This window comes from Onychostoma macrolepis, chromosome 08 (genome assembly GCF_012432095.1).
Source record: "Onychostoma macrolepis isolate SWU-2019 chromosome 08, ASM1243209v1, whole genome shotgun sequence".
Taxonomy (NCBI): domain Eukaryota; kingdom Metazoa; phylum Chordata; class Actinopteri; order Cypriniformes; family Cyprinidae; genus Onychostoma; species Onychostoma macrolepis.
This window is the reverse complement of record NC_081162.1, coordinates 17842965-18099411: the sequence shown is the minus strand read 5'-3', so window position 1 is coordinate 18099411 and position 256447 is coordinate 17842965. Positions and strand designations below refer to the sequence as shown.

General features: G+C 36.8%; 12 protein-coding genes and 1 pseudogene across 21 annotated transcripts in view; 4 read left to right on the top strand and 9 right to left on the bottom strand.

The window, feature by feature from the left end:
* The first annotated feature begins 2972 nt into the window (after positions 1-2972).
* mfsd12b (major facilitator superfamily domain containing 12b) lies at positions 2973-14407 on the top strand. Its single transcript, XM_058784549.1, has 10 exons — positions 2973-3816; positions 4959-5169; positions 5721-5841; positions 6220-6390; positions 8954-9046; positions 9568-9660; positions 9739-9909; positions 10822-10916; positions 11206-11330; positions 11989-14407. The coding sequence occupies exons 1-10, from the start codon at positions 3549-3551 to the stop codon at positions 12066-12068; spliced, it is 1428 nt and encodes a 475-aa protein (XP_058640532.1). The 5' UTR covers positions 2973-3548; the 3' UTR covers positions 12069-14407.
* A 26628-nt stretch (positions 14408-41035) lies between these two features.
* On the top strand, positions 41036-151501 carry nfic (nuclear factor I/C). Its single transcript, XM_058784548.1, is given in 12 exon segments — positions 41036-41157; positions 66618-67149; positions 114902-114973; positions 116263-116337; positions 118314-118437; positions 122057-122181; positions 127972-128082; positions 130122-130306; positions 134124-134193; positions 134196-134282; positions 135786-135871; positions 142121-151501. Coding segments are annotated over 12 exon segments (1566 nt in total). The 5' UTR covers positions 41036-41079; the 3' UTR covers positions 142142-151501.
* Positions 151502-155809: 4308 nt separating this feature from the next.
* Positions 155810-159826, bottom strand: smim24 (small integral membrane protein 24). The gene is made up of 3 exons (XM_058783750.1): positions 159672-159826; positions 159374-159509; positions 155810-157681 (listed from the first exon to the last, which is right to left on the bottom strand). The coding sequence occupies exons 1-3, from the start codon at positions 159736-159738 to the stop codon at positions 157594-157596; spliced, it is 291 nt and encodes a 96-aa protein (XP_058639733.1). The 5' UTR covers positions 159739-159826; the 3' UTR covers positions 155810-157593.
* A 6371-nt stretch (positions 159827-166197) lies between these two features.
* dohh (deoxyhypusine hydroxylase/monooxygenase) lies at positions 166198-169324 on the bottom strand. Of its 2 annotated transcripts, none has more exons than XM_058783749.1 (5): positions 169189-169324; positions 167692-168035; positions 167519-167595; positions 167146-167395; positions 166198-166693 (listed from the first exon to the last, which is right to left on the bottom strand). In XM_058783749.1, the coding sequence occupies exons 2-5, from the start codon at positions 167963-167965 to the stop codon at positions 166380-166382; spliced, it is 915 nt and encodes a 304-aa protein (XP_058639732.1). In that variant the 5' UTR covers positions 167966-168035; positions 169189-169324; the 3' UTR covers positions 166198-166379. The 2 variants fall into 2 exon arrangements, with proteins under 2 accessions (XP_058639732.1, XP_058639731.1); XM_058783748.1 differs by lacking the exon at positions 169189-169324 and adding an exon at positions 168443-168571.
* A 148-nt stretch (positions 169325-169472) lies between these two features.
* Positions 169473-171554, bottom strand: LOC131545844 (putative nuclease HARBI1). The gene is made up of 2 exons (XM_058785033.1): positions 171195-171554; positions 169473-170923 (listed from the first exon to the last, which is right to left on the bottom strand). The coding sequence occupies exons 1-2, from the start codon at positions 171378-171380 to the stop codon at positions 169736-169738; spliced, it is 1374 nt and encodes a 457-aa protein (XP_058641016.1). The 5' UTR covers positions 171381-171554; the 3' UTR covers positions 169473-169735.
* A 633-nt stretch (positions 171555-172187) lies between these two features.
* Positions 172188-177254, top strand: fzr1a (fizzy/cell division cycle 20 related 1a). Its single transcript, XM_058785438.1, has 14 exons — positions 172188-172380; positions 173084-173200; positions 173323-173454; positions 173569-173632; positions 173802-173932; positions 174026-174105; positions 174185-174368; positions 174468-174533; positions 174610-174712; positions 175514-175698; positions 175809-176042; positions 176163-176267; positions 176359-176451; positions 176546-177254. Exons 2-14 carry the CDS (start codon positions 173132-173134, stop codon positions 176585-176587), a joined length of 1488 nt encoding a protein of 495 aa, XP_058641421.1. The 5' UTR covers positions 172188-172380; positions 173084-173131; the 3' UTR covers positions 176588-177254.
* A 180-nt stretch (positions 177255-177434) lies between these two features.
* Positions 177435-186008, bottom strand: haus5 (HAUS augmin-like complex, subunit 5). Of its 2 annotated transcripts, none has more exons than XM_058785436.1 (19): positions 185771-186008; positions 185634-185696; positions 185504-185536; positions 185024-185048; positions 184807-184939; positions 184439-184598; positions 184178-184253; positions 183791-183876; positions 183646-183700; positions 183409-183536; positions 183223-183304; positions 183007-183140; positions 180889-181051; positions 180715-180795; positions 180391-180536; positions 180052-180151; positions 178827-178965; positions 178571-178703; positions 177435-178328 (listed from the first exon to the last, which is right to left on the bottom strand). In XM_058785436.1, the coding sequence occupies exons 1-19, from the start codon at positions 185860-185862 to the stop codon at positions 178226-178228; spliced, it is 1932 nt and encodes a 643-aa protein (XP_058641419.1). In that variant the 5' UTR covers positions 185863-186008; the 3' UTR covers positions 177435-178225. The 2 variants fall into 2 exon arrangements, with proteins under 2 accessions (XP_058641419.1, XP_058641420.1); XM_058785437.1 differs by having other exon boundaries at positions 180052-180148; positions 185771-186006.
* Positions 186009-194464: 8456 nt separating this feature from the next.
* LOC131546287 (uncharacterized) lies at positions 194465-207363 on the top strand. 3 transcript variants are annotated; one of them, XM_058785776.1, is made up of 15 exons: positions 194465-194600; positions 194720-194841; positions 195085-195173; positions 195250-195374; positions 195794-195882; positions 196328-196440; positions 199437-199475; positions 199643-199680; positions 200833-200922; positions 201125-201202; positions 201329-201453; positions 201680-201738; positions 203492-203641; positions 203907-203935; positions 204172-207363. In XM_058785776.1, exons 2-15 carry the CDS (start codon positions 194720-194722, stop codon positions 204274-204276), a joined length of 1251 nt encoding a protein of 416 aa, XP_058641759.1. In that variant the 5' UTR covers positions 194465-194600; the 3' UTR covers positions 204277-207363. The 3 variants fall into 3 exon arrangements, with proteins under 3 accessions (XP_058641759.1, XP_058641758.1, XP_058641760.1); XM_058785775.1 differs by having other exon boundaries at positions 199437-199547; XM_058785777.1 differs by lacking the exon at positions 203492-203641 and having other exon boundaries at positions 199437-199547.
* A 137-nt stretch (positions 207364-207500) lies between these two features.
* Positions 207501-212287, bottom strand: LOC131546286 (torsin-1A-interacting protein 2-like). Its single transcript, XM_058785774.1, has 8 exons — positions 212100-212287; positions 211325-211456; positions 211043-211216; positions 210782-210946; positions 210531-210641; positions 210228-210344; positions 210019-210078; positions 207501-208815 (listed from the first exon to the last, which is right to left on the bottom strand). Exons 1-8 carry the CDS (start codon positions 212167-212169, stop codon positions 208013-208015), a joined length of 1632 nt encoding a protein of 543 aa, XP_058641757.1. The 5' UTR covers positions 212170-212287; the 3' UTR covers positions 207501-208012.
* A 24-nt stretch (positions 212288-212311) lies between these two features.
* Positions 212312-214927, bottom strand: LOC131545301 (torsin-1A-interacting protein 2-like; annotated as a pseudogene).
* Positions 214928-226796: 11869 nt separating this feature from the next.
* On the bottom strand, positions 226797-242654 carry LOC131546281 (torsin-1A-interacting protein 2-like). 6 transcript variants are annotated; one of them, XM_058785759.1, is made up of 16 exons: positions 242529-242654; positions 242234-242318; positions 239938-240054; positions 238310-238426; positions 237920-238036; positions 237548-237664; positions 237156-237272; positions 236788-236904; positions 236166-236282; positions 235779-235895; positions 235407-235523; positions 235019-235135; positions 234647-234763; positions 234257-234373; positions 228039-228149; positions 226798-227933 (listed from the first exon to the last, which is right to left on the bottom strand). In XM_058785759.1, exons 2-16 carry the CDS (start codon positions 242253-242255, stop codon positions 227161-227163), a joined length of 2310 nt encoding a protein of 769 aa, XP_058641742.1. In that variant the 5' UTR covers positions 242256-242318; positions 242529-242654; the 3' UTR covers positions 226798-227160. The 6 variants fall into 6 exon arrangements, with proteins under 6 accessions (XP_058641746.1, XP_058641742.1, XP_058641744.1 ...); XM_058785763.1 differs by lacking the exon at positions 234257-234373 and having other exon boundaries at positions 226797-227933; XM_058785761.1 differs by lacking the exon at positions 234647-234763.
* A 2300-nt stretch (positions 242655-244954) lies between these two features.
* On the bottom strand, positions 244955-254509 carry aldh9a1a.1 (aldehyde dehydrogenase 9 family, member A1a, tandem duplicate 1). Its single transcript, XM_058785213.1, has 12 exons — positions 254364-254509; positions 253843-253999; positions 251778-251923; positions 249831-249960; positions 249597-249731; positions 249298-249494; positions 248490-248630; positions 247965-248153; positions 247459-247546; positions 247205-247346; positions 245662-245774; positions 244955-245512 (listed from the first exon to the last, which is right to left on the bottom strand). Exons 2-12 carry the CDS (start codon positions 253991-253993, stop codon positions 245418-245420), a joined length of 1527 nt encoding a protein of 508 aa, XP_058641196.1. The 5' UTR covers positions 253994-253999; positions 254364-254509; the 3' UTR covers positions 244955-245417.
* A 639-nt stretch (positions 254510-255148) lies between these two features.
* tmco1 (transmembrane and coiled-coil domains 1) overlaps positions 255149-256447 on the bottom strand; it is a 7063-nt gene continuing 5764 nt past the window's right edge. Inside the window, exon 7 of the mRNA XM_058785214.1 lies at positions 255149-255829. Coding sequence (XP_058641197.1) covers positions 255731-255829 — 99 coding nt within the window. The 3' untranslated portion in view covers positions 255149-255730. The remainder of the gene's footprint in view (positions 255830-256447) is intronic.

The following is a 256447-nucleotide window of genomic DNA, read 5'->3' as shown; positions in this document are numbered from 1 at the left end:
TTTTTTGAGTGATTGTTTATTTGAAATGTTTGATGGTTATGACTATTGATGTAGAATCTGTGTGTTTTGTGTTGTGTGTGTATGTGTGTGTATTAGGGATGGGAAGATTCCCGATTCGCTCGGTGTATCGGCATAAAATGTTAACGATGCGATGCATCGGCTACAAGTGGGCATTTATATCGCGATGCATCGTTTCTAACATATTTGCATCGGTAAAAACCGATTTACTTGTGTATAATTACTAGTGGATGCGCTATACTTCTATTATTTAGAAAAGTGACTAACAGTCTAATTGACTTCTCCTCTCGAAACTGTTTCTCGAGCGCGTTCTCTCATGACCGCTGCTGCGTGAATATGACCAATCACAACAGCACGGCACACCCGAGGAAAAGCGGATATTAAAGTCCAAAACCTGACTTGAAATAACCTAACAAATCAATCAGGGCTAAAGCGGTTCCATAAACGACAAATTCAATTCATACAATCTCTCTAATTTGTGTACGCTTATTCATTCAAGCAGACCTTAATGTCGATCAAGGATCAAATCGATCCAGCATGGCAAACGGCGAATATATGTGTGCTGTTTAATGCATTTGAGACGTTGTGTTTTCCTCAGTGCATAACTGCACATATTGTTCATCTGTAAATATTAGAAAGTCATGCAAACATATCCATTTTGTTGTCAGGAGTGGGCGAGGCACGCGAGAGCGCTAAACAGACATAGCGCAATAATTCTGAGTAAAATATAAAATTTGCTAAAATATTTGTTGTTGGACATTTAAATGCGTCTTTTGTAGAATTTTAAACCTACATATAAGTGTATTTTTATGATAGCAGTATCTGTAAAGGGACTATTGTAATGGGTAAATCAAATGTAAGCTAGTAGGCTACAGTACTAATTACTAAGCTCAAATTAGTTAATGTGTGTTTCTTATAGCAGTTAAAATATAGTCATTTTCTTTATTTTAATTTTTAATTCAGTTATTTTAATGCGTTAAAGAGCAATTTTAGATTGTAATGTCCTGCTATCTGTTCTGCAAACTATAAAAGGTACAGCTGTCATAAACCCAGAGAGAAAGGCTGCATGGCAAGAAACTGTAAAAGAAAAAAGGCAAATAATAGTATGTAAGAGGGTGGTAATATCATTGTGTTCCTATTGGTCAGTGTCAGAGGAGCTCAGCTTAGTCTGACAGTTAGCCTGCTTTTGACCAGGTTAGTTTCCCAGCATATTGCTACAGTGACTAAGCTTGATCTAGACCAATGTTAAATTTGCTTTATGGAACCAAATCATTTGACAATGAGTCAGACTAAATGAAATAAGCCTGGCTTATTTGGTTAACTTGTTTTATGAAACTCAAGGCATTAAAAGTGATCATATTTTATTGCGTTGAATCGCATTGTGTTGAATCGAATCTAAATCGGATCCCACAGCATCGTAAAAAGGGGTGAATTGTGTCGCATCGCATCGGTACCTGCTTCATATGTATCTTTAATGTATGGTATCATTGGCTATGCATCAACATGCATATCGTATTGGCCTGAGTCATGAGATGCACATATACACACAGGGACTTTAATGACATCACATTCTACATACATAGACTATAATATGGAGTTTGGTGCAAATTTTTGCCCATTCATCCAGTAGAGCATTTGTAGGGGTCAGGCACTTGATGAGTGAGAAGGTCTGGCTTACAATCTCCATTCCCAAATGTGTTGGATGGGGTTTAAGTCGGGCTCTGTGTGGGCCAATCAAGTTCTTCCACGCCAAATTTATCCAACCATGTCTTTATGGATCTTGCATTGTGCTCTAGGGCACAGTCATGCTGGAATAGAAAAGGGTGTTCACCAAACTGTTCCCACAAAGTTGGAAGCAAAGCATTGTCTAAAATGTCTTGGTATGCTAAAGCATTAAGATTTCCCTTCACTAAAGTAAGAGGCCTAGTCCAACCACTGAAAAAAAAAAACATACCAGTATCCCTCCTCCACTAAACTTAACAGTTGGCACAATGCAGTTAGGAAGGCCCACCAGCCAGCCAAACAGAAAAGTTAGTTTCCACTGCTCCGGTGTCCAGTTGCAGCGTGCTTTACACCACTAGACGCTTGCTATTGTACTTGATGTGAGGCTTGCAAGCAGCTGCTCCGCCATGGAAACCCATTCCATAAAGCTTCCTCCACAGGGTTTCTGTGCTGATATTAATGCCAGTGGAAGTTTGTAACGCTTCAGCTATGGAGTTAGCAAAGCGTTGGCGACTTTTACACACCACGCGCCTCAGCACTCAGTGACCCCACTCTGTGGCTTAACATGGTCTCATGCTTCTTAGCTGCTGTTCTTAAACACTTCTGCTTTCCAATAATACACTTACATTTGACCGTGAGATATCTAGCACGGATAAGCTCTTCAGAACAGCACTTTTCTTTTACAAATGGTTGTATATGCAGACTGTATTGCTACATGCTTAATTTTATATACTACCTGTGGCAATGGCTCTGATTGAAACACACGGATTCAGTTATTATGAATTGTGTCCCAAATACTTTTGTCCATATAGTGAGTGTATAAAACAAAAGTAATTAAGATTTAATAAGAAGTGATTAGGATTTAATTAGGATTAAATTGCAGCTCATAAGCTGCTGACTCTTAATTTACCTGCAGGTCATTCATATTAGACCCATTTATTACTTGGTGTATTTGAAATGTGTTACTTTATGATGAATGTCGTATGTATTGTCACATGTCATATGACCGTATGTTCAGAGTCATGTGTGCATCAGATCTTGTGAGGTTTAAAAAAAGAATAGTTATCAGGCGATTGGTTTAGTCATCTATTCACACAGGGTTAATAGATATGCATTTTTATTTTAGGAACTCTCAACATCGCATGTTTCAAACTAGGAAAACATTTCAAGTTGTAGATGCCCAATGTAAAATGACAATCATATTACTTAAGTTCTAAAGGTTTTTACTTTATCAGCTTAAATTCATGCTTTTATTGGTTACATGCGGAACAAAAACTGATTTTGTGCTGTTTGATTGCTTATTTCTCCAAAACTTGACTCGTCAAGAGCGCCTAGCAATGCTCAAGCAAACACCCATGGGTTAATGTATTCGAAATATTTAAATTGATTGAATTATTTGTTTATTTCATTTATATACATGTTAACTTCTTTTTTTTTGCGTAGCTAAGTTTTGGTTGCTTCCAGACCTTACCTTTAAATTTAAGTTCTGATAATGTGCTGTTTTCGTTTACAGAGTCAAAGCTGACATTGGTATCTTTTCCTTTCCTCTTTTAAAAGAGGGTATGTGCTGTATATTAAAATCATGTCATAGTAACATCCCCTTTCCCTGGATAGCGTGGCTGTGAGATGGAGAATTAAAACCGAAAACGAGCACTGCTGGATGCAAACAATCAATGGCAGCAACCATTTCACTTTTACTTCAGAACTAGAGGATCCTTTTCAACGGGATTCAGGGTTCAGTCGTTTGACTCATTGCTATAGCTGTGCTTAAGAGAACCGCTCTTTCTTTACCGTTTCCTTCATTCACGATGTCCGATCAGCCGGTAACTTTACCCGTGTGCAGGCGCCTGACGTACGCCGTGGGACATTTCTTCAACGACCTCTGCGCGTCCATGTGGTTCACGTATTTACTGGTGTATTATCACTCGGTTCTCGGTTTCAAGGACACGAACGCAGGTGCGCTGCTGCTGGTCGGTCAGATCGCGGACGGCATCTGCACGCCGCTCGTCGGTTACGAATCCGATCGGACGTCAGGATGCGGAAAGTATGGGAAAAGAAAGACCTGGCATTTAGTGGGTAAGAGACTGTGTGAATTCAAACTTGTAGCTGTTTTTGTAACTTAAATAAATGGATTGTTTCGATCGCGTGCTCTGATTTTTTTTCTTGAATATTTGCTTCCATAGGATAAATTCATTAGCCTGCTTTTATAAAATAAAATAAAAGCAAGTTGCCGTGCTTTACAGTAATCTGTAGGAGGGTATTCCGCCTAAACCCCGTTAAAAATCAGACGTGCAGACGGGTGATTCATATTCAAAGCAAACGGGGAAATTAGACGGAAGCTTGTCAGCTGTAGTCAGGGAACTGTCAGATGCACTTTCCACGAATAGGCTACAAAATAAAGCTTTGAAACTTAAAAACGGAAGTGTTTCCTCCAACAAGTGGCCAATGAATTGATCGTAAATTTCAGAAACTCGAACTAAATTCTGTTTTCTATACATTTTGTACGTGGTGTTATTTGTCATTTGTGTGTTTTGGCGTTTTACATAAGTAGGCAAATATTTTAAGCTGACAAAACTGTAAAAAAATGATAAAAATGTAAGAATGGGAAACAGGTTTGTAAATTTAGCCTTAAGCTGTCACTTAGTAGCAGCACCACTAGTATGGAACAAAGGCTGCTAGTAGTTATAAAATAGTTATAAACACTTACCACCACTTGAAATATTTATTCAATAATACCCTGCTGAAAAAAAACAATAGAACCCTGCCCAAAACACAATAGAAAATGTAATGGTTTTTATGGGAATTGTATTAGTTTTAATGGAAAATATAATGGTGTCTACTGATATGTGATGAATTCTATTGGTGGGATGTTAAATCCTATTGGAAAAATGCCCAAAACACTACAAAAAGGAATTTTGTAATGGTTTTACTGGAAAAAGCTAATGGTTTATAATAGTATTTTAATGGAAACCACTGAAATTTCTGTGATGGTTTCTATTGGGCTTCTATTGTTTTTTTTTAACAGGGTATATTTTTGTATCTTTGTTTTTCTCATAATAACTTGGGTAACAGGGACTACAAATGCAGCCAACACAAATTGTGCCAAAATTGGCTAAATTAATTGCGTCATGCTGCAGAAAAGGTCCAAATTATGTCACTTCCTGACTGTCATCATTACACGGCACTAACTGTTCAGTTTACTGTCCATTTCCTCCCAGGAACAATAAGCGTGTTTGCCTCCTTTCCCTTCATATTCAACCCCTGCATTGGATGTGATGAGAAAACCCCACAGACCACAGGAATGATTTACGCCATCCCATTCATCATTATCTTCCAATTCGGCTGGGCTGCTACCCAGATATCCCACCTGTCGCTCATTCCTGAACTGGTCACATGTGAGCACGCCAAAGTGGAACTAACATCATACAGGTACAGTATCACTACCTCCTCAAGTCACATAACCAATGTAGAGCAATAATGTTGCAAAGACACACATGTTGCCAAACTTATTAGACACATTTTGTCGTAGAAATAAAACTATAAAAAGGTTTTCTCATTTTAAAGCAATTTTTTTTTAAATGCATGTTATCTTATTTTGAACAATTTGTCCATGCGTGTTTAAAAAACAAAATAAAAAAAACTAATTGATCTGGTAATTTTTTTTATCAAAATGTTGTAAATTGAACTTCTGTTGAAAACGACAGTTTCTTTCTGGTGACGAATGTCAGACTTGTCTAATCATTTAATCCCACCCCTTTCTTATATTCTGCCTCCAACAACCGACAGTTATAACCAAGTTCCTGCCTACATTTTTGTTTTTCAATAATCTGCTACACTTCAATGTCAGAATACGGAAGAATCACCACTAACATACATTTCATTGTGACTCTAAATTAATCTTTGGCTTTCATGGAAGTCATTTTGTGGCCTTATTTAACATTGTTATTTATATACATAAAATTGTTTGCTTTCCTGAACAGGTATGCCTTCACAGTGGTGGCAAACATTGCGGTATATGCTGTAGCATGGCTCTTGTTCCACTTCCAATCCCAACATACAGAAGACCAGAGTCTGGGCTGGGTTGATGTTCCCACATTCAGAGTGAGTAAATGCAAATATATACCCAATTTAGAGATCAAATCGAAAGATTTAGTACTTATGATGTCTATCAAGCTGAAAACATTTACAATCAGAGTTAAAGGGATTGCCCTCCCCAAAATAAAAATTCTGCTGTTTCTAAACTTTGACTTTTTTCCTTTTGTGGAATATAATAAAAGGAGATATATATTCTGAAAGGAATAAAAGAAGATATTTTGAAGAATTTTGGTAACCAGTGTTCCCATTAATTTCCATTATATGGCCAAAAAAAATAAAAAATAGAATGGAAATCAATAGGAACGGAAACTGTATGGTTACCAACATTCTTCAAAATATCATCTACTATTTAATTTAATATCTGCTTTATCTTTGTTGTGACAGTATCTGTCACTCATAATATGGGCCATCGGTATTGTTACCTCCATCATCTTTCACCTGGGCACTAAGGAGGAAGGAGTCCAGCCTCAGGAGAGTGAAGAGACTGGCTCTTCCCAGATCTCCGGACCCCTACTCCTGTGGAAACACTGGCTCGTTGAGCCTGCCTTCTATCAGGTGATCTCATGGAGATCTGAACAACACACACACAGACACACCTAAAGCTTTATTATGTACACTCAGTGTTGGGTGTAACTGTGTTACTGTAATTAAATTACTTATCCACTGAAAAAGTAAAGTAAGGGATTACTGTTAATTTTTAGGTAATTTAATTACAGTTACTTATAAAGTACTTGCGTTACATACACTAAATAATTTCAACAGTTCTAAAATCAATATTGAATTTGAAATCTAAATTTACCATCTAAAGATAAAACTGAATGCAGCGGCTTTAACCCTCCGCGCACCGGTTCATTTACTTTCAGATTTTCCTGATTCACAGAGAAACCTTAAATACTCAGATACATATAAGTAGGGTTGCCAACCGTCCCGTATTAGCCGAAACCGTGCTGCCGCGACTGAGAGCGGCTCGATGGTGTTTAGTGTCCCGCAGCAGCAGCGAGAGCAAGTTCTGCGTTCAAATGCACACAATTAGGCTAAATCTTACAGCAAAGCCCCAGCAAACATGACCGTGAATGTGTCCGCGGGAAATAGTAAGAACCTATTTGAATTATTTACTAACAAACTAATGTTTTCTGAGTCCCTGTCGCAAGGATGAAGTTGCTGATCCTGACTCGCCGTCTCCTTATTCGCCTTTAGAGAGAAATGCATCTTTATTGATTATGATTAAGATTATAATAAGAGTTTTTGTTTTCGATTTTTATTTTTTTTTCGTTACGTGATAATTTAAAGCTTTCTATATATATATATATCATGTCTGTGAGGTATTCGCTCAGCTTCGGTTCGTTTTTGTGAAGCCCTCCTGTTCAAGACAAGACGGCAGAAAGCGCATCATGTATGTTTTCTTTGTTTAATAAAAGCACAACGTTTTGTTGATATTGTGAGCGCACACAAATAAAAGTAGACCCTTTACAGTTCCGAATGATGTATTACTCTTACCTTTATCAGAAAAAAAATGACGGCATAGGCTATTTTAAGTTGTTTCCACTGAAAAAAATAAAAATGCAAGTGATTGCCCTGGTGCCTCCATGTCCTGCAGAGCGCGCTTTAGCTTCCACTCTGCACAAATTTGGATAGGTTAGCACATTAGCGCAGGTTTAACGTTTAAACCTTGTTATATGCTTGAACTGTTTTAGTATATCTATAGATTTTATTTTAGGCAAGTTGTGATGATTTGAGAAGGCTAAATTGATCAAACATAGGCTAGGATCAGCTCACTGTCTGCCGCTGGCCGCTTGGTCGTTATATATTATATAAAACTTATATTTAACGAACAAAAATACTCCAAAAGTTTTTCTAAACTAACTTAATTAAAAAAAAAAAAAAAAAAAAAAAAATGAAACGAAATATAATAATTTTGCCATTACATACAAAACTGAACTATTTTAATAGCTGAAACAGTAGTATAAGCTGTTTTGGGAGAAAGGGGGAAAAAAGACGGGCTCGGGTCGGTAATTCTGATAAGCTGTCGGACACGGGCCGGGCCAGGGCCTAAATTTGAGGCCCATGCAAAGCTCTACTCGCACTATCGCGAATTCCGTCCGTGTTTTGACTTCAGTAAATCAGTTTTGGTGAATACAAACAAAGTGATTATTTTTCATGAGTCCAACATACCGCCGCGCAAGAGACGTGTCTTTCACTATTGTAATGCTGTTAAATAGACAAAAACATTTTATATTTAAGTAGGCTAACTAATAGCATAATTCTTAACCTTATTCTTGAAACACAAAATGACCAATAAAAAGGTGTCAAGCACCAAAACCAGCCTATATAAATCCATATGCTGTCTTTAATTGAAAAATATGCATTGTGTGCGTGCGTGTATACACGGTCACTCACCCAACGCAAACGCCCACACCTAGATAGATTAAAAAAAAAAAAATAAAAATCAAGATTCATCTAATTTTCATCATTTTTGAAAGAAGACCTGTTATGAGGAATTTACCTCATAAGAACAGCGCGATCTGACACGGCTTTATTCAGCAGAGAAGATCATTTCTGTAATTTATTCTTACCTACATTAGTTAACGTGTTATTTTTACATAAACCTGTATGGATTTTACTAGTTGGGCTTTTCCTGAACATCTTACCAAACTGAAATGTATTGTTTAACTTTTAAGCTTTTTTGTTATTCAGATATTTTGCAGAGTATTTATATTTGTTAACCAAAGAAGGTTAACATTTTTTATGAAAATGTTTTAGTATTAAAGTTGTGTTAAAGCTAAAAGGCTAAACTATTCTATGTTTGACTCAAATTGAAAGAATAAACAGTTTAATTTCTATTAAGGTTTATAGGGATTTTAAGATGTAGCCTAATTGGCGATTTGAATAATTAAGTTACTTATTGAGTAACTAAGTTACTTTTCAGACAGAGTAATCAGTAAAGTAATTTAAATACAATATTGATGATGTAATTAGTAACTGTAATTAATTACTTTTTGAAAGTAACTTACCCAACACTGTGTACACTACAAACAAGTCAAAATCCATCTAATAATGAAATATTTCACAGTATGCTGTTGAATAACAATAAAGGTATATTTTTGTTTTCCTACTTCAGGTTGCAATACTATATATGTGCACAAGACTGATTGTAAATTTGTCCCAAACATACATCCCAATGTATCTGACAAACTCCTTATCACTTCCAAAGGTGAGAAACATGACACTTACCAATACAAAAAAAAAAAAAAAAAAGGTTTTTGGGTGGATCATCAAAATCCAGTAACCATGAGAATGTTAAAGGGATAGTTCACCTAAAAAGAAACATTTCTAATCATCATTTATTCTAGAATCTCTCAACCCTAATGAAAATGACAAAAGCACATAACAAAATTATAAAAACGTAAACTAAATATCTAAAAAAAAATGTCATTTTAAAATATGTATAAACACTAGAACGGTTTATAAATAACACTAAAATAACTGTAGATGTTTTTGTTCATGCAGTGAAAGCCAAAGGGATCAAATGGAACAATGGAGCATATTAACTTTCATTGCTTAGACAAAGAAACTAATATTAACACAGTGTATTAGTGTATTTGTACTTTTAATTACAATACCACATGTGTACAGTGACGCTGATTTGGCCAGCATTACTGGCACAATAAAGTGGAAGTAAAATTGAGCATAATATCCTCTCTCTCTCTTTTTTTTTTTTTTTTTTTTTTGCAGAACTACATTGCAACTATTCCCCTGGTCATGTATGTCAGTGGGTTTGTTTCTTCTCTGGTTATGAAGCCTGTTAACAAATGGATCGGCACTTCAGTAAGTTTTCACGGTTTCACTCACTGCTTCAACACACTGTGACTCAAAATGCCTCATATTTCATTTCTGCCTTTGCAGATGGTCTATTTTGTAGGTCTTGTGCCCATAATGGTGTTTTCCTTTTGGGTTTTGGTGGACACAAACATGGGTACACGGGTTTATGGAGCCGCCGTGCTGCTGGGAGCTGGATCTGCTGTCATTCTGGTCATGTCACTGTCCATGACTGCCAAACTCATCGGCGATCAAAGAGTATGTGATGATATCAAGTGATAACTTATAAACCTATTTTTGAGGGGCTTTGCACACGTCAGATGCAATTAATGCAAGTCAATTTTGGTTGGTTGTCAGCTTGGTAATTCAATCTTGTTTATTCTTTCTGAGCAATTTGGGCTTTAAATTGAATTTGCTCATTCAATTCCTGAGCAAATGGACATAAAATAAAATATGCAGGGCTCCCAAACTGCGATGAAAATGGTTGCAAAAATGACAAAAACATTTCTGACAAGTAATTTAAAATCTAAAATCAGTCAGGCAAACTTTATGCTTGTCCACATGTGGTTTCGTCAGATATTATCTCTTTACCAAACACAATGTTCACCAGCGTTTCTTTGCAGCAATGAGCACAGCACAATGCCCTTTTAGCTAACAAATGACTCTTATGAACACTTTTTAAAGGAATAGTTCCCCCAAAAATGAAAGTTTGCTGAAAATTTAGCATTACATGACTTGCTCACCAGTGGATCCACTGCAGTGAATGGGTGCCGTCAGTTTGAGAGTTCAAACAGCTAATAAAAACATCACAATAATCCACAAGTAATCTACATGACTAAAGTCCATCAGTTAACATCTTATTGTGAAGTGAAAAGCTGCATGCTTGCGAGATACAAATCCACCATTAAATGTTTTGGATGTTTTCACATATATAAACAGTGCTTTATCTGTGCATATTTCTCTCCTGATTCAGACAAGATTACTTTTCACTGGAATAAGCAATATTATGGATAGAGGACTTGAACATTTATTCTTTTAAGGTTGATTTGGCTTTAAGCAAAATGTGTCATTTTAGAAATATGATATATAAAATGTTTCTGTCTGGAGCCCTAAAGGAACTACTTCAGAGCTACTTTTCAATAATGCTAATGAAAATATTTCTTTTAACAGCAAAGTGGTGCTTTCGTGTACGGTGCAATGAGCTTCACTGATAAGGTGGCAAATGGAATTGGAGTGATGATAATACAGGCTTTACATCCCTGTCAGTGAGTACAATCCAGAATTTCCATTTCAATTCCAGGCTCCTGACCGTAGTGGCTGGGAATGTAGATTCTTTAAATACCCTGCTTGTCTGCAAATACAATCTTAAATGCACAGTGGCTATGATTATCCTCTGGTCTCATTTTAGGACAACTATTCACTGGTTGTTGTAATGTGTGTGTTACAGTTGGCCTATGTGTATTCAGTAGTCTATATACAGTCTGTGGAAGTGTAACTCTTCATTGTCTCATGTTTTATGTAGATTACTCACATTATTTTGTGCTTTATTTACAGCACACTGGACTCTGACTGCAAATGGTTTTACCGCACTGTCATGGTGATCGTCACCGGCGGTGTGGCTGGCGTTGCAGCTCTCTGTCTCTCTACCCTTCTCATCTGGCCCATCGCAATTCGCCGACGTGAGTCCTGGAAATTTTTGAAACCTTTGAAAATGTATTGTTGTTAAACCACTAAAATCTTTCTGCTGATCTTTGTTTTACATTAAAAGGGGAACTAGATTTCCAGAGGAAACCATACTTACCCGGGTGAAGGAAATTCTTTTGGCTGAATTAAAAAAAAACAAATGTATTTCTATTTTAATGGTTCTTTGATAAATATACTATGGTATATATATTTTTTTATATAAGACCATATGAACCATATAAAGACAGCATGATAATGTAAAGACAACGTTGTTGTTGTTGTTGTTTTTCCCCCAAAATAAAATAATGGGAAAAAGCCAAAGCAAAGTATTTAAATATTATCTGAATATTATTTTCTATTTTTATATTAACATTATGAAGTAAAACATTTTGAATTAAAAGATTTTTTTGCATAATGCTCTTCACGGTAAATCTCAATCTAAAGCACCATTTTAAAAATGTCTCAGTTTAATATTAAATATGCTGAGTTAGCATGTTAAAATACATTTTGTAAAAACTTTTTCTTTCTCAGTGTTGGCTGGCATTTTGCAATAACATTAGCATTTCTCTAAACTTTTTATCTGTAAATATACTTATTCACATTATTTCCTTGTATTCCTATATTCCTATCACAAATCCATTACTGCCTCCTCAGGTCTTGCGGTCATCAGAGGGCTGATGAGTACACATGACGATGAGACAAACAGCCGTGAGATCAATGGTATACTGAACTGACAGGTGTGTTAAAAACAGCGTTAAAAACTTGAAAACACTCAACATTCTGTGAAAGACTGGGCCGCACTGCAGAGGAAACACTACGTGTCCTTTTGTAACTAACCAGGAACAAGGAAGAGAAGAAAATTTGCTGTGCTGTGGTCACGAGTTCTTGTCTCAGCCCTTCGGAGATGCGAGTTTCAGCATTGTTCTTACACTGTCAACAGGTTCTTTGTGTGACGTTTTCAAATATGAACTCAGGTCTGTCACATGGAGTGACAGTTCGAACAGGACAACAATGATACGACACATTCAAGAGGAGGAAGTTGCTCTGCTGAAAATTTCCCAAATATTTCTGAGAATTCCACTGGAAATGAAAAACACATCTAGTATGTGTGATAACTTTGTAAAGTGGCTTTTGAATACAATACAGATACTGACCATTCTTGAAAGCTTTGCAGATGCTTGCTGTAAAGTCGGAATAGCACAAATATGTTTGCAGTAAAGCTTGTTCAGGCGGTTATGCCTGTACTGTTTTGAAGTGGTACACGTGATACTTGTAAGAGAGTTGTCACATTTTTCTAAAACTGAAAGTTTTTGGGATGGTGTCATTGCATTTCCTGTTGTCATCGGTTCTGCATTTACATTCTATGGACCAGAACAAAGAAATCTTCATGGCTTAATTCACTGACACAACCGTTTTTAAGCTGTTTAGTGCTCTGCCAAGAGAAAACTAACTAGTTGGCCACTAATACTGCTTTGACACTTTGAGTTGAATGAGTTCACCTGTAGCTTGTTTAAAGTTTATGGCAGTTACATTTTTATCCACTAGAGGGAGACATGTTAAGAAGCTTCGTGGCACTGCAGTGGATTTTGGAAATTCACAAAGTAGAAAAAGAACTTGTGAACAGTGCCCATTAATTATTATTAATTTAACTCTAATCATAAAAAGGAAGACAGATTTATTACTGTTGTAAATTACAATTGTACTGTAAATTTAAAAAATGAATAATTAATAAACATTTTTGTCAGCCGCACCCTTTATACAAAACATATGTGCTTGAAATACCCCTGAGATTTTAAGTTAATAATTTAACAGCGCATTAATATGAATAATTATTACTGATTGATTATTATTTTAGCTTTATAAAAAGAAAGAGTGACATTTAGTACTGTTAGTACTGTCAAATAAGTTAAATACCAATATTTGTGTCTAATTATTTCAAGCTTTTATTTGGGCAGAATACTAATGGAATGATTCAAACTTATATCCTCAAAAATACTGTGAATTATGCAAACAAATATGTATGCAAAAGCTGATTAATTGAGCATCCCCATTTTTTAATTTACACTGGATTTAATTAATTATCCGTTTAATCAACTCTCAAACTCCCTGCAGTTTCCATTTGAGAAACCCTTTTAAAATTGCACATAGGAATTAAAAGGGCAGGATCTATACAGTGTTTGTTGGGGTTATATGGCACACTGATTCTATCATACAAATAAAAAAGTTGAGCCACAGAAGTTTTTGAAGATTACAGCCCTGCTTCCCTCCTGGAGCTCTGCATATAGTCCATCAATGCCATCCCGCCGTCATACCTGAATACACTCGGGTCATAATACTGGGTGGTACTGCCATTTGAAATAAATTTCTGAAACACAAGCAGCAGAAACAAATGCAAATTCGCCCTTTAATTAAAGCAGAGCTGCCTGACTCCTGGGTATCAGCCCACGGTGTGCCAGCAGCAATACCCCCCTTGCAGTCTTTAAACATGCTGCTGTGGGTAATTTGAGGGGCAGGCGTCATCTCCGCCTGTTAGTGTGACCACTAATTGGAGTCTGGACCATGGCCTGTACTTGGATGGAGGCAGAGTGGTGTGAATGATATAAGATTACATCGTGAGGGGAGCAGAGGTAGGGGACAGCCACCCAAGAATACTGGGGTTGCTGTATGGAGGGATTCAGAGAGGTCAGGCAAATCACACACAAGCTGCCAAATCCTTTACTTTATATACTTTTATAGACCGCTCATTAGAAGTGTGGTAAGAGTCCTTTAGTTCTCCAACAGCATTTAATGGAGACTGTGATGACGAATATAAAGCTTTTGACTTTTTGAACTGGGACATATAGTACGACTTTTGCATCTCATGTAAAAATGATATTTTTGTTACATTAAGTCAGTATAGCTGAAAGTTGGATTTCATGTGGTTTATGTAGACTATTGTATGACAACAATTATTGTATCTATATGGTACACTGTTGGGAGAAACTGTGATTACCATAGCAAATGTCTTGGAACATTCAATGTCTTGCACATTCTGATTTTCATTTTATACAAATACAGTTTTAGCAAAAATGCTATTTTGAGGGGACCAGAGTTGTTTGGCACACTTTTATGAATAGCCTATCTTTGGTGGAACAAATGTTATGAATTTGTTACTATGGTAATGTTTGAGAGCGAGTCTTTTAAAACGAGAACATCTTCCACGTTTTGCGGATTTGGATGGAGGGATGGAGAGGATGTCATCGTCTATCATATTCTTCTTTCAAGCTGGACTTCACCCAAAAACTGTCCTCTAGCGCTTTTCAAATTACAACTAGCATGTCATACTCGTGTATAAACAGAAACTTGACATTTAGCGCTCCTGTGGCACAACAGCATGCTGACCATTTCGAACTCTATTTAAAACACAGTTTTTCATTGGGTTGTTTTATTTAAATGTTCGTCGCTCTTTGTTTTCATATCGATATTCCAGTAAATGTATGATTTATTTTCTTCCCATGGTTGAAAATGATATGTAACCAAATCTATTTAATTCCTCCCAGGAAGCTTGAGGAGCGACATTTGGCCCTGGGTGAAATGCCAAGTTCAGCGTCCCAGTTGACTCACAATGCACTTCGTTGTAAAATAAAATATAACAAAGAATATTTTATTATTATGAAGTAGATTAAAAAACAACTTCATTATTTTATTTAAAACGTCTTCAGAATAGTTGACGTCAGCTAACAAATGTTGCACGAGACAAATGCGTTACTCATTGAAAAAAAACAAAAAAAAACAGATGATAATCAAGATTTTTATAGAGTGAACGTATGAATTATAGATTAAATACCGAAGATACTACATCTGAAATTCATTATGGTGTACAGTTATACAATTAGTAGATGACTCATGGGTACAGGAAGTTTGACAGACTGCACTGCATGAATATTGTTGGAATGGTAAGTATTGCTCATCAACCAGGTGAGACTCAAACCCACAATCCTTGTCCATTATGCCACTGGAACTGGGCTTTAAGTATGCAAACAAATAGCCTAATGAAACATCCACCATAATATGGGTTTTACAAGTTTGCTTATATCATCTCCTTCAAAAATCATTTCTAAAGGCTTTTTGTCTTGGCTGGGGGAATATGTGGGCATTTGATGGGTCCTTGAGAGTGACTTTGCAGTTTCACCACACACTCTCCTTCAAAAGTCATGAAAAACCTTTAAGAGAAGGCAATTAGAGAGAGAGAGAAAAGGTTACTGGCAGAGAGCATGTGATTATTGTCAGAATAAGGATAGATCACGAATCATTGTGGATGACCAAAGAATGTGCAAGAGTGAGGTTTCCAGCCCCCAGCTGGGATGGAGGCCTTGCTTGAACCTGTTGGAACTGGATTCGAATTCGTCAAGCATCAGCTGCTGTTCTGACTTACAGTGCTGCTTTTTTGGTGTCACCCATGATTCATTTCAGACAGACCTCAACTGCCATGATCGTAGCAGAGGCTGATGTGCCATGACAGATGATTTGTAAACAAGCAGGGCCAAAGTCATTAATGACAGCAATGCATAAACAACATCAGCATTTAGCCAAATCTGATGCAGTGACTAAAGCTGTCCACACTATCATTTAGGTTAGTCAAAATGACATTCTTGTCTGAGGTTTGCTCTTTGTCTATTGTCATGCCCTTTTCTAAAGTCAAAGAGTGAGTTTGGTTCATGTGGTTCGTTTTAGCATCACAGAGAGCTCTGTTTTCTCCTGCAAACTGGATGCGAGTTGAAGTGTCTGACCCAATATCCTGTCCTTACAGAATTGTGGTTGGCCAGCTGCCCTCTGGCTGGAATATAAGTCAGTAGTATTATTATGTACTTTGCAGACCAACAAGCCTCTTTAAAAACAAGTTATTTGTTGTTCCAAATTGAACACCATGAGGTTTCCCATTTTCGAGACTCAAACTTAAACAATATAGTATATGTATTATTATTCAGTTGGATGTTCTAATTCTCAAATATGATTGGCTGAGCAGCGTTTCAAGAGTGTTGATAGAATCCAGCAGCACTGGGAGTTTTCATTGTTTATATGACTTGGCAATTCTATGTTTGTGTGTTCCAGACAATCTGTTCATTACTTGTGGGTATTTTTCTGCCGGTTACATCGTAGGTCCAGACTTACGAGTAAGTGACTTCATGAGAAAATCATTCAATGAATTATTCATTCAACTGATTCGTTCAAAACAATGCATCATTCAGGATTGAAACAAGTGACTTTTTATGGGCGAGTCACTGAATCATTCATTCGACCGATTCGTTCAGAAACACTGAGTTATTCAGGAACTAAACACCACTAGTGTGCATGGCGAAACCCTTCATTCTGTTGTGGCTTTGTTCTATTTACGTTAGCGGAGCAAAATAGACAAAGTAACAGTGGCAGTATAATATGTAAATCACTCAATATTTAATTGTTGTAGCCTGTAAAATCATTTTCAGTATCAGCATGGTTAGGATTACCTGTGGCCTCGCGACTACAGCCGATTCACATGCATGCTCGTGTGATATTTCTTACATTTTTTTGTAACACCCCGCCTACACCGGACAGGACCTGTGCATCCTGCCAAAAGCAAATAGAACTTATAATCAAAGAATCTATATCCCCCTTATTTTGCAACACTGAAGTAAGCTCATTTTTCTGTGAATGTGCGAGACTTATTCATTAGATGCATAGTTAAATAACCAGAAGAAAAACATGATGAACATACTTTCCAGAAGGCCAACAATTCACTAAAAATGTTTTTTTTTTTATTGATCTTATGAAGTATTCTAATTTGTTGAGATAGTGAATTAGTGGGTTTTTGTTAAATGTGAGCCAAAATCATCACAATTAAAAGAACCAAAGACTTAAACTACTTCAGTCTGTGTGCATTTATTTAATACACGAGTTTCACAATTTGAGTTGAATTACTGAAATAAATGAACTTTTCCATGACATTCTAATTTATTGACATGCACCTGTATTCTATTCATTGTTATTTACAACATAAAGTGAATTAAGCATTACATTATTTCAAGGTTTCCCAAACTGGGGTTCATGAATGAACTGCAGGGGCTTTGTGAGTTATATCAAAATAAATAGGGGTTGCGATAGAGGCTATTTACACTAAGTAGCAGTATTCTTTAGTGATATGCTATTTACACAGTGGAATAGGGATGTCACGGTACCAAAATTTCAGTATTCGGTACCGATACCAGTGAAAATCCACGGTTCTCGGTACCAATTTCGGTACCAAAGCAAAACACAAAAACATGCTAATTAAACACACATTTTTTTTAAATTAATAAAGTCAAACAAAAATAAAATGTATAAAAATCAATGCCATTCTTTATACCCATTTAAAATTGTGTTTCAAGTTTTTCCACAAGTAATAAAAGTGTGAAAAACAGTAAACAAATTTCACTCAAATTTAATTTGTCTTTTAATTAATTAAATTTTAACATTTTATTTTTGGGTAAATAAAGGGGATTTACTATTAAAATTAAAACATGGAATAAATATTGAGTGATTATTTCTTTAAAAAAAAGTTTAAAAATAAAGTTTTATTAATTTTTTCAACAGTAGTAGTAGTAGCCTATCACATACATTCTACTAAATAATAGTAGCCTAATGGTAGCCTACAATGTCTTTAGATAAACCGAACTTTTATTTTGACGGGTTGCCGTGAATACATTTAAATTGACGCTGGTTTTACTCAATGAAACGGTAAAATGCTCGTGAAGTGACTCTCAGAGCAGTTCTGTAGATGTTGTTTATGTATTTATGTCCTCATTGAGACGGCAGATGCTGAAATCACCGCGAGCGTCACGCGCGCTTCAGTGTATAGTAAACAAAACCGCGCGTCTCTGCCATTCATTCACTTACTCACACAGAGACTCGCAGAACATACAGGATTCACATTTGAATCGACTTTTGCGGCTTAATATTTGCAGATACTGGTCCATATCGCGATTTGATCTAAGTGAAATGACCTACTTTTGATTAATTCATCTAAACTTTGACAAATTCCGTGACATTCTGTGCTAAACTATAAATTCCGTTTTTAATAACTGGATTCTGAGATTCCGTCCGCGTTTTCTGCATCGCGGAAATCATACGCCAAGAACCGGGTTGACCGGGTACTCGGTACCACCGGTACTTAAAACAACTTGGTACCGTGACGTTTTCATTTCTTTAGTACCGACTTGGTACCGAAGTAACGGGTCTTTTGACAACACTACAGTGGAAATAGCTTTAGATTCTATTTATCTAGAACAAAAGCTCTCCCTACCTACCCTAACCCTACCCGATACTTTGTTCACCTTTTTGAATATTTCCTTCATTCTTATTTAAAAATAAATGCTTTTCTGATGTGATTTGAAATTTGAAAAGACAGAAAAAAAAGTTCGCCAAAAGGCAGATTCGAACCCCGGTCGATCGTGTCAAAAAGAAGTGTAACACACACTTTATCATCTGCGCCACTGAATCTGACGATTGACTACCGTCTTTTGCAAATTTGACTATCCCAATAATATGTTTGTGGGTGGAGTTAGTATAAATAGCCTCTGCCAACAACATGGCTATTTGCACTTAAATAGACACTCCGATTTTTTTTTTTATATATATTCCCGACAATTAAACCGTTGCTCACAGAAAAAACAGGGGGTGCTGCAGCACCCTCAGCACCCCCACTTCCCGCGCCCCTGTCAGGACCATAAAAAGTTCATCCAATCATTGCATTCGGTGCGAATACAATGATAGGATGTCCCACCTGCTTGTTATTTGCATACCTCTGCACAGCCAATAGCGAGAGTTTGGGGCGTGGCTACTGCGACGGTTGAGCCAGGGGGTGTTTATCAGGTGTGGATAAAGAAATTCACATACAAATTCAGTGCAAGCAAAATACAACGACTTGCCAAAATATACAGAGACAGACAACGGGGTAAAACAAGGGTAAACACTGGCAGATGGAGGAATTTGATTAAATGTTTTGGAGTTTCTTCTGGACAGGTAAGCTAAATGTCAATGTATTTCCGTGTAGACTCCTAAGAGCTGTGCTTGAATTGGAGGAAGCGTACGTGATACGCTAAAAGGGCTTTTGCAAAGGTTGTATGAAAACATGCTTTAAATTTGTAGTTCCGCTAGATGACACTAGTAGCTTACTACCTTTAAGTTACATATGGCCGTGCCCGTTCTTATGATGGTGGGTAGGTACTTTGGATGCATGTCGTCCAGGAGCGGACAATAAACGGATGTCCAATTCTATTTCTGACGTACTCCACACGTTTGAGCTACTTCCAACCAGAGCTGGGTGAAAAACAACGGCTCTGCTTCCAACAATAACAACAAGTGATGTTTTTGCAACGTTTGCTTTGACTCACCGGGTGAAGACAATCTTTATTTTTTTTATATTTATTTGCAAATGTATTTAATTTTAAATTATGTGACTGAAATTTGCTGTGACTTCTAAACATCTCTTAATTTGAATTGAATTAATTCCTGCACTGCATTTTCACTTATACCATAATATTTTTGTAGTCAGCGCATACTGTCATAAAACTAAATTTACTCATATTCATGTTTTTAATCTCAACAGTGTTTTGGATCTGTGATGTAAAGTGTGTGGGGGGCTGTGAGGAGACTTTTGACACTTAGTCCTTTGATGCATGATAAAAACAAAAAATTCCAAAATAAAAAAAGGAAAAGAAAAAGCAAGTAAACCAAACAAACACTGCCCACATATCCCCCACACTCACTCAGCACTCCTGTGGCCAAGCAAGGGCTGGACTTCTCATTGCCATGTGGTTGATGGAGGTGGTGGGGGGAGAAAAAACATATTTAATTTCCACATTCTTTCAGAAAAAAAATAATAAAAATTTAATTTCTTCTCCCATCAACTAATGTTTTCTATTCAGCTCTGTGTGAATCGAAAGTGATGGAGAAGACAGAATCGGTTTCTACTCTGGTGGTCTTAAAGACGGAGATTCACTAGGGCTTCTTCAACCCCTCAACATACAGAGGTACAGATAGGAAACTCGTGATTTAACAAGGTCAAAAGGAAAAAAAAAGTGATGTTGGATGACATCATCGTGGTCAGGTCTCGAAGAAGGATTGACTTTTTGTTGTTGAAGTGGGTGTGTGAGCACCCTGCTGTGCTTGTAAGAAAATAGCATGTTTGAATGCTGCACACTACGTATGTTCTGTTCTATTCTCATAGGATTTTTGGCATCAACTTCCAGTTTCTTCATACATGTGCTCTTTAAAACCAAAGAAGTGTGGTTTTGTGTGAGTGCACTTATGCGGGTATGTGTGACTGTTAACACAGCTGGCATTAGCTGGTCTGTCTAGCAGCCCGTGGTGGTGGTGGTGGTGGTGGTGTGGTCTGGGTGTCTCTCAGATGGTCTGCTCAGAGAGTGTGGACTCTTGAGTGGGAACTGTTGTCGAAATCTTAATCCTTTAGGTCTCACCCTCACGCTCTCTCTCTCTCTGTCCCTCTAAACCGTCCGGTCTCTCTCTGTGCCACACAGGGAGGTAAAGATGAGAGCAAGAAAGAGGCAGCTGAGGAGGATTTGCACTACTGTTCTTCTTGTTTCTCCTGTCTGGCTGAGTTTGGGACCGGTTTGAAAACATCCACATCTCCTTTTCTCTCTCTCTCGTTTCCTGTATCCGTCTCTCTTTATGGAGCTCCCCAGCATCACACACACGAGTGGCAACACGGCAGAGAACGCTGTGAAATGGCAGCTGTGTTATGATATGACAGCCAAGACCTGGTGGATGGTGAGTGGCATTATTTAACCTACTTTAAAGAAACTTCAAACTTTGTGCTTTATCATGTACAACCTGTTGCAGCTTATGCATATTTATATCTTTTTTGAATAGCCGTCATGACGTAATTGGCTGCGGAGTAATTGTTTGAGGGGTCTGACGTGTTATTTGTAGTGTGGTGAGCAGGTGACCTCAGATGACGTTGGTAATATAGCTGAGCGTCGTTGTTGGGATGAAGCATAGATATGGTTTCTGGGGATTTTTATTTTGCTTTAGCACGTTTTATGAAATTACATGTCATTTGTTATTGTTTTACTTAAATTCTTTGACATTGTAACAAATTTACTGACTTAAATTTTTTGTGGCAATTTTACTTAATATGAATAAATAAATTTAAATAAAGCATCATTTTTTTTATATATATATAATTCAATATTTCAATAAATATAATATAAATAAAAATTCTTTAAATAAAACATTTCCATCACAAATTCACTCCTTTTTTACATTCTTTAAATTCTCTCTCGTTATTGTGGAAGACACAGTCATTTTTTATTTAAAGGTTATCAAATATTTTTTCTTGAATTTGAGGCATCTTGAGCATTGACTTAATACATAACTGATATAACTGTCCATAGTGCTTTGTTTTAATGTTTCCAAAATGACATGTGGCATTAAATCAAGCTGTTTTGCTGCACAATGCTTTGAATATCATTTTAAAATATGACAAAATATGTACAATCTGAGACTGCTTCTGTTCAGCATGGGCTGATTTTGTTTTCCTCACATTATTATTAGCGCTTGAAGTTGTTTAAACTCCATTCCGTCCACGTGTTTTATTTCACATGCTTTTTGTTTTAGCTTATCTTACCATGAGCTGGAGAGCTCTTTTCTTCTCTCAGCCAGTTTCTGTTGGAATTCTCTTTGTTTGTTCAGTGTTCAAGTCTTCAGTTTTGCTTATTTATTCATTGATAATGGATTGATTCTGTTCCCTGTTTCGTCTCTGTTATAACAAAAGTGATTGCCCACCCTTTATCCTTCTCTTGCTTGCTTTCTTCCTCTCTGTCCTTCCTCCTTTTCTCTCTTTACTGCGTTAGCCACCCACACTTTTGTTTAAATTAACGTGGCAATTAACATTTGCTATGAGCCTTTACTAATAACTAATCACAAATGAAGGGCTTTGATTGTTTGTCAAGCCCAGTTTGAGAAATGACCTTGCTCTCAGAGCCGGTGTTTCACACATGTTCTCACTCATTCACTCACTCAATCTCTCCTTCTCTTCATGCTTTGATCCTTCTTGTAAGCGGCACACTTTCTGTTGCATACGTACCCCAAAATGTTCTCTGTAAAAGGTGTTTCATAATTACATTTTCCTAAAATATCTGCTGTTCTTTAGAACTTTATATAGTATGGCTTGTATACATCCTAGCAAACTTTTAATTTTCTCCTATGCTTAAATACATCTTCAGTGCATAATTAGGTTGCTTGATAAGACTTTATCAAGTGTAGGTTGTTTAATGCACACGCAACTTTTATGATGCTTTTTAACTCGAAGTGCCCAGCTCAGGACATGTGGGTGGGTTACACATGTTGTGCTGTTGTAGCCACAACCTTTTGAAATCACATCTGACAAGCGGAAAATGAAAATCAACTTACAACAGAGAAAAGCAAAAATGTTTTCAAAGTGATTGCAATTCATCTTTTTTTTTTCTTTTTTTTTTTGGTCATTTTACGTGTGGGTGGAGGTGTTTATGCTGGTTTAGCTCCTCTATAGGCTTTCTTTTCATAGTAACTTCAGTGCTGGAGGTCTTCTTGTAAACAAGGGAAATGGAGTGATATATGTAGATAGATTTATATATAATCTTTTTGTAGATTTATGTGCCATATGTGCAACATGTAAACCTGTGGGTTTCTTAAATGATCAGGTGTGTGTGTGTGTGTGGCTGTGGCAATTTGCAGCTCAGAACAATCATTTTATTCACTATACTGTAGCTCAGAAACCAAAGATTGTTCTAGTTTGGATACAGTCAAATCTGGATTGCTTTCCTGCTGATGAAATAAAAGGAAGTGGAGGGGGAAAAAAACTTAATCAAAGGAACATCTCCTCAGAATTTGGGATTTCCTTAAGTAGGAAGGAGATTAGGTTTGGCTAATGGGGTTTTTGAATTAAATACAAACATGGTTACAACTTAGTTGGACTTTTGCAGAATTACACTTCAGCTAAAGCTCAGGGTAAATGGGTTTTAACTTTTGGCTTTTACAGATCATGTCTTATTCTCAATTAGAACAGTCTCAGTTGTTGTTGTTTTTTTTGGAAAGGGCACTTCATACCATGTTGGTCTCTGAGCTTAAATATTCACCCAAATATTCTCCCATCATTTACTTACCATTTTGTTATTTTAAACTGTCTTTTGTCTGTGTAACACAAAATAATATATGTGACCCTGGACCACAAAACCAGTCTTAAGTCGCTGGAGTATATTTGTAGCAATAGCCAAAAATACATTGTATGGGTCAAAATGATCGATTTTTCTTTTATGCCAGAAATCATTAGGATATTAAGTAAAGATCATGTTCCATGAAGATATTTTGTATATTTCTTACCGTAAATGTATCAAAACTTAATTTTTGATTAGTAATATGCATTGCTAAGAACTTCATTCGGACAACTTTAAAGGCGATTTTCTCAATATTTAGATTTTTTTTTGCACCCTCAGATTCCAGATTTTCAAATTGTTGTATCTCAGCCAAATATTGTCCTATCCTAACAAACAATACATCAATGGAAAGCTTATTTATTCAGCTAAAAAAAATAAAGGCGAAAAATTGACACTTAAGACTGGTTTTGTCGTCCAGGGTCACATATTTGTTAAAATCGTCTGGGTTTTTTTCTCCAAAATAACATTGGACCCCATTGACTTTCATTCTACAAACAAACATTTTTCAAAATATTATCTTTTGTGTTCAACAGATGAAGAAATGCATGTAGGTTTGGAACAACATGAGGGTGAGTAAATGATGCAAGATTTTTCATTTTTGGGTGAACTATCCCTTTAAAGAATAGCAAAAATCAAATGATTTTTGTTAATTACTGGCTCGCTTGTGGAGCTGTAGAAAAGATAAAACTTTTACAAACTCACCTTAAAAATATTGGTATAATTTCAAGTTAAGCAGAACCTTTTTTTCTTTTTATTGTCATGCTTGACGTCTGCCACTGTGACGGTGTGGTGACACACGTGGTCAGGCTTACATCAGCATGGCCCAAATTGCGAATACCAGCATGCGTAACACTTTAGACTTAACAGGACGCACGCCTCGGGGTTGTACTGCCAAACCCCATTAAAAGGCAGAGTTTGATGGTAACTCAAAACAGAGAGGATGGCAAAATTTGTACCAGAGCCCATGAATCTTTCCCCCGTAGTGATTTTCTACAGCATGAGAGTGGGACAGCACGGGGGTTGTGGTTCCAGCCCGTGACTTCAGACGTCTGGAAACTGACATGAATCATTCCCAGCAGTAGAGAGAGCAGAGAGGCTAAAATTAGAGAGAATGGTCATTGAGGAGACGCACTAACAGCCCTCACAGATGCAGCCAGTCAGTACCGGCTGAGCTGGCCCGGCCTGAGGTGGGAGGGTGTAACCCCCGGCATTTACACGTTTCTTTAGCCATTTACCGGATTTGGTATCATGTGATCTGTGACTTTGTGTGTACAGGTGTAGATGCAACTATATTGCTGTCAGCAGCTTTAGTATGGCTATACAATGGTAAAAGGATGCTATAAGATGCTAATACCATGGTACTTCATTATATACCATAGTGCTGAATGAACACCGTATTCAAAAACCATTTTTGGTACTCAAAATAACTCCTAGAATACCATGGTATTACCATGATACTACGTCAATAAACATGGAAATACAATGATGCATTTGCTTTTATTGACTACCAGTACGAAAGTTAATGTTGCATCTAACAATGGGAAATTTGACAGTTTCTCACCCTCATCTTGTTCCAAACCCATATGACTGACTTTCTTCTGTTACACACAGTAATATTCATTATAACCGTGCTGCTTTGTTTTAAACAATATAAATCATAGGGGCTGCCAAACTCTTAAAATGACAAAAATATAGTCCATATGACTGTATTGCAAGCTTTGTGTGAAAAACATTCAAATTTAAGTCATTATTCATGGACAATCTTCCCCACCACTGTAGTTCTTAAATCTAATTTGTATGATTTGAATATGCTTATATTAATGTGTATGCAAGTCATATAGGTTTAGAATAAAATGAGGGTGAGTAAATGAAAACAGAATTAAATTTTTTGGACTATCCCATTAATACAGCTTATTTTGACATGCAGTTCTACTCATAAATTTACATGCCCCTTGCAGAATAGGCAAATTGTTAATAATTTTAAGAAACTTAGAGGGATCAAAAACTACATTTTTTTAAATTTAGTACTGTCCTGAATAAGCCATTTTATTTAACAGACGTTTACATATAGTCCAACTGAGACAAAATAATAACTGAATTCGCACAAAAGGACCAGTTCAAAGGTTTGCATTCCCTTGAATCTTAATACTGTATGTTTTTACCTGGATGATCATTGATTTTAAAAGTTTTGTGATAGTCCCTTGTTTGTCCTGAGCAGTTAAACTCCCCACTTCAGAAAAATTCTCTAGGTCCGGCAGATTCTTTGGTTTTCTAGCATCTGCATATTTGAACCATTTCCAAAAATGGTTCAAATATGCATTTTGAGATCCATCTTTGACACTGAGGACAACTGAGGGACTCGCACACAACTACTGCAAAAGGTGAAAACATTCACTGTTGCTCAAGAAGGAAACACAATGCATTAAGAACCAGGGGGTGTAAATTTGAATATCATATTTTTCCATTTAATACTGCCCTTCAGAAGCAACATAAGATTTTTACATGTTTCCCAGAAGACAAAATACAATGTACAATTTTGCCCTGATCATCCAATTCAAAAACTTTAACCATGTCCCTTAATTTAATACGTAGTCTGCAAGAGGCATGTAAACTTATGTGCAGAACTCAACTGTAGGGCAACTAAATGAAGTCTTAATGCCTCACAATTAAACATTTCCATTCGTGCCAAGTGGATGTTGAAGCTTTAGTGCTCGTCCCTTAATGAACTGGAGAGCTGAGGCACTGAAAAGGCAATCTGTTGGCCCTGGATAATCCACCACCTTAAAAAGGGAAAATATTTTGTTTTGCATTTTGCCTGCCAGTCGTCCAGTATAATCCTGACACCATCTGTGAGAGCGGATCTTCAGACAGCTGCATGCGATGTTGTGTCTACTCGTTTAGTCATGCCATTCAGTGCTTTGCTTTAGTACCCAGCAGTACCAACACAACCTACTTGATTCAACATGCAGTTCATGACATGTTGATACTACTAGAGTATCTAAGGGTTAAGAATCAACCACTAAAAACTCATATAGGTCTACCATTAATATGAAAACTAGGGCTTATACTGTATGCCGGAGCTCAGTGTTTATGGTGGTTACAGCTGTAGGGTTCCTAAATACAACACATTTATCTGATCGACTCATTTGTAACATCAGTGTCATCTTTAACACATTTATCTTAATACAAAAAAGAAGTTACATTTGTCATTTTTTGTATAAAGGTAAATATAAAATTCTGTTTAGGTTGAAATATTACATGTCACCACAAGAGGGAGACAACACTGCTTTTTTATTCATCTGGTGTAGTTATGTCGACTACCTATTTATCCTAAGATAATTATCCAGAAAATAGGGAGATATGATGTATAATAGCAGATTTACTTTAATAAATAGTTAAATAATTAATAGGTTAAAGGGGAAAATGGTTTTTTTTAAATTGTTTGATTTTTACCTGTGCTTCACTTTTTTTTTTTTTTTTTACCAATATTTGTTATTTTATTATGAGTTGCTTTAATACTCTTTGATTTCACTACAGGTGCTTTGCATAATTTTTCATTTCGGCTTGTCATACATTATTCTTTTGTTTTATTCATAACAAATCCAACCAGTCTACTCTGTCCAAGGCACCCAGTAACTGGACTGCGTCCCAACCCTAAACACTGCATCTTAAAGCCAAACCTCATGCATCATCTTCTTGTTCTGTAAACATGCTGCATGTAACATTGTTTATCTGTGTTGGAAAATGGAATTAAGCTTTGAGGTGTGTCCAAAACTGAAATACAAAGCACATGAAAATGATTCATATAGTGGGGATAAAGCACAACACCGCAGACAAACATCTGTAAAGGGTCAAACATCTCATATTGCCTCCTTTTTTTTTGTTTGCAATGATTGAACCTTAACCACAGTTGAATAGCCTTTTGAATGTGACATAAAGCTGTTAGGTCATAATAACAATTTAAATTTTATTAGAATCGAGTAGGTGCCATTGATTTGAAGTTAGACGGCCAATCAGGAATAGAATTTCTGGATTAAAGCCTTATTTTTATTCACACACATTTATAAACACATAATAGTAATAATATGCTTAAAACGATATTAAAGGGATAGTTCACCCCAAATGAAAATGGTCATAATTTCCATACCCTCATGTTGCTCCAAACATGTCTTGACTTTTTTTTTTTTTTAACAGAAAACACATTATATATATTCATTGGACCACAATGACAAAAACATTTGAAACGTTCTTCAGGAATGTCTTACAGGTTTGTCATATAGGGTGAGTAAATTATGACTTTAAAAAAAAAATTATTTTAAGTGAACTATCCCTTTAAGGTAACTTCAAACAAAGCTAAAATTACTTTACACAGTACAGGGCCCTTAGCATTGAAAAAGAAAACTTGAAAGGTTGATTTTAATTCCTATAATTGTGGATTTTACTCTGACTCATAGGCAAAGCCATTTTCATGACTCCACTATCATCAGCAGCTAATCCCTTCTAAATGTGATATATATCATTCAATTAATGAAGAGATCATTAGAGGTAGCTGCTTTAGGATAGAATATGTGCACTTGTCCTGAGGTCTTGACATGTGCTAACTAATCTGCATGTAATTAGAGTTCTTGGACTCTGCTGCAGGGTGCCGGGTCATTAGCTTATCACAGCATAATCACTGGCAAATTACTGCGGTGTAATCATTTTCTAATAGCCATTAGTGAGGTCCCGCAGAGGATTTGGTGATTAATTTCTAACATTATGCAAATGGTGGACATTTGATGCTGAGCGAGGCTCTTTTCTGCATCAGACTGTCTGCTCGATGAATCATGTCATGGTAGCATCTACTGTATTATGGATCCATGTGTTTGCTCTGTCAATGAGGGTTTTGCCATCAGCTTTAAAGGGATAGTTCACCCAAAAATGCAAATTCTGTCATTAATTACTCGCCTTCATGTCGCTCCAAACCCGTAAGACCTTCGTTCATCTTCGGAAAACAAATTAAAATATTTTTTTATGAAATCTGAGAGCTTTCTGATCTTGAATAGACGGCAACGCAACTACCATGTTCAAGGCCCAGAAACGTACATGGTTTAAATAGTCCATGTGTGATACAATCATAATTTCTTGAAGCTATGAGAATACTTTTTGCTACTGTTGTGAACAAGTGTCGGATTCTGACATGGAAGAGAAGAAACTGTTGAATAAAGTCATTATTTTTGTTTTCTGTGTGCACAAAAAGTATTATCGTAGAATATCCTAAAATTACGGTTGAACCACTGATGTCACATGGACTGTTTTAATGATGTCCTAATTACCTTTCTGGGCCTTAAACGTTTCAGTTGTGTTGCTGTCTATGGAGGGTCAGAAAGCTCTATCTTAATTTGTGTCCTGAAGATGAACGAAGTTCTTACAGGTTTGAGTAATTAACGATAGAATTTTCATTTTTAATTTTCGAACTATCTCTGTAAGTACAACACTGAATACATTTGGTGTGCATTTTGCATGATTGGCTTTCCAATTAAATAAGTAAATTGATTGTCACATTTCATTTTTTAGACAATACCACTCTATCACAAGAATAATGTACAAATAGATAAAAATGTACAAACTGTACAGTGTGCCTATATTTCAATGAGTTGCAAGTAATGATGATACTTACATTTTGTTTATGTACTGTCAGATACGGATCCTAACTTACTGCGCTCGAGCAGCTTAATGTAGTGTTGCTGTTATTTAGTGTGCTAACTAGACTGAAACATTTGGAAATTTTGTTTAAATGTATATAAAAAAATAAATACATATAAGACATATCAACCTTTTTGTTTTCCTCATTTGCCCCCTAAAGCGTACCATTTAGAGCAAGGCTGACTTGATTCGAACCACTTGCTTTTGATGGAATTGCTTGGCTTACCCTGAAGGTGACTGTAATGTGCCACAAATGATCCAAAATTGGAAAATTATGCACAATTTGCACTTAGCATTCAGATGGCATGAGCAGTGAAAGAAAAGTTGGTCCTCTTGAGAAGAAGGAGCAAAGTCTTGGCATTGGACTGCATGCCTTGGATCTGTCTTGAGAGAGAGTTTCCAGACGTTTTCCCCTCCCCCTCTCATATTGCAGTAGTTTGGAAAAGTGAAGTTGTATTGGAGACTGGGATTTGCCTTGGGCAGTATATATGTGTCTCTGTGGAGCCAGCCAATTATGCATTACACCCATATGTGATTTCATGACATGGAAACAGCCACAAAAAGGCAAAGTCCACATGTGTGAAGAGTCTTTACTGCAACTACAATGATGCAATTTGAGGGGGGAAGAGAATAAAAATATATTTGACATGCTAAATCTGCAAGGCACTTGCACTTAAACAGCAGTTAAAAAGGAGATTAACCAGCCATTAGATGGTAATTTAGACTGGTATTACCTTGATAAATTGAAAGTATTGTTGCTAAAGTGCATCTTTAGGCAGGCTTCAGCGTATCCACACTTTATTTGTGATATACTGCAGTATTTCCATCTGGCCACTAGTAGGAGTATGACACTGTAGTATGCAAAGAACACTTGATAGGGGCAGTAATTGATACCCAGTACTCACTGTACAGTCTTTGTACACTAGATACGTTATCTGTAATACTGCCTGATCCGACTGTTCCAGCTCTACAATATAGCCAAATCCATATACTCACATAGTTAATGTTTCCTTTCATATTAAAAAGGTGCAATACATATATACATTTATTTGATATATCTCAGATCAATTATATATGACTTGCATAGTTTTAGATAGCATAAATAACCCCATATAGAATCCGAATTAATCACATTAATAAGAATGAGGTGATATAATTTTTGGTAAACCTCTGCCTGAGCTTTGGAATGTTTTCTACAGCAGTATCACAGTCGTTTTGGTCTCCCCTCTAGAGGATGCCCACTTTTATAAGTCAGAACGATTTTTTTCAGAGATTATGTACTTACGTGCTTGGGTGAGTTAAGAGGCTAAAAACAGTCTAAACACGTTTCCCCCAAACATTTCATGAGATGGGTTTAGATGACATATGATCTATCAGCTCTCACGTATCAACAAAATAAACCTGTGCAGTTCATTTAGCTGTGGAATTTCTGAATGTTTACCTTCTGATTTCTCCTGATACAAACAGAAAAAGAGGGAAGAGAAGGGGAAGTTTTATAACTCATTCTTTCTTTAATGAACTGTTTAATATAGCTCTTTTACTTAGTCCAAGTGTCCAGGCCAGAGATTTTACCTGTCTAGTAAAACAACACACCACTTTTTCACATTATACATGGGTATATTTTTAGTTCAGGTTATTTTTATAGGATTTTTAGACTAGCTATTTTTAGATATAATCACTCAACTAGAGGAGAATGCAAATGACAATTTATAGAGACATTAGTTTTCATTGTTTACATGTTAACCTGCAATTTGTTACCTCAATAAAAATTACATAGACATCTGGCATATATAAGTGCACTTTTATACAGTTAGACTTAATTAAAAATAACATAATTGCATTTTGAATAGAATTGCATTGCATAATTTTGCTGTAAATAAAATTATTGCAATTACACGTTCACTTAGGCTATTGTTTTCTAAAACATGATTCACTCTGAAGAGATGGTTTTGCATATCATGCAGTCAAACCTGCAGTTTTTCTGTGAGCAGGTATATTGTCTCTGCCCTGCTGTGGCCAGTGCTGCTCTTTTATCCACAGTTCCACTCTTCTCTGGATTAAATGGCCGCTCTTTGTCTTTCAGGTGCTTTCAGGTTTGACAGTGAAAAATATATACATGAATAGTAAATTTGTGTATATGTCAGCCAGTTGAAACTTTAGTTCATGTGTGGGATGTGTGTCTGTCTCTGAAAGCCTGTCAAGTGCCTTGTGTGTTTCCTGATCATGCTGTATAAAGTTAGAACTTCAGGTTTACGTGCTCTTAGTCATAACAATATATTGCAATTCTGTCATCATTTCATGCATGCGTAAAATAAGACTAAATTGTAATTTATGCAATTACCGGAAGATCAGCACCGAAATGTTTTTCAATTTCAAATTTGAAATACGCCAAAATGTAATTTTAAGACCTATAAACATAGTGAAAATATTTAGCACAAAATCTGCTTGTTTTTAGAGTGTAGAGCAGAAGTCGGTTTTTTTTTTTAACTCAGAAGCTATTTTGTGGGAGAAACAAAAAGAGCGTTTGCATGGAAAATGAAGCGACCCAAGTCCAAAGGATCCAAAATACGCGACTACATTTGAAGGTGCCAACAAATACACGAGGATATGTGGATTTTGGAGAAGTCTTGTTGGAAACAGGTAAAACTTATTTAGGTTCTTTAAAACAACGTCTAACTTGTTTAAAAAAAAAAACATTCAGCAGAGCTTATGTTAGCACATAAGTAGCATCTATATTTATTTATAGAGTTCTAGAGTTTTAGAGAGTTTTACCACGGGGACGAAAAGTTATTATTTCAATTAAGGAGTAAATTAAAATTTAAAAAAGTGTATTTTATTTATTTAGGAAAAATAATTATGACAACAGCATATTATAGCCTACCATACTATTCCATTTGTGTTAAAACTTCTTATGTAATCTCATATTTATAGCCTACAGATGTATTAAAAAAAATTATACCTCAATTTATGCGAGATTTAAAGTTTGCGCAGATGTAGGAAATTTAGCTTCATTCTTCATGGTCTTAATATTTAATTCAGGAACGGGCAAATTAATAAGGGCAAATATTAGCCCTGAAATATTTTTAAAACGCTTTTAAAAAATTTAACAAATAAACCAATTTCATTTATAGGCTATAGTTTATATAGTTTTTAAAAATTTTTAATTAAAATCTTTAGGCTATATTCGTTCTTCTAAATAGGATAAACATATGCTAATAATTGCTATTTACTAATACTGACCCATGGGATTTTTATTTTAAAAACAATATTTTATATCAATTTTATTATATTTCCACTTAAGATATTTCTCAAAGAATGCTGCCAATTGACGGCAAATAGACATGTGATGGAAATAATAAGCAAGTCTTAAACTACAATGTTTAATCAAGTGACCTAAATTTAAGAGTTACCAACCGCTAGTCGACTGAGAGTATAAGCTATTATCATTCTTGGCTCTGACCAAATAGTGTCTGATGAGGAACTCGAAAGGTTAAATATTTAGCTGCAGAGTTCAGGGAGCTGTTGCAGCTTTTTCGAGGAAGAAGAAACGCATGACAGCTTCGACAACTTTGAAAAAAAAAAACTCTATTCAATAAAGTTTACTCTGAGGACTGCACAAGTAGGCCGCACTTTGTGTACGTTTATGAAAAAGCATAGAGGCGTAAACCCCTAAATTCAATAAACCTCTGTGCCTGCAAAAGTACAATTTCTGTAAATTAGCCATTCTGAAAAGTTATTCCTTGTTACGGCATTTCAAAAGAATCTGATTTTTGCAGACATGCATAAATCGTAAGTTACCTAGCCCATAAAATACAACTCGTTTTCCTATGGGCCTACTTGACTGTCAGTTTATTCATGTTCTGAAATGCCCAAGGCGTCTTGTGACCCTTTAAAATGAGAGTAGAATGTGTCGCGTAAGGACACTGCAATTGAGTGAGCACTAATGACTTAAAATAGATTAAACGTAAATTCAAGTGATACTGGCAACACGACCTCATGTCAAAGGCTGTAACGATATTTGTTCACTTTAACTTATTAAAAGTTAAATAACTTTACAATAAGAAAAAATATTATTTAAAAGTTAGACGCCCAAAGTGATATCAAAACAGACGCACGCGCGCGCTTTACGCACGCACACTCAGATATATTTTATTGATATATTGTTTATCTTGGAAACAGGTTTGGCACGACTCTCCAGTCAGGTTTTGAAGTTATTGGAATATGTGATATTTGTTCTGTCATAGCTGGTTTAACATTCTTAGCCTTGAATCATATGGGCCAGTGACAAATAAAGATCTCTGGGGTTCTAAAAGTACCAAGTTGTCATGTTGATTTCATACAATTTTATACCAATTTCCTTTTTTAACTCTTGAAAAAATAAAGTGAGCTAACCATCAAGTCAAACGTAGCCTACTAAAATACTTTACTTGAACACTGAATACACTTAAATGTTTTTTTTGTTTGTTTGTTTTTTTTAAACATTTTTCAGGGTTTTTCATTTTATTTCTTTTTGGGTCATGTATCTCAATTAGTATTTTCAGGATTACTCCATTTGACCTGAACAGAAATGAAAGACATGGTCGTCGTATATGCATGGATGCATGCATTCAATCCATTTTGTATGAATTGCATTTTAGTATATTTCTTAGTAACTTTATTGATTCGGACAAAAATGAGGGTTCCGTCACTGACCCATATATAAAGGATACATAGGCTATATACTGTATAAACTACGCCATCAAGTGCAGTTCTTCTAAACGAGTGGCTCCAGTACACACACACACACACACACACACACACACACACACTCACGCCACCCCCGTATTTCATCAATTCCTTCTCCGCGAGGACTGTAAGATGTGTGTATGGAGCTCAGAACACCGTCTGTGTTGCTATTCGTGTTGTAAGAAACAAAAGAACAGACGAGGCATTGATTCCTCTCTGTACACAAGGACATCTATGCGCGCTGCATGTGCAATGCTGCAAAGCTATGAGACCGACGATTCAGCACTGTAAATTAAAGATACACGACCAAAACAACAGCCAGCACCTCCAGCCAGTGCACTCTCTGCAGCAAGCCGTGCATTACTGTAAAATCTTTATTTTGTCCTTCTGTACCTGGTAACGAGGATTTCGGATTGGACGAGGCTCGAAGACTTCGCGTGGGACGTTTTGTATTTGGTCAGTGTCCGGGTTTATTCCTCCCATCCGAAGAGCACGGATTACTTCTTTGCGAAGATAAATGGATACGGAGTTATAAAAGCAGCCGACGAGATGACCAAGACTTGAACTGCAGAACTACAAAAGCCTCTAAGCTGTAACTTTTTTGGGGGGGAGGTTGGCAGTTTCGCTTCGAAATGGTACGTTAACAAATCAGTTTCATCATTATTGTGTCGTTGCTCCAAAAGACGAGGGAGATCACGAGTTGTGCAGTCTTAAAGTCAAATGAGATCATCATCAACACACAGGCGCCGTGTTTCGGTTTCCCCCCTGCTTCCTCTCTCTTACCAGCCGGTTACTCCTTTTCTCGCTGGTTTTCGGCCAAACGTACAGTTTTGTGGGAAAGGCTTACAAATGCTGGCGTGTTATTCTCGCTATCGAGACGCGCAATGATTAAGATAGCTACCAAGCGATTTGGCTTTTCTCCCGTAATGAAAATTATTAGTTCTGTGACAGCCGAAGAAAAAAAGGTGTGTGCGTGTGTTAACCACGGGACTCTAAAGGCCAAGTTGAAGTTTAAAGCCAGTAGAAGCAGATGCCCAGCAGTAGAGTTTGCTCAGCAGAAAATGGCCGCAGGCTCGCCGGCATTAATTTGACATCTATACCGACAGAGGCGCTCCCTCCCCGGCAGAAGGCTCAGATCGTGTGCCGTAGTCACAACCGGGAGTTCGGCATTGTTTCAAAAAGTGCTACAAACTGTAGTTACTTGTCACGTTCGCGTGGCAGTAGCAAATTTAATCTGTAAATAAAACAGTAAACAGTCTTCACGAGACAGTGCCAAAAATTTTTTTTGACTCGGGTTGGCTGTTTACAGAAATAGTAGCCTAACTTTTAGCCAAGTAAGCTTGATACATTTACAAAAAAGTAGGCTACTATAACTTCCATGTTTTCTTGCGCATTCTTGTATTTAATTCTGAGTAGCCTAGGCTATGTAAATACGATGCTGTATGGATTTCAGCATTATGTTATGTATTAAAATACCATGATGTAACATCTGACAAAGTTATATGTTACTGCCACATTACTTTTTCCCCTAAGAGTAAGAAATGGATCGTCTGCCCTTTAAGGGAAGACATTCAACAACGGGCTTAATAGCTATCTTACTCACTGCTGTTGCCAGACAATTTGCGCTTATATTAACAACTAATTATGATAATCCTGTAGGCTATACTAAGATTTGTTCTCTGCAGGGATATTTTGAGTTTATGTATTTTAAGGAATTCCTTTCATCCTCTTGTCTCTTTACGTTAAATTCGTAAAACAAGTTCAAACTTTTAAAATTGTTCTATGTTTAGGGTTATATTGATAGCCTACTGTATGTTCATGTGTATTGTAGCTACAACTTATTTAAATCTTTCTATTTTTAAAAAATAATATGCTAATATGTAGCAGTTTTAGAAAAAAATAAGGATAAATATTTGTAATTATGCATATGACTATTTCCTTAATTATTGGCAAAATTATGACATTTTGAGACGTCGGTGTTTCAGCAGTGATAGGCAGCTCTCTCCCTGGCCATAGTTCACACCACAGTGCCTTCAGTGCATACTGAAGAGAAATAACAGGTGTTGTTTACACTGTTCGTTTTAATAGCCTGCCTGGTTTTACACTTTAATTTAAATCAATTGACGCCTAGTTTATTTGATCTCCGTGTGATCACTCCAACAGAGTGAAACTTGATTTCTACAAGGGGTGAGGTCCAAAAAAAAAAAATAAAAAAAATCCACAAGAATAGTTTTTGGGAAGCTACCACTGACCATCAACTGACAGTTAGTGATTATGGTTACCGAGGCGCGTTATTTCCTTGCAGTGACTTTATGAAAGCTTCTGGACGGCAAAATATGCAACAGAAGAATAGCCTCAGTAAAACAGTAGAATGCGCGCACTACTATGCATTGAACTTCTCATACCTAGGTTGAAACATCTTCTATATGTACAGTTGTAAAGATGCATAAGCCTTATCAGGCACTGGCTATAGTATTTTACGCGGGCTGATTCTTTTCTTTTCTTTTTTTATCCACTCAACTTACATGAAGCGATAAGCCTTTGTCATGAATAGACGCATGCATGTGCGCTCTCTGTGACGCAATGTCCGCGTCTAATCGCTACTTTAGCAGAGAGTGTTGCAGTAAAATTGTTTGGAATACGCGCGCGGGTGAAGCGCGCAGAACGTCTCTGCGTCCGAACTGTAGCAGCGCGAGAGGGAAGAGCGGTGCGTGCGCACTGGCGAACAAGGGAGAAAGTCGTTTGCCACTTTGTTTCGCACCATATGAGCTTCAGGAGCCGAGGCAAATAACTTTTTTTTTGTTAATTTCACGGACTTAACGGATGCCCCTGGACATTGGAAACCAGAGTTAGCCTCTCTTGCTCCTTCAAGTACTTTCTTTGGGATGGGCTATTTTCATAACGTCATTTCATTCCTCCCTCTTTTTCATTTTCTCTTTCTTTGATTCTTTCTCCCACCATTTCCTAAATGGAACAGATTGCAGCACCCCACGCGTTTTCCTGCCTGCAAAGTTTGGTTTCAGACGTGTACAGAGTTTGCGCGTTCTCTTTTGCCGGGCGTCTCTTGATTTAACGGACTCGAAGTGGAAGTCAGAAGTGGCGGCGGTGGAAGTGTTAATCATGATGAGGCTTACCATGATTAACTGTGAAAAATGATCCACTAACTTGTCGGTGTTTTGCCACATTTCAAGTCACGCGCTCCCCTTTCAACATGATGTATTCTCCTCTCTGTCTAACTCAGGTAAAGTGCTTATTTGTGTCTTTCTGAACGAATTGCTCCTGATTCGCGACGAGACTTCTGTTCATAAAGGGCGGGCTGAGACTCTGCTTCTCTTTGCCTATTTAACATCCATTCATACAACACCAAGCCGTATCCTCAAGTGTATATTAGTTTATTGGATTGTTATGTATTTCTATTATTGACCTTTTATAATGTAAACACAAAGTCGAAAATCAGTCTGACGAGGTAATTTGAGTCGTTGTTTATCGTTGTATTTAAAATGGAGTTTGTGTGCAGTAGACTTTTGAGTGCATAGTCATCTGTTTCAGTTTTAATCATAAACTAGAGAAGAAGGTTGCATGGTCATAGTTAAGATAAAGTACAACTTTTATTATTTCATATTATTGGCTTCACTTTTGTGTATTTTTTTATTTTTTATCTGGAGTGGATTAAAAATTCATAAGTTTAGCCTATGTGCACATACCAGGATTAATTCAGCATAGAGCCATAAGAGAGTGCATTAGTAATGTTTATATTTTGTGTCAAGGCTGTTAAAACTTTGACGGTTTAATTGGTTACAAAATATATAAAATTACAGTACTTTAAGAGAAATTTAGGATGATATCTATACAAACCGGACTTTATTACTGTGGTTTCAGCTCTTTTCTTGTGCGCTTTTTTCAATTGATAGGATATAGCAAAAAGATGGTTACTGAAATATATATTTTTTTAGTCTGTTCAATTTTAGACAGCCAGTCACTTAAAAGAGATAAAAAGCATTCTGGAAAGAATAAATTGACTTGCCAGACATCTGCCTTTTGCCTGTAATTTATCACAATTTATTTAAATCCCATTTTGCTTATGATAGCTGAATCAGTTAGAAAATATTTTAGGATTTTATGCCCTGTGATGGTGCCTAGGGTTTAAGTAAACGTGATAGTGTTTTAAAAGTATTTTTGTCAGCAGTCTGAATTGAAGCAGGCACAGAGGGTTTTTAAGGTCACTTTACTGTCTCAAATTGCCTTGCTGTATATTGACATGAGTCACTAGGATTTTAGATGGCTGATGATTGCTTTGACCTTGGCTTTGATGAGAAAGTTACTGCAAAAGTAAATAATTTTGCTTCGGTTTGTTTTAAATTTCACATAGTTTTAGTAAGGCCACTCCCCTGATTAACCGTTGTCCACTTTTTATCTTAGAAACTTACATAATAATAATAATAATAATAATTAAAATATAAAACTATAACTTAAAAATTGTTGCAAGTTAGCAATTGTAGATAATAAAGAAGATTTTGTGAGGAGAAAAAGTTTTTGTTCTCTGCTCGGTAAGAAAGTTGTTCCATATGCTTGATTCGGAAAAACGCCCATACTTACTGACAGACATAATGACAATCCATTATACCTGACAATTTGACACAGAAAATATGTAAATAACAGCTATTTTTGTAAAGGTCAAACTTTTTGCTGGCAGTTTATCTTGTGGTATAATTCAGTTCGTTGTTCATATCAAACTTTATTTGAATAACTGCTTGGAAAACCTTTGAGATTTGGGCTTTTAAGTCCCACAAATATGTATTGTACTTTTCAGCTCTTAGTGAATGTGTTCAAACAGGCAACAGTACAAATACACGCCTCACCCTCCAGCGCTTGAATTTATTATAAAATAAATTAGATGGGGCTATGTTTCAGTGTTCACTGTGTTTTTTGGTTCTTCATAACAGACGCTTGTTTCAGTCTTTTGATTAGTAAACTCATTAAATACTGTGTAAACATGAAGTAACCATAGTCCAATTTTGGAGTTGTGTAACTTTACCAAATGTAGTTTTAGTGAATTATAAAGGTAAACTGTCATGCTAAGCTTAAAAATGTAAAATCCTAAAACTTATTAAAAAATAGTGTGCTCCACCTGAACATTTATAAGTCACATCTGATCTACAGGTTGCGATACATTTTTAGAAATGGAATAATCTCCGCTGCATTACAGATCTGGGTTGTGTAAGCCGTACTGTGAGCCAGCAGTGTGGAGGCCTTTGGTTTGCTCTGTAACCGCTCGGCATGTCTACTGCCTCTTTGGGCTCACTGTTGTTGCTGATAGGATAATGTAATGTAGCAGCCTGCAGCGTTCGAGGGAGAGCGCGCAGCATGCACAGAGGTTCTGGCCGTAGTCTGAGTGAGTGTGTTGGGCTGAGAGAGAGAGCGAGAGGGACAGATGAGGCGTGTGCCAGACTCCACCGCAGTCCCGCTGGCAGCTGGAGGGGCCTTTTGCTCGGAGCTTCGCTGCGCACAGGCACTTCACAAAACAGTTTTTAAGCTCAGAGCCTGTTCCGTATGCTGTCATTATAACAATTCTGTCTGCAGTGAGCAGCAACCGCCTCAAACTTTAGAGCTGGTGGAAAAAATACCTTTTTTTTTTTACTTTGACGTTTGGTTTTTATTTTTTAGTTTGTTTTACTTAGATTCTATATATAATGTGTGCTTAAACATTGTGCACAGTATTGCACTTTATATACATACATGAATACATACATACATATTTATATATATTTTCAATGCAATACTGTAAAATGTGTGTGTGTGTATATATATATATATTATAACATAGTGCGTGTATAAGATGACAAGCTATGTACAACTACTTCAGTACTATTTCAGTGCATGAAGCAATTGCTAATTGTTTTATGAAATAAATGTACCAAACTCACATAGTGTTGGGCCTATTATCTTTTTTTTTCATTTTTGTAATCCAGATATTCACTGATCAAATTTATTTAGTTTGGACAGGCCCAGTTTAAAGCATATTTGCCAACAGTGTAGAGTAGTATCAGTGGGAGATCTGAGAGGCTCTATTCGCCTGAGCTGGCAACATGCTGTCCTGCCCCCATTCCTCATCGATTCATTCCGTTAGAGCCGCAATTAGTCCCCCCCGGGAAAGGAGAGGATGGCCAATCCAAGTGTCGAGCCTTTCTGAGAGACACTCACTCGACTGCACTGGCCGACAAAATACTATAACATCTGAAATTGTACTGATGATGAGACCTGCTCTGCGTTGCCTTTTTAAAAATTTTTTTTTTTTTTTACAAGAGCGTTTTAGTTTTCATATTTCCGTGCAAAATATTCCAGAACTGAGAGCCTTTTCTCTCAGTTAAGCTTGAAACGATTTGGATATATAAACGTTTTGTTCTCTAAATGAATGTATGCATAGTCTGTTATTTATTTTCGCGATTCATATCAGTATGTAAGTTTTGCTCATCTATACTAGTTACATGTGCATGGCAAGCCAGTCTAACTAGGTCCTGATGTAATGAGCACTGAAATGTTCTCCACCCCTCTCCATGGTCGGGCACTTTGTGTTTGAAGTGCCGCTACTGGGCTCTCAACCGGCCCAGAACACCCCCGCGGTGTAAATCCACCGGTCCTCTTTTGGTCCGCGTGTGTGTGCGTGAGCGCGCCTGCCCGCCCGAGGGTTTTATTTTATTTATTTTTTTCAGGAGAGTGTGTTTGCTCTTTCGCTCAGCTCAGAAATGCATGCCCCACTTTCGTCTGACAGCCCTGAGTGGCACAGTCATGGTCGCGTCCCAGCGCGGCAGCTCCCAGTGTGCCCATTTAACAGATTAATTAAGCTGTTTTGATCACCCGCTCTTCCTCGCTTGCCATCCAGCCTGCATTTAACGCAACTTTTTCAAACATTCGGCTGCTTATTTGTGTCAGGGAGCATTTTGGAAAAAAGGGTCAGAATCTTAAGTGGAGCATTAGCTTTCATGTGTTGATCCTAGTGGCTGATATTCATTAGAGGACATCGAGGAGATTTTTAGGGGAGGGGAGTGGAGAGGAGAGGAGGGGAGTCGGGCACAAAGAGTAGCCTCAGTTATAAAGGCCCGAGCTCTTGGCATGAGTAAAGGACTTCATGTGGTCAGGGCTGGAGATGTCTGTGGAAGGTTGGCTGCGTTTCATATCACACCCAGGTTCCTCTGCGGGGAGAATGGTGAGCAACCCTAAATATTTACTTTATGAAGATGTGTTTGAATTCCACCTGAGCCCGCAGCTTCGCTCTCTCATCCATGCCAGTGTATTACAGAAGAAAAGAAGTTTATTTTTGTTGTTTTCTAGATGAGATGTGGTCCAACGAGTGCTTGAATCACCCTCTGGAGTCTCGTTTTTTAAATGAGCCTTACAAAAAACAGCTCAAATCTCTGGAATAGATTAATCAACCGTGCAAAGACAAAATACGTTTTATTCCGAGCCGCAAGTACCTCTGTGTTGGAAGAGATTGTATAATTCATAGTTCGAGTCAGAGGCAGAATGCTCTTACCTGACAAGAAAACATTTTTTTTTATTTTGACCTTTGCAGATGTTTAAATCTATATTTTTTTATTTTCTGTGTGTCACGGGCTTAGATGCTGGCAGAGCCGCTGCTTTCTCTCCAGCAGGGAGAGAGTTTTCGTCTTCTGCCCCAGGGTTTGGAGTCACAGTAGTAGGTCATTTTCAGAAGAACCTCCGCTCTTGGCAGAGTCGGCTCTGCTGGGAAGGCTTTAAGAAATGTTTCCAACTGGAAAGCGATCAAGAAGAGCAGTGCTGGCGTGGCAGGGTGCAGCGGGCTGTTTATTTAAAAGATCTCTAAATCTACCTCTGCTTCTCCACTACTGTGGCGGTGCTTTCCCAGTCATAGATTTGTTAGTCGGATTCGATTTTTGCCACAAGCCTGACACTTGATTACATTCTTTGGTTATGCCTATTACTATCCGAATGTAAGGAATACTACGTAGGTTGTTTTTGTGTTGTCGATTAAAGTCATATGTTCAGCAGAGTAGTTTTCCTTGATCCAAGGAACAAATATTTTCAAATATATTGTATAAATAAAATATTTATTTGAAATATAGATAGCAGAGCTATTTTGGATTGCTATCTATCTATGTAGTTCATCAATAATTCTGTTGTGCGTTAACTACAATTATTGCATTTTTTTGATGCTTTAACGTATTCTGTATTTGAGTCTGAACAGATGCGGAGGATTTTTTTTTGGCCGTCTCTTCCTTGCCTGCTTGCACGAGTTCTGCAGGCAGATCGCTGTGCCTGATTTACACCTCTCCACTGCTCTCCAGAGCCGCTGTTGGAACACTGCGCGATATGATTCCCTCATTTGTGACGATGCAGGCAAAGAAATTGTGAATGGATAGACGTTCTCTTTTTGATTGAATGTCATTGAGAGCTCTGTACCTTTGGTTCAGATTCCCTAAAGGTGACATGACACTGCATTTGGTTATTGTAGGACAAATGCATGTCTTGTTTGCATTTTCTGGTGCAGAAGTTTTTGCAGACATATATCCAGACAAATGCTTAAATGGTTGGGAACAGACTTATTGAGCATCATTAACTTAAGTGCTCTTAAAGAAATGTTTTTCTTTCTTTTTCCCACACTTACCCAATTTGTATTGTAAGTCTTGAGAAATGGGAGTAAATATTACTGAATATAATTCCTCTGTGACTCTGAGTTCCACAATTTTACCCGAAGGTTAAATTGAAGCACAAAGACACATGTCACTGGACGCATTCCTCATGAACCATAATCAATCAAGAGGATCTTCTGTGTTGCAAATGGTTTGAAAGGGTCGTTGAGCAAGCTTTCTCCCCATATAAGTGTGTGTGTCTGGACCGCAGCTGGAGGAAGATGCCACAGATCTTGTGGTGTAATGGAGACTCTCCAATACTGCAAGATAAGCGACTTGTTTTTTTTTTTGTGCATTGAATGCAAAGACCAAGATCCCTCTGGCCTGGAGTAGAGCTGAGCTTTTAGATCACGTTCTTTCCCAGCTCTGAGATGTCTAAAATCAGAAAGATTTCTTTCTGATAGAAGAATGCTATCTTCACAGATTGAGCATATAGCTGTCGTTAATTAATATGTGTGTGTGGTGGGATGAGGAGGCGGGAGATGACAGAATCTGTTGTGTTATTTTACAGGGAGTTGATGTATCCTCCCTGATGGGCTTTCAAGTTCTTAGCCAAGACAATAATGAGAATGTTTATCACTGCACGTGTACGTACGCTCAGTCTCTTTATTGACAGCTCTGATTCATGCGTTCGCCTACTCACTCCGAGCTGCAGGTTAAAACACCTTCTTTGGGAAAAAGGACGCTCTAGATCCTGATATAATAAGAAAAGATGCAAACAGAACCTGTAAGGTATGCCGCTGGGGTTCTGATGCATTGTTCATTGTTTCGCTGACATGCGATTGAATAATGACCTGTAGCAATGAATTTAATTTTGTTTTGCAGGAACTTGAAATAGAAAGAAACTTGTGGCATTCTTGCATTCTCAATTACACTATAGTGTTAAACCACCATCGCGTTATCTCAGCGCTGAAAGCTCCTAAATCTCTTCATTTCTGATTTTGTGAGCTAACGTTTCCCTTTGAGTCTGGGTGATAAAACACGAAAATCTGTTTGTGATTCTTGCGTGAACATAAAAAAGCTTTTTTGGACCTGTGTGCAGTGAATTACGCCGTATAAACTCATAAATAGCTGTCATCACTGAAAAAAGCTCCTGGTGTCCAGAAACAAGACAAAGAGAGACGGATAGATGGGGAGAGCTGTAAGAATAGCCCACTGGACTTTGTGGCATTGGCAAGACTGGAAACTCTGTCTCTCTATCACTCTCTCTGGACTCAAAATCATGTTCTAGGCACGCAGCCCAGATATGAGTTAAAATCCTTGTGCTTCTCCAACAAAGAAATATTAAAGTCAAATCATAGGTAAATTATTTCCCGCTCTTGCACTTTGGGATGCAGTGACATCAATTTGTTATTTTGATAAAGGGCAGGAGCTGCTTTAAAACGCACCAGAGCAACACTTCATCACAATCTGAGGGCTGCGTTGGAGAAAAGAATGTAGCTGCATGGGATCGTTTCGAGGAAGGACAAAAGAGAAAGAAAGCTTTTGTATTAGTGTTGTGCATGAGGATTGGCAAGTCCTGACCGACAATTAGGGCTTGATGGTATAGCTTTTTGTGTTTTCAATATTTTCAATGATATTTTTTCAAATGATGCATATATAAAAAATATTTTTTTCCTCCAAAAAAGCAACATTTGCTTATCAATTGGTGTGCAGTTTGAACAATTTCATGATTTTTGCCTGATTTTTTTTTTCTTCTGCTAATGGCTTAGAAATGACACAAATTGAAAATTGCAATATTATTTCTCCCAAAAAACTTTAGTGAATATATGTGAATATTCAGTGGTTGTACTAGTATGTATGAGCTCAGCCACACAAGGATATTGATTGGTGAAATGTTGTTTTTTTCAGTCAAATCTGATAATTCATTATCGTTCTCACTTTGATTGTTATTGTTTTGATCATTGTTAGTTAATCTTGCCACCTCTGTGAGAGATAGAGAACATAGTACATCCGTTCATCTCTGCTTTGTCTCATGGCAGATGTTGAAGTCCATCCTCACATGCTCTTGACCTCTTTTTCTCAGGTTTGAGGTGTCTCTGTGCATGTTTCATTCCTGCCTCACACGTATCACAGATAAACAAGAATCAAAGGTGTCAAAGCTAAAAGTGAAGACTAGCTATAGGCCTCAGATATATACATGTGTGTGTGTGTATGTGGGTGTGTGTGTGTTTGCACACTACAGGCCTAGACAGATATCTCTATGAATTAGGATCGGAGCCAAACAGAGCAGTGCTGGGAAAGCAAGAGGACACGTCAACACTTGGCTATGACCTAATATGACTCTGGCTTGCTACATGGCAAAAGTGGGGCAGTCACTTTTCTACGCAGCTCGTACTCTGAGCAACATGCCAGTTCAGTGAAAAAGCTTAATTCTTTGTTTTATTATTCTTTTGCTTTTAATAATGGGTTATGTGCAGTTTCTTTTTTTTGAAGAGAATTTCTTGAAGAGATGCTTGTGTGAAATTTACATTTACATTTATGCATTTAGCAGCCACTTTAATCCAAAGTGACTTATAAAAGAGGAATGTAAGCAAATTGTTATAGAGCCAACAGTATTTACAGTAGTGCTAGGTTTAGTTCTTGTTGTTTTGACAGGAATCTTCTTCTGCTTCTGAAGAATATAGTGTATTTGAGCATTCTTGGCATGACAGTGGTTGGGGAAAAAATTTATGAATGAAAAACTTATTAAAAAGTGAATGATTCATCAAATCTTTGTTTGTTATTAGTTTAAGCTTTTCATGCATTTCGAAATTGACTAGTGCAATTATCTTTAGTGTGTTGACAAAGTATTTCCTAATGAAACAGGAAGTTTTGGCATGTAGCTTAAATGTAATTAATCATTCTTGTATTAAACATTAATTATTTAAATAACCATAAATATTATTTTATTAAATACATTATTAACAAACATTTTATTAAACATATTTGAATTAGTTATGTCACAGCCATGAACATGATTTGCTATTAGGTTTCAAATAAAATTTGGAAAGACATTCTTATTTTAAACAGCATCATAACAAATGATTGTGTCATTGGGTCTTCTTTCTGTATGACCTTCTGACAAGTTTAATGAGAAATTTAGACATGAGTCATCTGAAGTGTGGAAATGACATTTAATACAGCTTCTAAAGAAGCATTGTTCACCACTACTCGACTCACATAGAGGAAGATGAGAGCGTTTTTAGTGCAGGCTTTGTTCTTGAGCTCTGTACGGGGCCCTGTTGTGGCATGACTCGGATTATGGAGATTAGCAGGCTAGCTGGTTATGTAATTGAATGTAACCGTGAGGAGAGCAAGGGAGAAAGCAAGCAAGCAAGCAAGCTTGAGCGAGAGAGGCGTACAGAGAGTAGGGGTGAGAGCACTTTACCGTCATCCCACCTTTTTTTTTGGAGTGGTGCAAGGTCAGAAAAGGGTCAGGCAGGTTTTGGCTTCCTCTCACTCTTTGTTGCTGACTTCAAGAGTTCATGCACTCTCAGAGCCCAGGTCATATAGTTTCCGCTTGTCTCAGAAATTATTCTCGCAATGCTCTTGAGAGACAACTGATGAGTCTCAAAATCAGTAGCTCTGAGGACGCCTCACCTCTTTCAGAGTTCAACTCTTTTGGAATTCATCTGCATAGTACTGGTTTCTGTCAAATATCACGCTGAACTTGAGGTGAAATATTGACTTGGTTCTATACGTTTTTGGTGCATTTTTGTCTTTGGAAAAATTACGTTAATCTTTATTATTTTCCAAATCCCCAAATTGCTTAATCATTTTCCCAAAATAGCCGTTTGTTAACATAATTAGTAAAATGTAATCTGAACGTTGTGTTCAACTACCATGAAGTTGTCTGCAGTGATGTAATGGCATAACGAGGTCACACTGCCTTTTTCAAGCAAATTATCCAAAATTTTGTCCATTTGTGGAGCTTTTAAAGTGGAAAAAAAAGATTGGACTGTATTGTGACTAATGGCCACATTTTAATGGCACTGAATAGAGCCTTTTCAAAAGGCATTTTTTATTTGGTGTAACTGCTGTATTTGCTAATGGCACTTCTTACGCAAACTGGAGAGTTGAAACTGTCATATTTCTTTGAGAGTGAGAGCGGCTATTTTCAGCGACGCTTTAGGGCTCTTCTGCAAGAAGGCAAAGCGAGAACAAAGATGGATCTTAGCTGGCATACAGGAATCTGGATTAATTGGAAGAGGTAGTCGATACAAGAACAATTAATGGTCTTAGAGTCTGACTGAAAGCCTGTTTGAGCCTGTTGTCTATCAGACAAATCAAGTCGGTTTTATCAAACGGATTTTCTTTGTAAGTACATGGAGTAAAAACACAAACATTTAACTCATTCACCCCTGCTGGAGGAGCCAACTAGGCTGAATTAAAGTTAGCCTGAAATTCAGTTCTCACTCTTAAATAATTGAAATGATCTGTAACTGCCCCTTTTTGAGCCGTTAAATTATTCATACTGCTTGGAAGTTGATTTAATTTGATTTGGGATATTCAGATCTGATCTGCTCCCATGGTACACTGAGACCAAAAGATTTCTCGATTCAGAGAGTGAGGGGAAGACCCAGTTCGTTTTCCCAGGATTCTCCAGGATTAGAACCGTGCTGTCAGAGAGCGAGCCGAAGCCTCAGCTAAATTCAATTACAGGGCTAATGTAATTAAACCCACAGAGAGAGACAGACAACGAGTCCTGCTCTGTTTTGGTCAGGCAGCGTCCAAGACCCTGCAGACCGACCAAAGGCCTCATCACAGCCTACCCCACCTCTGTCATCATTTCCTAATTAACTACTCTGATTTAGTAAAGTTAAATCACCTGTTTCCCTTCACTTTAGTGGCTTTTTCTATTGTTCGTGACCTTTGGGGTGTGTCGCATTTGTGCAGTTGAATTTTCTCTAAGCTCCGCCTCTTTTCGTTACTGTTGTTCGTTTAGACAAGCTTTTACAGAATGCCCCATAACAATGATTTATTCAGTAAAATGTGCTCATAAAGTGCTAAAAATGTAAGAGATATTATACTTGCATGGGCAAATGGAAGGATGTGTGGCACTGCAAAGTGCCTTTGTTATTAAATAATTGATTTAATTACGCAATAGCATAATTAAAAAACTGTGGAGATAGCAAAAGTGTTTTACTGATGTTTTGTATATTTATTTTGTAATGAGGGCAGGCACATAGATTTATCCACGATGTGCCCTTCTCAATATTTATTTAAAGTTTTGGAAAGCGGCAAAAGAATACCACGTGTGTCCCCTCTGGGAACCATATGTCACTATTGTAAGTGCCCTGCTTTTCCATTATTTGTGGATAATTTATTTTAAATCCAGTTTCAAACTATCGAAACACACACAACTTTACTTGACTTGACTTATTTTAGATTAAAGCAAAAGCTTGTTTGATATATGATAATAGAGGCATCGCGAAAATGGTTAATGGGTAAATTAGCAAACAAACAATCTTTTTTTTTTTTTTTTTTTACTTTCAAATCTTTTGCCTTTGTATTGCTGCACATGGTCCTGCTCTGAAGCGTTTGAGTTTCTCTAATCTACATGTGATCATATTTGGTTGTCTTACACTCATCCATAATTAATATGCTTGTATATGCTGAGCTTTTGTTTTTTTATTGTTCTGTTGTTTTATGGTTGGAAAATGTAAAATCAGCAGGTTTGCCTATGGATCTGGCTCTTATTTGAAATGTGAATATTTGATCTTATTTGAGGTTGCATTGTACATGCTGTACAGTTGTCCAATCTTTTTCAGAATAACTCCCCTTGAGTAGCAATATTAGTATGGAAAATAATAAAATCATCTTGACCGCAACATTTTTCACTGAATTGAAATACTGTGCTATTTTTCATTCTTCTTGAATCCACATGACGTCTTGTAGAAAAGAAACTCGAATGTAAAACAGATACCTTTAACATTATGAAAGCAATCAGTAGAACATTATTTATTCAGACAGTTGGAGTCTGCTGTAATATTAATAGAGAAAGAGTAGATTTATTTTCCATTGTAATGATTTTGCAAAGTACTGTTTTAAATTTGCATCTTCCCATAAGATGCAAAAAAAAAAAAAAAATTATTTGAGGGCTAACAATGATAAACCAATAATTATTTTCATTTTATGGATTCTAACCAGTTGCAATCGTTTTTTAATATATACATATTCATATAAAGATTTGCTATTGATTACATTTAAATTATTACATTTAACAGTGTTATAAAATGTTTCTGTTTTTTAAAGTTTTTTTAAACAATGTTAATTATGACAAAGGTAATCTGGAAAAATAGGCAGAAATGAATATGCTCAAGTAAATCTTTGGTAAATAACCAATATGGTACAGATACATTGTGCATCCCTGTTTTTTTATTTTTATTTTTTTTATGCACACTCACTGTCCATCATTGTCAACATTACAGAATTGAAGAAAGCTTTCTGTATTTAAATAAACGTGTGTGATGATCAAATGAGCAAAACAGCTGGATTATAGTATCCAAATACACTAATTCTTCTTTGTATTTAAACTGTGGGATTACGGTTGCATGGCAGTCACTGATCGCCATGTCTCAGCTTTACAAGATCACTGCTATCAAACTGAGTGAAAACGTATAAGCGCTTCAAACTGAAGCTCTGTGATTGGGTGTACTTAACTGTAACAGTTGGTTTACCAGGTGTGCGTCCAGTTCAGTAGTAATGCACTTGAACTGAGAGGTGTGGCTTGGCTGTTTGTAGAGATATAGAGGCCTAAGTGCACTGTGTGTACGCGTGCGTGTGAGGGCAAGAGGGGTAATAATCTGAGGTTACCTGAGGTAACTGTGTCAATGTTTGCAGACGTCACATGGTAGAATCCACAGCCGTCTTCTTCACGGTTCAACTGCGGGCATTGTCCCGGGACCTCCAGGTCGTCTGAGGTCCTCTCTTGTCCCAGGCCCCATTTTTTTAAGAAATACCCCTGTTAAAACTAGGGATGCACAATATTATCGGACCGATATCGGAATCTGCCGATAATGGCTTTAAATGTACATACCGGCATCGGCCCGATATGAACAATTATGCCGATATGTCTTGCCGATAAGAGAAATACTTTAACTCACATGTGCTCAGGGTGTGCTAGCGATTAGATCATGTCAGCAGTGTGGCTCATTCTTGAAGCAAAGTTTTTCTTGAATGGTGACTAGATTCACTGTTTTGGATCGCTGCATATTAAACTGAGAATGCACGTACAGACTGACCCCCGGGTCCTAATGCCTGTTCGGTAAGGAGTTTTAATTCTGTAGGGGGGCGCTGTTAGCCTACTTCTAATAAAATGCAAGTAAAATACACAAATAACATTTAGATTGTGTTTCTGATTAAATAAAACAGTAATTTAATGTCATAAAATCATGAGTATGTTTTGATTTAAAGGTCAGAAACTACAGTTTACATGAATAAAAAAACACTTGTAAATTAAATAATTTTATACATACACATATATATATATATATATATATATATATATATATATATATATATATATATATATATATATATATATACACACATACTAATTTTATTCATTAATGTGTAATATGTTATATTTTTAAACAAATTATGAGCTCTAAAAGCTTTTCAGAATTTTTATAACTCTTTTGCTTTAGACCAGGGTGCCCAAACTCGGTCCTGGATGGCGGTGTCCGGCAGAGTTTATATCCAACCCCAATTAGACACACCTGAACCAGCTAATCAAGCTCTTACAAGGCATACTAGAAACTTCCCGGCAGGTGTGTTGAGGCAAGTTGGAGCTAAACTCTGCAGGACACCGGCCCTCCAGGACCGAGTTTGGGCACTCCTGCTTTAGACCATCTACAAATGCTAAATCTTAAAATAAAATGTTAAGGTTACTACTGCATCTTTTTGGGGAAAAAAATGCAGCGATTTGATACATAGTTTATTTATAGTTATTTTAGACATTATTATGAATTTAATTCTAACAAATAAGTTCTTGTTAAAAAATAATTTGCTTGTAATTTCCACACAGGAGAGACTTGGTGTTGTTTCCAAACAAAAAGGAAATATCGGCTTCGGCTATCGGCCAAAATGAATTGAAAAATATCGGCATATCAGATATCGGCAAAAATCCAATATCGTGCATCCCTAGTTAAAACTCTGTCTTTCATTAGTTTTCACTACATCTCTATTTTCTCTTTGTATGCAGCATTTCAGTGTAAAAACCTGGGTCTAATTCATTAACCACTCACAATCCCATTTAACAAGGCCGCAAAGATTGGGCAAAAATCTGAATTTACAGAATTGGCCTCTTTTTAATTCACAAGTTGGAATTTTAATTTGGAAATTGAATTGAAATTTTTATTGGAATTAAAGAAAGTGGATTTTTATGAATTCTGGGAAATTAGTTTTTTACACTTCACTCTATAGGCTATACACATTTATAAACTATAAAGAACCATATATTTAGTACAAATTTAATTAAAGACAAATTCTTAGGTGAAATTTAAAACCGATCTAACTGTTTATCTGTCTGTAAGTCTATAAAATGTTGAAACTTGAAGACTTTATGCTTCAGTATTCACTTTCAGTATTCATTTCTCACATTTCAGACCATTGTCAAGCCATTGTTCAAAGTTTGTCAAAAACACGCAAACACACACACTAACTATATATATATATATATATATATATATATACACTGTGTGCAGAATTATTAGGCAAGTTGATATTCTGGTCATATTTTTTTTTTCCAAGAACATTTTACCAATTCCAAACCACATCAACCTTAATAACTACTATTGATTTTGTATTTAATCATTTCTAAGTTATATGTAATTGTCCATGAAGGCTGAAAGTCAAAAACTCCTTATTTCAGGTGTGCTGAATTATTAGGCAGGTTTTCTTTTACAGATAAAATGAGCCAAAAAAGAGATTGAACTCAAAGTGAAAAAAATTAAATAATTAAATGCCCATGAGAAGGATGCAATACTAATTCAATAATAGAATTAGCAAAGTTAAGGCATGATCATTGGGCAGCTAAATGCTCATTGGGTCAGCAGGGTCAGAAAAAACAGGTGGAGAATAAAAGACATGTTAACTGCAAAAGAATTAAGAATTAAGGTGAAGAATTAGCTGTGAAACCATCAGGAATCATTTAGTCTCCAGCTCCTAAAACTTACTGTCAGATTCTGGAAGATAAATTCTTCAAACAGTGGTACAAGAGGATGTGATGCTGGTCCTTCAAGAGTCACTCTCAACTTATCTGTCCATAAAGCCTATACAAAATCAGTCTTCATGTATTTCACAACACTTCAGCATGTTACTCATATTAAGTGAGGGTTATTTTTTTCTCTGAGAACCTGACACATTGCACTTCTGGAGACTCCAGGAAGGTTGCAGTTCTGGAAAATGGTGGCGCTGGAGACTAAATGATTCCTGATGGTTTCACAGCTAATTCTTCACCTTAATTCTTAATTCTTTTGCAGTTAACGTGTCTTTTCTTCTCCACCTGTTTTTTCTGACCCTGCTGACCCAATGAGCATTTAGCTGCCCAATGATCATGCCTTAACTTTGCTAATTCTATTATTGAATTAGTATTGCATCCTTCTCATGGGCATTTAATTATTATTATTTTTTTTTACTTTGAGTTCAATCTCTTTTTTTTGGCTCATTTTATCTGTAAAAGAAAACCTGCCTAATAATTCAGCACACCTGAAATAAGGAGTTTTTGACTTTCAGCCTTCATGGACAATTACATATAACTTAGAAATGATTAAATACAAAATCAATAGTAGTTATTAAGATTGATGTGGTTTGGAATTGGTAAAATTCTCTTGGCAAAAAATATGACCAGAATATCAATTTGCCTAATAATTCTGCACACAGTGTGTGTGTGTATATATGTATATGTATATGTGTATATATATATATATATATATATATATATATATATATATATATATATATATATATATATATATATATATATATATATATATATATATATATATATATATATATATATATATATATATATATATATATATATATATTGTGGTGAAAAATGATTTGATCCCCTGCTGATTTTGTACGTTTTCCCACTGACAAAGAAATGATCAGTCTATAATTTTAATGGTAGGTTTATTTTAACAGTGAGAGACAGAATAACAACAAAAAAATCCAGAAAAACGCATTTCAAAAAAGTTATACATTGATTTGCATTTTTACGAGTCAAATAATTATTTGACCCCTTTGCAAAACATGACTTAGTACTTGGTGGCAAAACCCTTGTTGGCAATCACATAAGTCAGACATTTCTTGTAGTTGGCCACCAGGTTTGCACACATCTCAGGAGGGATTTTGTCCCACTCCTCTTTGCAGATCCTCTCCAAGTCATTAAGGTTTCGAGGCTGATGTTTGGCAACTCGAACCTTCAGCTCCCTCCACAGATTTTCTATGGGATTAAGGTCTGGAGGCTGGCTAGGCCACTCCAGGACCTTAATGTGCTGCTTCTTGAGCCACTCCTTTGTTGCCTTGGCCGTGTGTTTTGGGTCATTGTCATGCTGGAATACCCATCCACGACCCATTTACAATGCCCTGGCTGGCTTCAATGCCCTGACGGTACATGGCCCCGTCCATCGTCCCTTTGATGCGGTGCAGTTGTCCTGTCCCCTTAGCAGAAAAACACCCACAAAGCATAATGTTTCCACCTCCATGTTTGACGGTGGGGATGGTGTTTTTGTGGTCACAGGCAGCATTCCTCCTCCTCCTCCAAACACGGCGAGTTGAGTTGATGCCAAAGAGCTGGATTTTGGTCTCATCTGACCACAACACTTTCACCCAGTTCTCCTCTGAATCACTGGCAAACTTCAGACGGGCCTGTACATGTGCTTTCTTGAGCAGGGGGACCTTGCGGATGCTGCAGGATTTCAGTCCTTCACGGCATAGTGTGTTACCAATTGTTTTCTTGGTGACTGATCCCAACTGCCTTGAGATCATTGACAAGATCCTCCCGTGTAGTTCTGAGCTGATTCCTCACCGTTCTCATGATTATTGAAACTCCACGAGGTGAGATCTTGCATGGAGCCCCAGACCAAGGGAGATTGACAGTTATTTTGTGTTTCTTCCATTTGCGAATAATCACACCAACTGTTGTCACCTTCTCACCAAGCTGCTTGGCGATAGTCTTGTAGCCCATTCCAGCCTTGTGTAGGTCTACAATCTTGTCCCTGACATCCTTGGACAGCTCCTTGGTCTTGGCCATGTTGGAGAGTTTGGAATCTGATTGATTGCTTCTGTGGACAGGTTGTCTTTTATACAGGTAACAAACTGAGATTAGGAGCACTCCCTTTAAGAGAGTGCTCCTAATCTCAGCTCCTTACCTGTATAAAAGACACCTGGGAGCCAGAAATCTTGCTGATTGATAGGGGATCATATACTTATTTGACTCATTAAAATGCAAATCAATTCATAACTTTTTTGAAATGCGTTTTTCTGGATTTTTTTTGTTGTTATTCTATCTCACTGTTCAAATAAACCTACCATTAAAATTATAGACCGATAATTTCTTTGTCAGTGGGCAAACATACAAAATCAGCAGGGGATCAAATAATTTTTTTTTCCCCATTGCATGTATACATGTATGTATGTATGTATGTATGTATGTGCCGTTTACGATGCCAAGGCCTTGAGTTTGATTCCCAGAGAACATACAAACAGTAAAATACCTTGAAGGTGTACCACTTTGGATAAAAAATGTCAGCCAAAAACATATGTAAATTTAATGTAGGTAAATTATAAAAATATGTAAATGATGCATTTAGTGTCTTTCCATTGCCTCGTGGGAAAACAGAAACACAATTTCACATTGTGAGATGTTTCTGTTGATCATGGCAGCACTTATTCATCAAATGATGATCAACTGAGGGAGAGGAACGTTATAACTGGGCACTTTTCCAGATGGTTGGTGTAGACAAGCATTCTTATGGCATTTTAAAGAGCTGATTCACGTATCTCGATCACAGTGATGCTTCAGATTTTGGTGGCGTTACCTGATTTGCTTAAATCCTTTAGTGAATTAGCCACTAGTGAATCAACGCAGACAGCAAATGCAAAAAAAGGCACTATTGGCGCTTTTTCACTGCATGGTACGGTTCAGTACTGCTCACTTTTGGGGGGGTTTCTACTGGGTACAGTACCTGGTACTTTTTTAGTACCACCTCGGCCGAGGTTCCAAGCGAACCGTACCATTACCAAAACGCAACGTGTAAACTCTGCTGATCACTAATTGGCCGGAGAAAATCGTCACTGCCTGCGCCATTGAACATGCGATACGAGACACAACAGACCCGCTAGATTTAAATCAGCCAGCGATGGATCGAACGCAACTGTTTTGAATGGGTGCACCTTTCTTTAAAGGAAATAATCAGAGTTCAGTTTAGTCTAAAGCACCAGATGCATGTTGGATGTTGGTAGTAGATTTGTCAAGAAAATTCAGGTTGATGTTTTCATGTATGTCTGACTAGAGAATCCTGGGGTCATGACCTTTGTAAACTGGCTATTGAGAGCGAATGAAGGCATGAGCCAAGCTTAAGCTTGTCTCAGTGGTCAGCTGGGGCCCGTCTGCTGAGGGAGAGAGAAAGAGAGCGAGAGACATTCAGATTCAAGATTGGGTTTGTAGTTTGGGTGACCCAGCGATCCTCTCTAATCCTCTATAATGGATGCCTATTGTTCTGGCATGCAAAGGTCATAGCTCAAGTGGAGTGGGTGCATTGCATTTTCCAGACAGCTTGCTGCTCTAATTTACCCTATGAGTCTGGAAAACTCTCGATACTGGAATCTCTGCTCAAACTGTCTAAGACACTTGGCTAATGGGACTCCTGGAGAGCTATGCTGTAAAACATGTTTAATAAACCCCCAGACCTTAAAGTCAATGTGAAATACAGTTGTTATGTTATGTAATAGTTTTTTTTTTTTTTCTTTTAATTGTGCACACTTATTCAGTGCATGTGATTTTTGTAATATTTCTTAAAAATGTAGTAACTAAAAAAAAACTCCCTCAACTGATGGTCAAGCAGACTGTTGGTTAAATATACTGTAGCGGTTACTGCAGTCTGTTTTTAATTTCCATTTGTATTTTATAGAGTAATATTTAAATATTGTACACATTAGTATTACTTTAGTAATATTTTCATGTATTTTGAGCATTGTTTTATGATGCAGTTGTTTTATGATATTGATGTGTGAGCCACAGCTATATCACCCTGTAGCCCAAGACTGGTTGCCCACTGAAGTTAAGCAGGGTTGAGCCTGGTCAGTACCTGGATGGGAGACCTCCTGGGAAAACTAGGTTGCTGTTGGAAGAGGTGTTAGTGAGACCAGCAGGGGGTGCTCACCCTGTGGTCTGTGTGGGTCCTAATGCCCCAGTATAGTGACAGGGACACTATACTGGCAAAAGCACCGTCTTTCGGATGAGACGTTAAACCGAGGTCCTGACTCTCTGTGGTCATTAAAAATCCCATGGCACTTCTCATAAAGAGTAGGGGTGTAACCCCGGTGTCCTGGCCAGATTCCCTCCACTGGCCCTTATCAATCATGACCTCCTAATAATCCCCATCCACTTGATTGGCTTGCTCTCTCTCTCCTCTCCACCTGTAGCTGGCGTGTGGTGAGCGCACTGGCGTGTGGTGAGCGCACTGGCGCCGTTGTGCTGTGGCTGCCGTTGCATCATCCAAGTGGATGCTGCACACTGGTGGTGGTTGAGGAGAGACCCCCCACAGATGATGGTAAAGCGCTATACAGATGGGTGTACAGCAATACACAAAGCGCTATATAAAAGCCTCATTCATTCTTGTGTTTTATGATACTGTTGAGTTTAATATTGGTAAATGGTAATATAATAATGATTGCGCCCATAATAGCAAATAAGTCATTCCATGTCAACTCAACCAGAGGTCCCTGGCTCAAATTTTTGTTACTTTTTTTTTTTTCTAATAAAAGAAATACATAAATGAAGAAAGCCAAAATGTTCAATGTCATGTAATCAACTGTTTTGTAGAGGTGTGTCAAAATGACAATTTTTACCTGAGATTTTGAGCCAAATTATGAGGGGTAAAATCACTTCTTTTATAATACTTGAGTTACAGGCATGCAGACGTTGAAGGAGGGAGAAAAGTGCTTTTTCCAATTTTTGAACTGTCACCATTGCCATATAATGCAACAAAGATTGCTAAAGTCAGCAGATTTTCCCAGCAGACCTAAAAATAACATAATGATTCTGCCATTTTTCTATAAAACAGTGTTTACCCTCCTGAATTTTGGTTTCGAATTTCAGGTGAAAGTCATCCATTTGAACAGTGGATTGCTCAGTAAATATACGTCTGTGACATTTAATATTTTGCCTTTCATTTATGTCTTGCTTCAGAAAAAGAAATTAACAAAATCAAATACATGAGCCAGGGAAGTTTTTGAAGTTTGGTTGATTTTATACGGAATGACCCAAATAAGTTTTGAAGCCATTGTGATACATTGAGATGGTATTGAGGTTGAAATTGTTTCCTCAAAAATTCCTTGGATAAAACCAAGCCCTGCCCTACATTTTTACTGATTGAACATCCTGTTTTCCAGAAGTAAAATGAGTTGTAAAAAAATGTCATTTTGACAGTGGTTCAAAATAATACTGAGCTGGAAACCGATCAGAAAAAAAAGAGAACGACACAGAGAGTGAAAGTGGTGGAGTGCAAGTTGCATTGATTGACACTCAGACAAGAGCTTTGTGTGGCTTTGTGATTCACTGCACAAATCAATTCTGTGAAGGCACAGCTGTTTCCCAGGAGCACGGTTATGCCCCAGCCTTTTCTAGCAGTCCCTAATGATCAAACAGCGTAAGAACAGACTGCGGCCTGTGTGTTTGTTAGGGAGTGTTTGGACTTGGAGTCACTGGGCTGTTTGTATTTGCGGTTCTGCGGTCAGCATGTATGCTAAGACGATGAAGCTGCAGCTGTCCCTTACTCTAAAAGTGTGAATGGGTGGAGCGAGGGAATGAACTGTTTTCACCAAACTGCAGTGGACAGGAAGACAAAGTGGATTATTAATAACTGCTGGCACATTTGTTTGAAGGGGATATTTAACAACAACTTTTCAACAATAGTGATTGATGACCAAGTCATCGATCAAACGTACCCTGTTCACTATAATTGTGTCTTATTGTGCATAATTCATCACTTGGTGTTATTCTGAAGAAAAAAGCATTTGTTTTTATAATATTCATAATCATTTTTCTCTGCCTCTGAAATGACTTTTACAGATGGCATAATCAAGGCTGCGTGAGTGGTGAAAAATTGTACCTAATAATATCATGGGCCACTTTTCATGATCCAGTCAAATCGGATGGGTAAGATTAAGTCACATCCTAGTTTATACTGTATTCCAGTAAATGTCCTGTTTCACTTGGAAATAGGCTTATGTTACATTACAAAAGCTAAAAGCATTGCAAATGATGTTTTATGTAATATTTCAACAAGGAAAGACTAGCCACATGTTTCTTTGCTAAGCAATAGATTGTGAAATGGGAATATATTTATCTCCCAGTAAAAACTTGAAACACGTATTCAAAGAAAATTAACCATAAAAGTAGAGTTTGAACAAACAATCTGCCTGTGTTTTGTTATTTGTCATTTGCAACACATTTTGTAATGTGACATGCATTTCTGTGTGAAACAGGATATTCAATGGGATGAAATGTAGAGCAGAACTCGATTTTATCCAATGGGAATGGATTGGATGTTACACACCAGAATGGAGTAGTCTCTAAATAGCTATTAGTCTGTTTCAGTACAAAAAGGAAGTCAGTTTGCAGAAAGAGCAAGTCATTACATTTAGATTTTTTTTTATAACGTGCACAGATGAATTGTTCATGTGATAAGAATGTGCACTGAGACACTACTAGGGCTGTGCAATATGACGATATATATCGGATGGACGAAATAAAAAGTCTATCGTTTCATATTATTTTCTATGGTTTATTTCGTGGTGTCGCAAAATACATTGTTTACGGAAATACTTTTTAATCATTTGGATGACTGCGATCTTTACATACCACCATGGGGCGTGAAGGGGAGACAGAACCAGGTGGAGAACGACCAGAAAAAAATGAGGAGCTCGTTCCTAAACGAGGGACTACATCTGTAGCATGGGCACGCGTTTTTAAGCACTGCAGTTTTAAAACAAGCGATTTTAAGCCGTTGAAACACAAACAATAGAGCTATATGCGTGCGCCGTCTCTGTTTCTGTGTGAGAGGACCGCGCATTTATTATTTTTTTGCCGCTTTATTGGCTTTGAACGATTACATAAACACACTTATATGCGTCAGATTCCCCGTCTTGGCAAGTATCCTCATAAAGACAGCGATTTAGGTCTTAAGAGAGAGGAAACAGCTGAAAGAGAAAACGCATATGTAACAGTATATTGGATCCAGACTTCGGTCTTAAAGGGGAAGCTGTCCAATATTCGTTCTGTCTGCCATTCATATTAATCATAGCACATTGCTAGAAAATCTCTCACTGCTCTTGACTAAATCACTTTTGTAACTTTAATAAGAAGAAATAATAATAATAAAAAAATAATGATATAATTATATATATATATATTTTTGTCTATTTTTAGGCTTGTATTAGTTTGATATTGACATTGGTGACAAAGATTATGAAAATTCTATGGTATCAAAGATTTTAATATCATAAAAACCTTTTTAAAAGAAAAAAAATTACTATATCGTGATATATATCGTTATCGTGATATAAAATTTGTCATATCGTAATATAAGATTTTGGTCATATCGCCCACCCCTAGAAACTACATTTGGCCTCATGCATGCAACACAAGCTGAACTGTGTAAATAATTTGTGAAGTCTTTCTTACATAAATCAACTGGAGCAATTTAAATAAGAATGGTTTTATGAATGATTTAGCCTACGTAGAAATTCATTCTGCTCATGTATTATAAATAAGGCCAAAAAAGGAAAACTACAGAGAGATTTCTCTCTAATTTCAGAGAAAATAGTTGACCTTTTGCGCAGTTTGTAGTTTGTGTTTGCGTGGGTAAGGTGCAAGGTGTCTGACACCTTCATTTCTTTGTTCATTTTCTTTGTCCTCAGTCATTTAGAAACCAGGAAACTTGGGGACATTTTCACAACTGGCAACCCCTTCTACAAATGAACCAAGCAACTGCTGAGTGGAAAATACCATACAACTGAATTCTTCGCACGCACAGTTATACTTTCTTGTTTCGTGAGCCCCAATCTCTGCTTAAATCAGGGCAATGGAGGCTGTTTGAAGTTAGGTCAGGTTGCTTACTGGATAGAAAAGACATCACTAGGCACTTTTACTATTAGAGATGACATTTTCCCATGTTTTAAACAATGTTTTTGATTGAGGACTCACATTCTTCCTTCCCCCACTCCCCTTACTCCTAGCAGAACACATGGGAATCACAAAGACATGAAGATCTAGTGGTTGTGAGGCACTAATTGTTGCATAGATTGAATCATGCATAATTATCCTTTTCCGTCTTTGTTTCAAACCCTAAAGGAAACAAACCCTCTCCTTGTATCATCAATGAGAGGTTCATGGCATTTCAAATGCTAATGGGACAGGTGCTTTTAGCTGTCATGGGAACATGAACCCTGTGACTTCATTCAATGATAGGAAGTCACATGCATCTTTTAGAGTATGTTTTAGAGTATGAAGAGATACATTCTTGTTTTTCCTCTTTGTCCTTTGTGCTTATTAAATGAAATTTCCCACCATCTTTTTATGTTATCAAAAGATCTTTTGTCTTCAGTAGTTGAGCTCTTCATAAATGCAATTAAAGGGAAGTATTTAGGTAGATGGGGTTTATTTTATTATATTACTTTGACAACAAGATTTTCAATTTTTATTTTATATTTTATTATTTTTGACAAGGACAGTTTAGATGAACTTTTATTTTAGATTTTATTTTATTATTATTGACAACAGGATTTTAGATGACATTTTATCTGTATGTGTAAGGAAAGTGTATTTTTAAATATCAAGTTGATTTTATTAATACAGTATGTGTAATTGGCGTATAATGCTATATGTTGACTTACTGGTCATTCATACAGGATGTGTTCTTAAATATCATTTGCATTTGCTCTAAATTAACAGCCTTACTAGAAATAAAATAGTCACGTTAAATAGAAAGAGCAAACAGCGTAACCCACTGCAGCACATCGTCCACAATACCTTTCCTCTTGAGAGAGGTTGGTTACCCAGCATCCCCCTCCCTCCATTATGATGCTGCATGGCTGAGGGCTGACTCAGCGCTTGTGCAGAAAAGAGAGTGAGGGAGGAAAAGAAAGATGCAGTGTGAGTCACAGAACATCCACTTTGATCCACTCAGCATTCAGAACCTCATCTCCCATCAGCCCGCTGGGCACAGAGGAATAACCTACTGCAGTGTTTTGTCTTTGATAAGCTCTCAGATGCATCCAATAGTGTTTCGAAGGGAAGACACACAAATGACTGAGATGTTGACTTGTTGTCTTGGTTAAATTGCAAATTTTTTAAAGCACATGGTGCTTTGTTTATATTTTAGTAATTTGTTTTACAGCTCTATGTTGACTGTGGACTAATACAGTCCTAAAAAAATACATTTGGGCAGTGGACATGAAATGTCAAGCAGTGGTAGTGGGAAACTATTTGAAACAAAAAAAAAATTTGTGAAACATTTTATATTTTTTATCATTATACATACAATTAATTTGACCTTTATTAAAGGGATAGTTCACCCAAAAATGAAAATTCTGTCATTAATTAGTCACCCTCGCATCGTTCCAAACATCGTAATGAACAATAACCTTTGTTCATCTTCGGAACACAAATTAAGATATTTTGATCAAATCTGAGAGCTTTCTGACCCTGCATAGACAGCAACACAATTATCACGTTCAAGGTCCAGAAACGTAGTAATGACATCATTAAAATAGTCCTTGTGACATCAGTGGTTCAACCGTAATTTTATTAAGCTACAAGAATACGCAAAGAAAACTAAATAACAAATTTATTCAATGATTTCTTCTTGTCTGTGTCAGCCTATGTGTGATGCTGCTTATGCAATTTAAAATGGCAATGAATAAATAAAAATCATGTAGTCATGTTGTTCGAAACCTTTTCTTTGGAGTACAACAATCAGTAAATTTCAATGGAAATCTTGCTTGACAGCCATTATTTGAAAACATTTTCATCAGAAGAGCAGCTTGGACATTCTGCTAAACATCTCCTAATGTGTTCCTCAGAAAGTAAGTCATGGAAGGTTTGAATGATATGAGGGTAAATTATTACCTTATGATGAAAGTTATGACCTTTTTTTTGTGAACTGTTCTTTAAAATAAATGGTGTACTCTTACATTTTAAAATTACACCTTATTCAGGTCTATAATTTTTAAACCATATTTGCTTGGTGGTGTTTTAGTGTATATTGTATTGCTGTAAATAAAACTTCTATAGCAAAGTATAGACAGAAAGCAGGACAATACAATACCCAGAGTGTCTGTTTCTGATTGTGTCCCAAACAGAAGCATGCCTACTCTTCCCTGTTTTGGTACGTTGGCTCTGAAAGAATGTCGAAGTTGAATCCATTACCCAGATCCTAGACGATCCACTTCTCAGCCAGCCAGTAGAAAGAGAAAGAAAGTGCTTTTGGCAACAGCAGTGCAACAGTGCAGGAAGGGTGGGGAGGGTGGGGGGATGTCTGCTGTTAATGCTCAGAGGGCATTCTGGGTAAATTGCAGTGTTACAAAAATTCAAGGCTCACTGGCATTTTCTTTCCCTTGGCACACTGCGATCTACACAAGGTGAAAGGTGAATCATAGCAAAGTAAGAAAACAGCGGGGTTATTTAATTGATCGCTCCATATGATTTTACTAAAATAGTAGTTTTAAAAGCCGGCAGTTATTTTTATTGCTAATAATGAGTCTTGGAAAATCTTCTAATTCTTCAGCATCAGAATCAATCTTCAATTTTCCTGACCGCATAATTTTGGGAAAACTGTCTGGGAAAAGCTCAGCCCCGGGACACATGCTTGTGACACGCGGGGTGACCATAGCAACACTTTGTGTGGGTGTGTGTGACCGCAACACCCTTATTTTGTCATCTTTTGGACTGCTCCCTCCCTCCTTCATTCCCACTCTCTTTCTCTCTCTCTCTCTCTCGGTCTCTACTTGGAAAAAGATTTGCGCAAATGAAAAAAAAGTCACATTCTCTGTTTAAGACATAATAAAGATGGTATCCGAGCAACGGACAGGAATAAAAACACATTTCCCTGAGCTCCGCAATAACAAAATGATTCAATTACTGCATAAATACAGCTGTGTGTGTGTGTGTGTGTGTGTGTCTGTGCGGCTGACAGAGAGCTGGTAGGCCTGGCTTTTTCAGGACACTCCAGTGGTCACCGTTTTCCCTCATGCTATCACAGCCGCCCTGCCATCGGCCTCTGTCAGATCAAAGATGCTCAGTTCATCTGCCATAATGAAGCCATTCATCAGCCATGTTTATCAATAACATTCTCATCCTTAATGTGCACACAAAATGCAGTCAAAGCGCTCTTCTCAGACTGATTGTAGTAAAAACAGAGCATTCCGTTGGAGCGCGTCCAGGCCTAATATGGAAAAAGACCGAGTAGGCAGGAGAGAGAGAGAGAAAGATGGAAAGAGAGAAATGCAATATGCTTCTCAGTTCTCCACTGATCGTCTTCATGTTGGTGTTGTAAATACTGTAACGGTAATGAACTGGGTTTAAAAATATATATTGCTAAGTTGGAGTTGTGGCCTAGCGCCATCTGACATGGCCATCTGTTGAGTTGGGGTGCTTATGTGGGTGATACAGGTTCAAGTTTTCCTTTTCCATTCATTGTCATATAGGGCTTGGAGGTATGACAGTGTATATATGGAGAATTTTTGTTCTAGTGTTTATATTGCAGAAGATGTATTTATGGGCAGGACCATTTGAATTTTTCAAAATTACTAGGTGTCCCAAAAAAGTCAAGGAACAACTTGTTATTAAGAGGTTTCTGTGTGTTGTGGCTTGTTATTTGAAAATTAATATTTAAATAATTTATATTTAAAACTTAAAGAATTTAGTTTTCTGTCAGAATTTAGTTTTCTGTCAGAATTTAGTTTTAACATTTTTTTTAATTGTCTAATTTATTTGTTACACAATACAAAGATGTTTTTGTTCTGATCCCACACTTAACCATATCTTTTGGTGTGCATCTTAAATTTTTGCAGTTTTGGTGCACATTTTATTTATTTATTTTCATTTTCATTGCATTGCGTTGCATTTTTTATTGCATTGCATTGAATTTCATTGCAGAGTTCTCCATATCCATGATTCTACCAGCTCATACTGTGATATATGATTTTGACCATGTTCAGGAAACCAGTTTAAAAACTTTGTTCTGTTGCAGTTCTGTTTGGTACCACTAGTGATGCAGAAATGACACAGTTGCCCAATTTTGTGTGTCTTTGCCTGGTTTGGGCCTCATTTGACCTGCCTCTGAGCTTTTTCCAAAGCCGCGGAAAGGAGAAAATGCCCAACAAATGTTTATTTTTGCCCGAGTGGTTGGTGTATTTGCTAGTGCTGAAGCTAGAGCGGTGAAAGGAGCTCTAAAGAGAAGAAAATACATCCACACACGTCTGCAGGGAAACAGGCCCGTCTCTAATCCCCCTCTATTCCTGAAATCACTATTTCCTCCTGGCGTTTCCTTCCTGGAAATTTGTGCTGTCAGTGGGTGAAAATTGTGTCCAGACTCTTCTAAGTTCTCAAGCCAGAATGTCCGCTGGAATATTTGTTCAATGAACCCAAATTTAGTTTAGGAAACTATTTTGGGGCAAGCTATTTTGGACATTAACATAGCTAAATAAAACGACCTTACCGTTTTTCTGAACACATGCAGTTGAACCTGATGAGGGTTTAGCAGTTTTTTTTGGACATCGTATCTTGTGTCTGTTTGTGCAGCTTGGTTTTCTGGTTTTTGTCAGCCTCAGTTTTCCATATTCATTCTTTTTATTTTATTTATTTATTTTTTTTCTGTAAATCTTTGGAAAGTTTACACAGTAACTGTATCAGTTCCGTCGGAGTCGACTGATTACAGATGTGAGTGTGTACAGTGAGTCTCTCAACCTCCCAATTACTGCACTCTGTCTGCATTCAGCTTCTCCCGGTGCAAACGTTTAAATAGCTGGAAATAAAAACATACTATGCTTTGCTATTGGGTTCAAAAAATGTTAAATCTGGTTTTCTTTTTCAGGACATTTCAGCGAGAACACTCTTAGAGGAGGTTTTATAATCTTTTCAGTAAAGCTCTGAAGCAGCACAAGGACAGGGCAGTCAGTCAGTTCTTGTGTTTCCCATGTCAGAAAAAGTGCATGCACAAATATGGTTTCTGCACTTTAATACTAAAAAAAGCTGTGCTATCAAACTATTGCACTAAAGCAACCGAATTCTCTTCAAAACATCATTTGTTATTGGAGTCAAGTATGTTTGGGACTTTTTTTCTTCCTTTTGTTGAGTTCTGTTATTTTCTTCAACACCAATGCACTGGCAAAGTAAATGTAGTAATAGCGTTGGGTCTTGTATTTCTTGCATAGAGTTGTTCAGATGGATTTGTGGCCAAAATACCATGTATTTTGCATTTCTTTCAAAACTGCGCGATAAGTTGCATTTATTGTTTGCATTCTGCATTGTTTTTCACCTAAGGCTCAATTTTGGGTCTCAACCTGTCAGCTGAGGTCTTGAGGGTAGTGTTTTGAGGAAGGTGTTAAGCAGTCTAGAGAGGCTTGTTTTAGGTTAGAAGACAGTAAAGTTTCTGGTGTTTCAGGAGATGGTTTCTGTGGAGCAGCTGTGAGAGTGTAAGAGCTTTCACTGCCGTGAGCTGCAGAACTGGCTTATCGCATGAGATCCACAGCGTGCCGAAGTCACGTCTCATTATGTTCCCTTAAAACCTGCTCACTGCTCGCAGCACAACCAGACCGGGGAGCGCTGTGTTTTCTCTTTCTTTTTTTCCTTATTTCTCTCTGTTTGAATTACTGTGGCCAAGCAGCCCTTGGCCATTTCTCTCTCTCTCTCTCTGCGGTTGCATTATGCCTAAGCAAAAGTGACACGCTGGTAACGATGTCATGCTATATTGATGCCACAGCTGACATCATTCAGCTTGAGCCTGAGTTTCATTACTTTGCCATAAGCGCAAAACCCTTCTATTGAACATAAGTTCATTCGCATGTGGGGATTTTTTTGGCTGATGATTATCGCAGAACTGTAAAGCAGCGCTCTCATTATGACTGTTTTATGCACACACACGCACAAATGGCCATGGCGGTGTGCGCAGAGCTTCGAGTCTTGTTAATGATAATTGATAGATGCGCATGTTTAATGTTCGGCTGGGGTTTTAGTAACATTTATAGCACGGTCTGGTGCTAGTTTAGGCTTTTAGAAATGGTCGAATATGGAAGTAATTAGTCAGACCAAATGAATGCCGCACTAAACGGTTAAGGGACTGCGGTTCACAACGTGCCTGGGAGGTACATCTGTGTGTGTTGTTGTTGTTGAAAACTTACCACTGAAAGTGAAAATAGTCAACAAAACATAATTGGATAAATGATGAGTGCACATGGGGCTTCGGTGAAAGATGGAAACAATGGAGGATTGTGGGTGCAATAGAAAACCCTGTACACAATTAACTGTGAAATCTGTTGAATATCATCGAGAGGTTTTTTTTTTCTTTAGAGAAAATTAAATCTGGAATTTACGTTTTCTCTTTTGGTAAACAACAACGAATGGGGAAAAAACGCTTTTCAATAAATGCGTCAATAGAGAAAAGAGCCAGGATGATTCATTTCCCCTTTGTACTCGAATTGAACTGCAGACGTGGCTTTTGTTGTCAGAAATAGATTTTGAGTAAACACATGAATAACGTCTTTTTTTTCTCTTCTTTCCCAGGATGAATTCCATCCGTTCATCGAGGCACTGCTGCCGCACGTGCGTGCCTTCGCCTACACCTGGTTCAACCTGCAGGCCCGTAAGCGCAAGTATTTCAAAAAGCACGAGAAGCGGATGACCAAGGATGAAGAGCGCGCCGTCAAGGATGAGCTCTTGGGCGAAAAGTCCGAGGTCAAACAGAAGTGGGCGTCGCGCCTCCTCGCCAAGCTCCGCAAAGATATCCGGCCAGAGTGTCGGGAGGACTTTGTGCTGTCCATCACGGGGAAGAAGCCTCCATGTTGCGTCCTCTCGAACCCGGACCAGAAGGGGAAGATGAGGCGCATCGATTGTCTGCGGCAGGCGGATAAAGTCTGGCGTCTGGACCTGGTGATGGTGATTCTGTTCAAGGGCATCCCGCTGGAGAGCACGGATGGCGAGCGGCTGGTCAAAGGCGGCCAGTGCTCAAATCCCATCCTCTGCGTCCAGCCTCATCACATCAGCGTGTCTGTCAAAGAGCTGGACCTCTACCTCGCCTACTTTGTGCAGGAGAGAGGTGAGTTTGCACGACCGCTAACATGTGAACGCATCCTCGCCCGTTCAGTACGGAGGCAGTGGATGATTCTCTGAACCACGCTGTTGCTGAACCGTAATGGCAGTACTGGGAAGTCGTGTTGTGCAAAGGTACAGAGAAGCCTAGGCTTGTGGAGAGGCAGTTTGGCGTGTGGTGTATATCACAGAAAGATGCTCTGGCTCATTCTTCTGAGAAAGCTGTTGACTCATCATCCTGTGCTGTTGATACCAGGGGCGCCAAATTTTGTGTGCAGCTTTTGCTTGCAGGCCTCAGAATGTAGTGTGAGGCACTGCACTAGTCAACATTTTCAAACCAGAGCCGTGCTGTCAGAATCACAGACGTGTAGTTGTTTTTAACCAGAGAGACAGGAAGAAAGAGTTTAAGACATAAGCGGAGCCAACACTGTGAATCATTTAAAATAAGTGGGTCTGCTCTGACAGGCGGGTAGATGTGTTTCAGTTTACTGGACGTTTGTTGTAAAAATTGAGTTATGTAGGCTGTTTGGATACATTCGGGCTGATGTACAACTTAACCCTGCATTCGTCATTTGTGAACTTGACATTATGCTTTGGTTTCTTAATTAATGTTGACACCATAATCATTTTCAAGGTCAAGGGGGGTCTTACAAGGGTAAATATAGAACTGGGGCCAGTTGCATAAACTGTTTAGACTAGTCTTAAAAAGTTAGTCATCTAATTTTTTTTCTTCAAAACTGGTCATAACTTTTTAAGTTCAGTTATGAAAAGATAGATTGGTCTTATTTGTATTGGAAAAGTAAGACTGGTTACCCATTGCCTCGGCAACTGCTAGTTGGTCAAACTAGTTCTTGAAACATAGTCTCAAAGGGTTACTCCACCCCAAAATTTAAATTTTGTCATTAATCACTTACCCCCATATCGTTCCAAACCTGTAAAAGCTTTGTTCGTCTTCGGGACACAATTTAAGATATTTTGGATGAAAACTGGGAGGCTTAATAGTCAAAATTGTCTATCTGCCATCAGTAGTTCAACTGTAATTTTACGAAGCGAATACTTTTTTTACGCAAAGAAAACAAAAATAACGACTTTACTCAACAATTCATCTCCTCCGCGTCACCGTAGAGACATTTTTGGAGAGTATCCGCTGGACGCAAACAGCGTACGCTGTTCTGTGTCAGCCGCACCACATGGATACATTGTTTTCGTTCAAATGAAAGCGTAAATAAACGTAGAAAATGTATCCGTGTGGTGCGGCTTTGGAACGACATGGGGGTAATGACAAGATTGTCATCTTGGGGTGGAGTAAACCTTTAACATGGTGGCTAAGTTTGTGTAGTATTTTCTTTACTCTTTACTTCAAAAACTTTGCCTAAAAAGGGTAATATTTTATGAATTTGAGGCCTGAGATGTGGGAATGGTGAAGAGAGAGAGGGCAAACATTTTGCATTTTAGGTAAGCATTGACGTCTAATCAGCCAATATTGTCTTAAATAGTCTGCACAGCATTTCATCTTTTATAACAGGGGATTTTGAACAAATATATTCAATCTTGATTTTTATATGTTGCAACAAGATGTTAAAAAATAAAAAATATTTTTAAAAATACCTTAAAGTAACTACAAATGAGCATGTAAAGCAAGTATCTTTAAAAGAAATTCCTTGTGGAGCATGCCCCCGATCCGCGCAATGTTCTCACCTATTTTTCCCCTTTACCTGTTTGCATTTCTGCAATTAACTTTACTTTGATGTTTTTATTTCACAAGGAGGCATTAAATTGATTGTAGTGACAGTATATAATGTACATCTATAATGTTACAAAAAATTATCTATTTCAAATAAATGCTGTTATTTTGAACTTTATATTCACCAAATCATCCTGAAAAAAACAGTTTCTTGGTTTTTACAAAAATATTAAGCAGCACAGCTGTTTTCAAGATTCATAGTAAGAAGAAATATTTCTTCAGCACAGAATCAGCATTTTCTGATTTCTGAAGAATCGTGACACTGAAGAAGACTGGAGTAATGGAAATTCAGCTTTGCAATAACAGGAATAAATTCTACATTTAAATTTAGGCTACAAGTAAACATAATTTCGACTCATCCTTTAGTTTATAAAAACAAACAAAAGTTCATTTACTGTATACGATTAAGCCTGAATAAACATTTAAAACACACATTTTCTAGCTTGAGGTTACCAGTAAGCAACATGGAAAGAATGTGATGTAATTGTCCGTAAAGCAAACTCCACCCACAGGACTTAACATTGCGGCCGATAAACCGTAACATTAGGTTCATCCACGTAGAAAAGTAGTCAGACCTCGGAATTATGATTCAGACAATTTAGTAACTTAAAACAACAAACGTTTTTACTGTGAATCTCTTAAACTTAACTACAAGCTCTCACTGAGCTTCCGGTGTAGAAGTATTACTGTAAGTGCATTTTCCATTCGTTTTTAAAAACCAAAGTATGAGTCAACATTATTTTCTGTGGTAATTAACAACATGCTACAGAAGTTGTAAATATAACTTTGTAATACCATTTACTCTTTTCACAGTAATTCCGATATGACTCTGTAGAAGTGTAAGATGCTCAGTCTCGGTGACAGCATGGTGTGTGTATATTAAGGATGTGCATTGCTTATAAATTTAGTTGAGTGGTCAATGTGACAGGATGAAGAAGTGTGTGTGTGTGTGTGTTTGTTTGTTTGTGTGTGTGTGTGTGTGTGTTCAGAACAGCAACAGTTAGGGTGACTCAGTGTTCTGTGTTTGTGTGAATATTGCGATAGCATCTCTCTGTACTACATTATGTGCTCCAAACCTTTTATTCAGTTAAATCCCAATCTCAGTGTTGTAGGAATTTGTTATTCTCTTTTCTACTGCACTCTACATCTCTTCATATAGCTACGGAAGAGTCTAATGTGCACCGTAAATGTATGCACCAATCAGACATGTAAATGGAAACTCTGCAAACAGCAGTTAGTTCAGTCCTCAAATCTGATTGGTCAAGCAGCGTTGATAAACAATCTGGAACTTTTTACAGTTTGTGTCACTCCACCTGTGTTTGCAGCGTTCCAGACCAGAGTAAACTACTGCTCAAAAGTTTGTGGTCGGTATGATTTTTTTAAATGTTTCATGTTCACCAAGGCTGCATTTATTGATCAAAAATCCAGTAAAAACAGAGATATTATGAAATATTATTACAATTTAAAATAACTGTTTTGAAATGAAATGTAATTTATTCCTGTGATGCAAAGCTGATTTATTTTTAGTTTTCAGTGTCACATGATCCATGAGAAATCGTAATATGCTGATTTAATATGAAACATTTCTTGTTATTATCAATCTTGAAGACAGTTGTGCGGCCTTCATACTGTTTTTTTTTTTTTTATGATTCTTTGGTGCATTTTTTAGAAATAAAAATCCTTTGAAACAATTTAAATGTCCCTATTCTCACTTTTGAACAATTCAATGCATCCTTGCTGTATTAATTCATTTATTTTTTTAAATCTACTGTACTATGACTTTTGAACATTAGTGTATATGAAATGTTTCTCCCACTGACATGGGAGGAGGAAATGGACCTATTCCACACAAAATGTACTTCTTTGGCTTAATTAATCTTTTATTCACCAACTTTTATGTTTATTCGTCTGTTGTATAAAAACAATATCACATCAGCATAAGTGCTGTAGATGCTGGCCAAGCATTTGAAAATTATTTTAGTCCACAGCTGCAGTCTGCCTTTTTCTCTCTGTCTTTCGCTCCCTTACCCTATCGTTATTTCTTATTTCCGCCCCTTTTGTCTCTCCGCCCCCTCAGGCGACCTTCACCCTCAGTTGTCTGGGTCAGACAGGCAGCCCACATGTCACCTGACCTGCCTAATAGCCTACAAACTCCTTGCTGTAAACAGTCCGATAAGGAACTGTGTCCGTTCGCCTTTACTCCTACTAACAGCAGCACTGCAGAAAGAGAAAGAGAAGGAGTGCAAGGAAAGGAAAAGGGGGAGTGGCCTCCAGAAAGGCGAGAGTGAAAGAGGCATACAGTCAGCATTTGCCCTTAAAGGCACAGGGCCATCTTTCACTTGCTAGGCATGCTCAAATTCCCTACATCTCAATGAAGTTGAACAGGACTGGCTGTGTTTCTGCAGCGGCAGCTGTGTGTTTGTGTGTGTGTGTGCTGAAACTTTCAGCTCTGTTTCGGTATCTTTGCTAATGGAGCGAAGAGCGGGGTGGGGCGGGGGTCCCGCATGGAGGCCAGATCGAGAAACGGTGGCCATTACTCTTACTGCCCTCCTTTTCTCATTCAACAGGCTATTCGCTTCGCAAACGCTTCAACCGCAAGTCTCTCGGGGTGAAATGGCTCCCTCGAAAGATGATCAAATTAATTACATTTCTGAAAGATTAGGCTACGAGCCTCATTAGAGATATACAATTTATCTAGCTCTCTGTTTCGGGCCATATCGGTTTCCAGCGGGGGTCACATGACCTGGCTCGTGCACCAGTCCTCTTCTGATCTTTTTTTATAACTCGCAGTCTCTGAAGCTTTTGCTGGTACAATAAATATTACGCTTGTCAAAACAAACAGGATGGTGGTTTGACCAAACCGGAGCACACGGCTGGTTTGGTGGCACTGGAGGCGTCTGTGGCCGAGGCTCGTTCTCCAGGCCTCAGTGTCCCGACGTTTTAGGAGGCGCTAAAACACATCGACTCTCTTTCCATTTGTTTCACGTGTGAGAATGCGCTGCAAGTCAGCCAAGCAGAAAGATGCTGCAAACACACACGTGTGCACATGGACGCGCACACACACACACACACACACACACACACATATGTTCAGTAAACACAGAGGAGCTGGAATGTGCTCCAGTGCTCTGGCAACGGAAATTTGGGAGGGGTGGGAGAAAGAGGGTCAGCTCAGGTCAAGTTCACAGCGCTGTCGGCCTCCAACAGGGGGAGGTGTTCGGCGTGCTTATGTTCTTAAAGGGCTAGCACCTATTAAGCAGTTTTATTTAAGAAAATAACTTTCTGTTGTGCTCTACAGATATGTCAGTAATAATTCCTGTTGTAAGTTACTTATAACAATACTGTTATTGTCAAATATACAGTTAGTCCATAGGTCAGACAAAACAAAAAACAGACTATTTAAAAAAAATTGCAAAATGAATAAGGAATATTTTTTGTGCAGTTGGGCAGATGTTCAAAAGGTTTTTAATTTTGTGGAGTTCTTATGTTGCTGTCAATGAAGCAGAAGATGTACAAACCAAATGATAAAACATTCAGATTTTTTGGCATATTTTTCCTGAAAAAATGTATTTTGAAAATCAAAACGGAGCGTTGAGCTAGGGCTTTCAGATTTTCGCTACGTAAAGCAAAGATATCGTTATACATTAGGAGTGACAGTCAAACTTGTGATTTCCTGACACAAAACAAGATCTGCTCGCTTGTGGCTGAAGCTTGTGGGTCTCATGAAGAAACATCAAAGTGTTCCAACCCCACAGAACTTTCTTTTCACACTTTATTGTTTCTTTAGGTGTTTCGGTGAAAGACCTGCTGTTTACAGTAAATAAGTGCTAGCCCAATCCTCTGGCTGCTTTCTGAGCACTGTTTCCTGAGAGAGAGCACTCTTCTGAAAAGAGTCTGACATGCAGCCTCTCTGTCTGAAGGGAGAAATCCTTGGAGTTGGAATATGTCGATATTCAGTAACATAATGGAGCTTTGAGTCCTCTATGAGTTCTGTGATATCAGCTTTTGAGACTGTTATCTTTGCAAAGCTAAACACTTGCTCTGATGCATGAAGCTCCTATCTGATGTCATTGTAGCTCATATTAAAAGCAATATACCATTCATAAATCATGCTGATAATGCCATGGTGTTCTTTACACAGTACCGTTTACAGTTCATGGTACAGTTGTGTACAGTCATTAGCTTACATATCCTTCTCTCTCAGATAAAAAGGTACAAAATCTGTCACTAGGGTGGTACATTTTTTTTAAAAGTTAAACTTTTGTACCTTTTAGGTAGGCTACTAATATGTATGCTTTTATACCTTTTTCTCATACCCCCTGCATAATCTGTAAAATGTCTTGCAATTTTTTAAAGCGATATACATTCTTAAACTAAAAAAAAAAAAAAAAATGCTTTACATTTATTTGTATGGTTATGGCAATGTTTTTTGTAAAAAAAATAAATAAATTGTCACCAGAAGATTACTAATTACATTACAAAAATTGTAGTTAGTAATAATAACGTAAGCCATTACATTACTCATTTTAGGTAATATTATCAGACTCCTTTTTTTGATTTTACACATTTATCACATTGATTTAAATAGGATAATCTTGTACCATATTGCTATAAAAATACAAAGAGAAAGAAAATATATTCCATTCATTATTATTAACAACATGAAGTGCATGAAGCATTACATTTATGTCAAGGTTTCCCAAACTGGGGTTTTTGAAAGAACTGCAATTGAAATTTTTTAAATCTGATTGCGTAATCCAGATTACATGTAATCAGTTACTACCCAGCATTGTAAAAAAATAGCTTTAAGCATTAAGTTTTTAAAATTTTTGAAACAAAATTTTGCACATTGTGCAAAGGGTTTGTAAACTTGTAAAAGAACTGTACATGAATATAGCAATTATTTATTACCATGGTATATTTCTTTAGTTTTCCATAGTTCCATCAAATGAATGAAATGATGATGAGAGTTGAGAAAGACAAAGGCAAGACAGAAATATTGGAGTCACTGCAGCTGAGCAAAAGATAAAAAATAAATAAAACAGCATGCGATTTGAATTAAAGAATGTATAAATTCATAAGATTGATATATATACATGTGAATTTCATGGAGAGAAAGAGATGCGTGCAGAGGGAGGTCACAGATGAAAGTCAGAAGCAGTGCAGCTCTATGGTAATCAATCTGTCAGATCAATGTGTGGGGCAGCCGAGCAGAATACAGCTGATAGTGCTGACTGTTCACAACACGCTCACCGCTCCGCTCCACGTGAGATACACTGACCGCCCCCTGAGACCGCAGCGGGACAGGCCATGCAGAAAACTGCACATCCACCAAGTAGTACATTTTCATAGCCCAAAATTAACACTCACCAAGTGGAAATATGAGAACTATTTGTGTTTGGCGAGTAAATGAAATGAATATTAGAAATTGCAATAACTGTGAGAACCAGAGAAATCATCTACAGTAATTTGCTTGGACGAGCAGAATTGCATGTTATTTTTGGACTTTCTTTTCAACCCTTCATCAGTCTGTTGCTTAATTGGGCCTCATATGGTTGTATCCTTTGAGAATGGTCTACTAAAATATTGTAACTCTGTGTTCTATCTAATAAATACTAGCGGTTGGTGATACGGCAGGACGGTGTCTTCTATGATACGCTTAGCTGTGCAATGCATCCATATTAAACTACATGTGATGGTTAACATCAGTCGATCAATGGCGTGTACACGTACTCCTCGTGACCGTAACGTAACCTCTTGAAGAGTGCGGGTGATAACCAGACATGGGTTCTCGCTGATTAAACAGTGACTCCCTGATAAACCCCTCGTGCATTACTGTATCTCAAACCGCTGTTACAGGTCATCCTCGTTCTGCCATCTGGAACTCTTCGCATTTTTGTTTAGTGGAAATTTAATAGAGGCCACCTGAACTATCTGAGCCATGGAGGCCTAATTTACCAGCTGTTTGTGTTCACATAACCCTGAGTGTGAAACTCTGCTTTTTTTTGATTTTAGGACATCTTTAGGAAACACTTTATGATAAAGTTCAATTACTTAGGTGAATACGTTAGACATCATAAACATCACAGCATTTATTATTCTAGGTTAATGTTAATTTTATATATATACTAATCTGTTTCACAATTCAAAAAATGCATTTTTGTATAAAGTTGTCAATATTTATGAATTTTGGTCTTTGTACTTCAAAATTTCTTGTTTAATTCAATTAATGTTACTTGTTATTTCTTTGTAATTAATTGTGAAACTTACTGGCAGTTTCTGGGTGAAAATGGTTTCCGCATCAAATCTTTTTAAATGTATAAATTAATAGTGAGCAGTGGTATATTTATGAATTAACATTAAATGAACAAATGCTATATTTTTTTGTTTATTGTTAGTATATAATGCCTTATAAATTAATTTCAAATTGGTTAAATTATTAACAATTTGAACCTTATTGTACAGTGTTAAGTGCAGTCACATTTACTAGGCAAAATCCATTCTTTTCAATAGAAATTTCCCTGCACAGGCTTAGGTTTTTCATGAATTTTCCTCATTAACCAACAGAAAGCTACAGTACTAATCTTTAATGCTTTATAAATTTATTAAAATTGTAAAAAAAAAAAATGAAATGCTATATACTAATAATAAAATACTATATAACATTTTTTAAATTATTTAAAATTATTTTTATAATCCAGTAGCAAGCTTTTTCACTTTATGTGAATATTTATGTGAAGGATTTTAAATTCCAGATTTTAGGCCCCCACTGTATAAATTCATGAATGTACATGAACTTGCATGTGCGTGCAAGAGTAACGTTCTTGTCCTTGACTTGTCAGGGTGTTTGTGACTGGCGGGCACACATTTTAGCTTGCTTTAATGAAAGGAAAGCGTTTACATGATACTCACTGTTTGCGACTCCCTGTCTGCCGGTCAGATTCTGCTAAACCACTACTAATTGGAGTATGTGTGTGAGAGAGTGAGAGAAAGTGTTTGAGGTTCTAGGGGGGTCGGCCTCGCCGGGAGTGTTGGATTACTGAGTCTTTATATTAGAGAATAGATGGAGGGAGTGGAGTGGACAAGAAGTGCAAGGAATCTGTTTGAACCTTCTGGGAGATTGAGTAGAGCGAGTAGGTTTGTGCGTGACAGACCGACGGTGTCCTCGAGCCTTATAAAAATTTTTCCTCTGAAATGCCGATGCCCCAGCTGTTACAGTGCAGATAGACAACTCCACAGATGTAACCCACTCTGTCTCTCCCACTCTGCCAGGCTGTGTGTGAACAAGAGTGTCAGCTTCGTTCTCAACCTCAGCACAGCTGCCAGTGACCACTATGACTATGTCACAGGACTTGCACTGAGGGGGAGTTTGATAAACAGTTGCAGCATTTTTGCACGTGGTATTTGATTTGTAAAAGTGCATCTTTATTCACTGTTATTGCAGTGTGGCTATATGCTCTAAATGTGAAAAAGAAAAAGTTCACCCTTAATTGACAGTTCTGTTATTTGCTCACACACGTCATTTCAAACTTGTATGACTTGTATTTCTTTTGCAGAACAACAAAAGATATTTTGAAGAATGTTTCCCTACATATAATGAAAGTCAGTGGGGTCCAAAATATGTATATAATATCTTTAGAACACAAATTGTTAATGCGTTACAGTAGATATCATGAACTTCACAGCATTTTTAATTTAGGTTTATGTTCATTTTTATATATACTATATATGGCATGTTTCTAACTTCAAGATATACACTGCAAAAAAATTTGTACTAAATGAAGATTGTTAGAGTACATTTTACAAGAAAATACCATTTCAGTATTTTTACTTCAAAAAGTTCACATTTAATTTAATATGTACACTGCTTTTTTTTAATGTATAAATTAACAATGAACAATTGTATATTTATAAATTAACAAAATATTAATAAATTGTGATTTATTTATTTTTTTGTTCATTGTTAGCTCACGATACCTAATGAATTAAGTATAAATTTGAAAAATACAATGTTAAGGTGTGATTACATTTACCACTGTTCAGCAAATTTCCACAGATGAGTTCAGTCATTTCAATACAAATCCATGCGATCAGAATTTTGCGTAAGGGATTTTCTCACACAGATTTTGCAAACGGTTGAAGTTTTTACAAATTTGCTGTGTTGACCAAAAAAAAAAAAAAACTGTGCGATGGGGTCCAAAATAATGCTGGAGCGCTATGATTTCACTGTCTGTAGAAAGCCACACAGACACACTTTTTAAAATAAAGTGAACTGTTCTTTTAGTTTAAATAAATACTAAAGTCACATTTTATGCAAAACTGGAACAACAGTGAATAAGGTGCATTTTTTTATGCCAAAATACCACATGCAATAGTATTAGTATTCATGATGGAAACTATCTTTTTTTTTTATGTGTATAACACTTTAATTAATTGGAATTTTTAAATAAAAATGGAAAAATTTACTCATGTTGCAAGTCATTGCAAGGTGCTGCCGTAAAAATGTTTGGGGACCGAAACTGAAATTTTCGACTGAAACCAGGTAGAACAAAATGTCATCTTTTGCACAGATTTGAAAGCTTTTTCAAGTCTGGTTGGAATCCCCTTGATTTAGCGTACTTTCATATATGTCTAAACTAATGCGTTTGTGACCACAAATGGGAAATTAAATTGGTATCATTTTCCATCTTGACTCAGAAGGATGTCTGAAATGACGACAACGGAAGCCGTTCCCCCTGAACAGGAAGTGACACTCTCATTTTTCTTTACCGTTGACAGCGCTGTTTAGATGCCGTTACTGAAACTCCTTTGCAATAAATGAAACTTGAAAAATGCGCACTTCTACACACACTGACGCAAGTGTCTAAACTTTACAAGAAGCTTTTCTTTGTGACAGCAGCATTCTGCTTTAATGTGGTGTGGTGTGTTGTGACAAGACAATTGCGGACATGTTATTCAGCCTGAAAAATTCCCTCTCTGGCTACCATGTTTTAGTTGAATTGATGAGTCAGGCGATTCGGCGTGTCATTTACCCTTTGAGGGGCTTCCTCTGATTTCCCCCTGACGTCTCTGAGGTTTTGGAAGTTATTCGCTGTTGCTGTTTTGGAGATTTGCACGGCCTCTGCATGCCGCAGCCTCTGATGGAATAAAACTATGGCTGTCAACAGATTCAAGAAGTCAGAGTCACTAATTTGTGATTATTTTTTAAAGAAAAGAAAACTAAATAAAATATATTTCATTTTTAAAATGTATATTATACCATATGTTTATTGTGCATACATCCCATCTGGATTTGATTTATAGAAAAATTACACTCTGTCCAAATGTTGTTGAATACCAATATGTTGCCTTCTGGATCAGTTAGCGAAATTTTCAAAATGTTATTTTTGATACCTGCTGTACTTTGGTATCACACAATCGTGCAGTGGCTATAGTTAGCTGTGCTGTCTGAATTATGCTGTACATTTTACAGTTACTCAGCTAGGGGAAGGTGATGAAAGAAAGCGAGTATTATAGTTCCCTCTCTCTCGCTATTTGACTTTGAAGCCGCTTTGGTATTGCTCCATGGAGGCATGAGATCTTAAGGTTGAGGGATGTTTGACAGAGAGCAACAGATCAAAGTGTTGAAAGAGAGAAGTGACAGATGAAAGACAGAGAGGAGAGGGGAGGCCAGAACCTCCCAGGTCAGAGACTGACATCCTCTCTTGGCATCACATACTATCCTCATTTCAGTGCCCAAGATAGGACACACACACTTTCACAGACACATAATTATACATGCATGAAGCCACGATACATGCAAAAGAATATACACATGGGGCATTTACTATGCAGTACATTTTAATGACCCCCTCATATATATTTCAATATATTGGATGGAATTTTACATTTTAAAGGTGCAAATCATATTAGTAGAGTGAATGTAGTGGTTAATTTAAATAATTGAATTATTGTTGAATAATTCAAGCATGAGGGATGTTTTAAGCTGTTTAATTATAGTAATATAAGTAATTTAGTATTTTTTAAATTTTTATTTTTTTATTAACTATTTTGGTATAAGCAAATGTTTATTAATGTAATTATTATTTATGTCAAACTTGTCAGTTTTGCTAGCTTTCCATCAATAATGCCAGCCAACTTGTTTTAAAACAACTTTTTTTTTTTTTGGTGCCACAAATGTCAGTATTAGCAATGGGTTTTATGAAGTTTGTGATTTTAATTTATTCTTTTTTTTGTTTTACTCTTAAAAGATTCCATCTTGTTAATGAAATTGTTTAAATATTAAGAGTTTATCCCTTTAGTAAATGGGCTAATCAAGTTGTAATTCATGTAAAAATTAGTTAAAGTGTCGGTGCTTGGTCAGAGTACATTTCTGTATGTCTTAACTTGATAAAAATACTTCCTTAAATTACAAAACAGGCATTTCTTTCAGACTTATAAAGTTCAAAAGGTGCTATGTAACCAGTCGGGACTCTTGTCATATCACATATATGCACTTACTTCATTTTAGGGGGATTTATAAAATGTCTTTACCTGGAGCCAACTGAAAGAGAAAAGTCAAATGTAGTTGTTCATTGAGTGTATGACTGGTTTTGCCGTTGTGTCACATCTGAGGCCTGTGTATCTCTTTCAGCGCTCATGGTGTCTGTGTAGTGGCTTGTGGCTTTAAAATGTCTTGTCTGCCATGCCTCACAGCAGCAGAGACAACAGCTTTTGCCCACCCCTAACCCAAACCGCAAACACAAACATTCATTTCTAGTCATTTCTTCACTGTATCGCCTATGATCAGGATGTAAGCCGATGTGAACTTTATACTAATTACTAATTTGCCATTTAGCTTGCTTGCATCAACTAGTAGACTTATAGAAGACTCATACACGACATATTCATAATCAGCAGGTTGTTGTAAGGCCTAGCTGATCTCAGGGAAGGCCCGTTTAACTAGGCTTCACTAGATGTATTTCTCGGTGCAAGTGTTGGTAAAAAAATATTTTAAATATGTAGATGACTGTGCAACACCTGATTCCCCTAACTGTCACTCAACACATAACTCTTAAAGTTTAGCCTCTTTAAATAGCTCTGCGACAGCACTGATGCCTCATAAGTCTTTGAAATCCTTTCCCAGAAGTCCTTTTTGGGTCTCATGCTAATGATTGCTTCATGCGCAGTGATTTACACTGGGGAATCCTGGGAGAACTGTAGTCTTGGCCCAGTTTAGGCGCCAGGGTCCTCATCACCTCTCCATTGCCTCTGATCTAATCCTCTCTGTCCTCAAAGGAAGCAATTAAGAGGCTGCCTTTAATCCCCACAGTTAGAGAGGGAGATTGCCCAGTGCTTTGACGGCCAAATGATGCATAAGTGGTTGTTTTGGAGTGGGAGACCCATTTGAAATCGCTTGTCCAGACTTTCTTGAGTGGGTCAGACTGTGAACTTCAGCGAACTCCGTTTGAAGTGAAGTGTGTGAAGAGTCAAACGTGAAGCAGTGACTGTGCATATCAAACTTGAATTAGGTATTGATTCTCTCATAAATGTGTTTCAGTAGTTGATTAATGGCATTTTTACAGCATTCACCTTTAGTCTACTTTTAGTGGTGAAACAAGGTTTTGTGCAATAGTTGGTCTTCGGTTTTTACTGAACTCCGTTTCATTGCCCCTTCCAGACACTGCCCACTGAAATGCAAATAATAAAATTAAACTGTATAATCATCCATCATAAAGATAGCAAGATAAATATTCAATATGTAACATTTAAATAAGTATACTCTAGTGTGTGTGTGTGTGTGTGTGTGTGTGTATACACATACATATACATATATACGGTCACACTTTATTTTAAGGTCCAGTTCTCATTACTAACAAACCATTAACGACTTTTGCCTCAATAAACTCCTAATTTACTGCTTATTAATAGTTAGTAAGATAATTGTTAAGTTTAGGTACTGAGTAGGATTAGGGATGTAGAATATGGTTATGCAGAATATGTGCTTTATAAATACTAATAAACAACCAATATGTTAATAACAGGCATGCTAATAAGCAACTAGTTAATAGTAAGAATTGCTCCCTATACTAAAGTGTTACCATATACACAGTATTTATTATTTAAAATATTTTTTCAATTTACATGTTGTAATGTAAATTGTAAACATTAATTTAATACTTATGTATACTTAAGATTTACTGTATAAAAGCTATGCACACACATAAGAATTAGTTAGAATACAAAATAATTTATGAAATTAGTTTTGCATTTATAATTAACATATTTTGTAACATTAATTGTAAAAACAAACAATATTTATGAAGTTATGTATTACATATATAAAATGAATAATTCACTGTATAAAAGCAACATGGTAATATATTACGTAAAATATAAATATTTAGTTTACTTAAAAAAAAAAAAAAAAAAAAAAATATATATATATATATATATATATATATATATATATATATATATATATATATATATATATATATATATATATATATATTTATTATTATTATTATTATTTATTTTGGACTTACGCATTAATACAAATTAATTTCTGTGTTTTATGACATTTTTGAATTTTAAGGTTTACTTTTGAAAGAATAATAATAAGCTATTTTGGTACCATATAGGGTCACTCGCAATCTGGATCCTAAATCAAAACCAGCTGTGAATCGCTGCTCTATACAGTGAAATACTGAATATGTCCTGAAACACTGCTGTCAGCCTCTGATTAACGTGTGCAGGGCTCTTGATGGCAAACTTCACTGCACCACACAGATGGGAACCATCACTCCTCCTTCAACCTTGCTTGTCTTCCCATTCCTGATATTCACCACAACTCATCCCTTCTGCCATTTCCATTATCAGTCATTTTGTATGATAATGAGAGTAGATCCTGGATTTTGACCAGATGTTCTCTACAACATCTCGTTCACATTTTCCAGTTTAGACATTATTTGCAACGGCAATGTTTACAACAGGATATTGCAGATCCTTGAAACCAGATATTAAAAGGGCTCTCCTTTTTCTTCGTGCTTTACTGATTAGCATTACCTTATCGGTAAAATCAGCTGCTCTTTCCAGTCCATGCTGTCCATATTGTCTGATTCATGGTTCAAACCACATTATATGTTAAAGGAAGTCAAACTTAATTAACGTCCTTTGCGGACTTCAAATGCAATTACTCTAGCATGCGGCTCCGCCTCCTCAACCTCTAATGCTTGGCAAGCATCCTGTGAGATCTTAATCCATATCCTTTGCTCGTTTTGCAACACCGGGCTTGAGAGAAGTGCACTTCTTACTGCTGGCTGGGGCAAGAGCGATCTGGTTCGTCGGCATGACGTATCGCAACTGTCGTTTTAATTTACTGTACCTCGCTCTGCAGCAATGCTGAGTTTTTCACAATAACTTTCACAAAGTGAAACTCCCATCTTACATCAGTAAACTGCTCTGATATCTTCCCACACTGTAAAATATATACAGATCAGGCTTTGTTTGATTCAGGGGAAAATCTCTTTAATTACATTATTAAAGGGATAGTTTGCTCAAAAAATTGTTAATAATTTACTCACTTGTACAAGTCTTTCTTCTGTTGAGCACAAAAGAATATATAGAGAAGAATGTTAGAAACCAAACAGTTGACGGTAGCCATTGACTTTCATAGTATAGAAAAAATGCTATGGAAGTCAACGGCTACCATCAACTATTTGGTAATATTCTTCAAAATAACTGCCTTTGTGTTCAACAGACGAAAGAAACTCATACAGGAACGAGAGCAACGTCTTTATTCGTGGCATTTATAAACGTCAACAACCGGTGAATGGAGGATGCCGTGATCGGAGCTGTTTTTGTTGCGTGTCGTAAGTTTCGTGATAACGAAGATGGAATGTAAACGCGCAAAAAAAATCTGACTAAATCTCCTGTGACAACTTGCAGTGTTACATATCATCAAGGCTGAGAAAAGAACACAACGCTGCAGACAACAGGTAAATGCCACTATCACTGTTTTCCATGTTCGTGGAGTAAATGTTTTTACATAGCTTTTCAAAAATGCCGGGTAACCGGTGTTTCATATGCGTTTGGCCAATCAGCGTACAGTTACATCACTGATAGTTCCTATAGAACTGTTTTAGACCCTACTCTGAAGAAGGAGCTAATTTAGTTCCCCCAAATGGAGTTCCTAGAACTAAAACCATTCCTAGTTCCTGCGATGCAATCATGCCAAAAAGCAGGTATTTCCACCAACAGTTCTAGAAACTATGAAAAGGTTCCTCCGGTCCGAAAGTCTCTTGCTACACTGCTGTTGTCAGATCAGTTATGGACTTGAGGCCAATTTACACCACACTGACAGACGCAGACCAACGCTGGCACCCGACAGAGTACAGTACGTCACTTCTCAGAAGTTCCAAGACCTGACAAATGCAGATTCAACATGTTCAGTCGGTGAAGACAAGCACCGACCAATGCCAACAGACACTAACAAGGGTAACACACTGATCGGACAAAACTCGACGAATGTGTCTGTTGCCGTTTGTTGGTGTCTGTTGGTGCTGTGTGAAGTGGCCTTTAAGAACCAACTGACTTGAGAACCAATTACACAACCATTCATACTGCATTTTTAGTAAGTTTACATTACATTAAATTTTTTTAGTTTAAGTTTTTAATTTGCTGTATGTGAAACATTAAATTTTTTTCACAAAATATTTATTTTAAATTTTTTTAATTTAATTTGATTGTATTTACTCCAAGTACTGAATTTTTTACCAGACAAATCAAGATTTTATATACTCAAACAGGATTTTCTAATGCAACATCTGCACACATGTTGGATACTCATAATGTGTGACATTCTCCTTTCCTGTTGTAGAATTTAATACATTTTTAAGGGGAAAATGACTGTACTATGTGCGTCTGATTTTAAGGTGTTCTCTCAGAAAGCTTTTTGATTGACATCTCCTCACTCCACCTATCTATCTCACTCCCATGTGATGATTGGCCTGTTGAGAGATCCTAACCTCTCTCAATAGGGAGCTGCCACTCTTGTCAAAGCAGCCCTGAGGTCAGATCATGGGCAGCGTTTTCTGGTCAGTCACCCTGTGTGAGAAACGGAAGGTCACATGGAGGGTTTTGATCATATTTTCCTTTGCCCTCGTTGTGTTATTTTGGTTTCTCTCCCTGTTAACTTCCATCCTTGTGTGTTTTTTCTTCCATGCCAAGCCTAGCTACCTTCTTTCACATCCTGTCTTCTAATTTGTTTTTTTTCCTCCTTAGTTATGCATCCGTCTCTCTTTTCTTTTCTTTCCCCCTTAGCTAATGTTTTTTTTTTCTTTCAAAAGACCCTTTTTCATACATTGTGTTTTGGGGCTACCAGGCGATACATTGTCAATATTGATTTTTAAATGAGGCAATAAATACAGAGAGCTCGAGTCAAACATAACAATACCGGTAAACGTGGCAAAATATTGTTACTGAGCCATTGCGGTCACGCCAAGGTCCGTTATTTCTACTATCACTCAAGCGTGTCGTATTTACGTTGAAAAGCCTCATTAAGATCGTGCTCTCCATTAAAACTCATCGCCAAGCTCTGTGTGTGGGTGTTTAAACACGCTCCCATATTGTAGCTCTTTATTGTAGCATTTGGAACGCGTTTTAAAGGAATGACATGCGCTGGAAACAATCTGCTTCCCGCAGCTTAAACGTTAACCCTGATACTAGAACCCAAACTGCCCTTCCCGCTAATAGCTCCTGTGGTCGCCACGGCCATCCTTGGGGTTCTAATGACGGAGAGTTGTTTGTGGGATGGAACTGCTGGCAGCTGGCGTGGCTCCAGGGGGCATACTGGGTAAACTGTGTGGAGAGGGGTGGGGCTAGAAGACGGGTCCTGAAGTGCCCTTGGGTCCTGTGGCTCTGCCTTCTAGCTGTCAGTCAGGAGGTGATTGGTGTAGCTGAAAGAGGAGGGGAGATTGAAGGCTGTGGGTAAAGTCATTAATCTCAGTAATCACCCCATCTAGAGAAAGTCACACACTAACACTTACACACTTGAGCTCTGTGCCAAAACATAGTGTATAAGCTACACAGGCAGCTCATGGAGCCTCATAAGGGACTGATTTGGAACTTTCTACATAGGCAGCAACTCCAAATATAGCAAACATTCAAAAATGCACACTCGACACTCAACACACACACACACACACACATATACATATATATATATTAGGGGTGTAACGATTATGTAGTTATTTTACATTTGATTATTACATTTCTGTAGCATACCTGAAAATTTCTTTTAGACTGAGCAGAAAAACCTGAAAGGCACTGTTTATTGAATTGTGTCTTTGTTCTATTGTATTTATTTTCTGCTATTGCTTATAATTTGGTTATCTGTAGAAAAGATTTTTAGCACTGAGCCCATAGCAGCCAGAATTGTTTTTCCAATTGTTTATTTTCTTTGTTTTTATTTATAAAAAAAAAAAAAAAAAAAAAGTGTATAGGCCTATTTTTTTTTTTTTTGTGAATGTTCCAATTGAGGTACAGGATGTGAAAATTTCAGATAAATGTTCATGTTATATATTTTGGTTGCATTTGTGAGTTAATAAAAATGTAGATGAATGTTTGAAATAGGTATATAATATCAAAATATTGATCGATACACTCCTGAATCGAATCGTAATCGTATTGTAGAATTTTTTGAGGTATCGGCAAATATCATATCACTGGGTATGAGAATCGATATCGTAACCATCCAATTTACACCCCTTATATATATATATATTAGGGGTGGGCGATATGGCAAAAATATAATATCACAATATTTTTAAGAAAAATCACGATTTCATCACGATTCTTTGTCATGTTGGTTTTACTATTTTGCAAGTTGTCTGAGCATTAAAGCCAAACTAATTTCCCAAATTATAAAGACAAAACCTTTCAAGATAACAAAAATATTAAAAAAGAATGGTGGATATTTAGGCCAAAGTGGGCGAAGATAAAAATCTTTGTCATTATTTTATCTTTGTTATTAAAAAATGAGAACAAAGATACACATTACAAATACACATACTATACAAATAAAACAGTGTTTTATTTTCAGGTACAATAGGTGTATTTAGCAGGAGCATTCAATAAATTGAATCAACAAATATAAAAATAAAACACTATATAGATTGATTCCTATTAAATCAACTGTATTAACGTTTTTCAGTCAAGAGTAGTGAGTGATTTTTCTCTTTGTGTTTTGGTGTTTTATTAACATTGAAGGAATAATTAACCCCAAAATAAAAAGTGTTTTATATTTATACCATCATTTACTCACTCAAATTTCTTTAAACCTGAATGAGTTTCTTCTGCTAAACATAAATGCTATTTTGAGGAACGTGGAAAACCAAACAGTTGCTGGTCCCCAGTGACTTATTCCATAGTATTTTTTTTTTTCCTTCTATCAAAAGTCAATGTGGACCAGATACTATTTGGTTACCCACATTCTTCAAAATATCTTCTTTTGTGTTCAGCACAAGAAAGAAATTAATACAGGTTTGGGACAACATGCGAGTTAGTAAATAATGACAGAAATTAAATTTTAAGGTGAACTATCCCTTTAATGACAGTCGGCAGCATGTTCAGTACTGCCCCTTTAAGACATGCACACATCTAATGTACAGAGGCACGCATCAGTTTCTCTCAGCTGTTTACTTACTCATTTTAGACATAAGCAATGGAGTCTATACATAAACCTTGTGTGTTTTGACAGTATTAGTGCACAAGATAACTTAGTTATCAGGCGCTTTTTGACAGGCTTCAGCACGCGCGCGAATAAAACATTTAACCGGCAAGGCTTTAAAGCAGATCCGAATAATGTACAGTATATTGAGACGGAGGAATAAGAACTGCAGCTGATAGAATGTGCGCTGTAGCACGATACTACGATATTTCTTCAAAAGCAGATCGTGGAGACATTTTTATCGTCCACGATCAAAAATCGTCATATCGCACACCCCATATATGTGTGTGTGTGTGTGTGTGTGTATATATAATATGTATATGTACGCATGCATGTGTATGTGTGTGTTTTTGTTTGTTTGATTTTCTGACTCTTTTTACCCCCCAAAAATGTTTATTTTAATTTATTTCTTTATCTATTTATTTATTAACTACATTATTGACCTAATGTCAAAAAAATTTACATAATGGAAATGAACAGCTAAGTGATTGCACAGTTTACATGAGGCTATCAATTTAATTTAGAAACTTCATTTAGATTTTTAAAAACTATTTCTTTATTATAATATATAATAATTGTCAGAATATATAATAAATAATATTTGTTGCTCAGAAAACTGTATAAGTTTACATTTTATTTTTATACTTTACATCCACTAGCACGTTCCACTTTTTTAATGAATAATAATAATGAGTTTGAACTATATTCAAGCTTCCACTTTCTATATTTGTGAGGAGTCATATGATGCTTCAGATGATTGATTGATTGATTGATTAATTAATTAATTAATTTTTGAGAATAATTGACTATTTGCCAGTCTGCACATTTGATACAGAAAAAAGCTGTATTGCACCTTTTCCAAAATCTTCCAGCTCCTATGTTGCCTTAAATACTGCTCTCATACACTAGTCACTAGGTTTTGGAACAGTACACTCCCTCACACAACACAGACAATGTAGAAAGATCTGCTTTAGGTGTACTAGTCTATCATGTTACGCTAGGGAACAGTTCAAAATAGCTCTTGGGGCTTAGAACTGTGTCCTGACTCATTTGCGTGTGTGTGTATATGCATGAGCCCATCCAGCAGGTTTCTTGATAGAGTACGTTACAAATGAACCTAAATACGACGTAGATTGATGCTGCCCTGGAGGCAAGTACATCTTCAAAAGCACGCATACAAAGAGAGAGAGGCATGTGTTGTTTAATAGTTTCTCTGTGCATTTGTAATTGAATACACTCGCTCACATGAGTCTTTTGTTTTTCTCGTTTAACCCTTTACAAATCACGTCATAAGAGCTGCACTGCTCAGCAGATGCTCTGCATGCTGTTATTCTACACACACACACATAAACAGGCTGTTTTAAGGAGGTCAGAGCCCTGGTTTCAGACACTCTATATACGGGACAGAAGTGCTGTTGGCAGTCCATCTGCTCTGGGCCATAGCGAGGGACTAATGCTAGCAGGTGCCCACTAGCAATACACTTGCAGCATTGTTAACGCCAGGAAGTTTGTAGATCTACAGAATGCAATTATGTAGACATGTACTCACTGCATTAGTTATTGTATTATTGATATTATCTTAATCTCCCTTTTCTTTGAACTGTCCGAAGTCCCACAAAACCATCCAGTTTATGTGGTAATTTAGTTAAACTGTGCAGCCGGTTATGTTCAATAGAGCCTCTTTGTGTCTTGTGTTATCGCCTCGCTCCGTCCCCTCCCTTCCCTTCTGCTCACTGCCCACAGACAGCTGCCCGCGGGCTCCATGGGGCGCTGCCAGTCCTGGCATCAGCAGGCAGCATCACTGGTGGCACTGAACAACGACAGCGGCACCGATGGCATGATTGGCATGCGTCCCGGAGGATGAAACAGAGGAAATTATATGGTTGTTTAGGTTTACTCAACTGTCTCACCACGCCACACTTGGCTAATTCATTACGTTTTGATTAAAACCTCCACTCAGCTTGGCTACAGCTGTCGTAAAGAGAGAGAGAAGCAGCTGTCTGAATTCGAAGAACAATTACAAGCGTGCAGGCTGGTGTGCCATACGCTCGCGAGCTCGCATGGGCTTTCATCCTGCTGTTCATTCACACTGCTCTATATCTGCCTCACTCTACAGTCTACGTCTTTGTCAGCTTTAATTGCATCTATATTTACGAGCAGAGAGGGAAACCCCCAGTCATTCTGTGCCAGTGAATGGAGGTTTTGTGTGCGACACCATGGACCAAAACAACCGTGCTTCACACACCGTATTGTATGGGACACTGAGCTGAACCATCACAAATAGACGCAAGATCCTAATGGAAATCCATCCCGCAGACCATAGATAATCACAACATCAAAATAAACTAGGAACAGAAGCAGAGCAATTGAATTATCATAATTTGTTATTTTTGTAACAAGTTTGGCAGTGAAAGTCTATCTATCTGTCTCTGTCTGTCCATCTATGTAACTATCCATCTATCTATCTGCCTGTCTGTCTATATAACTATCCATCTATCTATCTATCTATCTTTCTGTCTATCTATATAACTATCCGTCTGCCTGCCTGTCTGTCTATATAACTGTCTGTCTGTCTGTCTGTCTGTCTGTCTGTCTGTCTGTCTGACTATCTACTTATCTGTCTGTCTGTCTATCCATTTTTCTGACCCTCCGTCTGTCCGTCAGTCTGTCTATAACTAGTTGTATATAACTATATAACAAGTTTGGCTGTGGAAATCTACCTATCTACCTATCTACCTACCTACCTACCTCTTTCATTTCTTACATTAGAAAAGAGAAAACAACAGGTGTGTGTGCGAAGGTGCCTTCAAACTTTTAAAGCTGATTTAATTGACAGGCTGCATTTAAATTGTCTTAAGCAAGAACAGACATATTATATTAGGGGAGAATATAAAAAGCTCTTTGTTGACATTGGCACAGTCAGTGATATTTAAGAATTCGGGAAACATATTGTCATGGATTTGCAGGCACAAATACATATTTCACCTCTCCTGCGTTTTATAGGATGCCTGAGGTGAAATTTGCTTAATTGTGGGGGTGTTTCTACCGAGGGTCCCGTTTACACAGTGATTCGAGGGAGCAATTTAACGTTTCTTTATATAATCCAGATCACATTTTATAGGGATCAGCCAAGAGACCCAAAACCATTGGCCTGGAAAGAGAGGGTCACTCTTTCCACTCTTTCTCTTCCTCTCTCTCTCACTTTGTCTCAGTCCCATTCCTTATTAAAGTGATTGAGGGCAGGAAAAACTATGCCTAACTATGCTCGGATGCTTAAGCCCACCCTGAAAATATGGAACATTTTCTACGGCTGTTTATTTGGAATAAAATGGCATGCTGGGGGATTAGATGGAGAGAGAAAATGCTGGCACCAGCTGTTTCAGAGGTTTGAGTTACACAGCTGCGCTCCTCCGTGACACCCCCCACCCCCCACCCGCAAAGCTTCGCTCAGCCCCTCAGCCTGTTCTGGGTATTTCTGCCCCATAAATTACTCTGAAACTGCATGCTAGATAGATAACCGCTCAGAGGAAACTTGACTATATGAATAGGAATTTGAGTTATATTCTTTTTATTGTCTGCAGCAATTTGAAGACTGTATACTTACGCAAAGGATAGACAGTATGAACAGATTTTGTTGAATGTCCTTTATCATTATGAACCGTAGGAAAACGTCTTTAATTTACAGTCTGAACCTGTGTTATCGAACCTTTATCTTAAAGCAAAAGCATTCAATTTAATTTCATGTCAAAACAACACCAAGTAAGCCATTTGTGGGCTGATTTTCCACAAAAATGTAAGTGTTGTGACTCTGGTCTCACTGTACTAGTTCATGGGACAGACAAGTGAATGTGTGTTATCTGTTTGAAAATGGGAAAAATACTTTCTTAATCAACCACTAAGAAGAAAATCTTGGGAAATGCAAACACAATTATACATTGTATAGAAGTATTTGGATTACAATAAATATGATTATACATTGATCATTTTACATGCATGCTACTTTGTTTTTGTTTTCCAGTCCAAAAAAGGTTTCTGTTTATATTTTAAAGGGAAAGAAAACTGCACTTGTCAAGCTATTTCATGGGGTCTTGGATCAAAGTTGATCCTTTGTGTGTATGAAACTTTACTGAAGTGAAGCCACAATGAAGCTCTGCTAGACCGGGACTAACAGGCCGATGCAGATCACAACCCAATTTCTGTGTGTATTTGTGGGCAGTTGTTAGTGCAAGCGTATGTAGCCTATTTGCCATAGCCAAGACTACCTTCAGGCACTCAGGGCCAGACACTTGCTTGTGTGAGGCTGGAGATTGAGTTTCTTGGCTGACTCTTTCTGTCTGTCTCTCTAATATTGATCAGGGTTTTCCATGCTATTTATAACTCAGCCGCTCGGGTCCCTGCAGCACTCTGTAGGACCGGCTCCTCGTCCCTGTAGGGGCTCTGCTCTCATGTCTGTCTCCACTGCGCGTTACTTTACGATTGATGGAGGCCACACTGATAAATGGAAATTTGGCTGAAATGTTCCACAGACAAAACTGGCTTGATTTACTTAAAGCCGCAGTTAATGGTGACATTTGTGGCTTGCCTTAAATCACAATCTGGTTTAGGTGTTAGCTGTGACCCAATCATGGCTTGACAGTGGCATTTAAAGAGTTTGGGTTTGACTTATATTCTCTTTATTGTATGCAATAAACTATAGATTGTGCACTGCATGTCATGTCATTTCTTCAGTGTTAAAAAGACTTTGTCCTAAAGTTTAATATTCTGAGATATACACTACCTTTTAAAAGTGTGGTTGGTAAGATTCTTTTAAATGCTTTTTGAAAGAATTCTCACCACGGCTACATTTATTTGATCAAAAATACAGTAAAGCAATACTATTATTGAAATTGAAAATAGGCCTAATTGTTACCTGTTTTGATGTATTTTAAAATGGAATTCATACCTGGATGTCAAAGCTGAATTTTCAGTCATTACTCCAGACATGTACCACATTACATGTTCCTTCAGAAATCATTCTAAAATACTGATTTGCTGCTCAAGAAACATTTATTATCATTAGCAATGTTGTTATTATTTAATATCGTTATTATATATTTTTTCAGGATTTGTATGTTTGTGTGTGTATTTATATGTGTGTGTGTGTGTGTGTGTGTGTGTGTGTATATATATATATATATATATATATGTATATGTATGTGTGTATATACAGTGAGGAAAATAAGTATTTGAACACCCTGCTATTTTGCAAGTTCTCCCACTTAGAAATCATGGAGGGGTCTGAAATTGTCATCGTAGGTGCATGTCCACTGTGAGAAACATAATCTAAAAAAAAAAATCCAGAAATCACAATGTATGATTTTTTAACTATTTATTTGTATGATACAGCTGCAAATAAGTATTTGAACACCTGTCTATCAGCTAGAATTCTGACCCTCAAAGACCTGTTAGTCTGCCTTTAAAATGTCCACCTCCACTCCATTTATTATCCTAAATTAGATGCACCTGTTTGAGGTCGTTAGCTGCATAAAGACACCTGTCCACCCCATACAATCAGTAAGAATCCAACTACTAACATGGCCAAGACCAAAGAGCTGTCCAAAGACACTAGAGACAAAATTGTACACCTCCACAAGGCTGGAAAGGGCTACGGGAAATTGCCAAGCAGCTTGGTGAAAAAGGTCCACTGTTGGAGCAATCATTAGAAAATGGAAGAAGCTAAACATGACTGTCAATCTCCCTCGGACTGGGGCTCCATGCAAGATCTCACCTCGTGGGGTCTCAATGATCCTAAGAAAGGTGAGAAATCAGCCCAGAACTACACGGGAGGAGCTGGTCAATGACCTGAAAAGAGCTGGGACCACCGTTTCCAAGGTTACTGTTGGTAATACACTAAGACGTCATGGTTTGAAATCATGCATGGCACGGAAGGTTCCCCTGCTTAAACCAGCACATGTCCAGGCCCGACTTAAGTTTGCCAATGACCATTTGGATGATCCAGAGGAGTCATGGGAGAAAGTCATGTGGTCAGATGAGACCAAAATAGAACTTTTGGTCATAATTCCACTAAACGTGTTTGGAGGAAGAAGAATGATGAGTACCATCCCAAGAACACCATCCCTACTGTGAAGCATGGGGTGGTAGCATCATGCTTTGGGGTGTTTTTCTGCACATGGGACAGGGCGACTGCACTGTATTAAGGAGAGGATGACCGGGCCATGTATTGCGAGATTTTGGGGAACAACCTCCTTCCCTCAGTTAGAGCATTGAAGATGGGTCGAGGCTGGGTCTTCCAACATGACAATGACCAAGCACACAGCCAGGATAACCAAGGAGTGGCTCTGTAAGAAGCATATCAAGGTTCTGGCGTGGCCTAGCCAGTCTCCAGACCTAAACCCAATAGAGAATCTTTGGAGGGAGCTCAAACTCCGTGTTTCTCAGTGACAGGCCAGAAACCTGACTGATCTAGAGAAGATCTGTGTGGAGGAGTGGGCCAAAATCCCTCCTGCAGTGTGTGCAAACCTGGTGAAAAACTACAGGAAACGTTTCAGACCCCTCCATGATTTCTAAGTGGGAGAACTTGCAAAATAGCAGGGTGTTCAAATACTTATTTTCCTCACTGTGTATATATATATATGTATATATATATATGTATATATATATATATATATATATATATATATATATATATATATATATATATATATATATATATATATATATATATATATATATAAAACATTACGCCAATACTGTCACTATTGATCAATATAATGCATCCATACAAAATATAAAAAATCCCTAACACTTCAGATTAGGGAACACATATTCACTATTAGCTAGGAGTTTTCTCTTAATAAACTCCTAATTTGCTGCTCAGCTACTGGGTCGGGTTAAGGGATCTAGAACATGGTCATACAGAATAAGGCATTAATATGTACCTATATAAGTACTAATAAACCACTAATATGCTTGTAATATGCATGCTAATAAGCAACTACTTAATTGTGAGAATTGGACCTTAAAATAAAGCGTTACCAAAAAAGCATACAGACTTTTAAACGGTAGTGAAAGGTAGTGTAAATAAGCCAATTGTAGGTTGATTTTCCCTGAACATTGTGGCTCTGTGGCATTGTCAAAGCATTTTGTTAGCTAAATTAGCTAATTAGCTCTAATTCGTAACATCCTGACCAACCAATGGTGAAAGTTTGGGGCTATTTGTCCAAACGAAAATACTTAATGTATTCATATTACTCTGTTAAAACAGTATTAAAGAATATTAAATATAGCTCGTAGTCTTTTTTTTCCTGTAGAGTTGTTGACAGCTCTGCTTGCTACATTGTTTTGAGCAGCTTTCCAAACACTGGAGATTCTCATTAATTGTTCGTATCACGGTTCCATGAGCTCATCAGTAACTAAATAATTAGTTAGCTAAATGTTTGAATGAGTAAACATTTTAAAAATGTTAAAAATGGTGTACGTTTCGTCAGAATATACAACACTGTTGTCCACCTTTGATGGTCACCATTGATGGTATTTAGCTTTAAAGCACTTCATGATATATAATTCTTTTCATCAACTGCAGTGTTCACTTGGACAAAATTCAGGAAACTGCTGAAGTGGGTTAATGTGGCTTTGAGGGAAAATAAAAAAAATAGTAAAAGAGTGAGGGAGGGGGTGAAAAGCAGATATTGCTCTTTTATAATGAGTAGTCCAGATGGCTTGAGGTTAATGTTAATGTTTGCCACATTGCAGCATTGTAGCAGAAAGCATATCATAAAAAAACGAGAAAGGGAGTGAGGTAAAATCGATGGGAGGGAGAGCAAGGGAAAGTGAGATTGCTAAAGGAGGGGCAGAGGCGGCCTCTACTGAAGAGAGGGCATGTGAGGACAGCTGCGCTACGTCACTGTTGTAATCTCTGTGCAGCGTGCTCTTCCTGTCTTACACACTTTTCTCTGTCTCCAGTTAAACGGGACAGCATCATATTCAATATAAAAATAATAGACATATACTTCCCACATGCTATATATTTTTGATTTTATAGTGCATTTCATATTTTGTTCTGATGTATATATGAAGTTACAACAGACATTGTCCGGATGTTTGTGTCAAGTGTTCTCCACATTATAATGTCATGCATGACTTTTGCTTTATTTTGAGGTGCATTGCTGTTATATGTTGATTGCGGTTGTTTATACACAGAACGGAGCAGGGGGATCAGAGGGGGCCTGTTTCTACTAATTCAGATAGAACGTCGGTTGCAATGCGCAGCCAGTGTAATCAGAGAGAGAGCAGAGTCCTGGAGCAGATCACTGTCTGGGCTGATAATCGACCCGCCCTGCGACCTGCACAGATGTGACACGCTAGTGAAGACCCAGAGAGGGTGAGAAGAGGAAAAGGGAGGAAAGATATAACTGACATCCTTCAGATACGTGACTGTTGCGCAGGAGCATAGCTAGAAATACTGAAGCAACATTTCTCAGTAGTTGGGTGGTAATGTTGCTAGTTTTTAAGTCACTGAGCCGATGTTTGAGCATTACATTTTACCTTACAATATGTCAGGAATGAAGTTCCAGATCTTTTGAATCTTTTCACTGAATCCAATGAATGGCTCAGTAAATGTAACCAATGTTTTAAAACACAAATTAAAATATTTTAATGAAACCTGAAAGGTTTGAGCCTCATTGTTTACTATATGTGATGTGCTCTATGTGTGTGTTGAGCATGGATTCATTATTATGATGCCTTTGTGACCTTTTTTTTTATCTTTTGGAAGTTTTGGTTACCTGGACTTTCAATAGAGGGACAGAAATGGTTCAGGTTTCATTAAAAATGTTTTATTTTGTTGTTCGAAGATTAACCAAAGTCTTATGGTTTTGAAATGACATGAGGGTGAGTAAATGATTTTTCATCATTCCATAACATTAATGCATTACATTAGAGAATATAAACTAACAACAAACAATATTTTTGTAATTTATTAATCTTTGTTAATGTTATTTAATAAAAATAGAATGGTTCATTGTTCATATTAGGTCACAGCACCTTAACTGTAGACATATACAACTTTTTTTTCTTTTTTTTTTTTTAAATAACAGTAAGATAATGGAATTATTGTTCTTCTTTGTAAGTTTATTTTATATTAACTAATGCAAACAAATTAGACCTTAATGTAAAGTGTTATCAGAAAGTTATAATTTATTAAGATGAATGTGGCTACTTCCTAGCTTTTTCAGTTTGGCATAGCAAATTGTTATGTTGTTGTTAGTGTAGCTAGTTACTGTACATTTCTGAGAACCACTGAGCTGTTTTGAGGCCTACAGGGCAGCACTTGCATGAGTCCTGTAAGGCTGTACTAAACTTTCCTTTCACAAAATTAAATTAAATTGTTTTAATACAAACTTTTCAGTTTTAACTTAAAATCTGTGCTTTGAATAGACTAAACAATGAAGATTAATTGTGAGATCTCAGGGCTTGGCCTGCACGACCGTCGGTGTAGGTTTTCCAAGCTTTCTGAATGAGGAAAGCCCTCATCAGTGCTGGACGAAGAGCTTGTTGCATGCGGCCAAGCCACACTGAAGCAGCGGAGGCTGCCACGTGAGGACTGGAGGATCCAAGAGCCCCGAGACATAGAGAGAAAGAGACAAGACCAGTGTATATCTGTGTTTCAAACCGCTTTCTCCACCACAATGCAAACCACCCGGGGTGGTTACCACACTCAGACACCCGGCCTGATTTTATGGTTCCCCCAATTCACATGAGGAACAAACATGACATGACATGTGGCACACGCATGACAAACTCCTGACACAGTGTAGCAGGAATATTGTGTGATGGCTTTATGAGGCTGTTTACGAGCTTGAACAGTATATAAATAACTATACTAAGTCTCTTAGAGTGTTAAATAGCTGGTCTTGTTGTGCATGAATAAAAAGACTGAATAGACATTTTTAGTTTTTGTTAAATAGTGCATTACAGTGTACTGTATGCAAACATCAAAAACAACCTGTAGAAGTGAAAATATTAGTACTGGAAATTTCCAGGCAGTTTCACTATGTGTCAATATGACACTGGCTCCAGCAACGCTGCCCCCTACTGGTGACACTGACCTTTTACATACACCAGTAAAAACTACCAATGGTACAATGATAATGGTAATGATAACCTCCCAAATTTCCTCTGTCTTCAGGGTCTTTTAGACAGATGAGGTTGCTTGTTTAAAATCACACCATCATTTACTCACCAATGGACGTGACTTCCTTTCTATGGACAAAAACAGTTCAAAATATCTAATTTATGTTCCACAAAAGAATGAAAGTCATTCAAGTCAGTGATGCCAGAATTGTGAAATGTTTATGTAGGTAAAAAAAGCAGGTTATCAGCCAATACTGTTGTGGTTTCTGTTGTATTGTTTGCGATTGGCTCCGTGTCCGGTCCATTCCGGTAAAGTCCGTAACAGCAGAGCGGGAACCCGGGTGTCAGATCAGAGGGGATTGCAGCCTCTCCGACCTCAGTGGAGGAAAATTCCTATTTATTATGGATCTCCGACCGCATTGCTGGGCCCTAAGAAACCGCAATTTGAAAAGAATCCTGTGCCGAGAAGAGACAGGGAGGGTGATGGAAGTAACCCAGAGGGTGAGGCCTCTGTGTTGAGGGTCCTGGCGCGACTCTGGCCTTGGAGCCCTCTCCAAACCAAACACCCTCCCAGCGCCCACCCAGACAGCCCTGCCCTGCTTCCAGTCCCGGAATGGGGATGCAGGGAGAGCTGGGAAGTGTGCCCTCCGAGATCGGCCCGTCTGCCATGACCTACTGTAGCCTCCGCTCTCTGGTTAGCTCTGACGGCCAATTAGAGATGTCAGCGAATGTTTTGATGGAAACCCAAACTAAGTCTTTTCTCAATTTCATCCCCATAATCATGGAAACAGTGGATAGCGGAGGCACGAACTGGTAGCCGCTAAAGGTTTTCCCAAACACAAGTGAAGTTGGAGCTTTTAGCATACTGACTGTTGTGCGTGAGCATTGCATGTACACGTCTATGCGTGTGCACAGATGCATTTGCATGTGCGCATAATTTGTATAAATTCCGTGTGTGCGTATAATCATTTAACATCATAATTTCATGTGCCAGCGTTTGTGCACACTGCATGGGTCCTCACAAATGACATGCTATGCTCAAATTGCAGAGAGCTTTATAGCCGATCCAAAGACTATGGTGGGTGGTTTAAGCCATTTTATATAAATATATATTTTAATATGTCTATGAAACTCATCCAAAAATAACTTGAAAGGAATACGCCGTTCACATCTGGTTTTTATATTGTGGCTTGCGGAAAAGCAGAAAAAATAGGAGCTTTATAATTCTTTACTTACAATGCGAGTGAAGCCTCAGAGTGCCCTCTTCAACTACAGCCTCAATAACTATTGTTGTTTAATGGCCCTATGAGTCAGAGTAATGCTGGTTTGGCATTGAACTAGTACTAGTTTATTTTAAAAGCAGAACATGACACTATTGTACCTGTGAATGAGATTGATGAGGCTCAAATAACATTCTGGTGGCCATGTATTTATCTTAGAATTAGAGCTTCAGTGTTTAGATCAGCACAAGAGACATTATAAAGGAGACGATCCACCTGTAGAAAATTTGATGGCAGAAATAATCAAATGCAATTTGTCCTTACTGAGGTGATTGTCCTCACGGAATATTGTTTTTGAATGCTTATTTTTAGTTTCTAATAGAGTTCCTCATTAGCTCTGTTCTTGTGTGTTCAGAACCAATTTTTATTATTTTACATTATTTTTACATTGCAGGTTGGCCTTGATGATGCTGGTTTACATTTTATTTAGCATTCAGTGTTCAGAAATGTTTTTTAGTCGTTTTTTTGGCACAGTAATAAAATAAAAAGTAGTAGTATTAAATATTCATAATGCACATTGCATTTACAGTATAATAATAATAATAATAATAATACAGCATAATAGTGATGAGACATCAGAAATGTGAGTGCAATTTAGGAATGGTATTTCCTCCTTCCATTTCAAAGAGATGATCAACTGTTTGATATTGTTGTTTAATGTAGGATGTGCAGCAGGAGCAGTCTGAAAAATAGTCTGGTTTTATTACTAATTTGAAATCTTATTTGAGCTTTTGAGGTTAAGTTTTTGAGATTTTTTTCTTTCCATGTTGAAGTAAATTAAATGTAATCATGCCTATTACCTATATAGAAAATGTTTAGTTCTGATATGTGTCTTTTAAGGGTGTTTGTCACATTAATGTTTTCTTTATTTTTGAATTAATTAATTTTAGTTTTGTAATTGGATTAAGTGTGTTTCTCAAAGCGGGTAGTTCTCTAAACATAGACAAAAAGCAACTGTTTTTGGTTCCTTTAATAAACAGACTTAAATTCTTGCCTTTCACAATTTAGGTTAGTTTAACTGAGAGTTCAGGGTAGATATGCTTCTGAGGTATCATTGTGAGGGTGTAACACATGCAGTGTGTGTGTGTGTGTCTGCACCTGCAGTGTGACTCTTGTATAGCCCTGCCTGTCTTCCTCCAGCTGGCAGTGATTTGTCCATACGTTCAGATTGAGCAAATAGCTGCAGTGTGTTATTACTGTCAAACTCGGGCAGTCCCATAATACCCCTCTGCCACAGGAAGCTGCAATCTTGCAGAAAAGGTCAGCTGGACCAATTACCTCCGCCTACCATTTTCCCCTTAGTGAGTCCCTCTGAGCGTCCTGCGCCCACTCCTTCCTCACAGGCCCCCCAGTAGTTGAGATGAGAAGTTAAAGACTGTCATTTGGATTTTGCAGCTGTTGGACATTGTCCCCACCTCCTCTGTTTCATATTTGTGAGGGTTTGTCTTCACCGAATATTGTTTTTGAATGCTCATGGAAAACGTATTGATTTTTTCCCCCTATATGGTTCTTGTTGTTGCATTTTTTTAATTTTTTTTATCATTTTATATATTAGGTTGACCAATAAGATTTTTTATTGAAACACACCAATATGTTCTTTGCTTTTATTTTAAGTTTTATTTTTGACACAATAATACATAAATAATCATTAGTAGTAGTAGTAGTAGTAGTAGTGTTAAATATTCATGATGCACATTATATTTACCATATACTACAGTATATACAGTTTGTTGGACAAGTGAACCAAACAAGGTTAACATAAAGCATGACCTCTGGCATAAATAATAATAATAGTAATAACAATAATGCATAATTAATAAAAAAAATCATTCATATTAATAATTACAGTATTGGGTTTTAATATCAAATTATTTTTAAATTATCAAATTTAATTTCAAATGATTGTTTTTATTATTTTATTATTATTATTATTATTAATGCCAGTGGTCATACATTTATGTTCACCTTTTTGTTTTTGTCTATGTCCAACAAACTAAAATTGTTTTAAAAATGTTTCACACTTGAAAAAGTTGAGCATTTATGTTAACAGTAATTTAAACCGGTAAGTTAATTTACCTGTTATTAGAGGCAGTTTATAGCATTCATTTAATTTGTTTTTAAGAGACGTTATTTTCATAAATGCTGTACTCATCCTTCCATCGTCTCTCTTCCTCTCTCTCTGACTCTATATAGGACACCAGTTTGTCGGACCACATAAAAGCACAGACTTCCTTCATTAAATGTCAGCTTTGCAGCATCAACCCTGTTCTCCTTACCTCAGCAACTTCAGAGAAAGATTTAAGAGTAGACGTTCCCTCTCTCTCCTCTTCTTTTTATCTCTCTCACTCTTGTACAATCTTTTTCAGAGTGCTGCATACAGGATCCAGAATTGACACTCGCCAAGCACCAAACACGAGTTTAAATGGGCTTTGGCGAGTAAATAAAATTGAATTACTCTCCAGTTGGCTGATAACTTGATTAGAAACTGCAACATTTAAATTGAATTGTAAGAATGATAGGCAGTCCCTCACTGCAACAGAGATATAGAACGCGGCTTCTAAAGAAAACATCTGGTACGACTTGTGTCTCAGTAGTAAAACCTAAATTAAATAAATAAAATTCAATTTGATTAAATAAAAGTAATGTACAATTTGTACAATGTAAAATTTTGCCACCACGGCTGCATGTTTTTCCAACATTTCATCTCAGCTCCCGATTCAAAAACTGTTGCAGAAATTTTTGCTTGTTGACACCTGGCGGTCTTGAAAAACAGAACTCGCTGTTGCGTTTCTTTTCTGTTTTACCCTGGCGCTCGTCCATCTAGAGGGTCTGTAATGAATTTAGATGAACACTGATATTCCTAAGATATTAAGATAACCCATTAAAAGTTTCCCAGTGGATTCATATCCATGCAGGCCCGGGGGCCAGTGCGGTCCGCCAGACTGCTAAATGCTTCAAGAGACCCCTCCCTATCAGTCTCTCTTTCTCACACACACACACACACACACACACACACACTCTCTCTCTCTCTTTTTCAGTCTGACATTCTCATTCGGTTCTTCTGTAGATGTTAAAGACTTATTGGCTGGCTGTGATGATGGCCACGGTCAGAATCAATAACTCTTACTCCGACAGCTCTCACACTCACCGGAGACAGAAAGAGACGCAGACAGAACAGGAAAGAGAGAGAGAGAGTTTTATAAAGATTTGCATTCACTGTGTTTGTTCCTCAGCAGAAAACAGATCAGCAGTGAAATCAGAGCTGTGAAACTGATCAGCAGTGCTGAAGAGAGTGACAGAGAATGATACACAGGATTAAACGATGGCGGTGATATGATCAGAATGACAGGCCATGATGTCTGGTGTTACATTATGCTGTTTCAGGATGCACAATATATCAGTTCTACAATAGTGTTTTTAACAATTTATATTAGACATTGTGCATGATGATTTTTACATCTAACACTCACTTGAAATGATCTAAAGTTGAATTTTGCTGATTTTCAACCATCTTTGGTGTGTTACAATGTCAGTAGTATATGTAAATGAACAGTGTGTTTTCTTTCTCCTTGGTACCTACAACAAAAGATCCCTGTTTATTTGTCAGCAAAAGTCTGCTAGACGACGTAAAACGTTTTTGTATCTCTGTTCACAAACAGTTCAGTTAAGCCCAGTGCATTATGGGCATTGAAGTTTCCTTTTTGGCAAAAGGAAACGCCATAGATTTTTTTCCTCTGTTTTGTCGAGTCATGTAGCACCTATTTAAAAAAAAAAAAAAATCTGCTGCAAATACAGCCAAGTTTTATTAAAAGGAAATCTTTCCAGTGGTGAATTACTGCTGTAATAGCACTGTAAAATATACACTTAGAGTAACTGATTACTGTATTTGTGTGTGTGTGTTATTTCTGTTTTCTGTGCAAAATAGAATAGATTTTTAATGATGTCCATTAAAATAATGATTAACTAATCTCTATTGCAGAGTATTTTAAAATCGTTGCATCACTGTTGCGTTGTTTTGTATTGTTGTTATGTTGTGGTGTGTTATGCTTTACAAAAGCCTGGAGTGAATCTAAACTCCATTTGGTCTGAGCACTCGCTTCTAATCAGTACAAGATTTTTGGCATTGGTTTGTTCATTGATTTCCTTAAGTTTGAGAGCACAGAATTAGCAGCATGGCTATATTTTGTTTATCTACTTTTTAAATGGATAAAATGCACAACAATTTTTTTTTGTTTGTTTTAAGAATATTTGAGTGGTCCAACACTAAGGTGTGTTTTTAGCATGTTGCTGGGGTCCAGTGGTTGATTGCTGTGGTCTTCTAAATGATTCCTTATAGGCCCAGAGCTGAAAGAGCCCTTGAACGGGTCTCTGATATTTTCTTCCCTATATATGGCTCAATTTCCTCCTATAAATCCAGGGGATTTCTTTTGCCGTTTGATCACTTAGGAAAGTTATAGTATATCTCTCATCAATAAGTTCAATATCTTGCTCGCCTTAGCAAGTGTCACCATGAAAGTGTTCCAGGATGGTGTGTGGTTTATACTGGATTCATAAGGCTGCTTGTGGCTGGATGGCGCTATGTTTCAGACTAAATTCCAAAGTTGCCGTGTAAAGGAACAGCTCATAATTGTTTCAGTATTTCGGCAGACTGAATGCCCTTCGATCCATCTGTCTCACTGGCTCTGCGCTGAGGGAAATAGCACCTCTTCCTCTCAGGGATGGAGAACGCTGGGGTGTGGTATGACAAAGGTTGTCTCCTTCGATCAGCTCAGATACTGCTGGAAATGAAACATTACAGGCTCAATCCACACACACCGACACACGTTAGCACTCATATAAACACTGCGATGCACTGTTGTTTATTTAACGTGGTAAAAATAAAGTCAAGCTGTCCTTTTGGAAAAGTAGTTAGCCACACTACACGTTAATGAGGAAAAATATTAAAGTTATTTAAGGGGTCAGTTTCTTTGTAAATATATACCTGTCACATGGTTTTATTTATTTTGCAATCAGTGCAGTATTTATCTGACTGACAATCAATAAGGATCTCAATTAAAGTGACAGCATTATACCTGTAGAGGAGCCAGTTGAACTTGTTCTGCTAACTGATTCATTGAAATGAGTTAACTTTAAAACACTACTTGAGAGAGGCGACAGTTTAAGAGAATTGCCTCAGTTCAGTCAGCTGGAAAGCACAATACAATGTGACATGAAGGCATAGTAACATTTTGTAGTAGAGCTATCAAAAGATGTAGTAGCCAGAAGTGTTGAAGTGTATATATAGTTCTCTGATATACTTGATATGTCTGTTTGTTTTTCTGTGCTTTTTTGTGTTTTTAAATATTTCATTTTATTTAGGGTCTTCACCCTACAATCACAATAGATGTAGCAGTTGATTTTTATGTCTACAAATAATAACTTTATGTAAATGGATATGCTGCTTACATTTCAAGCCATTAAAATATTTGAAGAGTTCCAGTGCAAAAGCCTCTAAAAGCCATCTTGGTCAAAAATGAGATAACGATACTGAGTGAATGCTCTCCACACATAGTATATGTTCATCAAGTATGCGCTAAATCCCAGCCTCAACCCATTCAGAAGTACCAGTACTTACATAGAAACCTATACACAGTAGCCAGAAAGAAATGCTAATTTTAAAGAAAAGCGTCAGACGTACTTGGAGGCTTTTGCATCTAAACTCTTCATTTGGTGTTGCTGTACAGATATTTATACATATTTTATACACTACAAGACTTTTATGCTCACCAAGGCTAAATTTATTTATTAAAAAAAATACAGTAATATTGTAAAATATTATTTCCATTTAAAAGAGCAAGTTTCAGTTTTAATATTTGCTATTTAAAATGCAATTTAATTCTGTGATGGCAAAGCTGAATTTTCAGCAGCCGTTACTCCAGTGTTGCATGATCCTTCAGAAATCATTCTAATATGTTGATTTGCTGCTTTAGAAACATTTCTATATTTTGATACATTGATACTTTCTATTTATACTGTGATGAATAGAATGTTCAAAACAACATTTATGTGGTATTGAATTTTTTTGAACATTGTAACATTATAAATGTCCTTGATAAATAAAAGTATTAATCTCTTTTGAATGGCAGTATACACTATTTCATTACTATTTTTATTACATTTTTAATTTTACTTCATACATTTTAAAGTTTGATTATGTTAACAGCATGTTTTTTTCCCCCACAAAAGATAATGTGAGATCACACAATAATTTGCAGACCCCATGATGACCCTAATTATCTGGCTGGGGACGTGTTTTGAGCATTTGGGAAGTGTTGAGGTTCTTTGTGTCGATGTGCAGGATTTCTAGAGGAACATTCTGAGCTCAGCTGCAAACTATGTTTATTTTCTTCTGGGTCTGCAAGAGTGAAAGTTCGCTCACTCTTCCTGCCATGACTAACTGCGTAATACCTCATGTTGTTATTTAGCTGTTAGTCACTCTAATGGCTGAGGCAGTGCATAGGAATGTCTTTCACGTAAGGTCACTTCCACAGCTCAAACTTTCTCTCCGACTTTCCTTCTCTGCCCACTCCAACTTTCTAAATCTTCAGAGTCTCTGCCAACCATTTAGCAGCGGCCATTTGCCTCTCTGTCTGTTTGTCTGTCTCTCTCTCACTCTCTCTTCTGCCCTGAACGGAGCGAGTTGGCACATGGGCAAGCTGGCACTCTTCAGTACGGTTACTTATACTTTGTTCTTGCTTGAGAAAAAGAGGGAGGGATAGAGTGAGTGTGAGAGATAGAGAGTGGGAGAGAAAGCAGAAAGACCGATCTAAAATGGCTGCCAACGGCAAACCTCCTCTCTGCTCATGAAATGTCTGCCAAAAAGAAAAAAACAACTTAAATGGCTGTGTCGATGACTGATTCCTGGCTTGAAATGTAGCTTGCATGAAAAGAAATAGAAACAACTTTCACTGGAAGCAACCTCACTTTTACTGCAGTGACAGTTTTAGTATGGAAAACACATACAAGGACAAAAAGTTCTGAAGCGAGGGGCCATTAAATCATCAGCATGCTAAAGATATTACACGAAGCAGAAGCTAGAAGCAAAAATGATGGTTCTGTTGAAGGAGAAGGAAGCAGTCCTCTTGATAGGTCAGTGAATGTTCCTCGGGTTACTAATTGACTAGACTTGCGTATCCAGATCGCACGACAGGTTGTAGTCCGAATAAGGAAAGCTACCAAAGCGTTTCAGAGTTTGAGTGCTTTACAAAATGGCGCGCTTGAGAGAAAATGGACGTTGTACGAGCACATTTTATTGCGTCATATTTTCCGACTGCATTTCTACTGCCATTCTTCTTTTATTTACGTTGTGAATGCTGCGTTCTCTCTTAGATTGGTGTGAAAAATATTTTTACAATTGGATTAGGTTTTGTTTTTTCATTACTGTGTCACTTTTTGAGAAATCGCCTTACAAAATGGCAAACTCTAGTCCATGCACCACAAATAAAATGGCCGTCGTTCAAGCACATAGTATTGCATCATATTTTCCATCTGCATTTTTACTTTTTCTTCTTGGACTTATGTCGGAAACGAAATGAGGAGCTAACGGTTGAAGCAATTCCTCTCTTATTTACGTTTTATGTTTTGGTGTCTTCAGCTTCACAGGTCCTTTTGGACACTGAGATGTGTCAGAGGTGCTCAGTGCCAGTATCTCCCTCAAACTGACACTTTTATTTTTCCTTCCCTCCGATTCTCTTTGCCAGAGATTCGGTCTGAGGGCTGCCTGCCTAGAAACCGCCGCAGCTTTTGGCAGGAGCATACAGGACTCTGAAGACAGTCATGGAGGAGAAAAGCCGAGAGAGAGAGAACTGGAGCGTGTCCCTCTGTGTAGCTGGCAGCACTAATCATCCTGGCCTGCGAATAATCGCAACGTTGACAGACATGTTTGTTTATGTTTTGTGTTGGGTTATTTTTTATTTTTAATTTGCCGCACTTTTAAGCATTGCTCGTCTTCTCTGGAACAGACTTCAGACCTCTCAGCATCCATCTGTCTCCTACTGTTTAAGGCCTCTCCAATTTTTCATAATCAAAACATTGAGTATTATGGCCCGGGTCCAACCGCTTCCTTTGGAATGTCATTGAACTTTTGAAGATTTGTAAGGTTTATAATTCTTTTTTTCCCCCAGACCATGTGTATTTTACTTACAACAACATAATTAGGCTGCACTTTGCGCATATATTTTAAGAAAACATTTCATATTTTGTGGCAGGGGAAATTATGCTGGCATCATTATCCAAGTGGGCGGATTGAAGACTAGTTGTGATGTTAAAGTCAACATAAAATCCAAATTGACCATACTTTTTTCCTAATGCACATTCCTGGCCTTGCTATGATTTATTCAGCGGTAGCTTTTATTTCAAAGGTAAAAATTACTTTTTGGTTACATCACTTAGGCCATTCAGGCTGTTGGGTAATGTTAACCAGTTTAGCAAAACCGCTTTCACTTTACTTCACAACTCCACTTTTTATGATCCAAACCTACTCGTGTTGGGCGATATGCCCCATAGTCATATCGTCCTATCATCAGCCTGTGAGATCAGCAGGATATTATCATGCTAATTTATTTAATTATTTACTTATTTAGTTTTATAGCCGGAGAGTGAACCAACTCCAGGGTAAGGCTAAAAGCAGCCTAATGTTAATGTAATATATTAACTACAAATGATATCTTTTTAGTCAAGTAGCATATGGATGTCATGATATTCCTCAGTTATTCAAACAGCAACATTTACATTATAAAATGACATCCTCACTCCTGTAATCCTCCTATAATCAGTGAAGCTGTCTACACTGTATGATGAATAAATCTCTTATACTCACTTCGCACGCACATCTGCACTGTTGTTCATGAGAGAATTCGCAAGAGAGCAGAATTCAGTCAGCGAGCACGCAACAAATAACAACAAAACTCCGCTGTTTCAGCGATGACTCACCTGAACGCCTCTGATTAGCCATTGCATTCATAAACGAAAAGAAATATGGTGGAACAAATAAGCTCTGATATTAATTAGATAATAATACTAGCCTGATAATAATAATAATCGTCTTGATATTGTCAAAGGCATCAGCCACAGGCGATATCTCTGAATATTGTCGATACACGATACTTTCTCTCGGCACAACCCTAAAACCTACATTTTGTTTAGCTGAATATCCTGTTATACTTGGAAATACGTCAGATTATGGAAGAAAAACGCAAACTTAAATTCTCTTTGACTTTTATTGAATTAGTTATAAAAGATAGATATAAGAAATTTGCAGTTGTGTTGCCGCTGCTTGTGTGTGTTTTCATGTGTCTTGAGCAGTAGTTTGCGGTTGGCCTCTGAGTCCTGCAGGCCACAAAGAGTGTGAGAGTCGTAATGAAGCGTTGCATTCAGACGTGTGCAGCCGGACGGACTCTCCTCAGCTTTGAACTGGCAGCGGCGTGCGGCCCATCTGATAGGGAGCTCTCTTATTTATTTATCCAGCTTGAGCTTTTTTACTGGCTTTTCTTTGAACGCCTGCCAGAGTCCTTGTGGTAACCCCTCTATTCTTTCATTCTCTATTCAGAAAATCCTCTGCTGCTTCTTGACTCGAATTCGTTTTATGTGTTTATCTGCATTTTCCCTCACATCCGTGTGGCAAAGAGCTGGAACGCACACAAATGGGAAGGTTTTATGGTTGGATTAGGTTGTTTTGTCATTATTGTGTTGCTTCAATGAGTTTACACTTTGGCAATACAATCCCTGTGCTCTGCCAGTGAAGAGGGTTCAACGAGATTATGCTCGGCCTTGCCAAACAAGTTGAAAAGAAAGAGAATATTTGAATGGTTTTGCAGCACTTTGATACGGTGTGTTTCTCATTTACGAGGCTTATGAGCCATTTGGCCGAGCCTCAGCTCGTCAGGGTATCAGAGTGCATGGCTGTATCAGTAACCTATGAGTGAGTTATATAAAACATACAGAGTGTTCGTTTCCTCTGTTGTTTATACAGAAACATGTTCTTATGTCGGATTACCAAAGCTATCACTGACATGATCAACCACACGCCAACATGTCAGAGGTTTCTGTTCATTGAACATATGCTTATATTTGGGAAAAACTCAGACTCTTGGACTCAAGTTCTGACGCTGCTGCAATTTGCTTATGATTGCCATTTATAAAACTGCAGCATGTATAAAGTCAGAGTAATCATTCAAATGCTTATTATTTGTATGTTTTATATTCATATTTTGCTGGTGTAGTTGTTCCAGTAATTCAGATTTTCACTTGCCCTGCTAAGATTTTCTTTTTCCTGTAAAAAGACCTCTAAATTTTAGCATTTATTTTTATGCAACAGAAAAATATTAATATTTTTTATAATGTTTATATATTTCTTATTTTATGCTTTTAGTATTTTTTTAATGTGTTTATTGTTTATGCGGGGGGGAAAAAGGGTTTTATAATGGGTTTTTTTCTTTATATTTATATTTTTCTTTATTAAAAAAATGCTTGAGCATGAACATAAACGTATTTATTTCCAAGACATTAGTACTCAAATAACACAAAGTTGTTGTAGTTTTTTAAAATGATTATTTTCAGATTTACAGTTTATTTCCCATTTAAAAAAAATAACACGTACGACATATCAACATTTACCTCGAGGTAAACAGGCCTTGCATTCTATCACGTTACTTTCAGATAAAAATGATTTCACTTAACCTGAATATGTGCAATACGTTTTATATATATATCCACTAATTCGCTATAATTGTTCAGTGCATCACCAAACTAAATGTTTTCAGACTGCAAAGCATAAAAACATAAGATCAATGAATGTTATAACAACTACAATCTTTACAAAAGGGTTGAATTATTATCACACGGAGAGCTTGAATAAATTGTTCCCCTTTACTTGTTTGTTAGACTGCTGCAACACACCAGTCCATTAGTCCATAGGAAAGGAAAAAGGAAAAAGATAAGGATAGTACTTATCAGTCTGTCGACTCAGTCCTTTTCTGCTTTGGGGTGGGCAGCAAACCAAAAACCCAGATGAGGAAAAAAAATCAAATGTCTGCAAAAAAGGAAAAGTATAATCCACTGGTACGAGGACCCACAAAAAACAGGTTATCCTCCAGCTGAAAAAAAGGTCTTCAGAGTATAGTCTGAACATGTATATCCCAGACCAGAGCGTGGACTTATAAAACAGCTCCTAAGTCTAATACACCCTGTCTCTTTTATAAGAGATAATTTTGGACCATTACTCTGGAGATAAGGTAACAAAAGCATGCCACCTCACCAAACATACCCTTCTTTTCAAAATGACCTCTTATGGGTAAGCCTATCATAATAAAAGTCCTTCGCAGCCAACAAAAGTCTTCATTATTTCCCCTCACCCAGAATGCCTATAAAAATGTTCAAAAACCAACATATCTTGCACATGAAAAGAATTAACAAACATTTTGGCATGGTAGACATTCATATATAATGAACTTTTTACATCTTTACCCATAGTGTGTAACCATCCTGCAGGCTTTACTGTGACGGTGTCACAGAGTCCTGTTCTGTTGACTCGCTCCGAGAGATTTGTTTGAGGGTGGTAGCTGGTGGTGAGCTTCCTTGTTATTCCCCATCTCTTACACAGATCCTCCATCAGCTGGCTTAGAAACTGAGGTCCGCAGTCTGACAGTAAGTACTTTGGAACTCCCCACCTCGTTAACACCTCTTCTTGCAAAATCTTGCAGATTCGGTGAGTCTTGCAGTCTCTGATAGGGAAGAGCTCTACCCATTTGGTGAAATAGTCGACCACTACCAGAAGATACACATTCCCCTTTTAGCTTGTAGGAAGGGGCCCCATAAGGTCCACCCTTAACATATACCCAGGCTCCTCTATTTCTGTTGACTGGAGGAAACCAAAGGGCTTGGTGTTGCCAGGTTTGTATTTCTGGCAGACCGTGGATTCCTTCACGTACTTCCATACGTCTTTGCACACCTCGGGCCATCAGGCGACTTCTAAGATCTTCTGAGGAGTCTTCATTCGTCCCAGATGTGCCCCCAGCGTAGCCTGACTACGTCAGACTTCGTACTTCCGCTCAATTTCAGTTCGCTTCTGTACTCAGTCTGATACAGCAAACAAGCTCCCAGATTATCTCCAGCTCCACACCAGCCATCCAACCAACGAACAGAGGGCGGGCTGAGAGCCGTGACGTAGACGCTAAGCGCCGAATTTAAGATTGTAGTTTAGGTTAGGGAAATCTAAAACGACAGCGGACATGGAGACACGGGATGCTATTCGCTCTGTATTTCGCTTGATGGTTTTGTTTTCGCCACATACCTGTGTTTACAGCGGAAGTTCGAGGCGGCCGAGCCGGCGCATAACATACGTCATAACCAAACTTTATGTGATTGGCTTATGGGTACAGCAATGATTTTAAACTTCAGACAAGCCCCACCCACGAGAAAGTAAACATTTGTCAATTATGCCCTTCCAGACTCTGTCTACGAAGCAAAGCGAAGTAGCAGAGTTTGGTACTACCAGGCTACCCCCAGTGGGCTGTTGTGAAAATAATTGATAAAGGTTGTGGTTAGACTCTCGGGCACTACAAGCTGGTACTTTGTGCCTGCAGCACAGGGCGACACTCTGTACAACACCCCTTGCTGGACTTCCCATCTAATGCAGTTGACCTCATCCGTGATTCCGATCCTCCCCTTTAACTCACTCACCCCAACATCCGCACTCTGGGCTTGTAATATTTCTGCCATGGTTGATGGAATATCCAAATTCCAATGGGAGGATTTGTTGTCAACATACATTGCCAAGGAAACATTGCAACTTTGAGCTCTCGACAAGGCATCAGACATCAGGTTCATCCTTCCCTTTCGGTACTGTACCTGGAAGTGAAAATGCTGGAGCCTTAAGGTCCATCTCGTCAGTTGAGACATAGTTTTGGGGGAGTTAAAAGCCCAGGTCAAAGCAGCATGGTCCGTACACACCACAAATGGAACTCCTTCCAGGTAGTGATGCCACTTTTCAACAGCCCATATCACTGCAAGGCATTCTTTTTCCGAGGTAGAATAATTCACCTCTGCTCCCCTCAGACCCCTCGAGGCATATGCTATCACCTTTTCCTCTCCTCCGATGTTCTGAGTTAGAATTACCCCCAGGCCAACTGAGCTGGCATCTGTTTGGACCTGGAAGGGTTGCGACAGATCAGGTTGAGCTAGTATAGGGGCATGTTGCAAAGCATGTTTGAGATTCTCAAAGCTTAACTAGGTTTCTTTGGTCCATGCCCACTTCACCCCTTTCCTCTTGAGGTGGCTCAATGGGACAGCCAGTTCAGCAAAGTGGGGAATAAATTTGTGGTACCACCCAACTAACCCCAGGAATCTCTGAAGTTCCAACAGGTTCTGCGGGATTGGGTACTCACTGATGGCCGTGATCTTGTCCGAGTCAACTTTTACTCCCTGCTTGGACACCACATGTCCCAAAAACTTAAGCTCTGTTTTCATGAAGTGGCATTTCTTAAGATTTAGGGTAAGATTAGGCTCCTTCAGTTTTTGGAAGACAACTTCAAGATCTTTTAAGTTTTGCTGTTGACTTGGAATAGACAATTATGTCATCTATGTAGACAAAGCACACATTTCCCCTCAGCTTACCCAAGACTCTCTCCATCAACCTCTGGAATGTGGCCCCTGCATTTTTCAGCCCAAAGGGCATGGTCAAGAAATTAAACAACCCAAAGGGGTTTATGAAAGCTGTCTTCCCCCTGCTGCTTTCTTCCATTTCGACCTGCCAATATCCCGATTTCAGGTCAAGGGTACTGAAATAACTAGCACCCTGTAGTGACTCCAGTATTTCATGGATGAGCAGCAACGGGTAGGCATCTTGGGGAGTTTTGGAGTTAAGATGGCGATAATCCACGCAGAACCTTAGACTTCCAACTCTCTTTGGGACTAATACCACCGGAAATGCCCAAGGGGATTGAGAAGGCTCGATAATACCTTCTCGCATCATCCTATCAATCTCCCTTTCCATGACCTCTTTCTTTAAGGGAGAAACTCGATACGCTTTCGACCGTATAGGTATATCATCCATTGTTATGATCCGATGGGTAGCTTGATTAGTTTTCCCTAGACTTCCAGAACAGACCGTAGCCCATTTATTTAAGGGGGGTTGGATTTCTGGTGGATGTGTTGCTATGATGTCCTTTATGCTAGTTGCTGATGCCATTATCTCCAGCTCTCCACCCTTCTCCGTTGGTACAGCCATGAACAAAGAGGTAACCTGTTCCCTCTTCAGAATGCATGGCTGCTCCCACTGAGGCTGCTGGAGAAAAGGGTATACTCTAACTTGCCCTTTGACCTTCAACTCATAGCTCATAGTGGCAACGTTCAACTGTACCCTCGTTTGTCTCAAGAAGTCTAGTCCAAGGATCAGAGGAAATGCCAGGTGTTCATCTGACATTATATAGGTGTCAATGGACCAGACCATTCCATGTCGTGCCAATCGTAATCCACAGGGGTTCTACCCTCTGACAAATGAGCTTTTCCATCAGCCACCATGAACATCCTGCATGAAGTAGTAATTCTTTGTTTTTTTTTCACAGCCTCCCATAACGGTTTCTGCATTAAGGAATAGGTCGAACCAGTGTCGACAACGGCTTCGATGTGGTAATTCCCCACACCTATAGCAACTTTCAGCAGAGGGGGTGTGGTTGTTTGAATCAATGAGACATGTCGAACTGAGGTACTTGGTGACTTGGGTAGTTGATCACGTCGGGATGAAGCACTCTTTTTCCCTTCATTAGTTCCTTTGAGCTGATTGAATCGAGCCCAGTAATCCTTCTTTGAATTCAAGTCCCTCTCCACCAAAGATCCCACCTTAACCAGCTGCTCAACGGTGTGCACGGCACCTCTACTCACCAGGGAAGGGTTACAGCTATTGAGAATTCGTCTTACTCTTCTGGCAAGTTGACCTTCCATCTAGGCATAGGGCCCTATAATCATAGGCAAAGTCGCAGATACTCTGGTTTGGGGCTTGAACCATAGCCTTGAGCTGGTCTTCCAACTCAGCCAGGTAATCGGTAGAAAGGAAAGCAGTCATAAAGGAGTGTTTGAACTTATCCCAGTTGTGTATCTTTAGCTTTTCAGCCACCCACCAACTCCTCACAGGACTTGTTAGCACTGCATTGATTGTAGCTAGCAGTTCCACATCCGTGAGTGATCTGATGGACAGGAAGTTTTCGCACTTCTCTATGAACTCTAAGAAATCGCAAATTTCACGATTTTGTCCGAAGGTGGGAAATTCTAGGTTGATAGGTGGCTTTGGAGTTGCTGGAGTTGGAATTGCATCTGAAAGACTATGGCTGAGAGGGTGGAGTGAAACTGGGGTACTAGTTATCTTTATGCGTGCCATTTCTTTCTTCCAGTGCTCATCTCGACGCTTGAAACAATTCACCATCTCAGCCCCCAAATGGGACAATGATTTGTTCACTCCAGCTTTCAATGGCTCTATCCTTTGGTCAATGGCGTCCCTGAAACAGGCTTCTCGGTTAACCATGCTATCGTTGCAGGCTATGAAATCATTTTTAAGCGTTTGCACCTCAGTCTGCAGAGCCTGAAGGGATGAAGAGAGTAGGGTTATTTTAGTTTCAATTTGTTCCAGCAGTTCCCCACTAGGTTTTGATATAGGAGGTTCATCCTCTTCACTTCCTCCAACCTGGCTATGGCTGTCAATATACATGTCACACATCATGGAGCTTAATTCAATGACTGGCAATGGTTTGAAACACCAGGGGGAAGTTGATAAGGACGGGACTCTGTACACTTGTCATGCTCACAAACATTACCAGATGAGACATCCATATTTCACAGACAAAAAATTTCTCAAATGTAAAAGATACAATGTCAAACTTCAAACAGTTTCTTAAAATGGTGCTTCCCTTCATCTATAACAACTACAACTCTTTACAAAAGGGTTGAATTATTATCACAGGGAGAGCTTGAATAAATTTTTCCCCTTTACTTGTTTGTTAGACAGTAATACCAAACACAACCAAAACTGTTAACACTTAAAGACTCAAACAAAATAGTCCAAAGCATGAAAGTTCATAAATAAGCTCGTTGGCTGCAACACACCAGTCCATTAGTCCATAGGAAAGGAAAAAGATAAGGATAGTACTTATCAGTCTGTCGACTCAGGCCTTTTCTGCTTTGGGGTGGGCAGCAAACCAAAAACCCAGATGAGGGAAAAAAATCAAATGTCCGCAAAAAAAAAGGAAAAAGTATAATCCACTGGTACGAGGCCCCACAAAAAACAGGTTATCCTCCAGCTGAAAAAAAGGTCTTCAGAGTATAGTCCGAACATGTATATCCCAGACCAGAGTGTGGACTTATAAAACAGCTCCTAAGTCTAATACACCCTGTCTCTTTTATAAGAGATAGTTTTGGACCATTACTCTGGAGATAAGGTAACAAAAGCATGCCACCTCACCAAACATACCCTTCTTTTCAAAATGGCCTCTTATGGGTAAGCCTATCATAATAAAAGTCCTTCGCAGCCAACAAAAGTCTTCATAATTTCCACTCACCCAGAATGCCTATAAGAATGTTCAAAAACCAACATATCTTGCACATGAAAAGAATTAACAAACATTTTGGCATGGTAGACATTCATATATAATGAACGTATTACATCTTTACCCATAGTGTGTAACTATCCTGCAGGCTTTACTGTGACGGTGTCACAATGTGACATTTAAGGTTTGATCCACCATAGTGTGAGAATTGTTGTACAAAATCAGAATATTGACCTCAATTCTCCAGGCCCCTTTCCAGGTCAAGAGAATCTGCTGAGTTGAGGACTAATGTCTCTCTCTCTGTCTCTCTTTGTCTTTCTCAGAGGCTGAACAGAGCAGTAGTCCTCGCACAGGCATTGGTTCAGATCAGGAGGACAGTCGAGCAGCCACCATGGGTAAGAGAGCACATGTACACACACATTCACACAACCACATGTACATGAATACTTGCAGTACACATGCATATGCTGTGTGCTGCAGCGTACAGTGCGGTGCAGTCCTGTAAGCGTCCTATCCTGCACTTATACAAACATCCTGTTTACACAAGTCAACCTACATGCATGGCTTCAAACCCATACCCACACACTGAATCTCTCTCTCGATCTCTGCCCAGTTCGTGTCACAATCCTACCCACATTCCCCTGTTTCAACAGAGATAGTCTGAAAGGCCAGCACTTTATTGTGCATCACGTGTGGATAAAAGTCTAGCTCAGTTTTTGGGGAAACTCTAGATGGTAACGATCAGCATGGTGGTTTTGTTCACACATTCAGTCCTGCTCATAATGCTGTGCTATTATTATGAGACTGATGGAATGGCTGAGGTACTTTATTGCATCCATTGACTACTGTTTAAAATTGGTTTGTCAATTTTATTTGAGTTATATAAATATAATAAATATTATATATATATATAATATTATATAGCTATTAATTTGTGGTTGTTGTAATGTGATTGTGATGATTATACTTTACTGTTTGAGTTGTGATCATTAAGATATTTGTATTTGAAAGAAAAATAATACTTTTATTAAGCAAAAGACACAAGAATTGCTAAAAAAATGACAGTAAAGACTTTGAAAGTATTACAAAATTCAAATTAATGCTGTTTCTCTTTATAATCAGCATATTAGAATGATTTCTGAAGGATCATGTGACACTGACGACTGGAGTAATGACTGTTGAAAATGCAGCTTTGCCGTGACGGGAATAATTTTAAATATTAAAAAACAAAACATTTTGCTTATTTTAAATTGTAATATTTCACAATATTACTGTATTTTTGATTAAATACATGCAGCCTTGATGAGCATAAGAGGCTTCTTTCAAACACATCTTGCTGTCCCCAAATTTTTGAAAAATAGTATACTTTTTTTTTGCTTTACAAAATTCTATATTAATGACATTACTCTTATTAATGACAAACTCTCAAATTAAGGGAATTCAAAAGACAGTAAAACATTGTATCTGAAACTTTCTGTTGTCCATAATTCACTCCAACCTGTGTGCACTGGCAGAACAGACTCTGCTTATGTAAAACTTTGACATTCATTCATTTAGTAGATGCTTTTATCCAGAGTGATTTAGAAATGAAAACTAAATTGAATTTCTTTGTGCGTGAGATGCTGGCGATATCCTTGTGTTGGAAAGTTCCATCATTTATTCCATGTTTTCTTTTGTTTAACAGATGCTCCAGAGTTTCAAGAGAGCTTTATAACTTCGGGCGTCTTCAGTGTAACAGAACTGGTGCAAGTATCAAGAAGTGAGATGCTTTTGTATTTTGTATAAGATACTTAAAAAGACAGTTCACCCAGAAATAAAATCTGGGTTGAATTATCATAATTTAGTGTCATACAGCTTTAGAATTTCTTTTTTAGAATGCCACGAGGGTGAGTGAATAATGACAGAATTATCATTTTTGTGTGAACTGTCCCTTTAAAAGTATCTCTGGGAGTCTGATCCATTTTAGCAAATCATTTTCTTGTCTTACCATCTCATCTGTCCCTTCCCACCTCCCACACAGCCTGTGTCCACATAGCAGACGCAAGCGTCAATTTCACAGCCGTTTTATGTCCGCTTTGACAGTTCCTCATTAGAAGGGAAGGAATCCCGCCAGTCTGTCCAAAGTAATTGATTGTGTTTAGCTGAAATTATTTTCTTCTTCCCAGTTGGCTTATAAGTGAGTCAAATAAGTGAGACCGCTGTGTATCACTCCTCACACCTGTGTGCAATCACAGTGTTTTACAAGTTACAAACAAACTGATAGATTGCATATGGAGACTAATTAAATGTCTTAATGTGCATTATGCAGTTTTATCAGCATTACATGCTCAAACCAGGTATTTTTTTTACTCCTACGCAATATTTTATGCAAGTACTCATATACTGTAGGTCAGTCATGCTGGAACAACAAGCCCATTGTTCCCACTTTGTATTTACATACAACACATTCAGACATAACTGAACACACACCATACAGCCTGTCCATTAAGCTTGAGCAATTACTGTGCGTTCCAACACACGCACACACAGTAATGGAATGATATTAGGAAAGAGGTCAGCTCAGGTAAGAGCAGACATGCAGTGGCACAGATTCATAAGCCTCGCGTGGGCTTAAACATGAATGTGTGAGATTACACCCACATGATGCAAGGATTTAACAAGTCGTGCCGCAAAACTCTAGTTTACTGTACACTAGATAACAATCACTTTCCTGTGATAGTTTACTGTACGCTAGATAACAATCACCAATGTTAACCATGTGAGAAAAGAGACTAAGTTCCTCTGTGTGACGGTGCTAGGGGATTTATCAGAATGTGTGCTACAATTTTTACTGTCCCAAACAAGAAGTAATGAGGCATTGTCTTGGTACAGTGAAGGTGTCAAAAGCTAATTCTCTACCATGGTACTTTAGTATATGCCATGGTACTGAATTATTACCATTTTCATTTACCACAGTTTCATTATATGATACCCCAGGCTATTTCAAAGAATATGATGGTATTACAATGACACGTTCAAAAAAACATGGCATTGTTGTGAGACCATATCCGAAAAATAAAACGTGGCAATACCAAAGTACTTTTTTAGTCGTTGTTAATACTTTTTATTGTTAATTGTTTAACATTGTTAATACATTGTCAATACGTTTATTCAGCTAGGATGCATTAAATTCATAAAAAATAACAGCAAAGAAATAATGTTGCAAAAGGTTTCATGTTCAAATTATGCTGTTATTTTGAATTTTCTATTCTTCAAAGAACACTGAAAAAAATGTTGTACAAAAATATCAAGCACAACCGTTTTCAACATTATTAATGATAAATGTTTCTTGAGCACCAAATCAGCATATTAGAATGATTTCTGAAGGATCATGTGACACTAAAGACTGGAGTAATGATGCTGAAAATTCAGCTTTGCCATCACAGGAATATATTACATTTTAAAATGTATTAAAATAAAAAACTTTTATTTTAAATTTTAACAATATTTCAGAACATTGTTTTACTGTATTTTTGATCAAACAAATGCAGCCTTGGTGAGCTTAAGACACTTGAAACATTAAAAATATGATCGACTCCAAACTTTTTAATGCTAGTGTACATTTGTTTTTTTACAAATACATAATATATAAATAAATACACAAAATAGTTCTACATCAAATGTTTGCTTTAACTGCTTTAAAAGCTTTAACTGTTATATGCTTATCATAACCTCTGTATGTGTGTGTGTGTGCAGCGCCGGTGGTGACGGGCACGGGGCCGAACTTCTCTCTCGGAGAGCTGCAGGGTCATCTTGCTTATGATCTGAACCCTTCAGGGGTGGGAATGAGGAGAACCCTTCCCAGCACCTCCTCTAGCGGGTCAGTACACATGTCTCCACCACACATCTGCCTGCAGCAGGCACACATCCTTTTGTCAAAGGCACTGTGTCCTTGAGCTAGTTTTGACTGGTGATGAGATCTAACCTGTGTGTGTGTGCGTGTATGTACAGTATGTGGTTTAAAAAAGAATAAAAAAAGACACGGAAATCAAGCCGCATCTGTTTATCGCAATGCTAAATTGTCTCAAATTAAAATATGGACTCCATCCATGTCCAGCTTTGATGAAGTCATGAACATCCTCTGATTCCATCCAGTGGTACAATCTGATGTTAATTAAGGAGTAAACCAGATTTTACCATATTGCACACAGTTGTTTTCAAATTGTTCTGATGATGTCCATAAGTAATGACCTTTGACCCGTTGTTTTTAAATGACCGTCCTTTTCATAAGGAACTGTTTTTTTCTATTTATAAGATAGATAGATATAGAAAACTTTTATTCAGGTATTATTTATGTATTTAATGTAGTTTTTTTCTGTAACTGAAAATATATCTGTCCACTATATAAACTCTATTTGTCTTAAGTGTCAATTTTTCAAAACTGAGATTTATACAACATCTGAAAGCTGAATAAATAAGCTTTCCATTGATGTATGGTTTGTTAGGATCGGACAAAATTTGGCTGAGATACTACTTGAAAATCTGGAATCTGAGGGTGCATAAAAATCAAAATATTGAGAAAATCGCCTTTAAAGTTGCCCAAATGAAGTTTTTAGCAATGCATCTTACTAATCAAAAATGAAGTTTTGATACATTTATGGTAAGAAATTTACAAAATATCTTCATGGAACATGATCTTTACTTAATATCCTAATGATTTTTGGCATAAAAGAAAAATCGATAATTTTGACCCATACAGTGTATTTTTGGCTATTGCTACAAACATACTCCAGCGACTTAAGACTGGTTTTATGGTCCAGGGTCACATTTGTTTGAGCATTTAAGTGGGAATTTCCATTCAACTTCAAGACAGTTTAAAATAAGATAAGGCAACTTTCACAAAGAGATTTAAATGTATTACTATATATATAGTAATTTTCAAGATTTTTCTCTGAATACTTCATTAATGTGAATGAATGACTAGTTACTGTTATCCATGAAATGATGTAAACAAAATTCATCTTAGCACTGCACAGAAGCTGCATGAAGTGACATTTAGATGTGGTATTTATACATTTAGATTATTTATAATTGCATAAATAATGTTATTAGATTAAACCCCTTAACTGTCACTCACGGTTTTGAACACAGACATGATAGTGCACTATCCAAACTTATTTTTTTATAATTCATGAATGAAAACATTTTCCAACGTGATTTTGATGTACCATTTCCATGGTAATGCAATGTCTGATTTTAAAATGGGTTTCAAAGGATGAATTTTGAGATTTTAAGTTTTCAACTGATATATAATTTCTTATGATTTCTAAAGCATGATAGAGAAAAAGGCAAATAAGAAGACTTTCTGTGACAAAGGTCAGAACTCCTGTTATGATGTAGATTTTTCAGGTGCACTCTTGTCATAAATTAATCTATTACTTTTCCTACATAATTTTTTTACAAAAAAAGTGGTAAAATACCTATTTAGGAGTCTTAGACCTTTCCAACGATATATAGTTTGTCATGATTAGATTAGGATTTAATTGTAAAATAGTGAAGTAAACGTAGGCGTCCCACAGGGTGGACGGTGACAGTTAAGAGGTTAATGTTTTAAATTCAGAATTCTAAATATAGAAATATGTTGGAAAAGAATGTAATATGCCTACTTTTAGATGGGAAACTTAAAACCGCCAGCAGGTGGCAGCAAGTGTTCATGATTGAATCACTGAGTCATTCAAACGATTCTTTCAAAAACGGCTGAATCTTTCAGGAGCGAATCAAATGACTGTTTTTATGAGTGGCTTAGTGAATCAGTGATTGCCCAAGCCAAGGCAGAGTTGTATTCAAACACAGAAACGAAACAAAAACAGCACTCTTGACTCTTGCTCGTGTCGTGTTGCCGAACCGTTAGTAGCATTTTTGCTTGCATATCTTGAAATTTCCAAGATAGCAGCATGTATTTTAAAAAACATACATTTATAATGTTAAAAAAATATATATATAATGATTGATAAGAACCAAGAGCAAAGCCGCTATGCTGATGAATGGAATTGCATTCATGATCGCAAAGATGCTTCCAGAAACTAACCATTACACCTTTTCTAGAAGTGGTCAAATGAATAAAACTGTGAGAATACTTTCTTGTAAGATATTATGATGTTAAATAAGTGATGCTTGAGCTGCTATTTTTAAAATAACATCAGACTGTCTGAATCAGACCCTTTCTTCTGATAAACTGCAGCATGAACAACGACGTTCAAGTACTTCTCATTGCAAACTGAACTGAAGCGTCGGGAAACACTCAATACCATATAAAGCATATACACAGCCTGTACTACACAGAGCACAGCAGAAAGACATTTGGCAATCAACTTATAATGTTTCTGCTGGCATGCATGTTCAAATGAATGTTTTAAACGGTGTTCCTGCCGTGCATACAACATATCTTATGGTACTACCGTATGGACGATACTACCGTTTAAAAAATGCAATGGCACCGCAGGTATTTTTAAGCTTTAGTATCGCGATACTACCTTAGTACCGGTATATCGTGCAACCCTAGTGTACAGATGTGCAGATTTCTCAAAAATCTTCATTTTACATAAAAAAGATTATAAATTATTTTACTTTTTTTTTTGCTAAGTGCATTTTTGCATATTTTATTTCATAATTAATGTATCAGAGAGTTAACTTTGATTTAACTTTTATTTCTGCTCCAACAAAGGCTGTAGTGGCATCCAACCCAGTTACCTCAAGACCAGAAGCAACAGTGGCTACATTGTAGATGTTTGCACGCCAGCTGTTGTTTTTGAGTTTGGTGGTCCTTTGTGTTGCCGTGAATTCAACAGCCTGCAGCAGTTGCTGATTGGTTCAAAACTAAAATATGTTTGGCCTATTTATCCAAACCAGGCTGAAACTGTGGAGCTTGTGAGATTTCAGGTCGGTTAGACAAGGCTTTGAGAGTTTTAAATGTACCTGTCGCCATGATAAATGTTAGCTGTTAACTATTTCTATATTGGCTGAATTAGACAGAGGGAGCCCGAGGCATTTTGAGCTCAAGACACCGGTACACCTTGGTGACAATAAGATTTGTCATGTGTGCGTCACAGCAAAAACCACCCCAGGTGATACACAAAGCTGAATGAAAACATCACAAAACTACATCCTTACATGCACCTGGGAAAGATGAGTGAGTGTGAAAGAACACGGCCCCTCACTCAGGTCTGCTGAGGGCAGTTTATTTGATTTATCTGCTTTTGTGGTTAGCCAAAGCCTCAGTCCTGATTAATGCGCTTATTTTCCATTAAACGCACTGCAAGGCTAAAACAAAAGGTGAATGTTGGCAAACTCCTCATCGTAGCTGAGTGCCTGGGAAAAGCAGGTCCAAAGGAACATGCATAAAGCACGTCTAGACAGTTTGGGTTAGCAAGTGTGTGTGAGAAATAAGGTTTCTGTTCATTCATTTTTTTTCTTCTCTTTCTCCTTTTTTACTCACACAGAAGTAAGAGACACAAGTCAGGATCCATGGAGGACGATATAGACACCAGCCCAGGGGGCGAGTACTACACCTCTCCCAACTCCCCTGCCAGCAGTTCACGCAACTGGCAAGAGGAGATGGAAGGAGGTGAGCCTTGTGTTTGATCTTACAAGACCTTTTAACATTTTAACATAGAAATACAGAGTTGCAAATTTTATCAAAGGTTTTCTGTATTACATGAATTTATTGGGCAATAACTTTAGAACTGGGCCATGAACTTATTATAGGGACAATCCCTCTGTAGCAACCTGGGATAAGGCACAATGGTGGCTTATACTGTAGTGATTGTACCACTTCCCGCAATCCTTGACCTCTACACCACACCGCCCATAATAAAGTTTCTTTTGTGCATGAGGGCTTGAATAGCTACTCCTTTTTACCCTACTGTAATAATCTAGTCAAACTACACTGTAAAAAGCGATCTAACCCTTAAAATTACTTTGTTCTGTGTAACTTAATGAAGTAAGGTTGGTTCGGAGATATTTAATAATATAAAATTTTTATTATGATAATTTTACATATTTTTTTATATTTTATTTTTATTATACTGTATTATCTATTAAAACCTGTAAATTTAGATGATCACAAAGTAATTTTTATTTTATTTTACATTTTTAGTGTTCTTTTTAATTTTATGTGCTTTAATTTGTATTAGTTTTTGTGGTTTTAAATATTTTAATTTAGCTTACATTTCAGTTGTTTATAAAATATGTTTATTCATGTTTATAAAATAAGTATATATTGTTATATAATATATAATATTGTTTTCATCTAATATTTATATTCTATTCTATTTTATTTCATCTTTAACTTTTTAACTTTTATAGATAATAGATCAAAGATTTTTTATAGTTTTTCTTGTTTTAATAGTTTTAGGTTTATTTCAATTATAAAATATTCTAAAATATTTGGATTTTTACCATACAAACATGATGCAGAAACGCATGTCATTTTTAGAAGAATCTTCTTCTTCCTGCTGTCACTATGTAGTGTACAGGTGGAACTGAATTGACATGATCTAGTTGACACACAGAATCAAAACAATGAATAGAGGTAGAACTAATCGATTTGTCGACTAGTGGATGCCTATTGTGCATGGAGATTTTCATCTCCGAAAGCATAGTTGTGGGCCTTATTTTTGAAGCACTTTCAGATGAATGACAAACATATCAGGTTTTTAACTGCAGAAGAGGAAGTCTAAAATCACAAGCTTAGACTGGACTCGGATTTGAATTTCCTTAACGTAGTGCCAAATCCTAATTAATTCATGAACTCTCGTTTTTGTGAAAGTCTGCAGAAAGCAGCACTGCACTCTGTACTCTACTGTACCTTGGCGCAAACTCAGTACTTGCTGTATCCTCATACTGAGAGAGACCTAACCTTTTGACCTTTGACCCTTCAGTTGTCTACTCCTCTGCAAATAGAATTTTTACCATGGTAATAATTTCTTTGTTATACTTTTGATTGCTTGGGATCTTCATGAACTTTCAACTAGAATAACTGGGTTGGCGGGTTTCCTGCTATGCTCATAATGCAAATTTGTGGTTCTGTTTTGGAGGCGTTACAATTTATGTAGTTATATGGCAGAAATACATTGGAAAAATATGACAGTGCATATCAGAATCACTTTTGATGCTAAAGCATAACTAATGTATGAAATAGGTATGAAGAATCACTGCCTTTGATGCTATGAATAGCTGAGGGGTTTTGACAGGCATCGACCCATTGTAAAAACCCTTCTAAATCTTATAAAACCATTTTAGACAGCTATTTTTATGCTGAAGCAGCTCTACTAATTTCACGTAAAGTAGGGCAAGCAGTAGATATAGAAACCATACTGTAATCCACCTCTGTTGTATAAGGGGAAGTTTCAATGAGCAGTCTGTGTAGGGAAAGTTCAGTTTGTGGGAGCATAAAAGGATATGTGTGGTTCGTAGATGCACATGCAGTGTTGATGTTAGTTTATTGTTTTGTACTGAAATATATTTGATGTTGAGTGATCTTGCATAGTGTGCTTTTAATCATTTGTAAAATTAGAGTTCATTGGAAGGCTCTGCTCTAAAAGCTAGTAAGTTGTCAATGAAGAGAGCATTTTAAGGTAACATACTGTAGGATCCCAACAAGAAGGCTGTTTATTTGAATTATTTTGCCTAGGATAGCTTGTTTCTTGCCGGTTTCTTGTATGCATGTGTGTGTGTGTGTGTGTGTTTATATATATATATATATATATATATATATAGTGAGGAAAATAAGTATTTGAACACCCTGCTATTTTGCAAGTTCTCCCACTTAGAAATCATGGAGCGGTCTGAAATTGTCATCGTAGGTGCATGTCCACTGTGAGAGACAATCTAAAAAAAAAAATTCCAGAAATCACAATGTATGATTTTTTAACTATTTATTTGTATGATACAGCTGCAAATAAGTATTTGAACACCTGAGAAAATCAAGGTTAATATTTGGTTCAGTAGCCTTTGTTTGCAATTACAGAGGTCAAACGTTTCCTGCAGGTTTGCACACACTGCAGGAGGGATTTTGGCCCACTCCTCCACACAGATCTTCTCTAGATCAGTCAGGTTTCTGGCCTGTCGCTGAGAAACACGGAGTTTGAGCTCCTCCAAAGATTCTCTATTGGGTTTAGGTCTGGAGACTGGCTAGGCCACGCCAGAACCTTGATATGCTTCTTACAGAGCCACTCCTTGGTTATCCTGGCTGTGTGCTTGGTCATTGTCATGTTGGAAGACCCAGCCTCGACCCATCTTCAATGCTCTAACTGAGGGAAGGAGGTTGTTCCCCAAAATCTCGCAATACATGGCCCCGGTCATCCTCTCCTTAATACAGTGCAGTCGCCCTGTCCCATGTGCAGAAAAACACCCCAAAGCATGATGCTACCACCCCATGCTTCACAGTAGGGATGGTGTTCTTGGGATGGTACTCATCATTCTTCTTCCTCCAAACACGTTTAGTGGAATTATGACCAAAAGTTCTATTTTGGTCTCATCTGACCACATGACTTTCTCCCATGACTCCTCTGGATCATCCAAATGGTCATTGGCAAACTTAAGTCGGGCCTGGACATGTGCTGGTTTAAGCAGGGGAACCTTCCGTGCCATGCATGATTTCAAACCATGACGTCTTAGTGTATTACCAACAGTAACCTTGGAAGCGGTGGTCCCAGCTCTTTTCAGGTCATTGACCAGCTCCTCCCGTGTAGTTCTGGGCTGATTTCTCACCTTTCTTAGGATCATTGAGACCCCACGAGGTGAGATCTTGCATGGAGCCCCAGTCCGAGGAGATTGACAGTCATGTTTAGCTTCTTCCATTTTCTAATGATTGCTCCAACAGTGGACCTTTTTTCACCAAGCTGCTTGGCAATTTCCCGTAGCCCTTTCCAGCCTTGTGGAGGTGTACAATTTTGTCTCTAGTGTCTTTGGACAGCTCTTTGGTCTTGGCCATGTTAGTAGTTGGATTCTTACTGATTGTATGGGGTGGACAGGTGTCTTTATGCAGCTAACGACCTCAAACAGGTGCATCTAATTTAGGATAATAAATGGAGTGGAGGTGGACATTTTAAAGGCAGACTAACAGGTCTTTGAGGGTCAGAATTCTAGCTGATAGACAGGTGTTCAAATACTTATTTGCAGCTGTATCATACAAATAAATAGTTAAAAATCATACATTGTGATTTCTGGATTTTTTTTTAGATTATGTCTCTCACAGTGGACATGCACCTACGATGACAATTTCAGACCCTCCATGATTTCTAAGTGGGAGAACTTGCAAAATAGCAGGGTGTTCAAATACTTATTTTCCTCACTGTATATATATATATATATATATATATATATATATATATATATATATATATATATATATAATTGTATAAGCTTGTATCCTTTGTGGAGAATGTAATCCCGTAATGCATTGTCACAAGCTCTGAGCAAAAATTCCAAGAGACTTATTTTAAAACATTACAAAATCTTACCGACTTCAAATTTTTGAACGGTTGTTTAATTATAACCACATGCAATACATGATTATAATTACATAACTGTTCAAAAGTTTCGGGTCAGTAAGATTTTGTAATGTTTTGAAAAAAGTCTCTTATGCTCTGCAGTTATTGATCAGAAATACTGTAAAAGCAGAAATATTGTCACCATTTAAAACACTGTTTTTGAACATCTTTTAAAATGCAGTTTATTCCTGTGAAGGTAAAGCTGAATGTTAGTGTCCAATGTTAGTGTATGTGTATGTGTATGTATGTGTATATATGTGTGTATATATATATATATACATTACATATATATTTGACTCTGTGTTGAAAGATGCATATTAAAACAGTTTAATTTAAATTATTTTACCCATTTTCTTTACCCATTGATTATTTTACCCATTATTTTAGCATTTTTGTTTATTAAGAGTATTGTGCCATTAGCTTAGCAACATGCTAACAAAAATGAAGTTCTTTGACAATTAGGATTCTGTGTTGTGTGGGAAGCGGTGGCAAGGAAAGTTAAAATGCCCTAAATGTAAAAAATACATAAATTTAAAATTCATTTGCATGCCTCAAGTCATACAGTTTAATATTTATTCATGAGCAAAAGATTTCAAGTTTGTAGCTTCAGATCAGCCTAAAACCTTCAGAGTTTATTGTGAGATTAGAAAGGTGCTGAGTTGCCGTTTCAGACCTTGCATAACATCTGACTTTTGTCACACCCTAGTGAATATCCATTAACCCTCCAGGCAAAACTGTTTCTTAAGATCTCAGGAGACCTGCTTCACGCCTCCCCACTGATCTATAACCAGCAGGAATCTGAAATCTATCACTGTGTATGAAGTGGCAGCACTGGTCTCATATCAGCCTCCAGGGCAAATCCCATCACTGTACCCACAGTCGAACCCCCTGCAGTGGACCGACCCTGCCCACCTAACTTCCTGTCTAGACGTTCCTAATGAGTTTCTCTTTAACAATCCCCCACTGATTGCTCTGGTCTCGTGCACCTATGGATTAAGATCTGAAGGTTAAAATGTGGCGTTTGGGAGCAGAGCCATTTCCTTCAATGATTTTTCACTCAAAAATGGAAATCCTATCATTTACTCACTCTCACACGTCATTCCAAACCTGTTTGACTTTTTTCTTTGGCGGAACATAAAAGAAGAAATTTTGAAGAGCGTTGGGACCCCATTGATTTTTAATGTTTGGAAGAAATATACTTTCTTCTGTGGAACACCAAAGCAGGTTTGTAAGTCAAACTTGTTTGAAGTGACACGAGGGTGAGTAAATGATGACAGATTTTTCATTTTTGGTGAACTATCCTTTAAACGACATCCTAAAATCCCAAACAATGTGAAAGAATGTTGACTTAAGAAGATCTCCACATATCCTTAATACAAAGCAGTTTCTGGAAACTTAAGACATATATATGTTTCACTTATAAGGAAAAACTTCCATATCGGGAAGGTTCTAAATAGATCACTCTGACATCCATATGGAGACTGCATCTTTGCTTTGACCTTAAATAACCGGTGCAGATCATCAGCTACAGAGCAGACGTATTTTCCCATAATCCCTCTGGTCTGGCTGCAAGGAGAGAGTGCACTTTCTGCATTGCACTGCAGCACTGTCAAAACTCTCGTTACACTGCACCACCTTGTGGTCAGTCGTGGCAACTAGAAGCATCTGCTGTGACCTGACAGAAGCATCGAGAGTGACCACGCAGTGCTCATTAATTAGCTGACTAAGCTTTCCTTTAGACTCAGAAAAGTTTGTCCTTGTATAGAACAATGGAGCTGAATTTGCAGTATTCCGTATAAGCCAAGCGCGTGCTCTCCTCCCCCTCCTCCATCTCTCTCTACTTTTCTCTCTTTTTCACACAGGAATCTCCCCTACAGTTAAGAAGACAGAGATGGATAGTCCATCCCCTCAGGAGAGCTCTCCACGTCTCGGCTTCACACAGCACCACAGACCTGTCATTGCAGTGCACAGCGGTGAGGGGACAACACACACGTGTATATATATCTGTCTGTTCTGTCATCACAGGCCTGCACTCACAAACACCGCAAACAGCTAGCTGGGAGGAACAAATATACTGTACAGTTTCTACTGTTGTGTTTGGTTATCCAAACTGTCTCTGCTAATATCATCATATCATGTACAGCCTACTTATATAAGGCCCTGTTAAAAAAAGATATGATTTGCAACATATTTTGATACCTTAAATATGAAGTGTACAAGAAAACACGTAGAGCCTTTAATTTAGCTATCAGGAATTGTTCGGGAATAGTTGGAATAACATACCAGAATAGAGCCACAAAAGAGTGTTTTTTTCAGGGCTTTAGTTATTACATTTTGATGAAAGATTATATAGCCAGACCATTATTTCCTTGGGAATAACATGAATTGTTCTTAATAAGACCAGGAATGTGCATTATAGTAAGTAGCAACAGATTTTTTTTCTTCCGTATTGTGACCAAATTTCCAGGAAAATTCCAAAATTCCAGGGCAGGGACTTGGTTCTATCCATCGGTTGTTGATTGGATGGAGGCAGATCTGAATGCAGGTGATTGTAAGAAAGGGGCTGGTGAAACACATTAAACATGCACAGAGAAACCGTTTACAATTTCAATGGGCTGAGACGAGAGTACTGTCAGGTCATTTCTTATAGTTGTACTGTGATCTGTCGTCTCCAGAGCCTCACAGCTGGCTGAGTTATGCTCTAACAATTAGCCTGGCTGTTCAGATGAATTGGTGGAGCGTGTCAGCCATATGCTGCCTGCACTGAAACATCAAGCTGATATTACATCTGCTGGGCTTTGCCAAATGCGTTACAGCATACAAAGTGTTCTGTAGAGAATTATGATGGTTAAATCTGACAGGGACGTGACAACCCAACAAAAAGCTCTTTAATTAAGACGTTGGTTATACAGTATGCAGCTTTATCAAATGTGTCACTAAAATGCAAGGGGTGAGTGTTATTGTGTTTGTTTAGTTACAGGTAGACTAGCGTTCAGTTGTTTGGGGTTGGTAAGATTTTTTTTAGATGTTTTTGGAAGAAGGCTGTGAGGAAGTATGCTCACAAAGCCAAAAAAAGTAATATTGTTATATTTAAAAGTAATACCTTCTATTGTAATAAATTTTAAATTATCATTTATTTCTGTTATGGCAAAGCAAAATTTTCAGCAGCCAATGTTGAAAATATTAATGTAACAGTAGTAATAGTATTATTTCAGTTTTTTTGATAAATAGAAAGCTCAAAAGTGAAAGTGAAGTGACATACGGCCAAGTATGGTGACCCATACTCGGAATTTGTGCTCTGCATTTAACCCATCCAACGTGCACACACACACCGTGAACACACACCCAGTGGGCAGCCATTTATGCTGCGGCGCCCGGGGAGCAGTTGGGAGTTCGGTGCCTTGCTCAAGGGCACCTCAGTTGTGGTATTGAGGTGGAGAGAGCGCTGAACAGTCACTCCCCCCACCTACAATCCCTGCCGGCCCAAGACTCGAACTCACAACCTTTGGATTACGAGTCCGACTCTCTAACCATTAGGCCACAACTAATGGTCAAATAAAGAAGCATTTACTTGAAATAGAAATCTTTTGTAACATTATAAGTCTCTTTACTGTCACTTTTGATCAATTTAATGCATCCTTACTGAATAAAAGTATTAATTTCTTTAAAAAAACAAATCTTTTTCACCACAAACATTTGAACAGTAGTGTACTTTGATGGTGTTATTTCAAATACAAAACCAAATGTAGTTTGTTTCGAAGCTGAAATCCACAGGTATTGAAGCTGAAATGAATAAGTCACAGAAAAATTACATTTCATGTCATTGACATTTCAAAACTATATGACTTTCTTTCTTCTGTTGAACATAAAAGGAGATATTTTAATTAAAGTTCATGCTGCTCTTTTTCATGCAATGGCCAGGGGCTGAAAAGTACTAAAAAGAAGTAGAAGCACCATATTGTCTGTCAGTGAATAATTCCAGTTAATAAGGCAGAATATCTTTGTCTTTCAGGTATCTCTCGGAGTCCACATCCCTCCTCGTCTCTGCACTTCCCTGGCGCTCCCATTCTCCCCCAGACTGCCTCCACCTACTTCCCACACACGGCCATCCGGTACCCCCCGCACCTCAGCTCTCAAGACCCGCTCAAGGATCTTGTATCTCTGGCCTGTGACCCGTCCAATCAACAGCCCAGCCCGGTAAGATCATCCCATTGAGCATGCTGACACACCTTATATAGACTTCAGCTTTCATTTACATTCTAACAATCACAGATGAGGGCACATAAAAACGTATCCAAAATTACCCAAACTTCAGCTAAACCAACCAGCAGCCATAGTTCTGGTAGGACCCCATGTGGTCCCATACGTGAGCCAAGCACAGCTCTGAGCCTGCCGTGTTTATTCATATTCAACACTGGATTTGTTAGTATTCCAAATTGAAAATGAGTTGAATTTGTATATAAAGGGGTCGTATTTTCCATTAGAGTTAAAAACAGCAAGTCTGAATCTCCTGACTTAGTTGATTGCTCATTTCACATGCAAGCGCTTGTTGCTCATTTCACATGCAGCGGGAGCATTTCTTAAAGGGACAGTTCACCCAAAAAAAAAAATTCTGTCATCATTTACTCAGCCTGTATGTATATACATGCATATATATATAACCAAAACTGTTTGGTTACCAACATTTTTCATTAAATATCCTGGCATGAGGGCAAGTAAATAATAACAGAATTTTCATTTTGAGTGAACTGTCCCTTTAAAATCAGAGCAAAGGATAATTTAATTCTTCTGGCCAGAAAGAAAGTAAATGTAAAACAGCTAAATTTTGACTGTTTTTGGCAGAAAAAAACATTAGTGGACCTCAGGGAGATAATTAAATAATAATAAATCCATGTTATGACCCCTTTAAATTATACCAGAAGGGATGAATTAGGAAGTCGACTGCTTGCTTCCTGTATCTGCAGTATGTATTTGTGTGTGTGCAAGTGAGAGAGAGAGACAGACAGAGTGAAAAAGAGGCAGATAAACATGCCATCATGTGCCCTACATGGATCGTAGCCCATGTAATCTGAGCCAAAAAGAGCTGACCACGGTTTTGTAGAAGCAAGCAGCCTCGACACGGTCAGATTTCACACTTTCCGTTAAAGCGACCTGCAGTCTAAACACAAGCGTCCATCAGCTCCGTTTCCTTCACAAATACTCACAGACAACATTTTCTCAGTGCCTATGTTGCCCTGAGCAGATGAAAACCTATTTGGCTGGGTATATAACTCATGAGGGGTGTGGTTACAAGGTGGGCAGAGTTTAGGAAGCACCCATTCAAAATCACAGCTTTAGAATTTTCAGTGATATTTAATTGAGCATGCTTGTTTCGTAAAGTTAGTCTTAAAAAACATCTTTATCTTGAATGCAGTGTCACATAAAATTAACTGATGAAATGTATACCTTGCCAAATGCAAAAATATAAATATGCCTAAATTCTCTTGTGGCATTTAAAATGATTTATTTTAGTTTTTCATTCTTTTTTCATTTTCATTTCATTTCATTTTTAATTTATTTAGACAAACAGTGTAGAATTTTAACAGAGGCTGTTTATTGGTTTTTGGCCAATTATCGGTTGTTGGTAAATGAAATAAATTTCGACTTATCAGGTAGAATTTATAGAATTTTATAATCCATAAATACAGTCAATAAGTTATGGCAACATATGTTTTTACAATACTTTAACTCATCAAATTAATTTAACCAATTTCTCTCCACTTTTACAAGTTACATAAGATTTCATTTTTTTTAAGTCAGTTTAATGTAATTTAAGTTAAAATAACTTGTATAGCAAAATTGATTATACTTTAAAAAAAAATTAAATACAAATTTAAGGCAGTAAATGAAGTTTTTAAGTTGAAGTAGGTGAAATTGTTTACGGTGTATTTTGCAGTACAGCTGTTGTGTCATATATTTGGAATAGCTCAAACACTTTATTTGAGTGTTATTTCATCTCATAATGACTTAATGATCCATAATGACCCAGGATGTCATCCGAGTAACATCACTGACTAAACAGGGTGAGCAGCTCTGGGATCGTTCTGCTTGTTCTGACCGTGGACCAAGAATTAGCACTGGCTGGATGGCTTCATTCTGACAGTGACATAAAGTACTAACACAAAGTGTGAATGACTTATCCTCGGGGTGCCTGTTGGAGGGTCGTGTGCCATTTCCACGTCAGGCAGAGTGAGTGAGAGAACAGGAAATACAGCCAAGGAGGAGGAGATCTCTGTGTCTAGGGGTGTTGCTGATGTTGGCACAAAAATGGAGGAAGAGAGCGAGAGAGACACACACATTTATGAATCTTGCCCTGTGGCAGCCGTGCCCCGCCGATTCTGCAGACTCATTGAAATTCCCCCTACTGCAGTCTGACCGTAGCCAAGCAGTCACAAAGAACAGCCGCACCGACCCACAATGCCGCTGACTCACTCATCAGCTATTGTTGTGCAGGGCAGTGAGTGTGCAGTTTTACCCCGCGAGAATGCGAACGAGAGCCAAACCCTCTGAGAGTGAAACAGAGCATGATGGAGGGTTTTATGGATTTGTGGCCGGGGTAGAGCGATAGAACGATGCATAATGGGCCGTTCGCTAGAACAGTGTGCACAACGTTACTCTGTTTCTCCTACATAACTGCTGATGACAGGAGGAGGTGGAGATATGTGACTGGACTTTAAAGTTTCATCAGATACCAAGTCATTTTTTCCACTTTTTGAAAAAGAAATTAAGTACTTCAGAAAAATACAGCTTGATTGACCAAATCTACAGCAGCTCTTAAATGCTACAAGTGAATTTAGGTATCACAACATCATAATGTTTACAATGAAAAATGGATATTCATTTTGACATTTGCTAATGACTACATTTAACAGTGTTATTAAAGAATAAGTTTGCCAACTTTCTACCAACTTTGAACTGTTACAGTGTCAAAATTGTAAATGAATGTGTATTCTTTCTCCTTGTTACATGCACCCATGAACAGTTGGATTGAGCCCAGTGCATTATGGGTGTTTAAGTTTGCCTACCTTTTTGGCAATGCCACAGCCCTTTCATTTTTTTTTCCTAGGCATTTAGCTAAAAAATTTTAAACTTCACCTTTCTACTGCATAGACAGTCAAGTTTTATTAAAAGCCTATCTTGTCAGTGGTGAATCACCCTTTAATAGATCTTTAAGTAAGTGTTATATGATAATTAAGAAATCATCTCTGTGTTGAGATCACATAACCAGGCATGTCTTGAAATTTAACTGCATTCAGAGCCAGTGGGGGCAGCAGAGAGGCTAATGTGGTGTAGTGTTTTTTTAATATAACAAATAAAATGTATTTCCTAATACTGTGTTCCATTCAATGTCAGATGTGAGATACTAGATTTTGTATATGTTGTCCAATTATATTTTGTCTTATGCATTGCAAATGATGTAAAATGGCAATGCTGCAGTAGCATTTCTTTTGCAGGTATGCAGATATAAACAGATTGTTTTTGTATTATTTTTAACCCAACTGTTTCTATAAACATTAGCTTAACAGGTATTATTATCTGTAATTTTGAAATCATTCTTTTAAACAATAAAGTATGGCGCTAGCAACGCCAAGGTCATTGGTTTGATTCCCAAGGAATGCATGAACTGATAAATACCTTGTATACGTTGAATGCAATGTAAGTTGCTTGGGACATAAGCGTATGCCATTTATAACGTAAATGTAACTCCAATTTTTAAACTGAATGGAACACTGCATTAGTTCATCAAAAATGATTAACACCTTAAAGAACTGTTAAGATCTTCCATGAGGTCAATCATAGTCCTAAATATGCTGAGATCTTAAAGAATTTTCGCATTAAAGGAAATAAAAACAGCTAAAGAGAGAATAAGACAAACACAGAGACAGTAGATGCATGTATTGTGATGTTAGCTGTGTAGAGGCAGTGAGGTGTCCCTCCCCACAGTGGCTGACTATTGCCCTCTCTTCCTCTGCAGCTGAATGGCAGTGGTCAGGTGAAGGTATCCAGTCACTACATCTCCTCTCAGATGCTGGCCCCCCCGCCACCCCCGGCCTGCCCCGTCTGACGCTGCCCCCAGAGTCCAAATCCAGCACCACCTCTGCAGATGCAGCTGCCAGCTCACCCACCTCCCCCAGTAAGTGGGACGCTTGCAACCCGTCCGTTCGTTCGCCCTCTCTGTCCCACCTCTGACAGGGCACTATACCTTTAGCCAAAAAAACAGACAGCAGCACACACACAAAGAAATAGAGTTAAACCCCAGGATTTAGTGAAGTATACATTTTTAGAGTGATTCAATTAGCAAGAAACCTAATAAACAAATCAACAAATGAAGATGGCTGGCTCAGAGTTAGTTGTCTGGCTCACAAACCATTTACACAGTCACACACAACACACCGTTGTCTTGGCTGCTTTTGAATGGATAACACATTGTATCTTGTATATATGTATATGTATGTATATGTGTGTATGTATGTGTGTGTGTGTGTGTGTATATATATATATATTTATATTTATAAAACAAAAGTTTTTTTGTTAGCATTTTTAGCTTTTTCTTTCACTTTCAGCTGAAAATTCATCTTTGCCATGCATCACAAGAATAAATAAGTTACATTTTATAGTATATAATTTATTTTTTTTAATTAAATGCGGCTTTGGTGAGCATAAGAGACTTCTTTCAAAAATGGTAGTGCATTTATTTACGGTTTTACTTATTTATTTTTAATTAAATTATTTCTATTAATAATCAGAATAAACAATGTTTCATGTTTTTTGTAGTTAATTAGCATAACTATTGTCTTTTTACAGATGCCAAGCAACGTTGCAACTCAGCACATTCATATATATTTTAAAACGGCTTCAAAGTCTGATATAAAAATGCTGATTTCAGTATGAGAGAAACAAAACCAGTGTCTTTCCATCAGTAAACTGTATAAACACAGATACATTTGGATGACAAGTCGATCAGCTTTATTGGGCCAGTTCTTGCTGCCCTGTCCATTAATCATGCTAATTTAATTATTAATGCAGAGAACGGCTCAATATGTTCACCATCCGCTGTGCTGCAGAATCCCACATGATCAATCGCCTCGATACGCCATCTTACACAGTCAGACTCAATGCTCGGCATGATTATTCAGCTGGAATCACGTCCCGTAATCACGTCAGCTTATCCAAAGGCCCGTTTGATAAAGATGGATGCGTAGATTATGTTGTGTGTGTTCCTTATTTACCAACAAGACAAGGAGAATTTCCAAAGAAACATAAGAAAGCACATCAGCTTCTGTAATTGCTGATAATACAGTATTTAAGAGATGAAGGCGCACATTCACTAACAACAGACTGGATTTACATAAGCAGACAACAGAATGAGCCTCCGCCACACAGAATATTTATTTATACAGTCTGACGGTAACAAACAGAAACTGTGACCCAGTTTCAGCATCAATTCAATGTCTGTGTTAAACAGATGCACGCCATATGCCCTTAAACTGCATTTTAGATCTCTACTGAATATAGTAATATTAAACTGTGTGTTTTAAACACTAAATCCACCAGGAACCAGATTTTGAAACTGATATCAGAATTTGAGAGTAACTTTATGGTCCCATTTCAATCCCAACTGCTCTCTTTCTTTCAGCATACTCTGCTCCCGGGACGCCACCTGCCAACCGCTCCTTCGTAGGAATTGGTTCTCGAGACACTGGCAGTCTGTATCAGGCACAGGTATCTCAACACAAACCTCAGTTTATTCACACACAAACTCACAGATCATCCCCCCTCAAACACACACACCCCTCAAATGAAATTGTAATGCTTATTATAGACTAAACCGAATAACTGCATTTCAACTACTGAAAACTTTTTTTCTTGATAACTTTCAGAAACCTAACCACCATGAAAATGTTAAAAATTCAATCTTGATTTCAAGCAGTACTTGAAAATTTCCCTTGAACCCCAGTGCCCTGAGGAAACACTACAGCAGCGCTAGTCTGGACCCTCTGAGAGACCCAAGCCTTCTGTGTTCAATTATAGATCAGAAATGAGCAGATACAGTATCTACTGCTGGACCCTCAGCTGCCAAATGAAGTGTAGTCTTTAACATTAAATATACAGCCAGTGTAGATACAACACCTTAACCAATATATGAGTAATTCATAGAATGTCAGAGGAATTATTTAACATTTTTTTTCTTTTTAAATTAAAATAAAATAATGTAATATATTTTTATTTATATAAAATATTTTATTTCATGTTTTAAAAATAAATTCTGCTGTTTGTGCTTAAAACAAAATATATTCTCTGAAATCATCTCACACAATTGTAATTCTTAAGTAAATGATTATTTGCTTGATGATTATTATTATTATATGATATATTTTATTTCATTATTTCATTATTTTTAATAGAAAACAAGACAAAAAAAATTAAACGAATGGGTTTTTGCAGTCCACCATATAATCCTATGAAGTCAGCCTTCATATTTATTAATCACATGAGAAACTTTTGCATGCTCAGCAAAATCCTGACCTGATTAAAAGGCACAAAATAGCATCTGACATTTTTTGTGATGATTCATGAATCCTATAGGAATAAATAAACACTTGAAAGGTCTTCCATAAGTAATAGCTGAGATTTGGCTGGGGAATGCGGCAGTGCTCAGGTAAAATCTGAACTGTGGAGGTGATTGAACTGCATGGCTCAGGAATCCGAGTGCACTGCTGCATTGCAGTGCTTTCAGCTCCATAAAAAAGTGTAAATGCACTTGACTGAGCCGTGTGATGAGAGAGGGAGACAGAAGAGGGATCAATGAGTACTGGAGGACTGGTGTATGTTAGTGTGCATTAGAGATCATCTCCTGAAAACCTTCAGTCTAACAAACAACAAACAGACAGCAGATGCACACCAGTTAAGGTTCTTCTTCTGTTTTGCATGTGAGTTGTGCACTAGGGAAAGTCAGAACTTTTCTGGCTCTCATCTAGATGTGTGTCTGTGTCCCTTTGAGAGTATCATGAGCTGAGAGGGAGGGGGAAAGAAGTAGTCAAATGACCGAGGGGGGGAGAGGAGGTTCCGTTCATCTGCTCCGTGATGGTCACGTCCAGGGCTGTCTGGTTGCTAGGGGAAACCAGACATGATGTAATTGTCGGATGAACCTGTGCTTGAGGGGTGGAAAAGGAAGAGACCACTGTGACCAATCAAATTGACCAATCTGTCTTGTATGACCGAGACTAACACTGGAATCATTGACTGTCCAGGCCTAGTTTGATTAAACACAGTTGTCTTTTTCTTTCTTTCACTGTAAAAAGTGAAAGTGTACAGTTCTTGCACATTTTTACCTGGCTATAAAAAGACTTGATTATAATTAAACCGTAAACAAAATTTGTTAATTAAAAATAATTAGTTTAGTTTTTTTTTATTTCTTTTGTTTGCACTGTGAAAAACAGGGTTATTATCGGCAACTAAAACTAAAGACATTTTTGTTCATTGAATTTATTTCAATCTGAAATATATATATATATATATATATATATATATATATATATATATATATATAGATGAAAAACTTAAAATAATCAAAATTGAAAATGTTGCCTTGGCTACTAAATGAAATAAGTTTAAGTTGAAGCACAAAAATTACTAACTGAAAATGAATAAACACTAAAACTAAACTTTTAATGTTTTAAATATAAATTAAATGTAATTAAAGGTAACATAACTGAAAATGTTAATAAAAAATCTAATAGTATATAAATAAAACTCAAATAACACTGTTTTAAAGTAAAAATGTGAAGTTCCTTCCATACCTGTTTTGACCCTTAAAAATAAATTTAATAATTATTAATAAACAATATTGTTATTTACAACAACCTGTTAAATTATTTTTTATCACATAAAACATTTTTAATATACCTGTTTTTTTTTTTTATTTTTCTTTCTTTCCTTTACTCTCTCATTCTGTGGCTTTGTATTAAACTCTGAGTTTAATGGACTTCTGTTGTTTTCTTTTCTCTGATGAAAAGGGTATGTTACTAACAATCTTTGTTTTTAGAGGAGCTTGTATTTCAGCCTCACCTCCAAGCTCTCCTGAAGCATTGTAATTAAAGGGAGAGACTGTCATTTGTTAGGCCCTTGTGGTCTAATATGTCCCCCTTCTTGGACTGTGAACCCGCCCTCGTCTCAGCTTTATATTTTCATAACCTAAACCACCTGTCACCAAGACAAAGCCTGTAGCTTTTATAGGGAGCTAAATATTTTGTTTGGAGTGAACGCCTAACCACTGTTAGCCTGGGCTCGACTGGTTGCTGTGTCCTCAGGACAGAGTGAGTGAGTGAGAAAGTTTGAGCTTTGGATGTGCCCTAGTGCAAAGAAAAATGAAAATATCAGGCAGCTGGTAAAAAAAAAAAAAGAAGAGCAGTCTGGAATAATGAGACAAAGATGGAATGGTTAGACTCCAGATTTTAACCTTGGAATATCATTTTAACACCTGGCCTTGAACTTGTTGTCTTTACAATTTAGATGATTAAAAATCACATTTGTGTGCCATTATGGATATCAAATAAATTATTGTGTTCATTAAGTATTAGAATTTTCACACATGTTTACATTGTATAATTTTCATATCTGGAGTTTGGCTTTATTCAGATTTTAGAGTGTCTAAATATTTATATATATTTTATAAACTGTTAAACTGTAAAATGGAACATTTGTTGGTTTTTATAAATATAACAGAAGTTGTAGCAATATGGTATGCTCATAGTTTAGCTAGCGTGAATTGTGAATTTTCATTCATGCCACTTTTCCTGTAACCAATTTGTTTATTGTTCCACCAATCAGCCTTAATTTGTTTGATCTGATTCAGCTCACCAACAGCAACCACTAAAAAACTTCCACGAAGAAAGCAAATAGTGTGTCATTTCCATGGCACAGTGTGGTATTGGCAAGTATCTGCTTAATTTAACATCTTTAGTCAGTTTCACTAGTGGTTTTGCATTGGTTTGCTTGTATCAACATTTGTATAGATGAATTTGATAATGACTCCCCACTTTCTGGCCCGGTTCTGTTGGCCTTCACCACATTAATCAAAGAAAAAACAGGAGACGACTCTACACGTGACATTTTCTTGAGCTGTTTTGATCATATTTAAGTATAAATTCTAAGCAGGCCATCAGTTTGAGGTGAGACGGGAGATTATATCTACAAAAATATTACAACCAAGAAGAGAGGCATATGTTGCGGCACATTTTCCTACCAAAGAAACTACTGAGTTTCCATAACAAACATACACTGGAAATATATTAAATCTCAACTTGACTTTCTAGAGGAAGAGGATTGTAGATTGATCCCCTCAAGAGACATTTTCAGTATAGTAAAATGGCATGTTGTCACTTGAACGCAAAGCCAAGATGATATCCAGAACCCTGCAGTATATATATGTCTGTGTGTGTTTCTCCAGAATATATTTATAAATTCAGTTTTTCCTCTCGAGTATTCAAGGATAACATTTAGCCTTTCGGGTTTGGGTGAAATGCATTTTGACAAAGGAGTGGCTGTAATTGTGCTGTCAAATTCACGAGGCATTAAAACAAGTACGATCCCCACACTGCCCACTCTCATGGGCTCGGATTTTGATCCAATAATCCACACGAAATATGATTTGGGAAAATTGCATCCCAATACACTGTTGTAATCACTCAGAAAGCAGCATCTTTGCATTTCCCAGCAGTGTCGGCTGTCATTATAAACGTATTTCTCTTCCTGGCAGTAGTTTCTAAAGTATGCTGAAGTGTCATGGGTTGTGTAAGGTTAACCTTAGCTCCAGTTTCAATACCAGAATCACACCATTCACAGCGAGCTAACAAACAGAAGTCAAAATAGACCGATTTCATTAAGTAAAAACTTGGAAGATGTTGAAGTAATTTATGATTTTAGTTACTTAATAAGTTTTGGCATGTTATTTTAGATACTTGGTCGTGCATGTGGTCCATAGATTGCAAAACTGCCCTTTTCGTTGATCAATGAGCAAGAGCTGCCAAAACTCTTTGGCGCCACGGCTGCCGTGTGCACTGTTTTTATACCTAAATGTGTCAAACGATTTTAATGTAGATTCTCGAGGCTGTGTGCTAAGATCTGGGCACTGCATTGTGAATTTGGGGAGTCATTAGTCTGTGGTTTGGTGTTCATCAAGAATCAAGCCTTCAGTCTGATGTACACAAACTCTTCAGCAGGGAATGGGAACAAATTTTCCTTTTTTAGCATTATTAAATCAGTACATTTGGGGGTAGTTAAAGACGTCTGTTGGACTGCTGTGAAATTACTTAAACCTTAGTGGAAAATATTGAGCCAGGGGCTTATGGCATGAACTCCTTTTTTCTGTTTTTAAACCTTGTCAAATTTTAAAAAGACTTCAGTGGTCTGTGAATGAAAGCCAAAATCCTGTTATGCGTTTAAAAGGTTTTGGGTGGGATCCTGCTGAGCTCTCTCTCTCTGTGTCTGGCACTCGTAGCTTTTTACTCTGTATTAGTTTTAATAGGTTCCTCAATTCTGGCCCCCGACTAAGTGTTTGCCTCCCATTATCAGAAAGACTGATTGTAGTGAATGTGGAACGTCCAACTCATTAGATTCTGTTTCGAATAGTTGAGTGGGTTGCGTTTGCATTGTTTAGATCCTCATTGACAGGACACATACCACCTACTGTCATCACCATTTTGAAAAATCTGGGTATATGGATGTTTCTTCTGCTACTGACACTTTAATGTTCCAGGGTGTGATTTTTATCAAAACTAGAACAAATTTGAGATCCTATATAGTTGTATCCATGATTTATGTTTCAAATGGGTCAATATTATAAATGTTTATTGTGAAATTGTATTATTTCTAGCCATTCCCACAGGTGTCATTTCTAACAATTTACTACACTAACAATTTTCCCACTAATAAGGTTTAATGAAAAGTTAGTATAAGTGCATGAAACATGAGACAAAAAACTACTGTTCAAAATGTATGATTTTTTTTTTTTTGTCTTCTGTCTACCAAGGCTGCATTTATTTGATCAAAAATACAGTAAAAACAGCAATATTGTGACATATTATGGTTTGAAATAAGTTTTCCTTTTTAATGCATTTTAAAATGTAATTTATTCCTGTAATGGCAAAGCTGAATCTTCAGCAGCTGTTACACTAGGCTACAGAGGTCACATGATCCTTCAGAAATCATTATAATATGTTGATAGAAACATTTCTTATTATCAGTGTTGAAAACAGTCGCACACATTTTTGTGCAAAACCGTCATAAAATTCAAAGGAACAACATTTATTTGAAATGCATATTTTTTTAACAACGTAAAAGTCTTTGTCACTTTTGATCAATGTAATGCATCCTTGATGAATAAAAATATTTTAAAAAGTACAACTTTTTGGTTGTGTAAATATAACTTGTGAACAGAATTTTCTAATTCCTCATCAAATTATATGAAAGGTGAAATGACTGTTGGCTATGAAATAAGTCATAGCAAGTCAAGGTAGTTGGCCTTTTTATTTCAGAAATGCAGTTTCAGCCACAAAATGCTATTCAACAGTACACAATTTGAGATGTGATGGAAATGACATTGTGGTGGAAATGTTTATGTGGTTTCAGAAAAATGACAGAATGATGAATGAATGTTTATAATGAATGTTTGTCCTGGGTTGGACATTGTTAGTAGACAAATAAAACCAGTGCGAAAAGTGTGTTTTGAGAAAGTTTATTTTTCTAAAACTCAACAAAGCCAAAAGTGCCCGTAGTTTAAGAAAACCCATATAAATCGCCCTGTGCATTAAATTTAGATGAAACGGATCCATCTCGACTAGACTGTGGTCGGCTTCAGATGAGTTTTTATCTGATTTAGCTGGATATCCCATAGCGCTCCTCCTATTGTGTTACTTGTGTTTGTACAGATGTCTTAGTGATTTTGATTCTCTCTCTTTCTCTATCTTTCAGTCCTGGTATCTGGGGAACTGATCATCACACACACGCAGACGAACCCGAGGAGGCACAGACATGGATTCGAAAAATCGATTTTTTTTTTTGTGGAATTTACAAGAAAAAAAGTTGTGAACGAGATGCAAGAGGGAAAATCAGATATATATGCAGTATTTGTATATATACACACACATATATATATATACACAATATGTGTGTATAGATATATGTGCACACATATTTATATATGCATAACGACGTACAGTATAAGATGCTTCAATACACTTTTTTCTGAAAAGACAATGGAAACGGAGACGAGAGCGAGAGAACAGCCATAGGTGGAACGGAAGAAAAGGAGACAAAAGAGGAGGATGTTTTTTCTGGGAGGGCAGCCCGAACTATGGCGTACATTTACGGACGTGTTGAAAAAGGCCCACCCTGACTCCCTGCCTCCTGGAATGCCTCTCCTCAACCCCCTCCTTCTGCTACAGGTGCTGCTTCCTCCTATATGCAAAATAAGTATCCTTTATTTTCTTAACGAACAGGGAAGAGAAACCCCGACGAAAGGGTTTTTCCGCTAGCATTTCGCCACAGGTTCGGAGGTGAGCACGGTCTGTTTTTATTCTTTTTTTAAGTGCGCAAAGGCAACACGGCGTGGAAAAGGAAACGCAAAGGTCGATGCTTCCGTTCACACGACAGAAAAGAAACGCAAAGGCTACTTTTCATCCAGTTTTATTGACAATCATGTATCTGCGTCCTTGGTTTCGTTCAGAGGGTGATGTTTTCTAAATTGCATTCTCCACCGTTTGAAACGGAGTCCACTTTTTGGTGGAAGCCCATCATGTTTTTTGTACATCGGAGGAATATTAGTGGTACCTCAGTGACATTATAAATCGTCAACAGTCGGCGTCTATACACACATGCACACACACTTACATGTAAACACACCTGTCTTGAGGCAATGGCATGTACTGTTAAAGGCTACACAAGGTGTGTGTGAGCTGTGATACAGCCTTCATAGGATGAGCCAGGGAATAGCAGGGGTGAATTAGCACCTTCCTCACTTCGCAATATGAAAGCCCCTCATTCCCTGGACCCTGCTGTAAGTGTGTGCGCGTGTGCATCCGTGTGTTTGTGCGTGTCATAAACATTAGTAGTCCCTTATTCATCTCTGTGAGTTCACAGATTAGAGGGTTTTGATTCTATGAGTTTCGTGGATTTTTCCACATAGCGACAAAGGGAGTTGAAATATAGTTCTGTCATTACTTAGACAGTATTGGGTGTAGAGGATAGTTTTTTTTTTTCTCTATGTGTAATTTGTTTCAATCCATTGGAAATTACAGGCATTGCACTACTTTAAATTTTTATTTTTCCTCTTTTGCAAATTCCTGTTCGGCCTAATCATATGGAATGCTGCGAGTCGATTATTTTTGTCATGTTCTGATCTCACGGTAGATGAGGGTTGGTTTCCTAGAAGCTATGAAGCTGATCAGAACAATCCAACATTTTCTATGTAAATGTGTCCATGTTTATGTGATTACTTTTATACAATTCCCATAGTTTAAGAAGAAAAAAAAAACAGGCTTTCTTTTCCCCCACGTTTCTACCACAAGAAACTATGACTGTTTTTATTTTGAAGCAGATTATACACTTTAATCCGTAGGAATGTCAAAGATTTGGATGTTTGACGTGAGATGGGCTGTAATGCCCAAAACAAAAAAGGAAGTCAGCGGCTATGCTGCCCATCCCAGAGTTCATTGGGAGGTGGACGCCTACGACCAGCATGTCTCTGCTTGGTTGCCTCAGAAATAGGTTATTCTGCACTCTGAGATGTGTTGATTTGTACTAATGAAATAACATCAGGGCTAATCTACAACGCTACCGAACCCAAATCACGAAGCCATGAAAAGTGCCTGAGACATTGCGAGATTTTCATTTGAACTCTTCTTCTTTTTTTAAGACTTGGACATTTTGCTTCATCTACTGTGGGTTGTTGTTGTTGTAGGAGTTTGAGGGGTTGTTTTTATGCCCAGAGAGATATTTTAAATGGCCTCGCAAGCCCCTCATCAGCTGCATGGGCTAACACTTAGCCACAGGAAACGCAGACAGCTGAACAAAAAACACACACGCATACACACCCTTATAATCAGAACATGACAAAATCAACACATATCAGAGCTTTACTAGGTACCCTCACAAAAACACACACACAAATATGATATAATATCCACACTCCCTGGTTGCTTTCGCTAACCTTTTATAATGGCTTCGCATACACATTCTATTAAGTTGACTATAGTAAGGCCCAGAATACATACGACGTGACTTGTTTTAATGGTGCTGATATGAAAATTATATGGAAATCTCTATATATGAATTATATATAACTTTGCATGGTGCTTTCAAAAGAAAAATCATGAGAATTAAGCTCAAACGACCACCGTATCGCTGACATGGGCGCATGGCAGATAATCTTAGTATTAGCTCTGAAGCAAAATGCTCCCTGACTTCTCCTTAACAACCCCCTTTGAGCAAAGAGCCAATGACACAGATGGATTTTACCTTTGTACTACATTGGTTTGACTTTTATCCAACAATCCCTCTTCTACTTTGCACGATATTTTATAAAACATATTATGTGCCTTGCCTTTAGTTAAGAACGATAATGCGTAATTTTAAAGGAGTTAATTTTTTTTTTTCTTTTTTAATGTAACCAGTGTCACAAAGGAAAATAATGCTGCATGTTTGATTGCCTGTCATTATCAGAATAAGACTAAGAGGTTACCTGATAGCTGTAGTTTTGGATGGGTGAGAGAGGCTTTTTTTGACCCTCTTCCTCTTTTAAAAGCACTGTAGTTGGCATGAAATCTTCCCTGCGTTATTTTCTTACCGTTTTATTTCCCTCCTCCGTTCATGTAATGAGAAGGTAACAGTCTGTGAAAGATGCAGTACCAGCTCTCTTCATATCAGCTCTGAGCTGACGTTTTGATTCCGTTGTCATGTTAGGCTTCTCTTAAATTGTTTAGATTGTATGTTTTCATGTATTTAAATGAGTTTGTATCCATTATGGATGTGAAGAGGAGCGGCCATAGATGGACATAATGAAAATTAGATGGCCATCCTCTATAAACACATGAACTAGTTTTGGTCAAGTTTAAATTCCACAACTGAGCACTTAGCAAAGGATTTTGCAATCAGCAAGACTTTATATCGTCTTTTACATTTTGCTTTTTATCAAAGGGTCAAATTTACATTTCATTATTTCAGAAAACCTAGGCATTTGTTAAAGGGATGGTTCACCTAAAAATTCAAATGTACACTTAAAAAAAAAAAAAAAAAAAAAGTTAATTGTAAATAAAAACCGATTATTGGAGTATGTCTTTCTACTTAAATTTAATTCAATGTGTTATTCTTTGTAATTAACTGTGAAATTTCCTCAGTAATTTCTGAGGGAAAATTGTTTCCACACCTTTTTTTTTTTTTTTTTTTCAGTGTAGTCATTTATTCTCCCTCATGTTTTTCCAAACATGTATGACAAAAGAAGATATGTTTTGTTGTCTGTACAATGAAAGTCGGTAGAGTCCAGTGTTGTATTGACAAAAACAGACAGTTGAATAATTTCAAAAATATCAGCTCTACAGGTTTGGAACAACATGAGGGTGAATAAATACTAACAAAATGTGAACTGTCCCTTTAACCCCTTTGTGAGGGCTCACAACACTGGCTGCAATAGAATATGTCGTGATGTGTGACCATAAATGATTACTTTAATTAGTTAATTACTTAATAAGTTGTTTTACTAATCAAGTCCCTTGTATATGTCCGTATATTAACTGTAGAATCCGTTCATAGAGAGTAGCTGAAATGTATTTGTCCAATTCAATGTACAGACAAAAGAACAGCAAGAAACCATTGAACTGCTGACTTTGTGTCTTCTTAGAAAATGAATTAATACACCAGGATGCTTCTTCTTCCTCTTCTTCTTTTTATAAAATTAGATGGTAGGAGATAATTTATAATTCGTAGCGTGTAGTGTCAGGGGAGTATATTGCAGAGGAGAAGATTTAGTGTATTTCTGGAGCTGGGTCGGGAGAGGCCATGTTGTAGTTTGTGATGCAGTGTACAGTATTGTTTCTGCAATGGATATTGCAATGCTGGTAGCTAATACGATTTGCTGGTAGCTATTTAAAAGTTTAAGTTGAATGAGAACGAACAAGAGATTTTGTTTACATGATGCCCGTGGTAAGATCTGGGTCGTGGATGATTTGTGAGCCCGCCGTTGTCCGCCCTGGCCGAATCGGAGTGCTAAAGCAAAACAGCATTCCATCTGTACCATGATCCAAACCCTTTGCAGAAGTGCTAGCATCATTCAGCAAGCAATTTTCCTTGTGTTTAACAGGACAGGCGACGGGACGGGGGTCTGCCTCGGAGTGTGGGGCCCAGTTGGATTATTCTGAAGCAGGAATGGCAAACCTCACAGTTGCGAATGACCTGAAGCTCTGACGAATCAGACTCGCATGACCCGCCGCCTGTCCTGTGAAGATTTGCACTGCTCCATTTTCATCTTTCTAAAGCTGTCAACCCTCTCTGGCCAGGGTGCGACGGTGGGCTCAGTAGAACAGGGGTCTGATCGTAGTTTTGCCAGCGCAGCGGCTCCGTGGGGAGCTCTGTGTGCATGCCGTCTTCTTCTTTGTTTGCTTTTTGTATATGATAAAATTGGCTACACGCGGCTGAGAAATCGAAACACTTCAAGAGCGGGTTGTTGCCCCGATGTTTGCTTTTTAAAGTGGCCACAGGTGATGATTGAACTTGCTATGACATGAATAATGCATTTGAGCTGATGCATGTAAAAAGAAACATTATCTTACTGTTAGATTTCGAAACCCTTGACTAATATTTTTTTAGAGCGGTGATTATTATAATTTTTATGCGTGTTGTTGAAATGTTACGTTTTGATCACAGTTATCTTGTGTATAAATGCTTACCATATATCCAGTAGAATGAAAAGACAAATGTATATAAAATGTCTTTTTGTATGATAAAATGTTTTTTTTTTTTTTTTGTATGTTTGGATTTAGTAGTCATAAGCTTGTGGTCAAGCCACAAAAAAATTTGAAAGCTCCTTCTAAAGGATCTGCTGTTGAGAAGAAAATGTCAGCACCATTAGCACATGCCTTTCATACAGTTATCGCATGTTATTTTAATCACAAAATATGGACTCCAGTAAATTCAGCATCACTTGTTGTCATTTTAAACAGAGCCAACAGCTTCACTGAGCTTTAGAGGTTTATGCAGATTCCATTGCCTTTTTCTTTTTTTTTTTTTTTGTTATCTCCAAGACTTATTTGAAACCTGCACTTATTTTTTCTCTTATGTCATGCTAGCTTCAAGTTTTTTTAAACACATTTTTTTTCCTGTACTTCTACATGGAAGATTGCACTAGATAATCTGATATTGAAACTTTGTCAAATAATAATACTTCTTTTTAAGGTTTGCTTCTCTGTGGATATTTCTCAGCCTTGATGATCATGATGAATAGAGACTAATGATGAGAATGAAAGAAAGATAGAGAGATGAAGCTGCTTGAATGGCACCCTTTTATTTTCCTGTTGTCATTTATGTGATGAATTGACCCTTTTAAGATGTTGAAATCATGCCAGGTTCCTGTACACTGCAAACCGCAGAGTAGAATCACATACAGTCACACTGCAACAAACATTTTCTAAATCAGTACTTTGTCTTTTTCCAGTAAAAATCTAAACATCCTTGAAACAAAATACATTTACCAAATAATATATATATTACCGTTTAAAAGTTTGGGATCAGTAAGACTTTTTTTTTTTTTTTTTTTTTAAATAATACTTTTATTCAGAGGGGGCACATTACGTCTATCAAAAATGCCAGTGAAGACATTTATAATGTATGAAGTTTTTGGCTTTTCTTTTGAACTTTCTGTAACAAAGAATGAGAAGGTATCATAGTTTCAAAAGTATCTCACACATTGATAAAAATAAGAAATATTTCTTGATCTGCAAATCAGAATATTAGATATGATTCAGAAATCAGTTACACTGACAGCTTTGCCATCACAGGAATATATTACATTTTAAAGTATATTCAAATAGAAAACAGTTCTTTTAAATATTTCACAATATTACTGTATTTTGATCTAATAATCAACCTTGGTGAACGTTTAAAAAAAAAAAAAAAAAAAACTTCCCAGCCCTTTCTTTTGAACAGTTGTGTACAGTACATATATTTCAAATAAATTAGGGATGTTTATGTCTTTTTACTTGTGGAAAAAATCTAAAAGTACAGATTAAAGGATGTTTTTTTTGCAATGCAGTTTCTTAAACCACCTCTGGACAATCGGTGGCATGGCTTACCTCAGCCCGATGATAGTTTTATGGAGCGTGTGTGTACAGATTAACTTAACTAGCAGGACTTTAGACCTCACTCTTCTGAGTGCCTTCCTGGATTCAGCCTGGAGCTGTTGGATGTGGGTTTACGGTGCGTGATCTTCCCCTGGTTTTGTAAGATCAGCCTACTCATGCCTGTATTTACCAGAATTGGCGGAATGTGCATCACTGAAAAGATTGTTTAATTCTGAGATCCAGGCACTTTAATTAGTCATTGACACATGTAATTATGCTGAATAGAATGTAAATTTCCTGAGTCCAATTTCCCTGTTCGCCCACTGACATAAACAGGATGTGAGGAGATCCTACTCAGGCATACGTGAGAGAATTAGACATGCACGAGTGTTTCACTTGTAACGTTTCCTTTTGCGGTTTGTGTAATGTAAACCTTGCAATACCGTGAACTTTGAGAGGTAGATAGAAATGCGAACATGTGGTCAGATCTTTGTTTTGTCTCCTCTCAGTAAGGGCTGGACAACCTCTTCAGGGCTGAGGCACTGGAATGCAGTTTCTACTCTTTCCTTCCTTCCATTTTCAGTGTTGTGACACTTGGCAGGATGTATGTCGTAGTTTTCGTCAGCTGATGAATTGACACGTGACATGCTTGATACTGGCAACATCTGGTGAATCTGAACTAGATGATGTGCACTGTGTAGACCGGTCTGAAACCCGTAATAACAGCTCAATCTAGCTGCTCGGTTTGAAATCAAACTTGTTGTAATACACTAAAGATCTGGAAATTGTACTTGTGTAAAAATCTGAACAGCATCTATGCAACTAATCTAGGCTTTACTGAAATCTTTGTGCAGAAAGTTCTTTCTAATATTAAGGACTGTTTCATTGTGTGCAAAGCCTTCTAAGCTGGGCTAAACCTACCATTATAATACTCAAATATAGTGAAAAAGACTGTTAGTTTAATACTGCGTTTACTTCCGGTCAGAATGACATGTAGATGTTCACGGAATACCTAATCACTACATCAAATCACATCTTCATGCTCTTGCAAAATATAGAAACAAAGAAAAATATAATTTATCTATCATTTATTTATAAGTTGGGTTGAAACAACCCAGCATTTTTTTTTAGTGATGCATTAAATTGATCAAAAGTGACAGTTTCTTTTGAACTTCATTATCATCAAAGAATCCTGAAAAATGTCTAACAAAAAAGTAGCTGATTAAAAAAATGTTTGCCATTTTAAATAAATGAATTAACATTCTAAAATGTCTTAAAATAGAAAAGCTATTTTGAACGGTAATATTATTTCACAATATTACAGTTTTTACTGTATTTTTGATAAGCTAAATGCAATTTTGGTGAGCATAAGAGACTTCTTTGAACTTTTGAGTAACAGTAATTCTGACATGATGTGAATGCAGCATTATAAAAATCTTTGCCCAGGTCTAAAACAATACGCTCCTCAGAGTGCATTTGTGCATAGGTGAGGTCATTGGTTATACTGACATTATCCCATTCAAAGTACGTAATTCAAACATTGTTTCAGATATCATGTTGCTGATTGAGCTGTGGGGGTGATGGATGGTTTTAATCTGAAATTTGATGGCATTTTACTGTTGATGGCTCTGGGGTACAGTGCTATAGCAGATTAATATTAATGAACACCCATCCTTAATTTTTAAGCGTAAAGAACGGCTCATTATTTTTACACTCCTTCTTTCACTCTTAGCAAACCAGCAGTTCAAATTGAAGTTATATACATAGATATACCAAACTGGGTTAAAATACAGTTTTAACATGCAGTGCCTGTCATTTTACCGCTTTGCTTTGGTTTCTTTTCCTCACCCATGTGTTCTCTGTAAACCGTGAGCTGTTACAACGCTGACAACATCTCTGCAGTGTCAGTCTGGATTGGATACAGCTTTTGTTTATCAAATGCTTTTTGTATGTTTATTATCTGACCAAGGGGCCAGATTTGCCAAAGCCTCTCAATAAAACACAACCTCTGAGTGCCGCAACATATTGACATTGAGTCTGACGATGCTAAGAATGCTAGCATGCGCTAAGGGCTTTTCTAAATCTGGCCCTAAGGTTAAAATGGCTCAAATGGGGTGAAGAAAACGTCTCTGTTCAAAGGGGAGAAAAGCCATTCGTGGGCTTTGCAATTTATGCAATATTTTGATAAGTCTTTCACACAAATGAATTGCCAAAAACACCCTGACATACCGCCTGCTCCTGAATGTTTGAGACCCCCAAAACAGTCACGCATCAATGTTTCAGGGTGCCCTCTCTCCCATTAGAACAATTGTTTTGTTTTATTCTGTTTGTTTTTATTCTGAATTAAGGATTAATTTCTATGAATATTTCTATCGTTGTTGTTTCGTTAGTTTTTAAGCATGCCGTTTTCTCTATGTTTGGACGCTTTGAGTTGAAAGGACGAAGGTTGAAATGTTTTTCAGAGAGCATTCTAATGCAGTGTTAAATTTCAAGGTTTTTGTTGGTTTTTCCTTCCTCGTTTTTTTTTAATCACATTATTCTTTACAAATATTACCATAGTAGTTACTCATTAAATGCTTGCTTGCTGCACAGATAAACACACTTCACACCAGGAAGGGGCATGTGGACATTTAGTTCAGACACATACACAACTGGCATGATGACATGCATCCATGTTCTTTTGGAAAGCATCGGATTTTTGTTATTTGTCTCTGTTTCTCTAAGAACCTCGCTAAATTGTAATCTATCAGCAAAAGTCGGTATGTCGGTTTTCAAACGGATGGGAAAAAATGTGTTTTTCTCATGCACAACAAACTAAATTTGCCATGTGTTTTTGAACTGGTGTGAGGGGGAAATTACAGCTTTAACAATATTTCATTATAACATTGTATTCAGCCATCGCTGTTCGCAAAAAAAAAAAATCGCTCATGAATACAGTACTGGAAGTATGTTTCCCTATGCAAAAAAAATAAATAAAATGAAAATGAAATAAAAAAATAAACAAAGCTATGCTACAACTCAGAAATGAGGTGACTTTGTGTTTTTCTTTTCCAACCAATTAGACGCTAAAGTTACTTGGCAGTCTTGAATGTTTCTGTAGAATGATCTTGATTATTATTGTTTTGTGTGTTGGATGTATATTCTCTATTCACATACAGGCGAAGACAGGCCTCATGCCTGAGGACGAGCTAATATTAGCTCAGCCCGAGCTCTTTCACCATAACTATTACAGAGCCAGAGAAAGGAACGATGTTGCTGGACGTGTCATGATATAGGCTAATATTTCTTATTATAATGATTAAAAGAGTCTTGTGGCAAAAGAAACATTTTGGTTATTGATATTTTGGTGAAAGACTTGTCACTAATTAGTTAGTTAGCACATGCATCCAATTTCATACAGCCAGAAGTGTTTTAAAGCAAATGTACTTAGTTTAGTTAAATGTAAGGTTGACTTTGAGTCTTTCAAATATCAGTGTACTCTGCTTACATTAGCTGTATTTTTCATGCTAAATCTTAGATAATAGATTTTGTCATTGTAATCGGCACTCGATAGTGGTTATGAAGGAAGAGAATGACTCATTTCAATGCAGAACAAACTTTGGATCACCAAACATTTTAAATGACAGTTTTAATTTTGTGAGCATGAGCTGCATAGAACAGGAGAAAAGGAAGAAAGAGAATGAAAGAGCGAACTGAAAACTTGTGGTTAGAGGTTTGTTTTCGGTTCAACTTGGCTGAGGAGCGTAACACACCTGACTCTAATCATCCCTCAGTCCATTACCCCAGATACAAGATTGCTGGAGCCACTTTTGGAAAAGTATAATTTCAGCTCTGGAAAGGAAGTCAAGTTTTATTTCATTTTAATGGTTCAAAATAGCACAAGCCAGCACAAGGCCCTTTTTCTTTAAACAAATGAAGGGGGTGAACGAGTGCAATAGCACTTGTTGAAAGCTTCACGTGAACCACGCCAGGAGCCCCTCATGAGCTCACTGCAAAATCGGAGTCAAATTCCATAACAGACACTAACCAGAGGTACCTGTTCAATTTCACTATTTCCATGAAACGTTAGCTTTTGGACAGCAAAGTAATGACAAACCTGTATGATTTTGTTCTAAAATTGATTCAAGGGATGAATATACAGTATGTCATTAGCCCAAATTACATCCTAGTTTTAATTACAAAAAAACACCTATTTCATTACTGTATATACACCTTGTATGTGTATATACAGAGAGACGGCTATATAAAGTGGTATATACAGTATGGGCTTTTATATTACAGTTGAATAAACAAGAGCTCAATACCGAGTTACTTATATTTTAGAAGGTTACTTTGTCTATTTTTGCTTGCCAAAGAAAATATTTTAAACAAGGCTTATATGCAAGACTTATCCACCTTTTCCTTCAACGCGGAAGTAGGCCTATGGGTGAGACTTCCGGTTCATTAGCCGCTATAGGTAAATAACGAGGAGAATAACAACGTGCAGTAAACGGTAAAACTTTTTGCACTACAAACCAGTGTGTTGATGATTAAGATAATACATTAAAATAATATAATAAGACACTAATTTTCAATATCAAGCAGCAAAACAAACTGTTTTGTTCAGCTAAAAATAACTGGACAGGGACCGGAAGCTAGACCCATAGAATTTACAAATGGCCGCGCCCATGTTTACGTTAAGAAAAAGCTGGATATGAATCAGCTTTTTTAAGTGATAAAACTGAGTGAATGAATCCATGACTCACTAATGTGAATGCATCTGTTATCGCACATTCTCTGAGTAGATAGCCGAGGCTACTACTTTTGAACTTTACTTAATGACTGTTAAAAATGCATTCTGGAAATTATGAATACAGTACAGTATGAATAAAGATAAACCAGACGCATTATATCTGCAATGTGACCTACCCGCCCTTCACTACACTGACAAATCCTCTGTGTGCATCAGATATTGCTCTTGAAGTATTCTCTTTCAGATACAGTCGGTCACTTGTTTAGTTCCTGAATGAATCAGTGAGTCGCTTGAGTAAATGAATCCGCAATTCACTTATTGGCACCTATTGGCGTAACGATGTAACAGGTACTACAAACGTAAAGCTTCAAAATGAAACATCCTCATGATTCAACATGTATTCCAATACAGATGTAAACACATGTAATTTCGCTCTTATGGAAAGGGCTCCAGTTATTTAAAGGCAGCGAGCAAATGAGCCTTGATGTGGTGCCCGGTGTGACTATTTTTTATGACCTTTAGTCATAGAGTGAGCCGCTAACAGCCCAGCTCCCCAAAGCCTGGACCAGACTTCCCCAGCTCGGTCTGAAACTACAGTTCTCCACTCCAAAGAAAACAGCTTCGCCTCAGGAGCTGCCTGAACTGCTGCTCGCAGGCAAGAGGAAACCCAGCTCGATTCACGAGTCTCTGAAGGAGCATTTTAATTACAGGCTGAGCTGATGTTGGCTGAATGATGAGGACACCGGCACTGCCATACTAACCAACACAGAGCCTCTAAACATATGGTACGTCGAGGTCACGAATGTAGCCTAAACATGATGGTGTATAGGCTGGGGTAAACAATTGTCCTGTTCTGCAAACATGATATTATTGTAAACATGTTAATAGGTATCACAGAGCAATTCAGTTTTGCCCATAATCATATGTCATCAGAAAAAGAAAACAAATCAGTTGAGGAAAAATATATGAAGGTAATAAAAAAATTTTTTTTATTTTATTTTATTTTAACCCAAGGGGTCGAGGCTAATCCAGAGTGGACTTATAAAAAGAAAAAGAGTTTTTATATTTTGACATTTTCCAGCATTTAACGACAAAAACCAAACATAACCAGTCAATGTAAATTGGTTTATCTGGATGTTTAATCTTATCATGGTCACTGTAACTGTACATATATCTTACCTTAAGGAAGTCTAAACCTCTCTGTAATTCTCTTTTCTCTCTCGGAGCATCTGCCAGGACTTTCACTTTCAATCTGTCTCAGATTTTTTCTGCTTAATATTTTTTGTCAATGTTACAAGCATTTTAGGCCCAGTCTAGTCCATAGTCTCTGCATTCATTCATTCATTCGTCATGTTCGTTCGTTCGTTTATTAACTTAATTACTTTTACCTGATTTGTCCCTACAGTGAAAATGATAAGTGGGTGAAGTCTTCTGAGCACCATGAATTCAGTTATTAATGCCATTTTATATCAGGTTCAGTGGGTTTTTAGCTAGGTGGGCTTATTAGGAAAAGTATGGGTTATTGCCGTCATTCTTTATAAGCCCACTTGAAAAGAAGGTTATATGTATATGGGTTATGATTACAGACAAAACATTAGATCTTTTTTGGCTAAATGATTTTCTAAAATGTTTTCTTTTAATATGGTTATCAACTGTCTTTATCCGTTTATGTTGTTCTACTGCACCAATCCTGGTAAGAATCACTCCAAGATTGCTCCACACACTCATTAAGTCCTTTTCAATTATAGAATATTGCTTTTAAATACTATTAAAATAAATCATCTCAGATAACATTTGATTAGTTCATCTCTTCATTTTAAAATTCTTATCAATACTTAGCCAGTTTTATCATCAAGTTTTATTTAGGGCTCAAACAGCAAAGTTTGTATGATTTCAGTTTTACATATATATATATATATATAATACATGTACAGACTGAGGGTGGTCTATTCTTTGTTCTGCACACTGAGAGCTGCAGAAGTTTGAATTGTGGTTGTTTTGATTATATCTATTTAGACTTGTAGGTTCAAAGTGATTTCTCTTTCCTCTGTTTTTCTGTAGCTGTGCTTATGAATTTAATATCACGATTTACAGTACGTGATGTGAAGACCTTGTAAAAGCATGCAGCAGTAATGGGCTCCAGATGTCTTAACAAAGGACTGCAACTCCCCGAGGACTCCCCTCTCTGCAATACGATCACAATCAGGTCACTCTGCTATACAGAGACTTCTGGGAGTGAGAGCGGCGTCTCAATGCAGTATGAACGTGACCCCCGCTTCTCACAGGCACAAGTGTGTGTTGTGAGTTTTTTGACATTTTTTATTACATTTTACATTTATGAATTTGGCAAATGCCTTTATTCGATGAAACCTATATTGCATTCACATTACACAGTGCATTTGATCAGTTCTAGAACTCTCTGGGAATCGAACCCATGACCTTGGTGTTGTTTGCACCATGCTCTACTTGTGTGAGCAACTTTATGCATTTGCATACTTCCATTGCAAATATTCCTCTCCTTATTGGTGTACATACTTGCACATTACATTTTTAAGTAAAATTATGTTAGTTAACGCAATATAGTATTTTTAACGCACATTTTATTTTATTTTTTTTTAAATGGTATTTCTTTTTCTTTCTTTTTTTAATAACAGTTTTATTTAGCAAGGATGCATTCATTTGATAAAAAATGTTACAATGTTACAAAAAAGTTCTTCTATACTGTTCTTTCTGATCTCTATTCATAAAAGAATCCTGAAAATGATCCCAATTTATACAAAAATAATAATTGATCAGAAGAAATGTTTCTTAAGCACCAAATCAGCATATAACTTCTGAAGGATCATGTGACACTGAAGACTGGACTAATGGCTGCTGAAAATTCATCTTTTTCAATTACAGAAATAAATGACATTAAAACATAATGAAACAGAAAAAAAGGTTATTTTAAATTGCTGTTTTACTGTATTTTGAATCAAATAAATGCAGCCTTGGTGAGCATAAGAGACATAAAAAATGTCAAAAAACCTTTGAGCGATAGCATTTATTGATTTAGATTTATTGATTCATGAAAAAGAAACAGATTGAAATCAGATCTGCAGAGCTCAGCTGATTCACTGATGGTTGTTTCATCAGAATCTCTTCAGAATGTTTTTATCTGAGGTTTTGTCGTTTAACTTCACAGTAATGAACGTTAGAAGAGAACGAATAATTCATCTGTCACCAGCTCCCAAGTGATGCATGGAGCAAAGATGACGTCGCTCAGGAACCAGAATAAAAACAACCAAATAAAAATTTCAAGGCAGCAGTCTGAAATGAGAAAGAGGAGACAGAAGTGAAGTCTCTCTCTCTCTCTCTGGTTTCATGCTTCACTTATTGCTGCTGACTGTAGGCTTAGTTACTGTCACTCATCAGCACTGTTTCAGCTAAACTGTTTCCCATGTATGTAAACCTTGAGAAGCACAGCCAGGGCAACAGTATCAGCTGTCTACTCACAATTAAATGTTAATTAAAATATTATGAAATACCAGCAGTTCTTAAGTAAAACTGGAAGCAAAGATTAGCTTTTATGTAATCACAAGCATGAAAGGAGGCACCATATCAATATAAAAATCACGCGTCAACACTAACAGCTCAGTAGTCTTACTAATCACAGATTGTAAAGTAGACCAAAGTCTACTTTAACTTTAACACTGTACAATAATGTTCTCCATCATTAACACGTTTAAACACCTGGCCATTTTTTCTGCAAATGATATTTTCATCATATAATCCCCCGAGACGAGCAAATGCTTTCAAAAGCAAAACCGTGTTACATCATTTGACTGGAAGCGTTTAACATGTCCAAACTGCCAGTCAAAATGAGTAATGGATCTCATACCCATGTAAATTTAGCATATATATGCATGCAGAACCCAGACATGTCATATGAGTAAAAAGCCAGTTAATCAGAGCATTATGTGCATGAGTGTGTGCTCTTCTATTCCAATGTTCTCAATACCCTAATGAATGTTTAAACCTTACCTAAGTTACAGTTACAGCAAAGTAAGTAAAATGTGTATTGCCAAAAAAATCAATTAATTATAAAAAAATTAAAAAAACAGAGAGAGAGAGAGAGCACCACTTTATTTGAACCTTTTTTATTTTAACTTTAGGTTAAAGCTGTGACTAGATGAAGGCTGCTCCATCTAGTGGATGATGTGAGGAACAACACTTGTGAAGACAAAAAAAAAAAAAAAACGAAGACCAAAATTAATAAGTTAAAAAGATATATTACATAAGATAGTATATAATTATATAAGAATGACTCTGCACAAAGTTGTGGCATAATTTCCAGAGAGAGAAAGATGTTTGTGCTGCAGGACTGTGATCATCTGTTCTTCTCATTAGAAAGTGGTCTGCTTGGTCTCTTCATTTGCCTCCAGATCAGCTGCTTTCTTTTCATAAAATGAATGCCTTTCTTCTAGCTCATCTCTGCAATGGGAGATACACATTGATGAAATGCTTTATGTTTAAAGAGTCGCAATGCACTGGGACTAGACAGTTTAAGAATGAATAAAACTCCCCTAGTGAAAAATAAATATACAAATAAATAAACTAAAAATACATTTTCACATTTATGTACTTAATAAAATGCCCTGCAATTGTACTTTTAGTATATTAAACTGGTATACTTAAAGTCTGCTAAATTGGAACAACTAATTTTGTACTTAATGCACTTTAATTGTGCGGAAGTAGTGCTGAAGTACAATTAAAAATATGCTTAGTATATTTGATTGTGCTAAAGTGGAACTATTGCAAGTACACTTTAAATATTTTGCATTTAAAGACTGATATTATTTAAAGATCATACAAATCTCATCAACAGTGACATTAAAACACATTTTAGACTTAATATTAAGAAATGTGCATTGTGCACAAGTATTACGCTAAATAAAGTTTAATTCGAATTTTTATATCTGTAAGTCTCAAGTTATCTGTCAGTAAATATGTGAATAGATTTTAACTATACTTAGTATGAAATAAATGTATTTTAAATATATTACTTTTTTACTAGGGTCATACTAACTCAGAAATGGGATGGGGTGGTGAATTGTTAAGTTTAATTATTGATTGATTGATCATGTATTCAAAGTAGAAAACAGTTTAAAATTGTGACCTCAGTTGTTGAAATTGAGATTTATACATAATCTGAAAGCTGACCATTGATGTATTTGTTTGTTAGGACAGGACAATGTTTGGCCGAGATACAACTATTTGAAAATCTGGAATCTGAGGGTGCAAAAAAATCTAAATATTGAGAAAATTGCCTATAAAGTTGTCCAAATGAAGTCCTTAGCAATGCATATTACTAATCAAAAATTAAGTTTTCATATATTTACGATAGGAAATTTACAAAATATCTTCATGGAACGTGATCTTTACTTAATATCCTAACGATTTTTGGCATAAAAGAAAAATTGATAATAATAATCGATTTGACCCATACAATGTATTGTTGGCTATTGCTACAAATATACCACACTATAAACACACTACTGTTTAAAAGTTTGGGGTTGACTAGATTTTTATTTTTTTTTTGGAAAGAAAAAATAATATATATGTTTTAAAATGTAATTAATTCCTATGTTGAGAAATATATTTACTATTTTCAAGATTATTTGATGAATAGAAAATTCAAAAGCATTTATTTGAAATAGAAATCATTTGTAACATTATACATTAATATTATTAATATCATTAGTATTATTTTCTTAGAAATCTTACTGACCCCAACTTTTTAACAGTAGTGTATATACAATAAAAGTATATTGTCAAAGAGTTACATTAATGTTTAAACATGATATGCATTTGTTCGTTATGTCTTTAGGTGTGTCTTGGCTGATCTTGTATGTCAGGTGACTGACCGTGGCCTTGACAGTATCTTGAAGTGTACAGTCATAAAATGGCTGTAATTGTTTAAAGAACCATAAAAACTCATCATCACCATAATATTATTAAATGACTAATCAAATGATCAAAATCAAAATTTTTAAATAGAAGTATTATTGATATTGCTATAAAAAATCATGTAGAATCAGAAGAATCATGTATTTTAGGATCTATGTAGATTTTTTAATCTAATGTACAGTATATTGTCCTGAAAGATTTCAGGTCAGGACTCACTTGTTTTTCTTGAAAAAGAGTCTTTGCATGATGAGGAGGACGAAGACAATAAAGAGAAAAACAACAACGGCTGTCAGTCCCACCAGCCACGGCTGTAATGTGACTTTAGCCGTATCTGATGACGCCCGTTGACCACCTGAGTAACAGCGTATCACAGAAAGGTTTTTTGTCAGTAAATGTTTTACACCCTGTGAAGGTTTTACTATACAACTTTTATATATTAAATCAGTTCAAATCTAGTCAAGAAAAACACATTGAAAAGAATATACTACAACATGAAATGTCTAATTTCACTCACCAGCTTGAGCCTGACAAATGGAGGCAAAAATTATTATGAAGGCACCGATATTCTGTAGATGAAACATGATGAATTTACAGTCCGCATGCACTTCTGCGTTCCTCTCAGTCGTCTGTAAATATGTGAAGGATTCTTGGTGTCCAAAGTACAAAATCCATTAGAGAGGTCACAGATCACAGCATGTCACTCAGAGAGTAAGTGTGCATGACTGTTAGATAATCTCCCACCGAAAAATGTTACATGCTGTTATGCTGTAAAGACAAAAGATTTGCATTCCAAGCTGGCAAAGAACAGAAGGTCATGTCAGTTTAAACTTCTAGAAGGGCTCATAGACACAAAAGACCTGTCCCCTAAGACCAGCAAATTGTCTTCAATTCATCTTCCATTTGATACATTCCAACTTCCTGTTTCAAAAGTAAGTAGGCTATTCCATTTTTATTATCATTTTCATTTCATGAGGTCTTATAGAAGAAAAGGAAAAACAAGCTGTGTGCACATAGTTGACACAATGGATTCTCGGGTGTTAAGTTTTAAAAAGATTTAAGTATATCAGTGTTAGCATTCAGAGGAGAAAAGTCTTGTATTTATTCCATGCTAGTTGCCGCTAACATCTATTTGAATGGAAGATGGAGCACGAGGCTGAAACCTGTCCGATATAACCCAGATGGCTGGTAAGTCTTCAGTGCCCACCATGAGTTCTTGTATATCCTCATCTCTCACCATGGCCTCCAGCTCAGGCATTGCCTCTGGAATCCAGTCTGCCCTAAACTTATCCCGCCTTTCCCAGAGAGTCTCCGGCTCTTCCACAGGCTGCTCTCCAAACAGGAAATCTACAGACACAATACAGGTAAGAGCGCTCAGCTGGTGTTCTCACAGTACAACGGAGTGCTAGTGTCTTTTTAAATGAATGTAGTACTTGATGTTTTGCTGTTATTTCTTCAAAGTTTTTAAATTTTTTTAGATGTTGACAGCTATTAGAATCATGGAGTCTAGGCTTGTATTCAAATGGCTTGGCTGGTCTCTAAAGCTGACCAGCCAAAAAAAAAAAAAAAACTAAGGCTAGCCAAAAGCTTGGAGAACAGCAAACCATCTTTGGCAGGTTTATGCATTTGGCAGAGCAGTCAAATGTTTTTCAGTTTCCAGGGATTTTGAACACCCGTATCATGTATCTCATAGACAACTAGCCAGATAATGTGCACAGAGGGTTTGTAATTGTAAGGTTTCTTGTTACATACCTGCCAGATCATGGATGAGATCTTGGATGAGGTGTCTTATGATGGCGAAAAGGGTGACTCCTGTCACACTCACAGCCAGCAGCAGATAAATAATATGCTTGGGCAGAGTGAGCTGATCATTTTCTGTGGGTTTGTAGTCCTTGAAAAAGTCCTCATCAAGACTTTCATTGTTTTTGTCTAAATCCATAAGTATTGTTGTTTGCTCCGCTGTGTTTCAGTTTAACATCAGCTTGTCAGTTCTGATTCATTTTCTGTTAATCTAGGTAAAAACAAAAAGCAAACATTATTTAAAATGGTATATTTATTCAATGTTTTATTTGAATGTTTTTGAAAGAAGTCACTGTTCACCAGGGCTTCAATAATGTAAAATATTATTACAATTTAAAATAACTCTATTCATTTTTTATACAGTATACCTTTATTGTCAGACTAAAGTCTGAAATGTGTCTTGCGTTACAGCAGGTCCATTCACAATTACAAAATGTCATTACAGATTATATAGAATGTTAGAAATGTAACTTTATATTGTCTTTATTTATGGTAAATTTAGGTTGGTTAGGATTAGGGTTGAACTAGTGATTAGAGGTAGGGTTAGATTAGATGTATCTGCAAGTCAGTATAATTTAGCTATGTTTATGGTCAGATAGTAAGATGATATGTTGTGTACATACCCCACAAAGCTTTTTTTCCTAATTGACAGACACCCGTTATCTTCTAGCTTTCTGTCTCTCCCTCCTCCTCTCTCTCTTTCTGATGCTGAATGCTCATTAGTCGTCTTCCTTTTTGTTGCATATTTACAGAATCACAAGAAAGTATGTCACAGAATGATAGTCCATGAATCACTGTTTCTGTGACAGGGCTCCCCTCAGACCTGATACTTTGACAGCAGAAGACAATCAAGCTAATGTGCTTAGTGGCGTAAGGAGAAGCTTGAGCCTGGATTTAGCCTTTTCTCTATTAGGTGTCTGCGTCTCAACACCTGTTGGCGTATTTTAAAGGGCAACGTAACCGTCAATGAAAACAATTGTAACTTGGTCGTGGTATTCAGTTCAGGTAGTGAATTGTAGTCTTGCTAATTTCTAAAACACACTGTATAGTGTTCTGTGAAATCAAACAGACTGTGGTCTTAAATCCCTCAATATCCTGAATCCTTGAATGTGCTGGTCTGAATGTCCTGACTTCATTACATTACACCAACCAAAGTATTTGTAATGGTTAGATCATGTAGCAAAAACTTTTTAATATAACAACTGGACATATCCGCAAGCCCAAACACATGGTCCTGTGGATCACAGTACATGATGTACAAATTGCGTGTAAGCTAAATAAGGTTTGTGCTTTCATTGACTTTGGAGAACAGAAGTATGTCCTCTATGTTGAGCACACAGCACCCTCTATCTGTGCTGAACATCCTGCAGGAGCAGCACATGCTAATCATGCTAATCAGGATCAGAGAGTAGGCTACAAGATAACAATTGCCATGTAAACAACCCAGTGCTCTATGTTGTATTAATTTATTATTTAGGGAATGGGACACATGTAGAAGTGTAAGACAGATAGATATTCACAAAACTTTTTTAGCTATTTTGCTACATATAGTGAAAAAAAACATAAAAATACAAATAAAAAACATTTCCCTACAGACTTCAAGCACATAAGCTTTGGATTTTCTAGTAATTTACAAGTGAAAATGAGCGGCACTGACAAAGAAAGATTGATTTTTTTGGAAATTAGTGGTTGAGCGAGAGATTTGGGTTTGTGGAAATGGACTATTGGATGAGAGAGAGAGAGAGAGAGAGAGTGTTGTTCATAAATCTACTCAGTGACACCTTTTTAACCCCATGATTTGTCTAATACAGAAGATTTAAATCCCTGCAGAATTTCTATCCGTCCACTTCTGGGTTAAATGCCAGTCTGTTTCTCCTTTGTTCTTATTTTCTCTCCCTCATCCCTACTTCCTTCCCAAATATTGTTTTGGTGGTGGTGGTTCTTCTTCTTCCTCTTCATCTTCCTCTTCATCTTCATCATCCTCTTCATCTTCATCATGACCAAGGCCTCCACCTGTGTGTAAAAGGAAATGTTATGTTTTCAAATGTAGCTATATGTGCTAATATGTCAAGAGTTCATTATTCTGTGGTAAAGGCCAGTGAAGTAGCCTGATATGATTCTCTTAATCCCAGGCTTAATCCTTTGGCTGACATCTTGCTGACTCTGATATTCCATTTCTGGTAATGGCAGCTGTCTTTCATGAAGGTGAAAGCTTTTAATCAAGGGTTAGCTATACCGTAATCCACCTAATCCCGTTTGAGATGCTCCTGTTCAATCTCAAGAGGGAGTGGGTGTGTTTTTAAAGGTTTTTAAATTACATTATACACCAAGAATAGGTTATACTAATACTTAAAAGAAAATGTATACTGTGCCATAATTATTCCAATTGGTTTTATTTATAGTGTATAAGAATGGACTGATAAAGCAACATCTGAGCTACAGCAGGGGATGGAGCAAAAAGATGGATACATTTTGGACTAGTTTGATTGAACACAAAAATGCCCACTATCCACTATCACATAGATCAGAAAGATCATTTTTACAGACCTGTAAGACAGTATCGCCTTTCTGTCAGTGAAAGGCTTTAGCCTTAATTGTTGTCACTTATGACACAACGTCCTACAGTACAATTTAACATTCAAAACTTTGGTCAATGGATTTTAATGTATCTTATGCTCACCAAGGCTGTATTTATTTGATCAGGAATACAGTAAAAACAGTAATATTGTGAAATATTATTACAACATTTTTATTTACTATTAATATATTTTAAAACGCAGTTTAAATGTAGCCATTAATCCAGTCTTCAGTGTCACATGATCCTTTAGAAATCATTCAAAAATGCTGATTTGGTGCTCAAGAAACATTTCGTCTTATCAGTTTTGAAAATGATGCTGATTAAAAAATATATATATAATCTGGAGTCTTTGATGAATAGAAGGTTTAAAAGAACAATTATGAAATAGAAATCTTTTGTACGTTATAAATGTCTTTACTGTCACTTTCGATTTTATGTCCTGTTTTTGAGATTTGTGAAGATGGGAACAGTGTTTGTTCTCTTATAGGACTTTTTTTCTCTCTTTTCCCTCAACTCAAATTCCTTTTCTTACAACCTTCAATCATTTAAGTAAATAATATAATAAAATCAAAGACATCAACGGTACATTAATGAGACTTGGTGCTAAAGCTGTTGTGTTGAGCATAGGCCAACAACTCCATAATATTAATACTCACTCAGACTGGAATTTCCTCAGGTTGTGGTGCATCTTTGATCTTCTTGCAGAAAACCTGAGACATAAGAAAGTTCCAGTAGATAAGTGTTAAACTTGTGTTGGCTGTCACTATGCCGATCAATATGGGATGCATGTCTAATTTCAGCTGCGGTGTTGTTCTTCCAGAGGCCGATGCTGCACAAACTCTCTCCGAGTCTCTGTCTGACTGAATGACTGACAGAGGAAGAGCTTTTGTGTGATTGAGTCGGTGATTCAGACAGATCTGATCCTATGAGTCATATCTGATCTATATTATTCATCTCCCTGCCCATCTAATGCTCATTTCTCCATGCCTGTTACACAGATTATGAAAAGTATAAAGGGCTAGTTATCAAGACTTTACTCCACCGAATGGAACCTGTTGTGTATTTACAATGATTTTGAGAACACTATTTTTTTCCTTAATGGAATACTTATCTGAAATTAAAAGGATCTAATCTTAAAAAAATAAATTAAAAATTAAAAATCCATAGAATTTACTACCATTCACTATTGTTTTGTCGTTGTTATTTTTAAATCACTTATTCAGCAAGGATGCATTGAATTAATCAAAAGTGACATATAAGAATTGTTACCAAAGTCTTTCTATTCATCAAAGAATCTTGACAATAATGAACTAATATGATAATAAATGTTACTTAAGCACCAAATTAGCATATTAGAATGATTTGAAGTATTGGCTGCTGAACATTCAGGTTTGTCATCACAAGAACAAAATATGTTTAAAAATGTTAACATAGAAAGTTTTTTAAATTTTTTATATTTTACAATATTACAGTTTTTTCTGTATTTTTTAATTAGTAAATGCAGCCTTGATGAGCATAAGAGACTTACCGTCTTCAACTTTTGAAGTGTAGCATGAAGCAGTAGCATGTTTTTCAAATCTGTTGAGGTGATTTAATGTTTTTTCAAAAAAAGAAAACATTCATGAAACATAAAATAATTTGGGAAACAATAAAAACTGAAATGGTAACAAAAATATGAAACAGCAGAAAAAAATAAAATAAAAATGTAATGTTACCTGAAAGCAAGGAGTCATGGAATACTTGCTCAATTCAGATTATTCAAATGGTGAGATCTTTTTTTCCTCAGGTTTTCTATAATATTAAGTAAAAAATATAAGACACAACAGAAGCTCTACTCAAACCTTCTCTACACGTAACTATATTAAGGGTGTGTTGGCTAAGCAGGGTTGTCTTTTTTGGCTTCATCGTCAGTCTTCTTGTGAAAGGCTTCTGTCAAAATGAAGATCCAGTATGCAATGGTGATGGAGGTATTAATTGTGACAATACCAATCATGAAGGGATGTAGCATGTTTGCAAGTTTCTCCCTGACAGCCGTCTACAGAGTTTCTCTGCTTTGTGTTACTTTTAGCCTTTTTCTGCGGTTTGGTCCAGCCTTTTCTTCAGTACGTGGTCATCTCTCCTCCCCCCAAAATCAAATGAGGCTTAAAAATCCCCAGAGCCTTTGCTGAGCACGACGTTCCAGCTTTGTCACCCTCCATCCACACTATCATCAGTAAATTAGCAGTGCACGTGTACTTTTATCTACTAAACTCACAACAGGGCAAACTTGTTTTTTAAGGTTGCCGATTTATTGCATTAAACAGATACAAGAGTAATCAAGAGTGCAATGCTTCTCATTTCTGTTTGTTTATAGCTAATTTTCTGATATGCTGCTCGCTAGGAATGATCACTTAAGGATTAGAGCATTTGGATTTTAATTCCATGTGTGCTTCTTTAAGGATGAATCTTATTGAATGAGATAGACTGCTGTGTGGATTAGTTAGGCAGAACATACTGTGATCTCAGTCAAGCACTGGCGCTCTTAGTTCTGTTAATCACCTCTGCTCATGCGTGGAGGATTTAACATTAGTCACAGACTTTACTGAAGATTAGAAACTTAATTAGCAACATCACAAATATTCATGACGCAAAATGTTAAAGCTTAAACGCAGACTAAGACATAATATGTGGTCAAATAAATGCTTTTATTATGTAAATGTATTCCTGTTTATTCAAGGGAGGAATTTTTTTTGCTTTATCCGCAAAAAACAGTGTTTATTAAATATTCAAGCATACAAAATGCTTTCACTTAAGTTCAAAATATGGATCAGCTGTGTAACATTAACATGTTTTAGGAAATGTGTTTCACTAAGCGCTTTGCAGTCTAAGCAGTCCGTCTGCGTATTGGAACTGCGAGCTGTTCTCATACTCCAGCATGTCCAGTGCCACCTCACAGCTCTCCTTCACCACCCGCTCGTGGTCCTTCCTGTAGCGCTCTAGGATCTGTAAGCACGCCTCCTTCCCGATGGAGCCCAGTGCTTCTGCGCACTCGTGTCTGACCATGGCGTTTTCATCTGTCCTCTCCAAAGCTGCCTGCAGCTGAGGGATGCTGGCCTCATGTTGGATCTGACCCAAGACGTAGCCTATCTCGTGGCGGAACAAGGCACTGCCGCATTGAAGGCCTAAAAGAAATTTTTAAAGCAAATAATATCTGTATTTAACAAGGATGCATTAAATTGATGAAGTGTGGCAGTTTATAAGGTTACGAAAGATTTCAATTAAAAAAAATCCTGAAAAAGTCTCCACAAAAATATTAGGCAACACAACTGTTTTCAATACTGATAATGATAAAAAATGTTTCTTGAGAACCAAATCAGCATATTAGAATGGTTTCTGAATGATCATGTGACACTGAAGACTGAAGTAAGTTAAGAAAATTCAGCTTTGCCATCTCAGCAATAAATTTCATTTTAACATATAACAACACTTCATTTACAGTTCATTTAAATTGTAATATGTCAGAATATTACAGTTTTTACTGTATTTTTTGATCAAATACATATATCGTTATTTTGTGACCTAGTATTGTGTCTTCATCGTGTTTGGATAGATCTCAATTCAAATTTTTCCTCACCATCTCCAAGAGCCAGAACAGCCTCTTCGGTCCCAAGATTCCTCAGTGCAAACATAGCTCTATAGCGTTCAAACAGTGACAGGCTTTCGTCTAAAAGCTGCGCCCTCAGTTCCGGGATGCTTTTTCTTGGGGCGGGGGGCGCAGGGTCTACGGAGCAGTAGGGGTTCTCATTTGACCCCTCTGCTGTCTTTTCCCCACCATTCATGAGCCACTCCATCCTCCGGACTGCCAGCTGACATGTTTCTGCCACCTGTACAGAAAGTGAATTAATGTCAAATCTGAACTTGGGGCATAATCAAAATGCACGGCAGGACATTCTAGCGTTAGTGTAACAATGAGTGGTGAATAGTTTGGTGATATGGGTTGACTGTACCTCAATTACTGGATCTTCAGCATACTTCTTCAATAAATCTAAGACTTTGGGATTTCCAATGGCTCCCAGTGCTTCTCCTGGAATTTAAAATATAATAAAAACAATGTATATGACATATCTAAAAACAAAAAAAAGGAAAGAAAGGAGGAAGGATATGACTCTGTAAGGCTCACCTGCTTCATGTCTGACCATCGGCTCTTGATTAGTGTCTTTCAGGACCGTCTCTAGGATAGGAATGGCCCGCTCGTCTTGCATTTGTCCGAGGCAGTATGCCAGCTCATGCTTCAGAAGTGCAGATTCATCCACAAAAGCTTCACTGATCCATGTAATGGCCTCTGGTCCACCAAGGTTGCGGAGAGTAAAAAGTGCTCTAAAGCGTGTTGTCAGGTCCTGCTTTGGGTTGACGAGAATCCTCCCCACCGCTGATATATCCTCATTATTTGCCATGAGGAAGCTTTCAGTATCAGGATGATGCACAGGTTAACCGGAGTACTCCAGAGAGCAGCATATACAGAACCTACATTTAAAAACAACAAAAGTTTGACCCCGCGCTTCATAATGACTAAGTAATGAACTGACTCATGACTCATATGATGATTCAAAACCTTGTGAGCTGCAACTTAGACAGAATTTTAGGCCTTCATAGGCTTCAAACAAATCCACTTTTTAGGACTTACTGTATGCTTGTCAGCTATTGGAATATATTGGTTACTAGTCTCATTATTGTGAATCAGTTTTAAATGCACCAATTCAAAGCAATTCTTTTACTTTACGATGAGATGCTGATTTACTCAAGATTATATTAACAGACAATTAAAATGTATAATAGAAATTTGTGTATTGCTTTTTGTTTTCAGAATGAGTTTTTGGAATGTAAAGAACAATACATTTGCATTCATTATAAGGTTAAAATACAATACCAACTTGCTCAAAAGAGACGTTACGTGAACGAATCGTTCACACTGGTTTTGAGAACCGGTGCAACCGATTCACTGAAAAGATCCGAAACATTGGCAACATCGGTTACCATAATGCCAAGACTTTCCTCTTCACAGGGGTGTCAAACTCAACTCCTTGAGGGCCACAGACCTGAAGAGTTTAGCTCCAACCCTAATTAAACACACCTGATCCAGTCAATCAAGTCCTTCAGGCTCAATTGAAACCTACATTGTTTGTGTTTTGGAGCAGGGTTAGAACTCAGCTTTGTAGGGCTCCGGCCCTCCAGGAACTGAGTTTGACACCCTTACTCTACAATATCTGAGAGCAAAATGTCAGTGTGGACAACACAGAGCGAAAACGGGAATTTCTACTTCTATCCATTTCACAAGAAATGGCTATCTATTACACATACATGATGCTGCATGTGTCAGTAAAGATCTCGCATTCAGTATGCGTTAAATTGGAGACATTGCTACTTTTTGTGCTCGTAGTATGTCGGCTAGAAAGTCAGGTCAGTATGGCTTTAAAGAGTCATGGTGTTGCACTATGGAAGAAAAGGCCTCAACATTAGCGTCTCTGTGCCTGCAGTACACACGCGTCTCCCAGTCAGCTGTTATGCAGCCGGCAGAATGACGGGTTTACAAACATTACAGAGTTAAGACAGAATAACGCTAACCGAGTTCACAATCTGTTTCATTACAATCGCTGAATTATCGGTTTATTGAACTTACTACAAGCGGAGATGGGTTTTTTCTCACTCATATAGTGTTCTCCATCAACCTCCCCATGCCGTCCACTCAAGAAGGAACTGCTTCACTCGTATCATCCAGTAGCTAGATTTCGAATTGTTCGTATTTGTACAGCGCCACCTACTGGATCGGAGTGAAACATTCTAAACAAACTGCTATCAACCCTTTTTAACTCGAGGGCTCATATGAGTTCAGAAACAAGACGTGAATATATATATTTTTTTTAAGTAATTCTCAGAAATCACAAAAAACACATTAAACTGCCATAAGTATTTTTATTTATTTCAACAAAAGCAGAAAATCACTTTGAACTTAACATTTACACACTATTGATAAATTAGACAAATTATTTAAAAGTCACTCGTTTATAAAAATAATAATAATAAAACAGAATCTTAGAATCATAAATTACAAGACTAGTATTTAAATACAATCAATTTATACACTTTCTACCATGTTTAGTTTCAAAGTATTGAATGGCAGCTATAAACTGACTATGAACAGGCTAATAAAATGATTAATACACAAACTATGCTGTTCCAGCACTGTCCACTTGAGGAGGCTCAGGTACAGGCAGAACCGGACTGCTTGTTGGAGACAGATCAAGTATTTTGCTCTGCTGTTGTTGCTCAAAATAGCTACAGAGCAGAGAACGAACTGCCTCTGCGTTTGGATCATCTATATAGACCGTAGGCACATCTGTGGGCTGTGGACATTCATTCTGACTGAGTGCTTCAACCCACTCCTCTTTAAACGGACTGTTATGCACGTTACAGATATTGTGCAAGATACAGCAAGCTACAGCCATCTTGGATACCAAGTCTACATTGCTGTCATTTCTGTTGTGCAGACACTGCCATCGTGCTTTAAGATGCTGGAAAGCATTCTCAATTACTTTAAGGCCGTGGTTCAGCCGGACGTTGAAGGTTTGCTGTTGCAGTGTTAGATTTGACAACGGAGGATAACACTTCAGTAGCCAGGTCTGAAGTGAATAACCTACATCCCCCAGCAGCAGAAATCCCAACGGTTGACCCATCAGTTCTTTGGGTGGCTGACAGCAGAAACCTCCCTGTTCTGCCATTGTCCACAGTTCTGAGCTCTGCAAGATGGTCATGTCATCCATGCTGCCTGTAAAACCAGAACAAACGTCCCAGAAAGTACCTTGTGCGTTTACCACACCCTGAAGCACCACAGAGTGCCATCCTCTCGGGTTCCAGCAATCCTGGGTGTCCGTGGAGGGCGATTTAACAGGGATGTGAAGGGAGTCGATGACACCAATGCAGTGAGGAAAACCCCACAGAGTATGAAACTGCTCTGCGTGTTCTTCAAGTTCATGATCTGCAGGTAACTGCATGTAGAGGGGTTTTAGTAATAAAATGATGGCTTCACACACCTCTCGTACACACTGACACACGGCTGGGATGGGCACACCGAAGAGTTCACTTAGGAAGCAGTATTCTGTGCTGGTGGACAAACGCATTAAGGCCATAGCAATACATCTCTCCAGTGTAATGGTCTGTCCACTTCGTTCTATATACACTTGCTCGAGCTGAGGCTTGAGTTTAGCGCTCAGAAGAAGGAAGATGTCTCTTGTGACGTGGAACTTGTCGAGCCAGTCTTCTGGTCCAAACTCTGTCATCACAACTCTCTCCCACCAGTCTGGGTCTGCAAGGATTGGGACATGATTTTGCAGGTCTTCTTCATCTGGTGATGGTATCTAAAACAATGACAGAAAAAAAAAAATGCAGACTGGCATCAATAAGGAATTGATTCTCTTTACTTTTTATTATGTATTGACTACACTGACACCAGTCTGCATCGTTGATTCTGATATTTTCCTGATTATTACTGCGAAGTTGCTTTGAAAGTATCTGTATAGTATAAAGCGCTATGTAAATAAAAGTGTCTGGACTAATACTGTCTAATACTACTAATACTATTACTGTCTTAGAAATGCTTAGTAAACATATACAGAAATAACAATTTACCGTTCTCGTGCTCCGGTAATTGAGGAAAAGATGCCTTCGATATCTGATTCGTTTATGAATTTCAGCTCTCTTTTCTAGTATGTAGTTATGAATTTCTTCTTTTCGTCTCCTAATTTTGGATGCGAGTAAATATTTCATCTCCGCAGCATCTCTCGCCTCGTCTGTTTTCAAGTATGAACGTGGCATTTTGTGCGACGTGTAGTAATAAACACTCTAACTTGCAGAGTGGAGTGTATTGTTCTTGTGATTTAGTGAGGTTTGGTCATCATCAAATAGAACAGAAGCACAACAAACATGCTCTGTTCAAGACGGCCATGAACAGCAGTGCGCTAAGGATGACCACTTCCGGTCTCCCGTGTTCTTGTCAAAATAAAGGTTTGTTTTAGAACAATGGAAAAGAAAATGTAAATATAATATAATTTTATGACGGACTCAATGGCTTTCAATAATTTACCGTTTAATGTACGATGAATCTCTTCTCTTATTTCTTTCCTCCTCTTATTACAGCCGGAAATAATTATAAAAATATAAACAAGAAATCTAAAGTATTTGAGTAGTAGTACTTCACTACTATACTTAGATATTATTTTGGGGAATTTGTGCTTTATTTAGGTTCTGTTAAAACATAATACGTTTACATTCAGATACATTCATAAGGGCAAAAAAAATATCAATTTTTAGAGACAAAATACATCAGTAATCACGACTTAAACTTTTGCTAATGATTTAAAAAATAAAATTACTAACATTTCAATCAATCATTCTTTCATAAGTTTAGCATTTCTTTTAATTAAACAGCCAAATTTATTTTTGTGTGTGTGTAAGTAGTGTATTCTTTGCGAAGTGTCTTTCGTTCGTTCGTTCGTTCGTTCTTTCTTTCTTTCTTTCTTTAGGCTAGGTACTTGTTAGACTTTTAATAAAAAAAATCTTTGCCCTTTTAAAAAACATAGCAACGCTTTTTTTTTGTTTTGTTTCAAATGTCGTGACGTCAACATTTAACTCGGTCCCATGATTCCTTGCGGTGCCATCGATAACAACAGCCTCGATTTGCAAACAGCATCGGAGCAGCGTATATTATATCAATTATCAATATATTCTAATTTTTTCCCAGGTTTACATTCGACGTGTTTGTTTTGGATAAGGTTCTGCTGATCGGATTATAAATTCGCTGAATATCGTTGTCAAGGTAGGTCCTGTGATTTGAGGGGTCAGATTAGCCTAACTAGCTGCTCAGTAATCCATTGTAAAACACCAAGATGCTAATAATCAGTGTAGGACAATACTGTTGTTTTATTAATATATACATTTAGACAGCTATGATACACCTGATATAACGTTATATTGATGAAGTAATTCTCCATAAATGAACACTGGTGTTAATAGTTAGCCGTGTTGACAAAGGAATGCAGTATCTCTTCATTCAGGACCGAGAGTGATTGTGCGGTAATTGCTTTCTGGCATTATGTTGATACTTTGTCTTAACGTTAACTTACCTGTTAATAGAAAAGCACTTAACGTCATTAATCCGCAATAAAAAGGTGTACCGTAAGATATGCTGTCATTGTTTGCTTAGGCCACCAAACTAATGCATTTAAGGTCTTTTATTAACTTGTCATGAATTGGGAATGGCAGTCCAGTATATTCTTGTCTCTATGTTCCAATTGTTCGGAAGATGTCGATTTGAGCAGCTGTTCTCTGACACCTGCTTACGTGGTATTGAACAGATGGCATTTGCTGACGGGTCTTGCAGCTTTCTGCCTCTTTAACCAGACAACAAATGAACGCCACCTAAAAGTGTAGACCTTTAACAATCGTGGTAGCCTTCTCATAAAATAATGTTTCTCCCATTAAAAAAAGGGTTGTATGTTGTTTCCATGAATGCACTTTAGGCACCGTGCCCCTGGAGCTCCACATTCCCAGATTTCTGCATCACATCCATGGATCAGGACTATGAGCGCCGGTTACTGCGGCAGATCAACATCCAGAATGATAACACCAGCCCCATAGTGAGTCTGTCGACGTGAAATTGTATTAATTTGATGTTAATTTGTTTGTGCAATTTAAATGTTTTTAAATCGATCCACTTCAGACTATTCATTTGATCTGATTCCTTATTTCTTGTATACAGAAAGTAAGAGATGTGATCTGTCACCTGACCCCCACCCCTGAGTCACCGCTGTCATCACCAAGCAAGCATGGTGACAGATTCATACCGTCTCGAGCTGGAGCTAACTGGAGCATCAACTTCCACAGAATAAATGTGTGTGGAATATTCTTTAAAAATACTAGTAATGGAGCTTCCACTTAGCTTCCATTTGATTTGAATCAAAGGAATGTGAAATGTCAAGTTCATTTTTCTTTACTCTTATTACAGGAAAATGAAAAGTCACCAAGCCAGAATAAAAAAACCAAAGACGCAACATCAGACACTGGCAAAGGTGAGTGTGAAGAGGATTGTGTTGATTTTACCTGCATTAATAAAGCTGTTATGGTATCTTTTTTTTATGGAGAGAGACGGACTATGCTTTAAATGAACCTAATTTTTGATGGATCATATTCTCATCTTTTGTTGTGCTAATTTCCCTCGTTTACTGTGTTGTCTGACAGCGGACGGCTTGGCGTATTCTGCCCTGCTGAAGAATGAGTTGCTTGGGGCTGGGATCGAGAAGGTTCTGGATCCTCAAACAGAAGATAGACGACTACAGCCCTCCACACCTGAGAGGAGGAGCCTCTTTAGTGTAAATCTCTCTTATCCACTGATCTGTTCATTTGATGCCACATAAGTGTTTTGATCTGTGTTTTAAGCGCCTACTTTGTGTTTGTATGTACAGTATTCGCTCAGTGCCAAAAGATCCACACCTGATGATAACAGTGTTTCCCCATACTCCCTCTCCCCTGTTAGCAGCAAAAGGTAAGTTGAATCATCTCCTGAAAAATGTGATTCATTAGTAAAATGCATTGTTTTAATTGCATGCATATTTTCTTTATAGCCAGAAGCTGCTGCGGTCGCCAAGAAAACCTACACGCAAAATTTCCAAGATTCCTTTTAAGGTGCTAGATGCACCGGAGCTACAAGATGACTTCTACCTCAACTTAGTGGACTGGTCCTCTTTAAATGTGCTCAGTGTTGGACTGGGGACTTGTGTTTACCTTTGGAGTGCCTGCACCAGTCAAGTATGCATTAGCTGTTTATGCAAATTTAGAGGCAGTAAATACCCAGTGAACACTTGGACTTAGTTGTGTGTTTTTTTTTTTTCTTTGCTTTGTCTGCAGGTAACGCGACTATGTGACCTATCAGTGGAGGGCGATTCAGTCACGTCGGTGGGCTGGTCGGAGAGAGTGAGTTAACCTTTATGACTTGGACTATCAGAAATTGCTTTCTGGGTTTTGTGGTCTGACCGTTATTCTCTCATAGGGCAATCTTGTCGCTGTGGGTACACACAAAGGCTTTGTACAAATTTGGGATGCTACCGCCGGCAAAAAGCTGTTTGCTTTGGAGGGACACACAGCAAGAGTTGGTAAGAAAAAAAATCCTTGTGGAAAATTATAGAAAAACATTGAAATTCATTGGTCAAAGGTATAACACTTTATTTTATGGTGTCCTTGTTACACATTACATGTACTTACTATTATAATTACAATAAATTATGCATAATTACATACAAGTAACCCTTAGCCAAACCCTAATCCTAACCGTATAGTGAGTACATGTAGTTAATTAGTATTACTCCGTACTTGTATGTATAATTACAGTGTAACAAGGACACTTTAAAAAATAAAGTGTAACTGAGTTTTTAATTTATATTTTTTTAGCAGGTGTGCAGTAAATTGACACAATGACATTAAAAACCTTTATAAAAAGTGACATTACAGACCTTGTTACATCTATTTCAAATGAATAGTTTATTTTATTTTTTTATTTTTAAGTAAAACCTGAAAAGTATCATGGTTTCCACTTAAATATTAAGCAGCAAAATTGGTAATAAGTGTTTCTAGAGTACCAAATCAACATCTTAGAATGAAGGATTGTGTGACACTAAAGACTGGAGCAATGGCTGCTTAAAATTCGGCTATGCTATCACAGGGATAAATAACATTAAGATATACTCAACCAAAAAAGTACAGTTCTTTTTAAATTTTGACTTTTAAAAACAAAGAAATTTTACTGTCCCCAAACATTTGAAATGTAGTATCTATGTTCACTCTTGCTTGTAATGATTTATAGTTTAAGTCCATTTTTGACATTTCCTTTCTGATGTTCTTCACATTCAAGTGAAATGTATATATAAGGTTATGAAAACTGAGAATTCTGCCTTAAGGTGCATTGGCCTGGAATGCAGATCAGCTGTCATCGGGCAGCCGGGACCGCATGATCCTTCAGAGAGATATCAGGACGCCCCCTCTGCAGTCAGAGCGCAGGCTGCAGGGTCATAGACAAGAGGTCTGCGGACTCAAGTGGAGCACTGACCACCAGCTGCTGGCCTCCGGAGGAAATGACAACAAGGTGACCTGACTGCTGTATATAATTAATAAAATTTACAGTATATTAAAATATATTAGCACTTTTTTGGTAACTGCATCTCTCTAAAAGCATTCCTGTGATTGATCCTGCAGCTGTTAGTGTGGAATCACTCGAGCGTGTTACCGATGCAGCAGTACACAGAACACCTGGCCGCAGTGAAGGCCATCGCCTGGTCTCCTCACCAACACGGGCTGCTGGCCTCTGGAGGGGGAACGGCAGACCGCTGCATCCGCTTCTGGAACACTCTCACAGCGCAGCCACTGCAGTGTATCGACACAGGCTCACAAGTCTGCAACCTGGCCTGGTCCAAACACACCAACGAACTGGTAAATTTATTCTGACCAACTGACCAAATGCTCAGTGTTTATGTCTATTGTTGGTTATAGCTGGAGAGATAGACTAATAGGAATGATGGTGACTCTTATTGCATGTTCCAATGCTTCCAGGTCAGCACACACGGTTACTCTCAGAATCAGATCCTCGTGTGGAAATACCCCTCACTTACTCAAGTAGCCAAATTGACTGGCCATTCGTATAGGGTGCTCTATCTGGTTAGTACTTTAACTTCTGTTGTTTTATTTTAACAGTTGACTGATAAAGACTGATCAGACTGTTTACTGATATTATCTTTTTATCTTGAAGGCAATGTCTCCCGATGGAGAGGCAATAGTGACTGGTGCAGGTGATGAAACTCTGCGTTTTTGGAATGTATTTAGTAAAACACGATCAACAAAGGTAATTTTCTTTTCTAATTTTTGTGAAATACTGGCTTTTCCTCAATTTCATGTCCACAATGTAATTATCTATAATATTTTTTTTTGTCTTTCAGGAATCTGTGTCAGTTTTAAACCTCTTCACCAGAATACGATAATTGGGCTGCTAAAGCAGATTGAGTCTTTATAACATATCTATGTCATCAATCACTTGCAGTAGACTGGACATAAAAAAGGCCGAGATCTACACCAAAAGATGTACTGTCTCATCCACAACACTTCTTTTCCTCCCCTGACATTTCATTTTAAGTTCAAATGTTATGTTTACTTTTATGTGTACAGTTCAGTTCATGATTTTATGTGTGATTGTTTTTGGTTACAGATAAGTGTCTATGTATGACATGTTATCCAAGCCTTAAGCCAGAAACAATGCCATTGAATCAGGGTGTAAAGAAAAAATTAGCCATTGTGACACAGCTGCCTCTGGAATCATTTGTAAGCGTTCTAATGCGTGATCTTTTTGATTGTGAGAGTGAAAAATGTATATGAAAGAAAATTCAGTTTTTAACTTCAGTTGCTTAAAATTGATATTGAGTATTATAAAACACCCTGAAAAAATTCTGCTTTGTCACTTGTCGAATATGAATTTGCGATTTGACAAAATGATCTTTACAAGGTTTGAATCAGTAAACTTGGAAAATATTTTTGCAAATACTGGAAGTATTTGGGAACTGGGATATGCGAGTTGAGGAAAAGCAAATAAATCATGAAACCATGGACAAAAAATGTCATGTGACAAAAAAAGTCACAATATGACTCATAAATAACTAACTGGGGTCAGACATACATACTTTTATTCAGCAAGAATGCATTAAATTTATCAAAAGTGACTAAGACACTCGTACAAAAAAACATTAATACAAAAAAATACATTTTCAACTTACCATTTATCTAAGAATTCTGAAAAAAGTATAACGATTTCCACAAAAACATCAAGCAGCCCAACAGTTTTCAACAATATATTTATTTGAGTTATTAGTATTTCACAATATTACTGTATTTTTGAGCAAATAAATGCAAACTAATTGAGCAAGGTTTTTCCTCAAAACATGACCCCTGACTTTTGAAAGATAGACTATTAGTTTCCTTATTAGCTTTGAAAACACAGCCTGACATTTTACTGTTCAACAACACTTTGCACAGGTTATAAATCAGTTTTTAAAAGCTATACAGGACTGAACATTCTGATGTTACACTACAGCAGTATCTCTTAAACAGGAAATGATCTGAAATTACATCAATAAGAGCTGGATGCCCATAGGCAGTCATCACAAAGTTACTTTGTGTTTACAGATCAATGTTTGATCTGACTCAGAAGCACCACTACTGTTACCATTCATTAGAGAATTTCATAGTCTCATTACACAAGCTCCTACGAGAGGATACTGTACTACACTGTAAACAACACTGGCAACAACAGCACATGCATTTTGCATCTTAGTAACTTCTACCTTCAGTAGCAAGATTTACTACACCACAAAACATACAACTGCACCTTTATTCCAGCGTATTAGATTATTTATTGAGAAATCCAGAAAAAGTGCATAAAATATTTTATGAACAATGTATGCTCAAACACAAACTGAATGTGTTGCAGAAAAGTTAATAACTGTAAGAAAGCCTAGGTTAGCCTATTAAATCCCAGATTATTCTGAAAGTGAAATATAAATTATGTACAGATAAAGTTGCCCGACATAAGCTTCATAAACCCGACAACTCTCCAATGCAAAACTAAGTTAGGATTCCTTTGCTGCCAGTTTCCATCGTTGAAGCCACTGTTGGAAAGTCAGACCCTCTCTCTGCATCTCTGGCAGGGCAAGCTGTCCAGGCTGCTCCCACCTGCACAGACACAATCAAACCTTGTGTTAAATTTGATTAAAATCACAGTTTAGGATCAGAATTGATGCTTTAACTATTCAAACGTCCTCTCATTTTTGAAGTTTGCATCATTGATTCTGTTACTTTCCTGTTTAATACTGTGACGCTGCTTTGAAACAATCTCTATTGTATAAAGCGCCATAAAAATAAAGTAGGCTTGACTATTCCAAAGGGCCTGTGTTGAAAACATTTTAGCGTATTACCAGTGTGTGATGGCAGTCTTCACTTGGTCTGTGTAAATCAGGCCTTTTGAGCACCTCTTTGTGAGCTCACGGGCCCGTGGGAGCAACGTCTGCAGAATCTCTTCATCTACCATCTTCACACGCTGCACCAAAGCTGAAACAGACATCAAAATAGCATTCTCTCATAGCATGGAATCCACAAAAACTTTCATTTGGGGGGAAAAAAGCAGGTCAAAAAGAGTGGTCCAAGTTTTAAAAAAATTGCCTTATGACATACTCTGCTGATCAGGCGATGGTAGCTGTGCGGTCAGCTTCTGCAGGTCTGCTGATGACTCTGAGAAAAGCTGAAGAAGCCTGCGCAGATTTCTTAACTCCAGCCTTAACACTGCAGCTTGAGACCACAGCTCTTCTGGAGCCTGGCAAAGAAAGACAAGACTCCCGCCATCAGTTTTTACTACGTTTCAGGTAAAAAAAAATTAATTAAAAAGAGCTTGATATGGATACTGTCGATCTTTGACAAACATACAGTGTTGGCCAAAATTATTAGAACACTAGTATTTTCACCAGCTAAAAAATGGTTTAAAGTCAGTTATTTTTATGTTTTGCTGTAGTGGGTCGGTAGGAAATATCATTTTACATTTCGCCATTAATTGTAATAATCCAGCGAGATTTTGACAACAGCCAGTGCTCCACACAGAGATCTGATCTGATCATCATTCAGTCTGTCTGGAATGACGTGAAGAAACAGAACAAACTGAGACAGACTAAATCCAGAAGAACTGTGGCAACGTCTCCAAGATGCTTCAAGAGACCTACCTGCAAAGCTACAGTACTGTTAAAAGTTTTAGGTACTTGTATAAAAATGCTGTAAAATGAGGATGCTGTCAAAAATGTCATAAACAGATTTTCTTTATCAATTAACTTCTATTAACTAAATTAATTCAACATTTGGTGTGACCATCCTTTGCGTTTAAAGCAGCTTTTGCCCTAGATGCACTTGCATATAGTTTTACAGGTAGGTTTCTTGAAGCATCTTGGAGATGTTGCCACAGTTCTTCTGGATTTAGTCTCAGTTTGTTCTGTTTCTTCACATCATTCCAGACAGACTGGATGATGATCAGATCAGATCTCTGTCTGGAGCACTGGCTGTTGTCAGACTCCTTGTGCAAACAAAAATCTCTCTGGATTATTACTGTTAATGGCAAAATGAACATTTGGAAATGTAAACTGATATTTCCTACTGACCCACTACAGCAAAACATAAAAATAACTGACTTTAAACCATTTTCTAGCTCGTGAAAATACTAGTGTTCTAATAATTTTGGCCACCACTATATTTAATCTGCATATGATATGAACAATCATTAGAAAATTGACGCTTACTGTATGTGTTAAAACAATGGACTTACTAACTGGTGCTTGATGAGCTATTAATTGAAATGCCTCTCAGAAAGGTGAGGAACAATTGAAGAGTTTTAACAGACAGTAAGTGAGCATCTCACCATATACATGGGAAATGAAAGACTTTGACAGAGTTTGTGGAAAGCTGGGGACTGTATCCGGTGGATGGAAAGCTGAGCTGCTGGTGGTTTCTGCCCTCTGCTGATTAAAAACAAAAGACTAGGTCACAGCACAGACATTAAGCTTCAGAGAAGGATTCATTTAGTTTATTTTATCCAATGATACTGTGATAACGCAATATTAATGTGCAAATTTTAACTAAGAAAACTTTCAAGAACTTCAGCCTCTGACTTCATGTTGCAAAACAACTCAAAATGCTAGGCATGGTATCTTGTACAAAGACACTGAAGGGAAAAAAGGATTTCGGTATATTTGCTGACCCCTTCATGACCCTGCGATTGAGAGCAGCCAGTGCTACACAGCTGAAGTGCTTGGCCCCTTGTGACACAGAGTTGCGCAGTTCACTGCTGGCTTTAATCACACTGCCAAATTGAGGACTGAGCTTTTCTTGAACAACCTGCCCAACCTGGAAAAAAATAAATAAACAAGGTTTATTGTATATATAGATACATACACACAAATTACCATTCAAAAGTTTGTCCGATTTAAAAGAAATCTCTTCAGCACTAAATCAGCATATTAGAATGATTTCTAAAGGATCATGTGACACTGAAGACTAAAGAACATATTGCATGAGACGATACCTCTGCATGGACACGGGTTAACTCGGTCTTCACAGTGGAGTTTCCCTTGATCAGGCGCCGTATCTGCTCTTGTCTTCTGTCCTACACAGAAAAAAAAAAAAAAAAAAAAAAACCACACTTAACTCCAGACTATGAATTAGCAGTCTTTTGTTAGGAATAAATACAATTACGCACCACAAGCTGTCTGAAGTCCATGACTCTTTGCCACTGTGCCTGCAGGGTTCTGATGGCGTCCTGCCCCTCTCTGGCCTGCAGCTGTAGCTGGGCACACTGCTCTCTGATGTTGTCTCTAACTGCTGACTGCTTTACTGCTTCCATCTCCAACTCAAACACACACCTGCTCATAAACAGAACAAAACTCATTTGTATTACAACAAACATGTTTTTTTTATAATACTTCCCATATTATACACAATATTAGTTTTAATATACTATTTTTAGTAACTATATATGAAGAGTTTTTGCAAAAACAGATTTTAATTTTCAAAAATCATGTTTGTTATTTTTTGTGTAAGTTAGCTGTGTTTTTTAGTCATTTTTTTAACCTAATCAAAATAACCCAACTGCAGTTTGATTGAAATTAATTGGAATGCACAATGAAAAAAAAACACGTTTTTTTGAAAATTGTTAAAAACGGAGTTATCCGTTTTTGCAAATGAACTCTTCATATACTTACACATATTTACACACACACACAGTGCCCTCCACTAATATTGGCACCCTTTGTAAATATGAGCAAAGGCGGTTGTGAAAATAAATCTGCATTGTTTATACTTTTGATCTTTCATTCAAAAAATTCACAAAATTAACCTATCATTGAAGTAATGCAATTGAAATTGAATGAAATCTCATTGTAAAATAAATGCTTTCTCTAGTTCATTTTGGCCACAATTATTGGCACCCAATTATTGCAACGTCCTTTTCCCAAGATAACAGCTCTGAGTTTTCTCCTATAATGGCTGATGAGGTTAGAGAACACCTGACAAGAGATCAGAGACCATTCCTTCATAAAGAATCTCTCCAGATCCTTCAGAATTACAGATCCATGTTGGTGGTGCTTCTCTTCAGTTCACCCCACTCATTTTCTAGGGTTCAGGTCAGAGGACTGGGACGGCCATGGCAGAAGCTTCATTTTATGCTCAGTGACACATTTTTGTGTTGATTTTGATGTTTGTTTTGGATTATTGTCCTGATAGAAGATCCAACCACTGCCCATTATAAGATTTCTAACAGAGGCAGTCAGGTTTAGATTTTTTTATCTGTTGGTATTTGATAGAATCTATGATGCCATGCATCTGAACAAGATGTCCAGGACCTCCGGCAGAAAAATAGGCCCACAACATTAAAGATCCAGCAGTATATTTAACCGTAGGCATGGGGTACTTTTTATCCCTGTTTGTACTAAACCTATCTGGTGAGTTTGCTGCCAAAAATCTCTTTTTTTAGTTTCATGTGACCATATAAGCCAGTCGTGTCTGACAACTGAATATGCTGGAGTTTGTTTTTGGATAAGCAAGGACAATTTTTCTTGAAACCATCCCGAACAACATGTGGTGATGTAGGGGCTATTTGATTTTTTTTTTTTTTTAGGCTTTCTGACCCCAAGACTCAACTAATCTCTGCAATTCTCCAGCTGTGGTCCTTGGAGAGTCTTTAGCCACTCAAACTCTCCTCCTCAGCGTGCATTAGGACGATATAGACACGTCATCTACCAGGCAGATTTGTAACATCTTTAGTTTATAGGAAACTCTTAATTATTCCCCTGATGGTGGAAATGGGGATTTTCAATGCTTCAGCTCTTTTCTTAAAGCCACTTTCTATTTTGTGAAGCTCAACAATCTTGTTCTGCACATCAGAACTATATTCTTTGGTTTTACTCCTTGTGATGGATGATTAAGGAAATTTGCCCTTTGTGTTCATCATATTTATAATCCTGTGGACCAGCAAGTCATGGCTGGACAATTTCATGCTTCTATTCACCCTGGTGTGCTAAAAAAAAAAATTAAATATGAGTGTGATATACTTAAGAGACATTTTACTCTTTGATGTAAAAATCTTGATAACATTATAAGTGGACCTCAGAGAACAGTACAAAATAATAAAAAAGGCAGTTCATCTATCTATCTGTATATTTTATTTGGGGTTTTTATCGTATTTTTTAGTTGCATACACACACACACACACACACACACACACAACCCATTCAAGGAATTCAGCAAGCAATTATAAAAAGTAATAGTTACTAATACTTATTGACTTCACAAGTTCAAAAGTAGATATAATAATTTTCACCTGGACACTGGGTCTGATCCGTGTGCCGTCTCTGCTTTTCTCATCGAAGCCGTGAGTTCGGTCTCTAGCTGCCCACATCTCTTCCGAGTCTGTGCCAGTTCAAAATAACTCTGCTCCACCTCCTCCCAGGCAGACTGTGTGCAAACACCCAAATACAATCTGAGCCACAAGAGAAAGTGTTATCAATGCAGTAAGATGACCATCTCAATTGATCACCTGTAACAGACTGCGGACAGGTGTCAACTCCTCTTTCCGCTCAGCCGACACATCTATTAGGTGATCGCTCTCATAACGAAACCTGCATTAAGTGCAAATATCTGAGTAATTAGCAATAATCGATTCAATAACATCATTATTTATAGAGAGGGTTTTGATAAAATACATTATAATGTAAAAACATACCCTAGATCTGAAACGTCACGCTCTACATTCAAAGCTACAATCTTCTCCTCTAACGCCACCTGCTGTCTGGAGGTCAAGGCTTGCAGAGCTGAAAGAACTTGGTTTGGAGGATGAGAGCGTAAAACGTTCTGAAAATTAAACATATTGAGGTTCTCATAAGTTGTTGTTGTGCAGAACAAAATGCATGCAGACACATAAACAAACATGCATCCTCCTGAAATTATTGTCTTCATCCACCTCCACTGCACTCGTCCAGTGCTGCATCACTGCTTTCCTTTGTTCATGAGTAAATCTGGATGAAAAACAAATGAATTAGTAACAAGGCAAAAGTGCTAAAGCTCTTCTATCTACAATATCAGCATCAAAGGCCTCTGCGTCTTACTGAGTGGATGAATTCAAGTTTAGTTCACTCTCTAGCAGGCCCTGGAAGAAGAGAACTCTCTCGCTGCAGAGCTCTCTCACATCTTTCTGAAATGAGATAGTATTTCATGAGTTACAATCAGTGGAAGGACAAGTAGTTTAATTAAGTGGTCATGTGGAGTTTGACTGGTTAAAATTATCCAATTAGGCCCTAAGTGAAAGATCAGTGAAAATTTAGTTAAAGATTTTTTAACTATACCATCTAGCTTTCTCAAATGAAAGGTTCCTCAAAGGTAGAATTTTTGAATTTCAGAATTAAAACTGACATCAGCAATGATAAGCCAAAAGTAGCTATAATTATAATATTACAGTGTGCACCACAAACACTACTGAACACAGCAATACGTACTAAAACCAATGGATCTGCGCTGGCTTCACTGTCTGAACTGTCAGATGGCCCAAACACCAGCTTCACCTCTGCTTTCCTGGACAATTAGAAAAATAATGTGATTTACAGGTTTGAGTCACATACAAGAAATTACTGCTTTTATTCAGCAAAGGACAAAGATGCACACAGCATCAAAATATGACACACAGCAGCTTTAACACATTGTCTAATCAGTTTTTGAGAAAGCTGCAATAGAAATATGACAGTCTGAAGGTGGCTCACTTGGAAAGCTCTTCCAGGGCATGCCGCTGAGTGCCAATCACGTGTGTGTCCTCTAACAGTACGTTTCTCTCCTCAGAGCAGCGCTGCCTGAAAGAATCTAACAGGATCTGTCTGTGCCTGCTCTCCACAAAGTCCTCCCAGTTCCTGTTCACGTTCTTCTCTGCTCAGCAACAGAAGATATTAGTAACAACAACATAAAATACCATTCCATAATCTGATGCATTTTTAAAAAGGATAATAAACAGTAAACAGTTAAGAAGGTAATTATCGACCATTTACATTTTTTCCCTCCACATAGTCTGTAGTATAGGTGTAGGTAGTATAAAAGAGCATACAGATGAACAGAAAGATAGAATAAGAACATTCACCTTCAGTAGCAAGTTGATCCTCCACTCTACTGATCTTTGTGTCCAGTTGATTGAGTTCAGTCTGAAGGGCATCAATCTCTCTCTGAAGCTCAAGCCTTCTCGCATCTTTATTCTGATTTTTCGACTGTTTAAGCTACAAAGAATAATCATCTTTAGTCACGCTCATGAATCCTTATAGAAGCAGCATAACAAATTGAAACTGAGTACTTTTCTTTACCTCTTTATCTTGTAAAACTTTATACCTTAGGATTTAGATGGTCAAGGAACAAGCTTGATTTTCAACATTTTGACAACACAGTAAAAATATACAGATTGTGGTGGGCCTCATGAAACAACCACATTTCATGTTTTGTTTCATAAAATCAGTGTTATTTTAATATCATTAATATACGATTATAATATTTATGATTACTTGGAATTAGGTTTTGTTTATATATTATCAGTTTTTATTTCAAATTTAGCATTTGTTATATAAAATATTTCTATTTGCATTTATTTCTATTTCAGTCATTTTAGTACTTCGACTTAAGCTTTCTTTTGCTTCAGTTAGTTGCTAGACAAAAACAAAAACTTCAGCTTCAATATAATTAACGAAAACGAATTTTAATAGTTTTAGCTTAATCAGCGATAACCCTACACAAAATATACACATATATGCTTATTAACACATTACATTCTCAGAAATCTTAAAGGATACCACTGAATATTCCCCCTCATGACTCGAACGTTCCTGTAAGATATATGTCAAAGGAATATTGTATAACCAGAAAAAGTACATTACAGAACACGTAGAAAGCATTAGAGATTGTAAAACTGTAAGACCTCACCTTTCCTTATAAACATGTTGCGTGATATACTTCCAAATGGAAGCTCCAGGACCGACAGATAACCTAGATAAAAGGTAAACACATGATCTAAAACCGTTGATGAGAATTAATGCTATAATTCATAACAACTCACTAACGTCTTTATATAGCCGTCATCCGGGAGTCTGGCTGCTGGCAACTCAAGTTCCTCAACAGCCCAGCGCTTTAGTTCCTGACTGAGACTTGCCATCTTTTTAACTCTTCTGATAATAATAAAACAAACCTGCAGTATCAACTAAAATCTCACATTTTCTAATGCGAAAAGGACAACAGTCAAAATACGCGGGAGACGTTTCTTCGCCTCCATTTATTTTGCTACTTGTCCCTAACGGGGCCGATGCTGCCCCCACAGGTCAGTATACGAAAATCAGCACATATGTGACCCTGGACCACAAAACCAGTCTTAAGTGTCAATTTTATCAAAATTGAGATTTATACATCATCTGAAAGCTGAATAAATAAGCTTTCCATTGATGTATGGTTTGTTAGGATATGACAACATTTGGCTGAGATACAACTATTTGAAAATCTGGAATCTGAGGGTGCACAAAAATCTAAATATTGAGAAAATTGCCTTTAAAATTGTCCAAATGAAGTTATTAGCAAAGCATATTACTAATCAAAAATGAAGTTTTGATACATTTACAGTAAGAAATTTACAAAATATCTTCATGGAACATGATTTTTACTTAATATCCTAATGAATTTTGGCATAAAAGAAAAATGTATCATTTTGACCCACACAATGTATTTTTGGCTATTGCTACAAATATACCCCAGCGACTTAAGACTGGTTTTGTGGTCCAGGGTCACATATCTGTCGTAGGCCTATACTCTTTTGTTTTGAGTTGAATGTTCTTTTATTTTCCATTTTCTTAAAAATAATGTTTTTCCGTCTGTCATCAATATTAATTTTACAGGATTAAATTCACTGAATAGGCTACTTAATACTGACTGATTATTATCTTATTATAATATGTAAAAAGTATTAAGTCTCTTTTGACTTTTTTTACTTACTGGATTCATAGAAAGGTATAGGCTACTTCAAAATGTCCCAAAATTGATTTAGTCAAATACTGTAAAACCCGACAAATTACGGTAACTCAAACCGTTTGAGGAAACCGATTGCCTTAAAGCATTTAAGTTTTAAAACTAATAAATATGAGTACCATAACTCATTTACATTGAGTTAAATTAACTTATTTTTTTAGTGTAGGCTTAGTCAATTATTAGAGTAAACTGAACTTGAACATTTTAAGTTAATTCCACTCAGTTAGAATGTTACCTGAACTCAAACTGACTAAGTCTTTACAACTTAAAATTAACCACTTTGCTACTTAAATGGTTTGAGGAAACCGATTGCCTTAAATGGTTTAAGTTCATCAAACTCAAAGCAATAGTTACATAAGAAGCAAAAACACTGGTACAAAGAAATCATGACAGAACAGGAGTGTTTCCTCAAGTATTTATTGAAATACAACAAATGTTTTCAAGCATAAAACAAAATCAGTGGGCTGTATATTCAAAAATATAACATTTAAGCTATCTTATCAGACTTTTCACCAAATAAGTAACGACCACACAAACAAGGAAATGTTTAACAAAATCCATCTTAAATGTAATTAATAATAAATAACTGCTAAATAATATGAAACACAGTGGATAACTTTTCTGTAAAAAAAATTAAAAACACTTTCCTCAAGATTAACAGCACTTATATACAAACTTTAAGTAGTTTGTATACTGTAATACATTAGTTCCAAAAAAAACCACCAGTACACTGACCCAAGACTTGGCAGTCATCATCTTCAAATACAATCAAAACATCCAATGGGTTTAAAGACAATGTTCCCTCTTCCTCCTTAACAGCAAAAATGGTGACAGCTGCCTTCTGTACCTGATCAGGCTCCCTTTTTCTAAATGCGGTAAACAAAAAAACAAAACAAAACAAAAAAAGTGTTAGTGTATGTCACCAAATATCATCATATTTAAACAAAGCGGACATCATATTTAAATTTTCATAAATGACAATAAAGGTGTGAAAGATCGGGGAAGTGTTTATTCAATAAAGTATGTGCCCATTTAAAACCCTGTAGTACTTTTTCACATCATAACTTCCAGAGTTGTTTATTCAGGATTTTCAGGGCTGAATAAAAGCTGAATGTTTTAGAGCTTGAATTGAATTTGTTAATTTACATTATTTAATGTGACAATTTAAGGTTCTTTATTACAAAATAGAAAGAAAAACAGTGCTTATTGTGATAGTTCACCCAAACATAAAAATTCTGTCATTAATTACTCACCCCTACGTCGTTCCACACCTGCAAGACCTTCGTTCATCTTCAGAACACAAATTAAGATATGTTTGATGAAATTTGAGAACTCTCTGACCCTCCATAGACAGCAATGCAACTGAAATGTTCCCAGGTCCAGAAATGCAGTAAGGACATTGTTAGTAGTTCAACCGCAATTTTTATGAAGCTATGAGAATACTTTTTGTGCGCAAAGAAAACAAAAATAATGACTTTATTCAACAGTTCTTCTGCTTCGCGTCACCCTAGTGCGCCATTATAGAGAGTATCACAATGCATGCGTGTGCGTTTCTCTGCACGTAAACAAGCCTCAGCGCATGTTCTACATTAGCAGCAGCACTCGCATGAGCTGATTACATGCAGAGGTACTCTTGATAATGTTGGAAGGTGTGATTTGGAGAAGAAGAATTGTTGAATAAAGTCGTTATTTTTGTTTTCTTTGCGCACAAAAAGTATTCTCATAGCTTCGTAAAATTGAGGTCGAACCAGTGATGGATTATTTTACCAATGTCCTTACTATATTTCTGGGTCTGGGAACATTTCAGTTGTGTTGCTGTCTATGGAGGGTCAGAGAGCTCTCGGATTTCATCAAAAATATCTTAATTTGTGTTGAAGATGAACGAAGGTCTTACGGGTTTGGAACAACATGAGGCTGAGTAATTAATGACAGAATTCTAATTTTTGGGGGGAAATAACCCTTTAAAGGGACAGGTTCACCTCAAAATGAAAATTCTCTCTCATCATTTTGTCAATTCATTGAAAGTCTAGGCAATCAATATTAAGCTTAAAGACTTTTGGAAAGTTTAACCATATGCATAAAGTGGTTCCATGACAGAATTTACATTTTTTTTGTGCACTATCCATTTAAGACAACAATCTCAGCTAAAAGGTTAAAATGTTGCCAAGTAAATATAAAGTTGTCCTGTGTCCTACCTTGTGTGTCTTATTTTCAGATAGTAGTAGATCTGCCAGGATCCTAGCTTGAATGACTGATGTCATTATTGTTCCATTATTGTTAACACAGTTAATAACTAAGTTATGAGAGAGAGAGAGAGAGAGAGAGAGAGATAATTACCTCTGTGCGTCTCTCAATAGTGATCGGCAGCAATGTCTCTAGTTATAGTGAAACTTAGTTCCCTTTGTTCACGAACAGCGCCGTTGTTGTTACCTCGCTTGTGAGAATTCGTGTAGTTTTTAAGATGTTTACTGATAAAACCGTCAGAGTAGCGCTAACAACATTAGCGCAATGTATGTTAGTGTGTGTGCAAACTGTAACTGTTATGTATGTGCGGTCTGTGAGGGAGAGAGAGCGGGAGAGATAGAGTATGTGCTTTCCGTACATAATAAAGCGTAATTTTGTGGCAAAAACATGGACATGATCTGTCGTTTTTATCATATTGTTTACTATATTTATTTATTTGGCCAGTGTGGTTGTGGGTTTTGGTTATTTTGCTGTTGTAAGACCTTTGAAATAACAGAAATCATTTGGCGAAGGGATATGGTCATGTAATGCCGTCAAGAGCTGCCTGGAACTACATTCGCCGTGCGTTTCCCTGAAAATAATTGCAGGCCTTAGAACGTTCGTCAGCCAATCAGATTCAAGCATTCAACGGCCCCGTAGTATAAAGCATAATAACCCTATGTTGTACAAACGTGACTTCTTGAAAAACAATGTTAGATATAATGAATTAAGCTCATATTTCTTTTAAATATTTTGTGGTCTGCCATTTAGATGTAATAATCATAGACTGTATGGTAATAATAGATTAAAATAATTTATAGTAATTTATTTAAATTGAGTTCTGCTTAACCTAATTAGCTTAACAAATATATATTGAGTTGAATTAACTTTTTAAAATTTTTGAGTTAAATGAACTCATTTCATTTAGCGAATTTCACTGTTAGGTTTTACAGTGAAGAAGCTATTGTTTCATTGGTATCTTTCTACAGAGATGATTTGTTATATTTCATTAGGCCTATTTAAATTCTTGATGAAACTATTTAGCTTATAGGTCTATACAGTATGTTTTCAAATATCACTATTGCACATTCTCTTCACCTCCAATTCTTATCAGTAACGATTTGTAATAATCTCCCTCATTTTTATTGTTGTTGTGTTATTTATTATTTTCCTATTTATATAGTTTTCTGTTGGAATACGACCAGCCATTTTTCCTCTAATCTTTTTTCAGCAATATTTTGAATGTTATTCAACCTGCAAAGCAATTTTTTTTCCCTGTGACATAATTGTCTCTAACAGAACTGAACTCTGACTCAATGGGCTTTATTGAATGTACAGCGTACATTTTTATACTGACAAGCATGTGCTAGTAGTATTCACTGAGCAAATTAATAACTTCTTTAAGCAGAATAGGGCTGCCTTTACAGCTCGTAACTCAGATACTCTGCCAAAAAACATCTGTTTGGTTTTGATTATTATTATTATGTCACTTATTCAGAAAATCAGTCACTGCTCTGGACTGGCGGGGTCTCGGCTAATATGGCAGTGCCTGTCAAAAGTCGTTGGTGGGGCTTGTAAAATTTAACGTAATATTTTACGGATTCTGTGATCGGCTTGCTCTGAGATGCTTGGCTGTGTTTGAAATGGCATACTTGCTTACTGCCCAGTACACAGTGCATACTGCCCACTATTTTTAAAGAATAGTATGTGAAACAGTATACAATAAGCAACAAATGTTTCTGAGTAGCCATGTTGTCACATGACAAACACTGAACATTAATTCAGCACAGCTGTCAAGGCAAGGCTTCAGTATACTAGTAAACAATGCTATATTGCCCTCAATAGAACTCATTTCATAACTGATGAAATGAGTTCTAGTGTTCCTGTGGCTCAGTGGTAGAGCATTGCGTTAGCAGCACAAAAGGTCATGGGTTCAATTCCCAGGGAACACACATACTGATAAAAAAAATGTATAGCCTGAATAATGTAGTTAACTGAATAGTAAGTTGCTTTGGATAAAAGCGTCTGATAAATGTAAATGATGAACTTTACATATTGAACAGAACTGAATCAACACTTAGCTGCCTTTAACTGAACAATGATATTTTGGCAGTTTCACTAAGTGGAAAAAGTGATATATTCTATTGCATGTCATGTACTTCACAGGTTTGAGTTGTATACCTCAACGAGTTTATGTTAATAGGTTTTCGTTTAACCTTCTGACTTTGCTTGCACTGTTGTTCTTTGTTAATTCTATATAAATGCATCAATTTGTTTTTTCACATTAATATTTTAAAGTTCTAATGCTCTAGAAGGGAAAAACTGTTATATTTGAAAAATGGGAAAAAAGTGAAACTAAGCCGCCAAAGTCTGTCCACTATGTTTATATATTTTAATTTAATGAAAAGAATGTTTATTTTACAGTAAATTTAATAGTATTTAATAATGCTTGATAGGGGCCTTGCAAGAGAGTTTAATTCCAAAAAAAAAACGAATTTACTTATTTTATAAGTAAATTATAAAATAATGACATAATTTTACTTATTTATTTTTATAGATTTTTTTATAACCAGATGTTATCTTATGTTTCACTCAACACTAGGGGTCTAAGAGATTTTGTTAAAAGGCAATCTATCTTTCTTTTTTGTAAAAATGAAAAAGCACAATGTTTTCTTAAAATACTTTTCTCTCAAGGTTCTAACAGGTGTTGCTGAACATTTAAATAATTTTCCTGGGAAGATTTTAACCACTGTTAGGGATACTGTGGTCACTGGATAATTTGTCTTTTTGAAATAAATGAAAGTGTTTTGATTTTGGGAAATACATATGGATATAATAACCGAAACAAAATCTTAATTGCTGAGGTTACAACAGTTGTTAAGGATTTATGCCAAAGGTATCCTACTGAAGATTTTATTTGAGGGGATTTTAATATGGTGATAGATGAATGGCTTGATAGATCTCCTTTCAAAATACCCGAGACACTATTACAATCCCATATTGCTTGACTTTTATTGTGTGTTTAAACTGATAGATGTATGGTCCACTAAAACCCCTGGTATTCAAGTTTTCACTTGGTTTAAACCTGATCAAATTCCAGGTTAGATTTCTGGTTAGTCTCTGAATGTAGATCTTGTCTGGAGTCTTCAACCCACAAACACCAATCAAGAGAGAAAAGGATTTTGGAAATTTAATTCAAACCTTCTACATGAACACTTATGTCATGAAAGCATAGCTAATAATATAAATGGAGACGAAGGTTTCATTTCAAGATTTTTAAAAGCTTTTGACATGAATTAAAACAAATTTATGTTTCATACTTTAGAATTATTTGGTTTAGGAGAATATTTTATTAATCTAGTTAAATTAATTTATAAAGAAACTAATAGCAGTTATATTACGAAAGATGGTATCACCATGATTCTCAATTGATAAAGGAATCAGACAAGGTTGCCCCATATCTCCCCTGCTCTTTATTGCTGCAGTGAAATGCTCTCCATTCTTATGAAAAATTCAGATTTCGAAAAATTGACTGTTTCTCAAAAACTTAGTCATCCGCCAATTGGCAGAAGACACCACCATATTCAAGAAAAACACTGACCAACTTCCAAAAATTCTCAGTTTTTCTCAAAGGCATCTGGCTTAAAGTTAAATCTTAAAAAATGTGAATTACTACCAATTCATAACTTTCCTCTGTCAACTGTTTATAACATTCGGTTACACTTTATTTGAAAGTTACAGTGTATGTATACATTTAAGTACTGAGTAATATTAATTAAATATGTACTTACTGGTTAAAGACACTATTAAGTACCTATACACGTTACAAAGGATAATACTTCACTTAATAATCTCAACATCTGGAATAATCTAGATAAATAGGTAAATCCTATTTAAACTCATGGTCTCAAAGAGACATTTTTATTGACAGAATTTTTCTTTCAAAAAATGGAATGCATTTCTAGACTCATCTACCCTACTCGATCTCTTTTCCTAAAAATGCAATAAAAGCCAGGGGCGGACTAGGGCTAAAAAGTGGCCCTGGACTTTCACAGAGCGGCCCACTACACCCGATCCACAAAAACCCACCTAACCCACGAGCTCATTATGCACAGAACATTTTTTAACACCTCTCTTACTAACATAAAAATATAACACAATACAGAAATAAAAATGGCATCTATTTTTTATTTTTTATTATTGAAATTATTATATCATTAACATTAATTAATGACTGGCATACATCTTTACATTATAATTTGTCTTTCCTTGTGTATATGACCAATAGTAATTAATTTTTAATAAAGATAATAAAGAATTTTTACACAAGACTTGGAATGTAATGCAGAATGTGCATTGGCCTTTCTATTGGTCCTTCAGAAATCATTCAATTATGCTGATTTGCTGCTCAAGAAACATTCTATTATCAGTGTTGAAAACAGTTTTGTGGAAAATATGATACATTACCATTCAGTCTAGGGTAAGATTAAAAACATAGCCTATATAAATTAATACTTTTATTTAACAAGGTTGCATTAAATTCATTTAAGTGACAGTAAATATTGTACTTATCTCAAATTATTTCAAATAAATGCTGAATTCTTTGAACTTTGTATTCATCAAATAATCCTGAAAAAATTAAAGTAGGGCCTATCGCAGTTTCCACAAAAATATTAAGCAAAAACATATTTTAAAAAAATCAAAATAATAACTGATAATAATTAAGCAGTAAAACAGCATATTAGAATGATTTTGTGACACTGAAGACTGGAGTAATGATGCTGAGATTTCAGCTTTAATCACAAAAATAAATTACATTTTAAAATAGGCCTATGTTTAATAGAAAACCACTATTTTAAGTGTAATAGCCTATTTAATAGAATTAATATTTGTTACTGTATAACTACGTCATTACTTTTTGTCGCTGAACCTAAAGAAGAAAAAGAATGCCTTGAACCTCTGTAATTTGATAGAGAATCTTAAAGTAGCTGAAAACCCCTAGTAGCCTAGTTATTTTATTTCTCTCTCCCTCTTCTTCCTCTTTTCCTTATCTTATGTTATGATGCTTGTCTGTTGTCTGATTAATACATTTAGCATTTTGTACCAGGCCATTTATGGTTGTAAAGTTTATATTGTTCAATAAAGTAAAAAAAAAATAAAAACAATTATGGGGATTAAAAAAGGAGCAGATTATTTGGATTTTTATCATTATAGGGTGGTTGTGACACACACTGCCAACAAACATTTATGTAGCTACAAACAACATGTAAAAGTGAATATGCATAATAGGTGCCCTTTAACGGAAAACCTAAGGAAGAATAAGGCTAACTCTGTGTCTTTATAGGCTAACGTCCTTATCTTTGACCTCATGATTATTATACTTTATACTGCTAAAGTATTGTGATCATCAGTTATCTAGTAATGTGCTTCCTCGTGTCATGTTTGACCTGGGGCAAAACAATACAACACCCTGAATACAATTAAGCTGCTTATCATTATAGGCTACTACTTGTTCCTTTTATCGTAATACATGGATTGGCCAAAAGAGGGCCTTCAGACAATTTAACTGGACAATAAAACGTTGAGCCAAAGGAAGTGTCGACTGACAGCGAGACAGAGGTTTTATTTTTGCTCTCTTGGCTTTGATATAAGAACGTAAGCTACTGTCATATCTTCATTACAACTGTACTTAATTAAAGGCTTAATAATCTATGAACATAAATTGTTAAAAGTGTAAATTTCTGTGATTGTTTTCGTGGTTCTGGCCGTTTCAGATGTACAATACGTGCGGTCTCCTTTTCCTTTCGTTTGGATTTACCATGCTGAAGATCATCAGCTGTTACAGCGGTGGAGCTCAATTGGAGAGTGAATGTCAAGAAATGAATATCAATCATGGGTATGTGGAAAGGTGCACAAATAAACTGTAAAAAAAAAAAAAAAAAGAAGGGCAAAAAAATAGGGCAAAATGTAGGCTACTTAATATAAAGGAATTTTCCGTATTTATTTTTACTAGTATTTTACCTGTATTTTGAATTTTGCACTTCACGGCGTTGTGATTTAGGTTTAAGGGAAATATCCGTAAAATTACTTGAAAATGTAACCGCAGCCTAACGTTAGTTTTATTTTTTTTTCTCTCCAGTGTACCACAACAAAACACTGAAGCCCCTTACAAGATCAAACCAGAATATATAAACGTGACAGATTCTGAACTGGGAACGAACATTACTGGTAGATTTTCTCACTTTATTTTATTGACGCAAAACAAAATGAACAAGTCGATTCAAAATCTCTCATTTTACCATAGTGACGCTTTTGGCGGATCCTGCTCATTTTAGAGGTTTCATGTTGGACGCTCGTAAGTCTGAGAAGTACAAGTCTGCTGGTTGGTTTAATTTGACTGACCCGGTCAACAACGTACTCGTCTGTGGTGTGAGTCCTGCCGTGCACCCACTACACACAGCCTATTAGTTATCGATTCTTTATTTTCTTCCCCTGCTAAAAAAAACAATAGAAACCATCACAGAAATTCCAATGGTTTCCATTAAAATAGCATTATAAACCATTAGCTTTTTCCAGTAAAACCATTACAAAATTCCTTTTTGTAGTGCGTTTTGGGCATTTTTCCAATAGGATTTAACATCCCACCAATAGAATCCATCACATTATAGTTTCCATTAAAACCAATATAATTCCCATTATAACCATTAAAACCATTACATTTTCTATTGTGTTTTGGGCAGGGTTCTATTGTTTTTCTTTCAGCAGGGTCTTGCACCTGGTGTTAAATGTTAGCAGCTATTAATTCCTTAAACTAAATTCAGCTGTTTATGATATGGAAATATTTTTAGGACCGTGCTGTGGCTCAAAGAAATAACCTAAGAAAAACAAGAGTTGAAGTGTTGTGGACCCCCGAGGAGACTGGAGTTTTTTTCTTCAGGTAGTTGTACTGTGCAGCCTAATAAAGACGAAATGGTAACACTTTATAATAAGGTTCATTAGTTAACATTAGTTAACAACATTAATAAACATGAACTAAGAATGAACAATACTTCTACAGCATTTATTAATCTTATTTAATGTTAATTTCAGCATTTACTAATGCATTATTAAAATCACAAGTTGTGTTTATTAACATTAGTTAATGCAATTTAAACTAACATGAATAAACAATGAACAACTGTATTTTCATTAACTAACATTAACAAAGATTAGTAAATAGTATAATAAATGCATTGTTCATTGTTTGTTCATGTTAGTTAATACATTAACTAATGTTAACAAATGACACCTTATTGTAAAGTGTTACCGACAAAATTAACATCTTTATACTTTTATTGCGTTTCAAACTAATTTGTAAAGCTGATCTTCAATTTTCTTTTCAGAGCTGCATTCGTTAAACAGTTCAATATGATTTGGCCAAGGAAGCCTATACTCATGTCGACTGCTGCACCAACCACTGAAGCCACCAGTCACAGTACACAAACAAGTCCAACAGGTATGAATGTTATAGCAATTGTGAAATTGTGGCCTAAAAGTTTATGTGTAGTAAATTCTATGTTGAATCAAATTAAATATTTCTTCCTAAAGCCACTTTTTTTGTGATGTCTGTTTGATGTTTTTCTTATTCAACACAATTATTGCTTTAATTTAACTTTTGAGGGAAATTTCTCAGCAAAATTTGATGTACAATTCATTTGCAATAATTAGATTAATTAATCGCCACATTGTGTAGCGATTAAGTCCACTGAAGGCGAGCGTAGTGAGAACCCAAGTGCAGTTTATTTGCCAAGTGATCCAAAATACAAACATAATCCGAGACTTGACTTGAACAGACTTGACTTGGCATGGACAAACTAGACTCACCAACAGCGGGTTACAACATCAATACACACAACCAGGAAAAAAGGCAACGACATGGCTACTTATAACAAACAAGACTGGACAAGACCTAGCATGGACTCTTCAGTGTGCCCCACAGATTTGGATTCAGGTGTGGGCTTTGTGCAAGCCAGTCAAAGATGTTCACTTTGCTCATTTGGAGGTAGTTCTTCACCAGAAATGAAGTATGCTATCATGCTAGAAGACAAATCGTTGGCCCAGACCATCTTTTGTTGCAGATTGCCTGAGGTTGTCTTTCAAAATCTTCTCGTAGTCTTCCGTTTTCATGATTCCTTTTGCCCCTGATGAGATTCCCAGTTCTAAGTGCACTGAAACATCCCTACAGCATTATACTCCCACCTCCATGTTTCACTCTGGAGATGGTGTTTTTTGGGTTGAGCACCTGTCCCTTCTTTTTCCAAACATAGGCAACATTTCTATGGCCAAAGAGCTCTACTTTTGTCTCATCTAACCAAAGGACACGTTTCCAGTATGCATAGTTTTTCTCCAGGTTGTCCTTCAAACTTCAGTCTAGCTTGGAGGTGTCTCTTCTTCAGAAGAGGTGTTTTTCTTGGTCTGCAATCTCGCAGTCCTTTCCTGTCCGGGCCTCTAGTGACTGTCTTCGTTGAGATATCAATCCCAAACTTGAGTCAATCATTCACTAGTGTCTTGGCAGTTGTTCTTGGGTCTTTAGAAACCTCTCGTAATAGTTTTGTTTACAAAGTTTTTAAATCTTTCACTTCCTGCCACTGTTCTCTACTGTGTAGGTCTCTTTAAACTTCTTGATAATACTTCTCACGGCAGTTCTTGACACTTGAAAACACATTGATAAACGTGTAAATGCTTCTCCTTTGTGAGCGTTAGCAATTATTTTTCTCAAGTCTAAACTAATTTTTATGTCTTTGCCATTATGACTGAACATATTATTTTACTAGTTGTTTTGAAAGATACTAATCCTCAGTTTACAGTGCAATTTGAAGGCTTAGAGGGTTAATTAGGCAAGTTAGGTTAGTTAAGTCATTGAACAATAGTGGTTTGTTCCATAGCCAATCAAACAGATCATTTCTTAAGAGAGCAAAAAATATTGACCTTAGCAATTTAAAAAAAAAATGTTTAAATAATTATTTTATTCCAGGCAAATTGAAATAAGGCTTTCTCCAGATGAAAAATATAATAAGAAATACTGTGTTAAAATTCACTTGCTCTGTCACTTGGGAAATATCTAAAAAATAACTGAAATTGGGCTAATAATTTTGTCTTTTTGGGCTTATATTAGCCCCCTCAAGAAATATAGTGTTAGTGATGCGCGGATGGCGGTTATATCCGTGGGTGCTGCGGATAATCCACAGGGTTGGGTGGGTCAGTTAATAAAAAAATGCATTCTTTCTATTCATCAAAGAATCCTGAAAAAATGTACTCAACTGTTTTAAAGGTCCCATGACATGCTGCTTTTTGGATGCTTTTATATAGGCCTAAGTGGTCCCTACTGTATCTGGAGTCTGTTTCCCGAAATTCAGCCTTGGTGCAGAATTTCAGCCACTATGAGCCAGTCCCACAATGAGCTTTCCTTAGGACGTGCCATTTCTGTCTCTGTAGCTTTAAATGCTAATGAGGAGGAGAGAGGCGGGGCAAGGTGGAGGGTGGGTGTGTAGCCTTAACCAGCTTGCGCTACCATGCGCTAATGTTGACAGTGGATGTATCGCAATGGCTCAAAGACACGCAGTCCTTCAAGCTTTTCAGCTTGACCCAGAATCTAATCCGGATGGAGAAGCACCAGATGAAGAAGTTGCAACTCAGTGGATACAGCAGGATGTCAGTCTCCGAATGGTTAGTTTAAAATATTGTGTCTGGATACGGAACTTTAGTTGGTTTGTTTATGTATGCTGTTACAGTTATTATCATGTAGCTAATGCTAGCCATAGGCTCAGATGAAGGAACTAAAAAAATACTTTGGCGTTCATTTGTACATCCAAACACTGAGCAACTGTCATGCTTCGCTCGTTTGCAAGCCATGATGTCTCTCGAGGAAAAAATATTATTACGCTCGCCTCGCACGGTAGTAGCTCATTTTCTCATGGGCGGGCAAAGCAGAGAAAGGGGAGGTAACCTTTCCCCGTATGACGACATAAAGGGAAGATTCCAGATTGGGCCATTTGAGCTTTCATTTTCTCAAAGACGAAGCAGGATACCCAGGGCTCGGTTTACACCTATCGCCATTTCTAGCCACTGGCTAGGGGAACTCATATTAATATTAAAAAACCTCATGAAGTGAAATTTTCATGCCATGGGACCTTTAAATATTTATAATAATAATAATAATTAAAAATGCTTTTGAACAGCAAATCAGCATATTAGAATGATCTCTAAAGGATCATGTGACACTAGCATTGATCACAGGAATAAATTATATTTTAAAATATATTCAAATAGAAAGCAGTAATTTTAAATAGTAAAAATATTTCACAATATTACTGCATTTGCTGTATTAAAAAACTTTTGACTGGGTGTGTGTGTGTGTGTGTGTGTGTGTGTGTGTGTGTGTGTGTATATATATATATATATATATATATCCCTGCTGAGGAAATTCTGTGATGCTTTTAATATTCCTCACAGATACGTCACAGACTGTACCACCAACCTCTGAAGTCACAGGTACACAAAAATTCCCAACTACAAGCCCAACAACATTTACAACAACATCTAATATAGACTCACACGCTACAGGTAAAAAAAAATAAATTAAAAAAAAAAAATAAATAAATATATATATATATATGTTTATATGTATATGTGTCTGTTTTATTTTCATTTTCTTTTAGTTGGACCAACACCGCCTCCTCAGTGTACACAATATACGGTATGTAGACTGTATGTAAGCTGCTTGACTAAACGACTTTTAAAATCTGAACAGAGTTTAAAATACTAGGCATCGTACACTTGCCAACTTTGCAAAGTTATATAGTCACAGAGGAAAAGCATTGCACACTAAACGACTAAAGGCTGGAATACACTACACGATTGTTTCCCGATTTACAATCTGGAGAAGTCGACGCTAGTTGCCAAAAGTCAGAGCCAGTCTGCAGATTTGTGTTGACAGATTTCATAGAAAATCATGTTGTGTATGATGATCACAGACTCAGATGTTTTAGCTTCAGACTATGATTCCATCCAGTCGGAGGATATCAAACATGTTTGATATTTTCAGCCGATTTTAGAACACACATTGTTTTCATTTGTCATGTGTCTCCTAGCAACAAGGCACATGTTTGTGCGTGAGTTTGTTGTGATCGGAACAACTTTAACGTCTGGTAGTGTATGATACTCAGTCATTTAGTGTTTGATGGCCAATTTTTTTCTCTGTGACTATTACAAACTTGGGAAGTGTATGATGCCAAGTATTTTAAAATCTATTCAGTTTTTAAAAGTCGTGTAGTATATTCCAGTCTTAAGGATCACACACCAGCAGACTTTTAAGTCATTCAAAACACAACAAACTCGAGAAGAAACATGTGCCTTGTTGCTATGCATTATGTGTTCTAAATTTGGCTCAACTATCAAACATGTATGATATCCTCTGACTGGATGGATGATAGTCCTGAAGCTATAACCATCATACACTATGCAATATTCTATGTAATCTGACAATTTAAAACTGCAGATTGGCTCTGTCTTTCAGCAACTAACATCAACTATCCCAGTTTGTAAATTGGGGCAAAAATCTGGTAAAAGTCGTGTAGTGTATTCCAACCTTAAGAGGTGTTTTATTGCTGCATTTATGCTTATGAATGACTCTACAAATGATGATATATGATGATTCTACAAATGTAATTAGATTTTGCAGTGTAGCATTTTTGCCTCTTTTCACCTACTAAATCTGCATGCTGTGGTCATTAAAATATGCATCCATGATTATCTGGGGGGGTTTTTTTCAACTTTGCATGTTTATACAATTTCAGTTGTGTTTGCATCTGTACATGTATGTCTGTCTGTCTGTCTGTACACACATCAGAGATGTGCTTTAGCACTGTTATTATTCAGTCGACTGTGTTTTCTTGGAGGCTGTTCTCTCCTGATGATCATCAGACCAGTGTTGAAAATGGTAAGTGTGTTAAAAAAACTGAATAATGCACTAAATATATTTAGCTTTTTAAAGTCATTATTATGATAAGACAGAGAGTTTTACATCTTGATAACTGATGTTGGGAAATGCATGATGTCCTCCAGCTTAAATGCACAGATTCACATTGAATTCATAATTTAAAATACTTTCAGTATATGGCAAATTATGTCTCTCTTCACAGGCCACCATGATTGTGTCTGTCATTGAATTAGCCTCCAAAACTATTGCTGTCATCTTCATACTAATAAAACTAATTCAAGTAAGAATTATGTTTCTATTAGACTGAACTGAATATTTGGTTAAGACATATCAAGAAGAATAAAAAGAAACCACATCAACTGACATCTAATTTATTTTTCAATTGCTATGTATGTTTTTGTGTCAGTATGACTGCGAGTGTGAGTGTGATAGTTTGCAGATTGCGTTTACTGCTTTGACAGTGACTGCCATGGTTTCAAGCATACTGCACACCCTCACCATTTTCCTTCACTGTGGACCAAGCCATGAATTGTAAGTGTAATCTTCATGGAGAAAATTACATGATCTAGGACCTTTATACAGTGTGTGTATTGTAGTCATTGTCTCACAGCCTTGTTTTCAGTCGTGTTAAATTCAATATGGCTTTTAACCTGATCACTCATTCAGCAAGAACAAGAGCGATTCGAATGAACTTAGATTGAAAGAATCTATAAAAATGATTGCTTTGAATTTAATGGTCTAAAACATTGACTTACAGAAGGAAGTGTTGGCTCTGTGCCCTCATAATGGTTGACCTAATGAATACTCTCAATACAAGTAAGGTTCAGTTTTTTTTGTTCTTTAATAGTGCATTCAAGTATTTTGTAAAAATGTTGTTTGTAGTAAATACCGGTGCATCTCAATAGATTAGAATGTCGTGGAAAAGTTCATTTATTTCAGTAATTTAACTCAAATTGTGAAACTCGTGTATTAAATAAATTCAATGCACACAGACTGAAGTAGTTTAAGACTTTGGTTCTTTTAATTGTGATGATTTAGGCTCACATTTAACAAAAACCCACCAATTCACCTCAACAAATTAGAATACTTCATAAGACCAATAAAAAAAACATGTTTGTGAATTGTTGGCCTTCTGGAAAGTATGTTCATTTACTGTATATGTACTCAATACTTGATAGGGGCTCCTTTTGCTTTAATTACTGCCTCAATTCGGCGTGGCATGGAGGTGATCAGTTTGTGGCACTGCTGAGGTGGTATGGAAGCCCAGGTTTCTTTGACAGTGGCCTTCAGCTCATCTGCATTGTTGGGTCTGGTGTCTCTCTTCTTCCTCTTGACAATACCCCATAGATTCTCTATGGGTTTCAGGTCTGGTGAGTTTGCTGGCCAGTCAAGCACAGTAACACCATGGTCATTAAACCAGCTTTTGGTACCTTTGGCAGTGTGGGCAGGTGCCAAGTCTTGCTGGAAAATGAAATCAGCATCTCCATAAAGCTTGTCAGCAGAAGGAAGCATGAAGTGCTCTAAAATTTCCTGGTAGATGGCTGCGTTGACTGTGAACTTCAGAAAACACAGTGGACCAACACCAGCAGATGACATGGCAGCCCAAATTATCACAGACTGAGGAAACGTCACATTGGACTTCAAGCAACATGGATTCTGTGCCTCTCCACTCTTCTTCCAGACTCTGGGACCTTGATTTCCAAATGAAATGCAAAATTTACTTTCATCTGAAAAGAGGACTTTGGACCACTGAGCAACAGTCCAGTTATTTTTCTCCACAGCCCAGGTAAGACGCTTATGACATTGTCTCTGGTTCAGAAGTGGCTTGGTAGCCCTTTTCCTGAAGACGTCTGAGCGTGGTGACTCTGGATGCACTGACTCCAGCTTCAGTTCACTCGTTGTGAAGCTCTCACAAGTGTTTGAATCAGCTTTGCTTGACAGTATTCTCAAGCTTGCAGTCATCCCTGTTGCTTGTGCACCTTTTCCTACCCAAATTCGTCCTTCCAGTCAACTTTGCATTTAATATGCTTTGATACAGCACCCTGTAAACAGCCACACCTTTCAGTAATGACCCTCTGTGACTTACCCTCTTTGTGGAGGGTGTCAATGTTTGTATTCTGGATCATTGCCAAGTCAGCAGTCTTCCCCATTATTGTGGTTTCAAAGAACAAGAGATACCCGGAATTTATACTGTAGGAATGGTTATTTATTGAAACTCAAATGTAAATATTCTAATATTTTGAGATACTGATTTTTGACTTTCATGAGCTGTATGCTCTAATCATCAAAATTAAAAAAAAAAAACTTTTGAAATGTTTTACTTTACATGCAATGAATCTAAAATATATGAAAGTTTCACTTTTTGAAGTAACTTACAAAGAAAAAAACGTTTTCATGACATTCTAATTTATTGAGATGCACCTGTATTACTTTTTCCATTATTTTTGGAAATTGGTGTAGGTGTAAATATTCATGTAAAATCTCATCCAAACTTATTAAAAGCTAATTCAGATTTACCTAATTATGAATCGTTAGGTTATAATCCTTTTATTTTCTATTTGTACTGTAGCAACTGCAATATTCTTTGGAATATGGTGCTTTAAAGAGCTCTGGCTGCCAGTATTAATGGGAGTTTATGTTATTTGGGAGTTCATGCTTTATCTTGGCTCAGTTTGCTTTGAAAAGATGGAAAAATACCAGTCAAGAGGAAAACTCAGAAGTAAGTATCCTTGGTACCAACTAACTCAAGGCACTAAAGAGATTAACACACAAACCTTATAAATAGACTTTATGGGCTTTTAAAGATTTATGTGTTATCAGTCACACCCAGGCATAGTTGTGTGTACTTCCTTATGCATGCTCCAGAACTGATTTTCACAGAAAAATAAGATCAATAGAGATGGATTATTCAGTTTCATCCTACATTGCCTTTTATTTTATTAATGGCCATACAGTCTCATTTGTTTGCATTTGTATGTCTGCAGAAAATCTGAATCATATTTCGGAAAAGAGGGTAAGTGAACTTTACATACTTCATATCTTATATTTATGTACATAGAGACATTCCATGTTCACTGAAGCTGCTTATTACACAGGTATTTGACTGTAAAATAAACTTTACAGTGTACAGCAACTCCATACATATTTTATGGCACCAGACCATCTTAGGAACTCACTAAAATAACATGCACACCGATAATATTACCGTAAATATCACACATTAAACCTCTTTTCATTTTTTATTTGCAGATATCCCCATGGTCGTTTATGTTCAGCATCTTTTTAGTGTTTAATGTTATGTTTACAGCTGCACTCATGACAGGAGTGTCTTTGGTCAAAATGGAAAATTGTTGAAGGAACATCTGGAGATTCTTTGGTTAGTGAATGTTGTCATCTTGGTACGTTTGTAGGACTGAGCGAATATGGGTGCAACCTTTTACAGCCCTAGTACATGAATAACAACTTCAATGGAGTCAGATAAGTAGCTGAATTATGCACATCATCTTTCGACTGCTTTTTTATGATTATTGGTTCAAAATAACAGTGTAAAGGATAACTAGATAACTATAACAAAAACAATAAAGTTTTAATTACTGTTCTAATTGTATGAGAACAGAGAAGTCCACATCACAGCTATAACAATAACACAGATGGACAATATCGTTGGAATCACTTTCAGATTGATTTTTTTCCAGCTGATGAACAATAAAAAACATTGTCAGCCAATCAAAACCCACTCAAACTTTAACCAGCAAATGACAAAACGTCAATGCACATTTACAATAAACAGAACATCATTGTGCGTTAGTGTGAACGCTAAAATAGTTATAGTTTTTGGTGAACGGGCCTTAAGATTTATTACTTTATTACTTATTTTTTTCTTACACGTTAACTAACTTACTGTGCAATAAATAATTGTATGTATATGTAGATGCTGTTTTATCATTGTTCTTTTTATTATTGTAAGTTACTGTAAGTGAAGGAGTACAGTGGTGTTAAAAACACTTTTTTAAAATCTTCATTTTGGTTACTCTTCCAAATTAAGTGCACTTAGCTATACGTCACAACGTATGTTAAATAAAGACATTCACCAAATATTTTATTTATAATAGACAATATATTCATACGAAGATAATTACCCCATAAACTGTTTCTGAGGTTGTGTCTGTTTCAGTGTTTTGACATCAAAAGATTTACACAACTACAATCATGCAATACTCCAATATATAAAATACTAACTAAACAGTTTGAATAATAGACCCTGTGTTGTACTTCCTGATGTGTCTCTCATTCCATCAACTATCAAAATGTATTGACAGGGCAAAACCCCAGTTCTGTTTACTTTTCTGCTTGACTGACGACAATTCAAATAAAAGCTCAAGACCTGAGTTATTTCTATAGAACAATGAAACTGTGCTTACAAGAACTTTGGACTTGTAGATATCTCGTTATGAATCTTCCTGGGGCGTTTACAGTAGGCTACGTGACTGTGTTGAGTCACCGGCAGACCCACAATCAGTTTGCAATCGCTCCTCCGTGTGTGTGTGTGTGTGTGTGTGTTTTCTGCAACTTGAATAGTTTGCTTATGCTTTCAGCTACCGTGTATTTGTGTTCACAGTAGCCTACATACTGAAATTAAAATTGAAGTCCATTATATGTATTTTGTCGCACGATGGTGCCAGTTAGCTATTTTATTGTGTGCATTGATGTGAGGAACATCAATTCATTAGAGGTAGGATATGGATGCGATTCGCTTGATTAATAATTATGAATGTGTAATAACTACAACTCATAAATTCTACAAAGAGGTAAATGAGCATCAGAATAACCCAGGCACTATTTTGTAACATTCTTGATTCCCGTAGACTGGTGCGATGCGGGAAGTCTTGGATTTGGTTAAAAGCAATAGAATTATACACTAGGCATTAAAAAAAAAAAGTCTCAAGCATTCACCGATGCTCCAGAAGAAGGAAACACGATGCATTAAGAGCCGGGGGGTGAATACTTTTTGAATTTGGAGATCAAGGTAAATCGTACTTAATTTGTCTTCCGGGAAACATGCAAGTATCTTCTGTTGCTTCCGAAGGGCAGTAGCCTACTAAATGAAAAAAAAAAAAAGAAGATATTTCAACAAAATAAGAAAAATTTGGACATCTTCATCCTGTTCAAAAGTTTTCACCCCCAGCTCTTAATGCATCGTGTTTCCTTCTGGAGCATCAGTGAATGTTTGAGCCTTTTTTAATAGTTGTGTTTGAGTCCCTCAGTTGTCCTCAGTGTGAAAAGATGGATCTCAAAATCATACAGTCACTGCTGGAAAGGGTTCAAATATCCCTGCTAAAAAAAAAAAAACAATAGAAGCCCAATAGAAACCATCACAGAAATTCTAATGGTTTCCATTAAAATACCATTAGAAACCATTAGCTTTTTCCAGTAAAACCATTACAAAATTCCTTTTTGGAGTGTGTTTTGGGAATTTTTCCAATAGGATTTAACATCCCACCAACAGAACCCATCACATACCAGTAGACACCATTATAGTTTCCATTAAAACCAATACAATTCCCATTATAACCATTAAAACCATTACATTTTCTATTGTGTTTTGGGCAGGGTTCTGTTGTTTTTTTTCAGCAGGGATGCAAAAGATGCTGGAAAACTGAACAATATACAGGACACTGAGGATTTTTATGAAGAACAGTGCTAAGTTTAACTGTTCAGAACAAACAAGGAACTCATGAACAACCATCACAAAACAAAAAAACAGCCGTAGATCATCCAGGTAACCACACACAGTATTAAGAAGGGTTCCCAAACTCTTGAAGGGGGTTATTTTAATAATTTCAGCTATTTTGTTGTCTTGTGGACAATATGTAAACATCTTTTATGTAAAATATCTTACTCAGGACAGTACTAAATAAAAAAATAACACGCATTTTGTATGATCTCTCTTATTTTGTTAAAATTATTCACATTTTCACAGATTCTGCAAGGGGTTCCAAAACTTTCACATGCCACTGTGTATATATATATATATATACACACACACACACACACACACACACACACACTACCAGCCAAAATGGTTTGATCCAAAGTACAGCAAAAACTTAATTTCCCCCTCCCATAATTTCTCCTGCTTTGATCACAAATAATAAAAATATGTGTGCAAAAAGAGTCAAATTTAGATAAAAAGAGTCAAAATCTGACTTTTTTTTTGGATCAAATAAATGCAGGCATGTTGGGCAGAACAGACTTCTTTATAAAAAAAAAAAAATTAAAATCTTACAGTTCAAAAACTTTTGCCTGGTTGTGTACAATAAATAAACAAACTTTTTAAAAGTATCAGCATTTTAGAATGACTTCTGAAGGATCCTGTGACAGTGAAGCCTGGAGTAATTGCTGCTGAAAATTCAGTTGCGCCATCACAGGAATAAATTACATTTTATTAAATTGCAAATGTATTTCACAATATTGTAAATTGCATAAAAGACTTATTTCAAAAACATTTTAAAAACCTCACCCCAAACATTTGAATGCTAAAACAGAAAATGAGAAAATGATACTCACAACAAGAAAAGAAATATAGACTCACTTTAATTATTATAATCGCAAATATAGAACACCAAGCCCAAACTAACTTTTGATTGGTAAGAAGAGCCCAGCTTACAATTCAGAGTTTAACTTCAAAAATCAGTGCAAAACTTCAGTCATTACTATACCTGGCCTTGGGAATGAATGTACAACAATTAATTTAGCATATTTTTATTTTAAGCCAAAAGCTTACTATATAATGGCAAATGCATTACTATAATCATTATTATTATTATTATTATTATTATTATATGATCAAGTGTCTGCCTTCACACACATATTATCATAGGAAACAAAGAACCAAAATGTAAGCGAATACAAAACCATTTGTATAAAACATTTATAAACACATTTTTTTAAAAACTCTTTGGAAAAAAACATCCTCTATGTACATTTATGTGGTCCACACATCCATGAACTGGGCCAGTTTAACTCAAAACTTTACAAAAAGACTTATCCAGCCCAATACAGTGATGCAATCTTATGATTTTCTGTAAGGTTATGCCTCACAGCCCTGCTGTTCAATTTTCTCCACTGCCGCCACTGGCAGGATGAGGTGAGAAATTCTGCTCCACAGTCCGCTCAGTTTATCCACATCCATTTGATTAAACCTAGTGGATTTATCGGAGATGACAAACTTCTGTTTTATATAGTCATATACCATGTCCTCCACTTCTTTTAGACTGGTCTTCGAGTCTATTTTATCCCTCGAAAGCATCACAGTAAAGACCAGGAAAACCTTCTTGTGAGATGCATTTTCATGGTCACAGTAACGATAGAATATAAGCGTAGATCCAGGAGGGAGCTCTTCAAAACGGTGCACAACAACTGCACGTTTATCACCTTCAAACGCTTTAATAAGTTCTTCATCAATGTACAGCTTGACCTGGTCACTGTCTTGTGCTCTTTTGGTGGCCCCTTCGATTTCTAAGATTGAAGCATTAAGGGTAGCGGAATATGCTGTGGCTAAGCGTCGAGCAAGGCAGCCCAACGTCTTTTCAGCCTGAAGGCCAGCAGTCAGAATTACGCTGACCGGTTCAGTGGGGTTGATCGTCTTCAGGTGGTTCTTAAGATGCTTCTCACTCCTCTTCCAGAGCTCAGAGTGCTGACTGGGAAAAAGATCTTGTAGAGCTGCTAACTCCAGATCAAATTTCTCCAGTGTGTTAGGGTGGGCAATGTCAGTTTGAGGCAAATGGAAGTACAAGAACTTCTGAAAGGCCAAAAAAACTAAAACGCCCAAAGCCAGCAATACAATCAGTATCAGAGACCACCAAAGAAGCTTACAAATGTACCACATCCAGCCTTAAAAAAAAACATGAAATTCTGAATTAATAAAACACTGTGGATGGGAGACAAATCTGTTTGTTTTAACCCATAAGAACCCAGACCAATTTCTCCTTATAATGGACCACTTATAACTTGTGAAAGATCTGTAATGCGACATATATATGACACTGGGCGTTTATGATACATTTTATGTTACATATGTGTTACATTGGGCGTTTATTATCAATTGGAGAAAAAAAAAAACATTTTATAATTGTTTTTGCTAAATAAGTTTTTTTTCTGTTTATTTGCCTTTCCACAACATACATCAAAATTATTACTTTTCTGGGAAGATAAAACAAAAACCTTTTTCAGAAGTAATATAATTTTTGCATTTTATTTGCTTTGCCACAACATATTTCAAAACCACATAACTGTGACCATTAAATTTTACAACAACTCTTTTGTAACATATCAAAATTCTACCTTTTCAGGTACATGGTTTAACCAGAAATTAATTTTTAGATTTTTTTTTTTTTTTTTTTTTTACAATTTGAAAATGTGCAAACTGAATAAAAATAAATAACTACAATACACAATACACTGGAGGTCAACATGTTAAACATGCATGTAGATTTGTTAAAATATGCTTTGAAATAAGCAGCAGAATATATATATATATATATATATAACACTAAAATAATTGAATCAGCTAAATTAATTAAGCAGCTCATTACCATTTTTACCATTTTTCTTAATGTGACAAATACGTCACATCAAAATTCCACCTACTTTTATAAGGTTAACAGTCCGATGTGACATATGTCACCACAATATCTTTGTATCTTGTTTTATATCAGTTTGCTCAAGAAACGTATTAAAATCAGGTTAAGAGTAATCTAGGATATGTTATTAAAACATTAGAATTGTTGCATGGGTTGAAACATACCTTTTGTAACAAAAACAAGCGTTTTTAAAAATTTCTGACGCTGTAACGTGCTAACCAGACAGGACACCATTTTGGAAATGTTGCCATGGCAACAAAAAATGCACACATTGTCACATGACTGAACCTGGGTGTTCATTATATGTCACTTAGGGACTTCCTGAGTTGAAAGTGAGGGATAATGCTTTAAAAAGACCTTTCCAGATAATCACCAGTGTTTGTGACACCCGCGTCACTGTGGGTTCTTATGGGTTAATTATAAAGGAATGAATGAAAGAAAAACTCAAAAATACCTTTAGAGGAGGAGGCTGGGCTTGCTTTTGAGATGACTGATTTCTGCAAAATCTTCATTTCTTGAAGACAAAATAAAAGAATTATGATCTACAAATCCTTAAATATTATCCATGTACTGATGTAAGACAAAATTATAAATGTAAAATTTTTGAATATATACTTTAAGTAATAAAATACTAGAAAAGTGACAAATACAAAACATTTTTACCTGCGTTTTTGTGATTAGTGGTTTGGTTTGTGATGTGATGTTTAGTTATTGGGCGGATGTAACTCTTCTGGGGTTCAGATGGTGGGTATCTATTCCAATTCACAAGACCAGGGGAATCTATAATAAAAGCACAAACTTTGATTAAATAAAATGAAAGAAAAAATTGTAACATATACAGTAAGAACGTGATTAAGCATCATAATGTACACTATTACCAGTACAAATATAGCTACTATAGTGTGTGTGTATGTATGCATGTGTATATACAGTATATAAAAAATACAATGAAAATGTTTTACAAACTTTTGGGTTTCTCTGTTATGGATAGTCTCTGATAGTTTATGTTATTCCTATTTCTCAATCTAGAAGTTTCTTGTTGATTTCCCAATGGAACAGCATCCAAACCAGAGGGATCTGCAATGAAAAAGACAGTTGTGAGCAATGGCGTGCACAGGGAGGACAGGCTGGGGGGACTTAAGTCACTAACCATATAAATCACAAATGTGGTGTGCATTTATTGTAATCGAAAGGTAGTTTTATTAATTATAACAAACCTCCATAACCTCCTGTGACTGGTCTGTAATTTTCTGATTTGGGTTTGGGACTCTCAGTTTCCACAGTCTTTGGATGAATAGACCTTTGACTGCCCAGCAATTCCTTACTTTCCATATTGTCTTTCAAAATATAGGCAGAATGCATTTCTTCTGTTACAGGCTGGGCTGAGGAACGCACAGAAGTAAAATAACACCCCAGTTTAATATTATATGATATTTAATATTATAACACTTATACTTTTTTCTCAGACAGAATCTTACCTTTCAAACTGGACTCCTGGTCCTCCTCGGCCACCTCATCTGATTTCATTTCTTGATCCTGGTCTTCATTCTCAACCATCTCCACATCGGCTTTATCAGTTTGGTTTAATCCATCACCTTTCTCATTTATACCCCTTGTCTCGTCTTCAGGCTTTTGCTTCTTAACAGGGGATTCTGTGTTGGTTTTAATAAAAAAATAAAAAATAAAAATTAGTACAAACATTAACATGCAAAAGATGTTTTGCCCAAAAAACAAAATGTAAGACAGTAAATTTCACATACCATCATCATCCTCAGCAAGACTCTTGGGCTCCTTGGATCCACTGACAGCTCTGGCTGCATCTTCAGCATCTTCCCTCATTTTCCGCGTTCTTTTTATTGGGGGTCTGGGTTTAAGCTTCTCAAAGCTTAAAGCTAAGACAGAAGAGGAACTGAGTAACTACCTTACAGAAATATACCAACAAACGATAAGATTTTTGTTAAGTATTTTTGATTGTTGTGCGTCAGCGGGAACGGATATAGCGTAACGTTATAATCTTGACAAGAAAATGAATGATTTTAAAGTAAACAGAGACATTAGCAACTATACATTGTTATTAATAATCTTATAAGAAGTCTTCATAAAATGTTAATGAAATGTATGTAAACGATTTATTCAAATTATTAAAAGAATGATATTAAAATAATCTTTAGCTCATATGCTCAAGCTAAACAGTGGATATTTAAAAAGTTTATCCTAGGTAGCGAGTACTTCAAAAGGTTAACGGTAACAAGCATCTTAATCTACTGAGAGAAGGAAAGAGTAGCTTTGGAAGGACAGTTTTGCTCCATATTATTAATAGCATTAGAGGAAACGTACGTAACGTTACAGACACACGTATGAGACGATCTGTACGAAAATTGCACGTTATCATATAAAGAAATGTCTTTCACCGTGGATTACGGATTCGTCCTTTTGGCAATGGATAATATTAATTGCAGATAAATTGTATATTGTTCTTAATGGACAATGTTGTAGTACATTTAAGCCACGTGAAGAGTATTAGAAAAGTCAAACCTTGCTTGAGTGACTGTCTGGCGCTTCTCCTAGTTGTAGGTCCATCTTTTTTAGAATCACCTGAGTCCATTTTTATATCTCACCACTTCTTATCAAACTTTTTACTTTTCCTGTGCAGCCGAAACCGGAAAGCGGAACATTAATGGTGGTTTCCGTCGGAGCGACTTCAGTGAAACACAACTTCTCTCCCGGAAATAGTTGACATTCACTGTTAACGTTAGTTTCATTTCTGTAAATAAGTACCCCACCAGAATTCATTCGTGTTCATCCCTGCCTTTACTGTTATCCGCCAGAAACAAGTCATAGGAAGCATAGTAGAGCATATTCATTTATTAAGGCACGTTTATTTTCTGTAATAAAGCTTTGAAGTAGGAAAAATCAACCATACAACAAATATAACAGGTTCATCCCTGGCCAACCTTTACAGATTAAAAATAACTTTAAATGTAGGACATAATTTAGATATAAACAGATCTACATAAAAAAGACAGTAAGAAAAGCTATACAAATGGGGAAACGTCCTTCATTTCATCCTAATATAAATTTCATAATCTAAACAGTTATAATTTATTGTCAAAGGAAGAAAACCAAGGGCCACCATCCATACAGCAGCACACAGCCATATTAAATATTTTTTGTTTGAATCCAAATAAGTCTAATGTTTAAAGTATTTTTTGCAAAAGGTGTTTTTAAAATGATTTATCACAATCCCCACAGCCCTGCTGTTCAATCTTCTCTACTGCAGCCACTGGCAAGATGAGATGTGAAATTCTGCTCCACAGTTTGTCAACGTCCATTTGATTAAACATAGCTGACTTGTCAGAGGACACAAACTTCCGTTTAATGTGTTCTTAAACCATCTCCTCAACTCTTCCCAGACTGACAGTGGATGACACTTCCACTTCTGCATCAAGCATTACAGTAAAGGCCAGGAAGACGTTTTTATAAGCCGCATTCTCATGGTCACAGTAACGGTAGAAGATGAGAGTGGATCCAGGAGGGAGCTCCTCAAAACGGTGGATGACTGCAGCAGACTTTTCACCCTCAAAGGCATTTCTCAATTCACGATCAATGTCCGGCTTCACCTGATCACTGTCTTGTGAAGCTTTGCTTTTGCCATTAATATTCAGAACTGAAGAGTTAACAGCAGTGGAAAAGGCTCGGGCCAAGCATCGGGCTAAGCAATCAAGTGTCTTTTCAGCTCTGTGACCAGATGTCAGAATGAGGCTGACTGGTTCAGAGAGGTTCTTAGTCTTTAGGTGGAGCCTGAGATGAATACTACTCCTCCTCCAGAGCTCTGAATGCTGATTTCAGAAGCTAGTTTCAAGTTTTTCCATTTCCTGATTGGTTCTTAAGATGCTTCTCACTCCTATTCCAGAGCTCGGAGTGCTGACTGGGAAAAAGATCTTGTAGAGCTGCTAACTCCAGATCAAATTTCTCCAGTGTGTTAGGGTGGGCAATGTCAGTTTGAGGCAAATGGAAGTGCAAGAACTTCTGAAAGGCCAAAAAAAAAAAAAAACGCCCAAAGCCAGCAATACAATCAGTATCAGAGACCACCAAGAAGCTTACAAATGTACCACATCCAGCCTTAAAAAAAAAAAAACATGAATTTCTGATATAATAAAACACTGTGGATGTGAGACAAATCTGTTTGTTTTAATTATAAAGGAATGAATGAAAGACTCAAAAATACCTTTAGAGGAGGAGGCTGGGCTTGCTTTTGAGATGACTGATTTCTGCAAAATCTTCAATTCTTGAAGACAAAATAAAAGAATTATGATCTACAAATCCTTAAATATTATCCATGTACTGATGTAAGACAAAATTATAAATGTAAAATTTTTGAATATATACCTTAAGTAATAAAATACTAGAAAAGTGACAAATACAAAACATTTTTACCTGCGTTTTTGTGATTAGTGGTTTGGTTTGTGATGTGATGTTTAGTTATTGGGCGGATGTAACTCTTCTGGGGTTCAGATGGTGGGTATCTATTCCAATTCACAAGACCAGGGGAATCTATAATAAAAGCACAAACTTTGATTAAATAAAATGAAAGAAAAAATTGTAACATATACAGTAAGAACGTGATTAAGCATCATAATGTACACTATTACCAGTACAAATATAGCTACTATAGTGTGTGTGTATGTATGCATGTATGCATGTATGTATGTATGTGTATATACAGTATATAAAAAATACAATGAAAATGTTTTACAAACTTTTGGGTTTCTCTGTTATGGATAGTCTCTGATAGTTTATGTTATTCCTATTTCTCAATCTAGAAGTTTCTTGTTGATTTCCCAATGGAACAGCATCCAAACCAGAGGGATCTGCAATGAAAAAGACAGTTGTGAGCAATGGCGTGCACAGGGAGGACAGGCTGGGGGGGCTTAAGTCACTAACCGTATAAATCACAAATGTGGTGTGCATTTATTGTAATCGAAAGGTAGTTTTATTAATGATAACAAACCTCCATAACCTCCTGTGACTGGTCTGTAATTTTCTGATTTGGGTTTGGGACTCTCAGTTTCCACAGTCTTTGGATGAATAGACCTTTGACTGCCCAGCAATTCCTTACTTTCCATATTGTCTTTCATAATATAGGCAGTATGAATTTCTTCTGTTACAGGCTGGGCTGAGGAACGCACAGAAGTAAAATAACACCCCAGTTTAATATTATATGATATTTAATATTATAACACTTATACTTATTTCTCAGACAGAATCTTACCTTTCAAACTGGACTCCTGGTCCTCCTCGGCCACCTCATCTGATTTCATTTCTTGATCCTGGTCTTCATTCTCAACCATGTCCACATCGGCTTTATCAGTTTGGTTTAATCCATCACCTTTCTCATTTATACCCCTTGTCTCGTCTTCAGGCTTTTGCTTCTTAACAGGGGATTCTGTGTTGGTTTTAATAAAAAAAAATTAGTACAAACATTAACATGCAAAAGATGTTTTGCCCAAAAAACAAAATGTAAGACAGTAAATTTCACATACCATCATCATCCTCAGCAAGACACTTGGGCTCCTTGAATCCACTGACAAGTATTTTTGATTGTTGTGCGTCAGCGGAAACAGATATAGCGTATAATCTTGACAAGAAAATGAATGATTTTAAAGTAAACAGACATTAGCAACTATACATTGTTATTAATAATCTTATAAGAAGTCTTTATAAAATGTTAATGAAATGTATGTAAACGATTTATTCAAATTATTAAAAGAATGATATTAAAAGAATCTTTAGCTCATATGCTCAAGCTAAACAGTGGATATTTGAATAGACACACACACACAAATAAATTTGTGAGACCATAAAAACTGCTTTCTTATAATTTGTCAAATAAAATAATCCAAAATGCAGAACCACCACAAAAATAAATTGGTGACACTGACACATCAACAATGCACACGAACGCAAGCAACGCGCACACACACACACACACACACACACACACACACACACCCACTTAAAATTATATGAAAAACAGATGATTGAAATAAATGATAAACTCTAAAGACTCCAACCTTTCTCTTTGTAACATCTTGTTGAGGTTTGATTCAAATCATAATGTAACATTATTGAACAATTAATTTTTTTCAGTTCTAAAAATGCAAAACTTTGACAAAAATGATTTTTATTGTTATAATTGTGATTTCATAATATGTAGATATGAATCCAACTGAAAAAAAACTTGTGAAAAGATATCTTTCAGTTGGTCAAATAGCAAATAGTAAATAGTGGAGCTCTGCAGCCATCTAGTGGTAAAAATGATAATTTCTTACTTTTGAAACTGCAATTTCCAAAATATGGGCAAAACTTTTACACTAAACCATGTCAAATGATCCATGTTATCCCCATGAATGAAAGTTAGAAATGTGGGTCTTTTATGAAGTGAATTTTACATAAAAAGCTGTTTTTTGTATAAAAACCTATATAAAAATGTCTTTTAATTTATTTATATAAATTTAAAATATATCATAAGTCTTCCAAAAACTACACAAATGTGGAGTAAAAACATTAATAAACAGAGTAAAATTATATTTGTTAAAAAAAAAAAATTATTTTGTTAAAAAATTACATTTTGTTATTTTGTTAGACCATAAGTGTAACTTTTTTTTTCACACTAACATAAAATCAAGAAATCATTCCAATTGTATTTTTTATTTGTAGATCTAGAAAGTGTTGACCACCGTACAAAGTCTCATGCCATTTGGAAAAAGAGAACATTTTTTAAAAATTTAGCAAACGTCATTTGCAGGTCAAAAAGACCCCGAAAACCGCACAAGGGTTAAATATTGTTTATATGAGAGAATCACAATAATGTATCTTTTGTAGCACCAAGAATGCAAGAATGGAGTCATGAACATAATTCAAATGTGGATCAACACCAACATAGTATGTTACTTATCTTTGATGCAAAATTTGATCATGATAGAGCACTAGTGGCTTTGAGTCTATTTTGAAAACCTCAAAATTTATGAAGTGCTATTGTGAAGTTTTGCATACAAATTTTACTTTTTTTTTTGCCTAGAATCAGCCTGGACAGCCAGTGGCAATGGAAGCTGGACAGATACTCAAAGACAAAATTGTAAGTAATGTTAAATCGGGTACTGCATCCAAAAATTAAAATTTCCCCATTATTTACTCAATCTCACGACATCCCAGATGTACAAATCCAATCTGAAATGGGGACGTTTTGTAAAATGCAATAAAATCAATTTGTGAAAATTTAAATCTATTTGTTTTTACAAAATGCGTTTAAATTGGTCAGTGAAAGCATTGTAAGTATTTTCTTTGTACTTTTGTAAATTAAATAAAAGACAAAGATAATTAACAAACCACAGATTCTCATTTTTGAGTGGAGTAGCCTTTTAAGCTAATATTCTTTGTATGTGTACTGTATGTGTTTGATTTTTCTTTTTACTTGCTTGGTTTTCAGATGACTTCAATTCAAATGGGCAAAATTGTACATCAAATAACAGTAAGTAATATTAATAACTCCATAATATTTCTAAGAGGTTTTATATTTCATATAAACCTTTATGTATAAAAGTGTTTTTTATATATAAAATATCAAACCAACAGAAGTTCTTACAAACTGATATTATATTACAGATTTTCAATTAAATGTCCTTATGAAACTGGATAAAGTAATTGCAAAACAGGAAGAGCATTCTCTCTTGCTTCGGCGGCTACTGCAGACAAGAGAGGAAGACACAGGGCCAGAGAACCCGATCCCATCTATTGGTCAGTTACCTGACTTGCTCTCCTTTGAGGATAAGCTGAGGGTGGACGAAGAGCTCCAAAAAAAAACAGTTAAGAATTTCACATTCTTATTTGCAGCTCAACTATTCTGTGTGTATGCATAGGATTTGACAATTCCATTTATATTAAATTCAGGTTAAATACCTTTCTACAATTGGAGGACCAAACTATGGAGAGACAGTGCGGCGAATCATGAGAAAAATCACTTCCTCAGAAGTTTGGTCACGCTTTAGCCTCAAAGGAAGGAAGGGGAAGAGGAGACTTGAAGAACTCTCAGTTTATCAAGTTCTAATAAGTATAAAAAAAATCAACAGTGTCTGCATATATTTTATTGTATACGTTCTATTGCATTTTCAATTATCATATATTTAATATCAAGAGGCATTGCATTATAGTGACATAATTTTACATGATTGCCAATAGAAATGGGATGAATACCTGTTTGTTCAAATGTAAAGTATACTTGTTCATCTCTAAAAACTTTACTTAAACCATTTAGGGGCAATAATGAAATCACAACCTGGGTCTACTAGCATGGATGCTGAAAGCCAGATTGCAGAGACCCTTAAACATGCACCAGGTCTGGTTAGGAGAAAGGCTAATGTGAGTATTTTTACAATGAATTATATTACTGACAATATGTATATATAATATGTTATACTTTTTTCTTGCCCAGACAACATTTTCACTGGCCCTGAGCATAAAATAAAATGGCTGTTTTTATTGTTGTTTTGTATCCTTGTTATCTTGTATTCTCATAAATAAACTTATGGCAAAAATTAAGATACTAGTTAAATATAAGGTAAATATAAGTGAAACAAATTAACAAATTACAAACAATAGCACAATAAATAAATAGAACAAAGATACGTATTAAACACTGCTTTAGGTTTGTAGGTGATCAGGTACAGAAATTGAATAATCAAATGTAATAACATTGCATATTCTTCACTGTTTAAATTAAATATAGATGAATCATTACAGCTACAAAAGTTAATCAGTCAAGAGCAATGAGTGTTTTTTGTTTGTTTTTTCCTACCTGACAGCAGTGAGGTCACTTTAGATGTGCATGCGTCCAATATATTGTTACATATACAATATTTCAACTTTTTACTTTCAATTATGACATATATCCTTTTCGAGGATACGCTCCAAGAGGGGTATTTTATTATTACTGTCCAGCCCTGGTTAAGTACTTTTTTTTTTTCCCTCAAAGTCTCAAGGTTACAGTTAAGTGCAAATCAATGTTTTTAATATACACTAAATGAATCCAAACTAAAAACCAAGTGTGAGATTTTTAATATTGCTTTAATGTTCTGTACAGATGATATTGACATGACACTAAGTCTGACATTTAATTTTACAGCGATCAGTTACTCCACATTTACAAGATGGCTCATTGGACCTCTTCTCATAATTTTAAGTAAGTATTCAGAGACTCAGCCTTATGGGTAAAGTAGCCTAGCATTTCTGTACGTATGACTGGAGCTCAAACCTGGCTTATGTCACCCTACACTTTTCTCACTATCTTTTTCTTTCATATCTGTACTATCATGTTAAAATAAGGACCTAAAATAAAAAAAAAATAAAAACTTTTTTTTTAAGTCTGAAAAGACCACGCTAATGTGATGTTTCTCTCAGGAGTCAGGTTTGATCTTTGTCTCTCTTTTCTAACTTTTTCTATTGGCTGCGCTCAGGGGCGGACTTAGCGATTTGGGGGCCCTAAGCAAATTCCAGGTATGGGGCCCCCATAAAATAACTATGTGTCCTTTTATGCTTAACCCCTATTTTGCTCACTCGCTCAAGTTTTTAGTTTATTTATCCCTTCACAACTAGTAATTAGTCAACTTGCTGCTGTTCTAAAGCCAAATTAGGCTACCTTTTTTTTTTTTCCGGATCACAAAAGGAAGACATTATCAATAAATAAATAAATAAAAGAAAAATGCGTGCACTTGTCCATTTAATAAATTGCAAAAATTTTCAATCTTTTTACAAACATAAAACTATCCCATGCAACTCATTCCATATTCCAAGTGTTTATAACCCTCATTTTGCTTGCTCGCTCTAGTTTATAGTTTATTTGTATCGTCACAACCAGTAATTTGTCAACCTGATGCTGTTCTAAAGCCAAATTTGGCTACTTTATTTTTGAGATTACAAATGAAGACATCCAAAAAAAAAAAAAAAAAAAAAACTTGCACTTGTCTATTTAATAAATTGTAAACCTTTCCAATCTTTTTACAAACATAAAATTATCCCAGGCAATTAATTATATATTCCAAGTGTTCTGAAGGCATACTTTAGGCTTTGCCGAGAAACAAATCGAAAATGAAACCTATTATTAAGGGAAAATCTCCAGTCATTGCATTCGTGCATTTATACGAGTGCGCGGCAGTTCGCGCCGGTGCGCCTGGAGAAGCACACAAGAGAGTCATTTTGAAACATCAAGATAAATAAAATTGTGACTTGAAACACAATACTTTCTTTACTGAGGTGAATATCTCTGTTGTGAGACAGTCAGACAGCCTAGCATGCGCGCAAAGAGCGCTCCCTCATAATCATTATAGCTGTCTCTCACTTCAATTCATTGCGATCTCACGACGTTCCGTTAATAAGCTCTACACTGCACAATGAATCTCTTATTTACATCGTATCTACACTTTGTTATAATGAGATGATCCCCGACCTTGCAGAACTCAGCACTTGACAAAAACTCGGCATTTTGATCGGTAAGTGGATTCTAACTTAAACACTTCTGGTCACTGCGTTCAAGAAATCAGCGCACATGTCTGTGAACGGCTACAGTGCTCAACGCTGCAAATATGTTTCGCCAATATCAAATGGGGCCCCCTGATTCCCCGGGGCCCTAAGCGGCCGCTTACTTCGCTTATTGGTTAAGTCCGCCCCTGGCTGCGCTCTGATTGCGGATATGTTTCTTCTTTCCTTTCATTTCACGGTAACACTTTACAATATGGGTGCACAAATATGCATTGAATACTGCTTAACTAAAGCACAGATAATCATGAGTTAAAGTATAACTCATGATGAACTAAACCAATGATTACTGCATCAGCAACAAATGAACATTCTATATGATTCATAGATTAAGTAATCAATAAATTGTTATTAGTTACATGTGTCATAAAGTATTAATTCCCTAATGACATATTATATTAACTAACAGTGTAAATTCATATGTTAATTACCACATTGGGTCGAAGCCATGCCTTTCAACTTCCAGTTGTCTGCTTCAATGAATCATTAGCTAATAATTTGCATGAGTATCATTATGTCATGACGGTAACACTTTAGAATAGGGAACACTTATTCACTATTAACTACGACTTTTCCCTCAATAAATTCCTAATTGGCTGCCTATTAATAGTAAGTAAGGTAGTTGTTAAGTTTAGGTATTGGGTAGGATTAGGGATGTAGAATAAGGTCATGTAGAATAAGGCATTAATAATTACTACTAATAAATGGCTTATATTGTAGTAATATGCATGCTTATAAGCAACTAGTTGAGAGACCCTAAAATAAAGTGTTACCATCAGGGACGATTCTAGGATTTTCATTTTAGGGGGGCTCAGCCCCAATGAGGGTATAATAATAAAAAATAAATATTTACAAAAAAATTGATTGAAAATTTGTACAACAAAATTGTAGAACCGTTCTACATAAATTCAATTCAAGCAATTTTTTTTTTTTTTTTAATTAATACAAAACACACACACACACACACACACACACACACACAATGTTTCAATCTCTGTCAATCACTCTGATAAGCAATTAAAATGAGTGCACTGACTGAGTGCTGTCGGTCACTGTCTTTAATCATTTCTATGCATAACTGTATGGTAGTTAATGCCACATGCACTGTAATATTATGTTCTATATTGAAAGCTAAATTTTCAAATGAAAATATCAATAACGTGATCGTTTTATAAAGTATGCGTACATATGTGTTAAGGGCTTTCGCTGAAGGAAACAGCTGTGGTGTGATGAGTGGTGAATGCAGCGAAAACTTTGCTCTCCCATGACTTTTTGTAAACTGTATTTATGACAAAGAGCTGCATAGATGTAGATATTATAACGATCTATCGATAAACACACACCTTGTCCTCTCCTCCGCGCCACCGCAGTCTGTGGATTGAAGAACGCGCAGAAAGATGCGGAGGAGCCGAAGTCTGCTGCCGTTTTCATTTGAAATTTAAAGGGAAAGAATCGCAAGATTTTTAGGGGGGCTGAGCAGAAATTTAGGGGTGCTAAAGCCCCCCTAAAAATGGCCTAGCGACGCCCATGGTTACCGTTATGACTTTACTTGTTGAGGTAATAGAACTATTAACTGATTGTTAAGTAATATGTCATTGTGGTTATAGATTTTGAATTAGTCATGTGCCTCAACAAGTAAAGTCACAACATAATGATACCCATGCAAATCATTAGCTAATGATTAATTAAAGCAGACAACTGGATAATAACAATTTATTGATTACTTAATCTATGAATCATATAGAATGTTCATTTGTTGCTGATGCAGTAATTATTAATAAATGGTTGTTCTTCATGAGTTATCATTAACTCATGACTATCTGTGCATTAGTTAAGCATGAATTAATAGTGTCACCATATTGTAAAGTTTTATCCATATCTCTGCTATGTGCTCTGTTTCGTTTGTACTATTTTCGTTTTAAATAATTTTCTTCTGTCTGCTTATGCTAGACATGTGGCCTGTCCTGTCGTATCAAGATCCTATTTGTGTCCTCCTACATTGGAGGCTTACTATTTGATTTTGCTCCGTCTTGTTCTCTGCCCAGTTTTACCTGTGCCTGCCACCCATCATTCTCTGTCCCCGGACTGTCTGCATGGTTTTGACTTGTGCCTGGCGACTGGTTTCTGCGCTTGCCCTTTCCCACTGGATTTGTTTATCTTTATTGGACTGTCTACCGACCTTCTCGTCTGCGCTCCCCTGTCCGCTGTGTTCTCCAGTCCCGAGTCGGCCTCATCAGCTGGTGACCTGATGACTGTTTCAGCTGCTTTTCTTTTGTTCAACAAATGTTCTCAAATGCTCTTTTTATGCTTTTTTATTTGTAGTCTGTTATATTTGAGCTTAATATAATTAATATACTCTATATTAATGGGGGTTTTTTTCTTCAAATGTATCTTTTGGTAGTGTAATTATATGTATGCAATGTTTTAATAAAGTTGGATTATATGAATTTGTATGGCATTTTTCCTCTTTAAAGTTTCATAGCTGGTTTTACATTAAAAATAACAATTAATGATTAACAGTATTTAAAAAAGTGTTACATATTCATCTTGTGTATGATTATTAAGAGATTGACCACAAAAAACAATAAGACGCAGAAAAGGTAATATAATATTTATAATCTGGCATAAAAATAAATGTGGTCGGAACGTCGTCTCGCAGTTGCTGAATGTCGCGCAACAACGTTGCTATATACCTTTCGCGTCTTACAATTCAACGTTGCTACAATGTCGCGAGCACGTAGACAGCAACGTTGCCACAGTAAAAATGGAACGTGGCAGCGACGTTGCCACAACGTAAATGTGTTTGTTGGGTGGCGCTTCTCCTAGTTGTAGGTCCATCTTTTTTAGAATCACCTGAGTCCATTTTTATATCTCACCACTTCTTATCAAACATTTTACTTTTCCTGTGCAGCCGAAACCGGAAAGCGGAACATTAATGATGGTCTTTGTCGGAGCGACTTCATACATTAAGTATACATTTTATTTAAGTGCATCATCCAGGTATTTAAAGTGCACTTTTTATTTTGGGAATTTTCAGTGTGAACACACTACTCGCACTATTTATACTACAAAACGTCATATAATAGTGCACAAGTACGCGATTTGGGACGCACCTACGGTCATTCACGTTATTTTGTGTTGCGCGCATATACTAGGCGTTGCGGTAATAGCGTGTAAAAACTCAAATCAAAGGAAAAGTGATCTCTGGCATTCATTTATTGAGCCAGTTTCTGTCAATAATGAATAAACGAATGAACGAATATATAAATGAACAAATAAATGAAATCATTTAATTTAAAATAATACAAATGTTTAAAAAACGGTCTGATAAAACGAAAATGTTGAGTAATATTAAATGTAGAATTTCCAAATAATATGAAAATACCTGTCTGCTGAGAAATAACAAAATAAAAGCCTTTCAAAACTTGCATATAACCACATTTATCTGTAAATTCACATAGTTATAAAAAGAAAACTCCCTGTTTCCACACACCAGTTTCAATCCAGATTGACAGTCCACAGTGTATCACTCAACCAGTTTCAGGATTGTCTGATGTTGCATTACATAATAGAAGCCCTCCAAAAACTCATATATGACCAGTTTTGTCTTTGATTTTGGATAGCTCTAAAAAGGAAACTTCCTGGTTCCACAGACCAGACATTCCTGTTTAGGCTTTGCAGGTGCCTGTTAATAAATGATGTACATTTATTTATTTTATTTCATCCAATTTTTGTTGTTGTTGTTATGTTGGGTTTCACTGTTATTGTGGTTATATTACACTGTAATAAATATCTAAGATTTTTACTACATGCCAATCTATTGAACCATTTACACTGACATGGTTAAGGCTGGATGGTACACAGATTCATTAGGCATGCGCACATCAATATAGCATAATCCATTCGAGACATCGTGGTGGAAAAGAGCAACCAGCTGATCCCTATTATATATTCAAAGATGCGTAAAATAAGTTCTTATACCTAAGCGTTATAGCATAGAGTTTAGAAAATATTATCCAGCACAAAACTGACAGGACAAACTGAAAGGAACAGGCAAAATTTTAAATCCGTTTGTTAGGGATTTATAACATAGCACAGTTAATATGGGCTGCTGATATGTCAATGTTATGCTCATGGATTGGATATTTTGACTACTATAATGGATTAACATTAACGGTATTGATTATCATACAAAAAGGCCCCTGTATGACTTGCGTTTTTATTATATTAATGATTTGGAAATAAAACAAATGTATTTGTTTGTTTGTTTGTTTGTTTATTTATTTATTTATTTGCTTGTTTGAGACATGTTCTACAGGATAGCAACAAATTCTATGACATCATCATACATTTTATTCACAATGAACACATTTAAAGATACTTGGTTTTCATTGGACAGTAATGGTATGAAAAATTGCACTCTGAAAAATAAATATTAAATGCTGCATTTAAAAAAAGTTTAATAAATTAAAAAAATACAATATATGAGTCTGAAGTGGAGTATAAGTAAACGGTAGCACAATATGGATATACGAATTGTACAGTTACCTTGAAATTGTAGTTTATAAGGCACAAACTGCCTGTCTTTCAAAAAAAATTTCCAACCACTGGGATTAGTCAAAGAGAAGAAAAACAATGATGAAGAGAAGAACTGATGGTTGATAAGGAAGAAACAGTTATATACATTTTATAAAGCAGTTATACCAACCTGTGGCAGGCATTCATAATTTACATTTTGCACAACAGAGATATTTAAGAATGATGTCCAACACAGATGAGAAACCTGTGCCCCCAAACTCCATGAAATGGCAGAACATATAGGCAGAGGCCATAGGAATATGTCTCTTCCAGAGTTGTCTTTACAACAGAGTTGATTTAAGTGTTTCACTTCAGATCATAAGAATGACTTCTTCCTTGTGCATCCTCTGTCATCTCCACTTTTTTGAGTGTCTTGCTGTTGGAAATAAACTATTAGCCGACTTTTAGTTGAACAGACGCTATATCTTTTTAAAGGATACTCATCTGTAAAAACAGGAAAACTTGTATTATTAATTAAAAAAAAATGGAAAGCACTATGTACCCATATGACATCTTATGGGTGTTTTATATTCATTTTTATTGTGTAATTCATCATCAGCCATTGGCTGAGTGATACTGTGTACTGTAATATCAGTCTGAAATGAAAGGGGTCTTTGAAAACAAGAAGTATATGAGCTTTTTAACAGCTTAAATTTTGTAATGTAATATCAGATAGTCTTGACTTTGGGTGAGTGACATCTAGGCTAAACGTTCACTGAGAGAGTCTTCTATCAATCTGAACTGAATGTGGTCTGAGGAAACAGGGAGTTTCCTTTTTAGAACTATCTAAATATATAAACAATCTAGCTTATATATGAATATTTGGAGGGCTTTTATTTTGCAATTCAACATCAGCCAATCCTGACACTCTGGAGTGTTGTACTATCAATCTGAATTCAAAGCGGTCTGTGTAAGCAAGGAGTTTCCTTTATTACCTAATCTGAATTCACAGAACAAAGCACACACGAGAGTTTTTAGAGTTCTTTCAATTTGAAATTATACATCAGAAAGTCTAGTCAATGTGTGAGTGACACTCTGATGAGATATACTGTCAGTCAAACGTAAAACTGTTCTGTGGAAACAGGGAGTTTCCTTTTTAGAGCTATCCAAAATCAAAGACAAAACTGGTCATATATGAGATTTCGGAGGGCTTTTATTGTGTAATGTAACATCAGATCGCCTTGACACTGGCTGAGTGACACACTGGGGTAGTGGACTATTAATCTGAATTGAAACTGGTCCGTGGAACCAGGGAGTTTATTTTTTCCAAAATCACAGGCAGAACAGGTAGAATATGATATTTGGATATTTTTATTATATAATGCAACATCAGACAGTCCTGAAACTGGTTGAGTGATACACTGTGGACTGTCAATCTGGATTGAAACTGGTGTGTGGAAACAGGGAGGTTTTTTTTTATAAGTATGTGAATTTACAGATAAATGTGGTTATATGCGAATTTTGAAAGGCTTTTATTTTGTTATTTCTCAGCAGACAGGTATTTTCATATTATTTGGAAATTCTACATTTAATATTACTCAACATTTTCGTTTTATCAGACCGTTTTTAAACATTTGTATTATTTTAAATTAATTGATTTCATTTATTTGTTCATTTATATATTCGTTCATTCGTTTATTCATTATTGACAGAAACTGGCTCAACAAATGAATGCCAGAGATCACTTTTCCTTTGATTTGAGTTTTTACACGCTATTACCGCAACGCCTAGTATATGCGCGCAACACAAAATAACGTGGCGGATAGAATGACCGTTTTTTTCAAAGTGGAGGCTGGCCTGACCGCAGTTACCAGCTATAGGTCCATCTTCTTTAGAATCACTTGAGTCCATTTGCTTTATATTAAACCACTTAAACACTTTACTTTTCCTGTGCAGCCGATTCCAGGAAATGGAACGTTAATGACAGTCTTCCTCGAAGCGACTTTTCTGCCGGAAATACATGACAATTAGTTTCACTTTTGCTATATACGTTAGTAGAGTATTTCCCCAGAATTCATTCGTATTAATCTGCATTTTCTGTTATCTGTCAGAAACAAGTCATAGGAAGCAGAATAGATAATATTCGTTTATTAAGGCACGTTTATTTTCTCTAATAAAGCTTTGAAGTAGGATAAAAACAACAAATATAACACGTTCATCCCTGGCCAAACAAATTATTGGAGATTAAAAATAACTATAATGTAACACATAATTTAGATGCAAAGAGAAAAAAGAAATAAAGAAAAGCTATACAAATGGGGAAACTTCCTTCATTTTATCCTAATATAAAATTCATAATCTGAAAAATTAAAATTTTTTGTGAAAGGAAGAGAACTGAGGCCAATCATCCATACAAAAACACATAGTCATATTTTTTTTGTTTGAATCCAAATAATGAGTCAAAAAGTTTTTTTTGCAAAAAGTGTTTTTAAAATGATTTATCACAATCCCCACAGCCCTGCTGTTCAATCTTCTCTTCTGCAGCCACTGGCAAGATGAGATGTGAAATTCTGCTCCACAGTCCACTTAGTTTGTCAACGTCCATTTGATTAAACATAGCTGACTTGTCAGAGGACACAAACTTCCGTTTAATGTGTTCTTGAACCATCTCCTCAACTCTTCCCAGACTGACAGTGGATGACACTTCCACTTCTGCATCAAGCATTACAGTAAAGGCCAGGAAGACGTTTTTATAAGCCGCATTCTCATGGTCACAGTAACGGTAGAAGATGAGAGTGGATCCAGGAGGGAGCTCCTCAAAACGGTGGATGACTGCAGCAGACTTTTCACCCTCAAAGGCATTTCTCAATTCACGATCAATGTCCAGCTTCACCTGATCACTGTCTTGTGACGCTTTGCTTTTGCCATTAATATTCAGAACTGAAGAGTTAACAGCAGTGGAAAAGGCTCGGGCCAAGCATCGGGCTAAGCAATCAAGTGTCTTTTCAGCTCTGTGACCAGATGTCAGAATGAGGCTGACTGGTTCAGAGGGGTTCTTAGTCTTTAGGTGGCGCCTGAGATGAATACGACTCCTCCTCCAGAGCTCTGGATGCTGATTTCGGAAGCTATTTTCAAGTTTTTCCATTTCCTGATTGAAAACGTCCACCACATCGTTTGTTTTAGGTGGAGTTGTGTCAGGACTACGCATAAATGCATAAATCACAGCAAACATGACAACAGCTGCACAAATCCAAAGTGTTTCTGTGAGAAAAGAAATGTGAAACATTGTCAGCTTCTTTGCAAAAATAGACAAGTAATTTGTTTATAAATTAGTATATTTAGAAAGGAGAAAAAACAACAACTCACTATTATTCCCTGGTACAATGGTCGGTGGTCGGAGGTTCTGCTCTTGATCCTGGACTTCATTCTCATCCCCTGCCGTCTCTTCTTCAGGATTTTGGATATTAAGAGGGGATTCTGTGTTGAATTAAAACAAAGATAATGACAACAAACATTAGCATACCAAAGATGTTTTGGTCACTGAAGTAGCCACAGTTCTGTTGTCTATAGGGGAATGTTGAATATTATAAATTCACAATGTGAAACAAAAATCGAATTAAATAAAAGTTAATACTTGACCTGTAACTCCCTGAATTTTTATATTTCCCTGTTCATAAACCATTTTGACAAGCATTAATTCTGTTTGAATCAAAATCATGGCCACAACTTCCTGTTAAATCTGATTCCTCTCTGACTCCTGACCTGGTTCCAATGTCAGAACGGTTTATACGTGGCAACACCTGAAAGCAAGCAAATGCAATAATATGCTCTATTCTAAGACAAAATACCTTCTTTTATGTAAGTTTTACTGCCCTTCTCTCTGTCGTCTTCTGGCTTAGGCTAGCCGCACACTAGACGATTTTCAAATCTTTCTTTTTATTAATATTTTACATAATATAAAACTTTTAAAAGAAAAAATAAATAAATAATTTCTTGCTCCAACAGAGCTCCCCCCCACTGTACCATGCACATACACGTGTTTGTTCATATACAGGTGCATCTCAATAAATTAGAATGTCGTGGAAAAGTTAATTTATTTCAGTAATTCAACTCAAATTGTGAAACTCGTATTAAATAAATTCAATGCACACAGACTGAAGTAGTTTAAGTCTTTGGTTCTTTTAATTGTGATGATTTTGGCTCACATTTAACAAAAACCCACCAATTCACTATCTCAACAAATTAGAATACGGTACTTCATAAGACCAATAAAAAAAAAACATTTTTAGTGAATTGTTAGCCTTCTGGAAAGTATGTTCATTACTGTATATGTACTCAATACTTGGTAGGGGCTCCTTTTGCTTTAATTACTGCCTCAAATCGGCGTGGCATGGAGGTGATCAGTTTGTGGCACTGCTGAGGTGGTATGGAAGCCAAGGTTTCTTTGACAGTGGCCTTCAGCTCATCTGCATTTTTTGGTCTCTTGTTTCTCATTTTCCTCTTGACAATGTCTGGTGAGTTTGCTGGCCAGTCAAGCACACCAACAACATGGTCATTTAACCAACTTTTGGTGTTTTTAGCAGTGTGGGCAGGTGGCAAATCCTGCTGGAAAATGAAATCAGCATCTTTCTGGTCAGCAGAAGGAAGCATGAAGTGCTCCAAAATTTCTTGGTCAACGGGTGCAGTGACTTTGGTTTTCAAAAAACACAATGGACCAACACCAGCAAATGACATTGCACCCCAAATCATCACAGACTGTGGAAACTTAACACTCGACTTCAAGCAACTCGGGCTATGAGCTTCTCCACCCTTCCTCCAGACCCTAGGACCTTGGTTTCCAAATGAATTACAAAACTCGCTCTCATCTGAAAAGAGGACTTTGGACCATTGGCAACAGTCCAGTTCTTCTTCTCCTTAGCCCAGGTAAGACACCTCTGACGTTGTCTGTGGTTCAGGAGTGGCTTAACAAGAGGAATACGACAACTGTAGCCAAATTCCTTGACACGTCTGTGTGTGGTGGCTCTTGATGCCTTGATCCCAGCCTCAGTCCATTCCTTGTGAAGTTCACCCAAATTCTTGAATCAATTTTGCTTGACAATCCTCATAAGGCTGTGGTTCTCTCGGTTGGTTGTGCATCTTTTTCTTCCACACTTTTTCCTTCCACTCAACTTTCTGTTAACATGCTTGGATACAGCACTCTGTGAACAGCCAGCTTCTTTGGCAATGAATGTTTGTGGCTTACCCTCCTTGTGAAGGGTGTCAATGATTGTCTTCTGGACAACTGTCAGATCAGCAGTCTTCCCCATGATTGTGTAGCCTAGTGAACCAAACTGAGAGACCATTTTGAAGGCTCAGGAAACATTTGCAGGTGTTTTGAGTTGATTAGCTGATTGGCATGTCACCATATTCTAATTTGTTGAGATAGTGAATTGGTGGGTTTTTGTTAAATGTGAGCCAAAATCATCACAATTAAAAGAACCAAAGACTTAAACTACTTCAGTCTGTGTGCATTGAATTTATTTAATACACGAGTTTCACAATTCCAGTTGAATTACTGAAATAAATTAACTTTTCCACGACATTCTAATTTATTGAGATGCACCTGTATTATATATTATGTACATTGAACCAAAAAAAAAGAGGGAAGGAAGAAAAGAAGGAGGGAAAGAAAAGATAAAAATTTACATCAAAATTAAACATACAATGTTACATTTGGATCTATTCGCTCTATGTATGTCAGCACTGGCTGCCAAATAGAGAAAAAAGTTTGACTTCTGCCTTTAATGGAATATCGAATCTTCTCTAAAGCAAGGTGATACATAAGATCCCTAATCCAATGACTAAAAGGAGATTTGTCCTTCCACTTACGCAATACAAGATGTCTAGCTATTAAAGTTGAAAAAAGAAATCATATTTTTTGCATTATTATCTAAACAGAGTTCTGTAGTTAAATCAAATATTGCAAGAATAGGAGAAGGATCAATAGATAAATACAGGACGTCTGAAAGAAAATGAAATATTAATTGCCAAAAATTAACAAACTTAGAACATGACCAAAACATGTGTGTATGATTAGCTATCTCAACTCTACACTTGTCACACAAAGAGTTTATATTTGGTGAAAATTTTGCTTTTGTCCAGTGTAGGCGGTGAACCACTTTAAACAATAATCGTATGTCGTAGACAAACTGAAGTTGTATGAATCTTATTTATAATATCTTGCCATGTTTCCTCTGAGAAAAGCAAATCAAAATTAAGAATGTTAAATTTTGTGAAGAAATCAGAGAATATATCAAACCTATATTATTTTTGGAGAGTGGATTGATTTTTAAAATTGTATCGAGTAGTCATTCCACAGGTAGACCTGGAAAATCCAGAGTGTTAGATATCTTAAAGCTGCGAATCCGTAAATATCTAAAGAAATGTGACGATTTTCAAATGATTTTAAAACCAAAGGAGACCACAGACATGAAGACAGTTCAACTGATTTAGCCTTATAATCCATCCTTATAGACGCGCATACTAGATGATTCGATCAGACCACGAGACCACACACTTGTCGATTGTAGGAACGATTTTACAGTGACACGTGATCTCACAGAGACTCGTGAGATCAAACGTGACTTCAGAAGGAAAACAAATAGAGGACAATCAACATTGTCAGCTGGCTCTCCTGGCGTGTGTTCTGTTTCACAGTGAAAAACAAAGTATAAAAAAAGAATATGGGTGACGTACTTTGCTTTCGTGGCATGTATTTGGCTGCCAAGTTTAAGCTATAGAAACACACAACATCCGGTAGGTTACGCTTGCTCGCTCTCATTGGCTATCGTGGGTATCACGTCAGAGGCAGCCTGATCAAGAGTCGATATTTACGATTTGAGTTCGGGGGACGCTCCGTCTCGATCGGGAGCAGATAAATAATCGTAATGGCACCACATAATAGAGGATTTTTTGGCCTTTTTTTGGCCAGCCTTAGGTTGTGTGTCAGAGCGAGACTGGCTCTTGGTCGGAGACCTACTGGGAATCTCTGTCGTCGTCTCTGTGTGTCAGACAAAAAAAAAGTATGTAGTGTTGCATGCAATAACTGAACATAATTAGCAGCGCTAAAAAGCATTTCAACAAACATTAATTCTGTAATTAGGGCTGCTCGGTTACAGCAAAAATCTTCATCACGATTATTTTTATTTTACAAAATAAAAATTAATAGTTGACCTCTAATGCCCAACATTCTCATATCTTCCCGTTCAGTGACCATTTGGACAAGTATTCTGTTTGAGTCCAAAAAAAAAAAAAGTATGGTCATAATTTCCTGCAAACCAGAAAGAATCTGGTTTTGCGAATCTGCATTATCCAGAAAAGAATCATTAGACAGGCCTGGAAGCAGAAGCAGAAGAAGACTTTTAGCCATTTTGTTGAGAGTGGCTGGTAAATCTGATTCCTGACCTGGTTCCAACCTTAGAACTTTTTATACATGACAACACTTATATGCAATAATATGCTTTATTCTCAGACAAAATCCTTTTCTGCCCTCAGGTTTACTGCCCTTCTCTCTGTTCACTTCTGTCTTAGGTTGTGTATCAAAGTGAGACTGGCTCTTAGTCGGAGTCTTACTGGGAATCTCTGTTGTCTTCTCTGTGTGTCAGACAAAGAAACGTATGTAGTTTTGAGTGCAATAACAATGCATTAAACAGCACTATCAAGAAAATCATATACAGACCATATCTATCGTAATCGTGTGTTTATTATCTTATACAATCTATAGTGGCTGTTGTCATGTTTATTTCTGCTGTGTAAAAGCTTTAACATGTATGCTCTGACAGAAACTCAAGTTGATGTTACAACCGCCTCTCCGTTCTTAAGTTGTCAGGGATACATTCCAAGTATAATACATTAGTAAAAGGATCTATTTTAATTTTTATTTGTCTATATACACTTTGGGCGGGCGCGGTACATTATAAATGTAGCCCCAAAAACCGCAACCCACGGCTCTGTAATTTTTCCCGCGACTGTAGTTTCAAAATAGCCCACTTGTGCCGCTACCCTGGCAACACTGGTGCTGTACCCTCATCACACAATGATAGATAACCTTCCACGCTGCGATGACGGGAAGAAGTTGGGGTCAAACCTTATCAAATGACTAATTTGCATTTAAAAAAATTTTAACACGTTAACATTTTTTGATTAATCGCATGCGTTAACGCGTTAACGTTGACACCCCTAATAAAAATAAACTGAATCAGAAAAAATAAGATCAACTATGTTGTAGTTCACCTGCACAACCTACTGAATATATTAAATATGTAACTTTTTAATTTATTGAAATACAGCTGTATCACTGCAAACCATAATGTGGCATAATAATTGCTTTTTACAGTTAACTTTTTCATAACTGCTGGAACACAGAATCATAATTTATAATAAAATTTGATTAAACACACAGTCCTATTTGTAAATGTCATAAACTTTAACCCTTGTGCGCTGCTTATTTGGGAATCACACTCATGGTCTTCACGGTAAAATCAGTAAAATCAATCAATCTAATATATTTTTGTTCAATAATATTTTTTCTTTTTTCTTTTCTATTTTGAGAGAATTTTATGGTACTAATTAATATTTATGCAATAATTATAATAAATTTTTTCCATTGAAAATAGTACAAAATAATTTTCTTCTAATTTTTTAAAATTATTTTTCAATTTATGCAGTATTTCATATGAAAATAGACACTAGGCCTTTAAAATCCATTTTTTGAATGCAGATTAGCACCTCCTGGTGTGAGTAAAGAAAGAAAAAACATGTAATTTCATGATGTAACCACTGAACCTGTATAGGACTCTATAGAGAATCTTGTGAATTCCCTAGTTGTTTTTAGACATAATTGTTTACTTTTATTAGGTTGTGGATATAAATGTATATTTAGGCATTCTCAAAGACTACTTTTTGTCAAGGTTTATATTACTATGCATTATTAATGCATTAATGCATTATTATTACTACAGTCAACCCTGAACACAGAAAGCATTTTGTTACACAAAACATTAAAAAACTATAAAAATGTAACAAAAATGAAGAGGAATGCTTTATCAGAGCCTAATCCTTCTGGGTCTGATCTGATTTCAACCTCTTATTTCACTCTTCTAACTCATTTTGGCTATATGGTTAAAGCCATACCAATTCATTTGAGTGTGTATAATTGTGTATGTGTGTGTCTGTGAGTGGATGTATCTGTTTAACATTCTTGATGTTTTAGAGTATAATAAGGTTTCGAGTTTGAGTCGAAACCTTTGGATTTGGAATTGCAGGTGAATGTACAGCGCTCTCTCCACCTTCAATACCACGACTGAGGTGCCCTTGAGCAAGGCACTGAACCCCGAACTGATCCCTGGGCACCGCAGCATAAATGGCTGCCCACTGCTCCGGGTGTGCGTGTTCACTGTTGTGCGTGTGTTCACTGCTGTGTGTGCGCACTTTGGATGGGTTAAATGCAGAGCACAAATTCCGAGTGTGGGTCACCATACTTGGCCACGTCACATCACTTTCACTGTAAACTCTCTAAACATTAATAATATGATGTGCAAGCATACCATTTTGTTTCTCCTCAGATTGACTGGTACTCTGACTTTTCATTTTTGTATCAGGACCTAGGTGAGACTTCAAGTCAGTTCCTTGCTGCATAGCGCCTGAAAGTTTTTCTGTCTCATCTGTGTGTCAGACAAGGAAAAATATATTATGCTGTGTACAACCACAGTGTGTGAACAGAACTATAAAGCATTCTGTTGGGAGCATAAATGGCTGCCCACTGCTCCGGGCGTGCGTGTGTTAACTGTTGTGTGTGTGTTCACTGCTGTGTGTGTGCACTTTGGATGGGTTAAATGCAGAGCACAAATTCTGAGTATGGGTCACCATATTTGGCCACGTCACATCACTTTCTCTGTAAACTCTCTAAACATTAATAATATGATGTGCAAGCATACCATTTTGTTTCTCCTCAGATTGACTGGTACTCTGACTTTTCATTTTTGTATCAGGAACTAGGTGAGACTTCAAGTCAGCTCCTTGCTGCATAGCGCCTGAAAGTTTTTCTGTCTCATCTGTGTGTCAGACAAGGAAAAATATATTATGTTGTGTACAACCACAGTGTGTGAACAGCACTATAAAGCATTCTGTTGAGAGCATAAATGGCTGCCCACTGCTCCGGGTGTGCGTGTGTTCACTGCTGTGTGTGCGCACTTTGGATGGGTTAAATGCAGAGCACAAATTCCGAGTATGGGTCACCATACTTGGCCACGTCACATCACTTTCTCTGTAAACTCTCTAAACATTAATAATATGATGTGCAAGCATACCATTTTGTTTCTCCTCAGATTGACTGGTACTCTGACTTTTCATTTTTGTATCAGGAACTAGGTGAGACTTCGAGTCAGTTCCTTGCTGCATAGCGCCTGAAAGTTTTTCTGTCTCATCTGTGTCAGATAAGGAAAAATATATTATGCTGTGTACAACCACAGTGTGTGAACAGCACTATAAAGCATTCTGTTGGGAGCATAAATGGCTGCCCACTGCTCCGGGCGTGCGTGTGTTCACTGTTGTGTGTGTGTTCACTGCTGTGTGTGTGCACTTTGGATGGGTTAAATGCAGAGCACAAATTCTGAGTATGGGTCACCATATTTGGCCACGTCACATCACTTTCTCTGTAAACTCTCTAAACATTAATAATATGATGTGCAAGCATACCATTTTGTTTCTCCTCAGATTGACTGGTACTCTGACTTTTCATTTTTGTATCAGGAACTAGGTGAGACTTCAAGTCAGCTCCTTGCTGCATAGCGCCTGAAAGTTTTTCTGTCTCATCTGTGTGTCAGACAAGGAAAAATATATTATGTTGTGTACAACCACAGTGTGTGAACAGCACTATAAAGCATTCTGTTGAGAGCATAAATGGCTGCCCACTGCTCCGGGTGTGCGTGTGTTCACTGCTGTGTGTGCGCACTTTGGATGGGTTAAATGCAGAGCACAAATTCCGAGTATGGGTCACCATACTTGGCCACGCCACATCACTTTCTCTGTAAACTCTCTAAACATTAATAATATGATGTGCAAGCATACCATTTTGTTTCTCCTCAGATTGACTGGTACTCTGACTTTTCATTTTTGTATCAGGAACTAGGTGAGACTTCGAGTCAGTTCCTTGCTGCATAGCGCCTGAAAGTTTTTCTGTCTCATCTGTGTCAGATAAGGAAAAATATATTATGCTGTGTACAACCACAGTGTGTGAACAGCACTATAAAGCATTCTGTTGGGAGCATAAATGGCTGCCCACTGCTCCGGCGTGCGTGTGTTCACTGTTGTGTGTGTGTTCACTGCTGTGTGTGTGCACTTTGGATGGGTTAAATGCAGAGCACAAATTCCGAGTATGGGTCACCATATTTGGCCACGTCACATCACTTTCACTGTAAACTCTTTAAACATTAATAATATGATGTGCAAGCATACCATTTTGTTTCTCCTCAGATTGACTGGTACTCTGACTTTTCATTTTTGTATCAGGAACTAGGTGAGACTTCAAGTCAGTTCCTTGCTGCATAGCGCCTGAAAGTTTTTCTGTCTCATCTGTGTGTCAGACAAGGAAAAATATATTATGTTGTGTACAACCACAGTGTGTGAACAGCACTATAAAGCATTCTGTTGGGACCACTTCAGACAAAAATTATTTACAATGGGCATATAGTTTGCATTAGCCTTATGATTCTGTTCTGGGCAAGAACTCTCCACCCATCCATGCAACTTTGCATGGATAGGAGAAGGGAGTGCAGCGATATAATCAACTTCAACAGCACTTACATTCACCCAGCTTTCCAGTTTTATTCCTATATAAATTCAGAAGGTTTTTACAGAGGGGTTGTTCATATAAAGCATTCTGTTGGGAGCATAAATGGCTGCCCACTGCTCCGGTGTGCGTGTGTTCACTCTTGTGTGTGTTCACTGCTGTGTGTGTGCACTTTGGATGGGTTAAATGCAGAGCACAAATTCCGAGTATGGGTCACCATATTTGGCCACGTAACATCACTTTCTCTGTAAACTCTCTAAACATTAATAATATGATGTGCAAGCATACCATTTTGTTTCTCCTCAGATTGACTGGTACTCTGACTTTTCATTTTTGTATCAGGACCTAGGTGAGACTTCGAGTCAGTTCCTTGCTGCATAGCGCCTGAAAGTTTTTCTGTGTCATCTGTGTGTCAGACAAGGAAAAATATATTATGTTGTGTACAACCACAGTGTGTGAACAGCACTATAAAGCATTCTGTTGAGAGCATAAATGGCTTCCCACTGCTCCGGGTGTGCGTGTGTTCACTGCTGTGTGTGCGCACTTTGGATGGGTTAAATGCAGAGCACAAATTCAGTATGGGTCACCATACTTGGCCACGTCATCACTTTCTCTGTAAACTCTCTAAACATTAATAATATGATGTGCAAGCATACCATTTTGTTTCTCCTCAGATTGACTGGTACTCTGACTTTTCATTTTTGTATCAGGAACTAGGTGAGACTTCGAGTCAGTTCCTTGCTGCATAGCGCCTGAAAGTTTTTCTGTCTCATCTGTGTGTCAGACAAGGAAAAATATATTATGTTGTGTACAACCACAGCGTGTGAACAGCACTATAAAGCATTCTGTTGAGAGCATAAATGGCTGCCCACTGCTCCAGGCGTGCGTGTGTTCACTGTTGTGTGTGTGTTCACTGCTGTGTGTGTGCACTTTGGATGGGTTAAATGCAGAGCACAAATTCCGAGTGTGGGTCACCATATTTGGCCACATGTCACATCACTTTCTCTGTAAACTCTCTAAACATTAATAATATGATGTGCAAGCATACCATTTTGTTTCTCCTCAGATTGACTGGTACTCTGACTTTTCATTTTTGTATCAGGAACTAGGTGAGACTTCGAGTCAGTTCCTTGCTGCATAGCGCCTGAAAGTTTTTCTGTCTCATCTGTGTGTCAGACAAGGAAAAATATATTATGTTGTGTACAACCACAGTGTGTGAACAGCACTATAAAGCATTCTGTTGAGAGCATAAATGGCTGCCCACTGCTCCGGGTGTGCGTGTGTTCACTGCTGTGTGTGCGCACTTTGGATGGGTTAAATGCAGAGCACAAATTCCGAGTATGGGTCACCATATTTGGCCACGTAACATCACTTTCTCTGTAAACTCTCTAAACATTAATAATATGATGTGCAAGCATACCATTTTGTTTCTCCTCAGATTGACTGGTACTCTGACTTTTCATTTTTGTATCAGGAACTAGGTGAGACTTCGAGTCAGTTCCTTGCTGCATAGCGCCTGAAAGTTTTTCTGTGTCATCTGTGTGTCAGACAAGGAAAAATATATTATGTTGTGTACAACCACAGCGTGTGAACAGCACTATAAAGCATTCTGTTGGGAGCATAAATGGCTGCCCACTGCTCCAGGCGTGCGTGTGTTCACTGCTGTGTGTGTGTTCACTGCTGTGTGTGTGCACTTTGGATGGGTTAAATGCAGAGCACAAATTCCGAGTGTGGGTCACCATATTTGGCCACGTCACATCACTTTCACTGTAAACTCTCTAAACATTAATAATATGATGTGCAAGCATACCATTTTGTTTCTCCTCAGATTGACTGGTACTCTGACTTTTCATTTTTGTATCAGGAACTAGGTGAGACTTCGAGTCAGTTCCTTGCTGCATAGCGCCTGAAAGTTTTTCTGTGTCATCTGTGTGTCAGACCAGGAAAAATATATTATGTTGTGTACAACCACAGTGTGTGAACAGCACTATAAAGCATTCTGCTGGGAGCATAAATGGCTGCCCACTGCTCCGGGTGTGTGTGTGTTCACTGTTGTGTGTAGAGGTCGACCGATTCATCGGTTTTGCCGATTAATCGGCACCGATAGTCGATTGCCGCAACTATGGGTTATCGGCAAAAATCCATGCCGATAGTTTTCCGGTTTGCAACCGTTGCTGGAGTGGCTGAAAAGGGTCCGCTGGCATTATACAGTACGAGAGCGGCCTCTAGAGGCAGAAATCACTGACAGCACGTGTTGTTTATTTTGACACGTGACACTGCGCGCTGCACAGAGCGGGAAACTCCAGACTCGCATTTAAATACAGCCGACAGAAAATCCTGCCGCGGAACAGAGCGCCATTCAAATAGTTTTCTATTAAATTACATTATATTTGTCCCAAATTGTTGTGAATGTACATAATGACTTCACCCTAGGCTATAAATTATGTATTGTGCATTTTTCAGCAAAACGTTTGTCTTTCTGTGGCTCTAATAAAGTCTGAATGCTTCATATAGAGAGCTGTAATACAGATCGCGCGCTCTCTTTGCTTGCTCTGTTTTTTTTAAACACCGAACTTCAAACTCATTTATGCCACATTGTTCATTCTTGAAGCAAACTTATGTCCGTTTGGTGATTAAATAAATTGTTTTAGACCGCCACTTGATTTGAACGCAAAGCGCCTGGTGTGTGTGTGTGTGTGTGTGTGTGTGATGCCTTCTGAGTTCTCCTGACGCAGTGCTGCGCTTTTGCGCGGTGACTTTTTTTTTTTTGATAATTATCAAGTGTTAAAAATAGAAGCAAATAAAGTGTGTGAGTATACATACAATATCCATTTGTATGTAATTTTAATGCTATGGCCTTGTGTAGATATTTAAAGATGGCCATCTTTAAGCATGACTGTTGAAATTAAATGGTAACACTTAACAATAAGAGTCCATTCGTAGCATTAATGAAAACTGTAGAAGTATTGTTCCTTGGTAGAGTGTGTTCATTTCAACATTCACTATTAGCTACTAATAGGCTATATTTTTAAATTTTAAAGTTTCTTCTTTTAACATTAGCAAACTATGAAATAACTTTAATGATCAATATAGTAAATAATATTAATATTTCTATTCATTTACAAAGTATGGTTCAGTACTGTTACTGCTTTTTTTTTTTTTAAATAGTAAAGAACTAGCTTTCTTTCAGTATCCATTTTGAAAACTATTGGGTGATTAATCAGTATCGGCCAGTGTGGTCCAACCTAGCTATCGGTATCGGTAAAATCCACTATCGGTCGACCTCTAGTTGTGTGTGTGTTCACTGCTGTGTGTGTGCACTTTGGATGGGTTAAATGCAGAGCACAAATTCCCGAGTATGGGTCACCATATTTGGCCACGTCACATCACTTTCACTGTAAACTCTCTAAACATTAATAATATGATGTGCAAGCATACCATTTTGTTTCTCCTCAGATTCACTGGTACTCTGACTTTTCATTTTTGTATCAGGAACTAGGTGAGACTTCAAGTCAGTTCCTTGCTGCATAGCGCCTGAAAGTTTTTCTGTCTCATCTGTGTGTCAGACCAGGAAAAATATATTATGTTGTGTACAACCACAGTGTGTGAACAGCACTATAAAGCATTCTGTTGGGACCACTTCAGACAAAAATTATTTACAATGGGCATATAGTTTGCATTAGCCTTATGATTCTGTTCTGGGCAAGAACTCTCCACCCATCCATGCAACTTTGCATGGATAGGAGAAGGGAGTGCAGCGATATAATCAACTTCAACAGCACTTACATTCACCCAGCTTTCTAGTTTTATTCCTATATAAATTCAGAAGGTTTTTACAGAGGGGGTTGTTCATATATAATTCACTTGATTTTCATTTTTCTTTTTTTTTTTTCTGTTGACAGTATTTTCTGACTCAGGGTAAACGTACCTATTAAGCTCACCAAAATCTACATTGAGACAATTTTAGTGCACAAGTTATCGGTTTCAGTTATTTTAAAATAAAATATTAATCTCTCACACAATAATATTTTATTTTAAATGAAAAAAGCATTTCAATTAAGATATACATCATTAAATGCAAAAAGTCTGGCTGTGCTTAATGGGTACATTTTTGTACCCTTTGAACACACTCCTGTTCCCATTAAGCTCACATCATGTTTTATAAAAATTCTTGTTTATTTTAAGGAACATTTTTTTAAGAATAATTGAAAAATGTTTTATTTGAAGGTACAAAGTCAATCACAAAAAAAAAAAAAAAAACAGAACACTAAAATCAAGCAAAAAGGCACTCAGTTTGATCAGTTATAGTATATTCATAGTGTCATTCAAAAGTGTCAAACATATTGCAACATCTAGACTTGTCCACGTTCAGCTAAGTAACACATATTCAAAAATCTAATAACAAAACAAACCAATAAAATATTTAATTCATCGGGATGAACACAGAAACTAGCCTCAATATGAAGCATCTTATTAAATGGATGTCAATTTATTTATATTCTCTTAAGCCTGGAATACACTACACAATTTTTTGCTCCGATTTTCCACCGATTTACAGTCGGGAGAAGTTAACACTAGTTAGCAAAGGTCAGAGCCAGTTTGCAGATTTGAGTCGAGTCGACTGATTCCAAAGAAAATCACATAGTGTATGATGGTCACAGACTTTTTAGCTTCAGACTTTGATTCCATCCAGTCAGAGGAGATCAAATATGTTTGAAATTCCAGCCGATTTTAGAACACATACTGTTTTCATTTGTTATGCGTCTCCAACAATGCACACATTTCTGTGTGAGTTTGTTGTGAACAGAAGGAATTTAATGTCTAGTGTGTCATCCTCAGTCGTTTAGTCTATGATGCCCAGTTTTCCTTTGTGACTTTTTACAATACAATTATACTATTATAAATCGGTAAGTGTATGATGCCTGGTGTTTTAAAAACCTGTTCACATTTTAAAAGTCCTGTAGTGTATTCCAGACTTTAGTCGCTTTTTTTCCTGGACAGATACGACAGGTTTCTGATAGGCTCCTTCTTTGTACGAATGACATGCCTCTGTCATCTTTGGGCATAAACTGTAGTTACACCTAGATTGTGTTATCTTAAAGCTGTTAAAATAAGTTAATCATTTCATAAAGATTAATTTAAAGTGACAACCATCAGTTAATATTTTAATAATCAGTTAATAATTCTGTTTATGAAGTATTTACATAGTCGTTCAATGTGGAAGAGGAGCTGAATCAATTTTTAATAAATTTCATGTAATATTTGTTAAAATGACAAGATTTTACAAAATAAATAATCTAGGTCATGTATTAGGTTCATAAATATTTTAATATGAACAACTATTATTAACAATATGTATGAAATTACACTTTTTCTTATTGATGTCACACTGAAGCTGTGTGATTTTCATAGTAGTGCACCCTTTAAGCTCACCTTAACACATCTATTAGTTAAGACATTAGTTTTTCTTTTTATAATCTGAGCTCAAATATGGTAGTTCTTAACGGGTACATGAGCTTAGATACGTTTACCTATACATAAAAAAAGAGAAAATCCCCACTGTTAAACTTTTAAATCTAATATATCAACAAAATGAAACCGGAATTTGAACCCGGCTTTTTCCAATGTTTAGATGTATGCTGTGGAAATCTATGCAAATTAGTCTATATTTAAGAAGATAATAGAGCACTGGCATATTTAAACATAACATTTCAAAAACATTTTAAATATTTACCACTGTTGCCTTTGTTAGCCATTGCTCTTGCACAAATGCTTCCTTTATCAATGTGCTTTATTGTAGTAGATCTTTTGAAATGGACCTGAATGTAGAAACGACAGCACATTAACAAACATGTCAACCACAAATTCCCCGGTGATACAAAAATACAGTAATATTTAAACAGTTAATGAAGGAGAGGAACATTATAACTTGTACTACAGCAAACGCGGTTGCTAAAAACGACGCTAACACGTAGAACAAATACCTCTGAAACCTGTTCTTCTAGTCTAAAAAAAAAAAACATACATACCTAGCTGACACCAGTCATACATAATATTTCGGATTTTGCCCTGACAAGTCACACTTTCATGTGCAACTGCGCCACTGATCTTCCGGGTGGTACTGGGAACTGTGTGATTTAGTCATTTTGTTTCCCTCGGACGTTTTTTGAAGAGGGACCACATGCAAGGGCGAGAAACGTATTAATAATAATAATAATTTTTGTTTTTAGTATTATTTTAACAGGAATTATCAATGTTACAAATACAAATTACTTACAAATAATAAAAAAAAAAAACCGAAATGTGTACAAGCAAATTATTACTAACTTTAAACTGAACTTAAATCATACAGGACTTAAAACCACTCAAACCCATTTCCATTATTTACTGGCATTCTTACGCGTAATAAATCTTAAGCCACGAAAAACTACTCAAAACATATTTAGAACAGATTGGACCTATATAAATTTAGTCTTATGTACAAATAATTATTCCAAAGTAAATATGCAATTTACAATACAGTTTACAATCTCATTTTCTTAATAATCTTAATTGAGCCCCCTCAGCAAAAGGTATAATTCACTCCATATAGTCCAATCCAAAAATGTATTGATTTCTTTGTAAAATGTGTGTGTGTGCATATTATATATATATATATATATATATATATATATATATATATATATATATATATACATATACATACATATATACACACATATACATATATTTATTATTATTATTATTATTTTTTTTTTTTTTAAGATTTGTTTGAAACCTTAGAGGAAACAATTTATCTCAATTTCTCTTTGGAGAACCTCCACTGTGTCGAAAGTAAACTTTGTAGAGTTTGACAATTTCTGGGACCAATCAAATTCTTTAAAAAGGAATCAACATTCAGAGTAGTATGAGCATTCCCACTGATGTTTCTCATTTCGAGTGCATATATTATGCATACATATATTGCCATTCATGACACTCTGTAATATGGTTTTGAAAATGACAGCTACGACTTCCAGAACTGATCCGGTTCCATCTTGTTTAAATCATGTTTTGATTACCTATGTCCTGTTGTTTTGAGTCTTATCAATGACTTTTTGAGCACTGGTGTTGTGCCAGCTGCGCTTAAAATTGCTGCCGTCACCCCTGTACCAAAAAATAACAACACGGACTTTGATAACTTGAATAATTTTCCTCCCATCTCTAATCTTCCATTCCTCGCCAAAATTTTAGAACAAACAGTGGCTTCTCCATTGCCTTCACATCTTTCTTCTAATGATCTTTTTGAGGCACTTCAATCTGGATTCTGTAAACTCCACAGCACTGAAACCGCGTTAGTTAAGGTCACCAATGATGACTTGTTAATGGCTTCTGATTTTGGCCGTCCATCTATACTGATTCTTCTTGATCTTAGTGCCGCTTTTGACACTATAGATCACTCAATTTTAATCACCTGTTTAGAGACTGTCTTTGGAGTTTCTGATTCTGCATTGAAGTGGTTTAAGTCCTATCTCTCTGATCGTAAGCAGTTTGTTGTGATGGGTGGTGTGGTGCACTCTGGTGTTCCCCAGGGATCCATTTTGGGCCCTTTACTTTTTAGTATTTACATTTTTCCTCTAGGCCAACTTTTAAGAACACTTGGTCTTAACTTTCACTTTTATGCCGATGACACTCAGATTTACATACATTCAAAACCTGATGTTAATATGCCTTTGCCTTTTCTTTCTCAATGCTTTACTGGGATAAAAAAAAATGGATGTCTGAAAATTTTCTCTGTCTAAACAGTGACAAGTTTTCGTCTTGATTTTAAAATTCTCATGCTCACTTATAAGGCCTTGAATAATTTGGCTCCTCAATATTTGTCAGAGCTTTTAACCCCCTATACACCTACATGCTTTCTACGTTCCCCTGAAGCTGGTCTTTTAACGGTTTGAACAACTCTTCTTAATTATGGGTGATCAGGCTTTTTCTTCATTGGCTCCTAAATTGTGGAATTCCTTGCCCTCTGAGATTAGAAATGTAGAATCCCTTAGTATTTTTAAATGGTCTCTTAAAACTTACTTTTTTAGGGTAGCATTTATGTGATTACTTTGTGTTTTATTATATTGGCTTTGTATGGGTTGATTGTTTTTATTGCCTGTACTTTTGTGCGCATCTTTTTACTTCATATTTGTATATGTAAAGCGCTTTGAGATGCTACTTTTAAAGGCGCTATATAATATAAAGTTTATTATATGTTGCAGCAATCTAGTAAAATGCAAACTATTCCAGTGGCATTGTTTTCATCTTATCTTAATTTAGCTGAGGAATAAATAGAATTCAAGTTATAGAACGCACTTCGTGATATTACACATCTAACATTCATGTTTTTGCTTACAATAGCCCCTATCATTGTCTGTAAAGACAAATAATTGGAACATCTGACACCAAAGTCATAAGTCACATAAAAGTGAAATAACAGTACAGATATTTTTTGTCTCAAGGTACTTTTATTTGAAATAATACAAACTTGTCAACCACCAGTCTAATACAAATTCTTCATGGTGCAGAGTATAGTGAGGAAAACCAAACAAGTCGAACACCAGGCGACTATAATAAATGTGTGAAATATACCTGTAATAGAAGGCACTTGCTTTTAATGAGCATTTTGAACTATTAGCTGAAAAAGCTGATAGTCAACTGTTAAGTCTATTCTAGTGTTCTTGCATGTTAGTAATATACCAACCCAATTTGGAAGTCTGAGACAGACATATGGACCGTCAAAGCAACGACAGTGTAGCTCGTCTACAGCTCAAGTAAAGGACTGTTAGTTATAAAACGTATTTTTAACATGTTACACTGCAAACTTCATGGGTACAGCTATAGAGCTGAAAAATCACATTGCTGTCAGGAATGTTGGTGGTTAACCCCTCAATAGTCTAAAAGTGGTCTTCCACATCTCCCATTTCCACCACAACCGTCTTGAGCTGAGAGTAGTACTCAATGGTTACTTGTCCATTCTCCCTTCCAAACCCTAAAAGAAAAGGATAATAGTATGATTGATCTCTCTAGTTTTATGAAATACATACTTGTATACTAAACACTTGGCAGAATAGATAGTTTTGTTTTTCCTGTATAGGACACCATCAATAAATCACCCATAAAACACTAAGTTTGGAGTACCTGACATCTTGTAGCCTCCAAAAGGAACTTCCACAGGGCCAACATTGTAGTTGTTGATGTAGCACGTTCCTGCCTGAAGGTTTTGAGCAACTCTGTGGGCACGAGCTATATCCCTATAAAAACACAGCACAGGAGAATGTTAAATCTAATATTAGGGTAGCCAGTTTACTGGGTTAATTCAGTAATAGTTAATAGTTAACAACTTTATTAATCCTGCAAGGGGCAATTCAAGTAGGGCAGCAGCATCATACAGCACACACAAAACATCACACAGACAATACAAAAAGTAAATACATAAGAATAAATAAAATAAAAATACAACCCAACATGCTTCATAAATAAATTCATAAAAAAAATGAAAAAAATTTACGAGTCACAGAAATGAATAATTTCAATATTTAAATTTTTTTTGTAGATAACTTATTTGGCTACAAGAAAATTTAATTATAGCAATTCCTAGAAAACAATTTAATAAGCATACTAAATTAATTATAAATTAACTGCAAACAAGCTTCCTGGTTTAACATTGGCTTAGTATAAAAACAACAGCCATCAGCAGAAAGTATATTATACTATATTATAAGGATGTAAAGATTCACTCAGCTCACTATGCAATGATTCATGAAACTCGATTTCATACGATTTTATTATTATTTTTTTTTAAAGAAGTTATAAATTAAAAAGGTGTCATTTTATCATTTCTCAGACAAAGCACTGCACATTTCTTGTGAAACTGAAATGTCAAATAACAAAACTGATATTTTAAAACAAATCCCAAATTGAATAAATACAAATAAAAGAAATCTCTTCATATAAACAAACTAAGGCTTTGTCTGTGCTCTTTCCATTTAAAATGAGAGGCAACTGCTTCATTTTAATCACGATCCAGACAAAGATGCTGCATACATGCAGCAGGAGCAGTTTGATTTAAATTAGATAGTAGAATTTCAAAATTTGAAGCAAAAACAGAATGGTCTGACTTTAGTTATGTGAAACTATACTACATAAAACATCTGAATGAAACTAAAACAGCAGACAGGCTGAATGAGAACGTAAATTCATTCTTGACAGCAGGTCCACAGATTCAAGAAATTACAGTGGCTGTAGCATTTCTGTCATAAAGAAATTACCAAATGTTAAAGATTAAGTGGACATTTGAAATATTGTTTAGTCCATATCAAAAAAGGATTAGGTTGCGCTGTAAAGTGTAAAAACAATCGTCAGGCCGTTGGCGCCCTCTGCAGTCATTAGATATAATGCATAATGTACATTAGTTCTAGTGTTAATAATACATTAGGTATTTTCAGTTTTGTTCAATAAAACCATATGATTACTAGCTTTTGATACTTTATTTGAACTTATTGTCTCACTGCTATTATATATGTATTTTAAGTCATTTTAAAGGCTATCGTTTACTTGGGTCTATTTTTATTACCTCAAAAAAAGAAGTCAGATTACTCATCAGAATAATCAACAGATTACTCAGTTACCAAAATAATCGTTAGTGACAGCCCTATATTATATTGCTGTATGATGGAGTCACCTGGTGAAGACTCCAGATGCCAATCCAAAGGTTGTGTTGTTGGCTCTTTGAAGAACTTCCTCCTCTGTGTCAAAAGGCAGAACAGACATCACAGGGCCAAAGATCTCCTCCTTCACACAGGTCATATCATCCCTGCAGTTATCTGGGTGTATTGTAGTGAAGTAAAAGTACAGAAAAAGGTGGCTCTGAATCAAGCTCATTAAGCATTCGTTAAGTAACATTGTAATATGAAGGTAAATATTTAGCTTTCTCACCCAGCACACATGGGGTCACAAAGTATCCATCTTTCAGTTTGGGATCACTGGGAACAAACCGTTCTCCTCCACATAAAACCTTTGCACCCTTAAACAACAATGATGAACTGCTTATTCCACTGTTTGTTCAAATATTGTTCATGTAGTTTAAGTTGTGATAAAATGGATATGGATCCCTCCCACGAGGTATATTCAAGTCTAACGAATAAAAGAGAAAAAAAGAGGAAAAAAAGAGAAAAAAAAAAAAAAAAAAAAAAATGGACTTGGTTCAATGCATCGGTTGTGGATTGGTTTTTGAGATGTGGGTGTTGTACAAAAAAAACAAATGCAAGATTGCAGCCAATAGTGGAGGAGGGGGGGTTAAGCGGATGAAATGATAGGAAGTCTGGCATGTATGACCAGAGAAAAATCATGGACACGGACCAATTGTTCACGATAAGATCTACAACATGCGTTTACAAAATAAATGAATTTTATGTTGATTTTAAATCACTGTACAGTAGTACCTGTTCTTTTGCTTGCTTGATGAAGCCCAGCACTTTTTCCATGTGGGGTTTACTGATGAGGGCACCCATGCGTGTCCCTTCACACAAGGGATCCCCAACAGCGATGGCCTTGGTCCTCTTCACTACTCCCTCCAAGAACTGTGGCATAATCTCTTTCTGCACAAACACTCGTGTTCCATTGCAGCACACCTGGGGGAAAAAATAAATAAAATTTAGCAGTTACAGTACTGTTGCCCTTTGCAGGTTTGGTTTATTTATACAGAGGCGGTCTTCTAGAAATGTGTTCAAATTTACATGCGTTAAAGTACTACACTAGTGCAGCAGCACACTAATGAAGCTGTAAACGTGGGCCTGGTGGCCTACTGATAGCTGAGGATTGTGAGTTTGAGCCCAATATGCACTCACTTTCATTGACACCAAAAAACAGACACTTTGAAAATGCAAATAAGCAACTAAGCAAATTGAGCTTTCTGTCTGTAAAAACTGTATGGCTGAAACAGAAATTATTATTTTTTTTTAACACACCTCTCCCTGGGTGAGGAAGTTGGCCATGAGGGCCCCTTTGATCGCATTCTCCAGTTCACAGTCCTTAAAGATGATCAGTGGTGACTTTCCTCCAAGCTCCAGGGTCACCTGCTTTATACCTTTGGCTGCCATTTCCATAACCTTTATAGGAAGGGTACATCACACCACATCAAAATTACATTTTAAAAACATTAGCATACATTCCTTCTATATAGTAGGTGAAAAACAGTATATAAAAATATTATGTCTGTAGTATTCACAGTATTCATAAAACACTAGGCACTGACAATGGTAGGTCACAGGACCATCTGATAGGTCCAGATTATAGTCATACTAAACACATTAATACTTTATAGAACATGCTTTTTAATAATAGTTTTACAGTAATTGCTTATTCAAAAGAAGTGAAATCAGAAAATATGTGATTTTTGGATGCAGCCCTAGTTTACGGGTTCCCATTTTTAATGATAAATACAGGCTACAGCCACTTGCTGGTATGGAAAGCATTTAAATTAATAGATTTTTATTAAAATAATCTAACTATAATCTAAGCTAAATGTTAAAAAACACATTAAGAAAAGAAAGACAATGTCAAAAAACAGGATTACAATAGAAATACTTAATCTATATGGATTTGAAAATTGTTTCAGACAAAAATCAGGCCTTTGGGCCAAATAGTTTGAAAACTACTGCATTACTGCTGCATACTGAGTGAGGGTGTGGGTTCAACAGGTTTATATTTACAGCTAACAGTAACTTGCTCTAATACTACTAATTTTCTTCAGTTTATTTTGTTTTCATGCCATACCTTCTTCCCAGTGGGAACACTGCCAGTGAAGGACACTTTGGCCACCATGGGATGGTGACACAGCAATCCTCCAGTCTCGGCTCCTCCTTGTACCACGTTAAAGAGTCCATCTGGGACACCTGCCTCTTTGTAGATTTCTGCCAACATGACTGCTGTCACTGGGGTCATGGGAGACGGTTTAAACACCATGGCATTGCCTAAGAGGAGAAGTAGTTTCCATAAGCAACAGAAACGGACATGGAGGAACGTCGCACCAAAATCCTGCCACAAATTACAGAAACAAAGAAATCTTCTCATACCACAAGCCATAGCTGGGGCGGACTTCCAGGAAGCTATCTGGAATGGGTAGTTCCAAGCGCCAATGCCAACACACACTCCCAGTGGCTCTCTTCTGGTATAGGCAAAAGATCCTCCTGGAAGCTGTATATGCTGGCCTGAGTATATAAAGACCATTCTTAGATATGATGTATAAATATTTCCAATTTTTGAGACCAGCCACCTTGTCAAGTTGATTAACCAGTATTCAAGCCTACCTGACAATGTGGGGGCAATACCAGCATAGTATTCAATACACTGCCAAGCAACGTCAATATCCACCTGAGCCTCTGTGATGGATTTGCCATTGTTGGCCACTTCTGCTATCGCAATAACATCTCTGCGCTCCTGCACGCAAGAATAGAAGTTTGCTAATTGGTAGAATCATTCAACTAATAATCAACAACATAATTTCTCTGCAGAATCATAGGTAATGTAGTTTTACACCAATTTTGCTGTTGCACATTATTTAAAATATAAGTTCAGCATATACCATCGATCAACAAGCTTGGAGTGTACAGTAGGTCTGTTTTAAAGGTGTACAAGTTATCATTAAAATTCAATTCCCCCATGTAATAAATGAACAGGATTTTTCCTTCTGGACTGTTGCGCTCTACTGACTGCCATGCACTGGTGTCAAAAGTATTCACATTCATTACTCAGGTAGAAGTATAGATACTAGGGTTTAAAAAGACTTCTGTAGAAGTTGAAGTATCAACTCAAGCTTTTTACTCAAGTAAAAGTGTAAAAGTACTGGTTTCAAAGCTACTTAAAGTATAAAAGGAAAAAAAATTCCATTAAGGACAAAAGCTCAGGCCGTGCCACAGGGGCCTATTGTGCACTACCCCACCTCAAAAAAAAACATTTTTCTAAAGGCCATAATGACTATAATGTTATATGTTAATGTTGAAAAATTTGGGATGCACTAGGCTACCTGTTTCAGCCGCATATATGCCCATTAAAAATGAACGCATTTTAGTACAATGCAAATACATTAAAAGAACCATATATGTGTACTACTGAGCATTAACGTGTTTCATGGAGCGGAAGGTATGATGATTATTTGCCTATAAGTATTGTAATGGTGCAAAAAGTCAAACTTCAGAGGCATGTCATCAATAACGTTTATTGGAATGTAAATGTACACCCAAGCTTAGCTGCAGGAATCTGTGAGGGCAACGGACAAGAAAATTGCTGTACCCAGGGCAGGCTTAGTAACAATTACCCTTGTATGGCTGTCTATATACAATAAACATTAGTGCTGTCAAAATTAATGATTAATCAAAAAAAAATAATAATAAATAACTCAATCCTGATACCTTCCTGGTTTGTACTATGCTCAATTCTATAGCTAATGGCAACAATGTCACATTTAACTAGAAGATGTAACAAACACTTTGGACTCAATCCTGTATGTACAACAACAGGGTAATCTACATCAGTTACATTTCGCTCGAGTTCTCTTGAGTCTCTGCCACGGACATCTTCGTACTTGGCTACATACGTCTGCTATGTCCAGTGTTGGGGGTAACGAGTTACAAAGTTAGTATAGCCTACTTATCACAACATTGTCAATCGCAAACGCTAATTTATTCAAACGTCTCTCTACCGAACTACCTACTGTAGCTTAATTTGCGGAGGAGAAGAGAAAGCACCCGTTTGATAAATGAGCCAGTAGTGGAGAAATAATAACTTCAGAAATAATCTTTTTTGAGTAACGACCCCAACACTGGCTATGTCCTTGCTGGAGTGTGACGTGATTTGTGTCATGTGCAGGTGCGATGGATTGCGTACAAACCAATAGGGTGTTGGAATGGTATGTTTATACTTCTCATCCAACCACAATCAAATTCACTATCCGGATAGGTTTTTTTTTTTTTTTTTTTAAAATGACGACAAGCCGGAAAGAAAACAAGTTGAAATTAAACAGGAGTAATGAGGCTATTTTTAAAATGTAAGGAGTAGAAAGTACAGATAATTGCATGAAAATGTAAGGAGTAGAAATAAAAAGTAGGCTGAAAAATAATTACTCCAGTAAAGTATAGATACCCAAAATTTCTACTCAAGTAAGGTAACCAAGTATTTGTACTTCGTTACTTGACACCTCTGCTGCCATGTTCATTGGATCATCTTTAGAAGAAACGCTGTACATTAAATGCATTTACCCTAATAATTCTGGCAGCCTCCAGCATGATCCTGGCCCTCTCCATTCCTGATAGTTTGCTCCATTTTAGGTATGCAGAATGAGCACTTTTAATGGCCTCATCTACCTCCTCCTCTCCACAAGGAATCATATCACACAGCACACGACCTGAGAACAGAACACAGGGTGAAGTACATGCATTGAACATGTTACTGGAAGGAACGGCCGTTTGTAATCACATTTTTTAAATTCCTACATGAAATGAAAAGAGTTCAGGATTTTACGATTTCGACTTAACATACTGGTTTCAAAGTACTGTTCCTATGAGGTGTGAGGCAACAGACTTCAGGGCAATTATTGTAAATCAATAACTCCATGCATAGCCTGTAAAACTAGGGCACTTGGATTATAATTAAAGGTGACTTGAGAGAAACCCTCCCAAAGATACACTTTGATTTTCAAAGTGCAGATATGCACATTCTAACAGCTAATATTTCCCACAAACCACTACACTTTGGAGGAGGACCCAGTTAAGCCCCAATAAAAAGAACTACAAACATTATGGATATGTGTGGTTTGGGTAAAGGGGCTGGAGTGATTAATAAAGCCTGATGAAAAATATTTACTCATTTTATCTGCAACAACACTGTGAACTTTCATAAAGATGCAGCAGCACAACAGCAACATAAATGGTGATTAAATGGCCCTTGACTGGCAGATCAGTGTGCTCCTTTTTCCTTCAGTTCAGTAGGACGAATAGTTGAGTACTGTATGAAATGCAGAGTGTGTATATAAAGATATTAACTGTCACAAGATGATTGACAGGCAGTTTATGGTGTCCACTCTCCCGCTACACACTAAAAAGTATGTAGTTTTTCCTCACAAAAAGTATAATATAAATAAATTATATATATATATATATATATATATATATATATATATATATATATATATATATATATATATATATATATATATATATATATATATATATATATATATATATATATATATATATATATATATATATATATACTTAGGCGAATTAAGAGGAGTTTGCACACAAGTAGTGCTCACTGCAGAGTCAAATGACATCCATGTCCTCATTCGTGCCTAACGGGTGGAGCTACAATTTCCAGTCACACCCAAACCCTACCCACAACTCTATCCCACCACATTAGCCGTCCAGAGGAGATTGAGGTCTCTGCAAAGCAAAAGTGGGTGTTTCTGAATTGCTAGGCATTTTCAAGCTGCTGGGTGTTTCTAAATCATGCAATCAAAATGATCCCCCTGACCTATCCCCACCCCTAAACCTACCGTCACTATGACGTCAGCCAATCAAGTAACATGGTCAAAAAACGCCTCGATCTGGTAACTCCCATTACTTTGCTGCACAGTGCGTTCGACTTGAAGCGGCGCTGCGCAGAATGATCAGTGTATGACATCAAAGTACCGCGAGAGCGAAACGAGAGCAGATTGCTCCTTATGCTATCCAATCGCTCTCGCGGTACTTTGATGTCATACACTGATCATTCTGCGCAGCGCCGCTTCAAGTCGAACGCACCTATATACTTGGTCCAGAGAGGTGGAGATGTAGGTCATTTGACTCTGCAGTGAGTATCACTTGAGTGATAGGGTAATGGCCTTAGGCCAGGGTGTAGTTGGGGTGTTTAGCTCCACCCTCATTTTGCATTCTGTACCGACACCTATTGGCCTGGATGCATGCCATATGTTTACCAACTGCTCCTGCTTTACACCAAGTTTTTTTTTTTTAATGTTCCTTTATATCTATACTGCTGACAAGGGCTTCATTATTATGATATACCACTTGTTTGTATATTATGTTCATTTTTATAGGTTTTGGTAAGCTTTATTCGTATTTTGCCATGTTTAGGAGTAATATAAAATGAACGTTGTTATTATTTTTATTACTTGGTCAGCTGTCTGACTTATGTCAAAACGGAAATGCACAGGAGAAGGGCGAACCGCTCGACAGTGGAATCAAAACTAGACAAAAAATAAATAAATGCACGGAAGCTAAAAACAATTTACTACAGTAAAAAAATAAATAAAAAAAATGATCATACCAGTTGCAGGTTCAAATACTGGTTCAGAGTTCTTTGTGTGCTTCGGCTTCACTCTCGCTCCTCCCCAGAAATTCAGTGGCTCCTTCACCACCAAAGTACCCGTGGAAACGTTCTGAAACTCGGGCAGCGACAGAAGCGGTTGCTGAGCCATTCTGGTCTGGACGGGAGCGATGTAAATTGTTGGTGAATGTCAATACTTGTTAGCGATATATTTTTGTTTGCGTCAGTAGTGTCAATAACGTGCAATGCTTATGCAGCAGAGCGTGCAACGTTAAAGTTTTATGCATGCACTGACTTCGTATAAGAACAAGTCCGTAGTACACTTTGGCTAATCCACATTACTGCCACAACGGGGAAACGCCCCTTTACAGGTCACTGAAACAAAAACATGCTTCGCTGCGAACCTTCACAAATAAGAATGCAGCACTGACTGATCAAGTTTATGCATTAATTGTACATCTATAACAGAATGTTTACAAAAATGCATGCAATAAACAGTCGCTCAAATGCATGTTCTTTACCTTTTCAACACAAGCTGCTTACTGCACAGAAGTAGATGGTTCGCCTTCTATGGACGTGGAACGGAAGGAGGACTTCACAGTTTATTCGACTTTAAAGCATGTGGTTGCTCAAGCTGACCCCGTGATTGGATTACATAAAGGGTGGGTGGGATTATTTATGAATATTACCTTAAGCACCGCCTTTACACAACATTTTATAGTTTCAACACATTTTGGCCAGAAGGCAAGAATAGCGCAAAACATCAGAAACGCATCTTCCGTTTATGTGCATGATTCTTGTCCTTAGCCTCTATTACATAACCATGAACTCTAAAAGAAACACTTTGTATACCAGACAATACAAACAATACACTAGAGTGTATTGCAACAATGTCAGCTCTTTCCAGCTTGAAAAAGAATTTAACTGGGACATAACTAGGGAGGACATGTCTCAACTTCATGAATTACTTTTTTGTTCCTGTATCAACTCTGCTGTTCTTCTGTCTCTCCCTCTCTCACTAGTTATGCACTCATCAGCCAATTTTATGTCTTTTGCACTACTAAATTTGGCAATGAAAAGTTGAATATCAATTCTATAGCATATGTAAAATGTATGCTCTTTGTATACTTAGCTAAACAAACATTATTAATTCCAGAGTAACCATCCGAGACTATTACAAAAAGTTTATCCTGTGGGGGACAATTGCCGCACAATTGCAGAAGTCTAAAACTTTACTCTGAATTACAAAACAATGACTCTGGTCTACGCCTTATTATGCATACCATATTACTTTTTAACTCATAACTCATTTTTAGTCATTTATTTAATCATGTGCAAATGCAATTTGAACATTAAATAGTGAAATAATCATAATAAAAACTAGAGGAATAAATGCTCAAGGGTTTAAGGTCTAAACTCACAAAATTCTTAAACTTAAATAAAACTTTTACACAGACAATCCAAAAAAAAGAGATGAATATGTTCTAAGAATCCACCGATCAAACTAATCACTCAAATTCTAAATATGAAGTTATATTAATTAATATTGCTTGTAGGTAATCATAAAATTATAATAGTTACAAAGAATCATTGTAGCCTTCTGAGCAACATTAAGGTTTACAGAAATGCTTAAGGCTGAATTTATATTCATAACCATCTTTGCTCAAGGAAAATTTTCTGTTAGAAATGTGACTACATGCAAGTTATAAATTTACCCAATTAAAAAACAACAATAAACAAAAAAGACAATGCACATGACTTCTGTGGTCATCACAGGTAATGGTAGCTGCACAACCTGACTATCAATCTCTCACACTGAGTGCTGTTCACACAATGTACAGCTGAGTGTCTGATCTTTTTAAGTAGGTATCCCACTGTCTACAAATGTTCATGAAAATTTGGCAGCTTGTGGAGGAGGTCCTAAAAACCCTCCAGCCTGTTTGGTGGCAGCACGGGAGGGGGCGAGACCCAACATCTTCTGGATATTCTGAAACAACACAAGTATTCAGTGGAAAAGGTTAGGACATGCATTACATAAATGAACAGTGTCAAAGCCTAAACTCTTCCCTCAAAACTGCCATTGCATTATTTCACTTGGATCATGCACCATTCACTCACAAAAACACAGAAGAAATAATATATATTAGGGGTGTAACGATACACGTATTCGTATTGAACCGTTCGGTACAAGGCTTTTGGTTCGGTACGCATTACAAACCGAACGATTCATTGGACTAATCCTATTACAACATATTTTCCTATTAGATTAGTGCGCGTTCTTTCACTGCATGATTCAGTCTATTAAAATGCATTTAGAATGATCACAAAATTCAAGATATGGGGGCAGAAAATGTATATTTTTACATAATTTCATATAGTTAATAATCACAGAAGAGTGATGTTTTTTCTCTCCAAAAATCAACATGACTACAAATGATTTTTACAACAGTTCAATAAGTAAGAAGTTAATTAATAGACTTTAGTTTTAGACAGCATATTGCCTGTTTTTGCTCAATTTCGCCAACAAAAATAAATCCAGCCACAGCACTGTTTTGCGTCTCTGAGCAACATAACAGTGTTTCGTTCCTGAATGAATCACCCGTTA

Excerpts from the sequence above, each read along its gene's own strand:
- LOC131546287 (XM_058785775.1), top strand. The coding sequence starts at position 194,720 with ATGTACAATACGTGCGGTCTCCTTTTCCTTTCGTTTGGATTTACCATG. Across the intron at positions 195,883-196,327 it reads ACTGGAGTTTTTTTCTTCAG|AGCTGCATTCGTTAAACAGT; the intron begins GTAGTTGTACTG and ends TTTTCTTTTCAG. Across the intron at positions 199,548-199,642 it reads TATAGACTCACACGCTACAG|TTGGACCAACACCGCCTCCT; the intron begins GTAAAAAAAAAT and ends ATTTTCTTTTAG.
- dohh (XM_058783749.1), bottom strand. The coding sequence starts at position 167,965 with ATGGCAAATAATGAGGATATATCAGCGGTGGGGAGGATTCTCGTCAAC. Across the intron at positions 167,396-167,518 it reads CTGAAGATCCAGTAATTGAG|GTGGCAGAAACATGTCAGCT; the intron begins GTACAGTCAACC and ends CTTTCTGTACAG. Across the intron at positions 166,694-167,145 it reads TGTTCTGGCTCTTGGAGATG|GCCTTCAATGCGGCAGTGCC; the intron begins GTGAGGAAAAAT and ends AATTTCTTTTAG.
- LOC131546281 (XM_058785759.1), bottom strand. The coding sequence starts at position 242,255 with ATGGCTAACAAAGGCAACAGTG. Across the intron at positions 236,905-237,155 it reads ATCTGAGGAGAAACAAAATG|ATGACACAGAAAAACTTTCA; the intron begins GTATGCTTGCAC and ends TCTGACACACAG. Across the intron at positions 235,136-235,406 it reads ATCTGAGGAGAAACAAAATG|ATGAGACAGAAAAACTTTCA; the intron begins GTATGCTTGCAC and ends TATCTGACACAG.
- aldh9a1a.1 (XM_058785213.1), bottom strand. The coding sequence starts at position 253,993 with ATGGCTCAGCAACCGCTTCTGTCGCTGCCCGAGTTTCAGAACGTTTCC. Across the intron at positions 251,924-253,842 it reads AGTATTTGAACCTGCAACTG|GTCGTGTGCTGTGTGATATG; the intron begins GTATGATCATTT and ends TTCTGTTCTCAG. Across the intron at positions 249,495-249,596 it reads CGCCCCAGCTATGGCTTGTG|GCAATGCCATGGTGTTTAAA; the intron begins GTATGAGAAGAT and ends TTCTCCTCTTAG.
- haus5 (XM_058785436.1), bottom strand. The coding sequence starts at position 185,862 with ATGGCAAGTCTCAGTCAGGAACTAAAGCGCTGGGCTGTTGAGGAACTT. Across the intron at positions 184,599-184,806 it reads GGATCAACTTGCTACTGAAG|AGAAGAACGTGAACAGGAAC; the intron begins GTGAATGTTCTT and ends GTTGCTGAGCAG. Across the intron at positions 183,877-184,177 it reads GCGCAGATCCATTGGTTTTA|AAAGATGTGAGAGAGCTCTG; the intron begins GTACGTATTGCT and ends ATCTCATTTCAG.
- LOC131546286 (XM_058785774.1), bottom strand. The coding sequence starts at position 212,169 with ATGGACTCAGGTGATTCTAAAAAAGATGGACCTACAACTAGGAGAAGC. Across the intron at positions 211,457-212,099 it reads CAGACAGTCACTCAAGCAAG|CTTTAAGCTTTGAGAAGCTT; the intron begins GTTTGACTTTTC and ends CTTCTGTCTTAG. Across the intron at positions 210,947-211,042 it reads CCAGGAGTCCAGTTTGAAAG|CCCAGCCTGTAACAGAAGAA; the intron begins GTAAGATTCTGT and ends TGCGTTCCTCAG.
- mfsd12b (XM_058784549.1), top strand. The coding sequence starts at position 3,549 with ATGTCCGATCAGCCGGTAACTTTACCCGTGTGCAGGCGCCTGACGTAC. Across the intron at positions 9,661-9,738 it reads ACAAATGGATCGGCACTTCA|ATGGTCTATTTTGTAGGTCT; the intron begins GTAAGTTTTCAC and ends CTGCCTTTGCAG. Across the intron at positions 11,331-11,988 it reads GCCCATCGCAATTCGCCGAC|GTCTTGCGGTCATCAGAGGG; the intron begins GTGAGTCCTGGA and ends CTGCCTCCTCAG.
- fzr1a (XM_058785438.1), top strand. The coding sequence starts at position 173,132 with ATGGATCAGGACTATGAGCGCCGGTTACTGCGGCAGATCAACATCCAG. Across the intron at positions 174,713-175,513 it reads GGGACACACAGCAAGAGTTG|GTGCATTGGCCTGGAATGCA; the intron begins GTAAGAAAAAAA and ends TTCTGCCTTAAG. Across the intron at positions 176,268-176,358 it reads CGTATAGGGTGCTCTATCTG|GCAATGTCTCCCGATGGAGA; the intron begins GTTAGTACTTTA and ends TTTATCTTGAAG.
- smim24 (XM_058783750.1), bottom strand. The coding sequence starts at position 159,738 with ATGTTTCATCTACAGAATATCGGTGCCTTCATAATAATTTTTGCCTCC. Across the intron at positions 159,510-159,671 it reads CATTTGTCAGGCTCAAGCTG|GTGGTCAACGGGCGTCATCA; the intron begins GTGAGTGAAATT and ends GCTGTTACTCAG. Across the intron at positions 157,682-159,373 it reads CTCTTTTTCAAGAAAAACAA|AGATGAGCTAGAAGAAAGGC; the intron begins GTGAGTCCTGAC and ends CTCCCATTGCAG.
- LOC131545844 (XM_058785033.1), bottom strand. The coding sequence starts at position 171,380 with ATGCCACGTTCATACTTGAAAACAGACGAGGCGAGAGATGCTGCGGAG. Across the intron at positions 170,924-171,194 it reads ATTACCGGAGCACGAGAACG|ATACCATCACCAGATGAAGA; the intron begins GTAAATTGTTAT and ends TCATTGTTTTAG.